At 43.1% G+C, this 288,358-nt stretch overlaps 4 protein-coding genes and 3 long non-coding RNA genes across 21 annotated transcripts in view; 3 read left to right on the top strand and 4 right to left on the bottom strand.

Moving 5' to 3' along the window:
* The window catches only part of LOC309846437, a 112,735-nt gene extending 95,289 nt beyond the window's left edge, over positions 1-17,446 (bottom strand). For both annotated transcript variants that reach the window (XR_014301935.1, XR_014301936.1), the window contains exons 1-2: positions 17,227-17,446; positions 13,078-13,173 (exon numbers count right to left, since the gene is read on the bottom strand). This is a non-coding gene — a long non-coding RNA (uncharacterized lncRNA). The remainder of the gene's footprint in view (positions 1-13,077; positions 13,174-17,226) is intronic.
* A 68-nt stretch (positions 17,447-17,514) lies between these two features.
* STOM (stomatin) lies at positions 17,515-44,808 on the top strand. Its single transcript, XM_082695321.1, has 7 exons — positions 17,515-17,708; positions 29,793-29,896; positions 30,992-31,064; positions 32,135-32,217; positions 35,432-35,635; positions 36,568-36,702; positions 42,790-44,808. The coding sequence occupies exons 1-7, from the start codon at positions 17,648-17,650 to the stop codon at positions 42,982-42,984; spliced, it is 855 nt and encodes a 284-aa protein (XP_082551447.1). The 5' UTR covers positions 17,515-17,647; the 3' UTR covers positions 42,985-44,808.
* A 3,152-nt stretch (positions 44,809-47,960) lies between these two features.
* Positions 47,961-102,790, bottom strand: GSN (gelsolin). Of its 6 annotated transcripts, none has more exons than XM_082695317.1 (19): positions 102,679-102,773; positions 91,572-91,660; positions 74,698-74,768; positions 72,468-72,672; positions 71,632-71,786; positions 65,986-66,147; positions 64,234-64,383; positions 63,038-63,127; positions 60,189-60,321; positions 58,848-58,936; positions 58,439-58,654; positions 56,632-56,765; positions 54,401-54,491; positions 52,976-53,146; positions 52,170-52,344; positions 50,949-51,073; positions 50,638-50,715; positions 48,753-48,813; positions 47,961-48,341 (listed from the first exon to the last, which is right to left on the bottom strand). In XM_082695317.1, exons 3-19 carry the CDS (start codon positions 74,719-74,721, stop codon positions 48,172-48,174), a joined length of 2,229 nt encoding a protein of 742 aa, XP_082551443.1. In that variant the 5' UTR covers positions 74,722-74,768; positions 91,572-91,660; positions 102,679-102,773; the 3' UTR covers positions 47,961-48,171. The 6 variants fall into 6 exon arrangements, with proteins under 6 accessions (XP_082551443.1, XP_082551445.1, XP_082551446.1 ...); XM_082695319.1 differs by having other exon boundaries at positions 74,698-74,759; XM_082695320.1 differs by lacking the exon at positions 74,698-74,768 and having other exon boundaries at positions 102,679-102,790.
* A 10,155-nt stretch (positions 102,791-112,945) lies between these two features.
* On the bottom strand, positions 112,946-153,575 carry LOC309846425. Of its 2 annotated transcripts, XR_014301933.1 has the most exons (5): positions 153,376-153,575; positions 150,665-150,801; positions 137,133-137,273; positions 118,145-118,192; positions 112,953-113,035 (listed from the first exon to the last, which is right to left on the bottom strand). It is a non-coding gene; the product is annotated as an uncharacterized lncRNA (long non-coding RNA). The 2 variants fall into 2 exon arrangements; XR_014301932.1 differs by lacking the exon at positions 118,145-118,192 and having other exon boundaries at positions 112,946-113,035.
* Positions 153,576-153,712: 137 nt separating this feature from the next.
* On the top strand, positions 153,713-178,780 carry RAB14 (RAB14, member RAS oncogene family). Its single transcript, XM_082695314.1, has 8 exons — positions 153,713-154,036; positions 163,682-163,740; positions 165,053-165,106; positions 166,311-166,488; positions 170,281-170,347; positions 175,030-175,117; positions 175,440-175,470; positions 176,464-178,780. Exons 2-8 carry the CDS (start codon positions 163,689-163,691, stop codon positions 176,639-176,641), a joined length of 648 nt encoding a protein of 215 aa, XP_082551440.1. The 5' UTR covers positions 153,713-154,036; positions 163,682-163,688; the 3' UTR covers positions 176,642-178,780.
* A 1,678-nt stretch (positions 178,781-180,458) lies between these two features.
* Positions 180,459-271,021, bottom strand: CNTRL (centriolin). Of its 8 annotated transcripts, XM_082695306.1 has the most exons (45): positions 270,387-271,021; positions 263,240-263,481; positions 255,855-255,985; positions 252,272-252,402; positions 250,743-250,884; positions 248,014-248,200; positions 243,529-243,722; positions 238,629-238,685; positions 236,645-236,764; positions 235,775-236,003; positions 234,129-234,238; positions 231,803-231,997; positions 227,189-227,342; positions 225,272-225,492; positions 222,060-222,236; positions 219,645-219,779; positions 215,829-215,974; positions 215,029-215,236; positions 214,373-214,552; positions 212,376-212,555; positions 211,509-211,625; positions 211,110-211,254; positions 210,474-210,622; positions 208,559-208,748; positions 206,987-207,309; positions 205,118-205,323; positions 202,661-202,853; positions 199,324-199,454; positions 199,059-199,199; positions 198,828-198,954; positions 197,454-197,618; positions 196,552-196,711; positions 194,804-194,919; positions 194,505-194,722; positions 191,916-192,073; positions 190,145-190,218; positions 188,807-188,995; positions 188,173-188,398; positions 186,499-186,704; positions 185,186-185,326; positions 184,349-184,621; positions 184,123-184,185; positions 182,696-182,902; positions 181,342-181,425; positions 180,459-180,889 (listed from the first exon to the last, which is right to left on the bottom strand). In XM_082695306.1, exons 2-44 carry the CDS (start codon positions 263,448-263,450, stop codon positions 181,369-181,371), a joined length of 7,083 nt encoding a protein of 2,360 aa, XP_082551432.1. In that variant the 5' UTR covers positions 263,451-263,481; positions 270,387-271,021; the 3' UTR covers positions 180,459-180,889; positions 181,342-181,368. The 8 variants fall into 8 exon arrangements, 7 of the variants coding, with proteins under 7 accessions (XP_082551432.1, XP_082551433.1, XP_082551436.1 ...); XM_082695307.1 differs by lacking the exon at positions 181,342-181,425; XM_082695310.1 differs by lacking the exon at positions 185,186-185,326.
* LOC309846426 lies at positions 270,590-281,868 on the top strand. The gene is made up of 3 exons (XR_014301934.1): positions 270,590-271,172; positions 272,378-272,436; positions 281,683-281,868. It is a non-coding gene; the product is annotated as an uncharacterized lncRNA (long non-coding RNA).
* The last annotated feature ends 6,490 nt before the right edge of the window (positions 281,869-288,358 follow it).

Below are 288,358 nucleotides of genomic sequence, written 5' to 3'. Positions count from 1 at the left end.
ACACAATGTTTTATGAAATACAGCAATGACACCCTCCCCCCCCCAAAAAAAGCATTCAGTGATTCCATGGATTACATTAATGGTAGAATTATAACAAACAGAAATGGCAAATTCAAACAGATTAAATGTCAATTTTGATGATTAAAAAATGTTTCCCCCAAGGCTTCCAGATAAAGATGGCAGATTGAACATAATAATTCAATTTCATTTCCTCTGAAATCCCACTAAAACTACCATAAAGGGATCTTTCAAAGCCCATAAAACTATAAATACAAAGACAAGGGAGATAGTAGGAACAAAATCTTGCTAGCTGGAATGCAGAAAAGCACTTGGGATATAGTGGGAAAAGCCAAGAACTGAATTGATGCATATCACAGAATCTTCCAAGATTCCAGGAACTGAGTGGACTTTTAGAAGTGGGGGATAAAGGAGCGCCTGGGTGGCTCAGTGGGTTAAGCATCTGCCTTCGGTCATGGTCTCAGGGTCCTGGGATCGAGCCCTGCATCAGGCTCTCTACTCAGTGGGGAGCCTGCTTCTCCCTCTCTCTCTCTCTGCCTTCCTCTCTGCTTACTTGTGATCTCTCTCTGTCGAATAAATGAATAAAATCCCTAAAAAAAAAAAAGAAGAAGAAGTAGTGGGGGATAAAAAGAGATATTAAATAAGCATTGATAGAATGCAGTTTTGAAATACATTCCCCACCCAGAGTGTGGGCTGGATTTAGTGACTAGCGTAGGGAAAGGGAAACAGTAAGTAGAGAACCCTGAGACACCAACTAGCCGAAGTGCTCAAAGGTTAACATCACCGTCCTTAGTCATGTTGATTCCAGGCACCCCTGACATGATGCAGCTCATCCCTGTGGTATTTTCCCCCCAAAATGCATATTCCCAGTCTAATCACAGCAAACCTAATGGAAGGACAGCCTGCAAAACACCTGACTGTGACACCCTTCGAGACTGTCAAGGTCACGAAACAAGGAAAGACCAAACAGTCACAGATTGGAGACCAAGGGAACATGATGACCAAAGGCAATCTGATATCCTGCAACAGGAAAAGGACATCATGGAGAAACTGGTGAGATCCAAATAAAGTCTGTGGTTTTGTGAACAGTGTCATCCTCCTCCTCTTAATCCTAAGAGATGTTACCATAGGAGAAGCTTGGGGGAGAATATACAGCAACTCCATAATACCATCACTTTTTTTTTTTTTTTTTTGTAAATCTAAAATCATTTCAAAATAAAAGGATTTTTAAAAGACAAAAATGAGAAAAGGAGGTAAGAGTTCTCATTCCCAAACAAGACGAAACCAGAGAGGGAGACAAACTGTAAGAGACCCTTAATCTCAGGAAACAAACTGAGGGTTGCTGGATGGGAGTAGAGTATCAGGGATACTAGGGGAGGCTAGGGAATGGACATGGGGGAGGGTATGTGCTATGGTGAGTGCTGTGAATTGGGTAAGACTGATGATTCACAGACCTGTACCCCTGAAACAAATAATACATTATATGTTAATAAAGAAAATTTAAATATAAAAACAGGGGCGCCTGGGTGGCTCAGTGGGTTAAGCCTCTGCCTTCGGCTCAGGTCATGATCTCAGGGTCCTGGGATCGAGTCCCGCATCTGGCTCTCTGCTCAGCAGGGAGACTGCTTCCTCTTCTCTCTCTCTCTGCCTGCCTCTCTGCCTGCTTGTGATCTCTCTCTGTCAAATAAATAAAATCTTAAAAAAAAATAAAAACAAAATCTTAAATAAATAAATAGATAACTGTTGAAAAAATAAATCCCACATGGCATTGGCTGGTGAATGGGGAGTGACCAAGCAGCTGTAGGAACAAAAACACTACTGGAAAATAGGAGCAGGACCTAAGTGCCTGCATACTAAATGCTAAGACCCAATACCAGCCTTAGACCTGGGCGTCGGGGCCCCACACAGTAGAGGCCCTACAGGTCAAATAGATTGATGAAAGAACCAGTAGGTACCATTATCACCCAAGACCCAGCACTCGGTGCCAGCACAGTGCAGTCTAGAACCTTAGATGTTTCATTCTGTGACGCTATCTTCATTTAGGCTTCAGGGAGACGCTTCTCCACTTCTCTTGTGCTTGTCTTCCTTTCTCCTTGAAGTAAAAGGTGACTGTCCCTGAACGCTCTGTAAATGTGTGGGTTGTGCCTCTGTTGTCAGAGACAGACTTTGCTAGAGAGAGGATGTGTGGAGTAGGAGCACTTTGGTAAAAGAAAATACAAATTAACTAGAGTAACAAATCCTTCCTCTCTGAGAGCATGAATGAAATAGATACTTGCATTTTAAAGGCTCTGAGCATCGAAAATCCACTTTTTTTAAACCTCATTTTAGATTCCACTCGGAGAATTCAGTGATATTCACTAATTAGCATACTGTTCGACACTGCTACACAGAGCAGATGAGCAACATTTTGTAGGATTAAATAATTCATATTATTCTTAAATCTGTATGTCTAGAAGTAATATGTGTGAAGCAAGCTATGCATATTTTACACTGACAGATGGATACTAATTCTAGAATTGTAATTACTTTCACTTTTATAAAGCATTTGATACAATTTAATTAAATTTTCAAAATATATAGCTAAAAATTCCAGCTTTAAATATTTTATTTAAAATTTTTGTTTTTATTGACTATCATCAGTCTCTTACCTTTTAGTTTTAATAGGTTATCTTGAATGTTTTAAAAGAAAAATACATAAAGTCTACAATGACCCAAGAAAGGTCTAATGTGATGTTATTGTCAATAAATCAAATTTTATGTGACATTTCAGGGTAATATTTTTGCTGAAATTAAGAAAAAGAAAAATCATAGCAAAGAACATAATCATTTATTAGTTTGGCAAGCCTTTAGTTTACTATTCAGCCAAACATCACTAACTCTCAGACATATGCAATAAAAAATAAAATTCAGGTGCCTAATAATTCACAGCCTTTCAGTCATATAAAAACCACAGACTAAGATAATTTTCAGTTTTGTTGTGAAGGTATTTATGTCAACTCAAAGGAAGAAAAGAGAGTTTATTTTATAGCTTGATTTATAACTTTTAAATATTTACACATGTGGTGTGTGGGCCTCCGTCAGCATTTATCCTGGGACACATAAAATTATGCTGAAAAGCAATTTAAATCAGTAACTGGTATAAAGAAAAATAAGAAATTTTTAAATAAGCAATTTTAGGGGCACCTGGGTGGCTCAGTGGGTTAAAGCCTCTGCCTTCGGCTCGGGTCATGGTCTCAAGGTCCTGGGATCGCACCCCATATGAAGGGCTCTCTGCTCAGCAGGGAGCCTGCTTCCCCGTGCCCCTCTCTGCCTGCCTCTCTGCCTACTTGTGATCTCTGCCTGTGAATGGATAAATAAAACCTTTAAAAATAAATAAATAAATAAGCAATTTTAATCTCAGAAAAAAGCATAAAATAAGAAAAGAGATATGCTTGTAATACATTATATTTGACTATGCATAATATTGGCATAGGTATAGTGTAAATACTGAACATTCACTCAACCAAAAATTATGTTGAGAGGATTGAGTCGGGAAGCAGAGAGGATGGCAGGATGAGAGATAAATCCTCCACTCTCATAAGGAAAGTCATTACTTAAGATCTAAGATTGCTATTCCCCACTCCCCGCAGCAGAAGAGATCCACTGTGACATATGTGTCAACAGAGAACTGGCAAAGAACCTACAGGCACAATGTCAAGTGCAGAACCCAGAACGGCCTACTGTTGCTAGTAAACTGAGCCCTCAGCAATGGCACAGACCAGGGCAGCCTTGAAGACAAGAAGTCCATGTTGCTGAAGCCCATGCATAGCCTCTACCACTGACACCGTGGCTACTGTGTTGACAAGTCCATTCAGCAAGCACCGGGCTGGCTGGAGACAAAAGACAACTGGCATCTACAGAGTAAGCCATCTCGAACATCCTAGTGTCAAGAAGTTCTTCTGCAGAGGAGAATTTCTGCTGAGCATTTCATGAAAGCGAGAGGGATTAGAGGAAAGAAATCTAGGGAGTATTTGCTTTTTATCTATTTTTAAAAGATTTTATTTATTTATTTATCAGAGAGAGAGAGAGCACACAGGCAGGGGGAGCAGTGGGGGGAGGGAGAAGCAGGTTCCCCGCTGAGCAGGGAGCCCAACATGGGGTCCCATCCTAGGACACTTGGGATCATGACCTGAGCCAAAGGCAGGTGTCTAACCGACTGAGCTACCCAGGCATCCCAATTTTTAATCTATTTTTTAAATTCTTACTTTATTTATTCCTATTTTAGAATTCTTTTTATGTTTTTTAAAAATTCTTAGTAATAAGAAATAGTCACATATCATTCCTATGACCAAAAATAAATTTTCATGAATTAACTATGGTAAAACCTTCCTGAGATGTGATTATCACATTCACCCTGCTACGTGATGACCATGCCTACTATTTATTAATTTCTGTCAAAAGGCTCTGCCACCCCCACACAGATTATAGCTCTCACTCCAAATGAGGCTCTATCCGTCAGCATTCTCAGCCTAGAAAGGGCAGCCAGTGGAGTGCTTTTTAAAGACTCTCATACTTCCTTCACAAACCCATTCCTTGTGCCAAAACTAAACTGAGGGTCTTTTGGAATCTATCACGGGACCAATGAGGGGCTCACAGGCAGTTTGCATGACAGATGGAACCCCGCTCTTCTATACCTAAAATTTTTTATCCTTTCTTTTAGACCAAATTCTTTCTGGCTCTTCAGTGTTATTTGGGACAGGCCAGCTCAGTGCCTCGTTGGAAGTATGGCTGACTGCCCAAGGAACCACAGTGGCTGCAAGCACAATCTTATTACTTTGGCTTAGTCTGAAAATTCCATTTCCATTTTCCTAGTCAAGAACCCTCAAATGCATTCTGCCAATATTCCTCCCAAACGAGCAAATTCCCATCATTCTTGTAGATGTTAACACTCAACTATGGATGTGCCACAACTGAAAGCTGTTTCAGATAAATCTAGGAGTTTGGGGTTCTCTAAGGCTTGGTTTCTGTCATATATCGCTATTCAAGTTGTCAAGACCCCTCTCCTCCCTAATCCAGCTTAACCTACCATTCATGAAAAATATATGGCCAGGTATTTGAATTCAAGTACTCAGGTAATTTACCAAACCACAGAATCAATCTTCAAATTTGGTTTTCAGATACCTCAGCACTATGACTATAAGCTAGAAAAGACTTTTTTCCAGACCATCCCATAAAGGCTTGAATGTCATTCTACTAGGGCAATATTTTTGCAATTTGTGCATATCATCTGCTTGCTTTAAATCATCCATGCCATTAAAGGCATCCATCAGGGTTGAATCACTCCTCTTCCCCTTTAAATTGGTCTATGGCAATAGTTATCTGGTTCCCCAGAACTTCCTCTTCAGGGAGCACACAGTCTAATACGACCATACACGATAAGTTGATTAGCTATTTTGCCATTTCATAGTACAGAATGCTACCTTATCATCCCAGAATATGAAAGGAAGTCTCCGCCTTTTGCCTGATCTCTACATTATTACCATTTCCCTGAAGCTGTGTTACTCTCAATCCTCTCTCTGGAACCACTAGACTGTAAACTCCATGGAGGGACTATGTCTGTCTTATTAATCAGTATATCCCCAGCATCTAGGCTGTATCTGACACATAGTAGGCACCTAGTTAATATTTAACAAACTCATTAATAAAAACAAATGTCAATTCCTCTAAGAAATGTTATTATAGTGCTTATTACATGTTTTTCCTTCTGGGTTGAGTCTCTCAATACAGAAACCTATCTTGATCTTGGGATTATAGATTTGAGCCCTATGTTAGGTATAGAGATTATTTTTTAAAAAGAAACAGAGGGGCCTGGGTGGCTCAGTTGGTTAAGTGTCCAACTCTTGATTTCAGCTCAGGTCATGATCTCAGGGTAGTGGGATCAAGCCCAAGTAGGGCTCTGTGCTAAGTGTGGAGCCTGCTTGGGACTCTCTTTCTCACCCTCTGCCACACTCTCTCTCTCAAATAAATAAATAAATCTTTAAAAAAAAGAAAAAAAAATAACAGAAACCTAATAACAAAGACATCTAGTAAACTAGTAACAGAGGTACAGGAAAGACTTCAAACTGCATATAATGAAACCACTGTCTCTACTACCACCATCAAAGGAGATACTGTGAAATAACTGAGAGCTTAAAAACTTACAGGCTCATCTGCATAGGAACACGGAAAAGCTGAAACAGCTTAGGTTGCTAAAACCTGCAGAACTGGTCTCCTAAGAGATAAACAAATTACTTTCATCCCTACCAAAAAAAAAAAAAAAGCCCTTTTGGAAACAGCCTCTATTTCTTTTTATATCATTATAATAAAAGAAATTCCTTCAAATTTAAACTCATTAGATATGAATGGGTATTCTTCATAAACATAACCATTACATCTGAAAATGTTAAGAGGCTGGCTTTTAATAATCCATGTACTTGTTAGGGCAAATCAATTCAATGAAGTTTCTGTTTTTCTAATATCAGAGATTTTCCAGGAGAGGAGTGTAGGTAATTTTGGTGCAAAGAGAGCTTTGATAGGGGAAAAAAAACCATGCTTGGATTGGGGCAATGTGAGAATCAGAGTACGTTAGCACCACACAGTATGAAGGAGAGGAAAAGCAGGTAAGAACATCAAAAGGATGCTAAGGACAAAATACCCCAATTTACAAACCACCTCCAGTTGCGTCAAGACTTAGAACAAAAAAAATCTTCCTCTTGTTTCTGCACCTCACCACTTCCTTTGTCTCCAGTTAGTGCTGCTGTTTATCTGCTTCTAAATGAGGGGTCACAGGAAGGATTCTGAGAGGCTTCTTTTGAACATGAACTCCACTAAATACGACTACTATGCTGTTCGATTTTCTTACAGTCAGAAAACCGTGCATACCCAAGGCTCCGACTGGTACTACTGAGGCAACAATGAACTTTCTGCCACTTTGGAAGGTCTAGAATTCTCAGAAAAGCCTTGTGATGATTTCAACACCTGAATAAATTACCTGACAGAGAGCTAAGAACAATTCAGTGAGTGCATATGGAACATAAAACTAATTAGCCTTGCTCAAGGGGAAAAAAAAATCACTGACACAACCAAACACTTTAATTAATTATCATATTGCCAATCTATAAAAATACGGTAGCTTTTACACTTAAAAAAATAAAAGTTCCACTACACTGAATTAGAACCAGTTTGTTGAATTTGTGACTACTTTAATTTTATCACTTTTTGAGGAAGTTTGTATAAACTTACTCTTTCGTTTTATGATGGGCAGATTATAACACAGACTATTTGCCATGATTTAGTGTACGCTGTCTTTTTTTTTTTTTATATTTTATTCATTTATTTTTCAGAGAGAGAGATAGCACAAGTGGGGGAGCGTCAGGCAGAGGGAGAAGCAGGCTCCCTGCTGAGCAGAGAGCTTGATGTGGGGCTCGATCCCAGGACCCTGGGATCATGACCTGAGCCAAAGGCAGATGTTTAACTGACTGAGCCACCCAGGCAACCCATCATGTCCTGTCTTTTCATTTTCTTTTTAGTTTATGGACAGTTGGTTAATCATAAAAACAGATCTCAACCCAGAAATCATTCTCAACTTCTTTCCTTCTGATAGAAAAACAGTTTGCATTTCTCCATCAAGAAACCAATGTTTGGAGGAAATGTGGAGTAGCTAAAAAAGTCACTTTGTTCTTATATTTAAAAAAAAAAAAGGCTAAAAGTGAAAGGAAAATGGCAATCACTATTTCCTTAATTCCTCTATATGGTTTGACTAACTTTTAGTAACCACAACTCCTATGTTCAGTACAGATTAAAGGAAACCTTATATGTATATAGACCACTTTAACTTTTCAGGGGATATAAATTCTATCAGGAATAAAATGTGGATTTAATCTTTACTTGAATCTCTGTGTTTCCCATAAAAAGAAATCACCAGGCACTGCATAGAAGAAGACTGGAAGACATGAACATATATATCATATCTGTGATGAGGAAACTGGGCGGGCAACCATTGTGGGTTTCTAGGTTCCCTCAACGAGCCAACTAGTATCTTTAAAGTTCTCTTTCAACCTGAGCTACCTGCCATCACCTCTATACAGCACTTCAAACTCTAGACATCACTTTCTCCTTTGAGCTTCCTTTGCCTAAATAAGACCCTTTCTTGGACATTTTCTGTTCTTGGTAAGATAGAGCGCTTTTTCTCAGATCACCCCAGCCCAAGGGGAAGGTGGGATCACAGTAAGTCTCCCTACACTATAGATCTCTGACACTGACTCCGCCTCCAGAGGCAGTTTCTCTGCTGAAGGGCTCTGAGTGCCCCAACCGCTGGTTCATGGATGCTCTACAGAAAGAGCTGCCTGGTTACCTGTTTGCCGGAGACATTGTACTCTTCTGCTAACGGTTTTCCCTGGTGCTGCTAATGAACCAAACAGGGGCCAGGCTACCATGCCCATTGATGGCTCTACAGCTACTGGGACCCACCAACAGGGACCAGTGCTGATGGAACTGCCAGCATCTGTGCCATGGATCCTATCCTTTGACCATTCCAAAGCCTGGCCACTAATGCTGCTCATGTTTCTGCTGTTGGTGATACAGCCACTGTAATTTGTACACCATTTTTCTCTTTAGCTACCACGTTTTATCATTGTGAGTTGCAAAGCTGTGCCATAGAACTATATGCGGAAGCCTCCGCTATACTCAAACCATTTTTCTGCTACAATGCGAGTTGACCATCCTTAAATCAAATATGGGCTCCTGAGAAGTCTTCTTTATTTTAAATAATTACAAATTTACTCTGCCTTTTTAGGAAAAACTTAATTCTTCTCCAGTTGATTAAAATTTTTTAAAAGCTCTTCTTTATTGAAGGGTGCTAGATAATGATAATAGATGTAGTAGGAATAATAAAATCAGAAAATCACTGTCTGATAACCCCCACCCCCCAATAAAATAATTGATTCAGACAACAATTACCAGTGGGTGACAAAAAAATTAGCAAATGAAACAAATACAGCAAAATGCTAGCACTTACTGAATTAAGTAGTGGGTCAATCCTTTCAATGTTCCATGTGATTGAAATTTTTTCAGTAAAAAGTTGGGGCAGGGGTAAAAGTCTCCCTTGATTTACAGTGAGGTGGGTCTCTTTCACGAGGATTGGTATTGCCTTAGGTACAAAACCCTGGAGTCAGTTAGGCATGCCCAAGATATACTGACTTCCACGGTAAACACACTTTAAGCCTGAGCTAAGAACCAAGCTAGGCTGACTCATAATTTTGGTCCAGATGCCTCTTTCCCATCCTCTCAGTTCTGTTTCAGAGCTGTTTCCACTTCCCATGTGTTTTAAGAGCAACGCCTGAAAACAAATATGAGTCTACAACTGCAGAGTCACAACAGAGGGCACGCTGGAACCATCTGGGAAGCTTTATCAAAGTACACGCATCCAGAGCCTGACCCTTTGATGTTTCAGTTCACTAGTTCTTGGGTGGGGCCCAGGCACATGATTTTGAAAAAGTCTCCAGATAACTCTGCTATGACTATCTGAAACAGAGAGGTGTTTCTTTGAAACTATATGTAGGCTTTTACCTGAAGAATCTATATACAGGAGAAGGGATAGGGGCAGATTTAGAAATGGAAAAGATAAATATCAAATTAGGAAGCCCAGAAAGTTCAAATTATTGGTGTGGTAGTCATTAATGCTGCTCACTGATGTCTAATTCTCCTCTTTCCTGAACCTCCAAAACTGCACTTTCCCCTTCTTACTTAAAGTTGGACCCCGGGGGGCACCTGGGTGGCTCAGTGGGTTAAAGCCTCTGCCTTCAGTTCAGGTCATGATCCCAGGGTCCTGGGATAGAGCCCTGCATCAGGCTCTCTGCTCAGCAGGGAGCCTGCTTCCTCCTCTCTCTCTGCTTGCCTCTCTGCCTATTTGTGATCTCTGTCAAATAAATAAAATATTTTTTAAAAAATAATTTAAAAAAATAAAGTTGGACCCGGCCATGTTACTGGCTTTGGCCAATGAAATAGAAACAGTAGTGTCACGTGTCACTTCCAAGCAGATGTCTTCAAGACACAGTACACAAGTCACCACATCCCTTTTTCCTGCCTTGGTGATGGTGGAAGTGTGTCGAGATGGATTAAAGGAGATAACTGGGTAAAACAATATGATTTCTGGCATATAACAGGTATTTAAGACACAGTATCTATTATATTTCAGTAACTAATATGTCACTCCTTGGCCTCTCCTATAAATGGAGACTAAGCAGTATGGGAAAAGATAACAAAAATAAATACTTGTCATGACCTATGTGAATTCAGTACCGTAAAAAGATAGGTAAGACAAATACAATAATCAATCCTACATTACTATGCTTACATTACTTAATAGCCAGTGTTGACTTCTTAAAATGGGTTTTTGAAAATAAAGATACAGTGTATCAGCAAATGACACCTATAAAATTCCCAAGGATGTAATAACTGCATCCAGGAGCTCCAAGGCCATTATGTCTCAAGGTCCAAGAAAAAAAAAGACTTCAAGGGTAGTGAAAGGTATTTTCTGCTCAACTAGTCACAAATGATACACAGGGATTGATATAGTTCAATAAACTGATGTTCATATATTAGTTGATAAACTATATAAGATAATACCATATTTGATGTGAAAGTCTTTGCTCTGGGTCTTCTACGTGTTTATTTAACTTCCCCTTTTCTTCTGCTTCCTTATGTAATAATATAAGAGTACAAGTACAGATTTTCTGCATAGACAATATTCTGCAAATGAAGAGTTCTATTTTCTCCCCAATCTGCACACCTTTGACTTCCTTTTCTTGTCTTATTCCATTAGCTAGGGCTTCCAGTATGATGTTGAAAATGAGGGATGATGAGAGTCATCCTTGCCTTGTTCCTGATCTTAGAAGGAAAGCTTCATGTTCTTCACCATTAAGCACACCGTTCGCCTTAGGCTTTTGTACATCTTCCTTACTAAGTTAAGGAAGTTCGCCTCAATTCCTAGTTTACTGAGAGTTCTTATGATGAATGACTATTGGGTTTTGCCAAATCCTTTTTTTGATCTACGGATATAATTTTGTGATTTTTCTTCTTAAGTCTGTTGATGTAAGAGAGTACATTAACTGAATTCCAAATGTTGAACCATTTTACATATAGCTGTGTGTGTGTGTGTGTGTGTGTGTATCTTTTTTTTTTTTTTTTTTGAGAGAGAGAGAGAGAGAGAGAGCATACATATGGTGGGGGGGCAGGGCAGAAGGAAAGGGAGAGACAAAATCTTAAGCAGGCTCCATGCTCAGCATGGAGAGCAATGCAGAGTTCAATCCCACAACCCTGAGTTCATGACCTGAGCTGAAATCAGGAGTTGGATACTCAACTGACTAAGCCACCCAAGCACTCATTCTTTTTATACCTAGGCCTGGTATTTTAGGTCATGCCTTCTATATTAGGTCATTTATTATCAGTTCAATTTCTTCAGTGGACATAGGTGTATTGAGATTGTCTATTACATGACATTTTGATAGGAAGAGTTCATTCCATCCCTTTTGTTAAGATTTTTCAGGGACTTCATATTTACCTTCTAAGTTTGGCATGTACCTTTTAGTCTGCTGTCATTTCTTTTAACATTCCAACTTTCTGAATATCTTACTACTCTTACTACTTGCATTTTCTGCAAAATATCAAGCTCTGTCATATGCCTATGTATGCATAAGGACTTTTCTGTGTTCCTAAAGTATCCTTTTCTAATTTGTATTTATCCTACTAAACTCAGCTTTCCATAGAAGCCTTTCCTGATATCTCCCGGTAATTTACCTGCCCCATTCATCTTCTACAATAGAAAAATGAAATTGTCCTTTAAAATTATAAGGAAAAAACCAAGAGTTTAAAGTTATTTTAAATTTTCAATGTAATTCAAGATGTACAATGAAATAAAGTATAAAATACTGACCTGGTTGTAGATTGTTTCCTTTATAAATTCAGTATCAAAGACAGATAGACACATTTTGACACAGCATATCAACAATGATATAAACACCGAACAATAAAATATCATTTCAAGATAAACGTTAAGTCTATATCAAGACTGAAGGCAAACTCTAGTACTCATTTAGGTATACTTAGATGCTTAGATATATCACTTTCTTAGAAGTGTTTGTATATGAAACATTTGAGTCTTTTTGTTTATTTTTATTTTTCTGAATGGTTAACAGCTTAAACTCTTGAGTTATACAGACTTGGGGTAGACACCAAATTACATTCTGTGAGACCTTGGGCAAGTGATTAAACCATCTCAATTTCCTTATGGGATAAAAATAAATAGTAACTAGTGGCGATGGTAACATTACTTGAATTATTAAAAATAATGTCATTATATAGGCCTCTCTTTCCCTCATGTACGGTGTTTGAAAAAAATTTTGTTTTACCATGAGTCCTAGTACCCTGCAAATAATAACCCATTGAACCCCTCCTCTAACACCATTTTTCCTTACTCTTTTTTATAATTGCCAAAACAGTAGAATATGGGCTAGATGGAGCAACATTTCAAGTAGAGTAATCATTCTGAGTCAGAAACTTTCCTTTTAGTCGTTTTTAAAAATAAATCATGTCTAGAAAAATAATTGCTCATAATTATAGGTCCCCTAGACACACTTTGTAGGGAAACATAAATGGTTTTGAGTATTTCAGAGATGTGGATGTGAGAAGACAGGTAAGACAAAGATTTGGATCACCATCCTCATATGTGATATTATGTGCTAAAATGTGTTCTCTGAAAGTCCATACATTGAAGTCCTAACCCCCAGGACCTCAGAATGTGACTGTATTTGAACAGGGTCTTCCCCCCCACCCTTCCTACCCTTTTTTTTTCTTTTTCTTTACCTTTTTTTTTTTTTTTTTTTTTTGAGACAGGGTCTTTAAAGAAGTAATTAAGGTAACATGACGTCATTAGGGTGGGTCCTAATCCAACATAACAGGTGTCCTTGTAAGAAGAGGAAATCTGGATACAGATGCATACAGAGAGAAGATAATGTAAAAACATAGGAAGAAGATGGTACTTACAAGTCAAGGAGAGAGGCCTGGAACAGATTCTTCCCTCAGACTCCTTAAAAGAAACCACCTCTGCTGACTCTTGATCTTGGACTTCTCACCTCCAGACTGTAAGAGAAATAAACTCTGTTATTTATTTATTTATTTATTTATTTATTTATTTATTTATTATTTAAAGATTTTATTTATTTATTTGACAGAGAGAGACACAGGAAATACCTGCAGGGGGAGTGGGAGAGGGAGAAGGAGGCTTCCCACCAGGAAGGGAGCCCAATGTGGGACTCAGTCCCAGGTCCCAGGGATCATGACCTGAGCTGAAGCCAGCCAGCTGAACCTAACAACTGAGCCACCCAGGTGCCCCTAAACTTCTTTTACTTAAGCCATCCAGCTTGTGGTACCTTGTTGTGTAAGCCCTAGCAAGCTAATACCTGTAGAAAGGATTACTATAGCATATGCTCTACGAGGCAGGGAATTTTTGCCCTTTTTTGTTCATTGATGTATCCTAAGTACCTAAAGCAATGCCTGGCATATAATAGGTGCTCAGCAAATATTTGCTAAGTGAACTTCTTAATAAATAAAAGCAGATTAATAAAATCCTTCCTATAGATGCTCGGTTAAATACCATCAATGTTTCAGTAATACTTTTTATTCTCATAATACTTGAGAACCTGAACTCAATGCTCTTACCAACTCTATGTTTAATTGGTCTGCTGCCACAGCCCAGATATATAAAATCCTCTGGTGAAACTCTTGGTATGATTCAATTCCAGAAATAATTTCTTATAGACAAGAGCTAATAAGATTAAAAAATGCTGCTGCAATACAATACATGTGAATTAGTCCACATAGAGAAACAGACCAAACTTGTTAGTCCCATCCTGGGGAAAATACCACAGACAGACGGAACTTGCTGGTATTTGCTGTTCCCTGAAAAGGATCTGACTAGCTGATTTCACTAAAGGCATCGAGAACAGCCTGGATTCACAATTTAAAGGAAAAAATAAATAAGGATCCTCCTGTTGTTTTCATTAAAGCATGTCTTGTGTGGATACAGGAAAAAGACAGATTAAATTTCCTCTGACTTATTCAATTATATGACTTCATGGTGGATGTAAGTCTTTAAACCAAATCCATGTCTTAATATCATCACTATCACCATCAATCGATACTTAGTATAGTTCCCTGGATATGCTAGGGAAATAACAGCAAAAATAAAACATAAAAGAAATATGGCGTCTATATTCTCATTCTAACTTATATGCACATATCCTTTAATAACAACTGAAACAAAAAAGTCATCAAAATTATAATAGTTCTTGATGTGGGGAACAAAGGCAAAAGAAAAAAGTTAAATTTCTTTACAATTTACAGTTCACTGACAAGTCCTTTGGATTGGCAGAGTGACCTTCCTCTAGAAACTCAACTGTTTTTATGTTAATACTCTGCTAAAGGCAAAAAACAACCCTCAATTAAAATTATTCCAACCTAGGGGCACCTGGGTGGCTCAGTTGGTTAAGTGACCGCCTTGGCTCAGGTCATGATCCTGGAATTATGGGACTGAGTCCCACATTGAGTCCCACATCCAGCTCCCAGCTCTGCGGGAATCTGCTTCTCCCTTTGACCTTCTCCCCTCTCATGCTCTCTCTCACTCACTCTCTCTCTTAAATAAATAAATAAAATCTTAAAAAACAAAACAAACATTATCCCAACCTCCAGGACCCTATAAGTATACTTCAACATATAAAAATTCCTTTGGGAACTTCCTTTTATCTTAACTCCCCCAAGATAAATGTTAGCAAGCATCCTCCAAGCATATGGCCCATTGATAAACATCTGAAGGGTCTCATGACTAAGATTTTACTAGACAGTAATAAATGACCTTTTCCTAACAAGAGCTAGCCCCTCGAGGTCCTAGAAACCTTGCTTCCAAAATTCCCTAGAGACTTGCACACACACACTATAGAGACTTACGCTATCCCTAACCACCTCCTGACTTGAAAGTATATCATCAGTCCCCCATCAGAACCCTAGTGCAGCTCTTTCTGCCCACTGGGTCCTGTCCCTGTTTTTTAATAACACCATCTTTTTGCACCAAAGACAGCTGAAGAATTCTTTCTTGACCATCAACTTCAAATCTCAACATCTTTCCTACATCACATTTATAAAGAATATGCATGAGAAAGCCAGAACAAACTAGTTTCATGGGCAGACAAAATTCAGCATTTTAAAATCAAAATGTGGAAACATCATCCAGAAGATAACTTAAAAATCAAGTCAAAACTTTTTCTTAGTTCTCAGTCAGTGCTTGGGCCAGGAATTAGCTCCCCAACTGATGCAATCTGAAACCAAAGCCAAGAAGTGTTTACCTAAGTCTTTGTCCCAAAGGGAGAGAAGCTTCTTTTCTAAGTCTCTAGGAGTGATGCTGCTGGGATTGCTTTGAGACTTGAGCAAATGTAGCAAGTAGGAGTACAAACATCAAAATCACTTTGAAACACTTCCTTTTCCAGCAAAGTGAAAGCCAGATAGCTTTTCATGATATGCAATGTGTAATCAAGCCCTCCTCTACTGAAGGATTTAATTAGCTGGTGGTGCATTTGCTCCTTTTTCCTGGGAACCACAGCATAAACAGGAAGTACATGCCTCTGGGGCTTATTGGTTGCGGAATGGAAAAAATGAAGCTGTGGATTCTCTCAAAGATGATTTAGAGAGGAAGAATCATTAAATTACTGTACTCCTCTCCTTATCTTCTCCAGGAGGCTTATAAACCAAACGAATGCACAAGCTGTACTCCACAGGCAGGAAAATACAAACAGTTCTTTGCCCTTGTGTGACAGGAAGTCAACTTTACAGCTCTGTGTCAGGTTTTTATCACATACTCGGGTCTGCATCCCAGAGCAAAGATGATCAGCCACTGTCTTAACACCTGTTTTAGGGGTGTGTGCTCCAGTTTCCATCCTGACAGCCACAAGGCTCTGGAGCTAAAACCAGAAAATCGATCATTCCATATTAACCAAACACCACAGTGTTAGGTATTAAACAACCAAACGCTGAGCCTATTAAAAAGAAGAACAATGTATTCCCCACAAGGGAGAGCCTTGTGTTAACCGACTAGCTCTGCAGCTTGACTGCAGTGGTGGTTTTTCCCATCTACCCATGTGATACAAGGGCACAGAACTACACATAGACCTTGGGCTGCTGTCAATGTCCAGGCTTTGATAACTTACTAGTGAAGTAAGGTTGAACTATTGGGGGAAAGTGGGTTGAGGGTACCTCTCTGCACACTCTTTGCGACTTCTTGTGATATCTGCACTTATTTCGAAATAAAATGTTTTTACAAGTGGACCTTCGGGGCACCTGGGTGGCTCAGTGGGCTAAAGCCTCTGCCTTCAGCTCAGGTCATGATCCCAGGGTCCTGGGATCGAGCCCCACATCGGTCTCTCTGCTCAGCAGGGAGCTTGCTTCCTCCTCTCTCTCTGCCTGCCTCTGCCTACTTGTGATCTCTTGCTCTCTGTCAAATAAATAAATAAAATCTAAAATAAATAAATAAATAAAAGGTGGACCTTCTTGGGTACATCAATATACTTTGAACACTTCGCACTTGGACAAGTCATGGAGAATACAACATAGCCTGCCTGGTTTCAAGTGTAAGGCTTCGGCCGCCACCCAACAGAGGGCTTGGGGCTGGGAATACCCTTTTGGATGCTTTGCCTGGGACTCCCTTTCTGACCTGCCCGGTCTCAAATTTAGGTCACACCTCAACGCCCACCTCCTCAGGGAGGCCTTCTCTGCGCCCCCTAACTAAAGTCGGTGCCCTCTGCTCTTCTGGGTACCTCGGTCCCTTCACCGTGTTCTTCGTACGTGTAAAGATCTGGTAGTTTGTCGCCTGTCTCGCCCCTCGCCTATGAGCTCCATGAGGGCTGGCCCCGCGTCTGCCCCCGCGCGCGCCGGAGGCTGGTGGCAGGTGCACGAAGGAGTTTGTTGAATAAACGCCCCTCACTGGGATTCACTCCCTCGGGCTCGAGGGCATCGCGTCGCTTCCTCCCCCTCGCACCCACTGTCCCTCTCAGCCCCTGCGGCCCTCAGCCACACACACGTGCCCCTTCGCCTCCTCGCCTTCCCTCGGACCCCACCAGCCCAGGGAGGGCGCCATTTTCCTCTTACTCGTCTGCCCTGAAGCCTGCTCTCCCTCGCGAGCACCTTCTCCTCAGGTCACCTCCTCAGCCCCCTCCTCAATATCTCCCCGCTCCCGGGTGCCCGCCCCTCCCTTCCGGTGCAGCAGCTGGGCCGGGACCCCAGCCTGGGGCCTTCCAGCCCTTCGGACCACGCCCCTCAGACCAGCGGGGTCGCGCGGGAGGCGCGCACCCCGCGGCCGCTCCGGAGGGGCGGGGGGGTAGGCGGGGAAATGGGGGCGTGTCCCTTATAGTCGTGGGCGTCGATTGGCTGGGCCGCGGGCAGGGGGCGGGACTGCAGCCTGGGTCTCTGCCCTGGATCTCCGCCTGGGATCTCCGCGGCTCATTCTTCGCGGAAGCCGCCTCAGCGTTGTTGGTAAGGACCGGAGAGCGACGCCTCAGGCTCCGGCAGCATGGCTGAGAAGCGGCACACAGGAGACGCCGAAGCCCGGCGGCTCCCCGACTCCTTCAGGGGTGAGCCCCGCGCGGTCACCCACCTCCCCTAACCCTCCCCTTGGGAACTAGCCGCAGCCCGGGTGTCCCAGGCTCGCCTCCGTCGCTTTTAAGCCGTGCGACCGCCGCTTTAAGCTTCGGCGACGCTGAAAATCGTGAATCCTGTTCCGCAGGCTGGGGTCCGTTTGAGGGATGTTAGGGTGCAGAGTGCACAGGGGCTTGCCTGGCACACGGGGGACGCACCCGCTGCAGGGCACGTTTCCAATACCAGAGCCATGGCAGGGGCTCGCGTGCTCCAGCGCTTGCCAGATGCCAGGCCCTGTGCCAGGGCTGTGCGTTCCTTATCTCGTAGCATGCGGGCGGGCAAGATGTGGAAGTGACTCACGGCCAGTGACGCAGACCTGTACCCCACACTCAGGACCCTGGGTCTTCCTGTCGCGCGACCCTTCCCCCCCCCCCCAATCCCCTTGAGCCAGACTTTGCCCAGAGCGACTACCCCTTCTCCCGAACTGGAAAGAACTCCTGCCCCCCAGCCCCACCCCTGGCCTATTTCACATTAAGAAGCAAGACTGACCTGGGAGGTTTTGCCCTCCCCCCGCCCCTCACACATAGTAAGCTGTGTTTGTGCAAGAAAAGAAGAAAGTCTCTTTTCGGTATTCTTCCCTCTCTCTTCCCAGCTTCACCTTCTGCCGTTTTCTGCCCCCTCTTTACTCCCTTTGTCCTAGGGACCTCGCCTCTGGGGCTTTTGTTTCTCACTGGGAATTCTTTTAAGTATTCCCATCTTGAGTGGCTCCGTGGTGTTGCCCTGGGAAGGAGCTAGTACCCTTGAGAAGGCTATCATCTTGAACCTGTATTGGCTAACTCCTTGGGGGGTGAGAGTGGGGTTCCAATAGAGAGAGGTGACAATCCTCCCCCGGGGTGCTGAGTCCCTCCCAGGGGCTCTTAGTGATCCAAAGGAATTATTTCTAAGGATGGAATTTCAGACAGGCTGACATAGAGAATGACATTTTAGGGGGGGAAGGGTGAGCTTTTCCAGCACCCCCACAAAGAACATGATATTGGACTTAACTATTCTGACTAGTTGTAAAGCCAGCCTTGTCCACCCATCCAAGTCCCATTTCCGTTGCCCAGCGATCCTTCCCAGGAGCATTCCAAGCATTATCTGTCACTTTTCTCTGCTAAGCACATTGGAGAGTTACTTTCCCAAATCAGTAGTGTAACGGGAAGGATGTATTTGAAGAAACCGAGGAAAAAGAGGTTGAATTACTTCAGAGTCACAGTTTATAACTAATGGAGCCATACTTTATATTGGGTTTTAGCTGACCCTAAAGCTTGGAGTCCACCTCTTTTGTAGTTGATTGTCATATCCTAGATGGGAAGGGGGGTGGGATACTTTCCTCTGTGCTCTGACTGACCTTTTGGTGGGAGACAGAGGGACTATGAGGATAGTTACTAGCAGTTTGGTGAAAGCAGTGGGAAATCTGTTTGTAGATGTTCTTTGGGAATATGCATGATCTTTATTTATACTTAATATCCCTTTAGTTGGTTTTTCATGGTTATAGACCAGTTCTCACTTCTAAGTTCTTTTTCTTGGCTCTATGATTACCTTTTTTTTTTTTTTTTTAGACAGAATTTTTTTCAGACTCTAATGAAAACTGCATCTTCCTCAGAAAATTATATATACAAACAAAATTTTGCTTAGTCTAGGTCACCTTTTTTTTTTTTTTTTAATATAAACTTTTGAGATCCAGCACTGGTGGAAAGCCATTACTAGAATTTGTTAAATAGAATTTATTGAGTGCCTGCTATAGGTCAAACACAGCCTAAGTGCTTTACAAACATGATCTAATTGCAGTCTTCTAACAGCTCCACAAGGAAAACATTATCCACCATTTTACAGGTAGGAAACTAGGGCTTGGAATAGAAAAATCACACATGTGTGCCTCGGAGCCAGGTTTCAAACCCGGGCTATGTGATTTTCCATTTTCCCTACCCTAGAGCTATCTTCAAAATGTGTACCCAAGAGAGGACCTTCTCAGACATTCGTACTTCACTGAAGGTGAGAGACCACGAGGAAAGCCCAAAGGAATCTAACTTCAATCCAGACCCCTTGAATAAGACATCTCCAGAAGGCTGCTTCTGGGGGAGGCAGTGGAATATAAAAGCCCAAACTCTGTCCTTTTATGATTTTGTTGACAATTAGTCTCAGGAATATAAATAGGACCAAACCTAGAGCAAGAGCCAGTGCATTCACTTTGTAATGAAATAGTGCAGGTGGATTGCAAAGAAATGTATTATTATAATTAAGAGACATGTCAACAGAATGTATCCCTTTGGGACAATGCCTGAAAATAAGCAGAATCAAGGGACTGATTTGTTTATTTCAGTTGTTACAGCTGATCAGATTGGGGAGAGCTTTGTAACTTCTTTAATAATTAATCTGAGTTAAACCATCAATGGTCATAAATTAACTCAAACCAATGACCAAGTCTAGTAAAGCTGGTGTGTGTGTGTGTGTGTGTGTGTGTGTGTGTGTATCATGACAATACATTGTTAAGTGTGGAAAGAAAGAGGGTAGAGATTACAGTCAGTGGAGAAAAGGAAGTATGTGTCAATTCTCCTTTCTCCATTCTTATTGAATGTCTGTCTATACTCTGAGACCTGTAAAGAAACGTAAAGCCCAGGCATTTAGCCTGACATTTCAGTAGATTAGTCTCTGAAGATGCTGGCAATAAAGTCTGTTGTAAAGTATCAGTGAAAATCATACCAACTTTGTCCAGTTATAAACACACTTATGATAAGATGGTTTAGTGTAGTGAAACAAGAGTGGAATTTAGAATTCAAGGATCTGAATTGAGATCTCAATACCATCCCTTACTACCTGGGTCACCTTGGGTTAAGTCTCAGCCTCCCAAGCCAATTCCTCATCTCTGTCCTGGGTATAATCTTACCGGCGGTAACTGTCTCCCAAGGTTTTAAGAATCAAATGAGAAAATTTACGTAAATGTACTTTTGAAACATTAAAATGTCAACTATTCAATCGGAGAAAGACAGCTATCATATGATCTCCCTGACATGAAGAAGTGGAGATGTAACATGGGGGGTTTGGAGGGTAGGAAAAGAATAAATGAAACAAGATGGGATTGGGAGGAGGACAAACCATAAGAGACTCTTAATCTCAGAAAACAAACTGAGGGTTGCCGGGGAGAGAGGGGTGAGGAGAGGGTGGTGGGGTTATGGACATTGGGGAGGGTATGTGCTATGGTGAGTATTGTGAAGTGTGTAAACCTGGCGATTCATAGACCTGTATCCCTGGGGCTAATAATACATTATATGTTTATTAAAAAATTTATTTTAATTAAAAAAAAAAGTCAACTATTGAGGTAATTCATTAATGGGGAAAACAAAGAATGAAGTTAACAATGACTATTGAGAAAATGTAGTAATTATGCAGGGAGTTTAAATTAATGGGCAAAAAGTTATATGAAAGGGGCGCCTGGGTGGCTCAGTGGGTTAAGCTGCTGCCTTCAGCTCAGGTCATGATCCCGGGTCCTGGGATCGAGCCTCGCATCAGGCTCTCTGCTCAGCGGGGAGCCTGCTTCCTCCTCTCTCTCTGCCTGCCTCTCTGCCTGCTTGTGATCTCTCTCTGTCAAATAAATAAAATCTTTTAAAAAAAAAAAGTTGTATGAAAGATGGTCCAAGATGGTTTAGAACTTTATTGTCCTGCTTAGATGTAGTCTGTTTCTCCTCTAGAGATAAAGTCCCCAGGCAGATTGTTAGTCTTGATATTTTCTCAGCAGCGTTTGGGTCCCAGAAGGCAATTCACTTACTTAAAAGTTTATGCCTATAAACTGTATCAATATGATCTTTGAGTTGTAATAAAAAATAACGCTGCTATTTATTGAACACTTCCTGAGTGTCAAGTTCTTCTCATTGGTTTTTATATGAGACAAGTATTGTTCTTTTCCCTTATATTACTCCTGAGCAACGTTAGTGGTAGAATTGGAATCTGACCCCAGAGCCCCGAGCTCTTACCTACTGCTTAGCTTCTTGATGTCAGTTGAAGAACTGTACTTCTATCTGCCCCCCCAACACATACACACACATTTTTTGTTTGTTTGTTTTTAAGGTTTTATTTATTTTTATTTATTTTGACAGAGAGAGATCACAAGCAGGCAGAGAGGCAGACAGAGAGAGAGAGAAACAGGCTTCCTCCTGAGCAGAGAGCCCAATGCGGGACTCGATCCCAGGACCCTGAGATCATGACCTGAGCGGAAGTCAGTAGCTTTAACCCACTGAGCCACCCAGGCGCCCCCCACACATACCTTTTTTTAAAAGGAAGCTCGATGCCCAATGTGGAGCTTGAATTCATGACCCTGAGATCAAGAGTCCCATGTTCTACCAACCAAGCCAGCCAGGCACCCACAATTTTTAGATAGAGTGATGTTGCCCTCCAAAGACTTTAATGAGAAAAACTCAATTGTAGATACTTTTAAGACGTCCAAGTAAAGGAGCTGGAGGGAAGAAGAAAAAGAAAAAAAAAACCAACGGAAGAAGTAGGAGGGTTTTGCTCTCTTAATATGTTTCAAGTCTAGTCTAAATTTAATTCACTTAATAGCATTATGAAATTGTTTTTCTCCAGTTTTTCTGAATATAACTGTTTCTGTCTTTCCGGCTATGGGCGATAGTCAGCCCATGCATACTCATTCTGACAACTGCTTTGGGACCGAGAATGATTCTGAACTGTATTCAACAATTATTTACTTGGCAGATAGTTTTTGAGTACCTGTTATGCTCTAGATGTCTATCGTATTAGCTCATCTACTCTTCACATTTAACCCTCTCAGGAGGTACTCCTATTAGCCCTATTTTTAAATGAATAGATTAAGCATAGAATTAAGAAACTTTCACAAGATCATACAGATAACACATGGCAGAGCCAGCTTTGAAGCCATCATGCCATGTTGTATTAAGAAGATCAAAATCTGGGGCACCTGGCTGGCTCCGTTAAGAGTCTGCCTTTGGCTCGGGTCATGATCCCAGCGTCCTGGGATAGAGCCTTGCATTGGGCTTTTTGCTCAGTGGGGAGCCTGCTTCTCCCTCTCCCACTCCTCCTGCTTGTGTTCTGTCTCTCTCGGTCAAATAAATAAATAAAATCTTAAAAAAAAATCAAAATCTATGAAGAAGACGGACCTTGAATAGGATAATTATAAGTACGATAAATGTTTTTTAGAAATGGTTAAGTGAAAAAAGAAGGAAAGAAAGAAAGGAAGGAAGAGAAAAAGAAAGAGTGAGTTAAATGCTGTAGGCAATTTGGAGAGGGGGCCTCTTTAAGACTCAGGGGGTTCAAATTTAAAATTACTCATGACACCCTCACCTCTTTTTCCTCCTGTTTTATGACTAGAACACTCGAATGAAGAAAAGCTACAGAAAATCCCCAAGATACTTGGGAAAGAAAATATTCACACTTACTTAATTTCCTTATAATCTTTTCAAGCTAGGCAAAGGACTCCCTTTATTTCAATTTGCATTGGAACTCTTTCTTGAATGGGTCTGGCCATGCCCTTTTTCTAATATCTCATGGTAAACACATTTTGTGATTGAGATCTGAAAATGCTTCTCCAGTATCAGTCCTTTTGATCCAGTATTTGTAGGCATAGATGGTTTATAATAGGGAGGAAAAGGTACTCTCTCTGGCCATGGTTTTTAACTTGATACCATCTGGCCTTTAGCCACTCCAGCCCAGAGGCTAATTTCTTCCCTAGAGGTTTAAGGATAAGGGCATTCGAAGAATTAGAAACCATGCCTAATTAAAGTAATCATTTGAAAGACGGATTATAGTGTGCACTTGTCTGCTTTGAAAGCCTCCGCACAAACGAATGCAAGTTGTAATTCTCCGATACATGCCAACATTTTTTTTCAACATACACATATTGAGCCCCTACTGTGTGCTAATCTGAACCCCTCTCTCCCTCCATATGTTTTTCTCTCTGTAGTGTGCTGCTTCATTTTTGTTTCTCTCTTCACATTTTCCTTCTTTTCCTTTTCTTCTATTGTTTCCTTCCCTTCCTTGTCTTATTTATTTATTTATTTATTTATTTTTGAATATTTTATTTATCTTAGTGAGAGAGAGAACACGAATGGGGCAGGGAGGAGCAGAGGGAGAAGGAAAAATAATCAGAAATATGATATCCTGAATATTTATGCCTTTCAGAAAAATTCAAAAATTGCCAAGATCTTTCATTTCAACCTACTGTTGTTGATCCTTAAATGGTGCTGTTAGGACCATGCTGTTAGCATGTTTTTGAGACCAAATTCCCAGCCCTCTTATCTCCACCCCAACAGCACTGTTCTTGGCAGTGCATGAAGACGGAAAGTGCTTCACTTGCGTTCCAGGAAAGGGGAAGGAAAAGCTTGTCCTTAAATGTTGCTGTTCAGGCATTGCAACAATCCTTGGGCTCATCTTTTTCTTTTTGTGTGTATTAATGCAAATGAAACTTGAGTTAGATTTTCAGATATTATGTAAGACCTTTCTGGCCTTTCCCTGAAGAGGAAATCTAATCTTCTGAACTTTAGAACAAAATCTCAATGATAAATAGAATTTATTATTGCACATGATTTCCAGCAGCGTCAAGTTCAGTAGACCTTTAAGTAAGTCAGCTGATACTGTATCATTAACAATGTAGTGCTCTGAAATTATGCCTGTGCTACTCTCTTGAAAAGATTATTTTACTGCTTTTTTGGAAGCTAACCCAACAAAAATTACCATACTACTTGTTTTGTTTCATTTGTTTCATGGTTTTGTTTGTTTTCTTCTGTCTCAGCTCAGGAAGTCTTTTGCTTTATTACTCGGGGACTCCAGGAGGAGTATTTCATACCTACTTTACAGATATTTGTGAATATTAGAAAGATAGTATGTAAGGAATCCACTTGTGGCTGACATGTGATAGACATTCAATAAATGGCTATTATTAGTCATAATTAAAGGCACTGCCAGAGTGTAAGAAATAATGTAAGAATTATACAATTTCATCTTTTCATCAAAATTAGTTTACACAATAAAAATGGATGGAAATTTTACTAAGCATATATGCAATGCAGCAGAATTTCTATTTGAGAAAATTGGACATAACATAAATGTTCACTAGGTTCATGGAACAGTGGACTATTATTCAACCTTTTTTTATTATTAAATTGATTTATTTATTTTCAGAAAAACAGTATTCATTATTTTTTCACCACACCCAGTGCTCCATGCAATCCGTGCCCTCTATAATACCCACCACCTGGTACCCCGACCTCCCATCCCCCCGCCACTTCAAACCCCTCAGATTGTTTTTCAGAGTTCATAGTCTCTCATGATTCACCTCCCCTTCCAATTTACCCCAACTCCCTTCTCCTCTCTAACACCTCTTGTCCTCCGTGATATTTGTTATGCTCCACAAATAAGTGAAACCATATGATAATTGACTCTCTCTGCTTGACTTATTTCACTCAGCATAATCTCTTCCAGACCCGTCCTTATTCAACCTTTAATAATAAAGAATATGACGTGAAAAGATGTTCACAGTATAAGGGGAAAGCAGATTCAAAATTATTATATATACTATTATTTCATTTTTTAAAAAAAGGATACAAAAGGTTTAGAGGATACATAGCAAGGCAGAAAAGTCATCGCCATCTAGAGATAAGGGAAGTATAGATAATTTTTCTTCTCTAATTTCTTTAGCTATAATTTCTAATTTTTATAGAAACAAGTTTGCTTTTACAATAAGAGGGGAAAAAGCAGTGTTTTTTTAAAAACATTGTCAGTTCCGGAGTGCCTGGGTGGCTCAGTGGGTTAGATCTCTGCCTTCGCCTCAGGTCATGATCCCAGAGTCCTGGGATCAAGCCCTACATCGGGCTCTGCTCAGCAGGGAGCCTGCTTCCCCTCCTCTCTCTGCCCGCCTCTCTGTGTACTTGTGATCGCTGTCTGTCAAATAAATAAATAAATAATCTTTAAAAACATTGTCAGTTCCCTGGAGATAAGCCCAGTTTGAATATTGAGTTAAAAAGTGTTGATACATACACTCATACCCATTTTCAAAACTTCGCTTTAGTTAGTTAAAAATTTGATGCAGGGGCGGCTGGGTGGCTCAGTGGGTTAAAGCCTCTGCCTTCGGCTCAGGTCATGATCCCAGGGTCCTGGGATCGAGCCCCACATCAGGCTCTCCGCTCCTTGGGGAGCCTGCTTTCTCCTCTCTCTCTCTGCCCACCTCTCTGCCTACTTGTGATCTCTGTCTGTCAAATAAATAAATAAAATCTTAAAAAAAAAATTTGATGCAGTTTTCAGAAGAGTTGGTAGTAAAAGAAAAAAAATTAACTGCAGCCAAGTAGTTTACAACCCAGTGTCATGGGATCCCTTATCTTTCAGAGTGTTCCCACGCAGCACAGCGGTATCAACCAGAATATCTCAGGAATGCTGGGTCCTCGTTATTGCCTTTTTATCACATCCAACTGGTAGGGCGGATCCAGTCTTCAAGGTAGTGAATGAGAAACTTGGAGGAAATGAACATGAAATTTGGGGAAGTAACTGAGAATTTCTGAAGGGTTCGCTAATATCCTGGTGAAGCTGAAGCCTCACCTCTCAGAGGAATGTGATTTGTGTACCTTTCAGAGTTCTAACCAGATGGGGAAGAATTTCCAGGCTTGAGAAGGGGCTAGTTTAGGCACTAGAATGGTATGAAGTGGTGCCATCCCCAGTGTATGCACTGATTATTTCTAGCTGAGCATTTGAGATGCGAAAGACCAAGCCCAGTTTTTAGGATCTCCACTTCATTTCTTGTTACTCTTTGTTTGTAATCACATGTAATCACAGTGGAAACTGAGGGCGCGTACACGTATGCACATGCAACCCATGAGAAAAGACTGGGCTGGATAAAAGAAATATAAGAAACATCACTGCCCTCAGAGAGTTTATAGTCTAATATGTTCAGGACAGAGAGCTGTGAAATTTGCCTGGGAACATGAGGCTTGGGGCAGTATTTTAGAAGGCACCAAATGCTGTCAGAAAAGTATTTGTAGCCAGTCTGTTCCTTGTTTGGAATCTGCTTCACTTTGGAAGCCTAGACCTGAGCCTGGCCACCAGCCTGAGACTGTTTTGCTATAAATAGGCACAGCTGGAAATAGGAGGGCCTTCCTCCGTAGGAATATCAGATTTCATTCTCCAAACTCCTACCATGTTCTCCCAGTTTGGATACTGTATTGGGAAAGTGCTCCAAACACGAAATCTTCTTTCATGAGGATGGTTTTTTTTTGTTTTGTTTTTTTTTGTTTTGTTTTGTTTTTTTAATTCAGAGGCAAAGGACAGAAGGAATGACTTGATTTAGAACGTGGGCTCTGGGGTAGGATGACCTGTGTTTGAATCCCGGGTCCTCCTCCAGCCTGTGGTCTTGGGAAAGCTTTGTTGCTTCAGTTACCTCATTTGTAAAATGGAGTTAAAAATACTTGGGGCATCTGGGTGGCTCAGCTGGTTAAGTGTCTGCCATTGGCTCAGGTCATGATCCCTGGGTCCTGGGATCGAGCCTCGCATCGGGCTTTCTGTTCAGTGGGGAGTCTGCTTCTCTCTCTCCCTCAGCCTCTCCCCCTGCTAGTGTTCTCTCTCCCTGTCTCACAAATAAAATCTTTAAAAAAAAAAAAAAACTTAACTTATAAAGAAAGAGTAAATGAGATAGGCTTCTCGAGTAATTGAACACAGTGCCTACGACATATCGTCTACCAGAGGTGCTGGGATTATCATCAGTTGTAATAATGCCTGAGGGAGCCTTCTGCACAGGCCGCTTCTGCACAGGTCCGTGCTTGGAATATCCTCTCAGTAGATACATCGATGACCCCACAAACTATAGTTTAGAAACCTCCGGGAGATTAACGTAGAACACTTTTATTCATTTATGCATAGGACCTTTACCTCACAATGTGACACAGGACCAGAAAACCATTAAGTCATCTGTAGCATTTCTGGTCTTGCATCCTGCATTTCAGAGCCCTTGATCTGGGTGCCACCTTGTGTCCCTCTTCTCCCAGGCTCTCAGCTTCAACTCTGCTTATTTCTTGGCCTTCCGTGGATTCAAAGGCCTGGCTCGCTGCCATCCTCGCCCTTCCAAGCCGTAACCGTGGCCCAGCCTGCCTCCTCCCCTCTAGCCCTTCTCCCTCTCATTACCAAGACTGTTCCTGGAAATACTGCAGAAGCTTTCTGTGATTCATAAGGAAAGTGATAGTATCCCTGGGCGTTCTCCATCCCTCCGCCCTCCACAGACAGGAAACAGGCAGACACTGGGTACAGAAAGTGCAAAACACAACCCGGAAGAGAAGGGGGTTTCTCAGGATTGTAGGGAAAGGCAGTCCCTGGACCAACCGCTCACACCACCTAAGAGAGCAAGTCCAGACACACTCCAAGAGATACTGTCTTCGAAGAGGAAGTTGGTAGAACACCTGACCCTTATGAGAGGAGATTTAGACCACTGATAAGACGTCTGAGGTTGAATCAATGCATGCATTAAAAACTAAGCAAAGGGAAAAAGCAAGACGTTGGAGAAAAAAACAAAAAGTTGCATGGGACAGAAACACGAATCAGACATCCCAACCTGGCTCAGCATTGAATCGCATTTACATATTCATGAAGTGTAAAATTTGATAATGATCTAACCAAAATGATGATATAATTAGAAGGATGGGTATATTTATGAGGTGGGGGAGAAGCTAAATCCTCTTCCATCATGGAAAGTCAATAAGTAATGCTCAAAATGGAGAAAGCAACAAGTGACAAAACGAGCATATTATTTAGAAACAGAGAAGTATAGACCAAAATACTCAGCCAGCAGAGCAGTTGCCTTTGAGGAAAGAAAAATTGGAAGAGGTAATTGGGGGACTGCTCTCTTTTTATATTAATCTTGGAGAACTTTGGGACTTTTTAAACTTGGTGCACGTGTAGCTGGTAAAAAATTAGAACAGAAAAAGTACAGATGCAGGGCACCTGGGGGACTGTTGGTTAAGCATCTGTCCTCAGCTCAGGTCATGATCTCAGGGTCCTGGGATCGAGCGCAACAGTGGGCTCCCTGCTCCGTGGGAGTCTGCTTCTCCCTCCCTCTGGCCCATCTTGTTCACTCTCTCCTCTGTCTCAAATAAATAGATAATTTTCTTTTAAGCACAGATGCATAGCAACAAAGGCTAAAAAAATAAGGTGAGAATAATAGAAGGGAGAGAAATAGTTCACAGAATTTATTTATAAAAATGTGTGTGGTTTGGAAGAATATTCATCATCTCTGGATCAACTAATCCCACTCCCACACCCGTCCCGCTGAAATTCTTGTAGTGGGGGTGTGTATTATTACCTTCCGAGTAAGACAAGAGCTATTTCATGTTGCAGGAAAGGAAGCAATTGGAAAAGCCAGACTATGTGTAAAGATGTTTGTGATACATTTCAGAAACAGTGTGTCTAAGCATCCGGGAAAAGGGTAATAAAGTATGGTTGGTGCACATGCCAGAGGAAATCTCTCGCAGTTTGCCTTAGTTCATCTGTGCCCTCAGTTTAAATGCTCTTTGCCTTCCGTCCCCACCCTTTTGGTACCTTCCTTAACCATTATACCCTTCCAGACATGCGTCTGACAACCGCCACAGTCCCCTACCTGCCCTACCCCGCTGTCACCTCTGTCCCAGCTATGTAAGTTACTCCCATTCTGTGTTTCCAAAATGCTCTACAGTCTGTGTCGACACTTACCACCTAATGTTGTAATGATCTGTCTGTCTTGCCTGAGACAGGCAAGACCTTCCTGAGAGCCGGGATTGGGTCTTACTTTTACCATGTCAGTGCAGAGCACAAGGCATAATCAATATTAGGCACCTAATAAACGTTTGCAGGATAAAAAATAATGTGGGAAATTTTTTTATCATGTTAAGTAGATGAGAAAAAGTAGCCCCTGTTCTTCAGGGTTGTTACAAGGATTAGATGGGGAAATCCAGGGAACACAGTAGAATTCTAGGCATCGGTGAGTTCCGTGGACAGAGGATGAAGGTGGTGGGAGTCTGCTATTAACAATGACAAGAGATGTGTATTTTTTGTTTTCACAGATAGCCCCAGTACAGGCCTTGGACCTTGTGGCTGGATTTTGGTGGCTGTCTCGTTCTTGTTCACTGTTATAACTTTCCCCATCTCGGTATGGATGTGCATAAAGGTAATAAAGAAGACGTCACTTGCATCTGCCAAGGGGTCAGCCCCTCACTACATAAGCCCCCCGTTGTGTGTATCTGTGTAGAAAAGAGAGAGAGAGAGAGACCTGCTGGCCTGAATCCCTTTTCCTTCATCTCTCCCTTGGAAATTTCCCTCTAGTCACCTGTTGTAATGGAATCTGGAGACTTCTTTCAGCCATGGTCCAGGCAGCCCATCTCATAGGTTAGAGGAAGGATCCCTATTGGAAATGTTCCAAAGTCGGGGGTTTGGGGTGGTCCTGTCCAGAGTCAAGACACTGAGGACTGGCTGCTGGCCCCATTGTTCACTGTGTGACCTTTGTCTCATTTCCTCCCTGTAAGATGGGAGGAAGTAGCGACACCCACTTCACAGGGCTATGGCGAGGATTAAAGAATGTCTGTAAACATACTTATCCCAATGCCTGGCATATGGCAAGGGCCCCCCAGTTGCTGGTTATTTTTTCCATAAAGTCATTAATACTTTGATAAATGACTATCATTTACATATTCCTAAGAAGGGAAAATATGCTCCAAGAATTTTTGGATAATTTTATGATTATAATTTAAGGAGTCAGGAGATAAACTGGGAAATTTAGTTGTTTTTATTTCTTGTCTTTATTACCAATGCATGAGTAACTGAGTGAGGACGTTAACAGCTGAGGAGTGGAGTTATGGATTTGCTCCTGTATACTACTCTATACTTCCCAAATTTTATACAGTGAAATATCTATTGCTTTTATAATCACTTGAAAAAATAGTAAATACATATCCTGCTTGGTAATTCAGCATCGAACATGTTATTTATAGATAGTTTGGATTTTATTTTATTTAAGTTTTATGTGTTTAAGAAATCCCCTATGCCCAACAGGAGGCGCGAACTCATGACCCCAAGATCAAGGGTCACATGCCCTAAAGACCGAGCCAGGCAGGCACCCTGATACTGTTCAGACTTTAGAGAAAAAAACAACATAGAGGCATCTAACCTGTTTAGAACAGAATATATATTTAACAAGCTGCCTATAAATACGTATATAAAGATTCGTACTCCTCATGTTTAATTATTATTTGTGTTTTTCATCTAGATCATAAAAGAGTATGAACGAGCCATCATCTTTAGACTGGGTCGCATTTTACAAGGAGGAGCCAAAGGACCTGGTCAGTACTAGAATTCTGGGTCGTTGGCCTGAAGACCGAAGCTCTTCCTCTTGTTGATGTGGATTCCCTTACGTGGGTCCCTTCTCTGTTGACGTAGAAGAGAGTGCCTGTAACAGAAGCCGTGTGACAATAGCAGTGGGGCTGGCCAGTCTTGCTACAATTGCCCTTTCCTTCCCTGGGCTCCCCTCCCCTTCCCATCCCCGCCGATAAGATTGTGTTAAGCCAAGAAGAGCCACAACTGTGGAAGTTTGAGCATAGAATTCCTACTCACTAAAGGCTTTCTAGATCTTACTCTCTATGCCTTAGTTCTGGCAAACTTCCCTTCAGCCCCTACTGTATTCCAGGCTCTGGGAATTCAAGGGAGACTAAAACATAGCTCCTGCCCTCAAGGAGCTTGCCGTCTAGTGGACACCAAAAAGGAAGCAGTTAACAATCCCGTGTGATAAGTACCATGACCAAGTCACTGCAGATAGCTGTGGAAACCCAGAGACAGGTGACGGACCCCACCTAGGAGGATGAGACCAGGCTTTGGAGGTGATGACAGCTTGGCTGAGTCTTGAGGCATGGAGAGGTGTTGGCCAGAGGGACGGTATTCCCAGTAGAAATGGCAACGTGGGCAGCATGATGTCGAGGGGGGTATGGCGGGCCCAGGGAGGGAAAGGGCCTGCAGGGGGCTCGGCCCAGCATGAGCATGGAGCTCGAGGAGACGGGAGCGGCCGAAGAAGGGCGCCGGGGCAGGCCGTGCAGGACCTTATGTGGCATATTCAGGGGTTCGTGGGCTGAGAAAACGGGACAAAGGGGAGAACCCGGAAGATGCAGAAAGACATGGGAAGGATCGTGTTGGTCTAAGTAAAGACCAGATGGCCCGCGGAGGCGGAGTCAGGAGATGACGTCACGGGCCTCAGTGGCAGCATTTAGGAGGCACAAGGGAGCAGGAGGCTGGCGTTCCTGGCATCTGGCTCGTGCACTGAGACGACCTGGCTTCTTTCCGTTGATTCCTTTGATTCTGTTAGGGTGAAGGGATGAGGCACCAGTGTCTCTCGATAACGTTCTGTGTTTCTTTGTTGCAGGTTTGTTTTTTATTCTCCCCTGCACGGACAGCTTCATCAAGGTGGACATGAGGACCATTTCATTTGACATTCCTCCTCAGGAGGTAAGGTGGTCTTATGCCGTTGATAACAGATGTCATGTGTGAAAGTCGCTGGCCATGAGAGCAGCACAGAATAGGGTGGTGAGAGCATGGGTGTAGAGCCTGTCTGCTTGTCACCATTTTCCAGCTGTGTGCCTTTGAGCAAGTTCCTTAACCTCTCTGTGCCTTAGTTTCATCATCTGTAAATTTAGAGGTTAGAATCGTAGGACCTACTTTTGGGGAAGGGGGGTAGAGAGAGCACACGTGAGCCTGAGCCAGCAATGGGGACAGGTAGAAGGGTTCGATCCCTGAGATCATGACCTGAGCCGAAGGCAGACACTTCACTGACTGGGCCACCCACGCGTCCCTAGTAGAACCTACTTCAGAAGTTCTTGTGAGGACTACCTGAGACCTTACACGTATAGTGCTTAGGCCAGTGGCTAATAAATTGTTAAGTGCCTACGTGTTTATTATTACCAAGTGTAGCCTAGTGTTAGCATTACTGTATCTGTCATCCTTTTTCCTACTGCACTTCTCTGCTGTAGGTTTCTGATACGAAATCCAGCTTAGCGCAACATTCTTCTTAAGGTTCTTCATTTTATTCTAGATACAGAATTAGGAGCTGCTCATTTGGCTTTTTAGATAAAGCATATAATGTTTTGGAATAGTCATACTCCATGCTCTTTCAAACTACTTCGTGAGGAATATCACAGTTGAAACTCACAGCAGGATCCTTGAAAAGCACGTAACTGCCATGGGGCAAAGGGCTTCCACCAGACCAGAGTGGCAGAGCCAGGAGCGACGCTCAGCCCCATGGGTTCCTCGCCGAAAGCGTTTCCCGCAGCTCCGTGCTAAACGCACCCGACGCTCGCGTTCACTCCCTCGTGGCCTTTGACGGTGAGGGCCACCCTGGGCCACGTGTCCGGGGAGGCGTCGTCACCGAGGCCGATAGATAGCCTGGAAACAGGATGAAGGGAGGGACGGAAGAAGAGTGCCAAGTGTTTCCTGGCTAGAAGCCAGGTGCACCGCAGGCTGGTGGAGTCTGGCTCGGTCGCCTTCTCTTGGCCTCGAACCCAGGAACCAGCGTAGGAACCTCCTTGCTGCTGCCAATCCAGACAGGGGCTGAGGTCAGACTTCATCATCCACGTGCATGGAGGGACGCCAGCAGTCACCGTTACCCACGAGAACAGGGCTAAGAGCTGTGCTGTGTTCTCTGCACGTTTTCCCATCTTTCAGAGAAGACGGACCCTTAGAAGGAGCCCCTCGCAGGGTAGCTGGGAGTCCTGAGGCTCCGTCTGTAAATGCTGCAGACATCCGGCGGGCTTGCTGTAAGCTGCTGCCTTCCAGCGGCTCCCTCCTCTCCTGGGAGCCGCTGAGCCTGCAGCCGATTGGAACGTGGCAAGCCGTCCTTCTTCCGACCCCCTTGAACATAATATGAAGGAAGAGAAGTACCCCGCCGACGATTAACAGTAGGCAGAGAAGCTGCAGCTTTAGAAAGCTCTGGCTGTGGCAGTTGCAGGGGCAAGAGGCTGTTCAGAAATGATATGCGTTTCCCGATCATATCGGGGGAAATCATTAATTTGCACACCAACGTGGTAATACACTATTAGAAGTATTTTTAGATTATCAGAAAAAAAGAGGTGACTGCTTTCCTTCCTGACAGGACAGAAGAGCAATGCACACCACTGCCATTACTACCCACCCGTCACACAGCCCTTTACACTCCCAAAAGAGTCTCGTTCGGCTGGATCTTCAACTTCAAAGCAATTTGCCAGCAGTATGTGCAGAATGGGACTGTGTTATTAGCCCCATCTCACAGATGAGGACTCTGTAGGACTGGCAGGCTAAGAGCCTCACTGGAGATGACCAAGCAGGTCCAGGAGGCACGGCTCAGGTCTCCTGACCCTCCTTCGCACACTCTGCCACAATCACTGTGTTCCTAGGATCACGTTTCAGTTCCTCGCTCCTTGATTCACTACCTGCTCTGTCTCCGGCACTCTGCCAGTGCGAGAGACAGCAGAGACAAGGTGCTCTAGAGAAACACATGGTCCATTAGAGAAGCAATGAGGTCGCTGCAGTGAGGTGCAGGGGGGATCGTGGCTTGCCCTGCCTCGTTAGGGGAGTTTCATGAGGAAAAGAGCTGTGTCTTGGATGATGTGTCATCATGTGCCAATCTTCTGGTGTGAGGGAGAGGAGAGGACATCCAAGTGGGGTGGGGACACTTGCACGAAGGCCTGGGACACAACACAATGTGTGTGGGACCTCCACCTTCTCCAGTGTGGCAGGTGTGCAGCAGGGAGCGGGAAGGAGTGAGACCAGTGGCCCGCTGTCAGAGGACCTGAAAACCAAACTAAGAAGCTGCCCAGAAGGGGCTGGGAAGAAGCCCGGACGCATGATGTCCTGGAAAGCATTTTTATGTAGCATGCTGTAAAATTTATTTCTACCCTCACCTCTCCCTGTAACAACAGTCCCCATTCCCTTTGTGTTTGACGTCACTGTGCTGCCTTAGAGAGTTAACCCAGCCTAGGTTCTGTCCCAGCACCGGGCTATGTCGTGCGTGATGCGTCCGCCCTTGCACATGCTCATGCCCCCTCGGGAAATGAGTTCTTCTTGTAAGACATAGTTCAAGTATTGCCCTGCCACCGACAGCTGGCCCTCCTTCTTTCTGCCAGGGCTTCTTTCTGCCACGGCTTCCTTGATTTCCCACCCTCTCGGAAAGCACCATGCCTGCTGCTGAGTGGTGTCTCAGAATTTGTTGAATGATTGAATTAGCGAATAAGTGAATGTATTTTACTAAAATTCCAAAGGCATAGTTAGCTATCGGATGCTGCGTTGTCTTAGTCCCTTCAGGCGACTCTAACCAAATCCCACACACTGGGTGGCTTATAAACCACTGAAAGGTATTGTTCACCCCATCGGAGGCTGGAATCCAAGGTCAGGGTGCAAGCGGGCTCAGCGCCTGGACGAGGCACTGCTTCCTTATTCATAGATGGCCATGAGGGCTCAACCCTCATGACCCAAGCATGCCCCAAAGGCCCCACCTCCTAATGTCTGATGCCATCATGTGAGCGGTTAGGTTTCAGTGTCCGAACTTGGAGGGCACACTACACTCTGTCAATAACACTTACTACAGAAAATCGGCTGGTATCTTAAGATGGTCTAGAGAACAACACTGCTTACAGTTCTCGTAAAGAATGAGTCGGTGGGCAGGTGTGAAATGGCATCCATCCTGTTACAGATCCTCACCAAGGACTCGGTGACCATCAGTGTGGATGGCGTAGTCTATTACCGCGTGCAGAACGCCACCCTTGCCGTGGCGAATATCACCAACGCCGACTCAGCGACCCGTTTGTTGGCACAAACAACTCTGAGGAACGTCCTGGGCACCAAGAACCTTTCCCAGATCCTCTCTGACAGAGAAGAAATCGCGCACAACATGCAGGTAAGGCCGTGAGTCACCAGAAATACCGAGATGTTGCCAGAGGGTTAGCGGTTGTTTGACAACTTTTGACTCATTCCAATCAGGAGAATCACTGACTGGCCTTTTTCTCTTCACTGAAACTCGCTGGAAGGAGTATTTTTCACACAAAGATCTCATGGCTTAACAGCTCAGTTGCATAATTTTTAATTTTTTTTTATTCCCTTCCACGTAGGGTTCCCCTCAGAATTAGCATTAACCTTTTTCATTTAGCGTAATAGTTCTGAGGCCATTCTGCAAGAAAGTGCGGGTGTCATTAACGCTTTGTTCTCTGCGTGAGACCCATGACTTCCCTTGTAATTCATATGCATCCCGAGCTTTCTAGAGTCATAAATTATGAATTAAACCTGGCTGGTCCAAAAAAGATAAAGGACTAAAATCCGAGATCTTGTTATTTATCAATGTCATCGTGTATCAAATCTGTGACCTTAACCTGATGCCCACAACCACCACAGCAAACAGAAAGGAAGGTTTCATTCCTCCCGTTGCAAAGGGACCCTGATGAAGCACAAAGAAGTACTGTGGCTTAATCACGTTAGATCAGGAGCCAGCAGGCCACCTGTTTTTATTAGTAAAGTGTGGTCGGGATACAGACATACGCACTGGTTTGTTTATATATTATCCACGGCTGGTTTTGACCCATAATGGCACAGTTTAAGAGTTGCAGGGAAAACTGAAAATAGACAACCACTGTCTGGCCCTTTGAGGGAAAGCTTGCCAACCCCTGCATGAGCTTCTTTAAGAGAACCAGGATCAGCTCCCCAGTCCCCACAGAGGAGACCTAACCTCTGCCCCAGATCTCCGCCAGCGCCTTGTCCGCTCCCCAGCCCAGTGGTCTGTCCTCGGCCGCTGGGCAGGGCTGAGCCTTCTTTGCTGGCCTTCTCTCTTCCGAACAGTGTACCCTGGATGACGCCACTGATGACTGGGGAATAAAGGTGGAGCGCGTGGAAATTAAGGACGTGAAGCTGCCCGTGCAGCTCCAGAGAGCCATGGCCGCAGAGGCAGAGGCATCCCGGGAGGCCCGCGCCAAGGTAGACTTGCTGTCTGCTCTGGTCTTGTCTCTTTTTTTTTTTCTTTTCTTTTCTTTTCTTTTCTTTTCTTTTCTTTTCTTTTCTTTTCTTTTCTTTTCTTTTCTCTAGTTTTCTCTTTCTTTCTTTATCTCTTTTCCATACTTTGTTTTTCCTATTGAGTTTTCTTCTTAGTTACAAAACAGCAAAACCACAGTTGTTACAAAAATGGAAATAATCCTAAAGTGTATGTCGAGGTGAAAGCCTTCCTCTTGCTTCTGAGTCATGTGCCCCCAGGGGCCACGGCCCCTGGCAGCTTAGTGTGTATACTGGCGCTTTCCCTGATGAGGGTGTTTGACTGCTGGCCTGTTTGTTTTACGAAAGTAGGCTTGTACCATACCTGTTCTCTGTTTTGCTTGCTTCACTGCACAACATCCTGTGAGCCCGGTGGTGTGTGCAGAGCCACTCAGTCTTCTGTGACCGCGTCTCCCATACCCTATGTTCCCAGACCCCCACTAAGCACAAATTAACAGTTCTGAGTTCAGAGCAACTGGGTATTCCCGCCAGTGTGCTCACCATCTGTTCCTTCCTATTTTGTTTCTTTCAAAGCTTTTATTTTTTCTCTAAGTCATCTCTACACCTAGCGTGCGGCTCAAACTCGCAACCCTGAGGTCAAGAGTCGTACGCTCTACTGACTGAGCCAGCCAGGCACCCCTCCTTCCCTATTTTTGTCTTCTCTTTCATTCTCTTTCTCAGGCTTTTCTTCCTTCTTACTGTTCCCTCTTCCTCTCTGTCCTTTTAACTTTTTTTCGCTCCTCTTTCTTTGATGTCTGCCTCCCCCCTCTTCCTTGGTCATCCCCATCCCTGCCCACCTCGGCAGCCTGCATGGTGGGGGCCCCCATGAGCGGTGTCGAGGAAATGTCTATTCATCTAATCTGGGAAAGAGGATTTCTGGAGCTAATATAGAAGGACACAGAGATAGCTTGCCAAACCCAAGGCTGGGAAGCAGACTCAAGTCTCCAGAGTTGGAGCCCAGGACCACACTGCGGTCAAGACCAAAGGGAGCTAATCATTCTACCCCTTGGACCCCACCTCACTGCTGACAGCTTGAGAGCAGGGTGTCTGACTCTCAAGTTTCCATACCTCCCTGGTTGAACACTAAAGGGGACAGACCAGCCTTGATTCCAGATTCACGGCAGGGAGATCTTTGGTCAAAGTTTAGTCAAAAGGGCAAAGTCAGATGTTCATAAGCTCCCACAGCCCCTTGTGCAGATATGAGTGATGGAGGAAGAGGGTCAGTTGACATAAGAGGGCTTGCTGTGGACTTGACAGATCTCCCAAGATGCAAGGAGCAAACCAGTCTGTTGTTATGTTGGAAAATAGTGGCAGCTGGAGAGAACTGGCTAAGCACAGAACCCTAACCTTCTAGTAGGAAGCCTTTAAGATGTAAGTCAGGTGCTATAATTTCTTAGCCAACACCAAATAGAGTAGTAGCTCCTTTGACAGACTATGCCCAGAATTTTCTACTGACCAGGATTGCTAGGTTTTCCCAACGTGATAACTAATGCTTCTGAGGACAGCTGGTAATGCTGCGGAAGCCTCAAGGGCTCGCTCTCACAGTCATCACCCTGAGAAGACTAAGTAGTACTTCCGGTAACATTAAAGATGCCCTACTGTGTGCTAATAAGTATTTTGAAAATTAGGAACTGCTTTTATCTAGAATATGTCATTAACCAACAGCCCTGTTTCCAAGCCACATAGACGACTTAGAATGTCAGAGCCTGAAATGTCCTTAGAGGTTATATCTTCTGGAGGCGACAAATAACCTGGCCCCGATGCTGCTTCTCCCACCTCCTATTCCCCTGCTGGTAATTAACTGCAGCACTGTTTTCCACTGAGCTTAGACTTGACCTCAGACTCCTGCTATTGCCCTCCAGGTAACAAGCCTCAACTACTTGGAATGGGCTCTAAAAATGAAATTTATTTGCCATCCCATGGTTCAGATGAAGAAAATTGAAGCTCAGAAAATTTCTGTGGTTTCCTCAAGGTCACAGGGTTGATGAGTGACCACAGAAATGAGAACTCTCCTCTGTTTCTCACTGCCTCCTTTGGACTTCCCGTGATGGGTTTGGTTGTCTGCAGGTGTTCTCACGAGCGAGGAAGGAAGTTCCCTAATAACAATGGGAAGAGACAGAGGAAACCCGTTAGAATGCTGAGTAACTGTGCTCCCACTTAGATGAGACTGTAGGGACCATCTAGACTATTCTAGTGGACCTGGGCTATGCCTGGCTTTAAGATTAGAATCACATAGAATCACAAGGAGTCTCTCCTTTCTGTAAAATAAAATAACCCTGCAACCACCATAAGGCCAAAAATTCAAAATCATATATTCATGTTCTCATGGAAAATAGGGAGTCTGTTTCAATATGTAAATATGTATGTAAACTGGGAAAGAAAAGGTAGGAGAAGTCTCTCTCTGAGAGACTTCAGAGAGAAATTCCTCAAGTTAATTAGCCATCAGGGAAATGCAAATTCAGATCCCATGCAGACGCTGTGCTAGATATCCACCAGAATGGTTTAAGAAAGAAAGAAAGAAAGAAAGAAAGAAAGAAAAGAACCGAGTGTGGGGGAGAGAGGACCTGGTGCTCCGATTTTGTTTTGACTGGAAATTTGGAAATTTACAGTCTCTTTGGAAGAGAGACTTTGGAAAGCCCTCTGGCAGTGTGTATCCAACAGAAATGCACTCACGTGTTTACCAAAAGTCATGCGCTGGAGTGTTCACAGCAGCTATTTGTAGTACCCCGAACTGGAAACTGCCCATGTGTCCCTTGCCGTTGAATGGATAGAGTTTGCTTAATTCATGCAGAGGAGCACCAGGCAATGAAGAGAGTGAACGGAACATGTTTTGAGAGAAAGGAGCCCAGCACAAAAGAGGAGAGATTGTCCCGCAAGCTTGGCTGTATCTTAGCCAAACCTCTTTGTCAAGTGTGTAGACTAGCTCTGATTGACTTGAATGTAGTACCTTTCCCGCTTGCATCCTTCCTGATTTCCTTTCTCACGCCTCTGAAAAGAATGCCTGGCATGTGCTTTCAGGCTCATATTCCCGGGGCCTCATCATCCATTAATTGAGAGGGGGGAGTGCAGGAATGCAGAGTCCCCTTTCTCTGCCCTTCCCCGCCTGGCCCACCCCAGCTCTGGAAGGAGAGACCACAGTACCAGCCTCACAGGCCTGAAAATGCCCAACTCTCACATGATGGATCAAGCGATACGGAGTGTTGATCAGCATGGGGCTGCCCCACGAGCAGCTGGCTCTGCTCTCTGAGGTCCCATTCACAGCATCTATGCCGCCAGTGTTTAGACAATACGGCGTGCCCAGCCTGGTAGGTCCAGCTGCCCCGCCAAGAGACTGTGTGTTGGCCGGTAGTGGGAGATGAGGTAGCTTTACAGTTGGTCCATGTCCAGACTGGGGGGGGGGGAAAGTGCCTAACTGGTCATCTGAGATGATATGGAAAAACCCATGTCATCTGTCCTCGGGGCCGAGCTCCGTTTTGCATTCTGTACGTACAGTGCCTGCCTTAGAGCACAGTTACGTGAGGCACTTGGCATGTACCTGGCTTCTGCCCCTTCTCACAGACCCAAGTAAGACCTTCTGATAAGCTGAGATTTTTATCCTCTAAACTGCCTTCTCTTGGTAATACGACATCTGATATCCCCCATCTAACCCAATGGGACCACCCAGGCACCCAAATCTAGAAACCCAGGGCCCTGCCTCAGTTCCTCTCCCTTCCTGTGCCCAGTCAGCCTCCATGCTGCCGACTGTCCTCCTGAAGAGCCCCCCAGCCCCTTCCTCCCTCCATCCCCGCTACCGGCAAATCACCCTGGTCACTCCGAGGCTGTCCCATTGGCCCCTCACCGAGTCTCCCCATCCGTCCCCAGGCATCTGTCAGCCTGTCCTCTCCAGCTAGACCTGGTGAGGTTCCTGCTGGAAACTTCAGCAGCTTCCCACTGCCTACAGCCTGCAGACCAAGCACCCCCGCCTCCCCTCGGCCTCACACCATATTCAGCCACTTACGTTTTTCTGGAATACGCCAGCTTTTTTTAAATATACCACAGTATCTCTTCATGTGTGCTGCCTGAAGTATTCTTCAACTTTGTCCAAAGAGCAAAGCTTTCGCCCTGTCCTGTTCAACTTACTTACCTCACCACCTCACCTGCAAAAACTGCTTTCCCCTGAGCGCTGGCACCGAGCCTCGCACCCACCTCTGTCCACATTTGTCACACTGGAACAAAGCAGCCAATTTCCCTGTCTCTGTCCCCTGCTTGACCAGGTGCTGAAGGAGGCGAGGGCATCCACCCTCTACCCCTAGCTCCTGCCCAGGGCTTGACCCCTAACGTGGCCCCCAACAGTAACGGTGTAAGTAATCATAACTCCACTGGTCCTAAGACCATTGCTTTGGATCCTGATTCTCACAGAAGTATTAAGAACCGTGAATATTTTGAGATCCGTGTGCGAATATCCTAGTGGAACTGCCCAGTGAAGCTTGCGGATCCCGGTATCTTCAGCCCTCTTCTCAGAGGATCATGAAGTGAAAGGAACTGCCTTGATTTGGCTTCAGCTTTCTGTCTTCCTCACAGTGGCCCGAGGAGGCAGGTGCTCTCGCATTTTAAGAATAAGAAACCAGAGCTCAGGATGTTAAATTATCCCTGTGAGGACACTCAGCTGGTAAGGCTTTTGGTTCGAGATTGGCGTGAAAGCCCATCTCATTCCCAAGCCTCCCCACTGCCCAGTGATGTTCAAGCTCTTATGCTCATTGAACCTCTCGAAGAATCTGGAAAAACTGTATGGTCCCATCACACATTTTAAATAGACCTGTAAAAATTTTTATTTGAATTGATACACTTGGCTGAGCATAATTATCCCTGGTTATGTTTTAAATATCGACATTTCACACTAAAACTGTGAACATCATTCTTTTAAAGGTACCCAGTGAAATTCAAATGACATAATTACTCCACCATCTATTTAAAATACGTAAATAAGGTTTTCGTGGTCAGGCATATTTTACTGTCCCTTCTTCTCCTTGAACTTCTGGTTCCACTCCGCCTCCTCCACGGATTTCTTTTCCTAATATGATATATTTTGTAATGAGTCATTTTATTACTGTACCGCAACACATTTAGTATTGAAGTTAAAACTATTATAAAAAATTTCCCATGACTACAAGCAAGGCATTTAAATGTCTCAGAATGTCTTCTCAGTAATTTTTTTTTTTTTTTTTAAACTAGAAATGTTTCTCTTAACAAGACAAAGAATTCAAGTCTTCATAGCCGTCTGTTACTTATTGCCAAAAGACTAAACATCAGTTCCAGTCTTAACTTTTCATTTTTATAGATATAAGGAGTCAGAACTTTTGTTTACATAAATAAGTGGGTAGAAATGGAAGTTTTGTTGCAAGTCACGCATGCAATTCTTTGCACTGCCCCTACATTTACGTGCTAAAAAAAAAAAATCATACACCATCTTCATTAAAAAATATATATATATTAAAGATTTATTTGAGACAGAGAGAGCCAGTAAGCAGAGGGAGCTAAAGGGAGAGGGAGAAGCAGACTCCCTGCTGGGCAGTGAGGGTGGGGTCTCCAGGCTCGATCCCAGGACCCTGAGATAGGAAGGCAGATGCTCAACTGACTGAGCCACCCAGGCGCCGCTCAAGAAGTATTTTTAATGGTCATCCACTTTCAGTTCTGTAAGGTTCTCTTCCTTTCTTAGCAATCAAAGAACTGGAAATCCATTTTACTTGCAAAAGGATTCGTATCCAGTCATTGGTCATTCTCCCAACCTCTAAACGGTATTTCGAATTGTCTCTTGTCTGGTCCCCTGAAGCGTGCGAGAAAGGTCACAGTAGAAGAGGATGTCTTGACCTCAGGCACGTACTTGGGCAAATCAGATAGAGGATAAAGGACGTATGCAAACTGGGTAACTGGAAATCGATTTCTTAAAACCGTTTTTCTCGGCCCTGCAAGGTTGAGTATACCTACCCAGGTTTGAAGACTGCTGTTTGAACACCGCCTTTTTCTCCATTTTACCCACTCCCCGGTCCTGTCGCGTAGGTCATTGCTGCCGAGGGAGAAATGAACGCATCCAGGGCTCTGAAAGAAGCTTCCATGGTCATCACCGAGTCTCCAGCAGCCCTCCAGCTGCGGTACCTCCAGACGCTGACCACCATCGCTGCTGAGAAGAACTCCACGATCGTCTTCCCCCTGCCCATAGACATGTTGCAAGGCATCATGGGGGCAAAACAGTAAGCCTCGGAGGCCAATGCAAAGATGTGCCCTTCCTTTCCAGGGTAGAGTGGGGACCAAATCAGCCCTTAACCTGTGAGGAGAGAGGAGGGCGGGATCTCGGCTATCCTTCCGCTCTTTCCCTTTCCATATGTTGACTGCAAGGTTCTTAGAATGTGTAGTGATCCTAGCAACAGAGGAAGATTGTTAGCTTGTAAATACTGAGAAAGAGGAGTGCGGGGAGGGGACTGGTGATTTAAAAGAGATAATTTCCTACTCTTTAAAATATTTAAAAGTTCATATATTTAGATCATCATGTAATAGGTTAAATCCCTTGTCTTTTGACTTTTCACTGGGTCATTCTGCACCCTCTATCTGCAGCCAGCCCAAAGGCAAGTAAATAGGTTATAATCACCACTGACTGGACAAATGCTTTGCAGAAAGCAGAGACCTTAGGCTATGACCAGCTTCTCTGGGCCACACGTGCCTTACTTTCGGGGAATCTTAAGGAAACATTCCTGCCATCCGCTCTCTTTCGAATCCCAGGCGGTGCTTCGAAATAACCCTCTGTCTCAAGGAGGCATTTTCTTGCCTGTACCTTTCAACACTGGAGGAGATGGTCAAGATCAGTGAGAAAGATGATCTTAACCCTTGAAAGACTTTTAAAAATCCACTGTCACAAAGATCTTTTAAGAATAATATGTTTTTTTTCTTTTTTTTGGCTCGAAGCTTCTTTGAGCCTCTCTATGACCAAATGAGTCCTCTGTGCTCTTTCAAACCAGCTACATGTCACAAAAGTGCTTTTTTCTCACTTTTGCCTATTTTCCTATATCAGGTTCTCAACAGTTTCTGATTTTTTAAACGAGACTTCTCTAAGTTCTATGGGCAACTGTTTATATACCCATTCGAATAGCTTGAGGACTAATACTTTTTTAAAAAATGTCTTCAGAAAGCCATTCTGTTTTACTGTCTGCATGCTATTAACTCTTGTACACTGTGAAATATGTTGGCTACCAGTCCTGTTCATTAAATACTGTAAGGAATTCACAATATATTGGGCACATAATAGCCAATGAGCTTGGCAAGACACTGTCAAACTTAGGACATATATACAGATCTAGGTCTCTTTTCTATTTGCGGAATCCTTTCTCCGTCACCAAGGTCAATGCTGAAAGAGGAAGTGGTCAGCCCCTCTGGACCACGGTTGCTCATTTTGCAGTAATAGGGAGCACCTTCAGTTTCGCAAATGGGGTGAATCTGAGCAACCTGGCATTCTTCCTGTCGGCCTGAAAACCCGGCTGGTGACATTCCTCCTCGAGGCTCTGAATTCACCTAGAGAAGTCTTCCCTGCCCAGAGCTCAGCCTGCATGTCCGTCCTTAGCTAGATCACTGTCAGTCCCACACCAGGAGTGTCCCCTCCTCGATCGCCCATGTCCAAGCTTATTTTAGGAAACCTTGAGCCACGTATCCAGGTTCCAAGCTGAGTTTGATTAAGTGTATATGGAGCATTTTGACTTGGAACTCAAGTTACTCATTTTAAATAATGCTCTTCTCTCTTTGGTGAGCTTGCAACCCATGAGGGCCAGGAAACAACTCCATACCCTGGCTGAAAATCTCTTCTCGGGTTCAGGGTAACCGTGCTTTCTGTTTCTGGAGTTTCCCTATTTGCAGAAACCAGTCTTCACCTCTCTGCCTTGTGGATTCATAGCCCAACGGGGTGGGATTAAATTGCTTGAGAGGGAGGGAGCATAAAAGGGGTCTCTAGGCTGAGTGTCGGTGTGAGAGGTTTTTCCACATGGCCTCCCTTTCCAATGCTGTACATAACAATAAAGTGTGCACTTTTACTCATTTTCTTTGGGTGAAAGAGTCTGCCTGCATTTAGTGTGTTGTGGATTTCATTTTTCAGAAGTGGCCCAGGAGATCCTCCTGTCCTGGGCCAGCTGCGTTGGCTTCTTGGTGTGCTTTTCATGGGCCAAAAAAGGAGGAGAGCTTACAATTGTCCATCTGTCTTTCTTGTCTAGGCTCCTTCTGGTGCACCTGCCCCCACACTTTCCCTGGGGAGTTTGAGATCCATGGACACCCTAAACCCATCACTAGTTTAATTTCCCTTTGCTTTAATCCAAACAGGACAGGACCTCCTGTCACCCAGTGGTCTGCCCCATCCCCACTGCCTTGCACACTCTCCAGCCCCAAGTGCACAAACAATACCTCCTGACCAGCCCAAGGCTGGACATGGGATTCAAACCCAGGCCAGCCTCTTCGGCGCCTGTCATGGCCCATCACAACGAGACACACAAAGTAGGTGACAAGACACAAGGTCACTTTTTTTTTTTTTTTTAAGATTTATTTATTTATGGGCGCCTGGGTGGCTCAGTGGTTGGGCCGCTGCCTTCGGCTCAGGTCATGATCTCAGGGTCCTGGGATCGAGTCCCGCATCGGGCTCTCTGCTCAGCAGGGAGCCTGCTTCCTCCTCTCTCTCTCTGCCTGCCTCTCTACCTACTTGTGATTTATCTCTGTCAAATAAATAAATAAAATCTTTAAAAAAAAAAAAAAAAAAAAAAAAGATTTATTTATTTATTTATTTGACAGAGATCACAAGTAGACAGAGAGGCAGGCAGAGAGAGGAAAGCAGGCTCCCCGCTGAGCAGAGAGCCCAATGCAGGACTCGATCCCAGGACCCTGAGACCATGACCCGAGCCAAAGGCAGCGGCCCAACCCACTGAGCCACCCAGGCACCCACAAGGTCACTTTTTTGAGGGCAAAAATTGTTAGGAAGAGAAACTATGTGGTTGATGCGATTGTGTTCTCAATTCATCATTTTGCCTTTGAGAGAGAAATATGAAGTCCAGATGGCTCCGTTGCCTTAGGCAACTTCCTTTTTCCGAGCACAGTGGAGCTCTGTCAAAAGACCACAGCCAGCAATAAACTCAAATTGGCCAATAAACCACCTTGAATGGCAGTAGAGGAAGTGAATTCAGGGACAGGTCCACTTGCAATTTGTCTTCCCACAAGTATCCAGGATGTGAGCTGGCTTTTCTAGACAGGCCTCCACCTGCCTCTTAGAGAAGGTTCTAGAAGTTCCAGGTAAAAATGCTGCTTTTGTTCCAGGAATCTGCTTTTGTCAAGTTAATCACTTTGTGAAAGTAACCCTTTGGGGTGAGGCAGGAGTTACAAGATCAGGTCCCAACCCCTTAGCATGGCAGTTGAGGTGCCCTGGGCCCTGCCCACCTCTCAGATGGGAGGCCTAGCCCTCCCCAGCTGTTCCAGCCCTACGGGCTGCTGTCTGTTTCTGAGCACGATGTTCTCCCTCATCACTCCCACTGTATCTGCTGCAGTCTGCCTGAGAGGTAAGACTTCCCCGCCTGCCTCACCTGGAAAATTCCTTCTCCACTCCCCTTGTCAGTCTGTGTCTGCAATGAATCACAATCTCTGGAGGTAGGGCCCCCAGGGCATCTGTGATTTTAAAAAGCTCCCTGGGCAATCTGAGTGAGCCCCAGCTCTGGAAATGGTAGCGTAAACACACACACCCTTCCTACCACAGAAACCTTCACACTGGTCTCTGTTCCACAATCCCAGGCATGGGAGGAGCAGGTGGCACAGAACAAAATGGGGGGGAACGTGAGGAGAAAAGACCAGAAGGATAGAAGAGAGGAAAAGGGATCTGTTTCACAGCAGTTTCTTGCTCTGGTTTGGAACACCCACAGAGAAGGAGCTCACGGGAAAGTCTAAAAGGGACTTTGTGACACCTTAAGCGGTAGCAGAGATTCAGAGCCCTGGGGGACAAAGTGGGGCACAGAGCAAGTCCCTCTTCTACAGCTTTGGGAGCCTCAGGGGCACCTTCTGTGACAGTAACTTCAGTAGCTGAGATTTCTCCAAACAGCTTTGGGGCAGCAGAATGACTCAAGGAAGGCAGAAGCCAGGAAGATGCAGGCAGATTAGTTACAGGGTCCGACGGCTGGAAGAACGCACTCTGTCTGGGCTCCTAGGCAGTGAATGCAAATAGCTAAGGCCCCAGCTGCTGGCTTTGAACTCTGTCCCCACATGTGCACCAAAGGCACATCTCCCGATGACAGAGTGGAGTGGGGAGATAAGACACCGGCTGCTCCTGGGGGGAGCGCAGCTCCTACACTGGCTGGGACTGTGGCTCAGGTACACTCTAAGTCAAACAGGTACTTACTTGCACGCCTGTGTCCACAGTGGTCGTCTTCACAACAGCCGGAACATGGAAATGACCTGAGTGCCCATCATGGACGCATGAATAAACCAAACGTGGTGTGTACACACAACGGGTTAGTATTCAGCCACAAAAAGGAATGAAGTTGTGATGTTTGCTACAAAACACATGAATCTTGGAAACGTGCTGCTAAGTGCGACATGCCAGACACAGAGGGCAAACTTTGTACAGGAAAAGGCAAATTCATGGAGACTGAAAGTCAAATAAAGGTTACCACTAGAGAGGAGGGGGGAACAGGAGTCACTGTGTAACGGGCACACCATGTACATTGGGGACATGAAAAAGGTTTGGATACAGATTGTGGTGATGACCTCACAACACTGTAAACGTGTTTGATGTCATTGGATGCCGCTTACGAATGGTCGAAATGAGTATTAATATGTAGTTTATACCACAGTAAAAAAATAACAAAAATGGGACCATATGATTTTAAAAGTTGTTTTTTTTAGGGGGGGATGGGGGATTGTTTTGGGGATTTTTGTTGGTTTTCCTTATATTCAGGCATTCCCTGACAGCTCCGGCAGGCTTCCCCGGACTCCTTGGCCATCTGGGATGGGCCCCTCCCGATTCCCTTCCCCGCAGGCCAGTCCCCTGGACCCATCTCCACGCACGTTCCACCTCATCCTGGCGTCGGCTTCTCGAAGGTCCAGGATTCACACCCAGGGCGAAAGAAGCTCATTCACCGGAGCCAAGGTGCCGGTGAGGCCCCCTCCCTGGGCACCCCCCAGAGGAATCCCAGGACATAGGCAGCCGTAGAAGGCTCACGTACTTCCGAAAACTTTTATTAAATTCAATTTCCCAAAAGCACAGATACTTGAGACAATTTTGCGAGGACCCTGACTTTTTGCGTGGCTGTTTTTGGCTACAGTAAAAACACACTCACACACACCAGAGCGGCCGTGCTCGCTGTAAGGTCTCCGATGGATGGACTGTTAGAAAAGGCACTGACGGGGGAGAGGGGTGGGGCCTGTCTTTCCTCAGGCCGCCAGTTCGGCCATGGCCCTGTCCAAAGGGTCCACAGACCAGTAGTTGTCATCCCAGCCGAGGAACCAGCCCACGAAGGACGGAGGCTCGAAGCCTTGCTTCACGACGGTGATGGGGGTCCGCCTGTCGCGATTGGCTGGGTCCGTCTCGATATAACGCTTAGCTGTAGAGAGACACGTGCAGGGAAAGGAAACCCCAGAAATCCTTAGTGCCCCCACAGGGAGAGGGGCTTCAGGGCAGGAGTTGCCTAACGTGGCTTCTGGTCTTCCTGTCCCTGCACTAGATGCCACCATCCCTTAAGGGCAATGACCCCACGTGGCTCCTCCACCACCGTGCCCGTGAGCCCCGGAAGACACGGGGTGACAGTTCAACTTCCTGCTTCACGAAGTTTATATCATGTCTCAGTCTCGCTCTCCTCTTTGGAGAAATACTAATGAACCAGCTTAAGGGCCCCAACTCCCAAATCAGATGTGGTCAGCTAGCAGGGCTCTGGTCAGGAACTCCCCAGCCCCATGCGGGAAGCTGCTCCCACCGCACCACAGGACACAGACCCACAGGCACACTCGGTCCTCACCAGAGCTCAATGCTTCTGTCTTCTCCTCTTCTTGGGAATCCTTTCCAACCCAGACAAAGACCTAGAGAGAGGTGTGAGATGAGAGGGGGTGTGAGGGTCCCAACCACAGGGAAGGGCCGGGGGCCGGACACAGGACATGGGCTGCCTCTAACAGAGTCCACAGAGCAGCCCTGGGAGGCTTTGGAACCAGGTCTGCCAACTGACGGCCTACCGGCATGCTTTGCTGGCCACCGCCATCACATGCCGGTCGACAGTGTCTCTTCAGACAAGTTTAATTCCCAGCTTACATTAATGTCTGGACTTCCCAGTTCTCTTGAAAACCTGGAGGATCTGGCAACCAAGGGGCTTCACCTCCGTGTGGATGAAGCTGAGGGGCAGCAGTTCCAGGTTGCCTCAGGCTCCAGCAGCCCGTGCCCCCCGCCCATCCCAGCCCCTCCCTCACCAACACCAACACGGAGCAGGAGCCTCGGGCACGAGTCTGAGATCCCGCTCTACAAGTGCACGAATGGACCCTCTATGGGCACCGATTTGCTCGGCAAGGGAGCGGCCAAACACATCTCTCCCAGCAAATAGGCCTGAGCCTGCTCTGTGCCGTTTCTGTGTGTCTGGGCCGCGCAGATCTGAGGCTTAGAAAAATACCAGGTTTGAGCTTGAGTACAAATTTTCTAATACAAACATTTTTATGCCCATCTAACATATTTTATTATTTTTTTTAAGATTTTATTTATTTATTTGACAGAGAGAAATCACAAGTAGACGGAGAGGCAGGCAGAGAGAGAGAGAGGGAACAGGCTCCCCGCTGAGCAGAGAGCCCCATGCGAGACTCGATCCTAGGACCCCGAGGATCACGACCTGAGCCGAAGGCAGCGGCTTAACCCACTGAGCCACCCCGGCGCCCCACCCATCTAACATATTTTAAAGAGCACCTGTCATTGACACACGGACATTAGGCAACGAAACATGGGGCTTGACTTCTCTCACTCATCTACAGAGGCGTCCCCTGCTCAACCAGAAGCCCCTTCACGGCAGGGAGTGTGTCTGTTTCGCGCCCACATGGGCTTCCAGCATTGTTCCTGGAAGACGGGCCCGCGCAGGAAAGAGGGGCTCAGTGAATGAATGAGCAGAGGAGCGGACAGATTACGGAGCCAGTGGAGCCATCGCTCACCACAGCTGGGGGCTCAAGCTGTGAGCACTCCAGCCCTCGCCTTCTAACTGGGCCATCCAGGAAGCACAGGCAGAGGGGAGACACACCTTTAGGGCTGCCTCCTAGAACTCGGATAGCTCTGATGGGAAGGGTTACTCACTGCCATTTCCCATGAGCATGTAAGCCCCACGAGGGCAGGGGAATGCCTGCTTTATGTACTGCTATATCCCCAGCGCCTAGAGCGGTGTCGGGCACGAAGCAGGGCTCAGTTAACACCGGCTGACCGAATGAACGGCACCGTCCCCTGCCAGTCTCACCCAACAGTCTTCCCTAGGAGAAGCAGCAGAGAGCTCAGAGCCCTCTAGAACAGGAGATGCACTCCGAAACTTCTGGGTGTCACTCTGTGGACAGCTGATGCCTGCGTCTGATATGCTAACTTCAAACTTCTTGATCAATAGATTTAAAGTAAGTGTTCACACTCCCCTACGGCCTGGGAGACGATGCTGGTCATCTGACTTGCATTTATAGGGTGCCCTGGAGTTTGTAGATCTTATCTACACCTCATTTTATTGAATTAAGCAGAGTAGGTACCATCACTCCCATTCTGCAGAGGCAGAAATGGAGGCCCAGAAGGGGGAAGGGTGATTCCAGAAACATCCGGCAAACTGATCGTCGAGCTGGAAGTGTAGCGCCTCCCACCCCCCCAGCCCAGACAGCCTACACCTTCTGTCCTTCACCCACCTGGTCCCAGGTGTCCAGGAGCATGACGTCATCTGTGGCCAGGTCTTCCTGCATGAGCTCGCCAGGAACCTCTTCGATCTGGGAAGGAACAGAAGGATGTCAGGGACCGCGCACCCGGCCCTGGCATTCCCTCCGCTGGCTCGGCGCACTCGGTCTGCGCTCAGGAGGGAGAGCTCCAGCCTAGAGGGGATCCTCCCTCCCTGCTGTGCCCTCAAGGGCTGTCCCACCCCCACCCCGCTGCTGGCGCCACACTCCTGGGAAGCCTGACTCCCGACAGGGAAGCAGAGGCAGAGACCCCTGCGGGGGCTCACCACAAAACGGCCGATCTTGTTGGAGCAGGCAAAGAGACGAGGCGGGTGGGCGTCCATCTTCTTGTCCTTCAGTCTCGGGGACGTGCGGTAGGCGGCCTTCCCGCCCAGGGCCTCCCAGAAGCTGTCTGTGAGGGGAGGCCGCGGCAGTTGGCCTTCCGGACACCACCTCCCCCCAGTGCCGCTCATCAGACCCCGCGGTAAAAACCCTGCCCTAGAACGACCCACTGGTCTCAACCCTCCTCCACCCTAAACTCCCAGGGGGCCAGCGAGGGATGGGGCCTGAGGGAACCTGAAGGTGATGAAACAGAGACCGGAGAGCCGACCTGGCCCTACGCACACAGCCAGGACTACCTCTGGCTTCCAAATGACGCCAGCACTGCAGGCTGGGGATAATTATCTTTGCTCAACAACGGGATGACAGAGGCTCAGAGAGGGTAAGCAACTCACCCAGCATCACACAGCGACTAAGTGGTAAAGCCAAGGTACAAATCCTATCTGACTCTATCCACCCCCCACGAACCCCGTTCTTTCCACTACACCTGCTCTGTCCCCATTTGGCTACTGAAGTTCATTAAAATTAATTATCATTAAACATTAAGTTCCTCATTCTCATTGATTCCCAGCAGCCACATTTCAAGCGCTCAGTAGCCAATGTGACAAGCGGCCACCATATTGGCCCGGGCAGGGGTGAACATGTCCAGCCTCTCAGAAAGTCCCACTGGGCAGTAACAGTTATAGACGGAGCTGCCCCTCCCCATTTCTACTGAGCATCAGGCGGGAAGGAATGGGCTCAGAGCAAGAGAAGAGAGACTGAGGGCCGGCATAAAGATGTTCCCACCTCTGTTCTGGAAACAGAGCAGATTTCTGGTAATTCTGTCCTCGGAGATTCTGAGGATTAGAGGAGACTGCTGTCCTCCTCCCGCCATGAGCTTCTACTCCTGCCTGTCTTTCAAGGCTTCCTAGCAAGGGACCACCTCCTCCAGCAGCCTTCCTTGAATGCCCCAGCCCCCACTGAGCTCTCCTTTCTCTTAGCTCCTAAAGGCCTCCCTCTCACTGACCATAGCCCTCATTTGAATTCAACCTGCTTTTCTTGGACACACTTTCGGGGGCAGGCACTAGAAGAGGCGAGGATCTCGAGGGCCCCCCAGGCAGAAAGAAGGGAGGGAACCTAAGAGCTACAGTCCCCAGAGAACACCAGACCCCTCCACCCCCGACTCCTACCTGGCTCACTGCCTTCTGCCACCTGCACAGGTTGGGCCCGCAGTACCCTGAGCAGCTCCTGGGCCCCCGTCTTCTCCGCCTCGCTGGCTCCTGCACCCACCCACAGGTAGGCGGCCGACGGCGTTTTCAGGACAAAGGCATCGTTGGAGTTCAGCGCACCAGCCTTAGGAATAATCTGGGAAGGCAGCACTCAATTAATCAGAAACCAGACAGAAAGCCCTCAGCCCGCTCCTTACTATCCAGGAGACCCTGCAGCAGGACCAGCTCTTAGCTGGAGACCTGGAAGAGCACCCCCATCACAGCTGAGGGCACAGAGTTTCGACAGTGGGGGGTTTCGTTGATTCCCATGATTCACTAATGTGCTGGGGCTCAACATAGTCATTCTAGAATTCTGGGTTGCATTAACAGAAGTTGAGTGCCCAGAACAAAGGAGGGGATAGTCCCATTCTCCTCTAGGTTTCTCTGACCATCCTACAGGATTATGTTCAGGTCTGCACCTTCCATCATAAAAGGGATGGTAGCCATGTGGCATGAAATCAGGAAGTGTCCCCATGGGGAAGAACGGACTACCTCTTAGGCCGTAAGATTCCCATTATGCAAGAAGCCCCAGGCATCCTTGAGACAAGAGGAAGTCTAAGACATACAATTCTGCTTCCCAGGCCAGGGAAGTTACAAAAAAGCTGCCTCTTAACCCCTGACCCCAAAGCCCCTGCCCCCAACCAGCCCTGTGCTCAGACATCTACTCATCAAGCATGGGAGGTTTCAAGCAGGCCAATCCCTCCTGGGGTCCAGGGCCTGGGCCTCACCTCAACGGCTCTGGTGGCTCCAGAGCTGCTGGCCCGGACCTGGAAGAGGCGGGTACTGGCAGGGGCCGTCTGACCGCCCTCGCGGGATGTGCCGCCCTTGTAGATGATCATAGGTTTCCCACCAAACAGGCTCATGAGGTGGGCGGGCTCCTTGCCTTGGACCACACGGCTCTGGCAGGACAACAAGACAGCAAGTCAGGAAGGAGAGCAGGGGCATCCGTGCTTCTGTGTGGCAGCAAGCTCACGCCCCCACCCCAGCAGTGTGGCCTAGGCGCTTCCTCCAGACCAGGCCAGCACGCTGGTGTCTGCACGCCCAGCACACAGGAGCTGGGCGGGAACAAGGGGGGTTCCCGGAAAGCTGGAGACAGCACCACTGCCTCATGGCCCCCAGGCACTGCCTTGGCTGCTCTCCCCTCCCATGAGGACCTGCCTTACTGACCCTGAGTCCAGTCCAAGAATGAGAGAACCCATGTTTGCAAATATTCCCTTAAATAGAAACCCCTGGGTTGTTCGTGGACATTTTTTCAGAATGGTGACGTCAGCCCAGGGCATGAAAGATGGCAGAGTGGTAAGAATAGAGCTTTCTAGATATGGAGAGACCCCTCTTGCCCAGCCAGAGGAACCTCCTAAACCCATAAGTCCCTTCACATCACATTTACCATGGAACAGTATCCTCTTCTGCTCAGGATTAAGGTCAATCCTCACCATGGCTTCTGGGTGGTCTGGTCCCTCTGAGCACCTCTTGAGACTTCTCTCATGGCATTCTGTCCCTTGTTCTACTGCTCAATGTCCCCACCCACCTCAGGGCCGTTGCATATACTCTTCCCTCTGCCTATAATGTGCCTGCCCAATTCCTACTTACTTCTTAGGTCCCAGCAGAAAAGGACCTTCCTAAGGAGGTCCTTGTCTCATCCACTCAGATCCTATCTGGGATCTGTATGTCCTTATACTTTACACGTATGTAACAGGGGACTATTATGGGCCAGGCATGGCTCTACATGTTCTACTGATATTAACTCTTCATCCACATGGCAATGCTGGGCAGAGAGAGGATACTTTGAGACTACACAGGCACAGAGAGGCTAAGTGACTTGTCCATGGTCACCCAGAGGTGAGACAGGATTCAACCCACAGGAGGCTGGCTCCACGTCTGCCCTCTGCCTGCACCACCATGCTGCCTCTCCAGCTCCTCTCTCCGTGTTGCAGTCTGTGATCACACATTTATTTGCCTGAGTGTCTGCTGAACACCTGTCACCCCCCCAGACTGCAAACCGCATTGGCACAGGGGCGCCCCCGGCTGCGGATGGTGTCGGGCACCCCACTGCATGAATGTGTGTGGGACCAGTGGATGGAGAGCCCGATAGAGGAGGGACCCAATGGACGAGGTGCAGGGTGGGGCCCAGTGGGGCATCAGGCTGGTCTCACCTGCACAGGGGATCCTCCAAGCTCCTCATCCAGCTGGGCGGTCAGGATGGCAGATGCAGCGACCTCATCCTGCGTGGACTGGGCACCTTGCCTGGAAGAGGAAGCTATGGTCAGCACCAAGGTTCGCACAGAACCCAAGAGTGTCTTCTTGGCCCTGGGCCAAACCCACAAGTCTGCAGATTACAGGTAGTGAAACTGACAGGGAAGGGGATTCTCTCAAGAGCTGCCAGTGTCAGGAACCAAACCTACATGCCACATCCCCAGCTCAGCCTCTGGCCTTCTTCTGAGATCTGAGCAAAACCAACGATCTCCCTTATCCTGAATGTGTCCTGCGGACCGGCCCGTGGGCTCATCTCAGGCTGGGCAGCCACAAGGGAAGGTGCCCTGAGATGCCAAGGTGGAGAAAGGTGGCCAGGACATTTCTTAGGGGGGAGAAGCAGGTCAGAAGAGCAAGCAGGGCACGAGCCCTTTGCGGGAAAAGACATCAGTACTTAGCCTCCCGTGAACCTGCTCAGAGCAGTCTGCACAGATGTCCACCAAAGGACCCACCAAAGGACTTGGCAGGGGCTTGGCCTATACTGTCCAAACTCATAACTAACAGTGTTATCTGTAGAAGCAAACAAAATCTGACAAATCAAGGTGCTGATGTAGCTGCCTTTTTAAAAAAAAAAAAAAAATGCCGCCTTCTAAATTATGTACATGTATGGATTACCTACTCAAAAAAAAAAAAAATTATTTGAAGCTGCTTTTAACAGTCTGACTTTGTCACATAGAGAGGCATTCTACAAAATAACCAACCGGCACTCTTTCCAAGTACCAAGGCCTTGAGAAAAAAGACTGAGGAGCTTTCATAGATTAGGACATGGGGATTTGTCTCTAAGGAGGCATGATGACTAAGGACCATGTGGGATCCTGGGTTAGATCCTAGGCCAGAAAGAAGACATGAGTGGGGTGACTGGTGAAATCCAAGTGAGGTCTACAGATTGGTAAATAGTATTGCACGCAATCTTGACTTCTTGGTTTTGATCACTGTACTGTGGTTAGGGAGGGAGATGCGTAATGGCTACATGGAAATTGTACCACTTTTGCACCTTTTCAGGAAGCCTCAAGTTATTTCAAAACAAAAAATTTAAAGAGGAAGACATTCAACCATCATCATAAAGTTTTGAGATGGTACAGCAAGAGAAACACATGCTAAAAATATACTAAGATGCTGTCTTATCTACAGTAAGGTTGACAAAGATCCAAAAGTTTGACAACACAGTCCACCCGCGAGGCTGTGGGGAAACAGACACTCACTTGTGCCGCTGGGAACGTAAAATGCTACAAAGTCCATCTATGGAAACTGGGCACCATCTATCAAAATGACAAGTGCATTTAGTCTTTGACCCAGCAATCTCGCTTCTGGGAACTTACCCTACAGACATTTCTCTACACATTCAAAATGATATTTGTTTAAAGGTCACTAATCATAGCAATGCTTGTAATAGCAAAAGACTGGAATCAATCCAAGTATGCACTAGCAGGGAATCTGTCAAACAAGTGACAGTGTAGCGATACAACATAATATTATGCAGCTGTAAAAGGGGGGAAAAAAAAAAAAAGACCAAGGAAGTACCCTAGGTACTGACATGGGTCGATCTCCAGAAAGTACGAAGTGAAAAAAACCAAAGTGCAAGACAATATACACAGGGTGCTGTCCTTTGAAGGACAGGGAAGAGAGGGAGCTAGCAATATAGTCCAGTTGCAGGAAGAATTACCGGGAGCATATAGAACAAAATGAATGAAAGCTGTTACACATGGAGGGGCGGGGACTGGAGAATCGGGTGAAGGGGATGGGGTGGGAACACGATTTCTCAGATGCCTTTTTATTTTGTCTCGATTTTTGAATGACGTGAATGCACTGCCCATTTGAATGGAATTCAAATAATTTTTAATTAGAAGACACGTGGGAGGAGAATGGCCCTAGGCATAGCACTTGGCGTGGAATTGTGGGAGGAGCTTCTGTTTGCTTCTCCCTGTTCACTGCACCTCCTACAAGGGTCATGTGCTATTTTTGGAAGCATGGTTTAAATGCTGTTTCAAGAAATAAGACAAGTGGTGTCACCCTGTAAATAGGAGGGCCCCTCGCCCCACAGTGTGGTCATTCCACCGCAGGCCTGTCAGCCCCATGACATGCTCAGGGCCCAGGTGGAGCCCCCCGCCCCCACCACATGACCCCACAGCCTCACCAGTTGTAGATGATCTGTCCCTGACGGTTGCCGTGACGGTAGTTGTACAGAATGATGTAACTGTCCCCGCCATAGAACTGCCCATACGTGGAGGGGTCCACGGGCACTTTGTTGGAGCCTTCGATTCTCCAGATCTGCCAAGACAAGGCTGGGCTCAGATGCGGTAGAGTCCCCCCACCCCCCAACTCAGGCCAGCGGGGGAACCGCAGTGCGGTGGGTCGGGGTTATACAACAGGACAAGCTTTTTATACGTGGCTCCACTGGGGCTCAGGCTGAACCCCAAGAATTTGCCCCCATCACAGAGCCACTAGGATTCAAACCCGGGATCCTTACATGATGCCCTCACCCCACCCCCTAGGTCCCCCTCAGAGGGGTCAGCACAGCACAGGGAACTGCACAGTGGTACTGAGAACGTGCTTTCGGGGAGGGTAACACAGTGAGTGCCCACCTCCACGTGTCCTGAGATCAAGTGAGTTTACTCAAGGCAGTCTGGCACAGCACCTGGCACAGGGTGGCAGCCACTTAGTGGGAAGCTACTCTCATTTTAGAATTATGATTGTGGTGATTACTAATGATAGGGTTATCTGTAACGTTCTTGAGTCATCTGGATTTTACAGATCACCTCCAGAAGCAGAGGCATCCCTAGGTGACCTCTGAATGACCCTGCTGGCAGGTCTCTTCCCAGAGCACTGGTGAGCTTTCCCCAAGCGGGCATGAGGTCCTGCAGCGCCACCTGGTGGTATCCCAGAGACACTGCGCCCTCCAAGACCAAGATTCTCTGGACTTGAAAATTCTGGGTTGAGGGAGTGGGATTAAACCTCATTTTTATAGGTAAGAAGAGTGAGGCTAAGAGAGGGCACTCAGCCAGGCTGCCAGAGCTCTTTCCAGCACTACCGGCACTACCGGGAACATTTTTCACTGCATCCTTCCCTCCCACTGAAGTAGTGCATGAGTGAACAAGTGATAATAATACCAGTGACAAAAGCAAGAATAAATAAAAATGAACACTTTTTCTGCTTCTAGCATGTGGAATGGAAACAAACAAACAAGTAGACTCTACTTCATAAACATCTCTGAACCCCAGCCCCCACCTCTCCATCTTCACCGTGACCTTCACCGTGACCAGCCCAGGCTGTCATCTCTCGTCTACACTATTACAACAATCTCCTCAGGGGATCTCAACCTTCATTTTCCTGCCTCGAATCCATTTTCACAGCAAGTTTCAAAAGCACAAAACTGAGCTTGTTGCCTGTCTGCTTTTAAAGAAAGAAAACCCTCACTTGCACCTATTGGTTAGGGGGTCAAGTCCACAGTCCTGGATGTGGCATTCAAGGCCCTTTCTTGAGGATGCAGCAGCCCTAGGCTTTTGGGACAGTTCCCTGCCTGGAATACCCATCATTCTTCCTTTCTTGCAGCAAACTTTGACCCACCCTCTGGGGCCCAACCGAAATGTCCCCAGCTCTGTGAAGATTGCCCCGCCCCTTTTGCCCTTTCTCTGTTCCCATCATCTGTGCGCTCGCCTCCAATCTTCCACTGACTGCACAGGTCTGAGCAATCAGCTGTGGCTGTGCTTACACCAGGCACTCCTGCCAGCAGGGGGAGGCCTGAGACACTTGGCCCAGGGCCTGGCAAACAGCAGGTGCTCGGGGTATGTTGGCTGTGAAAATTAACTAAGGCAAAAGAATCCTACCCACCAAGACTGGGGTCAAAACCTCATAGACGAAGGACCTCAGGGAAGCAGGAGGCAACGCATGAGCCAGAGGTGCCTGGGAGGGGCCTGGACACACGCACCCAACCCCCCAGGCACCTGTTTCTGGCCTGTGCCATCGTCATCCATGCCGTGCTGGGCTGCCATGGCCGTGGATGTGTGCAGGGTGGCAGCATCGAAGGGCACACGCTCCACATTGGCGATGTGGCTGGAGAGGTAGGCCAAGCCTGGGCCGTCTGTCTGGTCTGGGTCCCGCCAGTTCTTGAAGAACTGCTTGAACAGTGGGGTCTCGCCACCCTCAGGAAGGACAGAGACCTGGACAAGAGAGGGAAAAGCAGGATGGGGCTGGGCTCAGGTCCCCCTGAGGAAGGGGCCTCCCGGCACAGGTCCTCAGGGCAGACTCAGACACCCAGTCCACACTGAGCAGGGGGAGACACCCACCCCATCCCAGCCCCACCCCAGCTGAACTAGACCCAACTTCACTGTGCCGCTTGGCTCTGAGACTCACCTGGGTCTGCCTGGGGTAGTCCATCTTGGAGATGAAGTCAGAGGCCGTTTTGAGGGCAGCCTTCCTCTCCTCTGTGTTGGCCTGCCTGCCTGTGGGGGATGGGGGATGAGGCACCCAGAGTCAGTGCTATGTCCTAACGTCCAATGGTCCAGGAGAAGCAGTAGCCCAACCACCCTCGAGGCTGAAGACAGGCCAGCCCAGACCCCACCCCCAAGATGGCCACTCCAAGAGCCCCTGGGGGGGTCCACCTGGGGGTCCTAACTGATGACAGTAACCACACCAACAGTTGTGGTCCATTTACGAAGCATGCACTCTGTGCTCAGAACTGTGCAAAGCTGATTTTATTTAATCCACGCAATGACCCCTCTGTGAGAAAGATCATTATCATCCTGTCCCATTGACATAAAAGAAAACCAAGGTCTTAGAGAGGTTAGGTGACTTGAGCAAGGCCATACAGCACGGGGGAAAGCTGTGATAAGATTCTGAAGCCCACACACCACATCCTTGGGCCCCCTTCTTGCCCCAGGCCATCTGTCTGCAGTGGGGGACCTCCTCCCGCTCTCCAGTCTGAAGTTCACCCCGACCCTGAGAGCCTCCCCACGCCTACACAGCTCCTGGACAGCAGGTGCCAGCCCCCAGTCCCCAGCTTTCTTATAGCCAATGCCAAGGGGTCCAAATATTAATAATAATAATAATAATAGCAGCTACAAGTGCTCAATCTCTCTCTCCCCCTCTGCCCTCCTCTATGCACCTGCTTCTGTCCTCCTCCCTGGACTAACGGTAGAGCATCCAAGCAGGATGCCGATGGGCCCTCTCAGAAACATCCGGGCCAATGTTTTACAAGAGCCTCTGATAATCAGTCCCACAAGACATTCCCTACAGATTTCCCACGAACCTCTAGCATACCATTTCCCAAATAAAAAACAAATCACTTTCATGAAAAGCCCCAAAATACATTAGCAAGTTTAAGGCTCTTAAAAGTCCTGCAGTCAACAAGCCTATTACCAGTGTTGCCCATGAACTTATCTGACCAAAGAACTATACATTTTTTTTTTCTTCACATGATGCCAATTAGCCTCTGAGAGAACTGGTATTGTAACATACTTGGGAAACACTGGTTTTGGCCCAAATGGGACATCTACCTAGAGAGGGTAAGCCAAGTGCCTAAGATCACAAAGCAAGTCAGTTGCAAAGCCAGGGTTTCAAAACAAGACTCAATTTCTGTTCCAGAGCCTGCCATGCCCCAGGACACCATCAACACCCACTCTAGCCTCCCAGGACTGCAGGACTCCCACCGAGGGCCTGGAAGCTGGTCAGAGACCCCTCTCCTTTCCCCAGTACCTTTCCAGACAAAGATTTTGCCATCTCTGCCATGGTCCAGGATGAAGCAGTCCTCGGACCTCAAGGCCCCCTGGGCGAAGGGGTTCTCATCAGCCACGAGGGAGACCGACATGGTGCCGGCACCATTGGAGACCTGAGGAGACGAGGGACAGGAACGTGAGTGACCTCCACCACTTTGGCCTGCCCAGGCAGGACCCTCAAGCTGACACGTGGGTGGCCCACATCCCAGCTGCCACCTCAACCAACACGGGAGAGTAGGAGCCAGACCCGCTTCCCCAAGCTCTGAGGCACACTCAGGTTTCCCTTCCCTGTTTCTGTTTGCCGCAGCCATACCTGTGACCCCCATACCCATGTAATGGGGAAACTGCACAGAAAGGGAAGGGGGTGCAGGTAGCATAGATCTGTATAGTTGGCCGAGGAGACAGCCAATCTCATTAGTTTAAAAAAAAAAAAAAAAAAGTTGGGTCACCTGGGTGACTCATTCAGTTAAGTGTCTGCCTTCAGCTCAGGTCATAATCCCAGGGTCCTGGGATCAAGTCCTGCATCGGGCTCCTGGCTCAGCAGGGAGCCTGCTTCTCCCTCTCCCGCTGCTCCTCCCACTGCTTGTGTTCTCTCTCTCTCTTTGACAAATACATAAAATCTTTAGAAAAGAAGAAGAATAATAATATAAATGCAGATGCGTGTGGTGTCCTGGATTGGAATCGGGAACGAGAAACTGGGGAAACCCAAATCAAGTCTGTCATTTAGTTAATAGTGTTGAACCACCGTCAACTTCCTAGTGTTGACAGATGTCTCTGGTTATGATAAAATGTTAAGGAGAAGCTGGATGAAGGGTATGTGGAACCCTCTGTCCTATCTTTGCAATTTCTCTGCAAACCCTTAGATTATTCCAAAATGAAAAGCTTTCACGAAATTAAAATGAATCTGTGCCACGCTAGTCAAAACCCAAAACACTGACAATCTCCAGTGTTGACAAGGTTCCCAGCAATCTGGGAGCCCTTCCAGAGTGCAGTTTAATAATGTATCAGAACTTTAAGTAACAAACGTTCTACATTTACTGAGTATTTACTACAGGCCGTTCTGAGCAATTTGTACAACTTAATAACTTAGGTCATTACAGAACTCCTTTGATCCTTGCAGCAATGCTATGATAGTTCTACTTGTATCCCCTTTTTATTCACAAGGAAACCAGGGCACAGAGAGGTGCACAGCGAGAAAGCCAGACCTGGGATTCAAAGCCAGGCAATCTGACTCTGGAACCGGCTTTTTCAATCACTGACTTATTATTCAGGCTTTAACCCAAAAAATCCATGACTGGGAACTTGCTCTAAGGCCATACTCAGCACAGGTGCACCGAGAGGGACTGTGCGCAATCAATAAAGGTGGAAACATTCTAGTGGCCATCAGTGTCTGCTGAGATTCTGACATTCAGAAAACAGAATACAAGAGAGCTACTACAAAGGACCAGTTAGATCGCTGTGCTAGAAAGATTCCTGGCCACGCTGAGAGGGGAAAAGAAGGTCACAGAAAAGCATGAATACTTTGGATCCATTTCTATCAAACAGAGATGGAAAAGCGTGTAATTAGATACAAAAAGATGTAATCTGGACCTTCTTTCACCAAAATGATAGCCGTGTAACCATGGTAACCCTTAAAAAAGGATGCAGGAGGGCACCTGGGTGGCTCAGTGGATTAAGCCGCTGCCTTCAGCTCAGGTCATGATCTCAGGATCCTGGGATCGAGTCCCATATCGGGCTCTCTGCTCAGCACGGAGCCTGCTTCCTCCTCTCTCTCTGCCTGCCTCTCTGCCTACTTGTGATCTCTCTCTCTGTCAAATAAATAAATAAAATCTTTAAAAAAAAAAAAAAAGGATGCAGGAGAGGCTGGTGTTTTAAAAATTGAGTTTCGTTACTTTTATAATTAAAACATTTAAAAAATAGCACTTGTTATCTTAAACTATTGAAATTGCATTGACATTAATTTTCTTTTTATGTTCTGGAGTATTGCTTACTATTTTATTCATGAATGTACATTTCTTTCTTTTTTTTTTTTTAGATTCTATTTATTTACTTGACAGAGAGAGAGAGAGAACACAAGTAGGCAGAGAGGCAGGCAGAGAGAGAGAAGGAAGCAGGCTCCCTGCTGAGCAGAGAGCCCGATGTGGGGCTCGATCCCAGGACTCTGGGATCATGACCTGAGCCGAAGGCAGAGGCTTAACCCACTGAGCCACCCAGACACCCCATGAATGTACATTTCTTTACAATCAGAATAAAAATCAATGTGGTTTTTCCTTGGAGGTGATGGAAATCTGCACCCCCTTTTGTTGTAACCTTACCACAAAAAAGCCAAGGGCTGGACATGAACATCATGGGCCAGGCTTTCACCCAGTGCTCAGCCATGAGGCCAGAGTTCCTCAGCTCAAGCTCAGCCTGAGTTTTTAAAATCACAAGAAATAAATTATAAATAAAGTAACTACACACACACAGGTATGTGCCCATTTCTGTAGTATTTCCCAAGTATTTTCCTAAATCAGTCTTCTCTGTGGACTCCTAGAAATCTTCCAAAGTTGACCTTACTCTCCTACCCCCATTTTCCAGTGAGGAAGTTGAGACCTAGAGAAAAACTATGTGCCACCCAAGACCGCACAGAGGAGCAGGATGTGACTGTGTCTACAGTTGATCAAATTCTCTTATTCCCGGCGCAGGAAAGCAGAGGAAGTAGACAGATGTCTGCTAGAGACATGTGGGAGCCAAGCCCCCCAGACCAAGGGCAGTAGAGCTCAGGAAGACCAAGTCCCCCGCCTCCCTGTCCTGGCCCCACGCCCAGGGCACAGAGCAGTGGAGGCTCACCTTGTAGAGTTTGGCCAGCTTGCGGTTGGCTGCGTCCTCCTTGGCCGTGTCCTCCGTACCTGCAGGCAGAGCTGGCTTGGGGCCCAGCACCTGCAGGAGATGAGGGGTGGAAGAAAGCATGGCGTGATCTCCCGGTGGATCACAGGGGGTGGCCTGGGCTCCTCAGACAGCTCCGTCCCCAGGCAGGCGGGGACCCCCGCAGGCGTCCACCATGATCCTCCACTAAGGGCAAGATGCCCTCCAGACATGTCCTACATCTTTTCACGTGCCTCCTGCATGTGGGTCTCATCTAGAGCTACCCGTCAAGTCCTTCCCTCCCTGTTGCCTTCAGATACCCACTCTCCCACTTCTTCCCAGGCTTTCTTAGAGTGACAAACACCTCCCCCCACATGCCTTTACGTGATCCCACTTAAAGCTCACACCCATGAGGCGCCGAGGACCACTCTCACTTTACCAAGGAACCTGAAGTCCAGAGAGCTCAAGTAACTTGCACCAACAGCTATGGGGGGGCTAAGCCAGAACTTGAACCTGGATCCCTGTGATTTCTCAGCCTATTTTTACTCCTCCATTCTGGGCTACTCCAGAGTCAACAGCTCCAGTTACGGCCCCTTCCAAGCCATGGCTGGTATCCAGCCTCTTCCCCACAACAGCCTTCTGCTCTTCCTAAAGACTGGAACTCAACGACCCCAGACAAGTAAGAGCCAAAGGGCATAGAGCAGTGCTCACAGTCTCCTCCTTTTCCTGGTGAATTCTGCCTCTATTGATATGTCCTCAAAGAACAATGGCTGGCAATGCCATCCTGCATTTGCCTCAATGGGCCATAAATCACTAGGAATGATCCGAAGAGGAAAGCAGGGATTGGGTTAGTTGTCTCTTTCCCATCTGGCTGCAGGACCAGGATTGCTCTCAAGAGATGCCACAACCCTCCTCCTCAGTTCTGTGGAGGACCTGGCCTTCCCAGCTGGAGGGTGCGGCTCACAACCGCAGCAGGCGCCAGGCCCTGGGATTCCAGCCCCACCTCTCAGGGGAGTCTGGGAGTTGCCGGGGGAAGCTGCTCTTCCCCACTCTCTGAGGAGTTCCAGCTTAGTGGAAAAACAACTTCGCCTCCTGATTGCCTAACCCACAGAGGGACAGAAGGAGCAGCCCAGATCTGCGCTAGGCCCCACCCTGCACCCCTCGGGTATGGCTGTGCGTACCTGGAGCATCGCCTCAGGCTCAGCACCCTCCTCCGACACATGCACTCGCGCCCGGCCACTCCGCTCGTTGTCCCGGATGCCCTTGGACACCTGTGTGGCCTTCAGCCTCTCAAATCGGTTGCTGTTGGAGCCGCACCACTGGTAGATGTCCTGTAAGACAGGGACCCTGCATCAGGCAAAGTCCCAGCCTCCCATCAGCCCCACCCAATGACGCGGCAAGGAGGGGACTCCACACAGTGGGCGTGATCCGTGTGTGCCAGCGTGTGCGAGTACATAGCTTGGAATGTGTTTCACACACAGAATGTGCATAAAAATGCCTGCCGGCTGGTGGGAGCCAAAATTGTCACAACCACGTCGGAAAACCCTTCGGCTGCAGCTCCTAGAGCTCGGCGTTCGGCTATGCTGTGACAGCACCCCTCGCACAGGCGCACTCCACGTGCCCCCCGAGACCCACGGGAGAACACTGGGGGAGCACGCCTGGAGTTGCCTCGAACGAGAAATCGAGTGCCTAGAACAATAAAAGCATAGATAAATAGGGGCACGCCAGCCCAGTTCAAGGTGACGCAGCAAGGAGAATGGACCATCTGTGAGCAGATGCCGTAGGATAGAGCTCAGAAACAGAATGTTGGTCAGAAGTCGTCAGAAGAATGATTCCGGGGGCGCCTGGGTGGCTCAGTGGGTTAAAGCCTCTGCCTTCGGCTCAGGTCATGATCTCAGGGTCCTGGAATCGAGCCCCACATCGGGCTCTCTGCTCAGCAGGGGGCCTGCTTCCCCCTCCCCTGCCTGCCTCTCTGCCTACTTGTGATCTCTCTCTCTCTCTCTCTGTCAAAATAAATAAATAAAATCTAAAAAAAAAAAAAAAGAATGATTCCGTGCACTTCGAGTTCAGAAGCGGGTGGAACCCTGCTATGCGGCTCAGAGTTCGGGAGGGTGGATGCCCATGGGCTTGAAGGGACTGGATGGGGACAGGGGAGGACTTCCGTGAGCTCATGACCTTCTGTGTCTTGATCCGGGTGTTGGCTACACCTGAGTGGGAATCCCACTCAGGATTCACACGCTCTTTCGTGGACCCATTATACTTTACTAAAATGCTTATGCTCAATATATTTGCCTCTGTTTGCATGGACATCACAGCACGAACCCAAACGAGGGGGCGGTGGAATGTCTGGCCACGCCCATTTGCCGGGAGGAGTGCACGTGGATGGCAGGAATGGGTACAAAGCATCACACGTCCGTAAGCTGGGCTGGGGTAAGTGCACCGCACACAGGTCGCCATACATGAGTGTGCACATCCTTGAGCAGCACTCCCAAGTCTGTGTGTGCAGACACTCATCATGGTACGTGTGTCTGCATCTGGTGGGCAAGAGCCGATAGATCTGCCACACGCCTGTGTCTGTGAGCGACTATGTGTAAAAAGGTCAATGAGATGTGCATAGGAACACAAGGTGTCGGGGAATCTAGCCGCCGGTCGGAGTCCGAGTATACTGCGCACAAGGTCTGTGCACCTGAGTGTGACAGGCTTGAGTGTGCCCACGGGGGAGTCTACACAGGCTGGGTGCCTCTGTCCTCCGGTCTCTGCAAGTGTGTCAGACTCATGCACAGAACACGTGTCCACACGGGGGCTGCTGTTCCCAGGGCTTGCTGGCCCCCATCTTTGCGTGCCCCCTCCCCAGAGTGGGGCCCGGCCAGGCCAGAAGCATCTCAGGGGCCCCTGGGAAAGGGAAAGGGAAAGGGAAAGGAGGGGGGACTCACGTTGCCCAGGTCCAAGATGAAGCAGTCACCATTGTTGAAGCTCTCCCAGGACACGGGCACCTCGGTGGCGCGGACCACACGCCGCCCTTTGACCTGGAAGAGTCTCTGCACCACTACTTCATTGGGCACCACGTGCTTGAATCCTGACGCCACGCCTCCTTTCTGTTGAGTCAAGCAGACAGCGTCAGTCCAGGGCAGCCGGGTCCAGGGAAGCGGATATGGGGGGGAGGGGCAAACTGAAGGAAATTCTGGCTTGCGGACCCGCGGCCTTCCGGCAGATTCCCTGGATGGATTCTACCTGCTGCCAGCCCTCTGAATCTCATGCTTTAGAAACAAAGACCCTTGGGTCCACTTGCTTGAATTGAAAAGCTACAGACAGTCCTTTCTCAACACCAGCATTTCCCAAGGAATGTTCTAAGAACTTTGGCCCTCCAAGTTATTCTGCAAGGAAAGGGCTGCAGGATGCCTGAAGCAAGGGGAATGCTTCTTACTGGCTTCCAGACTATTCACAACGCATGTCAGTCTCTATTCACAACGCCTAAACAGTCTCTGAGAAGCCCTATGGTAAAGCAATGGCTTGCCTTTTGTTTAATACAACATTTTCCGACCTTACGGAATCAAGAACTGCTTTCTCTACCACATCCTGCCTGCAGCTCCTGTGTTCTGCAAAACCATTATGAGAAATGCTAATCCCAAGCTTTCCCATCCTTCCAGGCTCTCCAGGAAGATGTCTCCAACCCACGCCCCCCTACTCCCTACAACCTACACCACCGGACTGTAGCAAGTCGTGCCCAGCTGGACCTTCAGGGGCAGCTCTGGGTCAAGTACAGAGCACCGACCTCAGGGTCAAGTCCCACCCTGCCACTAGCGTGCTGGGTGACTCTGGGTAAGTCTCTTCCCCTCTCTGAGCCTCTCCTTTCTGTAATGGGGACAGAAATGCCTGCTCTGCCACTCTCTCTGCAGGGGCCGTAAGTCCTAGGGAAGGGGCCTTCAGCAAGCCTGCCCTGCTCCGATCAAAATTGCCCTGGGCTCAGGAGAAACCAAGTAAAAGGGCCTGGCTTTCTCACCAGTGGTCCCCAGCCCCAGTATGACAAGTCAGAGATGACAAGGTCCTTACAGAGCTTCCCATTTTCCTCGTGGTAAACTGAAGCCCAAAGATGAGAAGGGACTCGCTCAAGGGCAGTCAGCAAGTGCATGGCAAAGCTCAGGCGGAAATGTCACCTCCCATACCCAGGCTGGCTCCACGTACCATGGGGGTGGAGGCGGAAGGGCTCTCACCAAGGCCAGAAATGTGGCCTCCCCATCCGGGCCCCTTTCTGCCACTTCACTTTGCAGAGCAAAGGAGTGAGTTTAAATTGGGCTCTTATTATGCCTATACACAGTAAGCAATATAGAAGCGCCAGTGCAGTGATGATGCCCACGGTGCTGGGCATTCTGCACACATCATCTGTGAGGAAGGTGTCCTTATCCCCATCTTACAGATGAGGAAAGCGGAGTCCAGAAATGAAGGGACTTACCCAAGAGCTCACAGCTAGTGCATGATGGAGCTAGGATTCGAACCCAGGTGTGACTGAATCTATATGGCCCACATTCTTCCCCCAACATCAGGTTTTCTTAGAGCAAAGTTAACTAGGGTCACCCAGGACAGAAGGCAAAAACAAGCCACTGCTCAGAGCAAAGTGGGTCCAGTAGGAGAGTGGTTTCCCCCATTATGAGTGAAGCGTCCCCTGGTGTCCTTTCTTGGTAGCAGCACAAGATCTTTCAAGAGCATTTCCTTAGGCTGAGCCGGGCTGTCCAAGGTGTTCACAGATGCTTTCCCTCCACCCTGCTTCATGGGCCCTCTTGCTGGGGGGCAGGGGAGGAAGGGCAGCTGGTAATGACCACAGAGGCTGCCACTTAATAAGCCCGTCCCCAGGAAGGGGGCACCTACTTGCACCAGCTTTACACACATGCGACTGGGTCCTCACAACAGGCCCCTAAGGGAGGGACCCTCATTATTACCCCACTTCACAGACTAGAAAACTGAGATCCAAAGAGGTTATCCAGGTAAGCCCAGGGTCCCAGCTAGTTGGTGGCAGTACTTTCAAGTTCGCCCCTCTAAGGACCCAGCCTTGCCCATCTACCAGCCCAGAACTACTTGGTGTCTGTAGACAGCCCTGACCCAAGGACTTTGTTGGGCCGGAGGTAAACAGGCAGCGGATCTGAAAAGCTTTCCCAAAAGATGCTGGAAGGACACACCAACCATTTCCATGGATTCCTCAGAGGTGAGGAAATGGGGCCGTGGCAGAAGAGAAAAGCCCTTAACTCTTTTTTACATGCTTCTGAACTATTCCACTTGTTCAAGCATGCTTTTGTTATTTAAAAATAGAAGCTTTTTTTTTTAAAAAAAAAAGCAAAAGGGGGCGCCTGGGTGGCTCAGTGGGTTAAGCCACTGCCTTCGGCTCGGGTCATGATCTCAGAGTCCTGGGATCGAGTCCCACATCGGGCTCTCTGCTCAGCAGGGAGCCTGCTTCCTCCTCTCTCTCTCTGCCTGCTTCTCTGCCTACTTGTGATCTCTCTCTGTCAAACAAATAAATAAAATCTTTAAAAAAAAAAAAAAAAAAGCAAAAGGGTTGTTTTATGTCATAAATCTCGGTTTCAACAAATTCTCTGTATGTGAATGTATAAAGTGAAAGGATGCCTGATATTTCATGACTGTGGACATGAATCTCCTGATTAATTAACTTCCCAATCTAGGAAATTAGACTTGGAAACACGAACAGAAAGATAAAAGCAAGCTCTTGGAAGACATTAGTAGATCTACAAGTTCAGGGGGTGGAAATTTTCACTGTAATCTTTAGAACTGGTTGTTGTTCTATATGGTCTAATTATTAGGTAGGCGGAGACTGGCATCGCATTACTTGAACAAAATTCAATAGATGGTCTTAAAAGTCACTTTCCAAATTAAAGTGATGAAATATATATATATATCAATATGCATATATTGATATATAAAATATATATATAGAGAGAGTTCCCTATCTATACATGAATATAGTTATATGCTCATAGAAAAACATTACCCATTTGGTGTTGGTCTGGGTCCAGGATATAGATTATATATATACACAGATATATATATTTTTTGTGTATATATATACACATCTGTAAAGTTGAATTTGGTGTCTATCTTTAAAAGTAGAATCATGGAGAGCTTTTACTTTCTAAAACCTGTATTTCTATAACGTTTGACACTTTACACAAAGCTTGTACTACTCTTGTAGTCAGAGAAAGAAAAAAAAAGCTACAAAGTTTTACATTTCTTAAAATGTTTAACTGTTTATAAAACAAGGAAAAATGTTTTGATTGGGGCTGGTCCCCTCCACCCCCTAAACTCTGGGCTCCTTATCTAAGAGATGGAAGGGAGGCCCGAAAGGGCTCTGTGGGGCCCGGGGCTTCTCTGACTCAGCTCAGCCCAGATTCTGTTTGAACAAAGGGTTTCATATAACGCAGCCACCAGGGGTCCCTAGGGTTCTGTCTGAGAGGGGGAGGAAGGGGAAGAGGAGGAAAGATGGACAGACTCTAGAAAGTGCGGTACTTTTAAGGATTGGGGGGTTGCAGAACTAGAGGGGCCAGGCCCCTATGACAGCCCTTTCTAGTGGCTCCTGTCCCCTCCCTGCCCCTTCTCACACCCTGAGGGCAGAATCGGTTCTGAGGAGCAGGCTTTCACAGGAACAAGTCTTGCGTGACAAGCTCCACTCCTTGGGGATCTATAATTGATGAGGGCGCCAGGCCAAGAACTTTAGGCCTGCCAAGTGCGGGGGCAGCTGGAGGACTTGCAGAAGGTGGAAAACAGGACCAGCTTTGGACCTCCCATTTCCACCAGGAGGAGCCTTTCAGGACTGAAGCCCCAGATCCTGTCCCAGATGCTCCCTGGAGGCTGCCCCAGAGTATGGCCCAAGAACATCCTGGAGAAAGCACCAGAGGGCAGAGGCGGCTTGCTACCCATGCAGATTCCTAGGCCCCACCTGCACAAAGATCAGAGACCAGGGAGGCTCAAAACATCTGCTCAGAGCCCCTCTGTGCTAGCACACTGAATCCCAGCTCCGGCTTTCACAAGCTCTGTAAGCTGCTAACCTGGTTCAGAGACGAGCGGCTCTGTCCACACTGCAGCAACAATAAACACGCACAGTTGTGACAGGCACGATAAGCCTGTGAGAGCACTCGGCCACAGGCATCCGGCTGGCCCGAAGCCTCACAGCAGTGAGAGGGGGTAGCCTTAGGTCCTGATCCTCAATCTCCCTGACTCCTTGTCAAGTGCTCTTGCCACTTCCTGCCCTAAGGACTGCAAAAAGGCCTGGTCCTCCTCCAGCTCTGGGGCCTGGGTCCCAACCTTCTCACCTCTTCTTCTTAATATACTAAGGCCTCATAAAGGAAGAAGGCGGAGCTGGACAGCTCAGCAGGAGGCTGTGGGTACGGATCAACTGGCAGACAAGGGGCGCTAGGGAGGCCCCAGGGCTTCCAGCCCAGCTTCACCCAGCCCAGGCCCCAAGTCCCTGTTCCCAGAACACACCCTGCTGTTTGCTATCTCAGTCTCCCAGTGCTTTCCCGTTATCCAATCCCCTGTGTCTCACATGAGCAGGCCCTGTTCACACCCTGTTGGCACAGAGGACCCTAAGGCCCAGAGAGGGACGATGACTTCCCTAAGGTCACACAGCACATCAACAGCACAGATGGGGCTTCACCTCTGTAGGAGAACCCGGCTCATGAGAGGCAGAGTGGTGTACTGGAAAGAATGCTGGGAGTCAGGAGATCTTGGTTCTAGTTCTGGCTCTGGAACTGACTTGCTGTGTGACCCTGCACCAGTTGCTTAACCTCTCTGTGCCTCAGTTTCCCTCCCTACCTGCCAATAAGATTTTTGGACTCTGACATTAAAACCCATGTGGCTTTCAAAGCTTAGGATCCCCTCCCTATCCTGACCAAAGAGAACCACTGCTTTGGAAACCTGCGGCTTTCCCTGAGCCCTTTTATTTCCCAACTACCCTTTATCAAATCCTCTCTCCAGGCCTGAAGGGCAGGTACAACAGGCTCTCGTGTAACCAGAGAGGAAAGGGAGGCTCTCAGAGATGCCAAGTGGCTGCCCTGTCAGAGCATATCACGGCAGAGCCTCTCAGGGCTCCTAGCTCGGCTTTGCTTAGCACCACCTGGCTGAGGGTTGCTGGCGAAAAGCTCTGTGTTGACTCAGACTCATCAGGGTTCAAGTTCAAGGGGGATTCTAATGAGGAAGGTGGTCAAGGGTGCCCTTTCAAATGCCTAACATGTGGCCTTCTGTTGGCAGGGCCTAAGTACTAGTGGGTGCTGGAACAGGTCCTGCTGGGAAAGCAATAGGCTGGGTCCCCACCCCTCGCTTCTGGGGTTAGGAAGACAATCCTGTGAAGTGATGAATTTTCTTCTCCCCATTTTAAGGTAAGAATCAGAAGCTCAAAGTGGCAGTGTGATTTGTCCACGGTCACAGAGCGAGGAAGGTCCAGGATTCAAATCCAGGACGAGCCAGCTCCAAAAGCCAAGCTCCGACCCATCTGCCACCCCGCCCCACGAGGCTGAGAGATGGGTGGACCTAAGCGAGCTCTGCCATTAGTGCCTCTGTCCCTAATACCCAGGACTTACCTTGTACTTGAGGCCAGACTTGAAGTAGCCCAGGAAGGTGGCCGACTCGAAGCCCTGGACCTCACGGTGCTGCACGGCCCGGCCATTCAGGTAGTCATCCAACTGCACGGTGAAGATGGCGGCAGCCCCGCTCTCGTCCTGGCTGCACTCATTGCCTGGGGGGCCCCAGAGCAGTGTGAGCCTGGCTTCCCCAAAAGCGGTCCCAAACTCCCAAGGAAGAAGAGTCCAGAGCCCCCTTCTCTGGCCTGGCTAGAGAAGCTGGGCAAGCCCCTGCCTTCTGTGGGCCTCAGCTGACCCATCTGTATAATGGGGCAGTCAGGGCTGGACTCCACGGTCTGTAAGAGTCCTCTCAGCTCTGACACGTCCCCCATAGTCCCCAAGCACTCGCTCCCCCACACTTACTCTCAGACCTCTAGGCGTGAAGTCGGGCCCAGGACCAGTGGTTCAATTCACAGATTAGGAAAGTGAGGCACAGGGGGGCAGGGGGAGGAGACAGGATTTATGTCCCAGCAGAGGCTCCTGACTCTAAAGGGCAAACTGGGGTGTGACTGGGACTGAGCCAGGGAAGTCAGCCCCAGCTCTGAGCACCACGGGAACGTCTCAAACCCTCAGACACTCTCGTAAGGTCATGTGGCGTTGTCACCACGTCCCCTCTACAGAGCTACTGAGTGACCTGCCAGAGGGCAGAGCTGGCGTCTGACCTGGAACAGGCTGGCTCTGGAGTCTCGGGATACCACTAGCCAAGGGGCTGGCACACTTCTGATGCCCGTGGTCGCTCAGTTCCTGCGGGCGCTTCCTGGGGACCCTGTACTTAATAGGGGAGGGGGCAGCCTCACCAAGCCAGTAGTGGAGGTCATACTGCAGATTCCCATTCCTCAACTGCACCGTCTTCAGGATGACGTAGGCATCGCCTGTGAAGAAGTCTCCATAGAGGTTGGGGGGCACGGGCACCAGGTCAAACTTCTCCACGCGCCAGATCTGCAGGCCGGGCTCCTTCCCCGCCTTGAGGAACTCGGGGTGTTCTACCACCATGCTGCTGGGCTGGAAGAGATGGGCGGAGCCTGAGTGGGGGCCAGGGCCTGGTGAGGACAGACCCCAGGGCACGAGGGAGGGTGGTTTCCAGCCCCAAGAGCGTCTCACTTGAGCCTCTGACTCTCCCCGCCCCTGAGGCAAGTCTATCCCTGTCTCTGAGAGTGAGCAAACAGGGCAGAGTTTAGGCTCCAGACCCTGTCCCTGACCAGAGTCTGTCTCGCCTCCTCAGCTCACTGGGGATGGAGGGACCGAAGGCTCTAGCTTCCTTCTCCCTCCCTTTCTTAGTGCCAATTGGATGGGGCAGCTGAGGCATGGAGAGGTGAAGTGATTCTGCCCCGGACCCCCAGCTAGGAAGTGGTAGCACAGGAACTGCCCACAAGATCCAAGAGCATAAACTCTGGAGCCGTAGGGAGACCCCCTCAGATGGCAAAGGTAAATCTGGGGGTTCCCAGGGGTTCAGCATGTTCCCTTCCAGCATCCTCAGCGGCTCTTAGAATTAGAAGGGTCCTCAGAGAGCTCATTATCCAACCCCATGCTGCAGATCTGTTAATTGAGGCCCAAACAGGGGAGGGGACTGGCCCAAGGTCACACAGCCTGTTTGCTTTTTGCTCTTTGGAAGATTTCCCACGTCCCACCCATGTCCCCATCACAGTCCCAAGAAGGGCCTAGACCGAGCCCAAGTGGCCTCCTGCGCTGTTTGCCTCCTCCGTCCTGCCCACCCCCAACATCCCACCCCCAATTCCATTTCTTGGAAAAGGTGGAGAGGAGGCAGCCAGGGTCTGTAGGAGCCTGTTGGAGAGGAGGTGGTCAAGGATGGGGGAAAGGCCGTCCGACATGCACAGGGGCTAGAGATGGAGCGGGGCAGGATGGTTAGCCTGGAGCCGGAGCACAGAAGTCAGCAGGCACAGGTCACCTCGGGCCGGAAGAGGGATCTAAGGGAAACCAGATGGGGAGAACTTGGGCAGAGGGTGGAGAAACACAAAAGGAAAACAGGAAAGAGAAGGAGAAACCAGACAGGGCAGACATATCAGGGAAGGGAGAATACATAGAGTAATGACGATAAGCAGACAGGGGTGAGGTCATACAAAAAAAGCAGGGGGGAGATACTGGAGAGGGGAAAAAAGGTATCAGACGAGAAAGAAGAACATGAAATGAAAGAAAAAATCAGAGGAGGGGTCCAAGGACAAGACACATCCTTGTGACTAAACTTCTCTGTTGCCTGGGAGCAGGAGAGCTCTGGTTGGCTTGAGAAATCAGGGTAAGTGACCACCCTGCACACTTCCACTGCGGAGGCTCCTTGGCCGTGGGCCTAACAAATTTGTAATCATAAACCATGCAGTGGTCCCTGACTCTGCTATTTCCAACTTCCTGCTCCCTACTTCAGCCCACTCATGACAGACCCCAGGCCTGGGCCAATGCTGAGATGGGAGTCTGAGCCCTGAGGCTTTATAAATACCAAAGAACTATTTTGTTTCCACTACTGGTTACTGCATGTAGTTTTGTCCGTTTCTATGGGAAGGCAACTCAGTACATTCTCTGCAAGTCATTCACAGACTGTCAGGGCCAGGAGAGATCTTAGAGACAAGCCTCTCGTGGTTCACACTGTTGGGGAAGGGAAGCGACTCATCCACGGTCACTCTGCCGTCTGGTAACAGAGCAGGGGCCCCAGCTTCCGATTCCACGCTGGGCGCCGGCCTCCCTCATGTGGCACACTCAGGATCAGCAGTCACTGTCAAAGGCTCAACCCTCCGGCTGTTCAAGATCCTAAAGTGTCTTCTGAAACATCAGAGATTACATGTTCAAAACCAAAAAAAATAAAAAAAATAAATAAAAAAATCAGAAAGGAGAGAGAAATCAGGCAGAGGGAAAAAGAGAAATCAAGAGGCGGCGATGAGTAGGAAATCAAAAGGCAAAGGCTAGGAAACAAGAAACCCAGCCAAGGTGAGGTTAGCCTCTAGGGAGGGAAACAGCCAGGCGCCCTAAGGTTCCCACCCCCAATTCACAGGAGCCCCGGAAGCAGCAAAAGATACTTACAAAGCAACAAAACAGTTTTTCCATTCTAGACCTGAATTACTCCCCTTTTCCTAGCGCTGTATCTGCAAGAACTTACAATAGAGAGTTACTACGGGAGCCCCCGGGCCCCCTGGGCACTCACCCGCGCCTGGGACACCCGCCCCTGGGTCGCCCGTGCCTGGACCGTCCCACGCGACGCCGTGGCCGCGAGAGCTGGCGACAGCGCGCACAGCGCCAGGACCAGCGCCAGCGCGCAGAGCAGCACGGGCACAGAGTGGTGCCGGGCCATGGCAGCGCCGGAGGCAGAAGACCCCAGTCCGCAGCCTCGGTCTCTCGGTCACCAACCCTATATAGCTGCCGGCCCTTCCCACTCGACCCGGGGACCGCCCCTCAGAGAGGGCGCGGGCCTGGAGGGGCGGGGATCTGGCCTGGAGGTTGGAGACGTTGAGGATCCAACCCGGACCGACCCGACTGGGCGTGGCTGTCCCTTCATCCCTGCTCCGGGGGCGAGACCTAGCAAAGGGCCTGACAACAGCAGGCGCCAACGCAATGCACACTAAAGGGGTGTGTGCAGGTAGGAAAGGCAGAAAGCCCAGCTCAGCCTCCTGTGTGCCCCACACAAGCCCGTTCCCCTCTCTGCACCTAATATCTCCAGCAAAAATATAAAAAACTGGTTTCGAAGGCTTTCCACATATCATATTAAGGCTGATAGCACCTCACCTCCTTTACAGGTAGGCACTATGGACAGCCCCGTTTTACAAAGGGAAAAACTAAGGGTAGAATGGTCAAGTCAAGCAACTTGCACACAACTAGGAAATGATGCAGCCAAGATCTGAACCCAGGTAGTCCCGGGTGGAACCCGGGCAGCATGCAGCTGCCCCCAGCCAGGGGCAGGAGTGCAGGGGGCTTGCAATCACTGCTCCAGTGAGCAAGACTCCAGAGGGAGAGGCAGACCTCTGGGCTCCTGAGACTGCAGGTGCTAATTTACTCCAGACTGCTTCTTTCCTTCTTTTTAAACAGTTTGTTTTTATTTTTTTAAGACTTTATTCATTTATTTGGGGGAGTGGCAGAGGGACAAACAGACTCCCTGAGCCTGGAGCCCAATACAGGCAGGACCTCAAGATCAAGACTTGAGCCGAAGTCAGATGCTTAACCGACAGCCACCCAGGTGCCCCAACAGTTTTTATTTTATTTATTTATTTTTTAAGATTTTATTTATTTATTTGACAGACACAGATCACAAGTAGGCAGAGAGGCAGGCAGAGAGAGAGGAGGAAGCAGGCTCCCTGCTGAGCAGAACCCGATGCGGGGCTTGACCCCAGGACCCTGGGATCATGACCTGAGCCGAAGTCAGAGGCTTTAACCCACTGAGCCACCCAGGCACCCCAACAGTTTTTATTTTAAAAAGGCTTTATTTTGGGGCACCTGGGTGGCTCAGTGGGTTAAGCCTCTTCCTTCATCTCAGGTCATGATCTCAGGGTCCTGGGATTGAGCCCTACATTGGGCTCTGCTCCACAGGAAGCCTGCTTCCCCCTCTCTCTCTATGCCTGCCTCTCTGCCTACTTGTGATTTCTCTCTCTGTATCGGATAAATAAATAAAATCTTTAAAAAATAAATAAACAAAAAGTATTATTTTTATCACAACTTAAATTCACCTATTTGTACAAAGTTGTTCCCTCTCTACTCTACTCAGTTCTCCCCAGGAGCAACCTATTCTATCTACGTCCTTTAGCTGATGCTTTTGGACTTACCCTCCTGTCTTAAATACCAAGTGCTTGCTGGTTCTTGCAGTTGTTGGTAGTGGTTCTGTGGGTTTCTGTGGTTCCCCGCCCCCCCAGAGGCAGAGGTCTTTTTTCAGTTCCAGATCTTATCTATTAGCTGCCCTGGGGAAGACAGGGATTGAAGTCTCTTCCCCACTCCAAGGCTCCCTTCCCAACCCTCCACTGTCCCCAGTGTTGTGTTAGAACAAATACTGTTCCAGGTCGAGGACACCTGCCTCCCACCTCCACCAACCCCTGTCTCCTCCCTCTGACCCCTCCGCTGGATCCACTTCTCGTTCCAAGTTCTCTTTCCATCCTCTCTCCCAAAAGCCTAGTGCTAAGACAGGAAGCAAACTGAGGAGCTGGAGACTTGGGTTTGACCCCCACCTCCACTGTGCCTCAGTCTCCTCATCTACTAAATGGGTATAATAGTTGCTGAGGATCAAATCAGTCTGTAGGTATGAAAATGGCCTGGTCTGCAACTCGGTAAATGGGGGTTCCTTTCCCCATTCTCCCCAAGCTGTGGTCACCTCTCCTGGCTCATCCTGGAGACCAGCTTCTATCGAATCAGGCTGAAGTTTGCCCTGCACCACCCCCAACTTCCTCCCACGTGAGAGTGTCTGTGGGTCAGATAAAGAGCTAAGAGAACACACAGAAAGAAGGCAATTCAGACTGTAGGGATTACAAGGAAGCTTCATGATAGAAAGGATTTGTGACCTAGGCCTCAAAGGACGAGGAGGAGGGAGATTGAGAATAAAAGACATTCTAGGAGGGGGGAACCGCATGGGCAAAGGGCAAGCAAACACAGGCCACATCCAGTGGGTAAGGAGGGGCCCAGCCTAAAACACAGGGAGCAAGGAGAGATGAGGGGGTGGCAGGAGTCACAGCAGCCCGTGTGTCCCGCTGGAGTCTGAACATCATCTCAGTGTCTGTGGGGAGTCCCAGGGAGGTGCCCGAGGTCTCGGGGCTGCGTGCCTAGGCCTGGGCTGGCAGAGTCTGCATTCAGAGCTCTTCCCTCTTGCTGGGGATTTGGAGGATTATAAAAACCCCACAGTTCCTATAAGCTCTTGCCGTAAGCATAAACCGGTTTCACCTCTCTGGATAGCAATTTAGCACCCCGAATTCAAGGAAGACACAATGCAACAAAGTTCCACTTCCTTCAGTATTACTTACAAAAAAACACCAAAATATACGTGCAAGGACGTTCACTGAAGCATTGTTTGAAGGAAACTGGAAAGGACCCTAGTGTCCCGGTTCAATAAATTATGGAGCCTCCATACAATGGACCGCTTTGCAGCTGTGAAGGAAGAATGAGCTGGATCTGACTGTGCCTGCCACACAGTAGGGAGGCAGGAAGCAACGAGAAACCTCTAAGTGCAAAAGGCCAACTGTACGAGGACCAGCGTCTGGCTCCTCTCCTCTTTTTGGTAAGGGTTCCATTTCTGCATACATCCTTAAAAAGTCAAGGAGGGGAAACCCCAAACTGTCCAGGAAGTTTGCTTGAAAGGCACAAAGGGGGAGAGTTTCACCTGCAAATATGGCCGTGGCAGCCTGAGGCTGGAGGGAACGCCCAGATCACGGTCATCGGCCCGCGAGGACACCCAAGGGTGACGAGAACATTCTAACACTGGAAAATGGTGACAAATTGCAGACTCAGAAAATCTACCAAAAACCAGAGTACCGAATGCTTACAATGGACGAATTGTCATGGTATATAACTTACATCTCAACGTACTTGCCTGGAAATAAAATGAGCTGCAGGGCTTGAAATAATTTACAAGAATGCATGCATCCATGGTCGTTGGGTTTTTTTCTCTTTTTAAGAAGAAATAATACCATTCGAAATAGACTTCAAGTGATGCCTGCTCATTAGACAGCTTGGAAAACACAAACAAAGTAGGAAGAAGAAATTTCCTCACCCTCCCAGTCCCCAGAGTGAAAGTGAGATGGCAGCTGGCCTAGCTGAGCTGTCCTTCTGGAGCAGTGTGGTCCCAACCTGGCCGGCGGGTGACTCACAGAGGGCTGCTGTGGCTTGGCCTTGGCCCTGGGGGTCACTGACCACCAGCCCAGGGTCCCTGCCCCACCCCGGCCCCGCCAGGTTACTGATTACAAAGACCCTGCAGCTTTGCTTGTCACATAGCTTGGGGATCCTGGGTCCTGAGTCCCTCGGAGACTTGGCAAAAAGACCCTGGCCCTTTCCCCTTGGGGTGCCCAGAGCCTGGAAATTCTTGCTACCAGGCAGTGGCGTGTGTGGGCTATGATGGGGAACCACGGCTTTACGTGGCTCCCTGCTCAGGGAGGATGCATGAGTTCGAGACAGCAGGGGGATCGGAGTGCAAAAGAAAGGCCCCTTGGTAAAAAGGAAGAGGCGCAAGTGCTAGGCCTACCTCTGCCACTGATTTCTTGGGTGACTTTGGATAAGTCCCTGTCCCTGTCCACATGCCCCATGCAGTAGGACAGCATGCTGTGACTCTGAGATGCATTCCCAGAGACTGGCTGTGCGACCACATCCAGAAGCTGCATCTCTGTGAGCCTCAGGATTCCCATCTGTAAAACAGGTGCACTGGCGGGGGGACCCTCTGATTCAGACAGGCCAGGGCTCCTGACCTGCAGAAGGAGACACTACCGTCACCAATGCCCCCTCAATTCCGGGTCTAGACATCTCTGGGAGAAGAGAGGGAGGGAAGCGGTGGGGGAGGGGCAACACCAAGTCTCCTCAGCAACCAGGGGAAACAGGCATTCAAGTCCCCATGTTACAGACTCAGGGAGCTTTAGTCACTGGCTCAGGGACACTCAGCTGGAAGGAGGCACTGCTGAGATTCCAACACAAGCCTGGCCGGCTCTAGTCCCCAAGAACTGTCTGGGGGGATCAAGCAGAACCGCCCGCCACCATCCGGCCCCAGGCAGGGAGCAACGTTTCCAGATAAAGGGCCCTAAACCAGTCTGTAAACCAGGCAAGCCAAGGCCCAGCCTGGCAGCCAAGAGTCTCTGAGGCAGCCAACCCCTACCCCCACCTCCAACACACACACACCTTCCAGACTGGGGCAGGAGGTCACAGGAAGGCCCTCTGGGCCTCCACATACCTGTGTGAGTACCTGGGACAAAGGCATGTCCTAGGAAGACCCCCCGCTGTGGCCCCTGAACTAAGGAGAGACTGAGGCACCCGTACTCTGGGCCACTCCCAGGCGCTCAGGTCAGGCATGGTTTCTTTGAGTGGGGGGTGGGGCGCAGGCTCTGCCACCACCTGTCCTGTGAGCCCTAATCCCTGTTCTCCTCTGGAACTAAGACATCTCCCCGACCCTCGATCTTGGCTGCTCCTGGCTCCCCACCACTGCCCTGTACCCACTGGACAGCTTTTCAGTGTCTGCCACCGGAAGGGGCCCGTGTCCCTCCCCTGCAGTTGGACCCCCTCTGGTCAGCTCCGGCCCTACTCCCTCTCCTTCTCTGACCTTAGGCTTGTCTTCGTGTCTGTCTGGGGCGTCGCAAGGCAGCTAGCAGAGACTGGAGGAGGCGACCTCACCCTCCGCCCCCGGCCACCATGTACAAAAGGCCCTTGGCTGGGCCTGGAAGACACCACCCTGTTCTTTTCTCTTCACCAAACACTGCCGTCCCTGACTTCTCTGGCAGCCGGCCACTCATGGGAAGCCCTCTCTCCCAGAGCTTGTTTGCCTTCTGGCTCGGGGCTGTTCTCTGGGTCCTCCTGGGAACCCCCGCCCCTCTAGCCCTGGATTTTGCTAATTGGAACAATAGTCAGTAAACAGAGAGAAGCCGGTTATGAAACCCAGCGAAACTGGACAGGGCCTCGGTGCGATGTGGGGAGCCTGTGGACTTGAAAGCCCACAGGTTTCAGAACCTGGGAAATTCCGCTCCTGGGATCAGGGCCTCAGTCTCCTTATCTCTAGAATGGGAGAATGATACCAATCTTGAGGAGAAGCGAGGAGGCCCAAAGGCCTGGCACACAGGAGGAGCTCTGCAAAAGTCAGCATCCTGAACTGAAGCCTTGGCTCCGCACGTACACACGCAGGAGAGGAACGTGGCAGGGTGGGAGAGAGGTTACAGATTCCACAGTGAGATTCTTGAGTTGAGGTCAGAGTTGTGTGACCCAGAGCAAGTTACCCTCTCTTCGGAGCCTGGGGTCAGCCGTCTGTAAACAGGGATAAGTGAGGCCCATTGAAAGGGTGGCTGGGAGCTCTGGAGCCAGGCTGCTGGCGGGAGTTACGCAGAGGAGGAGTCGTTAGCTGCAAGGTTCACTAGTCCATCCTCTTTGTAGATAATGACACCAAGAATGAGAGTGTCATTTCTCGGAGTCTCATAGCTAGTACCTGGCCGGGCTCCCCTAGAACCCAGGTCTCAGCTCCCAGTCAGAGTTGAGCCCTGAGCCCAGGACAGGACAGGGTCCTCTGGAAGAGCCAGCTGGACCTCTGCCTTGGCCCCATCTACCCCGGGTGTGGACAGCTGCTGGGGAGATGGCCAGTAGAGCTTGGCTGAAGCCACATCCAAGAGGCCAACTATCCCAGGGGCCGAAGCCACTGGCCCTTTCCCAGTTTCCGGAGGTAACCCCACCTAGTGCCGAGAGCCAGCCAGGACAGGACATTGAGAGGGGGCCTGGCCCCACCACTTCCTGACCCTGTGCCCTGGAAGCAGCCAGATTTGGCCATGGCTGCAAGCCCAGCACCCTTCCTGCCAAAGGGTCCACTTTGTAGTCTGTCTCCCCTTCTCTGGGGGAAGAGCTGGCCCTCCAAGGCTTGGCAGGCCAGAGGCTGGGGCTGTAAACAGTGGCAAAAGCTACGTTCCAGCCCTTCGGGCACCCTGCAGCCCACTAATAGGGGACACAGGGCACAAACACAAATTAGCAGCAAGATAAAGAGGCCCAGTTACAGGCATTGTAGCTGCGGCACCAGTAGAAGATGGAGACCCAGTCTCCATCTGCAAACAGCTGGGGAGGCAGGGTCTATGAAGCCCAAACCAGAGCCAGAATGAGCAGAAGCCATGGGAAGCAGCTCTCTGTTCCACAGAGGAAAGGCTTTCCAAGAAGGAGAAAAACAATGGGTATGATTGTGAAAAGAGCTCCTGCCAGGAAAATGTGGGTGTAAATCCCTGACCTAGTGCTTCCTAGCTATGTGGCTTTCAGCGGGTTTCTTCTGCAATCTGGGCCTCAATCTCCTCATCTGTAAAATGGGGATTATAATACCTTCTTCCTAGGGTTGCTCTGAGAATTTAGTACAGTAAAATATATGTGGGGCTTCGCCAAAGTGTGTGGCATAGGGTATGCAACTATAAAGAAAGCTTTGGTTACTGTTTGCTGGGAGTTGGGTGAATTATCTCTCTGAGACTAAAGTTCCTTGTGTATAAAACTGGAGTAAAAATACCTTTCTTAGGGCACCTGGGTAGCTCAGTGGGTTGAGCCTCTGCTTTTGGCTCAGGCCATGATCTCAGGGTCCTGGGGTCGAGCCCCGCATCGGCTCTCTGCTCAGCAGGGAGCCTGCTTCCTCCTCTCTCTCTCTGCCTCCTTGTGATCTCTCTCTCTCTGTCCAATAAATAAATAAATAAAATATTAAAAAAAATACATTTCTCAAAGGCAAGTGGAGGGGACTGAATGAGACCATAAATGGGGAAGATCCTAGGACTATGGCTGGTATAAAATAAATGTTCAAAAAATGCCACTTCCTTTCCCCTCTTCTAGAGAGGTAATGAGCTGCCCAGTGGTCACCCAGCCAAGAGGACTCAGGTGACAAAGTGAACCAGCTCATCTCTAAGGACCCTTTGGGCCCTGGGGCTCTAGGATTCTGAGAGAAACAGGAAAGGCAAAACTGTTTGTGCCATTTCCCCAAAGTCCCCTCCTGCCTTTCTAGGGAACAAACCTATCCTTCACCAGGACCCACCAAGCATGTTAGAAGCTCCCAAGGCCAACAAACATCATGGTGGGAACAGCGACAACAGGACATCAGAATATAGTGACATGTCCCTCCTGCCACAGGCTCCAAATGAAGCCCTTCTCTGTCCCTGAGCTCTGCACAGCCAACTATGGCCAAGACCCCCGTGCTGGGCTCTGGCAAGAAGATCGAGCCCATCTACCTGGGTATCAGTCTGCACCTTGCAGGCAGAACTCTTGAGAAACACAAAGGGGGTGGCTGTGGGTCAGAGGAAAAATGACAGAGTCCAGGAGAAGGGACCAAGCCCCCAGGAGCTCAGGATACCAAGAATGACCCACAGGATGAAGGACACACAACCTTCCAACAAAGGGGACACAAGGCAATGTCCTGTGTGAGCGTGAACACAGCCTAAATCCCTACTGCAAGGGGCGCTTAGGCAAGTGGCCTCTGTGCAATGCATGAACTTCCTCTTCTAGAAAATGGGGTGGTGATTCCTACCCTGTGGGGTGTCTGGGGGGATTGAAGGAGCCCCTGGCACTGCGCCTGGCACACAGCAGGTGCTCAATAACCAGAACATCCAAAGACAAGCTCCCAGCATATATGCAGGCCCTAGACACATATAGCTCACTGGCCCCCATATCTACCCTTGAAGACCTTTTTATCTCTGTGTCCTGGCAAGCAGAACAGGAGAGGGCTGGCGGTGCTCAGCCAAGGCCCAGAGACCCAGAATGGCTGCTGGTACCAAGGATGATGGGGCAGCATCTCAGGAGAGGGCCTCCAGCCAGTACCTCAGGAGTCCACCCTGACTTCCAGCTCCTCCGTGAGTCTCTCCTTATGACATCCTGCCTTCTTCTCCGGTCTGTCCCCACCGCAAAGAACTAGGCCTCTGGAGTCACCATCTGATCCCAGTCCTATCACTCAGGACCCGGTGACCCTGAGAAAGTGACTCAACCTCTCTGAGCCTGTGTCCTTGGGTATACAGAGTGGACAGGTGAACTCACGGGCTTGCCAAAACTTGATACGAGTAGAAGTCAGTTATGGAAAAACTGCAAAGCCTATGACGTGATTAGAGATTCTTTGCAAAATACCTCAAACTTTTACCTGCAACAGAACTACCAGAGATTCAAAGATATTTTTTACTATTACTAATCCTTTTAATTTCAATCTTTTTTTTTTTTTTTTAAAGTACTTTCCCCTCTTAAACATAAACAGAGGTAGAACAGTGGAATGCTTTTGTTCTTTTCCCGGCTCAGAAAATAATCATGACCAGCTGGAAGAATGAAACAAGATCCAGCACACAAAGCCCAGAGCCTAGCCCACAGTAAGGCTCCGAAATGGGGGACCATCTTCTCTCCCCGGGGGTGTTTCCAGCTTCATCTATACCCAGGCACCTGTCCTGTGACCATCAGCCTCCTGCAGGGGTTCGGCCCTCTGGGGGCTTGGGGAACCCTCTGTGACACTGAGCCTAACCAGAGTCATCCCACTGAGATGTTTTTTACAGAAGGGTTGAGGCCAGAGGGGAAGTGCTCAAACTCCCCCCCCCCAGCTCCCGGCTTCACATGCACTTCCCTCCCCCACAGCCCAGAACTGTCCTGCTTCAAGGTCTCCATCTTTCCCCTGCCTTCCACACTCCCATGATCCATGGAGTCTAGCCTCTTCTCTGCCTCTGCATGACCCTGGGCAAGCTCCTGCCTCTCTGAGCTTCAGTCTCCTCATCAGGCAACTGGGGCTCGAGTGCAGACCATACAACATAAGACCGTGCACACCAGATGCCAGAGGGCTCAGGAAATACTAGCCTAGAGTCACAGCCTCCTTCGGGCACTCACAGACCCTCCACCCCTCCAGCAGCAGCTGGTGGCTATCTGCTTCTCAGCCCCAGCAGCTGTGTGTGCTCTCTCCCCTAAGCCCCCGGAATGCAGACGTGCCTGCAGCCAGCACCGGCAGGCAGCCCGGGAGGGGAGCAGGGGAGAGGAAGGCTTAGAGGAAAATTACCCGGCTCTGGCCCAGCCAATGCTGGCCCTCACAGCTTACCTCCCAGAGAAGGGATCTAGGGGTCTGGCAGGCTCTTTCTGAGTCATGGTCTGTCTTGGCCCCAAGCCTTGACCCCTGTCTGAGCTCGTAGGGTGGTAGAGGGCACCCTGAGCCCCACTTGTCCGGGACACTCCCACTCTTTGGCAGTGAAAGAGACAGGGAGGAGGAGGCAAAAAAAAAAAACAGACAGGCCTTTGTGAGGAGCAAATTGGCTCCTGCTGCTTTGTGCTGAAGCCCCAGGCAGACATGGAAAGGGTCCTTCTGCGACCCGGGAGCCTGTCCCGTTGCTGTATCTCAAGCCCTCTACCCTGGCTACCATGTCCCAGCATCATACACACCACGTTCTCCATGCCCCACAGCAGCCCTGTGTTCCTCATGCCTTGTCCTGCATGTGTACCCCGATGCGTGGGGTGTGGACTGGGGCCCAGGTCACTTCGACCGTACGTCGTGCTCCATGAACTTCTGTGTTCGATCCTCTGTTGTATGTACCATCTTTTGAAAAACGAGGTTCGGGCGCCTGGGTGGCTCAGTGGGTTAAGCCGCTGCCTTCGGCTCAGGTCATGATCTCAGGGTCCTGGGATCGAGTCCCGCATCGGGCTCTCTGCTCAGCAGGGAGCCTGCTTCCCTCTCTCTCTCTCTCTGGCTGCCTCTCTGTCTACTTGTGATTTCTCTCTGTCAAATTAATAAATAAATAAAAAAAATCTTTGAAAAACGAGGTTCTGTCCCATGAAAGTGTGTGCCCCAAACTTTGAGCCAGGCCCACGAACAGCCTCCCTCACTCCGTGCTGTGATTTCAGTCCGATTCCCAGCCCTTCTATCCATTACCCGAGCGACCTGAGAACAGTCGCCTCTGCTCTCGGTGCCTCAGTATCTTTGGCTGTGAAATGGAAATGATAAGAGTTGTTGTGGGAATTGAAGGAGATCATGCATTTAAACAGCTTAGCCCAGTGCAGTGCACAGAGTCAACACAGTGTTTGCTAACACTGTTACAAGAACACCCAGGCCTCTGTACTACCTCCTGTATGCTCCCCGCCGGGCTCCCACATCCCTGGCTCATACAAGGCATCAGACCTTCTACCACATTAGGGAAATTCAAACAATAAGGTACAAGAAGGCTATGATTTCCCCCTCTCCTATGGAGGAGAAATCCAAGGCTCAGAGAGGGGCAATAATCTGCCTGAGGTCACACAGCCAGAAGGAGTGAAGCTGGGAGGGGCACACACAGGTCCAAGCACCCAAAGGGACAGAAAGTAGATTAGTGATGGACCCCAGAGTGTGGTCTGTGTGTGTGTGTGTGTGTAGACTGCCAGCAAGCAGGCAGAGGCATCATTCAGCAAGATTTGGGGCGATGAAAATATCCTCAAACTGGATAGTGATAATGGTGGCTTAACTCTGTAAAATTCACTAAAAGTCATTGAATTAACTAAAACGGGTAAATTATGTGTATGCAAATTACGTGTAAATTTACTTTGACAACTGATGTACATTGGACTTCCAAAAAGCTGTGTTTTTTGTTGTTTTTTTTTTAAGCCCATGTACTTCCCGTGCACCATTCTGTCCAAGCATGCAGCAAGAAAAGGGACTCTCCTTGAATTAGGAGGGTGGTCAAGCAAAGGCTTAGCAACCGCTCCGAGGCCCAGCCAGGCAGAGCCTTGCACTGCAAGGTTCCCAAACACCTCTGCAGCCCAGGTGTGCAGCACAGTCACCTGGGGAGCTCCAGGAAACGTGGATTCCCAGGCTCCACGCCCAGCCTCTGAATCGATAGGTTAGGGTGGGGCCCGGGGACCTGGGATTCTGAGGCTCAGCCTGGAATGGGAGCCCTCATCATAGCCCAGCATCTCCTTTCACACTTGGGGAAACAGAGGCCAGGCAGGACTGGGGACTGATCAGACCTAGTGGATCAAGCAGTGGGCAAGCTGGGGCTGGAGCTGGGGGGCCCTTTCTTGTCCTTTCTCTCATTTCCCTCCTCTTCCCTGGCCCTCTGCCTCCTGGTGACTCAGGGCTCTGAGTCAGACTGTGGCACCACAGAGTAAATTTCTCAGGAAAAACAATCCCCAAACAAAGCCTCCCCTGATCGGGAGAACAAAATAGGCCCAGGAGGCTAAGAGAGGGCGGGGAGAAGGACATAAGCTGGAGGTGGAGGCCAGGACCCCACGACCTGGTCTCTCCTATTGACCACTGACTTGCATGGGGCCCTAAGACGGCGCTTCCCTGCCCTGAGCCTCCGCTTCCCCACCCGTAAGTAACACCTACTACTGCACATAGAGGCTTATTGTGGACACGCAACACGGTAAGTATTTATAAGCTTTCTCTTGTTGATAACACTTTCCCCAAACCCACGGCTAGCATCATTCCGTTTCACAGGCAGGGAAACTAAGGTGCAGAGGGGTTTATCCAAGGTCGCACAGTTAGGAAGTGCAGAGAGGTGTCTCCATCTAGGCCTGTGTAAGTCGGAGGTCTGCCTCTCATGTCCACACACCTTGAAAACACACCTACTGCTACATCAGCACGAAGGTCATAGCTAATCAAACACAAGGCGGATGGCCACCGTGGCTTCCCCACCACAAATACCTGCCTCCTCGTGCCTTTGCTCCCAGCCCTGCAGGGAGCGCACGTGAACTCGAGAAATCATCCAGTGGCTCTGGGCAGCAGGAGCGCAGGGCAGGCAGCATCCTGGACCCAAAGAGCCTTACAGCAGGACAAGTACAAGAACAAAGGGAGGTTTTTCTCTGGGGAACTGGGAACCGGCAAGTCAGGAGGAGGGAATAGCAAAGGCAGAGGCTCCAAGGCGTGACCCACGTAGAGCAATGAGGACACTGGAGAGGTGTGGCTGGGGAAGGGGTCTGACTGCCCTGAGTCCGGGCCGGTCCCAGGCGGTAGGGAGAACAGGATCCCAGCTGATGTCTGCTCTGTAGCCGGCCTGGCTGGTGGAAGTTCTACGGGTCGGGAGTTGGGACTTCCCCTGGATCCCCTTCTTGGAGCAGGCTTCAGGGACCACCTCAGATCCCCTGCTACTCACCCACAGGTCAGAATCGCCCCCCAGGGCCTCTTCCTTGGCCATAGCTGGGCTGGGCAGAGAGCAGACGAGCCTCTCCTTCCCACGCCAACCTAATCACACAGGCCTATAAATAGGACCCTGTGGCTTAGTCCAAAATAGCTATGCCAGGCTCAGCTCCGCAGCCCTCACATGGGCACACACGGTTCCGGAAATGGTCCTTGACACACTGACCCATTAAAAACCAAAACGTTGGGACGCCTGGGTGGCTCAGTTGGTTAAGCGGCTGCCTTCGGCTCAGGTCATGATCCCAGCGTCCTGGGATCGAGTCCCACATCGGGCTCCTTGCTCTGCAGGGAGCCTGCTTCTCCCTCTGACTCTTCCTTCCACTCTGTCTGCCTGTGCTTGCTCTCATTCACTCTCTCTCTGACAAATAAATAAATAAAATCTTTTAAAAAAAAAAAAAAAAAACGTCCTCAGGAAACTATTGTTTCATGATCTAATTCACTTTCTCAAACATGAGGCAGTGGGCTGGGGAGAAAAGCCCACCCAACTACTGCTGATGTTTGGAGATGGCCCATGTAAGCTCTCTCTGCTTCCTACTCTCTGGGGACCCTGAGCAAGCGACTACTCTCTCTAGGCCTCAGTTTCCCCAAATGTAACTAGGTGTTTGGATGATTTTCTCTGGGCCTGTCTAGCCAGGATACTCCCTGGAAGTGTCTGAGAGAGCTCCTAGCCCCAAAATGCCCATTCCATTATTACCTCTTCCTCCATCGACTTAGGGATTTTTTTTTTTTTAAATTATCAGCATTTAAAAAGTGAGAATTGCAAGAGGGAGAAATGAACAGGTCTGAGCCCTGCTACTGAAGGGCTAGGTGACCTTAGATGAGTCACTGTCTCTCTCTGGGCCCCAGATTCCTCAGCCATAAGATTAAAGGTGCTAGTGGGATCATTACAGATTTGCGGCCATAGAGGACTCCCCAGGGGGCAGGTTACAACACGGATGGGGCTGTTACCAACCAACAGGGAAATAAACATAACTGAGCTATCAGTCTACAACAGGCTTGTGCTTACGACTTTATTTCCCCATCAGCTATCCGCAGCAGCCCTGTATCACCCCCATTTTCACAGCTGAGTAAACAGAGGCTAAGGGATTAAGGGATGAGAATAGCAAGTCAGACCCAGAGTGACGTTTCAGGCTCAGACCTGTTGCCTCTAATGTCCAAGATGTAACTGCAGGGGGCTCAGAAGTGCCGACCAATGGGGACATAACCCAACAAGGGCAGGGGACAGAAAGGGGATAAGAGTATTTTACTGTGTGTGCACAGGTGGGTGGGTGAGTGGGAGTGGCCAGGTTTCACCCAGTGACACTCGTTCTCTCCAACCAGTTTACAATGTTGACCCTGCCCTGTGCCCTCCTCTCCACCTCCCACCTGTTCTCACCTCCCACTGTGCAAATCAGTCCTCAGCTCAAAGCCCGTCCATGGCTCCCTGGCACCTAGAGGACTGAGACCCAGCATCTCAGCCCCACACTCCTGCTTTAGCCACACTGCTCACCAGTCTCTAAGCACAGTGGCTCTGGGTGGCCTTTGCACATGTGACTCCCTTGGCTGGAATGTCCCAGTGCCCCCTCAGCCCAGTGCTTGGCGTAGAGTAGGAAAAGCCTTCCCTGGCTCCTGGAGACCCTGTCCTCATCCCAGAGCACTCTGGGCCTCAGCCCCCACAAATGAGATGGGATCTAACCCACCTCCCCTCTGAAGTGCAGGAGTTCAGCAAAGGTTTGCGAGGTAAATGAAAAGACACAAAGAGCAGAGAGAATGCTGGAAAGTGCACATTTCCCAGGACTGACCAATACCAAGCCAGGAGGCCTCTACTGAGGCAGTGTTAGGACACCACGCTGTGGAAGAGCCAAAAATTACACCCTCAAGGCAGATCACAGAGTGGGATCTACGCCAGCTCTTTCAAGGGCTCCCCCTAATAATGCTATCTGCGCAGGTCTCTCTCCTGCTTTCAAACATCCAGCAGTGCCCCAGTGGTTTAGGATAAAATCGAAACTCGGACTAAGGCCCCTAAGGGTCTGCGTGCCTGTGGTACTGCTCCATCTCTAGGGCCTTCCACAGTCATGGTCACACTCCTCTCTTCCAGTTCCTCCCGCGGTCACGCTCCTCTGTTCCTGTTCCTCCACGACCACACGCAACGTCCCACCTCACAACCACGTGTCCGTGCTGTTCCCTCTGCCTATTGACTCCCTTCCCTGCTCATACAGCCACCTGCCGTCCCCTCTCCAGGCCTGGATTTTCTCAGGGAGGCCTCAGTCCTGTGTCGGGTCCAGATGCCACCACGCCCACCCAACTCCACGTGCTCTCAGAACCCTAGTCATCTCCTGCTCAGCCGAGGAACGGGTGGATCTTTTATGTGTGTCACGACTGACTGCTGTAAGTCGCAACACTGCACGCCCATGAGGGTTGGGAAAATCCTGCTCTTTGCTGATGCTCCAACACTGGTTCCAGGCCCAGGTATCTGGCGACGCACACACGACTGAGTGGATGAGCAAAGGAGCAAATGAACCTATAGGAGTAATGCAAGACCAGAAGGTGGTGAGAATCCTGGTGAATGTCGGAGGCAGGAAGACAGGGCCCTAAGAAAATCAGAGCAGTGGGAGATCAGCTGGGGGGGCAGCCTCCCAGAGCAACAAGGAGCGAGCACTTTTGGAAGGAGAAGGTATTCATGCTCCAGCAGGTAGTACAAGGAGACCTGAGGGCGTGCCATCGGGTTTTGACACGTCGGAGGTCCCTGGGGCCCCCCCGTTGAACCCCAGTTCAGCAGAGGTGGGCACGAGATGGGATGCACTGCCGGGGAACAGCAGTTGAAGGGGGTGGGGTAGCAAAGCTCTCATTAACAGGTACTCAGCTGGGCCCGAGCCAGCCTGGCCCCAGCAGGGTCTGCAGAAGTGGGGAAGACAGAAGACAGGTCCCTGTGTCCTTGCTGCCAAAAGCATCGGCAGAGTGTAACACTCTTTGGTGACAGATCACTTTGAGGCAATTCAGCTCTGGCTGAACTGTCAGGGCTCTGGCCCCAAAAGCAGGAGCATTAGAACCAAGATTGGCCCCAGATCCCTTCTTTCTGGGCAGCATTACCCTTAGGGCACAGCTGGAGTGGGCCAAGCACATCTCTACAACTAGCCAGCCTTCTAGGAATCCCTGGGTTTGTAGACAAACCTCTCCCGAGACCATCAAAAGGCTCCTGCTTCTAAGCTCTGGGAAAGAGGAACAGCTCCGAGGAGGGTCACCACCCAAAGCCAGCTGGGCCAAAGCAGATGAGTAAACCCTGGAGTCATTCAGCCCCTTCTCCTTTTGGCCCCCAAGGGTGATGTCATGGGCTGGAGGGGTGTTTTCCAGGTTCTCCATACAGTTGCTGATAGAAATTCACTTCTGCTCCGGGCGTTGGAGGCTGGGTTTTCCCCTGGTAGTAATCCTTCCCACTTCACAGCTCACAAAGCTCTTGAGCATCTGTGAGCTCATACAGTCCTCACGACAACCTTGTTAGGTGGGTGGATGGAAGACCAATATACCCATTTTATAGGCGAAGAAACTGAGGCCTAAGCCGGGCCATGAAGTGGGTCCCCTGCTTCCAGCCCAGAACGCCGCCCGCCCGCCCCCTGTGTGTCAGCCTCCTACAGCGGGTCACCTGTGAGTCTGATAGTCAGGGGGGCCCCAACCTGCCAGCTGTCCCAGGTGGGTATGACTCATCCACCTGCCCTGTGACTCACACAGCTCGGCTACTCCTCCAATGGTCAACAAGCCTGGAGACTTGGCAGCCACAGCCCAGCTTTTTCTCATCTCTCCAAAGCCTCTGGGGAGAATTCCTGGACCTCCAAGGAATCCACCCTCTTACAGAAGAGCTAACAAAGTCCTTAAGAGGGAAAGCAACTTCCCTGCAGCCACACAGTGAGAGCACAGCACAGTGAGGAGAGGGGCCCAGGCGCTCTGGCACCCAGCCCACCCTTGCCTCTTCCCCACAGGATCACCCTCTCCCGGTCTCCCTCGCAAGGGAGGGTGAGGAACAAATGAGGCAATGAGCATTAACGGACTCTGGGCTTTACTACAGAAGCCTCAGGGACGCCCTCTGAATCCACGGTGGTGACAAGCAGCTGCTTCCACTGTCTCCTCCAGACTCCTCTGGGAAGCCAGAGCTGGGTTTAGGAGGACTCAGAGGTATCTGCTCTGCTCCACCTACCTTGCAGGGCTGTGAGGGGAAGAGGGCTGCTCCGTGCGGAGGTGCTGGGACCACGGCAGAGGCACAGGAAAGGCGGTTATCTGCACCACCTGTAAATAAAGGGCCAAAAATCTCAACATCAGGTGCTCAAGGTCATTTGGTCAAATCCCCAGGTGATACTTCCACTCGTCCCCAGCAGCCATCACCACAGTCACATGGCCTCTACTTGCACACTCCAAGCAACAGGGCACTCACTTCTTGCCCAGGCTGTAAAACCTTCTGTTGAAGAGTTTAGCTGATTGAAAGAACTGGCCTTAGGATGGGCTAAAATCTCTCTCCCTATGCCTTACACCCACTGGTTCTAGCTCTATCTGCTCAGATCCCCCAGAATAGGTCTGTCATCCTGTTTCTAATGGCTCCTTAGAGAGAAAGACAGTGATCTTGGGCCCCTCAAGTCTTCTACAAGTTGTGCACCCTCTTCCTTCCAACTTTTCCTGAGACCAGGTATCTGGTTCCCTCAACCCCTTCCCTGATCAGCTCCAAATGAATCTTGTCCCTACTGACAGCACAAGACCCAAAATTTGACTTTCAGGCGAACTCTATCGGGGACAGGGCAAGCAAACGCTCACCTCCATCATTCTAGACATCATGCCTTTATTAATCCAACCAAAAATCCCATTTGTATGTAAGGCAACCCCAGCGAACATCTGAATTTAGCTTATGGTCCACTTTAGAGGTATGATTCTGGATTCTGAAGTTAGACAAAATGACCCCTCATTTAACTAAGTGCATAACTTGATCAGGTTACTTCACCCTGAGTCTCCGATTCCTTCTCTGTACAAGAAGGATTATGTCAGAACCTATTCCATAGGTTATTATAAGGATTAAATGAGATAAGATATGTCAGGGATTTTGAATAGCATATATGTTTACTCTATTGTTAATTAAACCCCTAAACCTTTTTTCTAGAAATGGTATTTTTCTCATTCTGTACTTGGGCAATTTGGGGACCCAAGCTGTTTACATGCCTGAGCATTGGTAAGACCCTATTATTATTATCTGGCAGCAGGTCTTTCTCTCATCAGGCTGTGAGCTCTGCCAGTCTGCTCTGCCTCTGAAATCCGGTCCTGGCACATGAGGTGGCAAACAGCAGGACCAGTGGATTTATATGCTAGATGAGTGAACGAAGGACCAGCCACAGTGGCCCCACAGTGGATTGTTCATCCCAGACCTTTGGCCCCCTGCCTTTCAGGGAGAAACTGGATGTTCACCCTTCCTCACTCCCCAGAGCCCCAGTCATCCACATTCAAGGGTCAGCTAAGCAAGCTGGCTCCTACCTACACTGGAAAATTCTCTGCCCAGACCAGCTTCTCTAAGCCAAGAAGAGAGTCCAAGATCCCAAATGCAGTGTGGCCCTATAGGCTGCGGGGATTAAGACACCAATGAGCCCTGTTCTCAGCTGACAGCCAACGGCCCAGGCATTCCCAGTGCATTTCTGCATTGTGAGTGGCATACACAGCAAAGCAGGGGATCTGAAAAAGAGGCTGGTGTCCACGCCACCTCCGTGGGCCTTCCTCCGAGAGTTCTGCCTGGAATTTCCTGGTTCCACGGGGTAGATCAAAGCAGAGTTGGGTTGTATTGTGTTCCTGCAAGTGACTAATGACCTCTCAGTTTCTGTTAACTGTGTGAGGACAAGCCATTGAAATCCAGCCTGCTTCTACTGTACACACCTCCAAACCACACCCTCATCCTCACTGGGGGTGCTACATTTCTTCCCGAATGTAATGTGCTCCTCCCCTCGTGTTCCCCATCTCAGCAACAGCAGGATCAACCACCAAACACAGCCCCGGCCAGATCAGACACCAGGGCACCACCTTCCTCCACCTCCCCTACTGTCACTCATGCCTTTAACACCACCTCCTCTGGCCCTGCTGGTTCTACTCAAGTGCATCCTCTTGTCCCCACCCCACTGCCAACATCCAGGTCCAGGTACCACCACCCATCATCTGGGCTTGGTTCCTAATTGGTCTCCCCCACCCCCTCTCTCCCCTACGGTGCGAGCCCCGACCACATCACTCCTCTGCTCAGACTACCATGATTCCCATGGCAGAGCCCCAAAGATAAAGTCCAACGTCCTCAGGGAACTTGTCAATGTCCTTCACAATCTGCCGCTGCCGGTCCCATGAGCTTCAGCCTCTTCAGTTCTTGTCTTCCGCCCACACCCCTCCAAGCCCCAGCCTGACAAAGCTGCACTCTGCCCCCTGAGTCTGCATGTAATCTACACACAGAGTCTTGTCTGTTCTAGAACTCTCTTCCAACCCTATTCTTCATTTCTCCTTCCACTCATGATCAAGCCCAGTTTCCTCCAGGAAGCTTGCTCTAGCCTCCCCTCCCACATAGGGTGAGCTCCTCTGAGCTCCCACAGGCCTCTAGTCTTCCCTCTCACACTGGATTACAGTTCGATTCCCGGTTAGCTTCCCCCATTAGACTAAGATCTGCCCCCATGGATCCCAGCACCTAGCTTAGGGCTGGGGCCACCACAGCTCAAGAGTCATCAAAGGAAGAAACTAGTAAATCACATGCATGCGCACATGCATATACACATGTGCATACGTGAGTAAACATATACTCATGCACGTGTGCACATTCAGACAGCTAAAAGTGCAGGTGCTGCCACCTATGGGCAAAAAGAGCATTACACTCTTCCCCCAGCTCTGGAAGGGAGGAGGCCCGGAGATGCAAATTCAGCTGCGTTCTGCATTAACTCCAGCTAACTCCAAGTTGGTCTGTTTTCTATTCTGGACCTTAAGGCTGCAGCAACTTAAAAACAAGGTCCACAAACCACTGACTCTAGTCCACCGCCCACATGCTCCAGAGGGAGCCTTCAAGAGAGATGTTTCCTTCCAGCACTCACCATCCTAGTCTGGGGCCCTCGGGGCGCCTGTTTACTGAATTATATCTTAGAGAAGGGGAGAAGGCACAGTCTGTTAGCGCTGTCCACCAGGGTAGAGGCTGGCCTTTGGATACAGCACTCCCTGTTGGTGGTATTGTGCAAGTCACCAGGAACCCCGTATGTCTAGGTGGCTGAAGAGGAGCTTTCTGCCCTGGGGGTAGGGGTAGGGGTGGGGCGGGGGGAGGCTGAAGCCAGAAGTGTTTCTCTCCTAAAAGACTGCTCCCTGCATCATGGCAGGACTTTCAGATTTGGTGGGAGAAACACGGTATCAGCCTAGCAATCCCAGAAGGGTTCAAATGGCCACCCCAACGACAACACTGCTTTTCTGATCACCTACCAGGATTGAACTCTTTACAGACAGCCTGTCTCATACTCATGATACTCTGCCAGGCAGATAGCATGGTTCCTATTTTGTGAAGGGAGGATACAAGCTCAGAGAGGTGAAGTAATGTGCTCAGAGTCACACAGCTAAGATGTCTGCCCAGTTCCCACCAAGGCAGGCTGCCTTCCCGACTTCTTGGTCTCGCTAAATTTTAGGCATTAAGGCTAGATCTCTTGCATAAAGAAGCACACAAAGCTTTGGTTACTCTAGATCAGGGCTAGCAAACTTTTACTGTAAAGGACCAGTTAGTAAATATGTTAGGTTTTGCAGGCCCCATACCGTGTCTGTTGCATAGTCTTCCTTGTTTGGTTTTAGGTTTGGGGTTTTGGGGAGTTTTCTTGTTGGGGTTTCTTGTGTGTGTGTGCGTGTGTGTGTGTTTTTTTTACAACATTGTAAAACAATGTAAAAATGACTCTTAGCTCAGAGGCATGCAATCACAGGCTGTGATACAATATAGCCTCCCCAGAGCTGTAGTTTGCAGCCTACAGACTCGAGTAAAGAATGTCTATAATCTTAAGTATAAAAACTTCTGATGGAAATAGTTAAGATGAATGCAAGTGTTTCTCCTGCTTCAGATGGCTTCCTGCTGAGTTGCTCTCTCCTCAAGAAGGGCTCTACCTCGCTCTGCAATTAGGCAGCAAAATATTTCAAGGGCTGTTCAGATTCTAGAAACTCAGCTGTGGACTAAACAGTTTGACTCTGCACAGAGAACAAAAGCGAGAGGCAAATTCGATGGGTGGAAAGAACCTCTGCCATGAGACATTAAAAGATCTAGGCTCTGGTCTGGGCCCTTCACAAGGGATTTATTTATTTATTTATTTTTAATTTTTTTTTTTTTTTAAGATTTTATCTATTTATTTGACAAAGATCAGAGGCAGGCAGAGACGGAGGGGAGAAACAGGCTCCCTGCCGAGCAGAGAGCCCGATGAGAGGCTCCATCCCAAGACCCTGAGATCATGAGCTGAGCTGAAGGCAGAGGCTTAACCCACTGAGCCACCCAGGCGCCCCCTTCACAAGGGATTTAGAATCTTACTGTGCAAAGTATGGTACCTGACCCAGCAACTTCTGCTTTACCTGGGACCTCATCAGAAATGCAGAGCCTCAGGCCCCATTCCAGACCTAGTTAACCAGAACCTGAACTTCCACAAAATGCCCTGGTGATCTGTGTTCACGGTAAGTTTGAGATCTGCCAGAATATCTTGCATGTCCAACTGCAAGAAAGGGTTTAAAGACATCTTTCTTTATGTCATAGTGTTAAGTCTCTGATCTATCATCTGCGCTAGGGACTCAAAAAGCACCCCGTTTTGGACCATAGCCTGCAACTGGATCTTTAAATTAAACCTTTGGCTGGCAGAAAAGTAGGAGGAGGAGAACCAAAGAAGGAGCCACGCCCCCATTTCACAGTGGCAGTTGGGGAGAGGGGCAAGTCAGAGGGGGAAATGGCTTTCCCAAACCATGCTGCCAAGGAAAACAAGAGGTCTGACCACGATCAAGTTGCTTCATCTTCCCAGGCCTTGGGTTTAATAAATGAACTCTCATTTGGGTTTAGATGAGAACTTTTGAAATCTCACCAGTGGTGGACTAGCAACCAGGGGACTCACTATGTGTTTTACAGCCACTGTTGTCTCCGGGCCTGAGTATTCCTGAACATGAAGTAAAGGGTGGGGCTGGGGAATTCCCAAGGTCTACCTGTAATCTAGAAACCATTTCCAGGCAAAAAGGCAGTGAGGAGCAGAGCCTTCTGCTGATGGTCACCACAGTCCCAACCGAGGTCTCGGGGCTGATAACACCAAGTCAAGCCCGACCATCCTAAGCTTGGAGGTAGAGCAGTGACCTGACTCAAGTTCAAGGTCACATAGCAAGTCCCAGGCAGAAACTGGAAATGAGAACAGGCTTCTCTCTGCTTCCTCAGTCTGGAACTCTAATTGTTATCCTTACCAACGTCGTACTGTGCAGATGTATTTCCTAAATAAAAGACTGAAGTACAATGTTCTGGGGAAATGGTCCCTATGCCTTCTAGTAAAACAGCTAGAACTTTGATAATCAGCCTTTGGTGCTGCATCAAGAAAGCTGCTGCCCTCATGAAAGGCTGGTGGGAGTAAGTTGCTGTGGCCTTCTAGGCTGCAATTTGACAAAATGCTGCAAAAGCTGTAAAATGCATCATTTTGACCCAGTAACTCCATTTCTTGGACTCTCTTTTAGGAAATAATGAAAGAAGACTAATTTATACATGAGGATGTACATCATAGCATTGTTTATAAGCTGCCTAAATGCCTGCTAACAGAGGAAAGTGAACCATGGTATATTCCCACTTAGATACAACAGAGGGATGAAAAAGCAGGTTGGCACATATCATTTTAATAATAAAAAATAAAATTTCTTTTTTTTTTCACAACTAAAATGCATTATTTCATTTCTTTAATCCCCTAGACTATAAGAATGAAAGATTTTAAATAGAAATAGACACGTATTTATCTACTTAGGTAGAGAATACTTCTCAAAATCTTCTAAAAGTTAAATGTACAGTCCTTAATAACATGAGAAAATATTTATGTTCTCATGCTGGAAAAAAAGTCAGAATAGAAAAGTTATAAAAGTGATATGACCACAATTATATAGGGGTTAAAAAAAAAAAAATGTGCTGCAAATGTCAGGAAGGAAATGCCTCCAAATGTTAGCAGGGATTATCTCACATTGGCAGAATTATGGACAGCTCTTATTTTTTTATTTGCTAAATTTCCTTATCTTAAGCATTCGTTATAATTAGAAAAGGAAGGGGGACGGGGAAAGCCCTTGGAGGAAAGGAGAAAAAAGCACCCCATTTCTCATGAGTATGTCACCCATCCCACTTAGCCACTCCCCCAAAATCAACTAGTATGTACTGTGTGAGGGCCCAGGCTCACCATCTCACTTACAGAAAGGAGATTAAGGGCCAGGCCTCACCCTGAAGGCTCACATATACCGTCTAGCCTTTGCTTGGCAAATAAGCCAGACCCAGATGATATCCTCCTTGAGGCTGGAACATAATAATGCTATTTGTTTAATCAGTGTAGCAAGACAAATGAATCCACTCCCATTGGTGTGGCTCCTTCACTGAGTTCCCTGAGACCCTATGACTGAAACCTTTTCTGGACCCCCCTGGGAAAGAGCAGGTTTCAGGGATCCTATTATCCCTTAGTCTAAGCAGTGAATGCAAGAGGAACAAGAGGTTCCTTCTGAGGCAGAACAAGCAAGGCCCCATTAGGGCCTAGGATAGGGAGCCAGGAAGGAACCTAAATGGCCTCGAGGCCCCTGGGAGCTCCCACCTCAACTTGACCTTCCTCATCGACAACTTAGAACCCATCACGACAACCTCAGGGCTATTGTGAGGTCAAAGAAAAGAAGGTAAATCACTAAGTCTCTCTAGGCTGAGCCTCAGTTTCCTTGTCTGTGAAATGGAGTCAGTATCTCTTCCCTCACAGGGCTGGGAAAAGACTAAACAAGACGGTGAATGCACACATCAAGCTTGCTTCCTGCAGTGGCCATGATTCTTACTGCTTGTAAGCGGGGAATAAGACCCATAAATGACTCTCAGGCTTCAACTTCCTTTTCTGCACTGTGGAGCTAACAATTGAGGCCACAGAGACCAAAGTCATGAACAATAGCTGCGTCTCCAGCTGGTGCTGGTGGAGGTTAAACCTAACTACTGCTATGGGCTCACTTTGAGGTCCACATTCATGTGTTGAGCACAAAGCCCTCTGACTCAGAGACCATCAGAGCCAGCAAAGCCTGATATTATCCTGCCCACCCTCTAGTGCAGGGTGGACCCTGGGGCCCAGAGAAAGACATGCATTAGGACAAGTCACCCAGTACTTTGTCAGTGGCAAAACCAGGTCCTAAGTCCAGGCCTTCTGCTCCCTAGCCTTGCCCACCCCGCCTACTGATTTTCTCTTTTCTGCCCTCAAATTGCTGATGTGGTCCCGGGGCAGGGCAGGGGAGAGCAAGCATATGGTAGGGGAGTGTGGGGTGGGAGGGGGGCAGGGAGGACAGCAGGAACCCAGCATGCCTGTGGTCTACAAACTCACAAACCACATCAGGCTGAAATATGACACACGCTCACTCAGTTGAAAGGGAGGAGAGAGTTGTATTTAACATACCCGCACTGCCTAAAAACTGCTCTCTCCCTTTCCCCTCCTGAAAAATGCATACCTCCTGGGACCTGCTTTTCCTTGTTTCTGCCAAAGGGCAAGGGAGATGGTCCTGGCTGGGACCCCAACTCACGGAGTGACCTAGGGCGAGGGATCTTGTGTTTTCTCAGCCTTGAAACAGAGGGGAGACAGAAGGACCTATTCTCTGGTGTCCTGTTGATAGTAGAGAAAAGGATGAGTTTCCCAATAGTCTTGCTGGGAGGCCCTTCAGACCTCTCTGATGCAGGGCTGAGCTCCGCAGGCTATGCACACAGCCACCATGAACACCCCAGCAGTCTCTGTATGCCAGGACTACAAGGAAACTTCAGGGTAAAATTCAGGGATGAAGAGCCAGGCTCTGTAATCAAAACTCCAGAAAGCGGGAGCCATCATCTTATAATGACAAAACCGGAGGCACGTTATTTTGACTCAGATCCCTCATCTGCAAAAGGGGAAATAGTAATGCCTATCTCAGAAGAACACTTGTGAGGAATCAAGGAATCAAGGAATAATCAATAATCAAGGAATAATCAATGTCCCCATGATTGGAATACTAAAAGGTAGCTTTTTGTTATAATCATGCCAGCCAACATCACCCCCATTTTACAGATGAGGAAACAGAGGCCCAGAAAGCCAGGACTTGCCAAAGGTCACTTAGAAGAACTAAGGCTGCCAAATCACTCCCAAATCAGTGCTTCTAATTCCTCTAAGGCCTGTGGTTTCTCCTAAGTAAATACACACACTCAGAGGCTGTAAACACAGACTGTAAAGTTTGCTTGAAGAAAACCAGAGACCAAAGCCTCAGCAAAAGACTAAAGATCATGTAGAGAGATCATTGCAATAACCTACCTGGCAACTTATTATTATTATTATTTTTTTAAAGAGTCCAACATGGGTCTTGAACTCATAACCCTGAGATCAGGACCCGAGCTGAAATCAAAACCTAGGCTGAGATCAAGAGTTGGACGTTTAACTGACTGAGCCACCCAGGAGCCCCTGCCTGGCCACTTCTCAAGAAAGACCCAAACCACCCACAGCAGTAGCAGGAAAGTGACCGATGGCACTGGATGGCTAAGAAGCACAACACATCCAATCAACAGCTCTCGCTCATCCCTGATTGCTGAAGTGCACACGCGGCTACGAACAATGGCTACCTCTGGAGAAAGAAGGAGGTCTGGAGGCATGACGTTTACACAACACTCTTCTTTGTGTTTGAACTTTAACAATATTTTTTCCCACTTCAAAAATAAGAAAAAAGAAAAAACAACAACACTGCAAAAACTCAAAATAATTTAGCAGCCTTATCCAGCAGCTATGAGCCCATTGTTTGCTTTTCAGCGAAATTTATGGCAGGTTCTGAGACCTTTGGCTGGGCTTCCAGAATCTGCAACTCTGATCCACGCGGGTGGCCACTGCTCTGGTTCAGACCTGCACTCTCTTTCACTTGGATCATGCAACACCCTCCTCCGGATGCCCCTGCCTCCAGCTTGCCCGCTCCGATGCATTCCCTATATCAGCCACCAGATTAGTGAGAGTTTTTATCCTTGTTCCGCTCAAAACCTTTCTCTGCTTCTCATTGCCTTCAGGATAAAGTCCAAACCCTTGGTTTACAATCTTTATTTACAGTCTCAATTTTTACAGCTGCACCCTTCCCTCATGGCCATTCTAGCCATGGACTGCTCAAGAAACCACAGTACCTTTGCATAAACTGTTCCTGTTTCTCAGAATGTCTTTTCCCTCAACCCCCTTACCTTCTGAGAACTTCCTTCTTATTTCTGTGGTTGGGGTGGCCCAGACATAGTCACCCCTTTATGGGTTGAAATAACTCTGTATTGAATGATTGTGTCGATCACTATGGATGGGAAGTATCTTGAGGATAGAGGGCTTTGTCCTCCTTCAGGCTTTTGGGCCCTCACAGAGCAAGGCACAGAACAGAGGCCCAGGCAAGTGTTGAACCAAGGAAGGAGGGAAGGAAGGAAATGCCCTGAGAAGCAAACCCTACAGCCTCCCCACCCACCCCCAGCTGCCTGCTTTCCTATGTTCATGTTAGCCTGTAATAAAAATTAAAAAAATAAAAAAAATTATGGAAATTTCTGGAGTAAAGTTTCCTTTCCTGATTCACACGGAAACCTTGTTTGCTGCTGTGTAACTCCCCCCGGGTGCCAACCCAAGCTCCCCGGCTGTTTACAATTTCCCTGGCATTTATAAATAGCAAGGCCTCGGAAAGGAAAATGGAATTTCAAAGGAGCTGGATGCTGCCTGACCTCCCATCCAATCCTTCCTCCTCTGCTCTAAGCCCCTTCCCCTTCACATCCCCAAGAAACACCAACCAGCACCCCCCAAATGTGTGGGAGGGGAGGGGCGCGGATGTCTTAATGAATGGAACACTCAAGAAAGAACAAAAAGCCCCACCAGCTAGAAGGACTCTGCCAAAGGCAAACTGGAACTGGGTCCCAGCCCTGTCCCTTCGTCATTGTGTGACTGAGCCCATCACAAGCTCTCCAGGCCCTGCCGCTCTCCGAGCTGCAGAATGGTCACTGTAAAATGCGGTGCAGCCAGCGGTCCCAGTGCCTGGGTAAGAAATGTGGTCCTGGGAGAACAGGCCATACAGGATTAAGTCCTCGGAAAGTGTCTAGGAGCGGAGGTAAAGCAGAGGCTCCTCCCCTGAGGCCAAGACTTCCACGAAGCCCGAGTTACCCCCAGGACAGCCCTAAATGCCTTTGGCTCTTCAGAGTTCTGGGTGTTTTAAAGATACCCTCTCTGCTCTGCTTAAGGGCGGGATAAAGGGTGAGTGTATGTCTGGGCAGATGAAGGGCTACAATAGAAGCCAATGTCCCCTGTCCTCCCGAAGGCTCCCCCATCTTCCAAAAACTTGGGCTTGCCCCTGGCCACCGCCCAGAGCAGCCGGCCTGCACTGGACCAGGGGGACACTGCTGTGACCAGATTCGGGGGGGAGGGGGAGTGATTAGTCCCCAGAAGAGACAGGCGCCCAGGGAGAAAGGGAGAATCCAATCACTGTCGTCAACTCGGAGAGAAGTTTCCGTATGAGTCAGAGAAAGGCACGTACTCTGCAGGGCCGAGGAGGAGAAGGCACCTTCACGGAACAAATGCAAGCAGATTTCAGAGGAGTACAAGGAAGAAGTTTCTAACAGTTCTGGGCCCCAAAAGAGGAAGGAGGTGGAGGGCTCCTCATCGCCCGGCAGAGCAGGCAAAGGCATTATTACCTTGGAGTCAAGGATCTGCTGAGCAGACTCCCCGACGGAGCCACCGCCCAACCCGCGGACACGCAGCTACCTGCAAGCCCGGGTGGGGTACACCGAGCGTGGGGGTGACCAGTTCCCTCTCCGGCGGGGGCGGGGTCAAGGTTAGCTCAGGTGCTAGCAACATAGCGGGGCCTGTAGGTGGAGGCCCGACCCCCTTCTTCCCCTGCCCTAGACCCCCAATCCAACCCTTCTTGGTCCCCCAGAAGACTAGCAAGGTGAGGGAGGAAGCCCCTCTCCAGCGATGCCCAGCTGCAGGGACGAGCTCCAGACGCGGGCTGGCTCGCACCGCGGGGCAGGGAGAAGAAGGACCCAGATGCCCGGGATCCCCAAGATGTCCGGGGCTGCGGCCGCCCCCGTCCCCTACCTGCTGCTGAGGCGCTGGCGACGGCGGCTGCTGGGTCCAGCTGCGCTCAGCTGGTTCCGGACCGCGGGGCGGGGGCTCTGCGGTCGCTCCGACGCGGTGGGCAGGGCGCGGGCGGGAGCCGCCCTCGGGGCGGGGCGGGGCGGCCGGGCCAAGGGGGGCGGGGTGGGGGTGGGGAGGAGCAGCGGCCCCTGCCCGCAGGCTGCTGGGAGGACGACGACTCGGGCTCCGGGCTGGCATTCGTCGAGGGCACCCTGTGTCTCTTTACCAGACGCCTGGCTACCTCCCCGCAAAGAAAGCACCCGGCCCTTCTAGGAATAAACTGAGTCTCGAGCAAGGAGAGAAGATCTGCAGGAGGGTGGGGGGGGGGGTGGAGTGGGGGAGAGACCCCGGGAGCTCCCGGGCTGGCTGGGCTGAGCTGGGGCCAAAGAGCTCAGTTGGGGTGGGCAGCGTGCCACGCTCAGCTGGGATCCACCGAGGCAGATTTCAGCTTCAGTGAGTTACGACTTCAGGAGGCAAAGCCCCCCTCAGGGGAGCGCGAAAGGGGCTACCCGCAAAAGCAGGGGAGGTGTGCAGGGGGCAGCTAGACCCACTGGACCAAATGAAAGAGAAAGTTTCCCAACTTCATTCAGAATGAAAGAACAAGAAATGCCAGGCGCATCCCTGTCCCTAAAACAGAAACTAAAGGGGCTTTGGAGTCAAATGGCCTTGGTGGGAAGTCTTGACACTTAATCAGTCCTGTAACTTGGGGCAAGTGACTTAATATTGGCAAAGTGTCATTTCCTCATTTGTTAAGTGGATATAATAATTGCCTCTTCATGGGGCTGTTGGGAAGACACAAGGACTCTCAGCACAGTGGCCGGTTCTGTGGATTCTCCATAAATGGAAGTTCTTAGCCAGTGTGATGCCAGATATTATTTTAGGTGATGGAAGAAATCCACATTGTCCAGAAGATGAGTGCCAAGTCACTTTTAAACAAATGCGGTATTCTCTCCATCTCAACAGCATCTCACATGTGTTGGAGAAACAGCCACGTGTGATGGCAGGCACAGGACGGCCTCCAGTAGTCCTGCTGCAAGGATGGGTTTTCCCAGGCCTCTCTCAGTGGCTCTGTGGCTCCAGGTGGGGAGGACTCCCAGAGCAGGAAACTGGACCAGATGACCATGATGTCTGTTCCCAGCCTGGTGCTAACAGCAGCCCCATGTTCAGCTGGGAATACCTCCTTCTCACACAAGGTAAAATGTATGAAGTCAGTAATTGCCAGGTTCTGGGGATTGGAGCAGGAAAAGGTAGCATTCAAGGAGCAGAGGACCCAGAGCACCATACTCACTTCCTGGTCTTTCCTTCTTTTTTTCTTTTGGTTTTTCCATTGAGTAGCAGCCAGGGAAGCCACACAGCCAGGGGAATCCCAGCTCAGCTCTTCCACTCACTCCCGCCTCCCTTTCTAAAACCCAAGTAATTACAGGAACCATTCTCTGGACACCTCTGGGTGTCTGGGTGTCTGTCTGGACATGCTCATGGGCTACCAACATTTATCCTCACCTCCCCACCCATACCCCAACCCCCAGGTAGATGTTACCAGGTCCAGTTTTCAGATGAGGGGGCCAAGGCACCTTTGGTTAAGAGAGATGGTTAAGTAGCTCTCCCAAGTTCACACAAGTAACAACAAACACACCTGAGTCCTTGGTCTTTCTCCTTTGAATATGTCCGATGTCATTTGCTGACACCTTTCCTGGCTTGGGAAACTCTACTCAGTCCTACTTTCCCGAAGAACTGAAGCAGGGCGCTCACCCCAAAGAAAGGCTACACTCTCCCTCTGACATTCTCTGATTTTTCCAGAGGCTGCCTATGGTCCTGAGGAGAAAGGCAAAAACACACGATTCGGCTCTGAGCTCTTTGATTATAAAACCTGGCGCACACATGCCCCAGATTTGCCTAGTGTATCATTTTCAACGCCAGCAGCTTCTTTCTGGCCAAGAAGGGTAAACCTCTGAATCTGTGTCTCCACTGAACTGGAGAATATCAGATTGAGATGAAGGGTATTATAGAGAACATCTGGTCCAAGCCCCCACTAAAGAAATGGGGAAACTGAGGCCAACGGAGCACAGGTTAACAGAGCACATATAATCCTCTTAATTGCTCTACTTGGTACTGGAGAAGCACGTGAGCACAAGCTGCCCCCAGAAATAAAGAGATACTATGAGCATGATGCCAATGATGACAAGTAATACTTCAACTGGAGAGCCACGCAGATGCCTAGTGCTTTGCCTGGCAGACATTCACAGCTGGTCAGGATAGATCTTGGCCTGACCTTTTAGTCAAGGCCAAGTTGCAAAGGATGCTAAGAAGTCTCCTCTGCCTTGGTATCTTCTTTCTTTAAAAAAAAAAAAATTATTTATTTGAGAAAGAGAGTGTGAGAGAGAGACAGCAGGAGAGGGGGTAGCGTCAGAGGGAGAAGCAGACTCCCCACTGAGTGGGGAGCCTGCTGCAGGACTCAATCCTGGGACTCCAGAATCATGATCTGAGCAAAAGGCACACGCTTAAGCGACTGAGCCACCCAGGTGCCCCTCTGCCTTGGTATCTTATCCTCATTTCTTTCTAGACTCCTATTTGTACTCCTGTCTCCACTGGCTGTGGGCATTAGTGAGGCCTTTTTTGCTCTAGATCCTCACCTTCAGAGTGAAGACCTTCTTGTTTTGGATAATATGATCTCCTCTCATGGAAGAATGTTGATGTACCCTTTTGCCAGAAGACTGCCTCCCCCGTCCTCCAGGAGTGGGGATGGGGGAAACAAAGGCCACCACCTGGGCTGTACAGTGGATAATTTGGGGTTGTTGATCCCCCTTGGATGCCTCTCCCCATCCACAGGAGTGGCCCTCACTTGGCATCTCTGTTTATAGACTATCCACCCCACACCAAACACAGCTGATCGTATTAGTAGACACCAGAAGCAAGCAGGACTATCAGAATTTGGAAATAAAGTTTGGGATAGGGTGATTATGGTCAATTAGCTGGGCCTGTGAGGGCTAGCCATCTCTGAAGGCTAAGACCGCCATTTTGAGGTGACCACCTTCCACAGAGAAAGCCAGTGAGGCCCACACGAAAAGGCAGGATGGATGTGAGTAAATCAGTGTGGAGAAACTCAGAGAGGAGAAGGTTGGATTGTCCAGGGAAGATTTTGGGATCCACTAGGGTTCTTTTGCAGACCTCTCCTGATGCTAGCCTCAGAAAAGTAAGTTATTAGGACAAGCATTTATTGAGCACTGAATGCTTTCTAGCAGGTTCCTAGAAGCAGAGCACAAGATCAGGACTTTGTGCAAGCGAATGACTGAAGAGTGCTCTTGGGGATCTTGCAGTATCTCAAAGAGACCTTAGGGCACGATGTAGCTGGGCCTCGGGGTCAGCCCGGATGTTGGCCTGAGCACACAGAGTACCTGGAAAGTGCTTCGACTCCATCGCCCGTCTGCTCATCTGCTTCATTGTTCGGCTTCCAATCGGACAAGCATCTCTGCTTTCCACAAAATGGCTTTTACCAGCAGGGAGCTGGAATCTTTGTCTGTGGCCCACAGGCTAACTTGGGTCACATGCCTACCCTTTATCCAGTGACTCCAGCCAGAGAGAAAGGCTCATATTGCACAAACCTGGCTGCTCCCACTGTAACCTGCAGATGGAGAGAAAGGGGGAGGGAGAGCCAGGCAGAGAAGATAGGATCACTAGACAGAGGACTCAGCTGGGCTTGAAAGGCTGGGAAGAGTTAAGACAGGAGGTAAGGAATGGGATGGAATCTTCTGCTCTGGGCACAGAATAAGCAAAGGTATGGAGGACGGAGGAAGACAAGCCTGGAAGAAGGGAAGAAGCCTGGGTCCCTCCAGTAATGTGCTAGAGCTAGCTTCAATCAGCTCCCCTAGCTAGCTGTTAAGTCTCCAGGAATTTTAACAACTGGTTGTTAAACGCAACCTGTCCGCAGCTGCACACAGCTGGCCCGGTGACGGTGTCATAATAAAATTAAAACTATAACTACCAGGTTTGGGGTGCTTACTGGTCACATTATGCCAATTTATTATGTCAATTAAGCCTATAGCTACCTCCAAGTTAGGTATAATCTTCAATTTTTCAAATACATTAAACAGGCTCAGAAAAGATAAGCAACTTGCTTATGTTTCTTCAGTTGGGTGAGTAGGTCTGGAACCCAAGTCCAGGTGTGTCTCCAAACCCCAGGTTCTTTCTATAGCCAAATAGAAGAAGGTCAAGAGGAAGGTGAGGCTTCCTCCAGGCTTCCCATTCAGGATCAGGAATTATTTAATTTCATCTTGATCAGATGCGGGCCTGATGTTGGGCCCCTCCCTACAACACTTCATATAATGCTTTATGACAACGCGCTATTTCTATGGACGGTATCTGGAGTTGTTTAAGAAATGTAGATCTAGAAGAAGGATTATAAACTGCTGTGCTTCAGAAATAAGAAGTAATTCATAAAACCCCGTACACACATACACACACCCATACCAAAAAAAAAAAAATCTTTGAGGCAGTGCTATTTTTGTATTCTTTCATGTACCCACAGAAGAAGTTCATGTTCTGTGTTTTTTCCTTACTTATTATTTACTTACTGCTTTTTTGAGTACGAGTTATGTGCCAAGCCCTGCATTTAGGGCTAAGGGCATAGAGATGAATCAGCCATAGACTCAACCCTTACAGGGCCTGTGGCCAAGGAAACAGACAATTACAATAGGGTGTTATAGGAACTATGATAAAGGAAGCTCAGGTAGGGTTGGAAGGAGGCTGGGGGTTGCAGACAGGGTCCAAGAAGACTGCAAATAAGGAGATGGGCCAGGCCTTGTAGGACACCTCCCAGGGCTTCAGCTTCTTCATCTGATAACTGAGTCCACATCCAGGAGTTGTAGAAAAATGAAATAATCCATGTCCACCATTTGCTACATAAAAAGGGCTCTGTAAACAGTAACTGGTATCATTACAGGAACCCCATAGGAAAGGCACAGAGATGCTTAGGATGAGTGAGCATGCGCTAGCATGTCTGGAACACAGGGTACTTGCTCTGAGTTTGAGAAGATGGAACCAGGCAGCAAGAGGCCAGCAGCACTCACAGGAGCCTGCCCCAGGCATTCCCTCCCTGGACACTAACCGCAAATTCCTCAGATTGAAACTATTCTCATTCCCAGTTCTGAGAGGGAGAGATGGAGGCTCAGAGAGGTGAAGTCACTTGTTTACGTTGCACAGCTGGGAAACGGCAGAGGTGGGATGAGAACTGAGATTTCACTCCAAAGCCAATCTCCCGTGTGGGACTGAGAGCGTGCCAGGCAGAAGGGATGGGGTACTGGGAAGCTGTCCGAGGCTCTCGTGCAGGAGACGGACACTGTTGGGGCCAGCTCAAGAAGAAGTTTCCATGGAAGGGGACAGGGGCCCACTGGCCCCACAGCCCGGGCTGGCCAGGGATTTAGCAGAAGAGCTGGCTTTTGTTCTAGATGAATCAGCCCAGCTGTTTCTGAAAGCCCAGCCCCACTCTTCTGGGCTCAACGGACCAGAAGGCATTCAGCTGTCCCCGCAGGTCACCAGTGGGGTGGAGGGGGCAGTACTCTGTCCACTGGACTGCACCATTTACAGAGAGTTATATTATCACAACACGAAACAATGGGCTTTTTTTTTTTTTTTTTTTTTTTTAATCTTGTGCTGCATCTCCGGCCACAAGTTGTAGTGGAAACACAATCAGGCCAGCAAAGCATTACCTTCTTTGGAACACGGAGAAGCTAAAAAAAAAAAAAAAAAGAAAAGAAATAAGAAAACCACCCATAATAGCTGATTGATTGGATTATTGGATTAAGGTTTTAGTCAAAAGCTGGATGGCCTGGGTCCTCCACTCTGTGCCTCCTCCTTTCCCTTCTCCCTATTCTGTTGTGTTTCTCTTCTTCTCCCCGGGGCCCCTTCCTCCCTCTCCTCTTCTTTCTCACCACGATTACTGCACTGGCAGCACTTTGCTAGAATCCAAAGAGCATTGCCTGGGGAATTCAGACACCTGAGTTCACTCCCTGTCCTACCTTCTTCTTACAGAATGGTCCAGGGCAAGTCACTCACTCCTCTGGGCCTCCATGATCCCATCTGCAAACTGGGATCTTGGAAGTAACAACCCCCACCCCAGGAGGGGTTAGACCTGGCTCACAAAACCAGGGATTTTTCAGCCCCTCCTTCTGCTGCACCGGCCCCAGGGAGAGCGGGAGGGCATCTGCCTCCTAAGATCTAGTAAACTGTCCTTCACAACATTAGACTTTAGGTCCAATCACTCTACCTTGTCTCATCTCACATCTGCCACTTCTAGACATTCACATCTGACATTCAGACACTCACAGTGCAAATGTAATCATTTCATTTCTTTGTTTTCCAAATCAAAGCCACAGACTTGAGAAACCCAAGTTTCTCAAGTGTTTCCCTGATGGAGCTTTTCGCTCCTCCTGAATGTTCCCAAACTCCAAGACGGAAGCGCCCCAGCAGGGACAGGGTCAGCCCACATCCACAGCAAGCAGTAGTCTGGAGTTCTGCTTGCTCCCTGGTGCACCGTCTTGCTATTTTACCCCAACCCAGGCAAATGACCCTGCAGATCCAGGTCCCTGGGCAGGTGCCAGGGACCTCCATGAGCTGTCCCGCTGCCTCACTGCTTAGCCCAGAAACACACTCAAGTTTCTCCTACAAGTTACTTTTACAGCCATCCTACGAGGTCCAGGCCTGCCAGTATCCATACCACAATCTGTCTGCAGACTCGCCCTTAGGGAATTCCAACGTCCCTCTTTTTTTTCCTCCAAATGCCCTGTGTGTCCCCCTTCAAGGATGAGGGAGCAACCTTCGGGCAACTAAAGGTGAATTACCCCAAGAGGACTTTTAAGTTTCTTTTTCTCTAGCAATGAAAAAAGAAAAACAGTTACATCTTCAGCAAGCAACTTATGAACCTCTTTTATTTATTTATTTATAATATTTTATTTATTTGATAGAGAGAAATCACAACTAGGCAGAGAGGCAGGCAGAGAGAGAAGGATGCAGGTTCTCTGCTGAGCAGAGAGCCCGATGCCGGGCGACCCTGGGATCATGACCTGAGCTGAAGGCAGAGGCTTTAACCCACTGAGCCACCCAGGTGCCCCTATGAACCTCTTTTAAAGTATACAATGGAATCATGGCATGAAATACAATAGGTTTGGTTTTCTGGAACCCATGGAAAGCTACAGGAATCTTATGTGGCAAGGGCCATGGTTTGGAGAGCTTCACATTTTGTCCCCATCCCGACAAATACCAGCTTCGTCTGCCTGGCACTGGCGGCCACATAGACCTGGCCTTGCTTTGTCTCTCTGGCTTTCTCTCATCTCCTCCCCCCTCTGCCACTGAATCACGGGCTGCTCTCCCAGTCTGAGTGGATTCTACCTTCTGTCAGCGAAATCTCGGTTCTCTCTTGGGACTGCCCATGTCCACGATCCCCCCTTTGACTCTTTCCTACATGTACAGAGTCGGTTTGGAGGGACCCTCCTTGGCAAAGCCTTCCCTGACTGCTCTGGGCTGTATCATCTTAGCTGACCCTCCTGGCTCCCACAGTCCCCTGTGATGTGTCCATCAGAGCACCATCTGGAAAATCTGTCCTGTTATTCTTCATCCCAGAGCACTGCTTAATCCCCTTATAAATGATGGTTATTTTTAATTGTTTAATTACCAGATTGTTTACTGTCTCCCCCATTAGACTGTGAGCTCCTTGAGGACAGGGCAGACAGCTCATTCTCTTCTTGCCTGTGAAAGTGCCCAGCACAGCAGCCTGGACAGAGCAGACCCTCACTGCACACGCACCGGATTGAAGTGAAATGGCACTCGTGACACTGTGTTATAATTTCTAGCCCTACCAACAAACCCCTCATGGGCAGGGACCAGGTGTGGCTGGCTCTTTTCTCTTTGTGTCCAGCACAGAACTTGGCACATGACAGGTTAGTAAATGTGGCATGAATGAATGAATGAATGAATGAAATGAGCGAAATTAGTTAAAAAGACTAACATAAAGGCAGGGTGAACAAATGATCAAATGAAAGAATTCCAAATAACTTTTCTGAAACAACCAATTGATAGCTGTTACTTTCACTGTTGGAAATAAATATACGTTTCCTCTCTTGATTCTGTTCACTAGTACTGTTGGGGAAAAAAAATCATAATGGAGTCGGTCAAGGCTAACCTTTAAAAAACAATCACCACAGAAATCCAATGACTGGAGCAGCCTCTTAATGAATAGACAAGACACTGATATCAATTTACATTAATTAGTAAGGCTAAGATGCCCTCTTAAAATGTCTGCTTCCTTAACCTTCTAGATTTGTATCAAATGTCACCCCTTAGCTTTTCCAAGTTTCATATTTAAAAGAAAAAAATTATTCCCTATAACAACACTGATGTGTACGTGTGTGGAAGAGGGGGGGACCTACTGTTTCTTCTCTACTATTCCCACAGACCTTCACTTCTGAAGCCAAATATGAGGGGTTTTCCCCACACTGACCAATTCTGTGATGCCAGGTGGGTGTCCTACAATCCAGTTCAGGTCTGACACTGTCTGGAGATAGCATTAGAGCCCACCCGCAGGTTAGGGTTCGTTTCCACAAAACTGTCCCCACCCCACTTCGGATGCCAATTGCTAGCATAGGTCTCCAGGCTGTAAACTCAAGGTTCCTACCACCCCATTCTCAGGTTCGATAACTTACTAGACCGGCTCACAGAACTCAGGAAAACGGTTGACTTACTAGGTTACCAGTTCCTTAGAAAGGAGACAACTCAGGAGCACCCAGATAAAGGCTTACATAGAGCCAAGTGTGGAGGAAGGATAAGGAGCGTCCATGCCCTCCCGAAGCACTAAGCTCTCAGCACCTCCATGTATTCAGCAAACTGTAAGCACCCCGAATCCCACAGTGCAGGGATTTTAATGGAGACCATATCATGTGAACACGATCAATTATTAACTCAGTCTCTAGTCCTTCTCCGCCCTTCAGGGGCTGGTGGGGTGTGGATGAAAGTTCCAAGTTTCTACTCATGCCTTGGTCTTTCTGGTGACCAGCCCCCACCTGAGGCTCTCTAGGAGCCCACCAAGAATCTCCTCCTTAGAACAATAGATGCTCCTATGGACTGGGAAATTCCAAGGGACTTAGGAGCCCTGCATCAGAAACTAGGGTCAAAGAACAAATATTAGAACAAAAGATGTTCTTAGCACCTCTATCACTTAGGAAATTACAAAGGTTTTTAGATCCCTGACCAGAAGCCAGGAACAAAGACCAAAATATATATTACTTGTTATGTCCCCATATCACAGTGTTTGTTCCATAACCGATGTATATTTAAATGCTCATGATATTAAAAATACAGCAATGACTTAAAATGTCTTCAATATAGTCTTTAGTTTTTGGGGCATCTGGGTGTTTCCGTCGGTGAAGTGGCCTGCCCATGATTTTGGCTCAGGTCATGATCTCAGGGTGGTGGGATCAGAATCTGAGCTCAGCACGGAGTCTGTTTGTCCCTCTCCCTCCCCCTCTGCTCCCCACTGTGGGGCCCTCCCCCGCCCCTGGCATGCACACACTCTCTCTCTTCTTTCTAAAATAGATAAATAGAGGCACCTGGGTGGCTCAGGTGGCTCAGTTGGTTAAGCATCTGCCTTAGGCTTGGGTCATGATCCCAGGGTCCTGGAATTGAGCCCCATGTTGGGCTCCTTGCTCAGCAGGGAGCCTTCTTCTCCTTCTGCCCCTCCCCTCCACTTTCTCTCTCTCTCTCTCTCTCTCTCAAATAAACAAAAAAAATCTTTAAAAATAAATAAATAAATGAAATCTTAAAATATACATATAGTCTTCAGTTTTAAGTAAAGTAGCCATATTTCCTCAGCTTTCCTAAAGTCAGAACACGGCAACTGATACAGGAATGACAATAATCAGAAATTTAAGTTCAGGATGTTCTAGAATTTTCTAGATGGGAAGTCTGCACACCCACAGTTATTTCTCTTTTTACATAGCTGTGACCACCATCTCTAAATGATCATACGCACAGCTTTCTTCCAACTGTTTTAGCAACTGTTTTCTCCTATTGTGATATATTCTTTATTTTATCCTCTAGAAAAAATCATCTAACCTCCTCACCCTCACCTGTAATCAGCTGTAATCACTTCCTCTCTTACCACACCTCGCCAGGGCTCTGGAGAGTTCAGTGGATGGGAGGAGGCTTTCTGGCAGGTGAGAGGGAACACTCTGGAGTCACATACCTTCATGGAACCCTGGTTCTGCCACTTGCTTGTTGTGCCACCTTGGGCAGCCTCCTTGTCATCTGGACCCTCAGTGTTCCCATCTGTAAACTGGAAATAATAGTGTCTTATGCAGAGGTGGCGTAAGGATTCACTGGGTTTTAAAAAATGCACGTGTGATTAGTCATCCAGTGCCTGGCACACAGTGGCTCTTAATAAGCAAGAGCTGCTGTCATTATTGCTATCACCCTTTCTCTACTTTGCTTTTCCATGGCATTCATCCACCATCATTACATAACTGTCACCAAATGGTTTCCAGTTCTTTTCTCTTAGAGGTAAGGCTATCAGTACATCCTCAGGTAGACCACCTCCCCGCCCCCACCCCCCAGCAATGATCTCTTCAGATTACAGTGCCAGGAAGAGCCAGCATGGCTGCCAAGCTGCTTCCTCTCGCTGCCCGGTGAGCTCCTGATTCTGTTCAAGCCTCACCTTCGCGAGGCCTTCTCTGACCCCCGGAGGGTGAATCTCCCTGGCCCCATTTCACCTCGAACATACCACTCCTTCACAAGGCCTCTCCCTCCAACCCAATTTCCACCCGGCCCCAGAAGACTTTCCTAGGAAGACATGCCCAGCACTGCGTAGGAAAACAGTGGCTAGCGAGAGTGGTAACTGGCACAAGCCCACAGATGGGCAAGTGGAATAGTTATCATTCTCTTTGAGCCAGTGGTTCCACAGCTAGGAATTTCTTTTAACAGGTGTGCTCCGAAAATGTGCAAAATGGTATGTGTACAGGGTTATCAGGGCAGTGTTCCCTACAGTAGCAAAAAAGCTTGAAATCCACTACCCGTCCGCCAGTCGAGGATTATGTAAATAAATTATGTAATATGCAGTCACTGGAATATCATTCCCAAACTATACCCTTAAGTGAAAAAAAAAAAAAATGGTGCAAATCAACACGTATGGAATGCCAGCACGTATGTGTGAAGAATAATAAGGAAGAGAAAGAACAGACAGAAGTGTTTGCTTGAACTTAAATAAAATACTTTATAAGTATACATAAGAAACTGGTGACGTGGGTCGCCTCTGGGGAGACTGATGGATAATGGATGGCGCTTAGAGGAGATTTTCTGTATATACCTATTGTGGCCTTTGGATTTCTTTCTTTTTCTTTTTTTTTTAAGATTTTATTTATTTATTTGACAGACAGAGATCACAAGTAGGCAGAGAGGCAGGCAGAGAGAGAGGAAAGGAAGCAGGTTCCCTGCTGAGCAGAGAGCCTGATTTGGGACTCGATCCCAGGACCCCGGGATCATGACCTGAGCTGAAGGCAGAGGCTTTAATCCACTGAGCCACCCAGGCGCCCCTGGCCTTTGAATTTCTAAACCATGTAAATCATCATCTATTCAAAGTAATAACAATAATAAAGAAAACACAGGTTGTGAGACACAAAAATATTGCTAGATGAGCTTGTTACTAAAGAGATAGTAGAAGAATTCACCTCCTGCAGAAAATTGCTCTTAGGTTGAGGAAAAACCCTTATAAGGGCCTTCCTGTTGTGCCAAGAGCCCAGTCTGGAGGGGAAAGGTTAAAATCATTAGATAGTAAAGGATGACCTCTTCAGGTGAAGAGGTAGTTCTGATTTGAAGCAAATCTTGACCCAAGGAAACTGGAGTCTGGGGGCACTGGGAACTGGGGGAGAGAAAAGGAAAGAAAAAGGTCTAAATAAGAATAAGAAATAAGAATGGACGACCCTCAGGGCTGAGATGGCTCCCCCTCCTGGTGTGAGGTTGAAAGCCTTTAGGGCCAGTGACTCTTGTTTTAGGGGGAGCCAAATCTTTCTCTTGTATGAGTGGCAGGGTGGGAAAGCTCAGGCTGGCTTAGAACCAAGCCAGGATGTAGCTGCCTCCTTTTCTTTGTCTCTAACTATTTTCTCTCCTGTTATGCAGCTTCTATGTTGAGTCCTCCCCACCCTTAAGAATAGAGAAATCTTTTCCCTTTTTGGTCTGTTTGTATCAATTGCTGATGACCTAGGCTGTAGACTTAATAGATCATCCACTCTTCTGTTAAAGAACTAGACAGCAGGAACTAGAACAGAGAAAGAAGGAAGTACTATGGAGGAGACCAAAGGGAGAATGCAAGATTTAGAGATCAGAGGATTGGAGGAAGGGAAGAAAGTGACGGGGGAGTTTGCCACAAGTTCCCCACTGGTCTGGTTGCTGATCGGGGCCAGTTTACTAAAAAGGAGGAAGACCCAAAGATCAGTTGAGGCAGGTGAATGGAACCAGCAAGGAAGGTTTCAAGGGACGTTGTTTGAGCATCAAGGAGCAAGGCAAGCGCAGAGGCGTTATCACAGATCACTCAGCTATGACCAGAGAGAGGACCTCCTGTTGCCCACACCAAACTGGCCTATGCATGTTGTTTCCGTGTGGGCAGCCAGTGGAAGGAGCACTCCATTCGCATCAGTAACTCACTGGATGCTTGCCTACCCATACCGTATGATTTCAACATGAGCCTGCTCACTTACTCCGGGTGACAGATACCTACATCATGCCCCAGGACAAAATCTATAAGCCCGAAGCAAGTAATGAGACCCTGGACTCAGTGGTGTGGTAACAAGAAAGCTCTGGACATCTGCCCTAGGTGGTTGAAGGAGAAAAAGAAAAGTGGGAGCTGAACGGAATGAGCTCAAACCTTTCTGAGATGGGACAGTGGTTAATGACACTGTGGGCTCTACATGAAGGGGACGATCTGGACAGCACTCTGGCAGATCTCACAATGCTACTCACCAGCCTATCAACTTTTAAGGGCTACCCTCTACCTCTAGGGTAAATTCCAAATTTCTCAGCCTGGTGTATCAGGATAGGCGAACTTCTGCTGCAGTAACAAATAAACCCCCAAATCCTAATGGCTTCACACAACAAAAGTTTATTTCTTGGTCATGGTACTTATCCCTTGCATGTGCCCCACACAATCCCTCAAGAAGCTAGACTGATTGAGAAGCCACCATCCTACAGCTGCACCACTTGGAACAAATGACCTCCCAGTCACTGTGGCAAGGCAGGAAGGCTAAGGGAGAACGTGCCCTTTTTTTTTTTTTTAAGATTTTATTATTTTTTTAAGATTTTATGTATTTATTTGACAGAGAGTGAGATCACAAGTAGGCAGAGAGGCAGGCAGACAGAGGGGAAGGAGACTCCCTGGAGCCCAATGCGGGGTTTTATCCAAGGACCCTGAGATCATGACCTGAGCCAAATGCAGACACTTAACTGACTGAACCACCCAGGCACCCCAAGATTATTTTTATTCACAAGTAGACAGAGCAGCAGCCAGAGGGAGAAGAAGCAGGTTCCCCGCTGAGCAAGGAGCCCGATGTGGGGCTTGATACCAGGACCCTGGGATCATGACCCAAACCCAAGGCAGCTGCTTAACTGAGTGAGCCACCCAGGCACCCCAGAACTTGCTTTTTTAAATACTTTAGTCCAGAACTGCCATGTGTGACTTCTATTTACAGCCCACTGGTAAACCTAGTCACGTGGTTCTCTTCAAGTGCAAGAAGACCTGGAGATGTTGGGGTGGAATTTTCTCTCAGCTTCCCAGCACGTCCTTGAAGCATGCAGCCCCATACCTTTGCTTAGTATGCAGGTTCCTGAATATAAAATGCTGCTTTCCCTGCTTCCCCATCTACCAACATTCTACTTCTCCTTTTCAGCCCAGCTCAAATGCTACCTTCTCCATTCCTGATCCCTCAGGAATACAGTTAATTGACCCTTCTCAGTTCTGCCACATCTATTTTTATATACTTCCCTTAGCACTTAGGGTCCGTGGGACGGACTTCCTGGCATGTTTTGCAGCGCCTGGTACATTATGGGCACAAGACAAATATTGGTTGAATAAATGCTTTTTATTTAGAACTTTTCAGACAATAATTTAATTGTATGTCTTTCTCCACACCCATCCACTCACTCACAATAGGTTGTGAACTCTGGTTGATACAGACTAAACTTAACTTTTTAAAATTTTTTATATGTTTTTTAAAGATTTTATTTATTTCAGAGAGAGAGAGAGAGTGAACACTAGAGAGAAAGAGCAAACATGAGGGGGCGGGCAGAGGGAGAGGGAGAAGCAGGCTCCCCACTGAGCAGGGAGCCCATTGTGGGGCTCTATCCCAGGACTCTGGGATTGTGACCTAGAGGCAGACATTTAACCGACTGAGCCACCCAGGCGCCACAGAGACTAAACTTAATTTATCTCCACTCCCCCGTTACCTACCAACACTGGGAATGTTTCCAGCAAATTTTTTGGAGAGAATTGACTAATTTGTTCTATACTTAATTTTGAATAATGAATTTAAAAATAATTGCAAATAGGTCTTTTAAAAAATGAGCATCTGCTATGTGTATGCTATCCTTCAATTTAAAAAGTTACTCTAAAAAACGAACACTGGGGTTGCCTAGGTGGCTCAGTCTGTTGGGGGTCTGAATGACTCTTGGTTTCAACTCAGGTCATAATCTCATCATGGTTGTGAGATGAGCCCTGAGTCCGGCTCTGAGCTCAGTATAGAGTCAACTTCAGATTCTTTCTCCCTCTGCCTCCCCTCTGATCTCCCCGTGATCTCTCTTTCTCTCTATAAAATAAACAAAATCTTTAAAAAATAAAAAACAAACAACAGTGATGAGCAAAAAAAGGAAGTATTCAGAGAGTAAATTGCACAAACACTTCCAGATAGACACTTCCAGAAGGTTCAATCATTGTAACAGCATCTGTAGACAACAGTACTGAAGTCCCTTTGGGATCAGTAACATTGCCTGGAGCCAGCTAAAGCAAGAGGGAACCCAAGTGTAGAAACATGCTTGTCTCAGGATCAGGTGCAATCAGGTACCTGAGTGCTGGGGGAGCATGCACATCCCTCTTTCCTTCTTTCGTCTCTGCTTCTCTTCGAGCATATACTTCATTATTCTCACTCCCTAAAAATCAGCTTTTTCTCCTTCTCAGCCACTGGAACCATCACGCAACAGCTAGCTATCTACTGGCCAACTCCTTTCCAGAAGGCAGGGGCTCCCTCCAATTTCAAGACCCTGGGGAAGGGCTCTGATTGGCCCAGCGTGATCACGTGCCCAGCTGGCCCAATCGCGACTGCAGCAGGGTGGAGAGTTTCCCCCACCATCCCCCCATCCCCCATCCCGGGGCTATATCTCACCCTGACCTTCTACATAGACTTACCAAACACCCGAAAACCGGGCCTGGGAAGAAAAAGCTGTTGCTGCCCACCTAAAATCAGGAAAAGGGAGAAGCATTCTTGAGAAATTTGTTTCACGGAGAGATAACATAATAAATATAGATGTATAGTCTGAAAAGAATGAGTGAAAAGGACACGTGATTGAGGAAGGAACTACAATGGCAGGAACCACTTAGAGTTGCTGTTATCCCCCAAATCTCTTGTGAAATAGCTCTCTGGCCCCCCAGTTCCGTTGCCTCAGGTCTTAACTTACCATCTTAGGTCTGAACTGTTGCAACAGCTTAACTGTGTTCAGTGCCTCCTGATCATTCACCACACCAGCTTCCAAATGCTCTTTCTTTAAATGACTTGGGATCCTGTCATTTCCCTGCTTAAAACCCTTCGGTGGCCCCCATCACCTTCCAGACCTCCTAGCACAGACTTCAAGGCCTTCCCTGGTCTAGCACCAGCTTCATCCCACTCCCCTTCCCTAGACACCATCACTCCTCACCAGCTCAGTGCTTTCCTATCTTCTCAAGCATTTACTCTCTCTCTCTGGTCCCTCTGCTCAGGGTGCCCTTCTCCTCCCATTACTTCTGCCTGGTGATGCTACTTACCCTCAGTAAGTAGTTAAATGTCTTCCCTCCCTCTGTGATGGCTCCACGTTGTGTCTCTTTTTTAGCTCTGGAGACATCTGTCTCCTCCACTCTGTCTTTCGAAGCGCTAACCATGTCTCATTTATCTTCAAATCCCCAATTCCAAGCCTAGAGCCTGAGTCATAGTAGAAATCAACACATGCACATAGAAAGATGTAAGGAGAGAAGGAGGGAGAAGGGAAGGGAAGAGAAGGAAGGGAAGAGAAAGGGCTAGAGGAAGGACAGCGGGAAGGGAGGGAAGGAAGGTGGAATGGAAGGAGGAAGGGAGGAGGGAAGGATTAAGGCCTTGCTTTCTCCTCTATGACCTTGTTTTCTCCTCTGTGACCAACTTGGACAGGTTAGGGCCCTTCTCTGAGACTCCATTTCCTCCTTTATAAAATCACATCTATTCTACCTAACTCATGGGCTTATTGGAGATCAAGTAAGAAAAGAATGGAGAGGCACTTCATTTCTATGCAAACGTTCATTCATTATTATTAATTGGCTGTCGTGTAGTATTTATTCTCCTAACTACCTAAAGACTGCAGTGTTAGTGGACCAACTTTGTTGGTCAGGGCTCCCTTGCAGAGGTAGGAGTCAGGGTTAGTGAGGTAGATTTGGTTATGTTTATCAGTGACTTATTGCCAGAATCTTGTGAATCAAGCGGTGCTGACACTGTGATTCATTAGGATCACAATGTAACAAGTGAGTTAATTTGATGCCAGTATTCTATTTAGGATCACGTTCATACTTATTAAATCTTGGGTCCTGATTTTAATGAAAAACAAGGAATAGTCATAGCCACTGACCATTACTAATGATTTAACTCGAACAAATCTCTACCTACTTCTCACTCAAGATTCTGGATCAGTTTAGTTGGAAAGTGGCTTGAGCTGGATGCTGCAATGAGAGATGATGAAAAACTGCTTCGGTTTGCAACTACTTATCCATGGGAATCAGGATTTTCTCAATACTGTGCAACCAGAATAGAAGGCAGGAGGAAATTAGAAGCTGCACAGATGGAAGGCTCCAGCTGTCATGCTGCAGTTGTCTAGTAGACCAGGTGGGGCCCGATGGTGTGGTAGGAAATAGAACAATGTGGGACAAATGTTGGATGGTGGTGTGGCAAGGGTTCTCTTAGGTGGGAGTGAAGAGATACTTGAGTGCTAGTACAGCCCCTTCCCGCCCCTGCTACCCCAAGGCCATGGCTTGAGCACCTGTGGCCTGGCTGGTTCCTAACTCCCTGGGGACTATACTGGCCATTGAACTTGAGCTTGCCTCTGTGAGTACCCAGGAGCAGCAGAAAGCCAAGTCTTCTCACTTGTATCCTTGTCACATGCTGTCTTCTGCATTGCTAATTTGCTGTAGTCAACCGAAGTAAAGCCTATCCAAGTCATCATTCTCACCCATCTCTATACTCCCTCTAAACTTCACGATCTGGCCTGACTCAACCAGATACCTTTTGTCTGTCTTCCCAGATACTTCCCACCCCACACCTCTGGGAATTGTTCTTGCCACCCCCTCCATTCACGGGAACACCACGGAAAAACAGGATCAGCCATTCTGCACACACCTTGGACTCTGGCCATGATTAACCTAGAATTAGGCCCTTCCTCTTGGATAGGACAACCTCAGCTTCTGGACCAATCAAACCCTTCCTCCAGAATTTTTGGAACAGGGTCTGGCCTCTATCTGGATAACTGAACTTGGGTGTGTAAAACCAGAAACTATGAATATGCACGTGTTCTATGGTGTTGACTGGAAAATGAAGAAAGCTGGTCTGTGACGTGATAGAGCAGTGAGATTCGAGATGAAGACAGAATACGGCCAAAACTTTAGATTCTGAACTATGTTTCTCCTGCATCTCAGTGGCATTTCTGTGCTAGAATTCCATGAGATTGCCCTGAATGCCCAAAATAAATCTCCAAATCTTGCTAAGCTAAGCCAAGTTTTCTATTAGTTGCAGACAAAGAAGTCTCATGTATATACATTGAGAAACTCCAATTTCAGTTTTCTTCCCTCAAAACTTCCTCATTTCCTCACTAACTAGCTTTATAATTAGCCAGTTTAACAAATTTGAATTTATGCAAATGAAATATCTATCAGTCAATTTGGATGCTTCTGACTTCAGGCTTGCATGCTTATGGTCACACGATGGTCCTTTTTTAGTATGAAAAAAATTTTTTAAATCACTTAAAAATAGAAAGAGTAGTATAATGACTCCAACCTACTCATCACCCAGCACTCACAGCTATCACTACAGTCACTCTGAATCATCTACACATTCACATGTATTTCCCCTCCCCTCAGATTATCCTGAGGCAAGTCCTCGACAAGGCATTATTTCTTCTGTAAAATATTTCCGCACATATCTCTAAAAGATACAAACTCTTTTTTAAAAAAGTAGTCTCCTAGCTTTGCACAGTGGCAGTATTGTAGCCAATGAGGTTTATCCGAGGTGCAATTATTGCTAATTGATTATTGCTAATTAAAAAGTATTCTCCACACTATCACAATCACAGCTGAAAATATTGACAGTCATTTCCTAGTGCCACCAAATTTGCAAAAAGGTCCTTTTCCTGATTGTCTTGAAAATGTGTCATTTTGCTAATTTATATTATTTTTAGTGATTATAGCAAGGAAATGTATATTATTCTCTAAAGATAAAAGGCATAACATATTCATACTGATAATTTCAATTGAAGTGGAGAACTATAGTTTTCATTCAACCTCACCAATGCTAATCTGCATTCATATGTCAAATTTCTCAGTTCTCAAGGATACCAACATACTTATTTTTAATCCCATAACATGTATATCTTTCCATCTTTGGATATATCCCTCTAGGGGATATTAATTTAATCTTTAATTTAATATATCTCTTTATTTAATCCCATAACATGTATATCTTTCCATCTTTGGATATATCCCTCTAGGGGATATATCTCTTTAGGGATACAGAGTCAACTGATAGTGATTTATAGTCACTCAAAGTCATTCTGTGTGGTTATGTCATCCACTGAATGCACAAGTAGGATCATTTTTGTTTCATTTTACTTTAAATTTCTAAGGATTTTTAATTTAATTTTGTTGTAATTATATAAAAAGTTACATGGCTCCTGAGTTAAATCTACAAAACAATGTATATTTTTTTAAAGATTTTTTTTTTTAATTTGACACAGAGAGAGAGAGATCACAAGCAGGCAGAGGCAGGCAGAGAGAGGAGGGGGAAGCAGGCTCCCCCCCGAGCAGAGAGCCCGATGTGGGGCTCGATCCCTGGACCCCGAGATCATGACCTGAGCCGAAGGCAGCGGCCCAACCCACTGAGCCACCCAGGTGCCCTTGTATATTTTTTTAAAGTCTGGGTTCTACCTTATCCTTTCCTCTCTAATCACTCTCTCTGCCATAATAGTGTAATATTAAATTTTTATAGCTTCTTCTTTTATTTGTAGTTAAATGATTACATACTCTATACTTTATTTTCTTACATTTCTCTTTTTACTTAAAAATATATCCTGGACATCACATCATAGTCATAGAGAACTTTTTTATTCCTTGGTACAGCTCCATAACACTCCATTTGGGGATTGTACCATAGTTCATTCAATTAATCTTTTATTTCTTTCTTTAAAAAAAAATATATATATATATACATATATATATATAAAGTATATATATATATACTTTTTAATTCTTAAGTTATCTCTACACCCAACTTGGGGCTCAAACTCACAACCCTGAGATCAAGAGTCTAATGTTCCTCCAACTGAGCCAGCCAGGTGCCCTCAATTAGTCTTCTATTGATGGACATTTGGGTTGTTTCCAGTCTCTTGCAACTATAAACAGAGCTGCATGGATAGCCTTGTACAAACATCTTTTTGCATTTTTTGTCAGGGTATCTCTGTGATAGATTTCTAGAAGTGGGATTGCTATATTGCTGCTCACCTATCAGAATGACTAAAATTAAGAGAGAAAAAATGTCATACTGAATGCTGATGAGGATGGGAAGCAACTGGAATTTTTCTACATTACTAACGGGAGTACGAAATGGTAAGGCCACCTTGAAAAACAGTTTGGTAGTCCTTTTGGAAATTCAGTATACATTTACAATACAACCTAGCAATCCCTTCCTTATATATTGACTTGAGAGAAAAGAAAACTTATATTCACACAAAACCTGTCAGTACCTGAACATTTATAGGGGCTTTATTCATAATTGCCAAGGACTGGTAGCAACTCAAGTGTCTTTCACCTCGTGGGTAAGTTGGGATACATCTCTACAGTCCAATGCCACCCAGCAATAAAAGGAATAGACTACTGGTTCACCACAACATCGACGAATTTCAAATGTATTAATTTAAGACAAAGAAGCCAGATCTAAAAAACTACAAACCCCATGATTCTATTTATATGACAGTCTCTAAAAGGCCATACTAGAGGGGCAGAAAATAGATCAGCGATTGCCAGGGGCTGAGGTGAGGGGATAGTACGACCACTATGGGGCACCACAAAGGAATTTCTGAGGTTGAAGGAACTGCTGCGCATCTTGTCTGTGGTGGTAGTCACACAACTGTATGTGTCTGACAAAACTCACATAATTGTACACTATAAAGAGTTAATTTTATATGTAAATTATACCTCAATAAACTGAGGTAAAAAAAAAAATAAATACATGCACAGGTAATTTTGTTAATTAGTGCCAAAATCCCCTCTGTGGTAGAATGACTAATGGCTCCCACACATATTTCGGTCCTAATTCCAGTAACCTGTGGATGTTACCTTATAAGGCAAACAGGATTTTGCAGACATATTAAGAATCTTGAGATAAAGAGAGTATCCTGGCTTATGCAGGTAAACCCTAAATGCAATCCTAAGTGTCCTCACAAAAAAAAACCCAAAAAACAGGCAGAGGGACGTTTCACCATGGCGAAGGCCGTGTGAAGACAGAGCAGAGATTTGCTAGACTGCTGGCCTTAAAGATGGAGGAAGGAGCGATGTGCCAAGGAATTCAAGGAATGAAACTCTGGAAGGTGGAAAAGACACGGAAACAGAATCTCCGCTGGACCCTCCAGAGGGAGCAGAGCTCTGTTAACACCTTGGTTTCAGCCCAGTGAGATTTCTGACCGCCCAGAACTTTAAGAGGATAGTCTGTGTTGTTATAAGTCACCACGTTTGTGATTATTTGTTACCATGACAGCTAAAGACTAATACCCTCCATGGTGATTATACTATTTTTGTAGCCCCACCAAAAGTGCAGGGGTGGGGGCACCTGGGTGGCTCAGTGGGTTAAGCCTCTGCCTTCGGCACAGGTCATGATCTCAAGGTCCTGGGATTGAGCCCCACATTGGGCTCTCTGCTCCAGGGGGAGCCTGCTTCCTCCTCTCTCTCTGCCTACTTGTGATCTCTGTCAAATAAATAAATAAAATACTATTTTTTAAAAAAGGGCAGGGATGTCCTTTATTTAAGAATGAGGAGAATTTTCCCAGAGGTCCCAGAGCAGCCATGCCAGGACATCTCATTGTCCAGAATTGTGTCACATGGTCTTTCCTAAACCACTCACTGGCAAGAATGATCGAACTTCCTCCTACCCCTTGGCATAAGGCTGCAGCATTCTCTCCTGAGCCACACAGTTGCCTACTTCTGACCAACACCAGGGTTCTGCCCTCAAGGAAGGAGAGGGCTATAGCTTTGGGTTGGCCACCAATGGTACCTACCTCAAAAATCATTTGCAGAAGGGCAGCTGGTTGGTTCAGTCAGTAGTGAATATGACTCTTGAGATTAGGGTTGTGAGTTCCAGCCTAATGTTGGGTGTAGAGACTACTTAAAAATAAAATCTTAAAAAAATTTTTTTGCAGAAAAAGAAAACCCCTCTGTTCAATATACATTTTACAGGAATTTTTTAAAAAGTTTTTATTTATTTATTTGAGAGAGAAAGAGCGTGCTCAAACACAAGGCAGGGAAGGGCTGAGGGGGAGGGAGAGAGAATTTGGGCAGAATCCACGTGGTGCACAAGCTCAAAGTAGGGCTTGATCCCATGAACCTGAGATCACAACCTGAAAGCCGAAACCAAGAGTTGGATGCTTAACCAACTGAGCCACCCAAGCGCCTCCATTTTGTAAGAATTTAAAAATCTAACTGGAGTAGATTCTCTGAGAGGCCATTAGCTGCACCTGATGCCCTGGCCCAACCAGGGTTTTCCTCTGTTTGACACCATATGGCTTTGCCTTCCTCTCTCCTCTTTTTTCAGAGGGGGCAGGGCCCAGCTGAACTCTGGTTGTGAGTCACCAAGGTTATATAAGGCCCTGTGAACAGAGCCTGTCTTCCAGAAAAATGTCCTACGTGCAATATGAACTCAAGTCCTATTAAGGGAATCTTGTTTTCTTCCTGTTTTAGCTTTTCTCTGATATAGTATCCTAGACTTTCAGAGCTGCAAATGCCCTTAGAGGTAGTAGTAGTAGTAGTAATAATAATAACAATAATAAGAAGAAGAATTGCAATTACAACAGCTACCAGTTATCAAGCATTTATTATGTTTTAAGCACTTTGTATTTATGATCACATTTAATCCTCAGGTCTTCTTGGTGAATTATCATCCCCATCTGATAGATTTTGAAACCCAGGAAAAGAAAGGGTGAATTATTCGAAGCTAATGCTGGCACCAGGGTTCAAACTGAGATCTGTAAAGACTCCAAAGTTTTTTCTCTCAAACTCACAAAGTCCAAAGCTGTCTAAGTGTTCATTTAGAGTCAAAGGGTGGAGAAAAGGGAGGCACTGGGAGGCACAGGCATCTTGTTCAGTTAATATGACCCAGGCTCACAGCTCACATTAACTTTTCTCATACTACCTCAGGAACCAGTATTTACCAATCATCATGTAATGGAGTTTAATAAGAGAAACAGTGTTTGGGTTTTTTTTTTTTTTTTTTTTTTCAAAATGAGAGTAACTATGATTGTCACATTGATCCAACATCATTGGAGGGTAAAAAAAAATTTTTTTAAATCACAGTTACAACATGAAGAGTGCCTTACAGTTTATAAAACACTTTCAAATACTTTGTCTCATATGATCCTTGCTACAGATCTTTGGAGGAGGAAAATATGATTATTCTACTTCACAGAGGAGGAAATTAAGAGCCCCCAAAGGTTATATTACTTGCCTAAAGTCTCCAAGATCATTCAGTGTTAGAGCCAGAATCAAAATTTGGGGCCTGTTCCTTGGGAGGGAGCTTGCTGGCAATGAGGGGCTGACATTTTCCTATGAATTTTAGGCTCTTCTTTTCAAGTATAAAAACATTAAGATTTTGATTGGCTGAGGTGATTATTTTTTTTAGCTGAGATTTTTATACTGCATAAATCAACTTGATGAGAAATGACATCTTTAAAATCTCAAGTCTTCCCATCCTTCATTTTTTTATGTCTCTGAGTAGAACCTAATGTTTTTTTGTTTTTGTTTTTGTTTTTTTCTTAATAGAGACCATTTGCACTTTTGCTGAGTTTTTCCTTTACAAACTGCCTTGGTAGCTGATTTGAATAGCATCTTCAATTCTGTTACACTTTTTTTTATTAATTATTTTTATTGACATATAATGTATTATTTGCCCCAGGGGTACAGGTCTGAGAATCATCAGGCTTATACACTTCACAACACTCACCATTTCACATACCCTCCCCAGTGTCCATAACCCAACCACCCTCTCCATACCCCCCTTCCCCCAGCAACCCTCAATTTGTTTTGTGAGATTAAGAGTCTCTTATGGTTTGTCTCCCTCCCGATCCCTTCTTGTTTCATTTTTTCCTTCCCGGCCCTCCAAACCCCAGACTCTGCCTCTCAAATTCCTCCTATCAGGGAGATCATATGATAATTGTCTTTCTCCGACTGACTTATTTCACTCAGCATAATGCCCTCTAGTTTCAGGGCACCTGGGTGGCTCAGTGGGTTAAAGCCTCTGCCTTCAGCTTGGGTCATGATCCCAGGACCCTGGGATCAAGCCCTGCAACCAACTCTCTGCTCAGTGGGGAACCTGCTTTAATCCTCTCTCTCTGCCTGCCTCTCTGCCTGCTTGTGAACTCTGTCTGTCAAATAAATAAATAAAATCTTTAAAAAAATACCCTCTAGTTTCATCCATGTCATTGCAAATGGCAAAATTTCATTTCTTTTGATGGCTGCATAGTATTCCTATCTATCTATCTATATCTATCTATCTATCTATCTATCTATCTACCACATCTTCTTATCCATTCATCTTTTGATAGACATCTAGGTTCTTTCCATAGTTTGGCTACTGTGGACAGTGCTGCTATAAACATTCAGGTGCATGTGCCCCTTCAGATCACCACATTTGTATCTTTAAGGTAAATACCCAGTAGTGTGATTGCTGGGTTGTAGAGTAGCTCTATTCTCAACTTTTTGAGGAACCTCCATGCTGTTTTCCGGAGTGGTTGCACCAGCTTACATTCCCACCAACAGTGTAGGAGGGTTCCCCTTTCTCCTCATCCTTGCCAGCATCTGTCATTTCCTGACTTGTTAATTTTAGCCATTCTGACTGGAGTGAAGTGGTATCTCATTGTGGTTTTGATTTGTATTTCCCCGATGCTGAGTGATGTGGAGCACTTTTTCACATGTCTATTGGCCATCTGGATGTCTTCTTTGCAGAAATGTCTGTTCATGTTCTCTGTCCATTTCTTGATTGGATTATTTGTTCTTTGGGTGTTGAGTTTGATCAGTTCTTTATAGATTTTGGATACTAGCCCTTTATCTGATATGTCATTTGCAAATATCTTCTCCCATTCTGTCAGTTGTCTTTTGGTTTTGTTGACTCTTTCCTTTGCTGTGTAAAAACCTTTGATCTTGATGAAGTCCCAATAGTTGATTTTTGACCTTCCTTCCATTGTCTTCGGTGATGTTTCTAGGAAGAACTTGCTACAGCTAAGGATGAAGAGATTATTGCCTGTATTCTAAAGGATTTTGATTGATTCCTGTCTCACATTGAGGTCTTTCATCCATTATTAGTCTAGTTTTGTGTGTGGTGTAAGGAAATGGTTCAGTTTCATTTTTTTGCATGTGGCTGTCCAATTTTCCCAACAGCATTTTTGAAGAGACTGTCTTTTTTCCATTGGACATTCTTTCCTGCTTTGTTGAAGATTAGTTGACCATAGAGTTGAGAGTCTATTTCTGGGCTCTCTCTTCTGTTCCATTGATCTATATGTTTCTGTGTCAGTTGTTATGCTTTCTTCTAGTTGATTTTTATTACATGATTTTTATTTCCATTTAGTAACTTGATACTTGGTTGAACATTCTTGTTTATTTTTTTTTAAAGATTTTATTTATTTATTTGACAGAGAGAAATCACAAGTAGACAGAGAGGCAGGCAGAGAGAGAGAGAGAGAGGGAAGCAGGCTCCCCGCTGAGCAGAAAGCCCGATGTGGGACTTGATCCCAGGACCCTGAGATCATGACCTGAGCCGAAGGCAGCGGCTTAACCCACTGAGCCACCCAGGTGCCCAACATTCTTGTTTCTAAGAGCTTTTCTTGATCTCTACTTCTAAGGATAGAATTATTCCAAATGCAAATTATTAAAAAAACAAAAAACAAAAAACCCAAAACCTGTTCTCCTGATTCCACCATGAGCACTCCTTTTATCACATGACACTGCATTTTTCCAGAGCCCTGCATTTTCCAGATGACTACATGGCTCCTTTAAGTGCCAAAATATTTAGAAATATAACTGCCTGAGCTGAAAAATCTTTCTCAAATGAATTACAATGTGTAGCAAACAGCTGTGGTTTTGCCTGCACAACACATCATTTCCCCCATTTTTTAGAAGCTACTCCTTTCTTTCTTTTGGGGAACAGTCCCTCCTGCAATCCGTGAGGTCCTGCCAAGACTGTCCATCACCCAATCTAATTCACATGGCCCTAAAGAGGCCCTGCTTCCACCACAGGCTGACCCAACTGACTCGTCTAAGAATTGGTATCTTGAGAGAAGGAACACCTGGCATGAAGGCCATTGGAATAAAGTCATTGAGAAGGCAGGCCCTAAAGAGATATTCATGAGTTTTTCCCTGGAGTTGTCCAGATTTCTATCCTTCCCAAAGCCTGTTTGTTCAAGTTCTCCTTTGGTTCTAGGAGCTACCCAATATCCTTCCTGTACATTCTCTTTATTTGCTTAAGTTTGCTTCTATTACAAATGGTACAGGTATTGGTGCCCAAGAATCTGTTACAGACAATCATCCTGCTGTGGGTTGAATTGTGTCTCCTGCCCACGCCCACCAGAAAGAAAGAAAGAAAGAAAGAAAGAAAAAAAGAAAGAAAGACAGGAAGGACATTTTAACAACAGCGTCTCCAAACATGATCTTATTTGGAAATAGGGTCTCTCCAGAGGCAATCAAGCTCAAAATAAGTTCAGAGGGTAGACCCCAATCCAACATGGCTGGTGTGCCTAATAAGAGAAGATTGGAACACAGATATAGGCACATGTAAAAGGAAGACAATATGGAGACACACAGGGAGAAGGCCATATCAAGACAGAGAATTAGAGTGATGTATCTCTAAGGCAAAACAAACAAACAAACAAACAAAAACAACCCTCCCGGCAATGACCAGAAGCTAGGAAAGAGATATAAAGAATAGCTCCTTCCTAGCACCTTTAGAGGGAATATGGCCCTTCCAGACGGGTTGACTTCAGAGTTCTGGCCTCCAGAATGTGAGACAATGTATTTCTCAAGTTTCTGGTACTTTGTCCTGGCAGACCTAGAAAACATATACTGATCCTCAAGGAAATATAGACCATTTCTAATGATGTATGGCAGATTGCTAGGTGCTCACCAAAACGCTTCTCCCCTTTTTTGCCTACAAGTATCCTTCTAGCCAGGCACATCACTGCCTCACTGGATCATCTTTGCCAGTTTTCCCTGCGGTCAGAGTGTCCTTGTATCTAACTTCTCCCCAGTGGGATGTAAGTGACAGTGATATGTGGCATTGCTGGGTCTGAGCTCTAAGATATCTACCAAGACTCCCTCAATCTTTTTTTTTTTTTAAGATCTTATTTATTTATTTGAGAGGGAGAGAGCGTGTGCAAGCAGGAGCAGAGCAGGAGGAAAAGGGAGAGGGAAAGAATCTCAAGCAGACCCTGAACTGAGCCCAGAGCCTGACTTGGGGCTTCATCTCACAACCCTGAGATCATGACCTGAGCCAAAACCAAGAGTTGGATGCTAAACCAATTGAGCCACCCAGACAGCCCAAGTCACCTCCACTCTTTCCTTTCTTGCCAATTAGAACCAAGATGCAAGGGGCGCCTGGATGGCTCAGTGGGTTAAAGCCTCTGCCTTCAGCTCAGTTCATGATCATGATCCCAGGTTCCTGGGATTGAGCCCCACATTGGGCTCTCTGCTCAGCAGGGAGCCTGCTTTCCCCCTTTCTTTCTCTGCCTGCCTCTCTGCCTACCTGTGATCTCTCATTCTCTCTCTCTCTTTCTGCCAAATAAATAAATAAAATCTAAAAAAAAAAAAAGAAAGAAAGAAAGAAAGAAAGAAAAGAACCCAGATGCAAGGGCTTCATCTGTGCAAAAGAAAACCCTGCCAACATGGAAGAGTGCATGGCAAAGAGGGAAGACTCCCAGTTGCTCTGGACCACTCACGTCAAGGGGAAATAGGCCTGCTCTACTTTTTCTTTTTATTGGGAGCTTAGCTTTAGCTCTGATGGATCCATGGTTATGGCGCTGAGCTGACATGCAACCCAGTGGGAATCCTGCTCGTATTCCAGAATGGGAACTAGTGGTAGCTCATGGAACAGTGGTCTCTTGGGGATTTCTTTTTTTTTAAGTGTGAGTCCATTTATATAAAATATCCAGACTTTTTTCTCTTGGGACTTTTTACAAGCTGAAGCCAAACTCTCAGCAACCTAAAAGGGAGATGCATGATACTAAAACCGGCAAGGAGTCTGCTTCCAAAGGCATTAGGTATCTTCAACTGAGAAAATGACAAGCTCAAGTCTTAAGATGTATGCCACATGGCACAGCCTGACATTCGGAGCATTTCTGCAGCCAAGTGAAAAATCTTTCATCAGAGTCATGGGCTTAAGACAGCTGGAAGCCAAACTCAGATTCTGGGAGTTGCTGAGTGTCAATGTCAGATGACCACGTGATTTTGCCAGGTTTCTTTCATGAAAAGATGCAGTTATCTGGAGGTCTCAGAGGACCCAGAGAATCTGAACCCACTAACTGTCTTCTGTCTGCAGTCTTTCCTATATACTCCTCTTCTCTTGGAGAAGGAAGCTAACACTGTCCCTTATGCCTGATGCCTGCCTGTTGCTCAGCCAATAATTAAATCCATCTGGAGCAAGTGAATTGTTCTTACAGGAATATTTTACATTTATTTTTTATTTGGATTTGCTTTCCCAGTACTTTTTGGCTCTGCTATCACCATAGCCAATGGGCTTGTGGAAAGCTTTTCACCCAGTCATGGCATGACACTACCTCTTATTAAGGAATTCACTTCACAGCAAAAGTGGGAATGGCCTAATGCCCACAGGATTCATTGTCTTCCTAACAGATCCTGCCCATGACCCAGGACAGCTGACCTTAAACAACACTAGGATGGCTCACAGGATCCACTGGGAGATAACTGCTTGCCCTCCTGTGGAAGTGATCCATACTCCAAGTCCTTATTCCATATGCGATGCTGTTTCCCTGTGTCTCTCTCTTTCCAGGACACAGAGGGTGGGCAGGCACTGTTAACAGTATCCCAGTAGCCTTTATCTAATGTAGTACAGCTGATACCTGGCTGCATGACCACCCAAAGTTAAGAAATCTGCCAGCCTTTTTGATCACTTTCCCTCCCTCCATCAAGCTCTCAACTGAATTGACTGGAAGTCTGATACCCACTGAAGTTATGGGTTTGGGTTTTGGGTTTTGGCAAATGCCAGTCTTCTTCCGTCTTAGAAACAGTCAAAACAAAAAGCTTCTGCATAGTGGAGGAAACAGTCAACAAAACTAAAAGAATGGGAAAAGATATTTACAAATGACCTATCTGATAAAGGATTAGTAGCTATAATAGATAAAGAATTTATATAACTCAACACCAAAAAGCCTAAATAATCCAGTTAACAGATGGGCAGAAGACTTGAACAGATACTTCTCCAAGGAAGACATACAGATGGACAGCAGACACATGAAAAGATGCTCAGCAGCACTCATCATCAGGGAAATGCAAATTAAAACCACAGTGAGATACCCCCTCACACCTGTCAGAATGGCTAATATCAAAAACACAAAAAACAATGTCAGTAAGGACGTAAAGAAAAAGCGACCCTCTTGCACCATGGGTGGGAATGAAAACTGGGGCAGCCACTGTGGAAAACAGTATGGAGGTCCTCAAAAAATTAAAAAGAGAACTCCTACAATCCAGTAATTGCACTATGGGTCATTTACCCAAAGAATACAAAATCACTAATTCCAAAGGATATATGCACCCCTTATGTTTATTGAAGCATTATTTATAATAGCCAAACTATGGAAGCAGCCCAAGTGACCATCAAGAGATGGATGGATAAAGAAGATATGGTTGTATATATACACAATGGAATATTACTTGGCCAGAAAAAGAATGAAATCTTGCCATTTGCAACAATATAAATGGAGCTAGAGAGTATAATGCTAAGTGAAATAAGTCAGTCAGAGAAAGACAAATCCCATGATTTCATTTGTGTGGAATTTAAAAAACAAAACAAAGAAAGGGGAGAGAAGAGAGAGGGAGAGACAACCCAAGAAACAGACACTTATAGAGAACAAACTGATGGTTGCCAGAGGGAAGGTGGTGGGCTGATTGGTGAACGAGGTGAAGGGGATTAAGAGTACACATTCGGGGCGCCTGGGTGGCTCAGTGGGTTAAGCCGCTGCCTTCGGCTCAGGTCATGATCTCAGAGTCCTGGGATCGAGCCCCGCATCGGGCTCTCTGCTCAGCAGGGAACCTGCTTCCTCCTCTCTCACTCTCTGCCTGCCTCTCTGCCTACTTGTGATCTCTCTCTGTCAAATAAATAAATAAAATTAAAAAAAAAAAACAGTACACTGATCATGATGAGCACTGAGCAATGTACGGAATTGTTGAATCACCACATTGGACACCTGAAATTAATATAACACTGTATGTTAACTACATTGGAATTAAAACAAAAAACTTAATAACATTCTGAAAAATAATAAAATAAATAAAATAAATAACCCCAAAAAACAGTGTCTCAGGTAGCCTACAGTTTCAAAGAGCTTATCTTATCGGCATTCTCAGTTGAGGTATTTGATTTTGGGCTGGCTTGGATCTTGGCTACCTTCACCTAGTTATTGTTTCAAGTGTAGAAGTCTATGGTAGATAATGTCAGCCTAATACTCACAAATTATCTTGAGGATAGAAAAAAAGGCAAAAAAAACAAACAAACAAAAACCAAAACCCCAAAAACAAAAAAACCCAAAGCTTCCTGCTCTCCTCCCAATGACCTTCTCCATGGAAGGAATGTTATTATGCTGTTGATCATGTTCTTTTCCTTTCATAGGGTCCTGTAGCTTTGCAGAATACTGTCATATTCTCACTTGCTCTTCTAAAAATCTATGACCTAAAGGAAAGAGGGCAGGCCTGAACGTCTGGCAGAGCTGGATGGAATCCCTGATTTGCTGATTGGCAGTTCAGTGGCTCTGAACTGCCAATTAATCATGTGTTAAAGGAGGGGTACAATAACGTTTACCCTTTGCTTTTTTTTTTTTTTAAGATTTTATTTATTTATTTGACAGACAAAGATCACAGGTAGGCAGAGAGGCAGGCAGAGAGAGAAGAGGAAGCAGGCTCCCTGCAAAGCAGAGAGCCTGATGCGGGGCTCGAGCCCAGGACCCTGGGATCAAGACCTGATGCCAATGACAGCATTGTTGGTGAAGCTAGCTTTCCTGTATTTAACATAGATGTGTCAGACACTAGACTAAGCTGTCCTTATGAATAAACCTATTTTACAGATGGAAGAGTCTGGGATTCAACAAGGTGAAGTAACTTGCCTAAAGACAAACACAAAGGCAGAATCTGCCTGGGTCTTAAAGGAAAACTTTGTTCTTTCTGACTCCAAAATCTATGCTCTTATTCCCCAAATTATAACTTCCTCAATAAATAAAATACCCTTGGAATGTGTTGCTAAGTGTCTAAGTTCAAAGGTATGATGCAAATGTTTTCATCTCATTAGGCAAGCTCTGCGTGAAGTCTGCTAAAGATTTAACTGGCTTTGGGATCATTTACATGTCTTGATAAAGTCTTTTCTGTGTTATAGCAATGTCTGGCCTATCAGGTAACTACTTTCCTAGAAATTTGGAATTGAAAGTCCTGAGCTTGATTAGGATCTCACAAAAACTGTGAGGTGGCAAGCCACTTCACCTCTCTGGGCCTTCTTTTATTCCTATTTAAAAAAGGGTAGGGGCGCCCGGGTGGCTCAGTGGGTTAGGCCTCTGCCTTCGGCTCAGGTCACCAGAGTTCTAGGATCAAGCCTCGTATCAGGCTCCCTGCTCTGTGGAGAGCCTGCCTCTCTGCCTGCTTGTGGTCTCTCTCTGTCAAATAAATAAAAAAATTAAAAATTTTTTTAAAAAATAAATAAATAAAAATTTAAAAAGGTAAAGCAGACCGAGAATATCTTCTTGTGCCACAAAGCAAAGCAAGTGCTAAAAGCTATTGGGACCTATCACAGCACACAGGAGCTGCCTCCATGCAGTTCCCACTGGTCAAATCTGGGACAATTTGAACATCAAAATGAATAATGGTGATAAAGGACTGCTACACATTAAATAAAAAAGTAATCCATAAGTGCATAACAACACTCTAATAAAAAAAAAGACAAAATAAGCTCTCTTCATTTGAATGGAGAGAGTTCTACTATATAGAAGATTGTCAGCTAATAAGTGTAAAAGAAATTAGGAAATCATCATTTTGTAATCACCATAGTAATAATCGATCCAGGTAAGATCATGCATGGATGTGAAAAACCATTGGTGAAAAATTGTTGGGGAATGGAGGAGTAGTCACATAGTTTTAAAGTATCTCCCCAGAAATCACTTATTAATTCCAGAAAGAAAATGCACCTTTACAATGAAAACCATCTCGTGGATACCACATTAACCAAGTTGTGTAAGAAAAACTCCGCTGAGTCCCGTGTGTCTCCTTTAGGACTCACACTGAACACTTCTCACATTTCTGGCCACCAAATGGTGGGATGGGGGTGGGGGGGGGGTTTCACACCAGAAATTCTCTGTAACACTGGTTGGGTATTCTACAATTTAACTAGGATGAACTTTTGTCTGGGATGTGAAAATTGGAATTCTCGAGCTGAGAATGCCTTGCCCAGGCTTCAGTCACACTGGCCTTCCTTTGGTTTCTCTAGGTAACTTTGGTCCACCTTGTTCAGGCCGCTCCAGAGTTTTCCTCCGCTCCAACCAATCTACTTTCCCCCCATCCCTCAGGTCCCTTCCCCAGAGGCCTTTCCTGAACATCCCCAAGGCTCCTGCTGCATTCTGGGGTTCTTTTCTCCAAAGCTCTGCTTCTGCCATAAAGTATACATTTTTGCAAAATTATCTGTTCCATGTCCAGTGTCACCTCTAGACTGTAAACTCCAAGAGGAAGAGAACTGCTTCTCTCACATTCACACTGGTTTTCCCGGCACCTGCACGGTGTCCAGCATGCACAGGGATGAAATAAACACTGTTGAATGAATGAATTGATGAGTCCAGGAAATCTCTGTCGGTTCTCAGAGAAGGAAATGGGAAGGGAACACACACATTTTTTTTTTTAATTGTCTAATAAGTGCCAGGCTCTGTGCCAGGTCGTCCACATCTATCATCTTATTGATTCCTCAGAGACACTCGGAGATGTGGTTATCACTAGCCCCATTTTAGAAATGAAGAGATAAGGGATGTCGCACATCCTGCCAATGGACTGACAAATGCCAGTAGAGACAGGATTCAAATCTAGTGTGGTTTTTTTTTTTTTTTGACAGACAGAGATTACAAGTAGGCAGAGAGGCAGGCAGAGAGAGAGAGAGAGAGAGGAGGAAGCAGGCTCCCTGCTGAGCAGAGAGCCCGATGCGGGACTCGATCCCAGAACCCTGAGATCATGACCTGAGCTGAAGGCAGCGGCTTAACCCACTGAGCCACCCAGGCGCCCAAATCTAGTGTGGTTTTTTGCAAAGATGCCCCCATAGCGCCCTTCATGCCTATACCCTTGTCTGATGCTTTTCCACAGATTTTGAACGTATCACTAGAAATCAGAAAGAGCAAGAAGGCAGGCCTAACAACCATGCCTGCATTGAGGAAAAATGCCTTTGTCCAAGCCACATTCACAGGCATTGTCTTTTTCCGTCTTATAACGGGTCTAACAGTTGGTAAGTGCCTAAGTGATTTCTGATGTGCATTCTTTGTTTAAAAAAGTGGGATCTCGTGTACATTCTCCTTTTGTCTTTCAAACTCATTTGTGGTGGTTTGTTGTTGATTTTGCTATGCAGATGTTTTAAAGCATTTAGTAGTTAAATTTGTTACACCTTTCTTTAGGATTTGTTTTTATAAATCATAGAACTAAAAAAAAAAGTAAGTCATAGAACTAATTCATTCATATTTTTCTTATAGTGTACTTATTGATTTTACCTTTTTCTTAAAAGATTTTATTTATTTATTTGAGAGACAGAGTGCACACACGAGCCAGAGGGAGGGGCAGAGGGAAAAGGAGAAGCAGGGAGCTAGACTTAGGGTTCAATGTCAAGACTTGGATCATGACTTGAGCCAAAGGCAAAGGCTTAACCAACTGAGCTGCTCAGGCACCCCAGCTTCTTTTTTTTCTACATTTAAGTGTTTGGTCCATTTGTAGTAAGGTAGGAATTCAGGTTTTTTGTGGTTTTGTTTTTTTTTTTTTTCCAAATGGCCTACCGAATTATATCATCTCCATTGACTGACTAACCCAAAGGACGTACTTCTGATGCGTCCCCGTCACCCTCTCTGGCATTCAGACGAAAACCAACACTGGTGTCAGGGAGGTTCATAAGAGAGGCTGTATTTATTTCTTAAAGAAATCAGAAATCCTGAGGAGAGTCCCAGGACCACTCCTGACTCACAGGATGGCCTTGGACAGGTCCTTTCCTCACTCTGCGTTCAAAACTGTATGCTAAGGGGTCAAAGAGACAGAGAGTGCAAAGTGATCTCTGACACTGATCATTGCCCATCTAAAAGAGTCCTGAAGGATTCTTGCCTTAAAAAGAAGTGTCAATTAAAATAAGATTAAGAAACTTTTTTTCCTCTTTTTTTTTTTTTTTAACATCTATCAGACAGGCAAATACTGAAAAGATTGATGTACTTACTCATTGTTGGCAAAGATGTAGGAAAATACACTCTCCCAAGTTGGCTGCTAATGGGAGTGTAAATTGATTCCCCTTTTTGGAGGGCAATTTGGCCACAAAATGCACATATTCTTGAACCCAGCTATTCCACTTGGAGGAATTCTGAAAAGTAGAAAATGAGATAAAGATATTCACTGAAATATTCATCATTGAGAAGAAAAAAAAAAAAAAACAACTGGAAACAACCCAAGTGTCCATCAATCAGAAGTTGGATAAATGATAATATACTGTCATAGTTAAGGGTGTTAAAAAGAAAACTGCATGCCCAAAACAGTCAGTGATGCTCGGACATGTCACCAATCTGGGGCTTAGTACCTAACCTCATAGCGGCCTTGACCTCCCCCAGAGATAGTCCTAACTGGTCAGTCAAGAATCGTATGGTTGTGGTGCCTGGGTGGCTCAGTGGTTTAAGCCTCTGCCTTTGGCTCAGGTCATGATCCCAGGGTCCTGGGATCAAGCCCCACATTGGGCTCTCTGCTCAGCAGGGAGCCTGCTTCCTCCTCTCTCTCTGCCTGCCTCTCTGTCTGCTTGTGATCTCTCTCCCTCTCTGTCAAATAAATAAATAAAATCTTAAAAAAAAAAAAAAAGAATCGTATGGTCAGCACCAATAAGGTAATCTGTCACATGGGCCCTCTCCATCCCCCAAAACAAGATGAAGTAATCCACCTAATAAGACCCTTTTGTCCTCAAAGGAAGGTGACCTCACCCAAAATAATCCTTTCCTCTGTTTATGACTTCCTTGCCCTGCATTTAACAACCTTTCCCTTTCTGTCTTCCTTTGGAGAGCCCTTCTACTTGCTAGATGTGAAGCTGCCCAATTCATGAATCAACTCATAAAGTTAATTCAGTCTTTAAAATTTACTTGGTTGAACTTTTGTTCTTTTTTTTCCCCCAAGATTATTTATTTATTTATTTGACAGAGAGATCACAAGTAGGCAGAGAGGCAGGTAGAGAGAGGGGGAGGCAGGCTCACCACTGAGCAGAGAGCCTAATGCGGGGCTCGATGCGGGACTCAATGCCAGGCTCAAACCTAGGACCCTGAGATTATGACCTGAGCCGAAGGCAGAGGCTTTAACCACCCACTGAGCCACCTAGGCGCCCCTGAACTTTTGTTCTTTAACAGGGGTTTGAATTCTGGCTTCCCCACTTCCTAGCTGTGTGACATTGTGACTTAACATGTCTGTATCTGAGTTTTCTCATTAGTAAAAATGATGTGACAATAGAGTCTACCTCATAGTCTTGTTGTGAGGGTTAAATGAGGTAATACTATAAAAGCACTTAAAACAGTGTCTGGCACATAGTGAGCACCCCCAACATATAAGCTATTATAACCATAATATATGTTTAGGTGAAAATTTTTTAAGTTTTTTGAATGTTGTTTCCATGACATGTTGGGTGTTATCTTTGGGGGTTACCTGACTTTACAGAGGTCTGAATCTTTCATTGTCTTTAATCAGACTATTTCACAACCCTGTAAGTTACAGAAAAGTGACAGTAATACAAATTATTCTTGCTTGCAGAAACGCAAATTGATCTTGTCCTGTAAATGTACAGTTTAAGAGACAATTCCACATACCACTTTATTGCCCTAAAGACAATAACTTTATTGCCCTAAAGATAATAACTAATGCAAAGTTATTATCCAGATCTATATGTAGATCCAGATCTCGATATATATGATTCTCCTTTGAAATGGTTTTAGTTTACTACTGGTTCTTTTATTAATTTTGAGTTAAATAAAATCTTTGACAAGTGTTCCTTTTATATTTGTATGAGTCATAATATTGCCTTTAAAAAAATTGTAACAGTATTTCTAGTCTGATCCTCTCCTCATTATACAGGTACATGTCTTTTTATTTTTAGAGAAAGCCTGGAAGGATGAACACAAAAATGTTTATGAAGAATATCTCAGGGAGGGGGGCACCTGGCTGGCTCAGTAGGTGGAGTGTACAACTCTTGAACTCAGGGTTGTGAGTTTGAGTCTCACATTGGTTGTCGAGGTTATTTAAAAATAAAATCTTGGAAAAAAAAAAAAAAGAATGTCTCAGACAGGGGTAAATAAATAATATTTCAGTTGACTCTGAGTCTCTTCTTTATACATTTCTATAATGTCCAAACATTTCTATATTGTCCAAACATTTTCATGCAGAACATCCATTTTATAAAGACAAAACAGAAAATTCTCCTGCTGGAACCAGTCATTTGGGAAGGGAGGAGAGTTATAAGAGGTCAAGTGAGAACAGCTTCCTCACTGTAGGAGCAGGTATTGAGGGGCGCCTGGGTGGCTCAGTGGGTTAAAGCCTCTGCCTTCAGCTCAGGTCATGATCCCAGAGTCCTGGGATCGAGCCCCGCATCAGGCTCTCTGCTCCGCGGAAAGTCTGCTTCCTCCTCTCTCTCTGCCTGCCTCCCTGCCTACTTGTGATCTCTGTCTTCAAATAAATAAATAAATAAATCTTTAAAAAAATAAAATAAAATAGGAGTAGTTATTGAGGTAAGGAAACCCCTTGGCAAGTGAAGAGACCAGCTTGGTCCCCAGCAGACCGGTTTTTCCTGAGATAGAACACACGGGCCACAAACCATCTGAAGTGGCAAAGTCTCAAAGTCTTCTTTGTGGCTGGCCTGCGGGTGGTCAAGTCTGAGGCTTGGACCTCACTGCTGGCTCTTTCAGGCTCTTTGATCTTGAGCTGGTCAATTAATTCAGCCTCAAGCCACAGCCAACAGAAAATCAGCCCTGGAAGAGACTCTGACCCCTTCTTAACACTGATAGGAAAACAAGCCTGGGGAGGGGAGGGAAACAGCAAAGGTCACAAAGCAAATTAAGGATCATTCTAGTACTAGGACCCTAGCATCCCAAGTCCTGGCCCAATGAGCTTCTCCCTCACCAGACTGGACTGATGGTCCAGAAGCCAAGAAGACTGGCCCATAAAGAGTGGGCATGTTGAACAGAACAAGCCAGGGCCAAGGTCACTGCAAGAGCTGGGCTTTAGGAGGAGTATTTATTTATAATTGGGGTTGGGGGTGGGGTAGGGTGTTAGCATACCCCTCCCCATCTGGGGGCTGGGCCAGGCAAGGGAGGCTATTCTTGTGATCTAAGACTTTACAGACCTTTAATAAATTGCCATTGCAAAGCTGCCTGCCATTTAAATTGCAGTCAAGGGGAAAATTGGCTGCACTTTTTTTTTTGAGGAAAAACAGTGTTAAGAGATATTTGTTATGTGAAGAGAGATGGAGATTCCTCTTGAAATGGAGCCCTTTAGGATAATAAGGCAGCATAAAGGAAGGGCTAGGCCCCTGGTGGGTCTGGAGTATTGATGTCAAGGGGCTTTTCTTGGGGCTGGAGCTGGACTGGGGTGAGGCGCCTCTCCTCATGGTCCCTGCCAAGAACTGGGGAGAGAGCCGTCACCCCCCTGCCCGCCCCACCACCTCTGGGACCAAGGAGGCCAGGCCAGGCAGTGGACTCTGGCATCCAATCTTAAGTTCCTCATTATTATGTGCAGTGTTCCCCAGGCTTGAGGCCCCAAATTGCACAATTTTGCCATTTCAGTGAACTACTTACACTACTATTTACTTGGTATTTTTCTGCAAGTCTATTCACTTTTAATAACAAGGACATTTATATGGCAACGTGGATGGGAAATCAACATCATTTCCATAAAAATGAATAGAAGGAAAACAAAACAGTGTGATTAAATTCTAGCTAGATACTGTTGCCTGCTTTCTCTTTGTTAAAAAGGGAGATTGGCACATGTTAGAGAAGTTTTACAAGGAAATCAGATACTATGAGAGCTTTCCTGAATTTAATCAGAGGGAATGGAAGATAACTGAAAATAGAGTAACTGCCTTACAATGTGGTTGTTATTTTTTTCAAAGATTTCCTTATTTATTTGAGAGAGAGAGAGAGAGAGAGCGTGCGTGCGTGTGTGTGTGGCGCGCGTGTGCGCGGGCATGTTGGGGGTGGAGGGGCAGAGAGAGAGGGAGAGAGAATTTCCAGCAGAGTCCCTACTGAGCACAGAGCCCAATGTGGGGCTCAATGCCACCACCCTGAGATCATGTATGGTTCAGTTACTTAATGCCTTTGTGTAAAACAGTTTCAGTGAGGTGTGGTTCCTCCACTATACTAGCCCTACTTTAGAAAATGCTGTGGATAGGACCCTGTTCTCCCACCAACTAGCTGAGTGACCTTGGGAAAGCTCCTCTACCTCTCTGAACCCCCAATTCCTCACCCGCAAAAGGGGTATGTTTGTAGAAATGAATCCAGAGGTTTTTGTAAAAGATAGTAGTGGTGATAATGATGAGGATGGTAAGGATGCTATCAGGGAGGCATTCATAAAACTCCTTAAGCTAGTGTTTGGTGTGTTTTGGGGAACTGAGTTAGTAGTCTGGGTCTCTGCTTGAGCAAAGAAGAGCAAAGAGAAGAGCTGCAGGCCACTGGGTCTGCAGAAACGATCTACCCAGCAGGATGGATTTGTGGAAAATGGAAATGCTCCCTGGGTTCTCAGAAATGTCAAGGAAGTGAAACTGAATAAGGATATTGGACTTCTCGTGGTCATGTGGGATGGATGTTCAGACAGCACCAGCAGAGTACTAAGGCAAAGGATAACTGCTTAATGCCAACCAGTGAGGAGCTAAGTATTATGATTACTGTCCTCCATTTGACATAAAGGAAAATGAGACTCTATAACATTAGGCGACTGCCAGAAAATTCACAGCAGACCTATGCTCCAGGCCTTCATTCTTTTCAATATTTCAACAAATGTTCTGAACATGCTTAAGCCCTGGGTCAGGGCAGAGATGGGATAGATACACACAACAAAATAAAAGGAAGGGGCGCCTGGGTGGCTCAGTCGTTAAGCGTCTGCCTTCGGCTCAGCTTGGGATCCCAGGGTCCTGGGATCCAGCCTTGTATCGGGCTCCCTATTTGGCAGGAAGCCTGCTTCTCCCTCTCCCCCACCCCCTGCTTGTATTTCCTCTTGTGCGCTCGTGCTCTCTCTCTGTCAAATAAATAAATAAAATCTTTTTAAAAATGAGGATTTGCAAAACAAAGCAGAAAATATGATCTTATTTATGTAAAATTAAAAACAGTAAAGCTAGGGACGCCTGGGTGGCTCAGTTGGTTGGACGACTGCCTTCGGCTCAGGTCATGATCCCGGAGTCCCGGGATCGAGTCCCGCATCAGGCTCCCAGCTCCACGGGGAGTCTGCTTCTCTCTCTGACCTTCTCCTAGCTCATGTTCTCTCTCATTGTCTCTTTCTCAAATAAATAAATAAATAAAATATTAAAAAAAAAAAAAACAGTAAAGCTATATCTTCATGAATATGCACCCACATATAAAGGCTTAGAAATATATCTGGTAGGGACACCTGGGTGGCTCAGTTGGTTGAGCATCTGCCTTTGGCTTGGGTCATGATCCGGGGGTCCTGAGATCGAGCCCCACATCAGTTTCCTTGTTCAGTGGGAAGTCTGCTTCTCCCTCTGCCTGTCTCTCTCTTTCTCTCTCCCTCTCTGACAAGTAAATAAAGTCTTCAAACAAAACAAAACAAATAGGAAATAGATCTGGTAGCAGTGTTAACCATTGGGTGGAGGCAGGTAGGGAAACAGAGAGTTTAGCTTTACCTGGATTGTTTGAGGTACTAGTAGTAGTAATAGTAGTAGTAATAATAATAAATTTCTATATTATTTGGGTTACTAAAAAATTTTTTTAAACAACAGTCATGGGCTGAATTGTGTCCTAGCCCCAATTATATGTTGGAAGTCCTAACATCAGTACCTCAGAATGTGGCTGGTTTTGGAGATAAGATGTTTAAGAGGTAATTAAGCTAAAATGAGGTTATTGGGAAGGGCTCTAATCCAACATGACTAGTGTTCTTACAGGCGGAGGAAATCTGGGACACAGACACACACAGGGAATAACATGTGAAGACACAGGGAGAAAATGGGCATCTATGAACCAAGGAAAGAGGCCTCAGAAGAAACCAACGCCCTCAAACCTTGACCTTGAACTTCCAGTCCCCAGAATTGTGAGAAATAAATCTCTGATGTTTAAGCCACCCAGTCTGGGATGTTTGTTATGGCATATGCTAATGAAAAAAAATATTCAATGTCACCTGTTCACAATGGTAAGGCCGGTTTTATTCTGGACTATAGTGTTAGGTATAGGGGCTGTGATGGGAGTGGGAAAGAGAGATGGGCTCAACTCCAAGCATAGCATTGGCTACTAGGAATTTGTTGCCAGGGAGTAGCGGGGGTCAGGGGATGGAAAATTACTAAGAGGAAACATCAGGGATGGGGTTGGGGGTAGGTACTGGCTAAATTGACCTAAGAGAATTTTAACTGAAGACAGACCTGGTGTTTGGACATGACTTGATGCATGGTGGAGGACAAGGAATCTGGTCAGACAGTGAGGGTGATCAGGTCTCAAGAGATGGGGGTTCTTGCTAAAATCATTAAGCAGGGTTCTTGCAAAAACTGGATTCTGTAAGGGAATGCACAGGTGGGTCTAGGAGAAGGTTCGAGAGGCTAACTAAAGTTTGCTCAAGCAAAGAATTTTTGTCACTGCTCCAGCAAACTAATACAACTACCAAGGTAAGTTCCTGACTTCCAGGAGCTCCTAGCCTTGTGGTAGAAGCAGCTAGTAGTTCAACCCCACTATGATACCAGAAAGCTGGGGAAGGTGCTACAAATGCAGAAGTAAGGTAGCACAGAACCCCAGGGTGGGAGGACCCTACTGGGTCTGCAGGTTTCATGGAGGAAGTGGCTTTTAAGCTGGGCCTTGAATGATGAGTAGCAGAGAGAACCCAGGGGTGGGTTGTTGTGGGTGGGGAATGGGAAAGATGGGGACTGTTTCTGGAGGAAACACGTAAGCAAAGACCTGGTAGGGAAGGTTTGTTCTGGGTCTGGTTAAGATGGGGGAGTTACACCTGAGCACAGGTTTTCCAAGAAGACCAGGAGGATGTAGCTGGAAGTATTCTCTGGAAGATGCCATCGTCCGCTGTTGGCCTTCATGGAGGGAGTTATCATCATATTTGCTTTGTAGGAAGACCACCCTGACAATCCATGAGCCAGGGATTGAAAAGTGATGGTCCGAGCACCTTCTGTGGAGCACTTTCAGTCAGGTCCACAGAAAAGTTTTGTTTGACTCAAACTGTTCTAACAGTCAACAGATTATAAATAACTAATTTGAACAAGTCAATCAATAATTAATATAATTTGAATGTATATATTTAAAATAATATTACATTAATTGTATATGAACAAATGAAATAAAATCTTATAATCACATTAATATATTGATATGTAAATTACAGATGTCAGTAAGTTGGAAGAGCTCATAAAATTTCAAATTTTTTGAAAATCTTTTAATTAATCGTGGGTTGAACCATGTTTGCACCCAAGGTATGTTGCAGTTCTAACCTTTGGTTACCTGTGAATTTGACCTAATCTGGAAATACAGTCTTTGCAGATGCCATTAAGATGAGGTCATGCTGGAGCAGGAGAGCCCTTTAATCCAGAATGAACTGTCTTTATAAAAGAATAAGGGACATGGACACATCAGAGGGAGAATGCCATGTAGATGATGACAGAGGCAGAGATCAGAATGATGTAGCTTCAAGCCAAGGAAGAGGAAGGATTCATGGCCACCACCAGAAGCTGGAAGAGGCGAAGAAGGATTCAGCCCACTATCAGGGGGTGCAAGGCCCTGCCAACATCTTGATTTCAGATTCCTAACGCCCAGAACTGTGGAAGAACACATTTCTGCTGTTTTAAACTCCCCAGTGTGTGGTAGTTTGTGACAGTCGCTGTAGGAAACATACAATAAGGAACCCGTGTGCTCTCCTAGCAACAGTTGGCCAGAATCCCCTCCAAGGTGTCATCACCCATTCCTCCTAAGGTGCAGAGGAGCAACAGCTCAGGAGAGAGAGGAGGCCTCAACTGATGTACTAGCAATGGGGGGTGAAAAGGTTTGTTCTTAGAAATGGCCATTCTTAGGCACCTGGGTGGCTCAGTGGGTTAAAGCCTCTGCTTTGGCTCAGGTCATGGTCTCAGGGTCTTGGGATCAAGCCCCACATTGGGCTCTCTGCTCAGCAGGGAGCCTGCTTCCTCCTCTCTCCCTGCCTGCCACTCTGCCTACTTATAATCTCTGTCTATCAAATAAATAAATAAAATCTTTTTAAAAAAATGGCCATTCTTTACTTTGTGGAAGGGGATAAAGTAATATTTATTATTATTACATACAATAGATTCTCTTTTATATCATTACCATGAGTCAGGTCCTATGCTGAGGGCTTTTTTTTTTTTTTTTTTAGATTTTATTTATTTGAGAGGGTGAGCATGACCAGGTGGGGAGGGGCAGAGGGAGAGGGGGAGAGAGAAGCAGGCTTTCCACCAAGCAGGGAGCCCAGTGCAGGGTTCCATCCTAGGAACTTGGGATCATGACCTGAGCTGAAGGCAGACACTTAACCAGGCAGACACTTAACTGACTGAGACCCCAGGTGCCCTGCTGAGGGCTTTTATATGTTGTACCACTTCATCCTCCCCACAATATTAAATAAAATCCCCACTCTACAAATGAGAACACAAGGTTTGGAAAGGTTACACAGCTAGAACTAATATTGCCTACTAGGTGCTAGACCCTGAACGAAGCCTTTTATGTGGGAGCTCACTGAATCCTCCCAACACCCTTGGAGGTAGATACCATTAGTAACTCCAACTATTTCCCTCTACCCTGTCAGAGATGAGGAAAGTGAGGCACAACAGGTTGAGTAACTTGCCCCAGTTAGTCACCACTGCAGCTGGATGATGGAGATGGCACTCCGTGTTTCTCTCTGATCCACAGCTCTTGCTCTATAAAGGTGCGGACTTCCTGGTTGTCTTTCATTCATTTGCTCATTGATGAATGCTTTTGCGTCTTACTCGTATTTGAAGGGGGCAGCTGGGTGTAGCCGAGAGAGCACAGGCTCAAGTGCTCAGAGACCTGGGTCCCCATCTAGCCTGGGCTTCAGGTTCCCCATCTGGGAGATATGGGGATTCTACTGGTCAATCTTGAAGGTCCTTCTTGCACCAAGAGTCTATATTTCTGTGATTCCCCACCTTTGGGAAGAAGTTACCCATCATTAGTACAACAGCTGAGGATGCGAACTCATTTGCCAATGTCTCAGCAAAATGGCAGAGCCCGGATTTTAATCCAAGGGCACCTGACTCCAAAAGCCTCTCCACTTCCTCCTGGGTTCGGAAAAGAAAGGAACTAAAACAGAGAGAGGACATACTGCTGCCAAACCAGATCCATGTGAGCACCAGAACTGGGACCGATGTCCAAAGCCCAGGAGTTCTGATGGGGGAGCTGGCCTGGCGCGGGCCTGTTACACCCTCTTGTGGAGCTCGTCTGCAATGCTCTGGCCTGCCAGCTTTTTCCTTTTGATACCAGAATAGACGTAGGAAACCAGGAAGCAGGAAGTAGTCGTCCCAAAAGAGATTTGAGAACCAGTGACCCCAGCTATTCTCCTAAAACAAAGACTGAAGGATCTGTCATTTAGTGAAGCCCAGCTGCCCTATGTTCATTTATTGATGAAGCAGATTATTGGCTGCTTCTGTTTTTACGTCTTGTACATACTTGTATCAGGTACAAACAGTAATCCAATAGAAATGGTACCTTTCGTCCTTAGCTCGGGGTGATGGGTGATTTAATGAGGGTGATTAAACCTATCAAACCCAGAATACATATGAAGGCAAGAAAGAATTCTTCCTTAATACACCCTTTTCTCTGCCTTCTCTTCAATATCTGCATGGGAAAAGAATGTTGGGCAAGATTGGAGAATGAGATAAAGACTTTTAAGTATAATCATTAAAATTATGTCTGTCTGCCCTCAAGAGTTTCACATGCATCACAGATATTGTGTTCTGTGGATTATTATTATTTTTTAAGATTTTATTTATCTATTTGACTGACAAAGATCAGACAGAGAGAGGCAGACAGAGAGAGAGAGAGGAGGAAGCAGGCTCCCCCGAAGTGGGGCTTGATCCCAGAGCCCTGAGATCATGACCTGAGTCGAAGGCAGAGGTTTTAACCACTGAGCCACCCAGGCACCCCTGTTCTGGGGATTCTAAAATAAGTAAATCCTCACCTATGCTGAGGTGCAGTGAGGGAATAGTACCTCTCCCCCCAGTGAAGCCAGAGGCTGTGTCCAGAATCAGGCTTGAAGGCTGCAGGGATGTCCTCCAGGAGCGATCGAACACCCTGGCCACCCAAGAAGGGCGAGAAGGAGGGGGAGCAGGTTATGGTGGAGAGGAACTTTAGAAATATTTCTAAGCTTCTCAACAATCCAATAAACTAGGGGCTACCATACCTATCATACAGATGAGGAAACTAAGGCCCAGAGAGATTAAGAAGCTTGCCTAAATCTGAGAGCTAATAGGCTGTGGAGTTGGGATCTAAATCTTGGCAAAGTGATAGATTAGCAATCCAGAGTCTGGTTTCTAGTCCAGGTCTGAACCGGCTTGCTGAGTGACTGTTGTGCAAGTCAGTTAACATCTCAGGTCTCTGTTTTCTCCTCTGCTTAATGGAGGTTTGGCTAAAAAGGTGTCCATAGACCCCTCTGGTCTGCCAATATAAGAGTCCGAGCAGAAAAACAGGAAGGGGGCCCCAAGGGGCTCTGATGGATGGGAGGAGAAAGCAGCTCAAGTCCAAGTGCAAGTTTTCCTCACTGTATTTAGTATTAGTCACTGAAGAGTGAATCACTGGTGAGTGAATGCCTTGTTAATTGGGATGTGGGATCACTCCTGAATGGATCTCACAGCTTTCTCAGTAAGAGGAACTTCTGGGACCTCAGATTCCCTTATGCAGCAGATTTTAAAGTTTTAAACAGAAGTACCATCCAGAAAAACCTTCCAAAAACTAACCGCTATATGAGTTTTTTTGGGAGGAGGGGTTACTTAAAGAGGCGATTGTCAGGGGATAGAGCCTACCTCCTTGGACCTCAGAGTATGCCAGGGAGGCTCAAATAGGTGGGCTCCACCCTCCCTCCATCCCCTCCCAAAATGTGTGTGTTTGGGGTGGTACAGCAGGCATAGGAAAGGGAAGGCTCAACCCATTTTGCCCTGGGCCCTACTCCAGTCAGTCTTTCAGACCACCTGAGCCAACAGCTGCCTGGTTCCCATTCTTCCTCTCTTCTTTCTCTCTCCCAATTACTTCTTATTATTCAGCAGAAATTCTTCTGATCTCCGTTGAATGCCATGAGAGCAGATAAAGGTTCTACCTTGCCCAGTTTACATGGAGAAGCTGTTCCAGGAGCTCTTCATTGGCCCTCAGACATCATACTGGCAGCTACAGTTTCCCGTGGGTTTATTCATTACCAAGCACTCGGCAAAGAGCTTTGTATGCTTTACCTCATTTTCTCTTCACAACTATCAGCGGAATTAGACACTCCTGTTTCCTCCTTTTGGAGGCAAGGAAATGAAGAATTAGAGACTTTACGGAACCTGTCCAAAGACACAGAGCTCCTCAGAGGCCAGGCTGGGGCTCAAATCCAATTAGAGTTTTGGATAATTTCCGACCTGTCAGTGTGGGTCCTTCTTATGTTTTTTTGGCTGTGTTATGGTTGTTTCCTCCGTTATTTCTAAGCCCTGCTCTGTGTTCACCGTGGATGGTAGAGGGGAACCCCTTCTTCTCCAGTCTGGGTTTCAATGGGGAAGGGTTTTTTCTAAGCACATTTCCTGCTTTCTCTCCCTGCTTCATGCATTCCTGGGTAGATGAGGAACTGCTCCCTTTGGTAAATCTGAGAACACCTGGTTGTGCTCAATTCAGCCTTAATTCATTGTCATCCTTATTGGGAGGGAGTTGTTCCTGGGGCTCTGCCCCCTGTCAGCTGTGGGAGCTGTCCTGGTCCTTGCAGCCGGGTTCTAGGATTCACGATTCGTGGTGCCCTTCAGCTACCAGCCCTGAAAGTTTCTTCTCCAGCCTGGTTTACTGTCACTAGTAAAGGTGATCTTTATTGGCTCCCCTCTGCTTTTTTTTTTTTTTTTTTTTTAAGATTTTACTTATTTATTTGACAGACAGAGATCACAAGTAGGCAGAGAGGCAGGCAGAGAGAGACAGGGAAGCAGGCTCCCTGCAGAGCAGGCAGCCTGATGTGGGGCTCGATCCCAGGACCCTGGGATGATGACCTGAGCTGAAGGCAGAGGCTTTAACCCACTGAGCCACCCAGGCGCCTCCAAATCCCAGTTCTTGACAGCACCTGCCAAAATCTATGGCATGGTGACAGTCACTATCACTTTGATACACTTGTGTCACATCACACATGCTTTTAACTTACATTATTTCAACTAAATGTGAAGGTCAACAAAGCAACAAAGAAAATTTAAATACTACTCTGTATGTGATAAAAGAGCTGAATCTGTTAATTTCTTAGAAGATCTCAGTTTTCATGTAGACCTCATGGTGTGCTCATTTGGCCACAATGATTCTAAAGTCTGAAGATGCACATTTTTTTCATGTAACATGGTCTCTAATTCCAAACCACCCACTTCTTCTGGCCACCAGTCGAAGAGATGGCTATCAGATCTGACACTAGAGGAAAACTAAGAGATGATCAGTCAGTCTCTGGTGTAGAACTTTCTTGAGAAATTTTAAGTACACTTTTCATCTTATATAATTTTGCTGTTGTTAACTTTAGAAGTCATGCCCTAATAAGCTGTAATGCCAGAGGATTATATTTTGGGGGGGCTGGTACAAAGTGGATGGGTATGTCAGAGGGGAGACAATTTAAACGGTCACAATGTTTCTTCTACAACTAAGTAGAACACATACTGTATCCTTATATTTATGCATCATTCTTCTTTTGTATCATGGATTTGCATCTAATCCTTTGTTCTACCCAGAGACTAAAGAGTCTTATGCACTTGATTTTTACTTCTCTGTCAATCTGCTACATCTTGAAGTTCATCAATTGCTATTTTTGGGGGGGGGGGTGATGCAGTAATAATTTTTGATTGCTAGTTTTTACTTAATTGAATTATGTATCATTGGAGAGTAACCAACTAAACTTAACAATACATTAGGCTTTTAAATTAGGTAGCACATGTACACAGTAATAAAATTCAGAGTATAAATTGTGCTGGTTTTGCTGTATCTCCAATATTACCCAGAAAGTGGAATATCAATATTTTAATATCTGGTTCTGGAATGGTGGCAACTCCAAAACCACTAGATAAAAAGGGGGTAAATGTATGGGGGGGGATCTATAATCCAAGATATGACTATGAATGAAAAATCTAAAATAAATGAGCAAAATTAATGAATGAAATTAAGTCTTTAATACCAATAAGGAGATTAACTTTTGGTTTAAATAAACACCACAGATAGGTCTGAAAATAACTTCAAATTTCTAGCCTTTGGAAAAGGCTAAAGATAGGAAAACATCCATTTTTTACAAAAGAAATTATAAATATATAAACAGGTAAAAATGTAACAAGAATGAGTAGATACGACAAAGCATCAGTACCTGGAGTGATCTCTTTCATCTCCCTAGTAATGGATGACCTCTCATACATTTGCTTTATCTTCCAGCTGACTGCCAGCTTGTGTCATTTATGCCACATCCCCAGGATGAACGTCTCTTTGCTGCACTCCAATCTAGGACTGAGAAATCAAGGTATATGTGGGTTGGTGTGGCAGTTTCAGGCCTTCCCCTTCTAGAGCCCTCCATCATGCCATCCAAAGCCCCCTGCCATGTGGTCTCTCTCGTGTTTTCCTTTGCCAAGGATACAATGGGGCAGAGCATATCAGTTAGTCCAATGTCCAAACGGATATGGGGATGGTGGTGGTGTCAGTCTCCTCTTTCCATAGGCACACCCAATCTTCACTAGTGATTCTCCTGGAGTCTTCTCCCTTGCCTCTAGGAAGTGATACAATCCCCCATGGAGAGAGAGGAAGGGACGAGTCTTTCTATGACATTGTTCTTTCCTGAAGCCTGGCTTCCCTCTCAACTATCCATTCTTTCCACTGATCAGTGGTGATGGTTTGTCTGTGGGGAGAGGGGGTGGGAATGGTGGAGTGGAGGTAGAGGTTGGTGGAAGGGCTGGTTTCTCGAACAATGACTCCTCAAATGTTCTCCTGGAAGATAGCTAGTTACAGTCACTGGCAGTGGGTTCCTTATGGACTTTTAGAGTTTCAGAGTTGGGCCTCAGCAGCAGTTCAGGACAGTAGGAAAAATCCCCCTCAATGTCCGTTTCCACAAATATATATATATATCCTACTCCCCCACCTTCTTTTATAGTTTAACAGATGTTGACATACTATTTACTTTCCTTTTTCTTGTGTTTTCACTTGAAGTATTTCTTAGAGATTGTTCCATACCAAAACACACTCACATGCCTTGGTCTTTAATTGCTGCACATATCCTACAGTATGGATGTATTAAAATGTATTGGAATAGCTCTCTAGTGATCGTTTGTGTCTAGTCTTCTACAAATAGTGCTACACTCAATATTTTGTGTATCCATCTCTTTTCATATAAGTAGTCTTAAAAAAAAGTTAACTAGAACCCTGATAGGCATCCAATGGATAGTTCTAATTATGCTGCAATTGGTCACACACAATTTCTCCTTCAAAAATTGTGTGACTTATAAGAAGTGACAATTTCTATAGTCTTCAACTGTATTGCTTAGCATGAATAGGCACATCTCATGCACAACAATGTTTCTCTTCAACGTTGCATTCCAGGGTAATGTCTTCCACATAGACTTAAGTAACAATCAGGGATCTACACCTAAACTGCTACAAGTGGAAATAATTTGCATCTAATCTTTTAGATTAGAATGGTGTTTATGAATGCGTACTCTAAAGTCACATGTGCCTGAATTCGACTCCCAGCACTGTCAATTTTTATGTCTTTTATAAAGTCTTTGACCTATATGACATATTTTTCTTATTCATAAAATGGGGCAAATACAGCATTGACTTCATGGGGGATGATATAGAGATTAAACAAGAAAGTATTCATCATTCTTAGGCCAGTTCCTGTTTCACAGTAGGTGTTCAATAAGCATTAGCTAGGTTTCAATTCAGGTGACAACTGAATATACAGAAACTTCCTAGTCAGACCTAAACTCACAGCTAGGCAAATAATGGCAATTGGTTCACAGCTTTCTTCCTTATTTGGCATAGGCAAATTTCTTGATTTCAGAGATGTTAAATTATGACCATAAACAAACTATACTTATTGGAATTAAAGGATATAGGAATAGAAGTATAGACCTATAGGGCTGGAAGGGCTTTCAATTTAACCTTATATTGGATTATTATGTAATAGCCATCCCCATGTATTAAAAACTTATATGTCAAGCATTATGTGTATATAATAAAATAATGAGGTATCATTATCCTCATTTTGCAGAAAAGACTGTGGATCTGAGAAATCAAGTGACATGCCCAATGGTGAATCATTAGTAAGTTGAAGATCAAGGATTCACACCCAATTCTTTCTGAAAATAAGAGACTTGTAAACTACCATACACTTTTCAAAGAAATCTCACTTACTTAAGGCAAAGCTAGCTTATGAAAGCTCTTCAGTGCCGAGAGAGAGAGTCTGAACTTCATTTTGGTGGTCTGAGGGAGGGCAGTCCTATTCATTAGACACAACAAACACAGTCCCTGGGGCCCTGCAATAGTTTTAGGGACCCACAAAAATGTTTTAAGTGCTTTTAAAGTCGGAAAAAAAAGATGAACTTATGGGTTAAAGAAAATGTTTTGCTGTAGAACATTAATATATTCATCTCTATGCCAATTTAGTTGTAAAATATGAACTATATGTGCATCAATATAAATATTAGATATATATATATATATTCTCCACAAACACAAGGCCAAAGTGTCAAGGTTCCACGAAAGTCAAAGCTGCCTTGTGCTGAGGTGCTCTTAACTTTCTGGGAGAATGCAACAGCAGACTGAGTTGGAAGAGCAGAGGACTGGTGCGAGGTGGTTAAATTGTGAAAAATGCCTTCACGATTTTTTGCCTCCCATCAAAGAGAGGTTATAAAGGACAGAAATGAAACACTAAGTGCCACGTTCTAGCTGCATGATCGTGGACCCGTGACTGGATCAACATAAGCCTCAGTATCGCCATTGATAAAATGGGGATAAGCCCCTCCTGGGATTGTTGGACAGGGACAGCGAGCCTCGTTCACCTCTGTGTACGAATTGCTCAAAACATACCTGTTGAGTGAACGCAGTAAATGTGTGCTTAGCATTGCGGTCAGTGTAGCACAAGCGTCCAGTAAGCAGTATTTGCTGGCATTAAAAATAGTAAAAAGTCCACAAAGTAACAACCCCAACCCTTTGAGACCCAGTCGTACTTCAGCGAGCTCCACGCAAACCTGCGCAGTAACTTCCCTCGGCGGCGAGCACGCGACGGCGCTTGCGCAGAGGCGCTCTCCTCCGCCCCTACAGGCGCCACCGCCAGTGGGGCGGGCCTCGGCGGCGGCGCGACGAGTCCAGAGGGAAGGGCTGAGGAAGGGGCGTGACTAGCGGGCCGGGGCCCGGCCACCCTCTTCCGGGCTCCGCCAGCTGCGCGCGCATTCTCCTCCCCCCTCGCTTCTTTTGTGGTCCGGCCCATTGCGAGGGTGACAGGAAACCCTGTGCAGGGAGCGCCGCCATCTTGGACCTGCCCGAGGAAGATCCTGAGGGAGCCGCAGGAGCAGTCGCTGCTGCCACCGCTACTACCGCCAGTGCGTCTGCACCTCCTCCGCCAGCCCGCTACCTGCCGGGGCCTCGGCCGACCGCCCCCGCCCTTCTCCCGCTGCGCCTGCACTCCTCTTCCTCGTCCTGACGCCCCCCTCCCGCCCGGAAAGCTGCCCAGCCACCAGCAACCCCCCAGGTAAGCCGGGCCCTCCGCAGTGTCCGTCCGGCCGAGGCCTCCTCGTCCGGCTCTCCGGGGGCCGGCGTGCGGACGACGGCGAGCTGGGCGGCGGGCGGGTGGCGCCGCAGGACAGGCCCTGCCAGGCCGCGGCGAGCCGCGGGTCGGCGGTGGGCGCCGCGGCGCCGGGCCTGACGGGACTCCCGTGCGGGGGCGGGGGTGTCCCCGCGCTGCGTTCGCCCAGCGGAGAGCTCCGGGGCGTGCGGGGAAGGGTGTGTTCTGCCTCGCCTTCCCCGCCTCCTCGGCCGGGCTGGGCTGACAGACACCTTCCGCAGGCCCCTCTCGTCCCTGCCGTTCTGGCGGCTGCAGACCACCCCCGCGGTATTTATCCACGCGAGGCACGGCGCCCCGCAGCCCACGAGCCCAGACGTGGCACTCCCCGTCCCGTAGGCCGCGTCTGCCCGGAGTACAAAAGACAGCCCCTCGCTGCCTCGCCGGCATCTTGGAGGAGCTCCGGTGTCCTTGTCGCTGTGGGTAGACTGTGGACTTGGGCTGGCGAAAGGGTCCGTGCTGGCGAGGTTCTGCTTTGGGTGAGGCCCTGCGAGGCCTGTGACATCCTATAAGGCGTCGAGCTTAGGTAGCATGGAGAAGCAGTGAAGAAGACGGAAAGTTTTTTTTTTTTTTTTTTTTTTGGCATTTCTAGAATTTAAGGGAAAAAGGCAAAGCAGGCGTTTGTTTTGATGGGTTGCGCCTTGCCGTGAGCCAGGCGCGGATTTGGCTGTGCTCACCGCGGTGCTTCCTGCTAAGCCTAGCCCTTGGTGGTAAGTCAAGTCACCTGCACTTTACAAGTGAGGAAACTGAGGCTGGAAGTTGCGATGTGACTGGCTAATGATGGTCCGGACACGCCGGCCTCTCGCACACTTGCCTCGTGTTTCTCGGCTGCACTCAAGTTAGGCCAGTGTCCCAGGCGTGACCACTTAAACTCTACTTACAGCTTAATTCCTCTTTCCCTGTGTTGCCGTGGGATGACAACTGACGACTCCTTTGTAACTCAAAGTCTGTAGTGTCAGCTGCTCCACTGCCGGTCCTCATTCTCCCAGCCCCAGAGGAGAGGTGGCAAGATTTTCATTTCCCATTGGAAGAAGAAACGGGGGTTCCCAGAAGGCAAGTGCTTTTCTGGTGGTCCCACAAAAGTGTTAGAGCCCACTTGAACCCTTGCAAAGTTTACTGTCACGAATGTCTTTTCTTATATGTGGTAATTGAACACAGACTTGACCCTGCAGATATCTAGCTCCCATTCCCTCTTCCCCCAGCACTTTCCGAAATTTGTCTTCAGAGTTCTGCTTGGGCCCTTTTATTTGTTCATGCCTTAAGTCATGTGTAGTTAAGAGTTCTGGAGGGTTCCTGCTCCAATACTGCCACTTTCTAGTTTGAATGACCTTAAAGCAAGTTACTTAGTCGGTGTCCTTATCTATACAGGGAATAATTGTACCTACATTTTAGAATTGTTTTGAAGATTAAATGGGATTAAAAAACCCTTAGCACGTTGCTTGGCATTTAGTTAAGTACCCCATTGTCTGTAACAGTGCCAGGCATGTAGTGAATGTTTAATTTTTGTTGAACAAAGAGGAGCATGGCTTCAGAGAGTTGGACAGTTAGACCTGGGCCTTAGTCTTTTTTCCCTTGGTAGTGTATGACTGCGGATATCTCAAGTCTCTGAGTTGGTTTTCTTACCTGTAAAATGAGTTTTTACTATTAAAGATTGTTTATAAAATAGGTGGCATGTATTAGGCACTCAATAAATAAATGTTAATTGTTGTAAAGATGGAAGACCCTTTTAGATTCTAATAACCTAAAAAATTCCTTGAAATTAAAGCTACATTTTAAAAAGTTTTTGCTTTTTATATTTCATGTTAAACTTTATTGTGGCATACTTCAACTGTGCAACAGAGTTAGGAGTGTTTTAAAGCTAATCTTTATCAGTATTAAATATCTTTGCATAATCTTATTAAGATTTTGTACTGTTGGAGTAAACTTTTGATTAAGGCAAATATGTTAAAATAGGACTACTGAGAGATGTTTGTTTCTTTCTTTTAAAGCTTGAAACAGTTTTGTGTGGTTAAAAGTAACAGACATGGTTGGAGACAGCAGGGTACAAATAGAGGTATGGAAGATAGGGTACTTTTAAAACATTTTATGTTCTAGATAGTTTTAAACATATACAAAATAGAGTGGTAGAATGAGGCTTCATATACTCATCAGCCAGTATCAACAGTGATCAGTCTTGTTCATCAATATACACCTTAACCCTTTCCACCAAATTATTTTAAAGCAAATTTCAGACATGATACTTCATCAGGAAAATTTTTGATATTACTAACCTTTCAACTCTAGGAGTAAGTACAGGGTTCTGTTTTTTTTCCTTTAAGTACTTTCATTCTATGAACAGAGGTGAAGTATTGGAGTACTACTTTTTCATAGCACAGTCATCATAACAAGGAAATTTTGTGATTTTCTTAACATAGTAAGGAATCCAGTTCTTTTTCTTACATTAATTTATGTAAAAGTGTGACATTGAATGTCTTGTCAAAAGTGAGTTTTTTAGAAGTGGGTGTCAGAAATGGATGGGTTATTTTCAGAGGTTGCATTACTGTTGAGGAAATTGACCATTCATTCAGATTAGATTAGATTATTAGAATAACTAATAAAGTTTTGTGTCCACTGACTGACAAATCAAGTAGCAATCCACGTTAGAGAGTTTGTAAGCAAATCTTTGTTTAAACTCTTTCTGTTCTTAAGTTTCATGAAGACAGGAATAATGTGTTTTTTTATTATTATTTTTGATCATTACTATATTGTGAAAGCCTAACCCAAGAGTTTGCGCTCAGTAAATGCTCAACAAATATTTTTGTATTGGAATCGCGCTCAACAAATATTTTTGTATTGGAATCGCAAGAGCAGTCTATCTTGATTCTGATGTTTATTACAAAATGTCTTACATGTAACAAAAACAAAAAACCAAGCTTACTAATTTTAACAGTGAAGATCAGATTTTAAATCACCTGGAATATTTTGTGGGTTGTTTTTGTCTTGTGTTGTCTTGAATAAGTTATGTAAAAATTACATGGAAATGTCATATGTCCTAAGGAGAAGAATAAAATAGCTGTAAAACAGTTGTGAAAGGATTAGTCAGACATAGTGCATAAGTTAACACAGTAAAAAGCCAAGCTCTAAAAGAAAAGGAAAAAATACTGTCAATTATTGGAGTGGTTTCTTTTTTGTTTTTTGGGTTTTTTTGTGTGTGTTTTTTTTTGAGGCTGATCATATGATTAACTTCATATGTTGTTCCCTGTTATTGTAAATGTGGAAGTTATGTTGAAAGTATTATGAATGGGAGTTTTTTGGATTTTTTTTTAATTCTTTTTTTCTTTGAGATTTATTTATTGTAGAGAGCGTGCACAAATGAGAGATGGGGAAGGGCCAGAGGGAGAGAATTCTCAAGCAGATTCCCTGTTGAGTGTGGAGCCCCACTCAGGGCTCGATCCCAAGACCCTGAGATAACCTGAGCCAAAATCCAGAGCGGACTGCTTAACTGACTGAGCCCCCCAGGCACTGCTTGTTTTTGTTTTTCTTAAATTTGTTTTGTATTAGAATTATATATAAAAATGCTTTAAAAATTTTTAAGTTATTTTCTCGGGGCACCTGGGTGGCTCAGTGGGTTAAGCCACTGCCTTCAGCTCAGGTCATGATCTCAGGGTCCTGGGATCGAGCCCCACATCAGGCTCTTTGCTCAGTGGGGAGCCTGCTTCCTCCTCTCTCTCTGCCTGCCTCTCTGCCTGCTTGTGATCTCTCTCTGTCAAATAAATAAATAAAATCTTAAAAAAATTTAAGTTATTTTCTCTACTTTGACTACTTTAGAAAATTAGCAGTGAATATAGTATATGCTTATCCTGTTAGTGCAGTGTTATAAAGAAAGTTAATAATTCCTTCCTATCCTTTTTCTGCTCACAGTCCATGTATTCATTTTTCACAGTTTGGTGTGTCTCCTTCCATATTATCTATATACAAGATTGAGAGAGAGACTGGGTGTATGTGTGTGTGTGTGTGTAATTAAAAATGAGAGAAGCTATTGCATAAAATTCTGTCAACTTTTTTTTCACTTAAAATCATGGATATATTTTCAGGTTAATACATCTATATCTAAATGGTTTTGAACTAAATGCATATTATTTCATCATAATAATAACCACTCAGATGCCCCTGTTTCTTCAGTTTTTATATGGACTTAGTGATAGTAATTCTGCAGAGTTGTGAGAATTAAGTAAGAATTGTATGTAGGGAAAAGTAGTGCTGATCATTTCAGTTATTAGTATTGAAACCTCAATTTCTTCAGTCATTTCCCTGTTAGATTGTAGATTGATTGTTTTCCAGTTTTTGTTTTTTGTTTTTTTTGTGGGTTTTTTGTTTTGTTTTGTTTGTAAAAATGCTGTATTAGATCCACTTGGACCTATAACGTTATGGATTGAAGATTTTGTATCTGTGGGCTACTTTTTCATCAGAGGGTGATTTGGATTATCTTTAAGATTTTAAAATACATTGTTTACCTCCTAAAAATGTGGCAGTTCATAAGCAGATTGTATGAAAGTTCTTTAGCCTTCACCTCTGTCTGCACATTTCAAATCCAGTCATTTATATGTCTGTATCTGTTTAACTGTGTGGAGACCATGCAATTTTATTTTTGGGGCAACAGTGATTAGTATTTAATGTGCATTTAGTAACCATGTAGAGCTCTGTGTATGGGTCTGCAAATAGGTCCATCATTTTGTTCAGTGTAAAACACACTGCAGAGTTGTATATAGTAGCATACCCCATTTTTAAATTTATTCCTAACCTCGATGGTGGTGTGTTTCTTGTGTTCAAGAGTTAATGCTAATCTCGAAAAATCCTTTGTTAAGGCAGTATTAGGCATAGTTAATATTTAAAGGGGACACACAACAATCATGAGTGTTCAGTGTGCATTTAGTAATCATTTCTCTTGACAGCCAGAAAGTTTAGAGCTAAGTTTTACACATGCACATGTAAAACTATAATTGTAAATATTTAGTGTAATTATTCTCCATTTTCCTTCGATTTTGATTTTTTGGTCCTATCGGTCCACGTGTGTGTGTGTCATTCTACATATATATGCCTTTAATAAGCTACCTTAGATAGAGAAAATCATGTTCTTTGGAATCGGACCTGGGTTCAAGTTCCAGCTCTGCCATTTACTATTTTGTAACACAGGCCAAATTAGTTAATTTCTCCAAACCTCAATTTCTTCAGGTTTTTTGGGGGCTTTTAAAAAGATTTATTTATTTATTTATTTATTCATTCATTCATTCATTCATTCAAGAGAGAACAAGTGGGAGAACCAAGCAGAGGGAGTAGCAGAGGGAGAAGCAGGCTCCCCACTGAGCAGGAAGCCCAGTGTGGGGTTTGATCCCAGGATCCTAGGATCATGACCTGAGCCGAAAGCAAATGCTTAACCAACTGAACCACCCAGGTGCCCCTGTTTCTTCAGTTTTTTACATGGACTTAATGATAATAACTCTGCAGAGTTGTGAGAATTAAGTAAGAATTGTATGTAGGGAAAAGTAGTGCTGATCAGCTCATGGTTTACTCTCAACAAGTGTTACCTTCAAAAACTTTTTTGTAAGTAGATATAATTTGGATTAATGTAATTAATTATCCATATCTGTAAATCCTGATTACAACATATCACCTGAATATAATTTTTTTAATACTACTTAGAGTATTAAATTAGAACAAGGTGAGTGAACTGAGAAAGGTTTGTGTCCCTAAGTACCATGAAAGGACTTCATGGTGCATCTTATAATTATGGGGGAGGCTGGATGGTATAGTGGATAAGAGGGATTCTCTGTAGTTAAAAATGTCTTAGGTCCATTATAGACTTGACCACTTAGCTCTGTGACCTGGGCATGGTTACTTACCTGTTGAGTCTTCATCTGTAAAATGAGGATTATACTCACTGTTTTATAAGGCTGTAGTAGTAAGAATTAATTGAAATTGCATGTGAAGTGTTTATTAGTACATTGCTTGGAGAATATTAAGTGCCCAATAAATGGTAACTGTAACAATTGTTTGTTACTAGTTTACAGGTTGTTCATCTTGTATTTAACGAAGCTTACTGTCTGAAAGTGGTACTCATAAGGAAATCAGAGGCATTGAATCTTAGCTGCCTATGAATTTTATTCTCATGCTTTTGTAACACATGGAGAATACATTTTAATCACACCAGCAGTTGTGCACAAGTTACAGAATATTATTAAGGTTTTTTAATTAGTGGAGATGGTACTGTTAGAATGGACTCATGTTTTCAGAGTGTTTGAACTATACCAATGGTTTTTGCCCCTGTTCACCCCTTTTTTACTTTTGATTAAAGCAGAAGCATCCTTAAGTAATAGTGGGCAAACTTTTTTCCCCTTCCAAAGCTAGTTAAAAAGTACATTCTTTACTTCAACAGTAGTGTGTTTCATTCATGTTCAAGAAATGATGTTGAGAAATTCTTTTTTAGAACAATATTAAGCCTAGTTAATATTTAAAAGGGGCAACTTGAGGGACGCTTATGTGGCTCAGTTGGTTAAGCGATTGCCTTCGCCTCGGGTCATGATCCTGGAATCCTAGGACTGAGTCCCGCATCAGGCTCCTTGCTCAATGGAGTCTGCTTCTCCCTCTAACTCTACCCCCTCTCATGCTCCCTCTCTTTCTCTCTCTCATTCTGTCTCTCAAATAAACAGAATCTTTAAAAAAAAATAAAATGGGCCACTTGAATATAGTTTTACTGCAAATACCTAATTTTGAGTGAATGTAACCGATAAAGTCTGGGAGTATATTTAAACCTAGCTTGTATCTAAGCTTATATAAGAGAGGGAGGGCCTGTTGTGTTAGTGCCTACAGTGCTGGACGCTTCTGCCTTCATTGTCTACTGAAATTAAGTTTGAGTAGCTTTCCTTTTTTTTTTTTTTTTTTTAAATTTAAAGATTGTATTTATTAGAGAGTGAGCAGGCACACGCATGAGAAGGGGGGAGGGGAGAGGGAGAAGCAGGTTCCCTGCTGAGCAAGAAGCCAGACCTGGGACTCAGGGCTTGATCCCACAGACTCTGGGATCATGACCTGAGCGGAAGGCAGATGCTTAACCAATTGAGCCACCTAGGCATCCCAGTAGCTTTCTTTTTTAACTTTGCTTTTAGGGTTCATTTTTAAGAAACTTGAACCAGAAAATTGTGTGGTGAGGTGAAGACAGGGCACTGTATTTATTCTGTGAAAGTGATCATTCTCTTTTATTTGGGAATAGTTTATGCTAATTAATGCTTGGTAATTTAAAAAAATGTTTTAAAATTAGTCATCTTGTAGATATTTAATGAATGCTGTGTCATAATTAGCAAGTACACAAATTAATACAACTGGAATTGGCTTTTAATTTCATGATTAGCCTTTAGAGCATTTCAGTGAGAAATTAGGGTTGTAGAGGCCTTGGTTTTTTTTTTTTGTTTTTGTTTTTTTTTTGAAGATTTTATTTTAGAGAGAAAGAGCAAGATAGAGTGAGCACGAGTAAGGGGGAGGCGCAAAGGAAGAGGGAGAAGCAAGCTCCCTACTGAGCAGAGAGCCTGAGGTGGGTTTCCATCCTAGGACCCTGGGATCAGGACCTGAACCAAAGCAGACATTTAACCCAACTAAGCCACCCAGGTGCTCCGTGGTTTTGGTTTTAACAATAAAATGGAAGGGAGCAAAGTGTATATAGCTACAACTTTGAGTAAGAAGAGAGAGAGGAATGGGAAAGTCAAAGGGGAAGAGCATGAAAGCAACAGTAATTTCAAGGTGAATAAACGATTACTTTTCCCCAAGTTTGAGTGGGAAAAGATGAGCTTAAAAAAGGAGCTAAAAATTAATTACAGGGTTCTGGAAGAATGCAGGAAGAATTTTTAAAAAAGGAGCTAAAAATTAATTACAGGATTCTGGAAGAATGCAGGAAGAATGAAAAAAATATTTTTATTGTGAAAGATTATTCTTTTCCTTGTGTTTAGGATCTGGTTTAGAGATTTGGTGAATAGTCTACACCAATTTTAGCCTCAGGACCACGTTTATTCTTAATAAGCTTTGAGTCCCCAGTGTCTGCAAAAAGGGAAACAAGTTATTACGTTGTTCAAAATCAGTTAACTAGAAAAACTCCCTTCTTGAACGAACTGGTTAAGGGAGTTTTCAGTGATGATGAAGATGGATTATCAAAGTGCTAGAACATTTCAAGCTGGAATGGGTAGTAGGGTATCCACTTCGGTTAAATGTAATCCTTACAGTTAAGTGACTATATTATGTTAAGTTAAGACTATATTGTGTGAACAACTTTCTTTTCCCTGATAACAAGAATTCACTTATTTTAAATACATACTTTTTCTATAGGTTAAATTTTATTATATGGTAATTTTGTCTTAGAAAAAAAATTTCCGCCATCGTTACCATATCTGGCTTGTATAATGTGACAATTGCCCATAACAGTAAAAATCCTATTTTAAAAATTGAAAACCAATTTTTTAAAAAAATGGGGTCAAATCTTTGTGTGTGGGCATGTGCACATGCATAATTTTTATCTTTTCCTTAAACTGAAAGCTGGTTTGACTAGAATAAATGTTACTTGAAGTTACTACCATTACTACATTTTACCTCTTGTTTCTCTAGCACCTAACACAGTGTCTGACACATTCACGGCATTCATTTGAATAAATTGGAGAGGTTTTGTTTTTTTTTTAAGTTGTTAAAATTAGAAATAAGAATTATTTAGGTTAAGTATACCTGAGGGCAAAGAATAGGCTGGGATCTTTCTAAATATTGTCTAATATATAAACTTGCAGATTTGACAACCATAAGTAGTATTTTATGCCATTATTTTAGCTTTTAGAATAGTATATAGTAGGCATTTGATACATTGTTAATCTTCAGATCCTGTATTAGGTTGAACCTAATTGAAATTGCAAATAATTGACTTTTTAAAAAGTCAGTAGGAACAACAGTTTCATGTGGTTTTTTATCTAATTCTGACTGTAATTTGGTTTGGAAATAGTTGGACTGGTCTTTTTTTGGATGTTGTGCTAACCATGATTTAAAGTGGAGTAAAAAAGTTACTTTTTATAACTCTTAAGAGTTTTATGTGTTTGTAAGTTAGTGGTTACTTTTTATAACATTCTTTTGTAAAATCAGAGTTCTGAACAAGTTGGCCATCAGTAATTTACTGGATCAGTTAACAGGAGTGGGGACTTCAAAGGAGGAAGACTTTATAATGATATTTAACTCAAATATATAAAGATTTAATTGTTTGAAATTTTCCATAGTAACTTTTCTTACTGGATATTCCCTAAAGAGAAATAATGGAATTGTTCTGATATAATGGTTTCTGATATTTCTATGGATAACACACGAGAATGTTCATGTTCATCCAGGAGAATTTGTGCATTTGGTCAGTTTGGAAAATGCAATTTTACTCTGGCTTATTGTAATCAACATTTTGTTTATAATCAGTATGCTGTATTTTATATATCTTTTAAAAACTGGCAGTGACCAACTGGAGAACTTGTGTATATCCTTCTGAAGTAACACAGTTTTCTTTGTTTTTAGTGCCACCATGGCAACTGCACCATACAACTACTCTTACATCTTTAAATATATTATTATTGGTAAGTTTATTTAATTTATGCTCTTGCTCTACAAAGAAAGTTAATATACAAAATATTTATATACTAATGCTTAACATACCACTCCAGAAGAGTGAGTGTTTTTTGTTGTTGTTATTTTTTTAACTGCAAAATTAAAGCTCCTTTATTTTTGTGGTAGCGATGTACTTTTTGTATTGTAGCCCTGGATACTTCTGTAGTACACTGATGGGTACTTTTTGAAGTGATATTGATTGTTCTTGAGGGCTGCCTGAAAGCTTGTTAGTCCTGGAAGTGGTACTAATTTCCTAGGAGCACTGATAACTTTTCAAAAATACCATGAAAACCCTTGGAGCCACCTGGATTCCAAAAATTGATAGAGAACATTGAGTCAGAGTAGTTGTGTAATATACATAAAATATAATACTGGTGGTTTTTCTGCTAAGTTTCAAGATGTTGCTCAAATTAAAAGATAAGATTGTTTACCCAGGTGTAGTTGTAAGAGTTTCGTTGGAAGTACACATACTTTTCAGTTAATTCTTCATATTAGAACAGTTTGATGTCATGGTGGGCTCAATACTTCCTTCATGAAGGGTTAAATGCCTATGTAGTACAGTTAGAGATAACGTCTGTTACAGATTTCATATAATGCACATGCTTATCTTTTGTGGAATTTTTTTTTTTTAAGATTTTATTTATTTGACAGACAGAGATCGCAAGTAGGCAGAGAGGCAGGCAGAGAGAGAGAGAGAGAGAGAGGGAAGCAGGCTCCCTGCTGAGCAGAGAGCCTGGTGCGGGGCTGATCCCAGGACCCTGAGATCATGACCTGAGGCAGAGGATTAACCCACTGAGCCACCCAGGCTATAAGAAATACAGGGAATATAAGAATATAAGAAGAGATAGATGGGATCTAGTCAATCAGACTTCCAAAACTTACTATTTTTGCTTGTTACATGCTGCCCTGTTTGTTGTGTCCTTATGTCTTTTGCTTTTATGCATGAATTAAGGGGGAAAAAACAATATAAAACTTTGAAACAGTTCAAAGTAAAAAATGCTTCTCTTAACAACAGTTTCTTTGTTAAAAAGCACTTCCCAGCTGATAGTTACTTGCTAACATAATTTATAATTTAATTCTGTCACTGCTGAAGATTGGGAATAATCAGTTTGTACATCACAGTGAAAAGTGACATGTAGGATTTTTCGAACTCATCTTTTCAAGTGTCCCAGAAATTTGTGATGTGATATAGTAGGGGGTATAGCAATCATTACATTTAATTATGAGTATAAAATTGAGAAATGTAATTGCCAATTGAAACTTTTCTTTCTTTTTAAACAGGAGATATGGGAGTAGGAAAATCTTGCTTACTTCATCAATTTACAGAAAAAAAATGTAAGTTCACAATAAGGTTAAGTAATAAATTTATACTCACTTTCCTACCTTTTAAAAAGTGTCATTTTCATTACGCTCCATGCATTTGATAATAACTTTTCTGCATATATACATTTTTGTCTTTAGGGAATTTTTTTTAAATAGAAGCATATAAAATGAAATACACCTGCATGTATAGAGTGTTAATTTATATACCATATATAATTTGGGTTACTTATTTAGGTTTTTTTGGTGGTAGAAATTTTTTAAAAATTATAATGTCAAATTTAAATAATATTTTCTCTGACTCTCCATTTTGGAAATTTGCTGCATATATCACTTACTAACTAAATAATAATAGATTGGAAATATTTAAATGAAATTCTTTTTATATCAAGACTGGTTGATTAATATTTGAAGTATAACTCTGTCTTAGGGGAGGAGACCATGTTATTTTATGTAACTAATAGGCTAAATATAGTTGAAACTAATTTTATGGCTTTTTTTTTTCTTAATGTAAATTTTATGACATCTCCAACAGTCTGTGTATTCTTGTACCACAGAATAATAGGTTTAGGTTTTCAATGGCCTAATTATAAGGAAAGTACTAATAAACTTGTCCTGTTGGATTGGAATTATGTAACTTGCCAGTATGTAATTTTAGGTATATATTAAATGTGTTTTTCTTTGAGATACTGATAATATTTTTCAGGAGAAAAATTTGACAACTTCTAAAGTCTTAAAGCCATTGATTGTTTTGTTATATGTTAAATAGCATAATGTTGGTGTTACGAAGAACTTACTAAAAATCTTGAATTAGCAGATTCTTTTAGTCCAGGGATCAGTAAATAATAGCGTGTGGGTCAAATCCAGTTACTGCCTGTTTTTGTAAATAAAGTTTTATTACAATACAACTATGTTCATTTTACTTAGAGTCTTTGGCTGCTTTTGTGCTTCAGCAGTAGAGTTCAGTAGTTGTGGTTTTGGCTATAAAACTTAACTATTAATTATTTGGTCCTTTACAGAAGTGTGCTGACCCCTGTTCTAGTGCAGTCAGATTCGACTTCTGTGTTTTTGCTAATATTTTTTCAGTGCTAGCTTCGTCCACATACAGCCTACAAGCATTAATATGTTATTTAATAATCCAGTGGCTCTTCTCCCTGCTGGTCTTAATCTGAAGCTTTCTGGAAGTTAGATTATTATATTTCTTTTTTCTCTCTAACAGTTATGGCTGATTGTCCTCACACAATTGGTGTTGAATTTGGTACAAGAATAATTGAAGTTAGTGGCCAAAAAATCAAACTGCAGATTTGGGATACAGCAGGACAGGAGAGGTTTAGGGCTGTTACACGAAGCTACTACAGAGGAGCTGCGGGAGCACTTATGGTGTATGATATCACTAGGTAAGAGATTAATACTTTTCCAAACTTCATACTTGAGAAAAATCTGCTTTAGGCACTGTGGTTTGGGGTGTATGTGTGTGTGTGTGTGTGTTTATTGATTTAGACATTCTTAGTTTGTGATTGTGTGATTTTAAATGAGCTTATTTGGATCTTACGGTTATTTCTCTACACTGTTGTGTAAGACTTGATGTAACATGTTGATTTCCTTTTCTGAAAGTGAATATGACTGAAGAAAAGCTTTAGGAGATGCTGGTGGAGCTAATAGAAGAATACTATTCTGAAAAGCAGCATCAGTTCGATTATATGAGGTGAAATAATATTTTATACCAAAGTTTGTTCTTTTCACTTCAGTAGAAAGCAAACAAGTCTTGAGGAGTTAACTCTATTCAGTCTCTGGTGTTAAAGTTGACACCTTTTCAGAATAAGGTCAGGGAAGGAATTAAGTAGTTTTGCTAATGTAACATGGTAGATTATAAAAAGTTCTTATGCTTGCATCTGAAGGTGTTTGAGGTATTTGTTCATTTACTTAAATTCTTTTTTGTTCTAAAATGAATTAAAATGGTTTATAGTACTTCATGCAGCAGCATTAAATTTATTTCAGCTTGGCTATTTTGGGAAACTGAAAGCACTTGATAAAAAGTAAAAAAACTGGACCGTAAATATTTGGCTTCAGAAAACAGGGAAAATTGTGCCACTTCATTAAACTGTGCTAAGCTGGAAAATGAACTGGATCACCTTTCATATTAATGCAAATGCCAGCTTAAAGCAGTGTGCCTCTTGTCTTGCTTTTTTGGGTGAGGTAGGGATGGGTGAGTAGGACCAAAGGGACTTTCAAGCATATTTCCTTTTGAGAAATGGTTTATACTGTTTTCTCTTGAAGAGTCATGATACAGTGTACATTAACATTAGCATCCTGAGAAGTTCTGCATTAATGAAATTCTTTAACTCAGTTTAGTGTTTCTTAAGCTTATTTTATTAACACACTTTGGGAAATGTGGACTTAGAATGAAGACAGTGGCAGATTATAATTATAGTGCTTGAAGTTCATTGAGTTCCAGAATTGGTTAATCTCACAGCAAAACAGAGCAAAATAGCCTTAATGCTCTTCTGAATAGGCAAGCAACTGGTCACATGATTTCTTGTAAATAGTTTTGTGGGAAGATTATTAAAGACCTGGCCTTCTGTGCAGAACATCCTAATAAGGGATGCATTCCTGAAGACTTTGCATAATTAAAAACTCCATTGCTGATAAATTTAAATGTGGTGATGTGTCTTTAAGAGTGTAACCGTCTAAAGTGTTGTAGTTTGTTTTGCTTTGTGCAAGTGTGCTTGTGTCCCCCCCCTCCATGTTTACTGATGATACAGTTGACATATAAGATTGTGTAAGTTTAAGGTCCAGGGTGATGATTTGATACATGTGTATGGTTTGCTTTTAAACATAACCTTTTAAGCGTAGTAAATACTTCTGGTAAAAGTTGTGTCTCTCTGAATCTTCAAAAGTACTTCTGGTGGGAGCACCCCAAATGTCCATTAACTAAGGGATAGATAAACAAATGGGTATACTCATACAGTGAAGTATAATCTGACCATTAAAAGGAAAGACTCTCTGATACATGCTATACAGTGGATGAATCTTGAAGACATTTTGCTAAGTGAAGGAAGCCACATGTTGTATGACTGCATTTATATGAAATAGCCAGAATAGGCCAATTCAGAGACAGAAAGTGGATTGCTGTGGTGTGGAGATTGAGTGCTGATGGGTGCAGTGTTTCTTTTGGGGTTGATAAAAATGTTCTAGAATTAGATACGAGTGATCACTGCACAACTTTGGTATATGTACCAAAAACCACTACATTGTATACTTTAAAAGGATGAGCTTTGTGGTAAATTCATTATATCCCAATAAAATTTTACTGAAAAAAAAGTACTGCATACTTTAGACAGGTGCTTTATTAATATTTCATAGTGACACTGATGTTGTATCCATAACATTGATTTTTTTTCTTTTTTTTTCTATTCTTCTTCACATTTTAAAAACTTGAAAGTTCTACTTTAATAATACCTTTATTCCTGGCATTAACTGTAATTGTTACAGGATACTTCCTAAATTGACAACATAGCTTATCATGGCAGTTTGGCTCTATCAGTTGTTTGATAAGTCATTTTACATGGCAAAGTTAGGGATATTTTTTACTTTTTCTTTTAAGCACTCTTGCCACTAATTAATGAGTATTGGCATGCTGCTATAGTTAAATAGATTTGAAATTATGGTGAATTTTAAGTAAATAACAATTACCTAAGAAATTAGTAGCAGAAGTTATGGGCATATCTAAATAATAACAGTTTATATGGTCTTGATACTTAAAAAGGATATATAGATTTTTCTGTTTACCAAAGTGGTGGCAGTTTGTAATTCATTCTTGCTGCCAGCTTTGACATTTTAAAATTTATCAAAACAAGTATTAATGTTTTGGGATTTGTCCTGTGTAAGTTTTTGTGCACAAAGTAGGATAAATCTGTTGTGTTAAAGCAAGGTATGCCAGTAACTACAGATTTGGAACAGTAAAATGATAAGACTTGTGCTTTTAAAAAATATTTGAGTATTAGAAGATTTTACCTAGAAAATTTTAAAACATTGGGAAAATGTTTTTATTTGACCCCCTTTTTTTTTTAAACGGTTAGGTGGTGTTTTGTGTGTAACATAAGTTAGCACAGTGAAAAGAAAACCGTACAACTTCTTTTTAGTCTCTACTGGGAAAGGATTAAATGTTTGGAAAATCCAACTTTATATTGGTACTGGCAGCTGGAGTTCATGGAATATATTCACAAGACTAAATTTGAAACACTTTGAGGACACTATGTGCATAAAGAAAGAGTTCAAGACCTGGCTCTGAAATGCGTTTAAATCTTTGCGAGCTTCTGTTTTCTCACCTGTTAAATGAATAAGATGGATTAATGTTTTGTGAATGTATATAAATCAAACATTTTTAACTTTCAAAATTTTATTTGACCCCTTTGGTAAAGTCTGATAAATACTTATATTCTATGTACTATATATAATATTACAAATTATTTGGATTTGCTTGTCCTCTTTGGGCCTATTTGGCTAGTGCAAATGAGCCTACGAGTTTCTAAACTCTTGCTTGGAGAAATAGGGCAGTCTGAATCTCAGAATGATTTAGGTACTAGTAAATAAGAATAAAAAGTTAGAATAAACTTATTTTGTTATCTGGGGGCTTGGATTTCCAGTCAAATACATTAAGTGCCATTTTAAAGCTGGTTTTTATGTTGTCATAGTTAACTTTCTCTTGGAAGAAAGGTGAGTTTTATATCAGTGTATAGTAGTGTGAACATCTTGGTTTCTAATACCGGACAGATGCAAATATGTTTGTCATTGAACATATTCGCTAGACATTTTGATATTATTTCTCCCATTTTGTGATTGAAAATATGGGTGATTTTTAAAAATCCTAGTTTTTACTTCAGATTAGAAATTCTTAATTCAGAATTGTTTCCATTAATTTTCTGTGTTTTTCCTTGCCCACTGTTTATGAATGTGCCTTTAAATGTAAACAGTTTACTTCTGTATATAATTAGCAAAGTTGTTAGATACTGATTTATTTATTTAAAATAATAGATTTGGCTAGACTTCTGGAAAGTGTGGGTTTACATTCCACAGTCAGTTTTTGATGAAAGGGAATATTATAAATATTTATTTGAAATTCCTTTTTAAAAAAAATTGAAATGACAATTGTATGTGGAAGTCACAAATGTAAACTTTAATTTTTGCAGAAGAAGTACATATAATCACTTAAGCAGCTGGTTGACAGATGCAAGGAATCTCACCAATCCAAATACTGTAAGTTGAATAACATCTATTATATAGAAAATGTAAGATCTATGCTAACCCCAGAAGAAGAGTGGTTTGCTAGTAGGATTTTTGTATATGAGTACCAAGAATGAGAGTGTATTTTTAAATTAATTGAGAAGATAGCATTTTTTTTTTTAGTACTAATTACCCCAGGTTTTGCATCTTACATGTGGTGTTTGTTCATGTTTGTGGTTAAAAAAAAAAAGTTATGAATGGGGTGGTGTTCTCATGTCAGGTGAAGACAATGAAATCTGAAACAATCAGTTTAAAAGGGATCTGCATTTATTTCATTAAATGTTACCGTTGGAAGAAACTGGGCAAAGTATAAGTGGTCTCTGTTATTTCTTAACAACTGCTTGTGTATTTACAATTATCTCAGTAAAATTTCAGTTAAAAACAAAGAGTTCTGCATGCTTTAAAAAAATTAGTTTAAAATTTTTTTCTTTTTACAAAAACATCTCAACTATATTGTAATAAATTAAAAAAAAATTAAAAAGCCATTGTGCTATATTTTCAAATTGAAAATTTAAAAAATTTGTTTCTAAATGAAAATACAGATTAGTTTCTTCGCCAGACTGAGAAGATATTTATTGAGATTTTATTTATTTATTTTTTAATGAGTTTATTTATTTGACAGACAGAGATCACAACTAGACTGAGAGAGAGAGGGAAGCAGGCTCCCTGCTGAGCAGAGAGCCCGATGTGGGGCTCAATCCCAGGACCCTGGGATTCATGACCTGAGCTTAACCCACTGAGCCACCCAGGTGCCCCAATTTATTGAGATTTTAAAGGCCAACCAACATGCTAGACTTTATAGTATTCAAAGATAAATGTGGTCCTTGGCCCACAAAATGTTACAGTTTAGTAAGGGGATAGCTGTGTGTATACAAATAACTGCTGAAAAGCAGAGTGAGATATGAGGTAGAAATAGAGCAGCTGGTATGTGCATTGCTGGAAGTACCCAGGATAAGCAGGGCCGTCTGGAGAAACCAGCTTTACAGAGAAAGGTATGTTTGCATTGGGACTGTAGAGGTGAGTAAGGTTTTAATAAATGCTTAAGGGGGCATTCCAGGAACAAGCAAGGGAAGGTACTTAGGTGCTTCTTCAGAGCAAGGCCTGTGTCTCACTTAGCTTTGTACTCCACCATTGAGCAGAGGTCTGATTCAATAAGTAGGTAATCAGTGGTAAGATTGGCTTTTATCAGGGAAAGGCAATAAATTGTACTGAAAGTTAACATGATGTGCCCTTTTTTTTTTTTAAAGATTTATTTATTTTAGAGAGAGAGCCTGAGCAGGGATGGGGGAGAGGGATAGAGAGTCCTAAAGCAAGCTCCCAGCTGAGTGTGGAGCCTGACTCCGGGGTCTCTCCCATGACCCCAAGATCATGACCTGAGCCGAAATCCAGATCCAGCCACTTAGCAGACTGAGCCAACCAGGTGCCCCAGAGTGGTTTGCCATTTATGATAGGGACTGTGCCTGGAACTTTCATATCCATTATCCCCTTAAACCCACTGTACGTATATGTACAGACCTATAGATGAACATTCATAGTAGCTTTATTTACAATAGCCCAAAATTGGAAAAAACCTAGATGATCATCAGGAGGTGAATTGTTAAAACAATCTGGTACATTTGTACTGTAAGATACTCCTCAACTACAAAAATCGGAAACAACCCAGATGGTCATTAGGAGGTGAATTGTTAAACAGTCAGTGGTACATTCATACTGTAAAATACTCCTCAGCTACAGAAAGAAATGAACTGTTGATACATACAGCAATTTAGATGGATGTCAGGGGCATTTCACTCATTACACATGAGTGAAAAAAGTTAATCTCAAAAAATTACGTACTGTATGATTCCATTTATGAAACATTCTCAAAAAGACAGAATTGTGGAAGAGAACAGATGTGTTGTTGCCAGAGGTTAGCAAATGGGGGTGAAGGATATGAGTGCTGTGCCTCAACTAGAAAGGGCACAAAGCAGTTCCTTTCTAGTGATGGAACAGTTCTGTATACTAATTGTGGTGACATAAATCTATATCTGCAGTAAGATTGCATAGAACCACACACACACACACACACACACACACGAGTGTGTAAAACTGGTAAAATCTGACTAAGGAACATAGATTGCACCAATGTCAGTTTTCTGGTTTTGAGTCTGTAAGATGCTACTATTAAGGAAGCTTAGTGAAAGGTATATAGTAAAGCTCTATTCTATAGATATTTCAAAAAAAATGTTAAGAAGCAAACAAAACTCATTGTAGAAGGCCCTTAGAGGAGCATAATGACAAATTAGCCATGTCTTTCCTGCCTCATTTATGCCTCTTCAAATTTTACCAGATCTTCAAAAGAAAGTGTTAGGGAGGAAGATCTTTACCCTTCAAGATTCTTCTGGCTTGTCTAAGAAATTAATTGACAGAGTTGTTACAAGTTTCTGGAGATTGAGTTCACCCCTCTTCCTCATACTGAGAGGGAAACACCCTTACAAATGGAGATTTTTCTTACAGATGTAAAGGTCTCTTAAAGGGTAACTTCTGGGTTTTCAGAGCTTTACTTGTGTCTTCTGTTTAAAAATAAGCCAGCTTAAGATAAATATTCCAAAGAGAATATTTTGGGATGGCAAAATTTGCTCCCCTACAGAAGAAAATCTCTTAACATCCAGCTCGAATGTTACGATTTCTGTAACATTGCCTTCAGTTTCTATGTAGAAATTGCATACTTTCCCATTTTGTTGGTGGTGTATTTTGTACCTCTGTCTAGTTAGCATGCCACTTTTATGTCTCCTTTCAGGCTGACGGGAAGCACAGCTTGGAAGTTCTTAAGAAATTGGGAGAGAAGGCAGTGTTTCCATTCAGCAAATGTCTAAAAATTTTTTAAATTATCTTTTAAAAACTGCTTTATTGAGATAATTAACATAATTTACCCATTTAAAGTATGCAGTTCAGTATTGTTGGTTTTCTTTTTGAATTTATTATTGAAGTATAGTTCACATTTGTTTTGAGTACCTGCCATCTAATGGCCCTGGAGTAGGTCATTGTGATTTTACCAGCCTTGATTTAAAAAAACAAAATTGGGGGCGCCTGGGTGGCTCAGTGGGTTAAAGCCTCTGCCTTCGGCTCAGGTCATGATCCCAGGGTCCTGGGATCGAGCCCCGTGTCGGGCTCTCTGCTCCGCAGGGAGCCTGCTTCCTCCCCCCTCTCTCTCTCTCTGCCTGCCTCTCTGGCTACTTGTGATTTCTCTCTCTCTGTCAAATAAATAAAATCTTTGAAAAAAGAAAAAACGGATGCCCTTTTTCATGTGTTCTTACCTTATCCTTTAAAGGACTAGCAGACTTCATGTGAAAGTGCCTTTCCCTCCTCATTGGGCCTTTGTCCTCACTGATTGAAGAATGCTCACGTTTGTTATGCTGCTTAAGTGTTCTTGTTCAAGGTTTACATTTCAGATTACAATGGTTCTTCAGCTCTTTGGACATCATTTTTAAGGAGTAGGAGAGTTAGGGGCTACAGTTTCACATGAGGAAAAGTTAATGGTAGAAATCACTTTTGGTTGAAACCATCCATTCCTACAGTATCAACATCTGGATTACCACATCTGTTGGGAAGGGAAAGGAGGGGGAATCATGAATTGGTATCAGATAAGCTTATATGTAGACAGAGACAGTTTATCCATAATGCCCTACCCGCAGTCCCCAGAAACCACCATAAAGCTCAAAAAGCTCTATTTCCCTAAGGCTGCAAACTTTTTTCTTAGAGCTTTGTAGAGCTGCCTTTAACTTTGGCCTAACTTCACTTACATAAATGATTCCAGAGTAGGTGTATGTATATGTGATATTTTGCCTTGGATTTGAACTTGTTTTGCATGTGGGTCCCCCCACCCCTCCTCCCACCACCACTGTTCCCCATGGAACGCAGACCTTTGTTTTCAGTTGCTACAAACTTAGTCCTTCTCCAGGGCTAGTGTAAAGACAGTGTTTGAAGGTCATAGTTTGGTTCTAAAGTCCTTCTAAACCACTGACTCCCTGAGTGACCTTTGACAAGTCCTATTGCCTGATTTGATCACTAATTTTCTTACCAGTAGCCCGAAGGAGTTGAACTGGTAGTTTAACTTTTTGAGGGTCCCAGAGACACTCAAAAATCAGATGAAAACCATGAGCCTTTTCTTCCAGCGAAATGTTCTTGTTTATAGCATTCTGTGCTTAATTTCAGTGTATTCACAGATTTCCTGGAGCTTGTGCATGGACCTTTTAGTAATCTTACTCAGATAAATCATAACCTTTGGCTTAGACCAGGGTGTTCCTCATGGGCTGTATTGTTTTTGAATGGCTTGCAAGCTAAGAATGGATTTTACATTTTTAGAAGGTTATTTAAAAGAAAATGTTAAGAAGTATGTGCAAAGAGACCATTTGAGCTCCACAGACGTGAAATATATACTCTTTGCCTATATAGAAAGTTTGTCAGCCCATGGCCTAGGTAATTGCTGACCTCCCTCCTAATAGTACTGATTTTGTGATTCTCCTTATCTATGTGCTGGATGATTGCTGGTGCTTGGTTTCCTTCTTAGGCCTATATGTTTTTTTCTATCAAAATTTTTGGATTTCAGAATTTTCATGGTTGATTTTAAATGGCTGCTTTTGTATTAATATGTCTTTCTTTTGGTCACAAATTAGGTAATAATTCTCATAGGAAATAAAGCAGATTTGGAGGCACAAAGAGATGTTACATATGAAGAAGCCAAACAGTTTGCTGAAGAAAATGGTGGGTTTAAGACTTTTAATGGCTTTTTGGGGGTCATTCATGGGAGGGGTGGCATTTTGATACTGCGGACTATTTGACACTTTTCTTTTAATGCCAACTACTTAAATCTCAAGAATGAAGAAGTAAAATTTGGGGGTAGTGCAAGTATTTAATGACAAATGTTAAGACTCCCCTCATCTCAAACCTAACATACTGTTTCATAAAAGACTATGGTAGGAGTACTGATAGCTGATAGGAAACCCTAATTCAAATGTTATTGGAGAAAGTGTCCTTTTGAGTTCATTTGAAATGTCTTAATTATAGTCTGAATTTTAATTTTTAGGCTTATTGTTCCTTGAAGCAAGTGCAAAAACGTAAGTATGACTAAAATTAATCATTTTCAGTTACATTGTTACATTCAAACTTCTCAAAGTAGAACCATACATGTCGAAAATGTATAATGTATTTGCTTACATATAATAATACATGTATGTGTGATGTTTATTGTGGGAAGACAGTTAAGCAGGCATCCCTTTGCTTCCTGTTTCACATTTCAAAGATAATAGTTTTTGCTACTTTATCTAAAAGATTGTACTGTGATTATTCCCCTGGTAAACCAGGTTAATAAATGAAACTGTGTTAGCATTCCAGAAGTGCTTGACTTTCACAGTGGAGGTTGAATTTGGCATCTTGGACTCAAGCTTGGGTATTCTATGCATTTAGTACTTCAATTACAAAGCATGGCTTAAGGAAACAATGTCTAAGAATAATCAGAAACATAATTGATGTTTTCTAATCGTTACTCCATGTCCATTATCGAACCCCAGGACTTAAGTCAGAGTTCTTCATTTATTAAGTCAGAAATTCCTTGCTGGGTAAGAAGCTAGCCCCTTTTGGTTTAGCTTCATCCATGTCATTAGTACTAAGAGAACTGAAGTGAGACCATGGTCGAGCACAAATATGTCACCGTCACAAAATTAAAAAATATAGTTAATGCTTAGCTAATCAGACCATACAAATCCTGGAATCTCACTTGTTTGGAATACCTTCTTGCTATTACAAAAATGGCCTGTCCTCACTTTTCCTTATATATAAATATATGACATTTTAATGATTAGAACACATTCAGTTATCCAAATAGGGTTTATAGAAATAGCTGTTAGTATCTTGTTTATATGCTTTCCACAGAAAATATTTCCCCATGTTGTTCTCTTAGCTCAGTCTTTTGGTAATCTTTTATTAGATGACAGTGGCTAAGTTGAAGACATCATGGCAGTTGACTAAAGGTTAGCAAAAGGTCAGTGTATAATGCCTTATCCTTTGTAGAAAGCTGTGATTCTCCAATAAAGTTGTCAATTGCCTCTTAGGGGAGAGAATGTAGAAGATGCTTTCCTTGAGGCTGCCAAGAAAATCTATCAGAACATTCAGGATGGAAGCCTGGATCTGAATGCTGCCGAGTCTGGTGTACAGCACAAACCTTCAGCCCCACAGGGAGGCCGGCTAACCAGTGAACCCCAACCCCAGAGAGAAGGCTGTGGCTGCTAGTGACCTCTTTGCCGTCGCTCCCATTTGACCTTTCACCTCTGTCTGTTGGAAGCAGTACTTTTTACTGCCTCATTGTCTTCTGTACATCTTACTGGGTTTAATTAAAAAAAAAAAAAAAGAAAGAAAGAAAAAACAACTCTGTTGTAAAAACAGTTTAACACAATACTAAACTGCTAAAACAACTAGATGTAATCAGGTTATCAAAAGGCAAGTAGAGTAATAAATCTCTCCTGCATGGTAAATCTAGACTTTTTTTTCCCCTTGATTGTCCTCGTGATAGATATGTCACCAGTACATGATTTAAACTGAGCACTGATGCTGGACTTAAATGATTTTTATCCTTCCTTTTTTTTTTTTTTGGGCAAGGCTTTGTCTTACTGTATGGTTTAATTTGAGGATATCTTAAGCCTTTCTCCCCATCTTTAACTGTTCAAGTATGTCTGTTGTAACCAATAAGTTTATTGCTGTGAAATGACTTCTGATAGAGAATGGGTTCTATAACTGCTTTTGTTTTTGTTGGATAAATTTCCTGTTGCGTGGGTGGCAGTTTTCTCGTGGAGGTTTGCTTCTGTCTTAGCCTTGCACAGGGAAAATATCCATTTATTTTTTCTCTTGTGCTTAATTAATAGCTTTATCTTTTTTTTATGCCATTTTATCCTTTTCTCTTTAGCAGAAAGTAAATATGTATAAAATTTGAAGGAACCGAACTAACAATACATTCTGTGTATATTATTTTAATGAAGAAAATAAATTGATTACTGGCATTGGAACAGTATAAAATACCAGTTTGTACAGTATGACCTATATGTGACCATGTTACTCCCTTCCATTTCACACAAGGAAATACACAACTGCAGTTCACAAGTAATACTGGCTCCACCCTCTGGTGCTGGCAGCGTTTGGGGACATTATGCTGGAAAGAGCTCCTGTAGCGTGAGAGGATTAACACTAGCAGATTCTGTTCCATCTTTGCACTGTGGCTTACCTGCTGATTTTCTTAACTGTTCTTGTGCAATCGACAATGTGCTAACCTGCTTTTCTCTTTGTAAACATTTTGCATTACAGGCTGCATTTCTTGCCTTACTGTATAGAAAAAGAAAAAAGGCTGGGTTTATTATTGCACATTTTAAGCTTTTATACCTTTATCTTCTTGGAATGGTGAGATTGTGTACCGGACAGTCAGAACCACAGGTCTGCTGTTAAGGGATTTTAAATTGTGCATTTTTAACACTACAGTGAAGTAATTTAGGATACCCTTGTGTTCTTAGTATGAGGGGCTATTTTATGTCCTGTTGGCATAAGTTGTTTTGTAAAAGGGAAAGTGTTTCTAACGGTGTTTCAGTGTTTGTGCTGATTCAAAGTAAGTTATTACTTTGCACTAGGTGGTTTGGCCACTGAAAGAATACTGTATTGCAAGGGAAACAATCTCTTTAGACAACAGACTTATGTTTTACCAAGTTCTTTACTTCTTTCCATTGATTTCTGATTCAGTTTATGGTCCAGATGGAGAATTGAAGCTATTTGAAGTAGGATAGGTGGTAAACCTTACTATATTCTATAAAATCATTCAGCTCAACTGCTGTGTTTAAAATACACATTTTAAATCCCTCTTTACAGACACTAAAGTGAAAATAAAAAATAAAAAATACAGCTTTCTGGGTTGTAAACATGTGGTAGTACTGGAGTATTGTATAGTCAATGTTAAATAAAAGCCAAAACTGGAATGTGCAGAAAATAGGATTTGGTTAATTTGTGGACTCATCTTTATTTTTGTCTTTGTTTAACTTTTTAAAAAACAAGATTCCTGGAGTAGATTGGTACGTTCTGTTAAAGACTTACAGTGACCCATTTTGCTTACCCTGTTGCTTCACAAGGGACTCGCCCAGGGACCATGACCTGCTGGTGTGTGTATATATTTACAAAAAAACAAACCAACCACCCATTGGGATATAAGGTAGCAATCACAAACTAAAGACTGCGGCTTGTTTAGGTGCAATACCCTGATTCCCAAAGTTAGTTACAGTGGGTCTTAATTGTTTTTGTGACAGGATTTATTCAGACTGCTGTACTCTTCATTTGATGTAACAAAATGCTATTAATCTAAATATTTGTAAATAAAGTACCTGTATCTAGATTAAATTAAAATGGTTTGCATTATTTTCTGAACTACAATAGGATTTCATATTTTTTTCAGGCAAACAATTATTTGGCAGAAGTTGCCAGTTTTTATTGGCGAATTGTCCTTACTGTATGAAGAGAAGTCTACATATATAGCATATAACTCCACATGACTCAGTAATTGACTTAGTTTTGTCCTTGTATTTGGATCACCCTTGCAGTGTTTTCAGTCAACCTTTTTCAGTGTGAGATCAGCACACTTGGTGCCTGATAGTGTTCTCCCTTGACTGTACTTGGGGCCAAATTCTGTTGTTTGCATGTGTAATCCCCTGTAATAAACTTGGGTGCTCAAAAATAGAAGAGCAAATTGTCCTATTGTAACATGCATGTGCCAGACACTGGGAAGTACACTTTGGAGAGAATGTGAAGTTCTTTTAATCTTTCATCAATGAGAGTTTACTACATGTGGGGTCACCTGCTTCTGTGGGTTACTTGTTAACCTTGCACCTGTGTGGAGGCCCTCTTGATTAGTAAATTGGTGCTCAGACATTCCAGTGCAATGTTCAAGTGTTTCATGGATAATAAAATGTTCGATGCAGTAAACTTGATTAAAAAAAATTTTTTTTGGTGGTAATGTTCACATAATACTGGATATAGTAAAGTTTCTTTGGAAAGAGGTCTTTTGGAACCAGGTGTTTGGTTTCACATATTAATTACCTCCCCAATTCCAAACTATAGTTTTGAGAACTTTTTTGCTCACATATCCGTTGTTTCAGGTGTGATCTTTCTATATAGATGTGTGGTTCAGGTCACTCCCCCTTACACAGAAGATCAAATGATTACCTTCCATTCCTGTCCACAGGGGAATAGGGTTCATGTGGCAGTTTAGAAAGAAGATATTTTACCCTCACTCAGCACATGGACAGAATGGGGAAAAGTGTCCCTAAGGGATTTCAGTAATTGTGCAGAGGCCTGACTTTTCAGCATTTTGCTAAGGCCTGTGAAAATGAAATAAGAGAATGTTAAATACAAAAGATACACACCAAATCCAATTTTTATTTGGAAGTAGATACTTCTAGAACTTACTGTGTGTTAAATTTTATGCCACTTCCATTGCCTTTAGTGTAATTCTGTTTATCCCATATCTTAATTAATGGTCCAGGTCTGACCAAATTCTTGGGTATATAACCCTCCTTGGGGTAGAGAGGGATGGTTGCACCACACCATACTGTATGGTTATGGTTCATAAGCTGTCTGCGGGCCTAAAAACAGGCCTTGGGAGTATTTTAAAACCTGTAACATGTAGTTTCATACTTCCCCTTACTCATGAGAAGAAGTCTACTGCCACAGAGTCTTTTGTGACAGTTGTTATTGTTTTTAGAGAAATAATGTATTTGTAGATCATGAAGCAGAGCCATTAATTACAGTAGTTCAAAGATTTAAAAGTCAAACACAATTTGAATTTACCACTGGGTCAGATTCTGCTAATTTTCCATCAAAGAATATTTTGGTTGAGGAAAAGCACCTCAAGTATAGAGTTTTATAAACGATATTTCCATGTGGTGTATGTTCATTGACAGGTACAACAAACTTCAATCTCTGGGCCAAAGATGGAGAGCCATTTGGAAATTGCTGTTCTCTTGGAACGCAGGTAAACGTTTGATGGCTTTACTGTAGATCTATGAAATGAAAAGTCAGATGACAGACTATTTTATCTTTTATTTTCATATGAAAATAGATTTTAAACAAAATCCAAAAATAAAATTTGACACTATAAATGAAGGGCTTGAGTACATTCTTTTTCTTTGTAGCTATAGATTTAAACCAGTTTGTAGCCTCAAATTTACAATTATAATCACTGGTTTTATGGCAATACATTTCAAAGCTAAAAAAAAAAAAAAAAAAAAAAACCCCAGCCATCCAGGTTTAAACTGTATACAACTCTTCCCATATGTACATGTGATTTACAGAAACCCCAGCGTTCACAGCATGTGAGCTAAGCTATAGTGGAGGTGCAGTGCTGGAGTTCCCCGCATCTGGAGCAAAACCAAGCGGCCTTCCAGTTCACAGTGAGGTAGTAGAGAAGGGATTTCCTCCAAGATTTCCTCACCCGGCTGAGCAGTTCTCTTCCTGCAGAAACAAAGAGGATGCCTTCGTGGAACAGTAAAAACAAGTCTTCAATGAACAGAAATAAGTGACAGCTCATGATGGCTAACAGGTAAAATACGTATTTGAGTACCTCTTTGGAAAAATACTTGGGAGATGAGCCACTGTACAAAATTATTCAAGAGTAAAATTAAGGGGCGTCTAGGTGGCTCAGTGAGTTAAAGCCTCTGCCTTTAGCTCAGGTCATGATCCCAAGGTTCTGGGATCGAGCCCTGCATCAGGCTCTCTGCTCAGCAGAGAGCCTGCTGCCTCCTCCCTCTTGTGCCTCTCTCTCTGCCTACTTGTGACCTCTGTCAAATAAATAAAATCTTTAAAAAAAAAAAAGTTAAATAAAAAATCTACTGGACTGTAAGATAAGCTAGAATTCAGGATATTCCAACTGAAAGTGGTAGTTAAGAGAACTCTGTAACATGTACCCTGCAAGCAGGAAGCTGGGGATGGCATCAGTGTCGGTAACTGTCTAGTAATTGTGACGGACCTTGTAGAACTTGGAAGGAGCTCTGGAAAGAAGGGAGATGAAAACACAGCTCAGAAGCCAGCCCCTAACTCCAGCCTAGTTTAAGCTTTCATCTCTTAAACCTGGATTATGACCCCAGACTCCAAAAGAATTCTAGCAGACCTCCCCCTACCTGCTGCGTCTCTAACACCACCATTACTCTCCTGCATCCCGAGCGCCTGAACTCTTCAGGCTGTCACCCCAAGCTGATAGCTAAACCTGGCACCCAAATCCCCATGTACTCCTCTTCCACGACTCTGGGCTGTCTCATCTCTAAACCCACCTTCTTTGCTATACTCAGTGCCTCCTGATACTCTTAAGACCTGCCCTGAGGCTCATGATGGTTTTGGCCTGTGCCTGATTTGGTCCCACCATAGAAGGTTTTAAGGTAATCACATTCAAATCTTGGATCTGCTGCTGCTGAGCTGTGTGCCTACAAAAGAGGCAGCTCTTTTTCAACATTCCTTGTGGCTCAGCTATATGCTATCCTGCTCTGTGGTAGTGACAGATGAGCCCCGAAGTCCTGGTTTCATCTTCTGCTGTGACATTTTTCATTTTACACAATTTCTTCTAGTAAAGGCATACTTCCTACCTCCTAGGATACAAAGACTACATGAGATAATACATGTAAAGTGCTTATTAATACACACAGACACTCAAAAATGGTAGCTATTATCTATCTCTGGGTCACTACTGACCGATTCCCTGAGTCTATTTCATGTTCCTCCTAAACGTTAACCTTCTCAAGGTCTCACACAGAAAGGCTCTGTGAACTTTAGGGGTTGTAGACACCCTGTGCTAAGAGGTTTGACTTCAAACTTTTGCTGAGGAAGAATAGAAGGCACAGCCAGGCATCCTTTCCTGAGATGCAGGGAGATGGACAAACTAAACTAAGAGACTAAACTGTAACTAAACTAAACTAAACTAACAGACTAAACTACAGACTAAACTGTAAACTAAGCATTTGCAGCCTAAATGCTCTACGGATGGAGTAGAGAACAAGGAAATCCAGCAATGGAGCTCATCAGGAGAATTCCCTATATCCCTGACGGCTCATCCAGCCTCCAATTTCAGGCCACTCCCTAAGCCATCACCTTGTCCTCCTCCTAGATCCACCAACCACTCCATTCCATTTTCCTAGGGACCAGTTTTGAAAGCAAATCTGTCTTCAGTTTTCCAGAGATCTGAAGGTGGCATTTGTGGCATTCTGAGTCTCCACTATATAGATTAGGGACCCTAAAGCTTCTTATGTTTACAACAGCACGTACTCTTACCTGGCTTGGTCCAGGTTGAGAGTCCTCAGCCAGGGAAGATTCCAACTGAGACAGACCAGGTGACGATGTGGAGTCTCTAGAAGTGCTGGTGACCAATTCCCCTAAAGCATCCACTTGTCTTCTCAAGCTGTGTAACGTGCCCTCTGTCTGCCGCTTCCCCTTAATTAGCACTTCTGCTTGCTTGGACATACAGTGTCGAAGCTGGGCCTGAAAGCATTACGGTAAAATTTAGGGTTTTACACAGAAGAAATGTACTCCATAGCTTCCTCATGCTTAACACTGATGGGCCGATCTGATTATCATAAAGTAAGAATGGCTGCTGAAAATGCCTTTGTCCTAAAAAAATATATAAACGTAGAAGGTGCTGGTGGCTTCTCTGTGCGTAGAACTTGTACCATGCTGTGCTGTCATTAACTGGGCCTTCTGCTCAGTTCTCTCCCTTACAACAATACTTAGGATTTCTGCATCCCTGGCCTCCTCGTTAAATTATGATTCCTTCTCTCCTTTTCCTGCTCAGACTTAGCAGAAGACTGGTTTATACTTGATATCTTCAGTGCCTCTCACAGTGCATTCAGTCTTCAACCCCACGCTACTTTCTGGCTTGCCCCCCTGCTGTTTCTTTCAAAGGATTCTCTCCAAGTCTACAGCAGTTCTGTCCAACAGAACTTTCTGTGATGATGGGAATGTTCTTTATCTGTGCTGTCAAATATAGCAGCCACTCAATAGTGGCTATCGAGTCCCTAAAACTGTGGCATCTGAAGAACTTTTAACCTAATAGAATTCATTTACATTAAAGTAGACACATGTGGCTGGAAGCTGTTGGATGTCAAGGACCTCCACTCCCTCAACACAGTGCCTGGCTCCCTCCCAGTTCATGCTGTGTATGAAGCCTTTCTCCAAACACATTCTGCCCTCTCATTCTATCTTCCTTTCATTTTTCCAATTCCCACCTGTACTGTTAACCCCCAAATCTTTAGGTCAATGCTGATCGCTAAATCCTAGACTCTTTGAAAGCTGCCTATGGAGAGATTGGCCCTGGATGTCTCACAGGCCTCAAGACTCCACATGTTCTGAGCCAAACAACTTTCTGTCTGACCCCAAAGCCTATCTTTCCCCCAACCACTGGTCTATGAACCTCTTGTTTATCACTGTATCTCTATTTACTGTCCCAGGTCCTTAGGTTCTGTCAGTTTTAGCTGAGGCAAAGAAGCATTACCCAGAACACTGGGCTTAACTCCACAATTCATGGTTTGAATGCTAACCCCTGCCACTTACTGTGTGATGCCAACTTCTCTAAGCTTCCGCCATGTAATCTAGAAAGCTGCTCATGCCGTACAGAGGGAATGGCAGCAGTATGTCGTGATAAGCAATTTCCCACTGTCCTCAACATGCCAACCATCTCATACTGTACTGTTTTAAAGGGCAACCTTGAGTCGATCTTCACGGTGACGCAGTCTCTCTCGGAGTGCTTCTCCACGCCAGTGTTCATCCTTTTTCAGAGGGAAAGGGAAACATCAGAGTCCCCAAACGTTGCTAGCCTTTCCCTCCTCCCGCCTTCCCCAAGTTCCACATGTATTTTTCAGCTTATCTGGGGGGAGGTGGGAACAAATTATCTTCTAGCAAAGCCCAAAGAGCAGCAGGATATATACTTACCATTATGTGAGTCTGGGAAAAATTCAATTTTTCTTCAAAAGGTGATGGTCTCTCACTCACGGTGAATGGAAAGTTCTCTTTCAAGCTTTCTAACCCTCCTTCTAGGTTTTCATTCCTTTCCAAAATAGCCTCCAGATCTGCTGGTAGTTCTGGGAGAAACTGGTTGAGATTCCTCAGGCTTGTTCTGATTTCATCTTTCACCTCACATTTAAGTGTTCGCATTGCGTCACTGATTTCCATCTGTCTTCTTTCCAGATCTTTTTGGTTTGTCATCTGAAGAGTGAGAGTCAGATTTGAGTGGGTAATATTTGGGACCTACTTGGAATTGAACTGCTTAATGTGTCATATACTTATGGAACTTTCCACGTAGGATTAGACTCTCCCAGTCTAAGTGTGAACTGCTCTGAGCCTGGTTACATCACAGGGTATCAGAGGTTTCTGCTGGGTCATTTCTTCCTTCCTAGGCATTTGGGTCTTCTAGACTTGTTTCTGACATAAAATCTAACATTTCAACACAGCTCTTTGGAACATGATAAAATTTCATGCTGAAGAACTGCTATTTTTCTTTCAAAAACATAAGATGCTGAACTTAAGGGGATTTTAAAAGTACATTTTGAACAAATGCTTTTCTCTTATAGAGGTGCATTTCTAAATTTTAAGACTAAAAAAACAGATTTGATTTAAAGGACATTCTTATAATCAGCTTTCATAATTTCTAAAAAGAAATACTCCTATTAAAAGAGCTACTTAAGAAACAAAAACTGCCCAATGGGGAGTGAGCATGTCTACCGGGCCTTCTCTGTGTCGGGCGGCCAGCAGGGGCTCCTGGGCACGCACCTGTTTCTTGAGCTCCGTGTACTCATGCTGCATCTGGTTGAGCTCCTTCATCAGGCGCCTGGCCCGCTCGTGGTTGTCCTGGGCCACCTGTTCGATTGTCGCCATCTCTTTCTGCATGCAGCTGTTCTCCTGCTTTTGCTCCTAGTGCAGGAGGAAGGACACGGCTGGGCTCTGGCACATGGAGCTGTGCACTGCTGCCTTACACACTCACTAGCTCTGTAAGTCCGTTTCCCATTGGGGTTCTAGCTGTAACGTGGGGATAACACTACCGGCCTTGAGAGGCTGTGGTAGAGCTATAGTACATAGGTGGTCAGAGTTTGTTATCTGTTAGCCCAAAGTCTGAATCATAGCTCTGCAACATTATCTTTGATAATATGTTCCTTTCCTTTCCTGAGCCTCCATTACTGCAACAGGAACAACAGTCATCCTCACAGAGTTACCCGGAGGATGAAAATCTAGACCCCTCCATGTTATCTTTACAGTCATGCTGCTGATCACTAGTGGTAAGCGTGTCACCCTCTGGGAAACCCCCATTTCCCACTGTCTGGGAAACACACACCCATTCACATACATCAGCTCCTCCAGAGGGTGTCAGAAAATCCACTCCTGTGACAGTCTCTACCACTGCCCAACTGCCTCCACCCAAAATAAATCTCTGTGGACTTAGAGTATCCCCTCCCCCCCATTTTTTAAAAAAGACTTTTATTTGACAGAGAAAAACAGTGAGAGAAGGAACACAAGCAGGGGGAGTAGGGGAGGGAGAAGCAGGCCTCCTACCAAGTAAGGAGCTCAATGCGGGGCTCAGTCCCAGAACCCTGAGATCATGACCTGAGCTGAAGGCAGCCGCCTAACGACTGAGCCATTCGGGCACCCCTCACCTCCCCAAATTTTATCCCAAATAGATTTCAGGGATAAAAGCATGGCAGACTGAGCTCCTTGGTTTAAGGAAAATTAAAGCTAATCTGACTAAAAAGGGCAGGATGAGAAAAATCTGTGAGCAGTGACTGCAGATGGGCAAACATGTTAAGCCGTTCCCCCCCCCCCCCGCAGAATGCTGCAGCCCCTGTCAGTGGAGGTGTGAGCTGAGGCTCCTTGCTGAGAGTGCTCTCTGCTTCATGTTGACACTGTCTGTTCGGCTTCTCGAGGGCTACAGCCCACTATCAGCTTCAAGATCACACTGTGCATCAATACACACAAAACAGTTGAGTTAGGAACTGGGCTGCCAGGTAATTTGTTTTCTCCAAAGCAGCGTTTTAGTCTAAAAATGTAAATGTGGTGCTTCCTCATGAGCTGTCAGGGCAGTGGGTACTCACCAGAAGGTTCTTCTCCAGCTGGCTCCGCTGGATCTTCAGTGCTTCCTTTAGGCTGGCAACCTGCTTCTCGGCTTTCTTTCTTTCTGTCAAGAACTGGTTCCGTAAGAGGCTGAAGTCTGCCCTCATAGAGTCTGTCTCTTTCTGGAGAGCCTGCAGCTCACTTGACTTTTCCAGTAACTGCTGCTCCCGTTCTGAAAGCTGCCGTTCTGAAATGAGCATTTTTAGTAGTTTGGGTGGAGGCCCTGGTCCCGCTATGGGCAGGTAGGGAAATGCCACTCACTCGGGACTCACTGGATCTTCCGAATCCCCCCGACCCACATCCGAGGCCCAGGTAAAAGCCCTCACGAAGGTGCCTCCTGACAAAACTGGGCCCTAGAGGGTTGGATCCCAAAGTGACAGACAGCTATTGTCTTCCCTTTATCAGGGACCAGTGAGAGCAAACAGCAATCCTGAGGGGCAGGAGACATGGAAATAGATGGCTGAAGTGCTTCTTATAAACCCGGGTTTTAATAAAGGGAGTGCACACATACTTCTCCTTCACGGGAGGCAGCGTGGTGTAAACAACACGGGATCTGGAGTGGCATAAGCCCTATTTTATACAGGAGGAGCCTACTTCTGCTGTTCCATGGGAATCTTATATGCAAATGCATAGTGCACATTAAGTACTCAATAAATGATGCTTACAAAGAACAACAACAGTTAAAATAGATTTTTCTACCCACACTCTGGAGTAACACCCTGTCCAGATTTCATTTTCACATGTCAGGTATGGTCAGACTCAACACATATGTTAGTTAAGTTTCATTTTCACAACGAAATGGCTGGTCTAGGGCACCTGGGTGGCTCATTCGGTTAAGCGTCTGCCTTCAGTTCAGGTCATGATCCCAGAGTCCTGGGGTGGAGTCCTGTATGGGGCTACCTGCTCAGCAGGGAGCCTGCTTCTCCCTCTGCTTGTGCTGTGTCTCTCTCAAATAAATAAAATCTTTAAAAGAAAAAAGAAAATAAAGAAGCTGCTGGTCTGGATGTAATCAAGAGTTGGGGAGGAAGGAGTAATAACCCTTCCACCAAGTTCACCAGAGAACATTTTCTGACCATTGTTAAACCCTGAAGCCTAAGAAAGAAAAAAATCACTTATTGCTGTGGGAACTATCATTTATCCTGGATTTCCATGTCATTGTCATTGATACATGGCTCAAGAGAGCGCAAACAGACCCAAAAGCAAATACCTGTATTTTGGTACCATTCACTATGACAAATTTGGACACAAGTAGAACTGTTGATAATTGTTTTTTGATTGGGCGAGATGAAATGGATCATCATTTCCAAAGCTCAAAACAGCGTTCTTCACAGAAAGCCTTCAGAGTGCCTTCTAGAACTTCTTTGCCTTAACATCTCTCTGCCTTGAGGCACCATTCTTGAAGTAGGCAGTATGGTCGGATAAAAAGACCACACAGTCTCAGGATCAACTCCCGTCTCCATAAAGACAAATGCCTTGTATCTCTGAACCTGTTGTCACCTCTCCTGGGGCTAGCAGGATCCAACGGGGCATCTCCTTGCCACTCTGCACCTCCTGACCCCTTCTGGGCCGTGGCCGGGCTCAGGGTTTCCTCTACACACCTGGCAAGACAACCAGTGCCGCCCCCCTCCCAAAGAGCCGTATTTGGGAACACATACTGGTCTGGGAGAGCGTTTTCTCCAGGGTCTCGCTGCTCCTCTCCTCTTCCTGCAAGGTCCTCACACGCTCCTCAGCCGAGAGCAGCTTTGAGAGCACCTGGTCCAGCTTGCCTTTCTGCTCGCCCAACTCCCTTTCCAGCTGCTGCTGCTGCTCCTTCAGAGCCACTTTACTGGCTTCTAACTTTTTTTCTTCACATTCTCGCTCTTTCTGGAGTCTCTGAAACATCTTAATAGAGAACAAACAGTCATAATATAACAAATATGAGGGAACCTTCGCGGACGCTAGCCAGGTTCCAGCTCCAGAGAAAGCAGGAAACAGCCCAGTGAGAGACAGTGAGTTCCCTTTACAGAGGTGATCGTGCTGGGACTGGAAAACTATCTGGCCACCATGCGAGGAAAACATTCATGCGGCCGGTGGCATGGGGCCAGCAAGATTCTTTACAGGACCCGTGTTCTGTGGTCTTAATGGTCCCAATATTAATACCGAGAGAGCAAAACGCTGGTGTAAAATCCTCCTGGTTACACAGGGCGGTTAAGGGAACTAGTCCTATGGACGATCCTTCACAGCTTCAGCCGGGAGAAGCTCATCCAAGTGACAAAGTGTTTTTTCTGTAAAATCATAAATGTGTGGTACCATTTCTTGCTGGGCTAGCTTAGCCTTGTTTTCTTCAATCTCGTTCCGAAGCTCTTGAAGCTGTTGCTGCTTTGTCTCCCCTTCTTTGCGGCAGTCTTCAGTCTTCTTCATCCACTCACCGATACCCTTCTCGAGCCTGGTCTGTTCACTGAGCAGCATGTCCTTACGCTGGGTGGTGTGAAGCACATCCTTTACGTGAAAGAACAAATGGAAACTATTAACAAAGCCATCTGCCCTAGGGCTGGCAAAAGCCCTTCCTGAGATCCAGCAAGTCTGACAAAATAAACATGAAAGTCCCACATCATTTATTCTCTCAACAAACTTATTTAAAGCACCCAGGATGCAATTTAATCATCAGTTTTCCTCTTTTTAGTGTCTAAGAAGAGGACAGAAGATGTCCCAACCTAAGAGACCCAGTTCTTCTGAACTTCAGCTGCTTCATCACTGAGGTGGGAATAAACAACACCCACCTCACAAGATTGCTAAGATTAAGGAGCGCTGTGACTAAGGCTTAATTCTCATTGAAAATAAACCTAAAGTCATGGTTTTGTTACTATTTGAAATATTTATGTGGGTTGAAAAGCTCAGAAAATAATTTCTTATTTATGCAAGGAATCCAAATTAAACTTTTTGGAGAAATTTATTATATATATATATATTTTTAGAAATTTACTGTATTTTCAACAACACAGGAAATACTCATTAGAGCCTACTGTGTAAGAATTTTTTAAAGATGGAATACTTCAAGTTTTACATCTTAGATTACTAAAGACAGATGGAAGAAATCAGATGTCCAATCCAATCCCTGGTTTACATAGTGGAAACTGAGGCCCAGAACTTGCTTGAGGTTCTCTGAAACCGAAATTATTGCACTATTCTCATAGGATGACAATTATCTTTAAGACTATCCAAAGTAGAAGGGTCAAGAATCAGTTTTACTGAACATCTGACAAGATGGAGGCCCAGGTACTCTGAAATTGGCAGTTACCCTGCTGCTCAGAGTAACCAAATCTGAGCCAAGCTGTGCGGGCCTTATCTTTGCCAAGAGTAAGAGATGGTCCATCTGGTGCCTGAAGCCCCTAAAGGGGCTGGCTGAGCGTTTTAGGCTCTGTTCTAGCTACCATCTTCCTTATTATCTTTGAGTAAAACTTTGAAAATAAATGAGAAAACCACTGCTCTGCATCAAAAGTTTCATGTATATGTGTTTGTGTCTTAAAAATGGCCCTATGGAACCTGCTGGTATGAAAAGGAACCAACCTACTCGATTTGACTTTTATTTTAACCAATTGTCTGCATACCTTCAGGATACTACTAGAAGATTACATTTGTTAAACTTACCTGTTTTGCTAGGTTCAAATGGTCTTGGACATCCGCTAGTTCCTTCTGTAGTGAGTTTACGGCTTCTCGTTTTTCTACAGAAATAACATTTACATAATATAAATACACTTGTATGCATTTCCCCAATTCCCATCAGCCCCCAAAAAAGTAGAGTGGAAGTGAATATAAACTCATTTCTGTTAAGTGTATGCATTTACTTATCAAAAGGTCAAAAGAATGAGTTAATACGCACAACCTGTATCTGGGCTTGGAGCTCAGGTTTTTAGATTTACATGTTCAAAACCTCATCATAAAAAAATGTATAGTTAATACCTAGTGTTGACAATGTGCATGGTTTAAAAATGAACACCTTCTACATTGCTGGGAGAAATGTAAATTGGTACAATCTTAAAGGGAGATAATTTGGGAATAGATTTTATATGTGTGCTGGCTTTGTCACTTGCTAGCTCTATGACCTTGAGGAAATCACAGAAAACTAAGCTTACATTTTCTCCTCTGTAAATGGGTGAAAGAGTTTCTATCATAAAAATGTTATAAGGACTAAATGAAATGCACATAAAATACTTGAATCGTGTCTGAGACACAGTAAGTGCTTAACAAGTATAAATACGTTGTTAGCTAGACTTATTTAGTAATTTCTAATCATGGATGTTTAACAAAGTTTTGATAATAAAGGTATTATCTACATCTTTCTTTTTTGTTTTAAAACTACACACACACACACACACACACACACCCCAAGGAAAAATCTGGAAGGATATTCACCACACTGTTAATAGGAATTACCTCTGAGGGGTGAGGTCAATAGTCATTTTTATTTCATCTTTTTGCGTGTTTTTAAATTGTTCTTTAAGGAACATGAACTTTTTTTTAAAAACAGCATTACTGAGATATAATTCACATACCAAGCATTTCACCCATTTTAAAGTGTGCAATTCATTGGCTTTAAGTATATTCACAAAGTCATGCAAACATCACTACAATCTAATTTTAGAACATTTCTGCCACTTCTAAAATAAATCCCATGCCCATTAGCATGAATTATTTCTATAATAAGAAAAGGAAACAAAAGAAGAACCCTTGAGGTGGGACCAAGGGGCAAAGATGGTTTCCATCTCGAATGGACAAGTGTTGGACAGCCAGGGTCAGTCCCCATGGAGATGATCTTTGGTAACAGATTCCTTCTGAGGAACAGCTGAGTTCTGGTTTTGTTTTTCAAGACTGCTTCAGCAAGAGGTGAAAAAGAGAAGAGGCTATGGAAACCCCTCTGACTCCAGACACACTGAAGAGAGCCAGCAGGAAAGCCTCCCAGAACAATGGGCCTCGTCCTCCCCCAATGGCTGGTGGATGAGGAAGGTCACTGTCTGCTCTAAGAAGCAAACAACTGAACAGACACATTCATGGCAGAGGGCTGACCATGCCGGACTGACTGTGTACGCCTCAACAAGGACAGCGCTGTGTCCTCACAGATGAGTGAGGGCGCGCTGGGAGTTCCCCACCCAGGGATCCGGCGTGGCTGACGTGCAGCTCCATACATGCACATATGTGTGTCCCTATCTTCTCTGCATAGTTTGCAAAAGTATTAATATAGTTTTAATAAGGAAATATTTTTAGGTTACAAAACCTGACTTCTCTTTGTATAATTAAACTCCAAATCTGGAAGAAAATAAAAGGTTGTATATTCAGAGAAAAGAAAAGAAAAGAAAAGAAAACCTAACCAAAGGAAGGACACCCTCCCCTCCCCGGCCACCGCGGAGGGGCAGCTTCATACCTTGTAGCTGCTGCTGCACTGCTCCCAAGTCTTTATGCAGTGAGAGCTTCTCTCTGTTAAGTTGGTCTAGCTCCTGCTGCAGCTTTCTGACATCCAATTCCAATCTTTCTAAGTTTGCCTGCTCCATTCTGCTATCGTCTTCTGCAGCTGCTAAAACCCTACCGCGCAAGCAGAGTAAGTGAGACTATCGAACATAAAAGGTCCAACCGCGCACAAGACACAGCCAAGGAACATTGTTATCCTTTCACTGGATGGTTATAGACTATGAATGATTATAAACCTTAACACTCTTCTGGGGCGCCTGGGTGGCTCAGTGTGTTAGGTCGCTGCCTTCAGCTCGGGTCATGATCTTGGGGTCCTGGGATCGAGCCCCGCGTTGGGCTCTCCCCTCAGTGGGGAGCCTGCTTCCCTTCCTCTCTCTCTGCCTGCCTTTCTGCCTACTTGTGATCTCTGTCAAATAAATAAATAAATAATCTTAAAAAAAAAAATCTTAACATTCTTCAACTCATTTCCAAAAGACATCTTATTTTCAGCTTTCTAAAACACGAGGTTTTTTGAAAAGTGACTCACTAAAGTTTTATAAAAATCAGAATAACAACAAGGACAACACTCAGAATTCCCCAAATCTCACAATTAAAATAGATGGCTAGCTTCTGATAAGTGAGAAAACAGGAAACACAACTGTGCGATAGGATTTGTCCAAAAAACAGATGTACACGAGCCGGCTTTCTTTTACACGACCAGAGTTCTATAGTGTAGGCTGGTTTCTGTCTGGCTTCTGTCACTGAGAGGAGTCACTGTGAGGTGCACCCATGCTGCTGTGTGTGTCAGTACTGCATTCCCTTCTTCTCTCTCTCTTTTTTAAAAGATATTTACTTATTTATTTATTTGAGAGAGAGAGAAAGAATGAGAGGGGAGAAGGTCAGAGGGAGAAGCAAACTCCCCATGGAGCTGGGGCCCCCCCGATGCGGGACTCGGTCCCAGGACTCCAGGATCATGACCTGAGCTGAAGGCAGTTGTTTAACCAACTGAGCCACCCAGGCGACCCCTGCATTCCCTTCTTATTGCCAAATAGTACTCCAGGATATGTTTACACAGTCATTTGTCTAGCCATTCACCAGCTGATGGACATTTAGGTTGGTTCCAGGTTTTGGCTGTTTTAAATAAAGCTGCTATGAACATTAAAGTACATCATTCTTTGTATGTACACACACTTTCACTTCTCATGAATAAATATCGAGGAGTAGAATGGTAGCTCTTCTGGCCAATATATGTACGAGTTTTTAAGTAACTGCCAAATTATTCTCCAAAGTGGTCTAACATTTTTACACTTCCACCAATTGTGTATGAAAGTTCCATGTCATTTGGTATGATCAGTCTTTAATTTTAGCCTTTCTAATAGGTACATAGTGTTATCTCATCGTGGTTTTAATTTGCATCTTCCTAATGGTTAATGCTGAGGAACATCTTTTTTATGTATTTATTTGCCATCCATTCATCTTCTTAAGTGAAATGTCTGCTCAAATCTTTTGCCCATTTAAAAAACTGGATTGTTTGTTTTCTCATTATTGAGTTATGAGTTCTTTGTATATACATGCTCTGGGTACAAGTCCTTTTTTGAAAATACATGGTTGCAAAGATTCTTCTCCCAGTCTGTGACATGTCTTTTCATTATCTTGACAGTGAGGAGAAGTTTTGATTTTGATGATGTTCAATTTTACCAATTTATTCTTTTATGGACCATGCTTTGGATGTCCTATCTAGGAAATTCTGCCTAACCCAAGGTCACAAAGGTTTTTTTCCTATGTTTTCTCCTAGAAGTTTTAAATATTTAGGTTTCACATTTATGTTTATGGTCCATTTTGAGGTAATGAATATGGGTGTGGGCTGAAGTTCATTTTTGAGGTTTTGAATATGCAATCATTTCAGCAATATTTTTTGAAAAGACCATCTCTCCTCTACTGAATCTTTATCAAAACCATTTGTCCACACATCTGTGCACTTACTTTTGGCTTTCTATTCTGTTCTACTGATTGCTTTTTCTTTATACCAGTATCATAGTGTTTTGATCACCATGGCTGTATACTGAGTTTTGAAGTCAGGTAGTGTTAGCCCTAAACTTTTGTTCTTCACGGTTGTTTTGGTGTCATAGCTAAAGTTTTAGATCCTATTCCATGTCCATCCTGTGTATTTCCACATGAATTTCAGAACCTGATTGTCAATTTCTATTTTGAAAGCCTGTTGGGATTTTGACTGGGATTGTTCTGAATCTATAGATCGGTCTGAGGAGAACCGAATCTTAACAATATTGCCTTTCTACCCACAAACAGGTATCTCTCCACTCAGCTACATCTTCTAGCATTTGTTATTTTACCTAAAAAAATCCACAACAAGTTATTTTAAAATGTGCTTTGGAAAAAGAAAAGCCCAAAAGGAAATCCACCCAGAAATGCTGTTGGTGAGCTGTACTGTGATACTGAGTTCGTGGAGTACTTTCTTTTCTCCATTTCCATTCCCTTCTTATAGTGTGTTTATTATGCTTTAGTCTTCAGGAAGGGATCTGGTAAGCTTATTGGGTTTTGCTCTCACCGTTTAGTCTGTGCCAACTTCTTTTCCCAGCTATCCTGTTTTTCTTCAAGATCTTCCCTTTCTTTGCACAGAGACTCAATACACGACTGTAATGCTCGGGTCTCGGCAGTCATCCGCTCTACTTCCCGTCTGTCCCTCTCGAGGAGCTGCTTCTGCCACTCTATCTCCCCTTTCTGTTGCACGGCTGTCTGCTGCAGATTCTCTAACACCAGTCTCTCCTAAAACAGATAAAAGCGGACTCACACATGCTCAAGAGAAAGACTGCAATTGGCTAAGGGTAAAACGGCTTTGTTTATTACCTCTAGCACTTCAACCCGAATTTTCTCTAACTCAGACACCTTTTGGTCATGCTGTAGCTTCAAACCTTGCAGCTCATTGTTTTCAAGTTGCAACATGTCCAGAATATTCTTTAGTTCTAAGAGAAACAGAGCATGATCCATGCTATTAAATGTAGTTGAAAACATTTACAAAATAAAACAAAATAATGCTGTTGATACAAGAAACAATAAGTCATCAAAACATATCTATTATGCTGAATTAATGGAGTTAATTGTGTTTTTAAAAAGATTTTATTTACCTGAAAGAGAGAAGGCGAAAGAGAGAGAGAGAGAGAGAGAGGCGTGCGCACAAAAGGGGATAGGAGCAGAGGGAGAAACAGACTCCTCATTGAGCAGGGAGTCTAGAAGCACAGCTTGATCTCAGGACCCTGAGACCATGACCTGAGCCAAAGTCAGAGGCTTATCCAACTGAGCCACTGAGGCATGCTGGAGCTAACTGTTTTAATGGAAAAAAAAAAAAAATCCTTTTAAATATTGCTAAACATTAACTTGTTAAATTTTGTTTAAAACATTTTAACAAAAACATTAACAAAGTTCTAGTTTCCAGAGCAATTACCTCATCTAAATGAATTTTAGTCAAAATAAATGGGTAAAATGTTAAAATACATAAGCTGAGATTTGAATAACAATTTTTTACCTTTTTTAAAAAAATATTTATTTATTTGACAGAAAAAGATCACAAGTAGGCAGAGTGGCAGGCAGAGAGAGAGGAAGGGAAGCAGGCTCCCTGCTGAGCAGAGAGCCTGATGCGGGGCTTGATCCCAGAACCTTGGGATCATGACCTGAGACGAAGGCAAAGGCTTTAACCCACTGAGCCACCCAGGCACCCCCAACAATTTTTTATCTTTTAAAATAAAGATTTTCAAAAAAATATATAGACTTTCAAGTATTAACTCTCTTCTCTGATTATACAGATATTTGCTCACTGTGGAAAATTTCAAGAAAAAAAGAAACAAATGAAAACCCATTATTATCCCACCATCCAAAGATGATCACTACAGCAATAGCAATTTGATTTATTTCCTTCCAGGAGTGTGCGCACACACATGCACATATCTTCCAAATAAATTGGAATTATACTCTATATCCAGTTTTACATCTATTTTTTCAGTCTTCATTCCGTAAATTTGAATTATGCTCTATATTCAGTTTTATATCTATTCTTTCAGTCTTCCCATCAGCATTTTTTGCATGCCATTAAATGTTGGAAATATGGCTTTTAGATTGGCCAAATTTCCAAATTTCATTATAAATTTTGCTGCAAGTAACCAACTCAGGTAGCTTAATTTGTGAAACAAGGAAATCAAGTGTTACTAAGTAAATACAATACTGCTGCAAGGTATATAAATGCTTCCTTTCTCTCAGTAACTAGAAATGGGCTACAAGGTTCAATAGGCATGAATTTTCAGATTTGAAACATTGCAGGATTGGCCCAATTTTCTCTGTCAAATAGCCTGTTAAGTGTTCTTCCTTCTCCACACCCTGGTCAGTAATTATAATGACTACTGTGCTCTTAAATAAACTTTATCAGTAAGCTTTGAATGGCAGAAAATACTGTATTCCTTTTACAATACTGCTTTTCTTTGCTCATCTAAAACAAAGCTGAACTTTAAAAGAAGTTTATTCCACCATTTGTATTTTTTTCTGTGATCTCGAATAGAGATATTTCCAAACTCCAACTTTATATGATTGCTTTCCTTTAAACTTACCAGTTTTATGTTTAGACATTTGTCCTAAAACTACCTGAAGATTTTCTTCCTCTTTTTCAATTTCCTGCTTTATGAATGCAAGTTGAGTTTTTTTTTCACTAATCTGGACATTCAGTTCTCCTTTCTGAAAACTGAGTTCTTCCAGAAGAGATTTTACTTCCTGTGCCAAAAGGAAAAAAAAAAAAAAAAAAAAAGTCAACTCCACTTAACAAAATTATGAATAGAAATTACCCTGAAATCAATTTTTTTATTAACTATCTCATTTCATAAAAAGTCTAATCTGGAAACAAGTTCAGTTTTGCCTTTTATGTCAAGAAGAGCACTGTATTCTATTTTACACCAACATATTTCTGTATAATAGAAGAAAGTAAGTCACACATTACCTTCATTTAAAATGCATAAGCAGTATTGACTCTGTGTAAGGCAATTTGTCATAGAAAGAAAAGGCTGAATCTGGTACGTCTCCTGCCCTCAGGAATCTGAACACCTTGAGGAGATTTAGGCAAGGAGTACAAACATGATCATGAAAGCCTAAGATGCCCTAGGAAATGTGCAGAGTGCCCCCAAACTCAGGAGACAGAGAAAACTCCTTCCAGGGTAAAGGAAAAGTCAGGGAAGTCTTCTTAGAGGCATATCAAGCTGAACCATGAAAAATGGGTAGGATCTGAACATTCACAAAAAAATTCCTGGAGAAGAAATGGTATGAGAAAAGGCACAGTGGCAGAGGGAGCTACCCACACAGCCAGAGCCCAGATACGTAACACCACATCAAACTGATGCTACAGAAGGGTCCAGATTCAGCAATTTATATTTGCATTTGGAGGGGAAACCAATGAAAATATCTCAGAATAAATCTCTAACATCATCCTAGGACTCTTAAGAAAATCTGGTGAAAAACACACCCGAATGTGATTGCACTTCTCAGTTACTTCGGATTCTCCCAGTCTCAGAGCTTCCTGGAGGTCAGCTTTGGCCTGGACCAGGCTATCCTGGAGGAGATGCAGCTCTTCCTTTTTATGCCCTACCTGCCTGTCCAAGATGGCCATCTCCTGCTGCTGACCCGACACCTGCATTAAAAAAAAGGGAAGAATGCAAAGCTTGTCAAAGGCCATGCAACCTTCAGGGCTTGCTATGATGGAGAATATCCAGTCCAGCTAACGGTTGTGGGGGAAATTAGGAACTAGCCTAATTGTAATTATCCCAGCTACATGAGTCAGGAGGGCCAGGCCAGGGGTTCATGCACAAAATGCCTGATAAAGATCCTGAGCTCATCTACATAAAAGCACTCAAAGCACAGCAAAAATAACGATATAATAATAATAATGATTATCCCTCAGCTTATGGTTTTCAAAACACATGTCTATACCTTATTCCATTTAACAACTACCTTGGCAATGGAAGTCAGGCAGGGATTTTAAAAACTCATTTTATAAATTAAGAAAAAATTATTTACAATTTTAAGGATAGTACACACGTATTTATTTAAAAAGCAGAAAATGCAGACATGTGAAAGGAAGAAAACAGAAGATATTCATAATGCCTCCTTATCAGATGACTGATTTGTACTTTGATATAGATTAAAAATACAAGCACAAGTGTTCATAAGCACATTTAGCATAAGTGATCTCAGGGTGCATCCTGCTTTGGGGCTTGCTTCCTTCACTCAATAACATATTCTATTGATTTGGGATCCAAATGTGGATTGGACTCGACTTTTTTTTTTTTTTTCAAGATTTTATTTATTTATTTGAAAGACAGAGATCACAAGCAGTCAGAGAGAGAGGGAAGCAGGCTCCCCGCTGAGCAGAGAGCCCGACGTGGGGCTCGATTCCTGGACCTTGAGATTATAACCTGAGCTGAAGGCAGAGGCTTACCTCATTGAGCCACCCAGGTGCCCCTGGACTCTACTCTTTTTTTTTTTTTTTTAAGATTTTATTTATTTATTTGACAGAGAGCACAAGTAGGCAGAGAGGCGGGCACAGAGAGAAGGGGAAGCAGGCTCCTGGCTGAGCAGAGAGCCTGACGTGGGGCTCGATCCCAGGACCCTGAGATCATGACCTAAGCCAAAGGCAGAGGTTTAACCCACTGAGCCACCCAGGTACCCCTGGACTCCACTCTTAATCACTAAAAGATACAGCCTCATTTGTGCTTTATATTTTCTTTTGTATTTTCCAGTCTTTTCTACCATCGAACAGGCATTACTTTTTATAATCATACATTATGATGTGGATTTCAAAGCAGCACAAGCTGGTTTTTCAAGGCATCTGTTTCCCTACCTGCCTCCTCAGCTTTTCCAGCTCAGCCTTCTTGGCCTGCAGGAGGCTCTCGGACTCTTGAAGGACCTGCAGGTGGTGATCCTCACTGTGCTGCGCGGTCTCTATGTCCTTCTGCAGCTTCTGCAGCCTGCAAACACCGGCAGCAGCACTAGAGCGGGGCCGAAGGGAGGCTGGACCCCCAGCGCCGTCTTCCGGCTCGAGCCCCGTGTGCCCAACAGGGGCTGTACTTACTCTCCCGTCAGGACCTCCTTCTTCTTGTTGAGACACTGGAAATCTGAATCTTTTGCTGCCACGACTTCATTTATTTCTTTCAAGATTTCCTCCTGCTCCATTTTGTGCTGCTCCAAATCCTTTGTGTCAGCCTGGAGCAACCTAAAACACACTGCCTTATTCTCCAAGGCCCCTTAGACTTAACCAGCCAGTTACCATAAGGCGATTATTAGCCTGTCAGAACCAAACTTCTCATCTCACTGAACAGCTGAGGGACTCCACCTACCTGAGCTGCTGGTCGGCTTTGACAAGGTTAACAGCGGTTTCCTGGGCTCTCTTTTCTAACTCCTCAGCATCTTTCTCAGTTTGCAATAAATTTTTCTTGGCATCGGCGAATTTCTCAATGGCATTTTTTGTCTAAAAAACACACGGTCATTGAGAGCAATTCAGTCACCATTCTCCCTCGCAGCTATTGTGGTATAATCTGGTACAACTCTTTCAGAAAACAAGGCAAGACAAGAAGACCGGTAAAGATGTTCATTCACGCTTTCCAATTCTCAGAAAAGAATTGAGTCAAAACTACTGCACAAAAATACTCACTGTAGATTGGTATACGACCTGACAAAAATGGATTTAGTAAATGACAACAGAGTACTGTGTAGCCTTTAAAATGACAACATAGCAACAAATGTTGATATTATTATGTTGGCTGAAAAAAATTCTTTTAAAAGGTACACTACTCTAAGAGCAGCTATGTAAAATTATATCTGTGCCCACAAAGACAAAAGGGCTACCCAAAAGAGAAACAGTCCCTTGAGGGTATGGAGGCAGTGAATCTTTTTACTTAAAAATAGTCTGTATAGGGACGCCTGGATGGCTCAGTTGGTTGAGCGTCTGCCATCGGCTCAGGTCATGATCCCAGGGTCCCAGGATTGAGCCCCACATCGGGCTCCCTGCTCGGTGGGGAGTCTGCTTCTCTCTCTGTTTGCCGCTCTCCCCATGCTTGTGCTCACTCTCTCTCTTTGACAAATAAATAAAATCTTAAAAAAAATAACCTATTATTAGGCTATTTTTTTACTTAAAAATATCTCCCAATTAAGTGACAACAAACGGATTTTATCAATATTCCCTCCTCTTAGAGATTATTGCTGTACTGTATTATCATGCTAAATAAAATCTCACTGACTTAAAGACAAACACAAATACTAAATATTTTTATTGAAGTATTTAAAGTCTTCCTATAAAAGATTTGGCAAAAACAGATTTTTAAAAAAAAATCAACTTGGTTTCCTTTCTCTGTCTAAAATAAGAGGCTTAAAACAATGTCACCACAGGTCCAAAAATAGTGTTTGGTTTGCACTTGGCTGAGCAGTGACTCACCTTCAGGCAGAAAGCTCCAGTTCTGCAGTTGCATTAAACTCATAGGCGTATGTTAAACTAGTCTACTAAATATCCCGTGTGGATGAAAAGGGTTGGCAAGCTCTTAAACAGCTAGATATATATATTTTTTCATTTAAAACCAATCAACATATAGTGCATTATTAGGTTCATCAGTTGCACACAGCCCCCTGCTCATCACATCACTGCCCTCCTGAACGCCCGTCACCCAGTTTCCCCATCCCTGTCCTCCTCTCCCCTCCAGCAACCCTCAGTTTGTTTCTTAGAGCTAAGAGTCTCTCGTGGTTTGTCTCCCTCTTTGATTTCATCTTATTTGATTTTTACCCCCTTTGCCTTTGTTCGTCTGTTTTGTTTCTTAAATTCCATATGAGTGAAATCATCTGATATTTGTCTTTTTCTGACTGACTTATTTCACTTAGGGTAACACCCTCTAGTTCTAACCACGTCATTGCAAATGGTTAAAAGACCTCATTTTTGATGGCTGAGTAATATTCCACGGTATCAGACAGCACATCTTTCCCCATTCATAATAGCCAGATATTTCACTGTCCTTCCTTCCACACCAGAGCTGGTTCCTATCAGTTTCATCAGCAAAGCACTGGACAAAATGCACTACATGCTCCAGAAAGTCACATTTCTAAGTAGTTTTTGGTCTGTTTCTAGGTTAAGTTTTAACACACCTGGCATCTTTACAAAACACATCACCTTCTCCCACCGTCCTCCCCCTTAAGAAGCTACCTCCCTGAGTCATTTTGGGAGGCTGAAGGGGAAAGAGCTCACCAGCCTCGGTTCACTTACTACCTGTCAACTACCAATAGCTTTAACATTCTTTTATATACCAGTGGTAAATTCTTCTCTAATCCTGCTCATGCCCATGTTCTCTCACGATCATGTAACGTGTGACAGAAGAAGGAACTGGTCATCTGAAAAGAAACCAGGATGTTTTCCCATTCTTTTTTTTTTTTTTTTTTTTTAGATTTTATTTATTTATTTGACAGACAGAGATCGTAAGTAGACAGAGAGGCAGGCAGAGAGAGAGAGGAGGAAGCAGGCTCCCTGCTGAGCAGAGAGCCCGATGCGGGGCTCGATCCCAGGGTCCTGGGATCATGACCTGAGCCGAAGGCAGCGGCTTAACCACTGAGCCACACAGGCGCCCCATGTGTTCCCATTCTTATTAAAGCCATCACTCACAGAATTTCTTTATAAATCCTTCATTACAGTTCCCAGGTACTAGATTTCTATTCATTTAAATCTGTCCATGTTGAAATAACAACATACAAATGGTAGTTCCTGAAATGCTCCATGTGGGTCTGGGACTTCTACACTCTGGAATTCTCCTCAGACTAAGAAAGGTCTCTTGGTGAAGCAGAACTTCAGCTGTGTGCCCCTGGGCTGGCTACCAGCCTCCCTGCGCCGCCTTGCTGAACTGAGCTAACCACCACCTTGCAGGATGCCAGGGAAGTTAAAGGAAGTGGCATTCATCAAACAGCCAGTGTGTGGCCGGGACAGAGCCCCAGTGACGGGGAGCTCCCTTCCCCCCTTGATTCCCCCTGTGCTGTAGTCTCAAGAACATGACCTCAGACCAAAACATACTTGACTTTGCAATGTCCACTTGGAGAACAAAGTAATAGTACGAAGAAGTCTTCTGAGATAACACTGCTATTTTAAAATATAAGACTGACCTATTTAATACACAGAGCTAGCTGAGCCCAAACAATTTTAAAAGACACACACAGGATAAGGAAGTAGGGTGTGTCAGGAACTCAATGACTTGAGCAGCATTCAATATGCTACTTCACTTAGGGGTGCCTGGATGGCTCAGTCAGTTAAGCTGCCTTTGGCTGAAGTCACAACCCCAGGATCCTGGGATCTAGCCCCACATCTGGCTCCCTGCTCAGTGGGGAATCTGCTTCTTTCTCCCCCTCGCTCTGTTGCCCCCCCAGCACTCTTGCTTCCTCTCTCCCATTCTCTCTAAAATAAATAAAAATCTTTTAAAAAACATGCTACTTCATTTAACCCTTACTGAACAGCTTTCCTATTCTCGGCCTGACAGATGAGGAGTGCAAAGCTGGGGACTTAGGGGGCTGACGCAAACTCTCACAGCTTTAACAGCGGCCTGAAACCCAGCCGTCTGCCTCGGGGGACCGTGTTCTGGTCTGTTTTCTTCCTAGTCCTTCATGCCGCCAACAGTAAGCTGCCTCACCCCAGACCACAACAGAACATACTTTCTCTCTCGTGCACGAAAGTTCCGTTTCGGCCTCTGCCAGCAGCCGGTCGGCTTCCCTGAGCTCTGCACGGCGCTTCAGAAGGGTCCTCTCGAGGCACTCAATTTCGTCGACAATATCTTCATGGTGTTTGAGTGACTTCTCTGTTTCTAGTTCATTCACAAGACTTTCAACATTTCCATCAATGAAGTCTCTAAAAAATCATATGCCCACACATTAAGACACTTTAAATGCGGACAATATAGCCTGATAAGAAGACGTATGATGATTTTCTAATTTCATATGAGAAGCAGTGGGAGAGACAGCTGCGTTTGACTACATTCAAGGCCTATGTTTACACTTTCATTCAACATGGTATGCTGTTGGGGGCGCCTGGGTGGCCCAGTCGGGTAAGTGTCAGACACCTGATTTTGGCTCTGGTTGTGATCTCAGGGTGGTGAGATCAAGCCCCGTGTCGGGCTTCGTCCTCAGTGTGGAGTCTCCATGAGAGTCTCACTCTCCCTCATCCTCCCTCATCCTCTGCCCCTCCCCCTGCTCTTGCATGCATTCACAATCTTTCTAAAAAGTATCTTTAAAAAAAAACCCATGGTACACTGTTCACTATTGACAGTACGTACACAATATGTATGAAATATGATGTAGTTGTTTCATCTTTTTTGATTCGTCTTTATTTTGGTCAGCACTTCTCAAGACAATGTTGATATTTCTATTCTTCTGTGGTATAAAAATAAAACTATTATCATACTAGTCATCCATTCCCTTCAAACTGTCTGTCAAGTCATAGCTCATCAGCTGGCTCAAAGACGACCTAATTTCGTGATTTACTATGTTCTGCTAGAGTAAAATTATAGTGACAGTATTTGACAAATCAGAAAGCAAGACACAGGACTCACTAACTCAAGGCTAATATGTCAAAATTATTTGCAAATGGAAACCGTGACAGAAAAACATGCAAATGAATTCATCAACATTAACAAATTCTTTCTCTTTAAATGAAGACACACAGATGATCTTTATAGTCTTCTTTGGACATTTTTGTGTTATCCAAATTCTTTAAAATGATCATTTAATATACTTTTAAAACTAGGAGAAAGGGTAGTTATCCCGCTGTCTTATTTCCTTCCTCAAAAAACCTCACAATAAAAACCCTCTCCCCTATCACATACCTACAAAAGTAACAGCATAATCATCTTTGAAAACTTCAGACATCTAGTCCCCATCTTTTCTTGGTGTGACCCCTGCTTTTCCCTGCCAGGTCTATTAGCCAGTCACATGTGAGCTCCTAGAAGGCAGAGATCACAGCTCACTCACCTCGGCGACCTCCACAGATCTCTCCCCAACCTTGGTGCCTGGGCCAGTCTGGCTTACACGACAAAAAACTGGGGAACAATCATAACTCACGGACTACTGCAGAAGATGGGCTTCTACCTATCTGATGCACTCAGCAGATACTGCATCTGTTAACGGGCCCTGTGCCAGATGCCAGGGCACAAGGAGGGAAGCCCAGCCATTACCCTCCTGGGCTCCTCACAGCATGGCATCAACAGTACTACGCCCAACGTCGCCAGCCCCAAACTGCGGGAGTCAGAGATGAGAAAGGCTTTGTGTGAGAGATGGAATCCCTGACCTTCACCTGGAAAGACAGGGTGGGGTTAGGCGCAGGTAGAGAAAGCATTTTAGGCAAGGACATATGGGAGGCAGGAGAAGATGTGGTATCTGGGGAACCCACAGAAAAGCAGACAGGGTGTGTGGGAGAGAAGGTAAGAGACAGGCAGGGTTCAGATCTGGAGGGTGGGGTGCATTGTGTTGGGACTGCATCACATGGGAGAGTGGCATGCTCAGATCTAAGCTACGTCGAGGGTAGAATGGAGAGGCTCGACACAGAAGGCCAATGTGGAAGCTATTACAACAACCAAGGATGACATGATTAAAGGCCAAGGCAGCAGTGATTAAAGAAGGGGACCAGCTTGACAGCTCTTTGTGTATATTTGTAGGACCTGGACACCATCTGGTGGCTTGGGAAAGTGCAGAAAGAGGAGCTGAGGACACCGGGCATGTTTTTAGCCAGAGTAACTGGGGAGGGTGGATGGCCGTGCCATTCCCCAAGAGGGCCTACAGGAAGAGCTGATTGTGATTACTGGCCAAGAGAACTCAGACTTGCACTGCACCCCCTGGGAGTCGCCTGGAGGCTACTACTTTAATTGAAATTCAACTCTATTCCTCACTTCCATTAGCCACATTTCAAGGGCTCAACAGGCACATGTTGCTAGTGACCACTGTTCCAGACAGCATAGATCTGCAGCATTTCCACGATCACAGAAAGTTCTACTGGACAACACTGATTTAGGTTATCTTAATGAGCCAATATCACAGTTGGAATATACATAAAAATTGGAATCATAAAATAAATCATAAAAAATAAGATGGAATCATAAAAATAAAATGGCTAATAATTACTTTCGCTGTTGATGTTGCTGGATAGTTCTATGTAATTCTTCTACTTCATACTCTAAGTCTTTCTTCTCTTGCAAAAGACCATCAATATTACGGTGCAGTTCTTCCAGTTCTTTCTCCGAGTGCCGCTTAGATGCTCTCATGCATGGTTCCTGTTTCTCAGATTTTAAATGCTGCATTATGTCTTCTAATCTAGAAACTTCATTCTCCTGAATAAAGAAAAAAAAGCAGTACTGAGAACATCAGTTGATGTTTCTCTTCTTTCCTGCCAAAATCTGCAATTAACTGTGCTCAAGATGCTACCTACAACAGGAAAATGGTGGTAGCTTCTAGGACTTCAATGTGAGAAGAAACATTAAGTCAGGCCAATTTTCCACATACCACAGAAGAAACTGATGCAGAGAGCTTTTAACTTCCCCATCGGCCCAACTATGGTTGATACACATTCCCCAAGCACCTCTTACACATAATCTCTATCTCCAGAGGACAGCAAGTAGCAGAAGAGAGACACAGGTCTCTCCTCCTCTGGGCCCGGGGAGGGGAGCTGTCTGGAAGGCTGCCCAGAGGGTGAGGTTTTTTGCCTGTGTTTTGAAGAATAAAGGACATGGGGAAGACCTAAGCTGAAGAAAGAACACGCAAATGCAAAGAGGTCTAGGAGGGCACGTGAGAAACTACAGGACATCTGGGTACTGCTCGCGGGTAACAGAACCAGCTTAAGAGGGGATCAATCACATGCCAAGCTGACTGCACTGCTGTAAACACATAAACACATGTGCACTGAGACTCTGCAGGCCTACGTGGGTGACTAATGTTTGAACCACGTGAGCACCTGCAAGGCCCTCGGCAACCAGCCTGACCGATTGTTTGTTCTGGTCCATGTCTTCCTCTCAATCTCCTGGGAGGAAAAGGAAAATCTAAAGAGCTCTAAGTTTCTTGAGTTTGAAGGAGGAGTTTGTAGTGCATTTTACTTCTTTAGAACCATAGAGTTAACAAAGCAAGCTAGGGATTAGCAAGTAATCTAGCCTTAGAATTACTAGTAATCTAGCCTAATAAAATGAAGTACACTAAAAATTTAGGCAGTTAGGTCAACTAGACTATCTACAAATGTTAAGAAATGTTATGCAGTCATAAAAATGCTGCTTAAAAACATTTGTAAAACCATGGGAAGGGAGAGCGCCTGGGTGGCTCGGTCCTTAAGCATCTGCCTTCGGTTCAGGTCATGATCCCAGGGTCCTGGGATGGAGCCCTACATCGGACTCCCTACTCAGCGGGAAGCCTGCTTTTCCCTCTCCCACTCCCCCTGCTTGTGTTCCCTCTCTTGCTAGGTCTCTCTGTCAAATAAAATCTTTTAAAAACCATGGGGAAATGCCTGTAATGTTAAGTGGGAAAAACAAAAAGCTAAGAATTATGGAAAAAAAAAATCATGAATCTCACCACCCAGAGATAATCCCCACCACAACCTTGCTGCTCATACGTGTGAATACACAAGCACATACATGTGGATGCGTGTCTAGCTGCAGGGACATGTGTGTACAAGCACAGGCACTACTATGTGAATATATTTCCATGTACACATCAGTACTTGTCCTAGAAAATATAAAATAAGCTCTCCAAAAATAGTTAATTTCTGGACTGAAAGTATTTTTTGTTATAAGATGACTAAACAAAGCATTTGCAGACTGGCCTGGTATCCCAACTCTTGTCCACAAGAGTATGTTAATAAGAGAATGCTTACTCCATTCTAAACACAAATCTTATGAACACATTTGGGACATAATCTGTTCATAAATAGGTCAAATCATTACATATATACCCTTATTCAGTCTCCTGTGGAAGCAGTGTGGACAGGGGATCCTGTGTCTTTCCACTTACCAAGTTGTGGTGTTCCGGGACGTTGCAATGGAGCACCCCCATGGGGATGAGAGGTACAGAGAAGTGGGGAGGTGGAGGCCCATACACGATGGGAGCCCCAGCGGGAGGTGGGCCATAAACAACAGTGCCAGGGCTCAGAGGTTGGCTACTGCTGGGCAAGGGAGGAGGGGGCGCATATAGGGCCGTGCCCTGCGGTACAGGCGAACCGTCGGGAAACACAGTGTATATCATGTATCCATGAGGAGGTACAAATGGGTGGTCCTCTCGGTCCTCTCGGTCCTCTAGCTCGCTCTCTTCCTGGCTATCTCCTCCGCTGTCTGCATCTTGAAAGAAATAACGGAAGAGTGTTTTACCCCATGGCTTATTAGACAAACAAATTTAGCAGAGAACGGCAGCATTTAGGCCCAAATCCCCAAGATGCGAGAATAAAATTTTGCAAAAAAGGTCAAAGCGGTTTTGAAAAGTTGATCAAAACAGGGATTCATATATTTTCAGTGGCTGATAATTGAGTTTTTCTTATGTCTATCTGTTAATTTCCTTTTTTGGGGGGGGGGGGTTCTTCATTCATTCATCTATTCTGCAACCATTCGGGTGCCTGCTTCAGGCTACAGAAGAGACCAACAGAGATACAGAAAGGAGCAGTGAGACCCACAGCTCTCAGCACTCACCACGATCATGATGCACGGCCCTCTAAGCTGCTGGCTCTCCTGGTTATCTCCTTGACAGGCAAGATCTACATTTATCACTGCTGACACACAGCCTAGCACACAGCAGGCACTCGATAAATAGCTCCTGAATAAACACATTCTCCGAAGGTGGCATTCCCCTTTTACACTCAACAGTCTCAGAGGAGCGGAACACTCTGCCTAGGATCACGCAGCTAGCCACTGCAAGAGCGAGGAATGACTCCCAAGTCTGACTCTTCCTCTCGGAGCTTCAGAAGATGGACCTGAAACCCTTCATTTTAGCCGAGCTAACCACCACCATGACACAAGAATGGCGGCACCTGCCATGGCCCAGGAGTGCAGGCGAGGCAGCATGGAGGAAGGCTCCATAGAGGAGTGTTGTTTGCGGGCCTGAATCTTGTTGAAGGTTGAGCAGGAATAGATTAGGAGAGGAAGGAAGGACATTCTTTATTTTTTCTTTTTTTAAGATTTTATTTATTTATTTGACAGAGATAACAAGCATGCAGAGAAGCAGGGAGGGGGGGGGGGAGCAGGCTCCCTGCTTAGCAGAGAGCCTGATGTGGGGCTCGATCCCAGGACTCCGAGAAAATGATCTGAGCCTAAGGCAGAGGCTTACCCTACTGAGCCACCCAGGCGCCCCAAGGAAGGACCTTCTACTAAATAAGTTTAAAACAGGGAGGTGAGCGGCACACGGCATGCTGTGGGGATCTTAGGCAGCTGGGATGGCTGATTTCGGGACAGTAATGGGAAGTGAGACAAGAGGTCACTGGCCAAGGCCCAGCACAGAAGGTCATGCAAAGTAAGCTAAGGAGTCTGGCTTGTGTCTTATGGATTTCAGGGAACCAATACAAGAGACACGCAACTTCCCTTCTGTGATTTAACTTACCTCTATTTGAAAACGATTTATGTAACCCACTCCTGATGGGAGAATACACCCAGTATCCCGAAACAGGTGGAGGCCCACTGTCTTCTTTTCCATCCTGCTGTCCATGACGTGCTTTTCCAACAGGAGTTGAGGCTGTACACTTTAGGCCGACACCAGAGTCCTTGGTGGCCTGGGAACTGTGGCTGGAAACCTAAAATAGATGATAGAAGAGCCCATTATATATCAGAAATGAAAAGGCTGAGTTGGAGAAATGCCTAAGTCTAGAACGAAGTTGAGATGTAGCAAAGTTGAGAAAGAACTGGTTTCTTTTCATAGATTCTGATTCTCATTTTTCAGACAGAAGACAGACATGATTACCCAGTCAAGTCAGATAAATGGCCTGAGTGTGGCCTCTCTGCGCCAGTACTCATCTTTCCTGGGGGCTTCTCCCCTTTTGCCTTGTTCTTGATGGTCCACCAACAAAGACCAAGGAAACCAGTGAATTTTCAAGGCCATCTGGGATATTAGTCTCCTGCTGTCTTGACGGCCCACCAACGAAGGCCAAGGAAACCAGTGAATTTTCAAGGCCATCTGGGATATTAATCTCCTGCTGTCCTGGGAGCCTGGTGTGGGCCAAGAGGCTCTACTCCGCCACCCTCCCTCCTTTCCAGTCATAAACAGGTCTCTGCTTCCCAAACCCTCGGCCAGCTCAGCCTTACCACGTTACATCTAACCTACACAGATTCCACCTCCAACCATGGTTGTCAAGGCTGTCTGGATTCTGGTTAAGTCGACACAGCCCTGGGATCCTAGCATGTCAGCCCCTTCCCCCTGACTGTTGCCTGCCAGCTGATCCTAGCAGGGTGTCACCCAGCCCCTCTGCTCTGGATGTGGGCCACTTACTGTCCTCTCCTCACTTTCAAGCCCCAAACCTTGGCTTTTTGTCTCCTGAACATTCCTCAGTGCCATCTCTTCTCCAGCTCCACTGCTCTAGCTCCGGCTTCTGTCCCTCACGGAATGAGTTCACATAGCGCCCCTGCACCGCCCTGCCCTGCCCCAAGTTCACCCACCGCAATTCGGGCTCCCACACTCAGCCCAATTACTCCTCCTAAACTATGCCTCTGATCACAGTACACACAGCCTCAGTCCCCAAGGTCTCCATAAGACAGTGCAAGAGATTTTGAGGCCCTTTTCAAAAGCATGAGCCCAATCTACTTTTCCAGACTCACCTTTCACTGTTCCCATCCAACTGTCCAGCCCCACAAGGCTACTCACCACAGCTAAACCAACTCCCCCCTCCATACCTTCCTCCTTCCTAAAAGGCCACCCCTTGAGGGTTAAGTGCCGACATCGTGACTGTGTGTGATGCCTTCTTTCCTGAACTTCCCCACTGAGGGATCCCTAACACTTCTCTATACTAGAGCACACAGGTCAAGTCTGTTGTCACGTGCATGCCACTGTGGTAATCACACAGGTGTACCTGTCTCCCCACCAGTGCATGAACTCTTAGAGAGAAAGGGCTAGACCATTCCTCACGGCACACCCTCCCCACCCCACATAGCACCTGACCTAGATTTCAGTGAACACAGAATGAAACGTCAGCTAAAATCAAATGAAATCCAGGCACCCAGTTTTCTATCAGATTCTGCACAATTTTATACCCATTTCCAACAGGGCGTCCGGGCTCGTCACCTTATCCCCTTGCAGTATCTTCTATCAGGCACCCACAACATGCTACCTGAGCAGGAATGGGCAATGGCAATACTCCTGAGAAGGCCCTATTTTCACCTCAAATATTAAGGACCCTTAAGAACCTCAATGCATTAGCTTAGGCATATTATTCTTGACACCTTCTTCACAAATTGGGAGAAGAGAGCATTGTCACATTTCCTTCAAGAAAATTCAGTATACACTCCCAGCATCACAGACGTCCTACTTTTGATGATGATGGTGGTGGCATAAAGTACCAGTAGCCTCGTCTTTTGAAAGGATCTGTCATGCTGCTGATATAATCATTCTGATGAGAAACCTCACGTCGAAGTTCGGCAATTTCTTCCAAAACATTTTCAAAGCTTCCTTTGTTATCTGCGAAGGAATGCCAGTCTGTGAAATTGGGCATGAAGTCATCTATTTCACATACATGAGTGATGCCATGGCAGCCAATGACTTTGATCAGCTCCTCAAAGCTGACTTTTCAGCCTGTCCCATGGTAGCTTAAGTATTTGCTAACACTTAAAGAGGACAAATAAACCCCTCTGTTGTTCATTTATAAACTGAACCAGAGAAAGAAAACAGATCTGTAAACATTATTTCTTTTGAAAATTCAAAAAATCTCTTGTCTCATTGTAATCAAGTTTCTTAAAACTCCACTTACATAAAGTGTTTTTTAAATTCTTTGCTTTTATTCATTAAGCTAATTATCACAGTTTGTAAAGCAAGCATGGACTTGATCTATCCCAGTTAAAATAACTTTGCTATGGTGAAAAACAAACAGGATGATCTTTTTTTTTTTTTTTAATGTGATTTGACTTGATTTTAGAACAACTACCCAAATCAAAGCCTGATACTTTACCAGCCCCGGTGAGGTCCAGTAAATTCCGCAGCCTTGCTATCTCTGTCCTTTGTCTCTCCATTGTCTCACTGAGCTTCTCCATCTCCGCCACCTGTGAGTACGCTCCTCCAGTGCCGACATCGATTTTCTCCGTCTGATTTTGATACTGTTAAAATATCACATACACAAAGTTGTCCACGAATACTCTTTCCCAGAGGCATTTATCCTTGCAACTCAATTTAATACTTCTAGAACTTTTACCCATGCTTTCCTCATGAGGATGCCACGTCACTCCATGTATTGAAATCGCACTCTGCCTGGCACACTTCCAAATTCTCTGAGCGGTCACCTGCGCTACTTTTGTCTTTTAGGAACCGACACAGGCCCATACAGAGGAGATCTCAGAGACTTGGCACTGACCTGCTCCTCTTTATCTCTGAGAAGGTTCTGCAGGAGTTCGATCTCTGCTTCCGCTCGGGTCAGATCCCTGGCCGCTTGCGCTGCCTTTCTGCTGAACCTCTCGGTCTCCTGCAGCTCCTACTGGGACAGAGGTAGGGGAAAGGCAGCACTGCTGTCATTCGCTGTCTTCTTCAAGTCTCCCCTCCTCTCAGATCGACTTCTTTGTTCTCGCCCAATTGCCAGGCTGGCTACCCCATGAGTGTGTGGCACTGGGTCCCACCCTGTCCTGCGCTGCTCCCATCACTTGGCAGCCTGCTCCACCCCTCCACGGGGCCAGGTGGCCAAGGGGGCTGCATCAGAAAGAGCCAGAGCTAACTTCTTCTTCACTAATCTCCAGTCTTCCATGACTGGGGTCTCTCTGGACTCCCATTATTAACTTGTCTCTCCTATGAACTATCATCTTCATCTCAGGAGCATCTGTACCCTTCAAACTGCTGGAGACAGCATTTCAGTCAGAAGGCAGAATAGCCCGAGAGGTCACTATTATCTGAGTGCACAAGATGAAAAGTCTGGGGTTCAGAAGGATGACAAGGCCAGCCTTTGAAACCTTGGTTCAGGTGTGTACGCACACCCATCTCCTGAGGCAGAGCTCTACACTCTGAGGTGGGGAAAGTATGTTTCATTTGATGGTTCCTGGCAGGGCTCAGGAAAGGGCAGGACCCAAGGCAGGGCTGTGATGAAATACAATCCATAGGTCTGACAGGAGAGAGACAACTTTCCAGTGGTTTCTAAGATAACCAAAGTCTATAACAAAAGAGCAATAACACAAGTGGCTAGGTTTTGGGGCAACAGTGCCTGTGGAAGCTTGTTTTAGACACGTGGACTCACCTCTGCTCGTTCCTGGTTAATTTTCATCACAGTTCCATGAAGGGACTTGAGCTGGTCTTTGGCAACGGTGAGCTCAGCCGTGGCTAGCTTATCCGAGGCGGCCACGGCTTTCTTTAGTTTCTTCAATTCTCTGTCTAAACCAAGAAACCGTTCCTGAGACTTGGCATCTTCAAGTTTCTTCTAAAATAAAAGAAACATTAAACTCATGAACTCATTAGACTCATGAACAGTGAGTCATTCGGCAGCAGTGAATGAAGACACAAGCTCCATGAGGGCAGGGACTCTGGTCACTACTACCCAGCCCACACCTAGAATGATAATATCTGGCACGAAGGAGGTACTCCATAAATAGTCATTGACTGAATGAATAAATAAAATCAACTAAAAATTGTGTGGTAAACTTAGAATGAAATCAGTCTTCTTAGTCAAGAACCATAAGCGATCAATCACAGATTCATTTACTCATTGGAAAACCATTTCCCGGTACCATCACCAAGTGATGGACCAGACCCTTGTGACTGCTGAGTCAGGCCCTGGGAGATGGCGGTAAGTAAAGCAGACTGGGCTACTGCCCTCAAGGAGCTTATGAGAGACAGATAATAAACAAACGCTCAGACAAATATATAACAAAATGGTGGCTACTAACTATCAAGGGACAGAGCAGGGTACTTTTTGAGAGAACAGCAAGAAAGACGGAGATGGTGGGGAGGGGGCAGTCAGAGAGAAGGGTGGGGAAACGTGGTCCAGGAGAGGGAAGGGCATGTGGGAAGGCTAGGAGAACTTGGCATTTTTGAGGAACTGAAAGAAGGAGCCTGGTGAAAACAGGAGGGAGCAGATAGAGGTAAATCATGTCAGGCCTCACAGGCTTAAGAATTTAGGTATTTTTCATAAAAACTACAGAAGTTCCTGAGAGGAGGGAAATGGCTGGGTAGGGGACAGGGGACTAACAAGAGTCAATGCCTGTTTCTGAAAGAGCACGGTGGTGGCTCTGTGGAGCAGGCTCATTGGTGGGAGCGGGAGCTCGGTCAGGTGGCCGTACCAGTTGTTCAGAAGAGAGATGATGGCTAGACTGGGGTGGTGGTGGCATCGGAGAAGGAAATAAGGAACTATATTCCAGATATATTTTGGGGGCAGATACAATAGGACTCGGGAACTGAAAGGTTCTTGGTCAAGTATGAAGCAAGTCACTCGCTGGGGCTAGGAGAAGGGAGTGACAAGGTATGAAACGGTGGAGCACAGGAGAGTGAACTGACCAGAGAGAAGGGTAACGCTGCCCATTTGAGGTTGATGACCAAGAGATTATAATGATACCGTATGCCTGGGTGGGTGACATTTTTCTGCAGAAATGCTCAGCATGGGTATCAGCGCAAAGAAAGCATATAGCTGCAGTTCTGTCAGGCAAGTGAGACAGGAAAAAAGGACAACGGATTTGAGGATACTTGCAAAATTGGCTATAGTGGGGGGCCACGGAATTTAGGTCGGGCGATGATGAGGAAGGTGGACAGGAAAGCCTAATAGACAGAAAAGGTGGGGCTCATGCCCTGGAGTTGTCCATGACGTTGAAAAATTGTCAGTGTGGGGTCAGTGGATAGACTTACGAGCAGCATGGGATTTCAGAGGTGGCGGACGATGGGAGAAGACGGTTGAGGTGGGATAGAGAAGCAAAAAGAGGCCAGCGTGTCAGAAAGGAAGCTGAAGAGTTAAAAAGTAATTTCCCATGGATGTGTCCAGTTGGGCAAGGGGTTTTAGAAGAGGCAAACTCAAGCCATCAGCACTCATGCTCTAAGGTCACTCCTCACATGCCAGCTCGCTCGTTTTCATCAACCACATCACCTGTTTCAGGCCCTTGATTTGACCACATGCATCCCGGTCTCCCCTGGGTCCAGTCGGCCTCTGGGCCAGCAACCTCTGGACCAGGCCCTGCACAGAAGGCCTGCTCGTGGGGGGCAAGACCGAGGCGTGGGGACAGAGGTGTAACGTTTTCCGAGTCTTCCTACCTTTTTCTCTAACTCCCGGAGTTGGGCCAGAATTCTCTCCTTCTCTTCATCAGCTTCCTGAAGTTGGAGATCTGTAAGGCCTTGGATTTCCTCCATACTTTTTAGATTTTCTTGCAAATAGTGAATTTCATTCTCCAACTGCTGGATTCTTGCTTCGTGCTGCCTCTTATCAAAACTAATCTGTGAAGAAATCAAGTTTCAAAGAGGATTTTTAAGCAAAACAAAATCTTTTTAGAGAATCAGATTTCATTTTACTAAAAGAGGGTAATGAAATGTTGTACTAATGAGTTACAGGGCATGGTTTTATCTTGAATGTTCTCTAGAGTCCACTTTAATGGATGTATCATTGTTAAAAGAATGACAGCCAAAAAATCAGATTCTGGCACGATACCACACCCCAGCAATGTAGTGTTGTTTGCCTGCATGCTCAGAAATATTTCTTTCTCACCTGCTTCCAAAACAAGGAAAACACAGCCACAAAGAAGCCTGACTGATATCAGTAACCACATTCACAGCTGACTTTCAGTCACAGGCAGTTTGACTGGTTAAGAGTGAAAATAACATGTATTTACTTGAAAAGGAAGCATTGCAATTTGTTGAAAAACAGGAATATTGGCCCAACACTTCCCTCCAGCTGCCTCTCGCCCGCTCCTTACCCGTGCTTCCAGGGCCCTCTCACAGGCGTGCCTGAACTCTTCTTGCCCGCTCGCCAGTTTCTCTTGCTGCAGGGCCATTTCTTCCTGGAGTTTTCTCTCCCTTACTTGTGCTTCCTGTCTTTCCCACTGGGAGCGTGCAAGGATTTCACTGAATTGTTTCTGCAAATCAGCAAGACTTTTCCCTAAGACATCTGAGGAAGTATGGATTCTGGTAAGGGGAAAGAAAAGATGTTTTGAATTTTATGACTGGTGTCAGATGCTGGGTGCAAACATGCTGGTAACAGTGCAGGAGGAGAGAGAGCTGTCTGGAAGCCTGGAACAGGATCATCAGTCACAGCAACTCAGTGCCTCCTAAGTGTAAATCATTGTTTTAGCTGAGGACCGCTGTCACTCTGAAATCACAGGCTCCTAGGGGGCCACCAATGTTTGCTCAAAGAATAAATGTCTGTTTCATGTATTTAAATGAGTCTTGCTTTTGATATTTATTTTCTACTTAAAATGCATAATGTGGCTCTACTTCCTGATCATATGCAATGAACTTCCAAGAAAGAGTTACTCTTAAAACTTCCTGCTTTTTAAATTAAATAATACCAAAAAGTATGAAAGATTTAAAATGTAGAAAAAAGATCAGTTATAGGCAGTTTGAACGAAGCAATCTTGTGTCTCAATCACGGAAACAGGACACAGGAACGCTTACAAAAGAATTCGGCCATTAACAGAACTTGGGAAGGTGAGTCTCTATGCACCTCTTGTTCCTCACTCAGCGACCTCAACACCTGGAGGTCCTGATTTTTCATTACCTCATTTCCCCAGCTCCTGACTTCAGTTTTTTCCTTAGCTCATCTACGCGAGCGGCCACTTCTTCTGGACGAATCAAACCATCAACCACATGGTTCAGGTGATTCTGGAAATCTTTAAGTTGCTGTTTTAATAGGTCATTGTCATCCTAGGGTCAGTGGTGAAACGGGGAGGTAAAAGTTACCGAAACAAAATTTAAAATACACACATATATCCATACACAGTCTATAGTACTTGTCATATGATAGTTCTATTCAGTTCTTTAAAAAATGCTTTCTATTTGGGCTGACAATATCCAAATCTACCCACCAATGTAGTCACAAAAGACAGAACCAGGCATTACAATGTTTCCTGATGTGATACAGAAATAACTACCTATAAACACTACCTATGAATGTCTTCTTGCTGAGAAGTAATTAACTTGAATGTAAATAAACCTCCATATGTAACATAAGGACATATGAATCAATACCAGAAAAGACAGAACCGGTAAGATCTAGAATATAGGAAACTATAAGGACAAAGACCTGGTTTTCTTTAAAATATTACAAAGGGGGAAAGAAGGAAGAAACCTATAGACTAGAACAGACTGAACAATCAAGTCAACCAAATGCAACGTGTGCACTTCATTTGGATCTTGATTCTGCACAACACTTGTAAAAACTGAGAGAGAGAAGGGTCATGGGACTGGGTCCCGTGCTGGGCTCCACACTGAGTGTGGAACCTGCTTAAGATTCTCTCTCTTCCCCATCATCACACTCAGGCTCTCTCTCTCTCTGGAATGAAACAAAACCAAAGTGTGTGGGACACCTGGGTGGCTCAGTTGGTTGGGTGGCTGCCTTCGGCTCAGGTCATGATCCCAATGTCCTGGGATCGAGTCCCACATTGGGTTCCTTGCTCGGCAGGGAGCCTGCTTCTCCCTCTGCCTCTGCCTGCCATTCTGTCTGCCTGTGCTCACCCTCTCTCTCTGACAAATAAATAAATAAAATCTTAAAAAACCAAACTGTGTGAGATAATCTGAAAATCTGCATAGGATAAGGCATTTGATATTAGGGAATTACTATAATTTCAAGATATAATGTGGTATCAGTTCATGCTTTCTTAAAAAGCCTCTGTATAGTATTTACGGATAAAATAAGATTTTCAAATTTCATTTATTATGAGAGAGAGAGAGAGAGAGTGAGCATGAGTTGGGGTAGGAGCAGAGGGAGAGGGAGAAGCAGACTCCCCACTGGGCAGGGAGACCAATACAATGCAGAGCTCAATTCCAGGACCCCAGGATTATGACCTGAGCCACTCAGGCTCCCCAAGATTTTCAGAGATTTATTTCACAATAATTCAGTGTGTGAACAAGTGTGAGGCAAGTGTTATGGCTGGCATTACAGAGGAGATAGGGCTGGCCGTGCACTGATAACTATTGAAGATAGGTAATACGTGCATGAGGATACATTTTCGTATTCTACTTTTGTATGTCTTTGAAATGCCCGTAATTCAAAGTTAAAAAAAAAAAAAAAAAAAACCACTTTGCCATGAGACTCTGTCTGCCAAGCAACTAAAAATGAAACATCTAATACTGAAACTTCTCTAATAGCTTATAATTGTCTGTGGGAATATTTGTTACATGCCAGCATATTTTTATTATTAACAAACACAAATATCCCAAGAATTAAATTCACACAACACCTCTTTCAAGTAAAAAGAAATGGTTAAAAATCACCTAAAATTGTAAAGTAAAATAGTTCTGCACCCTAAGGTGCTGACTGTATTCTCCAGAATACCTACACTCCATCTGAGTGATTAATTTACTTCAAACTAGTGAATTTCTCTTAACTATGGTAGAGAATTCAGAATTGCAATGAGCAGGTTAACCACCTCTCCCATGAGGAGCCTGTTATCTGTAAACTGTCCTGCCCACTGTCCTGAGGGGCCCAGATTTGTACCGCTGGCTGTCTAATCTTGGCCACAGGTGATCTGACCCAAGGCCAGACAATCCGCTGAGTAGTCAGAAAACAAGTTCTCACGCTCTCCAAAAATTGGACCTAGATCCAGGACATCAAGTTCATGAGAGCAGGCCTTGTAAAGATAAGTCAGCTCAGGGCTGGAGTCCACCAGGCACATTCAATGCCCACAGAGATAAAGCAGAGAAATGAGAGAGCCACGTAGCTCCTGAAAGACAGAGCAGCTCTGTCTCCTTTCTGGAGCTCGTGTCAGTAGGTTTTGGTTCATTGCAGCTAATGATTTTCTGACAAAGATAAATGCAGAGTGAGTTTAACCTGAACTCTGTATCAGGAGGTTAGCAGGCTAATGACCTAGTTACAAATAAGGTAATCTCACAGCATGGGCTAAGTGTTCTGGAAAGCTGATTTCAGTTCCTAACTTGGAGAAGAAGTCTCCAGAAGACATTTTAGTCCCTTCCTTAAGAGATGTATACTAAAGTATTTATGGGTGGACATGATGTATGAGATTTTCTTTTGAGGTATTCCAGCAGAAAAAAAAAAAGTGGACTGACTGAACCAAGAATGGCAGCATGATGACTGGTCAAGCAGAGAAAACAAAAGGACAGAAGACTATTCTGTTTTTGTGATGATTTGAAAATTTCCATAGTGTTCTACTGAACACCTGACACACAAGTCAAATAAGAATGGAAAATCTACACACACTTTATGATATTCACTTCAAATATTCAGCTGATAGCATTAAAAATTAAATTCTAGGTTATTACATTTCCTTAAACTTTGAAAAAAAATATTCAAGGTATTGAAAGGAGAGAATTTGGATGAGCTTATTAGTCTTTATTTATCACAAACCAGCCCTGCATGGAAACCTTCCCTAAAACCATAGCCACTCTGCCCCTTTATTTCTGATGAAGTATGACACATGCCACCGCAGTCAGCCAAGTGGCCCTTGGCCTCACAGACCGAGACCTGAGTGCTGATCCAGGTACTTGTTTGCCCAGACATCTGTGCCCTCTGAGAGTTTAATTATCTGGAAAATCCTGTCCACCTGCTTCTCTGGCAGTTTGTTAGGCAGATTACTGTGACACTGGCAGTAAAAATACTCGGCCAAAGCAAACTCCCATAGATGTAAAGTGACTGCATTTTATTTTAGAAAGACTCATTTCATTTTAGAGAGAAAAAGAAAGAGAAAGAGAAAGAGAAAGAGAAAGAGAAAGAGAAAGAGAAAGACACAGCATGCACGTGCCTGGGCACACACAAGCAGGGGAGGGGGAAGCAGACTTCCCACTAAGCGGGGAGCCTGACAGGACCCAGGGCTTGATCCCATACCCCCAGGGCTCAATCCCATGACCCTGGGATCATGACCTGAGCCAAAACCAAGAGCTGGACGCTCAACCAACTAAGCCCCTCAGGCGTCCCATGACTGCCTTTTTAATAGCAACCTTTCTGAGGAGAGGATTATGAAAACTGTTTACAGTTAAGAAGTTCTGCAACCCACTTTAGTTAAATTCCTGGATAATTACAAAGCTATTTCAGCAGAAGAAGAATGCATCAATCTGATCCTTTGCGCTCAGCCTGGTGACAAATCTGCTTCTCAGAGAAATGTCAGGTAATGCTTTCTCCTGTGAGTTTGCACAGTCATCACTGTGTACACCCGACTGGCTCCATCTCTTCACACCCCCAAAACAAGCCGAAGGACATGTGTGTCAATAATCTTACAGCGATGGGCTCACAAGGGGCAAATACTGTCCTACCCAGAATCTTTCTTTTCTAATAATTCAAGTTGCTCACTACAGGTTGGAGCAGGTTAAGTGTCTGAGGGTGTCCTACGTAAGAATATATCCTGAACAGACATGTCTCTACCTGCAGCTGTTTGAGTTGTATGCGGAGCTCACTATTTTCTTGGTCCTTTCCTTCTGAGAGCTGGGCTTTTCTGACTGCATTCTTGAGGGCTTGCTTTTCCTTCTCAAGTTCCTCTTGAAGGGCCGATTGTTCTAACTATTGCCATGGGAAGCAACAATATGAAAACAAACATAAACACAAAACATAACATTTTAATCTATAAAGGCATAAATATATTTATATACACACACAATCCCTTGATAGCTATGGTTTTATAATAATGCGGTTTTATGTTTATATGTTCAAATTTCAAAGCCCAGGTTAAATCTTTTCCACATGCCTTCCTCAGCCATTAATAAGAAAGAGTAGACATCAGAATCGGCTCAGCTCAGATATACCAAATAGAATCTCAGGGGTGGGCCCAAGTACCTACTGTATTTAGAAGTTCTGTGAGTGATTCAATAGTTACTGCTCTTCCTTCCCTTAGAACATTATTTCTCAAACTGCGGTCCTCACATACCTGTATCAAAATCACCTGGTGTGCTTGTTAGTCATGCAGATGCCCAGATGACATCTCAGTCTCAATGGACCAGAAACTTGGGGGGAGGGAGCAGGGATCTGCATTTAATAAGCTTCCCCCTCCAAAAAACAATAGTAAGTTTCCCAAGTGATTTCATACAGCTAAAGTAAACCAATCAGAGATCTGCAGATCAGAGAGATATCTGTTATGTTCTGTAACTCTCAATATATGGCTTGAAGACCAGGTCTGGTAGTGTTCCTACCAAGAAGGGGAATATCCCTCTTAATACCAAGTAAATCTGTAAAAAGGCTAGGCTATTATAATATTTTTGTCATGACTTACGAGAAAAAAAAGGACGATGGAAATACAAAGGACACCAGAAGTCAAGCTAATAAAGGCTGGCTTGAAAACTTAAGAGAATTAAAAAAAAAAAGAAAAGAATTTATTTGACATGAGATGCCATCTAGAAAATTTATTATTATTTAGAAATCTGTATTTCCTGTTACTTCGTTTCCCCCCAACTTCCCTTTTTTTTTTTTTTGTACTCTGATCTTGTCAACTCTAGTTTTGTAAAACTTGATACTCTTGAGAAATATAATCCTGACAATTGTCAGATGGTCATTTGATATCTCATAAGGGATACAAATTAACGTAATTACTATAATAAGCATGACCTATTTTTATTTCCTTTCTAATCACATGAATGCTATTTTACATACATTCCTGGGATTCAAACGATCTTATTTTATTTCACTTTCATCCAATAAGTGCACGTTGACCCCTTTTTGTGCCAGGCCCTGAGAGAACAGAAACAGGCATACACAGTCTGGGTAGTCACTGTGCCCTGAGCCTAGTGGGAGAGATGGGCAATCTAAGCTTATCTTAAATTTTTAGATTTAAAAATCTAAAATGCTTTGAGCACAGGCTACAAGAATACTAAAGTAAGATCCTGAACCCAGATTTCCAGCAGGCACTAGAGGTGGGTCACAGTGGGCTTCCTGGAGAAAGATGCAGCCTGTGTGAACAAGAGCTAAACAAAATTAACATTATTAATTTGATAAAGAATATGCCATAACTGGCTTCCATCTGCCTCTCTCTCTCTCTCTCTCTCCCTCTTCCCTACCCTTCTTGCTCCTGGCATCCAAGAGGCACACTTTCCACACTTCAGATGCGCTATGCCCCTTCTTTCGTCAGCCTAGAACACTCATTCCTTACCCCTACCCTTTTCACGCCCCCTCCCTCTGCACAGCAAAGTCCAACTCATCCGAAGTCCAACTCATCCTTTGAGTCTCGGCTGTGAGAGCTTCCGCTAAGGCAGTCTTCCCTAACCACCCCTCCCCTGCGACAGAATGTGATCCCATTCTTTCTCCCACAGCTGTTTCACTACTGGATTGTTAGCTCCCCAAGGACAGTGACCACATCTGTGCTGTTCACTGCAGCATCCACAGGACCTGCTGTCACTGGCCAGTCAGTAAGTGGTCACTGAATGAACAATTATTCCTGATTTGCCGGTACAATTTAAACAAGTGGATACTTCATCCAACCAAAACAGAAAGTAGCAAAATGAAATATAACACTAACTTAAAAGAGGTCTCTCTTTTAAGAGGTCTCTCTAGAATTTATTGAATACCAACTGCTAGAGGTGCTTTCGAGCCCAATATTTCCCTTATCCTCACAAGGATCCATTTTATAGACAAGGAGGCATTTTTCAGAGGCTCAAGAGCTGGGAAGGGATTTGCATGCTCACGCAGGGGCACACGGGCACACAGGGGTACTGTCTGAACTCAGAACATCTGACTCCAAAAATGTACTCTTCCCATCATTCCGTACACATTATGTTAAAAAATGTTTCCTCTTACATTAAAGAAAGGCTGATACGTTAACTGCATTCTAGATGGCTTTATGCCCCTACTTACCTGGCTGAACCTTCTAAGTTCTTCCAACTCCTCCTTGAGCCGGCTGGCTTCAGCATCCCGTATTTTCAGCTGAGCCTCTAGCTCAGCCTCATAGGCACTGAGATCTCCCTGGGCCTGCTGCAGGGTCACATTCACCTCATGCTGCTCCTGGAGGGCACTTTCTAGTTCTGCGAGCTCCTGTAAGGATTCAGTACATTTATGGAACCCTCCCTGTGCTGCATAAGCACCTGCAAGTCATTATAAGTAACTGGAACACCGTGAAACAAATTAGCCAGCCAATGCTGGCCTGGCCCACATAGTTTTCATTAGCAATACAATGAAACTGCAGGCTGTGCATATCCAGGTTGGAAAACAAAATCCTGACTAAATGTAATCAGAAAAATCAGTAGGCCACCAACATGTTTTCCAAAGTAATCAGCTGTGTGACACTTTCAATGTGACTGAATACATTGGGATAAAATGTAAGGCCTATTTTCCATCAGACCCTGGAACAAAAGTTTTCACATTTACTCTTTCATCGTATCTTCACAGCAACTGTGTAAGGCACAGTCGTATCTCCATTTTACAGAAGAGGAACTAGAGAATAAATATCTAAGTAAATTGCACAGGGCAGTGTAGCTAAGAAAAGATAGGCTATGAACCCAGATGTCTGACTGCAAAAAACCACACCCTTTCAATTAAACCACAGCATGTTCACTTATTAGAAGAACAAAATGGGATTAGCACTCTCTAATCTAATTAAGGATGATAGAGTAACTTGAATGAGTGCTGACAAGAATATAAGTACATATTGATTAGTGTACTGTAGTTCTAATTCATTTTAGTCTATCTGTTTTTTTTTTAATTATCTCAGCTTTTATCTATTTATTTGGGATCTTGAAGAACTAGATCAAACTATCCTAACTTAAAGAGGAGGATCTTGTGATGGGAACTTCTATAGGATTTCTCAGGGGTGGTCCAAAAACCATTTGGCTTCTCAATTATTTGGGTTGCTTGTACAAAATGCAAATTCTACTTATAACCAACAAAAGTCCAGAGTATATAAAGAATTCCTGCAAGTCATTAAGAAAAAGACAATCCAATAGAAAAATGGGCACAAAGTATGAAAGGGAATTCACTGAAGAGGAAGTCTGAATAGCAAATAAACAAAGGGAAGGTGCCCAATCTTTCAGAAATCAAAGGAAAATCCAGTTATAACAAGATATGAGTTTACATGGAGCACAGAGGAACAAGTTAAACCATAGAAAACAACAGACCAATTCAGCATGTGGGACACTCTACAGGACCACTAGCCTGGCTTCTACACACACATCTGCATGCACAGCTACCAAAGACATTCTTGGCACAACTGGGAAAACTTGAATACAGTTCGGATATTAGATGACATTAGGGAATTATTATTTTTTCTATGTATAAAAATGGCACTTTAGTGATGTAGGAAAATGTCCTAATTTTTAAAAGATGTGTACTTGAGAGATGATGTCTTGATATTTGCAATTTTCAAATAACTCAAGGGCAAAAAAAAAAAAAAAAACCCAGCAAAATATTTTTTGAATCTAGAAGAACACACAGATATTCACTGAACTATTCTTTTAAATTCTTACAAATTTAAATTCTTATAAATTCTTTTAAATTCCTTAAAAATTCTTATAAATATAAAATTTTCATCAAAAAGATACCATTTCAAACTCAGCAGACTAGCAAACACTAAGACTGACAAAAAGTTAAATTTCCTGAATGTGATAATTATTCTGTGTTAGATACTCTATGTTAGAAAATGTCCCTGTTCCTAGGAAACACATGATGAAATATTTTGAAGCTAAGGAGGGTGATATCCACAACTAATTCTCAAATGGTGAGAAAAATTTGTATATAAAAACATGTAAAAATTATATATGAAAGAGAAAACGAGTGTAGCAAAAATATTAATTGATGACTCTGAATGCATGGTACAGTGTTATCTGTCTTATTCTTCTAATTCTCCTAAAATTTAAAGTTATTTCAAAATAAAAGCTTAACAAATAAAAGTCAGATAACACTAAGGCGTTGGCAAGGATGTGATATAGTGGTAGCGCTGGCATTGCTGGAGTAGAAACTGACTGAATCCCTATGAATGGATTATTTGACAACGTCTAGTGAAATTGAGGAGGGCACATACCCTCTGACTTATGCTCCAATCTTGAACATAGTCCCCTACGTTCAAGATGTGTGCAAGGATGTTACATTCAACATTATAATAGCAAAGACCAGAAACCACCTAAATATTCTCCAAGAGGAGAATGAATAAGCAATAAATTTGTGGTAGTACCTATAATGGAATGCTATATACACAAATAAAAATACACAAACTAGAGCTACATGCTTCAATGTGTATAATTCCCCAAAACATAAACAGGAAGGAAGGAAAAAAGTGGCCAAAGAATATCATATAAATATATATTATATATATATATATATATATATAAAGAATATCTTTTATATAAATCTTAAAATTATGCAAAACAATGCCACATATTGCTTATGGATGGCTACATATATAATAAAAGAGATGCAGGGAAATAAGTATATTCAAGATTTTGTTACCTCTGTATGGAGGTATGCAGAAGGTTTCATATCTGCAATGTTTTATTTCTTAAGCTGAGTTTAGAGTACATGGTGTTAAATATAATTTTTGACACTTTTATCTGCCTGAGAATTTTTGTAGTATTAAATATATGAATTCAAACTTCCAGAGCAAGTCCTACTAGGGATGAAATCTGGGAATCTGGGTTCTCATGCATGATAACAGTGTGTTACACAACTGAAACAGATCATGTGAGATCTCTAAATGAGTGGCAGTAAACCAGGTACGGAAGGATAGAGTTTAGAACACTGTGTCTTGTTTTGTAAAATAAAGTTAAAATTATGAATAACAATAAGAATCAGAAAATTATGTTGTGCTTAATATGAACATTTGATATAGCAACTGTAAAAGCTATAATTTCCTATTTGTTATAGTTCTTTGATAACAACACGTTTCAGGGGGAGCGACTCAGCTGGAATAATCTTCCCTTTCTTAGTAAAGGAAAATAATGATTCCAAGTGTGTCACTAAAGGGATAAACCCCATTAAATAGTCATTAATACTTTTTGTCACTTCAAATTACACAGTTGCTAACTTCCAATCACCTACTTCTAAGGCTGAGGAAACAGGCAAGAAGAAACAAATCATACCTTCCTCATATTTTCTGCATCTATGGCCACTATTTCCAGTTGGTCCCTCTCCTGCTCGACCTCACTTAGTCTCTGCAGCAATGTCTCCTTCTCATCCTGTAGCTTTCTGCACTCGTTCTGGGCCTGAGCGGCCTGGCCTTTGACAGTCTCCAGGTATTCTTGCAACCCACTGATGACACTTTCTAAATCCTTCTTCAGGGCTTCGTTTGCTGCTATTTGTCCTACACAAAATGGAAAAAAGCAAGGTGATAATGTACATAAGAAAATCCTTTCAAGATACAGAATTACTGCACTTCGTCTCCTTAGTTGTTACTGGCTAAGAAAGAAATTCTAAGCTTTCAATGATTTTGCACCATCTTGTTTTTCTTTTTCTTTCTTTCTTTTTTTTTTTTAAAGATTGAGCCCAATGCGGGGCTCGATCCCAGGACCCTGAGATCATGACCTGGGCCGAAGGCAGAGGCTTTAACCCACAGAGCCACCCAGGCACCCCACTTGTTTTTCTTTTTCAAGATAAAATGATCATTTTCCCTCTATTATCCAAAGTGCGGGAGTATTAACTAGTTATAGAATAAAAGCAATATAGTCAATGGGCATTGCTTACAAAATGCTCAATTCAGGCTGTAAGAAGTTTAAAATAAAATAATGAAGGGGTGCCTTGCTGGCTCAGTGGGTTAAGCCTCTGCCTTTGGCTCATGTCATGATCTCAGGGTCCTGGAATCAAGCCCCACATCGGGCTCTCTGCTCAGTGGGGAGCCTGCATCCCCCTCTCTCTCTGTCTGCCTCTCTGCCTACTTGTGATCTCTCCCTCTCTCTCTCTTGCTCGCTCGCTCTCTGTTAAATAAATAAATAAAGTCTTAAAACAAAAAACAAAAAGGGTTCCCAATAATTCAATTTTAAAAAAAAGAAAAATAATGAAAATAAACTTTTCCTGGGGCGCCTGATGGTTCTGTCATTAAGCGCCTGCCTTCAGCTCAGATCATGATCCCAGGGTCCTGATCAAGCCCTGCATCAGGTTCCCTGCTCAGCGGGGAGTCTGCTTCTCCCTCTGCCACTCCTTCTGCTTGTGTTCCCTCTCTCCCTATCTCTCTCAGTCAAAAAAGTTAAAAATATTAAATAAAATTTCCCAAGTAAACAATGAAAAATGTTCAACAAAACTGTGAGTGCTTGCTGCTAGATACACAAAACAAAACCACTCAACATACAAGAGTAATCCAAGATGGGCAGCATAAACATGTAACTTGGAGACTTAAAAAAAAAAACCGCAAACCACATATTGGGAACCATGTATTGGGAACCTACTGTGTGCCAGGCACTTTATGAACACGACCTCATTTAATCTTCCCAACAGTGATCAAGACAGAAATAACTTGTCCCAGGTCCCAGGGCTGATAATGGCAAAATGGGAACTGGGCTCTTTTTACCCCATCCTGAGCCCTCACTACTACAACCTGTATTATCTTCCTCCTCCATGGATATGGCAATGTCACAATCTAAATCTGCATTGCAAATGTAGATCCTAAAATTCCTTCCACACTCTCCTTAGAACTAGGCACTGAATGCCCTGGTGTCAACAGGCTCTTTGTTCCTGAAAGGATTATAGGCTTTGGACAAAGACAATGACATGCCAGAGCTTATCGTGATCATGTACTGACTTCTTGCCTACTGAATGCAATGACCTGACTCATTAGGAAATAGATGCAACAGAACTGAAACCGAAAAGATGTTTTACTTATAGTAAACATTTTTGGGTACTCTGTAAATATTTCCCTATCAAACACTGGTATGAATAGCTGAAGCATATTCAGCTCACATCTAGATTAACGCCTGCCACAGTGTCATCTATCTTTTGTTAATACTGAAGCATCTTAAAGTTTTAAATTAAATACTGTCTTCTATAAATTATACTTCAATTCTCACCTTCAGTAAGCTGTTGTTCAAGGTCCTTAATCTCTTCAGTTTCTTTAGCAATTCTGGAAAGTATCTCATCCAAACGGCTTTCAAGTTGTTTGTACTGCTTACTCATAATGTCAAGTTGTTGTTCTTTACCTCTTTTCTGAGCCTTCATATGGCACTGAATTGAAAAGAAATCAGCAAAATCCTGAGTCCCTTAAATTCTTTTAAAAATAATAATGCTTAACATTTCTAAAGGAAGAATGGAAAATAAAATGTAACAATTTGAGTCTGTGCCAGGCCCTCTGTTGTCTTCACACAGTTTTCATTTAAACCTCAGGATAACTTGATCTGGAAATCATCTCCATTACACAGATATGACAACTGAAAATCAAGGAGGTTAAATTTAAACGAGTTTTCCAAGGGCATACCTACTAGGTAATTGTAGCCAAGTTCAATATTTCTGGAACTGCACGCATCTTTTAATGCGGTTTCAAAAAAGTTAATTATATATACACATATATCCATAGAAAATTACTATATTCCAAAATGTTAACAAGAATATTTATGGGGAATGCTTGGGTGGCTCAGTCAGTTAAGCGTCTGCCTTTAGCTCAGGTCATGATCCCAGGGTCCTGGGCTGGAGCCCACTTCTCCCTCTCTCCTTGCCTGATGCTTCCCCACTTGCACTTCCTCTGTCAAATAAATAAATAAAATCTTTAAAAACATTTTTTTAAAAAGAATGATATCTAGGAGGAGGAATAACAGGAGTTTTTTTTTCTTTTTTAGGAGTATGTTTAATATTTTAAAAATTTTATAATAGTCATATCTTTTTAATCAAAAAAGCACATTAAACGTACTTTAAAAAATGGTTTCTTAAGGAAAAATAGAGACATGGAAGAAATACTTACTTGGGATTGAGATTTATTCTCAATTCCTTATACAAAGAAATGCTTTATTTTTCAGTTTGATAAACAAGGGGCTGAGAGAAACCTCCAAGACCATTCAGCCCAGAGAGTCTCAAGATGAAGGGCCCTCCAGAGGCACACTCCTCTATTTCAACATATACCCCCGGTAGGAAACAGAGCTTTCCTGTACTCACACAACTATTCGCACCGTGACAGTCATGCATTCAGGAGCTAGAGTAAACTGAAAAGACTAGATTATATTTCCAGGTGTGCTCAGGGGAAAAAACCTGAGAACCAAACGGTCTAGTTTAACCCTTCCTTTTACATGTGAAAAAACTGATTCTCAAGTGACCTGCCCAGGTCTGCTCTGAGGCAACTGTTCCTGTGGAGACAAAACAGTTCCCTCACACTCACACCCTCAAGCCTCAGGTTTGCCCCTACAGGATCAGAGGAACAGAACAATAGAACAAGAGAAAGTTATCAGGAGAAACAACTCCATCACAGTCAGAACCAACTCCAAGCTCTCAAGTCTAGTACTCATTTGATTATAAAAGAATTTTTTAAATGTTCTGCTGCCTCCAAAGACAAGAAAGAAAAGTCCCTTCATTTTCAAGAAACAATGAATGGCAGGCTGCTCAGAACGTTTCTGTTACACTATTGTAAAACTTGATGGGATTTTCAAAACTCTTCTTTGCCTGCCTTCCCGGAATACCCATCTGAAATCTTTCTGAGAAGGTAACTGCAGATACCTCCTCAAATTCTAAGTAAATTTAGGGTTTTAATGGCTCACGAAAGAATTTTAAAAAAACAAAAAACAACACTGCCTTCATATCTCCATCATTAAATCTTTAAAATTCACCATTAAAAATTCCACTGAAATCTCTTTACACGCAGGACCCAAAAAAGGCTCAATATGCCAATGATCTGCATTAAGCACATGGGATCAAAAGTACATTCCGCGATTTTTCATGACCATGGAGTTCACAAACAGTTATAGAAACAGGAACTTACTCTCTGACTCCTCCTCCTTTCAAGTCTTTTGCACAAAGAGAGAGAAAATCGTCATACCTTAACTTAAAATTTGTCCTGTTAAAACTGAGCCGTTGAGAACAGGGAAACTGTGGGCGGAGAGCTTTCTAAAGCTGTTTTCAAATTCACGTGCACTTCCCTCTCTGACAGCCACATTTTTGTAAGCGCCTTCGAGCCTCACTTCCCAGAGCTTCAAACCACATTCCTGGCGGAGAGTGAGCGGCAGTCCAGCCCGTCCAATCATGAGCAGCCTCTGCAGGCAGGCCCCACCCTCCACGCTTTAAATCACAACACAGGAAGCTCCCAAGGGCCAATCACACACAACCTTTGCAACAGATTACTACAGGCTGATTGCACACAGAGAACAGTTAGTTACCTTTCGCTTCCACAGGGCATTGCCAGGTAGGGAAGAACAACACAAATCTTCCTTTATTGTTTGCTGCTGTGGTGTTTGTGCCTCTAGCTATGTACATTTTTTATAGCTAAAATGGTATTTGATTTTTAAATAGTACTTTTTCCTTTTGAAACCTAGTTAGATGCTTCTGTTTGTTGAAAACTTGACTGGTTTGTCTCTGAGCTAATTTTAAAAATAATTAATCTCTGGAGTCCTGTAATTCCCTTGTGGGGAAAGGGTCGCTGCAGTATCACAGCATGGGCTCAGCCTTTTCCTAAAAGATGAATTTAGGAAATCACTTAATCTTTTAAAATCACATTTTCACCTTCTGCAAATTAAAAACAACAACGACAACAAAAAAAAAGTCACCAATCCTGCATTTGCTGTGATGAAGTTCCTCACCAGTGTATGCAAAACCCCCAACCTCATGGAACACTTTATTGGCACCTAATGTGTGTGTTCTCTATCCTATCTCAGAGTCACATAATGTTTTCTCATCTCTCAAGGCTTTACTTTTAAATTCTATTTGCTATTCAGAGAGGCACTTTATCTGATTAGATAATAAAAGTTAACTGAATAAAAGTCTGTCTCCATCCATAGAAAAATATGAAGGGACCCCACACTTGATTTTCTCTTTTGCTAAAATAAAATGTTCACATTCTGTTGAATGGGATGCCTAACAGGAGCCTAACACCAGCCAAGAAGGTGACTTTGTGCAACCTAGAAAAAGATGCTCCCTCTGGGTGAACAAATTAAAGAGACACCCTCTGGTGCTTTGACTAAAGCTGTAACCTTAAAAACAAACCGTTAGTCATTTTAACAATACCAAAAAGCAACCTCAAATCAGGTTTGTATGTTTCATCCCCACCAACAGAGACTGACTACATTCAAAATGTGGATGTCATTCCTGTTTCTCATTTAACTCCTTTCTGTATGTAATTCTTTATAGATATCCAGGATGATTAGATGCCCTTTCTGCCAAGAATGTCAAAGTGACTTTTTAAAAGCAAACATACAATCTAGGTTCTAAGTAGACTCATAGATCACAGAACTGGAGGAAGCAGCAAAGGAGCTTCAGGTAGTGCCTACAGGGTGGGTTCCTTCCTACCTTCCCAGATGCAAACACTCACTAGACACAGGGCTGGCCTCTGGGAATTCAGATAAATAGTAGGATATAGTTCCTGTCCTTAGGAGCCTTAAATAGTGTGGCAGACTTCCAAACAAATTAATGCAAGAAAGCAAGATATTACTGACCATATTAGACATTACTTAAAATCTAATTTTTCATATAACAAAATTCTTTCAAATGATCAAGTCCTCTTTTAGTTTCAATTTTAATACTTAGTCTTAAGCTTTTGTTAGAAAAGAATGTATTTCTGTGAATGATAAGGTTACCTTTTGTCAGAATTAGCTAACCTGCAAAAAAAAATTTACCTATGATATTTTATTGAAATATTTAAAGGAATAATCAAATAACTTGACAACTATTTAAAGTAATGATAGTGCGTTGTCCTTACCACATTAAATTCTCTTAAATCAGAGATTTTAAAGTTCTTTGTAAAATAACCTTATTATTCAAAGTATAGCAGTGAAATATGCAGGAAGTATTTTTACTAATATTTTTACAAATACTAGGTAAAATGTAAGCCATTAGTAAGACTTCTTAGAGACAGAGACAAGAACCTACTCCATCAGGCAGGCACTGGACCACCTCTGCCCACATATTAGGAAGACACACTCTAGAGAAGTGTTTCCTTATTAAGGACAAAACAAAACAATATGAAACAACAAATAGGTTTAATGTAATGTTTGCATAAAGGATTAAAAAAGAGGAGAGAAAGGAGTCTAAATCCCTTTCAGCTCTCCCATATCACCACCTTGCTCTTAAGAAAACAAAGCAATAAAAGAGAAAGGGTAAGAGGTTTGGACAGCACCATGGAGCAGGCTTCTCTTGCTTTGAAATATAATAATATTCAGCCACTTAAAATATAAGTGTACCATGCATCTACCATTCTACTGAAAGCTATCTCTTTCAAGTCTTAGGTTTTGTTTTCAACAGAGAGATATATATATACTTCTATATATAAGTATAAATGCACATATGTTATGTATATATAGACATATGGATATATAACACACATACAGATATATATGACATACATGCATACATAAACATATCACTCAAATTTGTGCATTAAACTGAAAGACTTTCAGAAAGAATTCTGAGGCTAAAAATAAGGAGACACAATTTCTAGATGGAATGATATTCTAGTCCCTAGAGAATAAGCCAAAATCTCTTAATTTACTTACATGTTTTGGGTCTCTGGAATCCAGGCTATCTATAGCTGTTTGCAGGTCCTTGATCTCATTCTGCTTTTCAGCAATTTCTTGCCTCTGCTTTTCCATCTGCGTTTCTAGATCCACAGCTTCTTGGCGTAATTTATTGAGAAGCTGTATTCTACCACTCAACTGCTTGAGAAGAAGGTCTTTCTCCGATTCTGAAACCTAATCCCCCGATACCCCAACATATAATTAACAGAGGATAGCAACAGTAATTAACAACCTTAAAGAAAACTTCTGAAATTTAAAAAGGTATTCTGTGCTCTGCCAGTTTTTTTAATAAAAGTAAAATGTAGAAGTCCTCTAGGCATTCCATTCATATCTTATACTTTTATCCTTATTACGTGCAGAAAATCTTTATTTATGTATTTCATAAGAACAGGTAAAAATGAAGTTGTCATTCTAGTATAAGCAACTTGTAAATTATTAATAGTAATAGTAACTATAATATTAATGGTAGTTGACTTTATATAATACTTGCCCTTGTTATAAGCATGTCAAGCAAATCAATAGTGTAATGAAAAATTGAGGTTTATATGTACTCATTTAAAATAACTTTTTTCAGCCCTCTAGCTCAGAGGTTAGAGCACTGGTCTTATAAAATAACCTTTTTCAAGCGCATTTTGTAAGCATCCATTTATTTAAAAATTATGTACATTATTTACAAAAACATTTTTTAAATTATTAAAATCATTCTTGATGGCTCCTTGTGCCTCACCTCCCACTTTCAATCCGTTTTCTTTTAAGCTTTTATTTACTGAAGTAATCTCTATACCCCATGTGGGGCTTGAACTCATGACCCCAAGATTAAGAGTCCAGTGCTCCTCCAACTGAACCAGGCAGGCACCCCTTAATCCATTTGTAAGTCTGATCAGTTCACCTGCCCAATTTTGCTGACAGTTTATTTCCATCCACATCCATTGCCCCCCTAGCCTAGGTCACTACCATCTCTTGCCTGTACTGAAGAACAGCCCCACAGAAGATTCACCTGTCTCCCTCACCCCACCTCACTCTCAGGCAGTAGCTAGAGTGACCTTATACCAATACAAACAAGATCAGCCATTCTACTGTCCTTCAAAAGCTTCCCATTACCTTCAGACTAAAATGCAAATGCCTTACTCTCTAACATAGGACAGCCTATGAAGCCTGGCATAATCTTGGACCTCATCTTCCACACACTCTCCCCGCCGCAGCAGAGAAATCTTTTGTGTAAAGGTCTTTGCACCCACTGTCACCTCTGTTTGGAATACTCTATCCCCTAATGCTGTGTCGCTGGCTCCTTCACCTCCTTTGGGTTTCAGCCCAAATGTCACCTCCTCAGAGAGGCCTTTGTGGCTCCACAATCTAAATTATATTCCTTTTATTGTGTCTCCTTTCTTTTTCCTACAACACATATGTTGTTTAACTATATTTCCTATTTCTTCTTCTTTTTTTTTTAATACTTGTTCATTGCCTATTTCCTATCCATGTGGGAGGGAAATAGACCTGTTTTATTCATCACTCAGGGCCCAGCCCAGTCAGGGACTAGAATATAGTAAAATTCCAATAAACTTGAATCAATTTCTAGTTACTATATAATTTTAAAATCACAATATAGTTTATCTTTTGAAAAAAATCTACATTTTGGACTTCACATTCTTGTTTTACCTACTATGGTGTGTGAATGCAGTTATGAACATAATTTTGAAATATTGATTTTAAAAGTTGCAAATAACTAAAACCTTTTACACACTTAAAAACTGTCAAGATACTTCCTTTTTAAATACTCCCTGTGCAATTACATCATGGGTTTGAGCCGCTAATTTCTTCGTGACATACTTTGGTAATTTCTGAGAGTAACATCTCCATCTTTTTGTTCACCATATTTTATATCACTTACACTTTTGCTGCTTGTGTTTGATAATGTTCATGTATCGTAAAGATGTCTTCTGACTCTTAATCTAGGTCTCAGGATCTTAATGGTGGGTAGTGCTTAATTAAATTAGAACAGATATAATAGGACACATCAACCTCCCTGGGTAAAATAGACACTTTCATAATAGAGTAGACTGAATATCTCTTTTTATATAAGTTAAAAGTAATTTATTTCCGTATGCTTTATAAAAAATAGAATGTCATCATGAATGGAAGGAAAATGTAACTGGAAAATACTAGAACCATAACTGAGGCTGAAAATTGTTACTCTGTAGTTAATTAGGCAGCACTGATTTAAAATTTGCATAACATGGTTATGAAGGGAGAAAACACATTCCATTTTTTTCATTTCTTCCTACATTGCTACTTGGTATTTACGTACTTTTTTAAGTTGTATAGCTTCTTCCAGCTGTTTAAATTCTTCAGTAGCTTTTAAAATTTGTTGTTCCGCCTTTTCTATTTCATCATGTAGTTCTGATAGTCGAGTTTGTGCTGCAAATTTAAAAATCATGAACACAGACACACACGAGAAAAATTCGGCATTCTCAAATTTCTACCAGACTTTTTTCCTTCACAATAACATCTCCCTCCCAATTAAATTGTCATTACAGATTACAGAAATTCTTTAAAAATTAATTTATGATAGTTTTCCACTCAGTTAATCTCTAGAATAGTTTTATGATATGCTAGAGAACTATAACTGATCATTTTATTTGTAAAAGTCTTAACATAAAAAGAGTTCTACTTGATACATCCAATACTAAAGAGCTCTTCTGAGAGAATAAGGATTTATTCATAAATATGCATTTACATGTCACTAAGTTATAGTTAAGATTCAAGCTATTACAAAAACTCTGTGGTTAGAGGTTATTTCTTTATATGGGGCTTCATATCAAGAAATTCACCACTGAACGTGTATTCACGCTGGTGGTGATCTCAAATCAATTACTCTCTATCTCAAATTTCCAATTTCTCTCCTTCCCTCCCTCTCTGCCTCCTATAAAACTAGGAGCTAGTCTACACATATATCTGATTTATTTCTGCTTTCCTCTTCCAGAGCTTTGTATAGGATGTATGAGATGGACAACTCAGTCTCTTTTCTCAACCCCTCTCCAAGTCAACCTCTCTCCTGGCCTTCCATGTTTTCCATTTAGCTACCAACCAAGGGAAGATGAACTGCTTCACTGGATTGGTGAGAGCCCCACAATGTGCCACAATTACTAGGGGGATACATAAACTCAGATCTGCTTTCTCCTTCCATATCCATGCAGCTCACTGGGTAAATGGATTTAGAGTATGCCACTGGCAGGGTATCTAAGTGCCCTCTTGGATTGACTTCTTTATGACTTGCCAGGATATGGTAAGATTCTTTCAATTAGATGTTTTGGGACAGGTTGGAAAGAGTCAGAAGCTGGTCTTGGGCCAAAGTCTAAGGAGGATGCACTGATCCAACTTATCCAAAGTGCTGTTTTAGGTTTTGGCTACATGCATAGTAATCAGTAAAGTGGTACTTGCTACAATTATGACCAATTATATCTTTGAATGTGCAGCTCTGACAGTGGGTAGGACTTGCTGGCAGGTCAAGATTTAAGCATTCTTGGATCCCCTGCACCTGCTGCCACCAAATTACTGTCAAGACCCATTCTCAACCATAACAGAAATCATTAAAAAATCATTTTCTCAGGATGTCTGGGTGGCTCAGTGGGTTAAGGCCTCTGCCTTCAGTTCGGGTCATGATGCCAGGGTCCTGGGATTGAACCCCGCATCGGGCTCTCTGCTCCACGGGGAGCCTGCTTCCTCCTCTCTGCCCGCCTCTCCGCCTACTTATGATCTCTGTCAAATAAATAAATAAAATCTTAAAAAAAAAAAACCATTTGCTCAATGAATCACTACTTTTTCAAGGCTTTTTATGTAAATAACATAATAAATACCTTTAGCATGTTTAATGAAAAGAATTATAAAACAAAATTTACCTATATATTCAATCTTTTTATATTTTTAAAAGAATTTAAAATAACTTTTGTTAACCTGCACTTATTTTTTTTTCTTTGTCTTCCAGTTGTATGTCCAGTGATGTGTGGGCTCTTAAGTTCACATGCTCATTTCTGAGTTGTGCCCCTTCATCTGGCTCCATCTTCTCAATCTTTACCGTCTGGGCATTTGCAATAATATAACTTTCTGTAGCAAACATATTTCTCTTGTATCTGGATTTGCCAATGTAAGGGCTTTCATCTGGGGTTTTATCAATTTCGACACACTAAAAACAAAATAAGTAAATATTTATGGTTCAATAAATAATTTCTAAGCAGCCAAGTGACATTATTCATTTTATTAGTGAAGAATATATCACAGAATTGCCTAAACATTAATCCTACATGCCTAGAAGTCGAAAAATATATACCATTTATCTCACTCTTAACATGCCAAAAAAGAACTGAAACAAAAAATGGCCTCTAAGAATTCCTCCTCCTAGCCCCCAAAGTGGGTTTAGGTTGGTTGATTAAAGAACTGCCTATAGTTATGTGATTAATAGCATTGTTTAATCTCTCAAATCAGAAATTTAGGTGTTTGATTTTGGTTTCTTAGCTGATATGTAAGTAAAATCTCAGTCTAATAAATTTTAGTAATTGAATTTTTTATGAGATAATATGGTATCAGTTGGAATCACAGATTCTCTTGCAGCTTTTTACCTCTTCTGGACACTGCTTTAACTTACTGAACCAAAAATTAGTAACCAATTCAACCAAAATTTGTTTAAGAAAGTGGAGTGGTTATTGATAAAAGTCTCTTAAACATTTTCACCATCCGCCTTCCCCCACTCTACTCTCTGTTGGCTTTAACTTTGGATTACTAAAACGTTAAACTCTAAGTAAATAAAATAATAAAAGTTAAACTTACCTCTGATGGGTAATAATTTAGTGGTTCAAATTTGGCATCAATTTTATAAAAGGCCAATTCCTGTTCCATCTCATACTGTTTCTGACAGGCCCGTATTAGTTCCACAGTCTTCTGTTTTAGCTATAGGCCCAATTTGATATGAAACAACATACAGTGTCAGTAAGTTAGTATAATGGTACAATGGCATAGCAAGTTCTAATCATAACTAATAATTAGATTGTTTTAAAACCCCACAGCAAATAGCAGAACATTTACAGTATTTTATCTTCATTCTAAAGTATTGTAAAGAACGCAATATAAAATTATCACTTCATAAAAGATCACATAAAAGACCTTTGAAGTTTATATGCTGTCTCAGGATACAATAAATAAATATTTTTAAAAATCATTTAAATTCACTTTATCCAAATATGAAAATAATTCTGTACCAATTATTTTTAAGTACTGTATTAAGTATTTGCTTCCTGATTTTTCAATACTGAACACTAATTTAACTTACTCTGCAAGTTAATGACAGCTTCAAATTATGGATAGAGATGATATATGAGATTAATCACAAAGGAATCACAAGAAGGATTAAGAAGGGTGGAAAAAAGAAATTGGCTTTAATTGTACTGTTCTTCCTGCAGTATCTCAGTGTTCTGAACATTATTCTTTGTATTAGAGGATAAAGGATGTGAATAAGGTCAATCAAATCCCAATATATAGCCTTAAATTTTTAATAAGTTAACTCTATAACAATTACAACTTTTTATTTATTCTTAAAATTTTTGGAGCTAGAAGAAAATAGATCATCTGATTTAATTATTTGAATTACAAATAAAGAAACTGAGTCCTATTGGTAATTGTTTTGTCAAAAGCTACATATTAGACTAGTGGCAGAAGCTAAATATTTTATTAACTACCACTATCAGCCCCCTTCCTACTAATCTAATCCTGTGAGTTCATTTCAAAGGTCCACTAAGTGATTTTTGCCTTTTCTAAACTACAGCATCAGATAGTAGATACCAGACAAAAAACATGCAGAAATATTTCATCAATATGAAAATGCAAGCTGAAGAGAATAAAAAAATAAATAAACATGAACATTTTACAAGGCCCGGGAACTCAAAGTCGTGCACGATTTAGCTTACAGTCATCTCCTGATTATCCACCCAAGTAGAAATAATACTAAGCTGGATGACAGGCAGTCTTGATCTCTTATCTCACTGAATCTTTGCAACTACCCTATGAAATTATAAGAGCTGCACCAGGAGGTTAAATGACTTGGCCAATTTCACAGCTCATAGTGAAGAGGCAGAGTTCAATTACAAGTCTCCTGATTTCAAAATTAATACTCCATCTAATATACGATGCTGCCTTTGATGTCTTGCTGCAGGGTGTCCAGCACATTACCCATTTTGATGCTTTTACTGACTGCTTTTAAGTCCCTGAATCTCAAGAAAGCAACTCATAACCAACAGCATAAACTCATCTCAGGCTTTTCTTCCCAAAGATCATTGGCCCAAGTAGGGCCAAACAAAGGCAAATGTGACTGGAACCATGGATGATGTATGGACTGGCCTCTGAGGGCGAATAATATATACTCTGTGCATTTTAAAATTACCTTTGTGTCTTTTATAGTGTTAGACTTAGCATTTAGTAAGCATTTAATAAATGTCTGCTGAAGAAATCATAAATGAGAGCACATTAGGAGTCAAAGGACCTGGAAAGTAGGCTAGTTGCAGTATTAGCTGTGGATGATCAAGAGTTGACTGCAGTTAACACATTTACCAATAAGAAAAATGATACAAATTCTTTCCCTCACATTCAAATCCACTGTCCTATGTACACATCCATTAAAAAAATTACACATACACACACAAGCACATTTTTTGAGAAGGCAAGCCAGTTTCCAAACTTAAGATGTATGTAAACATATTAATACAAGTTATCATGCAAACTATGAAAAACATAGTGTGCAATTCAGCCCTGAAGGGACTACCTTTAAGGAAGAATAAAGAATCGGCAGAAAATGCTCTGCAAGAAACCAAGACAAGAGCTAAAAGGAGAAAAAAGCAAACAGAGACCATCACCTGGAGAACTTTGGAGAGTTAAGCTGTAGTAATAGAAGCTGTTCTTGATTCACAACTTACCTTAGAAAGATAATGTTATTAGAACCTGTATCATTTTTATATGGACACACATTTTATCATCATTCTATGTTACAGATTTACCACCTTCCATTACTTTGCTTAATTCAATTCAAATTATTTTCATATTCATTACCTTATTTAGTCCTCACAACTCTGTGAGGCTGGCAGGACAGGTAAATCATCCTCATATTAAAAATAAGGAAACTGAAGAATAGGAGGTAAATAATTTGCAAAAGGACAAAGTAATATTAACATTGAAGTTAATTAATATTTGTTGGGGCAGGAAAGGGGGACTATAATAGTTTAAATGGCACCAGAAGTTTTACTTTAAGGTTACTACATTTCTTTTATAGGTAAATGACCTACGATGTGAAGCGTTACTTTATGAAACCAGAAAGCATTACATAACTGGGGATGATATCACCAAATATTCTGCAGAAGATAATGGAAAATATTTTTCAAATGCAGACTCTTAGAATAAGATCAGAATTCTTTTTGAAAAAAAGAATAGTCTTTTGGAATACTGAAAAAGCAGGTAAAACAACATGAATTTTAAAAAAATGAGGGGAGGGGATTGGGGTGATGGGGTAATTGGGTGATGGACATTAAGGATGAGCATTGGGTGTTATATAAGACTGGTGAATCCTTGAACTCTACCTCTGAAACTAATAATATACTATATGTTAATAGTATTTAAAATAAAAAATAGCCTGTTGATTAAAAAAAGAAAAAAGAAATTTAAAGAAGAAATACAAAATAGCTAGTAAACACATATGCGATACTCAAATAGCTAGTAAATACATATGGAATATTCAACTCTCCAGCAAATTTTTTAAAAAGTGAAATTAAAGCAATGAGATTCCACTTTTTTCCTATCCTATTTGTAAGTTCAAAATAATAATTTTCAGTGAGGAATTGGGCTCTTTCACTCACTGCTGTAGAAGTATAAAGCAGGCAAACACTTTTAATATTTGCCAAAATTTAAAATGCAAATTACCCAGTAATTCTACTTGTAGTGATTTCTTTAAAATTGTTATTTTTTTTTTTTAATAACCTCTACCCTCAACGTGGGGCCTGAAATCATGAACCTGAGACTGAGAGTCACATACTCTACTGACTAAGCCAGTGAAGCACCTCAAATTGTAATGATTTAAACCAGGGAATTACTGTTATGAATGCATAAATACTTATTTACAAAGATTTTCTCTGTAGTATTGTTTCTAATAAAAAAAAGTGGAGGCAACCTAAATATTCATCAATAAGAATGGGTTAAATAAATTATTGCATATCCATATAATGGAACACAATATAGACTTTGAAAGACATAAAAAAGGTGTGTGTGTGTGTGTGTGTGTGTGTGTGTGTGTGTACATGTGTGGGCATGTTTTTTTAACTTGGAGAGGTATGGTACATATACCGTTTTGTAAAAAAATAAGATGCAGCATTAAAAAATATAGTAAGGTTCCTTTTCATCACAAAATATTTAAAGGTATATATATTTAATTACATATACATTATATAACTACAAGCATATATTTAAGCATAGAAAACAAAAAGGATATATATCAACATCCAGGGAAAAGGGAAAGGGAAGAGTGAAACCTTTATTTTCTACTGTATACATTTGTGCTGTCTAAATTTGTTATGATAAATATATATTAACTTTGTATGTCAATAATGTTTTTAAATGGTTAATGATAAAAACAACAATGACATAAAGAAGAGCAGTGTCTTCTAACCAAAAATAGTTACTGAAAATAAACCCAGCAAAAACAATTGACAACTTATAAAACATTTATTCACAACAAAAACATAACAACATTGTAAGTAGAAAAAAGAAAATTAGCAGCTATAATAATTTATAATTTGGGGATAGTGCAAAGTCAAAAGATGTGACATTTTGCCCAGGTTTTCTTTTCTTCTTTTTCTTTCTCTTTTTAAGATTTTTTTATTTGACAGAGAGAGAAAGAGCACAAGCAGGGGGAGCAGGAGAGGGAGAAGCAGGCTCCCCGCTGAGCAGAGAGCCCCATGTAGGGCTCAATCTTAGGACCCTGTGATCACGACCTGAGCTGAAGGCACTCACTCAATGGACTGAGCCACCCAGGCATCCCTTGCTCAGGTTTTCAAGGAGTTAACTAACATATACCAGGGAGTCCGCACATAAAAAATATTACTTTATCTTAGTAATAAAAGATAGATTTTATATTATAAAAAAAGATCAGTAACTCAGGAAAATTTATTAAATGTTCACAAATATCAAGTAATACCATAGTAAGTATGTTTTTTATATTTGTATTTTATTCTTTCATTTTTTTAAAGTTTTACTTATGATTTATTTTTAAGTAGGCACCACACCCAACACAGGTCTTGAACTCAAGAACAAGAGTTGTACACTCTACCAACTGAGTCAGCCAGGTGCCCCTATACTTGTATTTTACATACAAATGTTAAGTGGTGGCCCAGAGTTCACTGCTAAGATAAAACTGATTGTCACGGGCGCCTGGGTGGCTCAGTGGGTTAAGCCGCTGCCTTCGGCTCAGGTCATGATCTCAGGGTCCTGGGATCGAGTCCCGCATCGGGCTCTCTGCTCAGCAGGGAGCCTGCTTCCTCCTCTCTCTCTCTGCCTGCCTCTCTGCCTACTTGGATCTCTCTCTGTCAAATAAATAAATAAATCTTAAAAAAAAAAAACAAAACTGATTGTCACATAAGTTTCCAGTGATTTTAAGTAATCATCAATCCACTCTATTATGGAACAGAGAACAACAGATGTATAATATAAAGCTATTGATAATTATCAGATTATTAATATCATATATAATATGCCTTCAGTATATGGCTGACATATTTGAAAACTACCTTCAAATAAGAGAGATATGAAGAAAGCCACAAATGCTCTGAACAGTTAACTGACAGAGCTGTGAAAGCTGCCCTTTCATCATGTCCTCCTGATATAAGTCACCTTTTTTCTCAGGCAAAGAAGAGCTCAAGAAAGAGGCAGTCAAGTACTCAGATTTCAAGTAACAATTTCCATCTCTACAAAGAGAAGGAAACACTTTTCTCTTGCTAGGAAACAGAAATGCTTAAGCAGAATTCTTGTCAACAAAGCAAGTCATTCAAACCAGAATGCCCATCTTGAAAGGGGGATGCAAAAAAGAAAGAGCACTATCTAGGATTTCATTAGTCATATGAGAAATCAAATTCTCTAAGTTATGCACAGATCAGAAAAAGAATTATTATAAGAAAAAAAGGAGGAGAGTAGCAACAGCTATTTTTTCCTCCAAGGAAAGTAACCTAATTATTTAACAAAATCAGATTCTCTGGGTTGAAAAGGCCTTTTATTCATTTAATCCATCTGCCTAGCAAATGCCTTTTATCTTTTCTCTAAGCCCTGGTCATATATGCCTGTTTCAGTGACAGCAATCCCATTCCAGAGTTATTACATTTTGTCTCAGGACAGTTATTAGAAATCTCTCTCTCTCTCTTATTTTTTTAAGAGAGAGAGAGAGAGTGCTCGTGTGCGAGCTCGTGGAGAGGTGGGTTGCTAAGGGAGGAGGGGTCAGAGAGAGAATCCTAAGCAGGCCCCATGCTTGGCCTGGAGCTCCATCCCATGACCTTGAAATCGTGACCTGAGCCAAAATCAAGAGTCAGATGCTCAACTAACAGCCACCCAGGTGTCCCTAGAAATTCCTCATTGCTAAATGAAAAATTGCTTTGTTATAATTCTATTTGCCATTTCTTAATTTTATCTCAGGAACTTTGGTCCCTCCTCCACGAAACAGACCTTTGACTCTCTGAAGATAACTGTCAGAGCTTGCTAGATTCTCTCTTCTCCAGCTTCAGCACCCCTGTTGCTTTAGCCACTCCTCACAGGGCATGGTCTCAAGGTATGTACATATACTTATGTACGTATGTGTATTATATGTATATTATATACATGTACATACATATATGTGTGTGTATTATATATACTACTATTATATATACTACCCTATAGCATCATACTTGATACAGGGTTCTACAGCTTGCTTTTCTCACATAGCAATATGGAGCGGACATACCTCCATATTAGGACAGACAGCTCTATCTCATTTTAATAGCAACACAATTATTCTATCAGATGGATATCCACTGAGGGACATTTCAGCTATTTTTCATTATTTTACTAATATAAAAAATACTGTAGTGAATGACCATGTATGTATGTGTATATATACAGATATATGTGTATATATGTAGATATATACAGTCTTGCTACAATTTCTATAAAATGCATTAGAAATGTATATCATATATAACTATTGTATATTAAATAAGTATATATATATCTAATATATAGAAAATAGGATATATCCCTTTAATAAAATGTATAAAATAAAATTTGGACAATTTTGCCAATTTGCCTTCTAAAAGTTTTTGCCAATGTACAGTCTCACCAACAATGTAGTTAAAAATAAAATATAAACATCTAGGGGCAGTCTGACCAACTCTTCAGTCAGGGGGCTCCACTGTCCTCCTTTATTTTGGATACCGTATTTCACAATTTACTGCAGGCCAGGAGAGTATTCATCCTTTGGGGACCCATGTCACACAGTGCACGGTAAACTACAATTTGTAGAAACTTCTGCACAAATTTCTGTTAAACCACATCTTCCCCATTCTATGATCAAGAAGTTTTGTTTTTAGACCCAAGAAGAAAGAATTCTCTATTTCAAGAGAATATAGTCAAAGCAATGTAAAACACAGGCTTACCAATTCATTTTTTGTGTTTAGGTTACTCTCCATCTCCTCATAGCTCTGTTTTTGTAGCTTGGCCTCCTCTTTCAGTGATTTGTTCAATTTATCTTGACTTTTAATTTCCTCAAGGAACCTTGTCTGTTCGCTCCTCAGCTCTTCAATTTCCATTATCTTCTTCTCCAGATCTCTTTCCAGTCTTTCTATCTCATCTTCCAACACAAATTTAAAAATTTATTAATCGTTATATTTTTTTACTTGAAGAAAGGTAAGAATACTTCTCAAATAGAATAATAAAAGCACAATTCTACTTTGAAAATTATTCGGTATGGTTTTGGAGAAAAAAAGACAATCTTGACCTAGCAAGTGATTTATATCAAAAAGTAAGAAGGCATTATCATCTGGATAACAATTTTAAAAGATAACGCATTAGAGGGCACCTGGGTGGCTCAGTCGATTAAGCATCTTGGTTTCAGCTTAGGTCGTGATTTCAGGGTTGTGAGATCTGGCCCAGTACCTGGCTCCACATTCAGTGAGGAGTCTACTTGAAGATTCTCTCCCTCTATATCCACCCCCCCCCACCACTCTCTAGCTCTCTCAAATAAATAAATAAATAAATAAATAAATGAATAAATATTTTTTTTTTTAAAAAGGTAACGCTTTACTTCCAAGTATTTCATTCAATTAGGATGTTGGTAAATGAGGTTTTTCCCCAGGTCTCCTATTTAAAAACTTGCAATATTTAATCTTATCTGATAGTAATAATTACACTTAAAGGATGCTGCAAGTAGGTTTGCAAAATACTATGATTTTAAAAATCCTTCAGAGGCTTCCTACTATGGACAGGATAGCTTCCAAAACTTACATGAAGAACTTAACAAAGATATTCATGATTTGGTCCCAAACTCCCTTTCCGGCCTTATTTTTAAGTACACCCAAATGTAGCCTTTCTGAAGTGACTCCACTTCTTGAGATTTGTGATGTCTCTCCTCTTACCTGAAAGCTTTTTTTTTTTTTTTAAGGTTTTATTTATTTTATTTATTTTAGAGAGAGAGAGGGAAGGGCAGAGGGGAAGGGAAAAGGACTCAAATCTTGAGATTTGTGATGTCTTTCCTCTTACCTGAAAGCTTTTTTTTTTTTTTTTAAGGTTTTATTTATTTTATTTATTTTAGAGAGAGAGAGGGAAGGGCAGAGGGGAAGGGAAAAGGACTGGCACACTCCCCGCTGAGCAGAGCTAGTCCCACGGCTCGATCTCACAACCCTAGATCACTACCCGAGCCAAAGCCAAGAGTCGGATGCAGCCTTTTTTTTTCAAACCTCTGTCTGGAACTTTCTTCCTCTATCTCCTACTGGCCTATTTTGTACTATTCTGGTCTTAGTTTTGAAAAATATTTTGAGAGGCCTGCCCTGACTTTATGCTCTCCACAGGTGAGATGCTTCCCAGAAATGCTCTCAGGTTACCCTGTACTTCTTCTTTTTTATTTTTTTAAAAAGATTTTATTTATTTATTTGATAGACTGAGATCACAAGTAGGCAGAGAGGTAGGCAGAGAGAGAGGAGGAGCAGTCTCCCCGCCGAGCAGAGCCCGATGAGGGGCTCAATCCCAGGACCCTGGGATCATGACTTGAGAGCTGAAGGCAGACACTTTAACCACTGAGCCACCCAGGTCCCTCACCCTCTCCTTCTGCTGTGCCCTTCATCACACAATAAGTTATAAAATGTGATCAAATGACTAGGCATCTGCCTTTCCCACTAAAGCTTTGTAAAAACAGAAAGTGCATCTGTCTGGCTCACTGCTGGATGCCAAGAGCCTTAAAGGCTTCTAATAAATATTCAGAGTCATAAATAATCCTAAGTAAATGAAACATTTCCCCCAAAAGTGTATTTATGAGGACTTTCCTTTGTATTATTTATATTTTTAAAGATTCCAAACATAAATTTTAGGGTAACAAATACTGAGTTGGGGGGATCCAAACTAATAAAAATTTACCATATTTCTCAAGGATTGTATCAAACTGTTTTTGTAAACCAAAGTGGACTAACACCAATTTCAAATGGTTGGACCTACAGACACATTTCCCAATGCTCTAAAATAGCTATTTCATACTTTTTTCTTTCTCTTCAAATCTCCCATAGTCCTTCCATTTTCTTTCTCAGCTGACGACCTCATTTTTCACTGAGAAAAGAGACCCCACCCATAGGAACTTTCTCATTTTCGCACCACCAAAGCAACAAAACTTGGCATCTTTGCAGAGATGCACACATCTTTGCTCCCTCCTGAATTAGAGTACCTCTTATCAAGAGACAATCTTTCCTCTTTTTCTCTGATATCATCTTGTCTTTTCAAGGACCATAAGAATTGAGCCATACTGGTCTCTCCACTCCACCCTCAAATATGCTCTTTTCTCTGGTTACTAGCTTTGAGGTTTACTACATTTGCTTCTGTCCATTTCCTGGTTTGGAAGCTACTGGTGAATTTTTTTTTTTAACTTAAACTCTTTTTTTTTTTTTTTTTAAGATTTTATTTATTTGTCAGAGAGAGAGAGGGCAAGAGAGCGAGTACAGACAGACAGAATGGCAGGCAGAGGCAGAGGGAGAAGCAGGCTCCCTGCTGAGCAAGGAGCCCGATGTGGGACTCGATCCCAGGATGCTGGGATCATGACCTGAGCCGAAGGCAGCTGCCCAACCTACTGAGCCACCCAGGCGTCCCTAACTTAAACTCTTTTTAAAAATCCATTTATTAGGTACTAGGAGAGAGAAATTGTGGGAGGAAATTTCAAACCTTCACCCAAATGTGTCCCTTCCATTCACTCTTGGATCATTTGTTCGAACCACTCCTTAACTGCATTGGTTAAGATAATTATGTATTGCCTATCTAAAGCACTTCTCTGTCCTCATCTTACTTTTTCTTTATTCTCTGCAACATTCAACCTAGCTAACCACTTCCTCTCATGAAATCTTCTTGGGGCTTTTACAACCCACTGTTTCCTGGGTTTCTGCTTACTCAGCCTCTCTTTCTCAGTCTCCTTAAATGGCTCACCTTGCTCTTCTCAACCCGACTGAGAAAGCCAATCAATTCCAGTGGGATTAAAAATCCCTGTGAGGCTGACAACCATCACATTTATAACTCTTTGAAATCCAGGCTCACATTTCTAACCCTCTTCAAGGTTGTCTCACAGACATTCAAACTCACCACTCTAAAGTCTCCCTTTTGTATACATAATATCACCAATCCAACCACTTACTCAAGCCAGAAGCCTGGGAATTACCCAATTCATTAGAAAGTATTGCTGGGCACCTGGGTGGCTCAGTGGGTTAAGCCGCTGCCTTCGGCTGATTCTACTTCCAAAACTGATCTATTCCACATCCACCATCTAAATACAGGCCACCAACACTTCTAGCCTAGATTCCTGCAATAGCCTCTGAACAGGTCCCCTTATCTCCATTTGTCCTGCTCCAAATCATTCTCCATTCTGCACTAAAAAATAATCTTTAAAAAAATATTTTAATTCCAGTATACTTGACATGCAGTGTTCTATTAGTCTCAGGTGCACAATATAGTGATTGAATTCTATGCATTACTCAGTGCTCATCAGGCTAAGTTATATACTCAAGATAATCTTCTTAATAAGTGATCACGTCCCACTGCTGCCTAAAAATTCCTAATAGTTTCCTACCTTACCTGAAATAAAACCCAAGCTACAAGTCCCTGTGTCATCTCTCCCTTCCCCCAGCTCTCTCAACTTTTTCTTGAGCTATCATCCAGTCATACTGAACCTTTACTTCCTTCATTTACCAGCAGCTTTCCAACCTGAAAGTGCAAGCTGGTCGTCTCTCTGAATGTCTTTCTTTACATGGCTAATCTTCTCCTACCTATGTCGTCAGCTTATATGTCACTTCTCAGACAGTCATTTCTTTTTTTTTTTTTTTTTAAAGATTTTATTTATTTATTTGACAGACAGAGATCACAAGGAGGCAGAGAGACAGGCAGAGAGAGAGGAGGAAGCAGGCTCCCTGCTGAGCAGAGAACCCGATGCGGGGCTCGATCCCAGGACCCTGGGACCATGACCTGAGCCGAAGGCAGAGGCTCTAACCCACTGAGCCACCCAGGCGCCCCTCAGACAGTCATTTCTTTACACCACCTTTGCCCAAAGGGGGTTTTCTCCTCTGCTACTTTATCTGGGTTTGCGTGCTTTTTGTCTTTCTTTTCCATTAAAATACAATCTACATTGAGGCCCATACCATATGTCTTATTCACCATTGTGCCCTTAGTGCCAGATATAATGCCTGGCTCACAGTACGTGCTCAATAAATATTTAATCCTTAATGATATTAATGTATAATTGTTGTATAATGATGCTTATGCTAATTTATTTATGGGGGTATTTTCCAAAAAAATTTTAATAGCATTATAAAGCTCAAACTTCAATATATTTTTCCAGATAACTTCTCAACATAAATTCCTCCCCCGCCCCAATTTAGTTTTTTTAAATGTCACTTTACCTAAACTGAATCTCTCAAAAGCTTCTTGTCTGTCCTGAGTAGTCACCGGCTGACCTTCCAAACTTTCTAATGAGCGAAGGTGAAAAATAGTAAACTGCATGTAATGAGGAAGGGTCACAATTGGATTTTCAAGAAGGATCAGAGATGTCAAATCTTGAAGTGGTTTCAGTTTGCTTACATCTTGGAGCTGAAATGATATATAACATTAGTATTAGTGTAATTTAGTTTTAAAATAATAAAACATACCTAAAGAAAATAATAATCAAGAAAATTGCTACCAACACGGCAAGGAACCTATTCATAGAACCTATTATCCAAAACTAGTGGTGTGAGGGGAGGAATGGAAAGTATTTGAGTATCTATAGTGTATCAGGGCAGTATTAGGCATTTTCCATATGCCATTTCATTTATGACTCCTCATAACAATCTATGATAGAAACAACATCTTAATTTTGTAGACAAAGATATTACGGTTAGAAGAAGTTAAATAACTTCCCCAAAGCTCAGTGCTTACAAATGAACAAAACAGGATTTGAATTCATCCATTTAACTTTAAACATATTATTTATGCATTATACTGACTGAACACATCAAAAATATAAATGGCTATAAGAAAGATTTTGGAGAATCTTCAGATAACAGTTATAATTGATAGTTAAAAGAAATTAGTAATGATACAGGATACTCACATTTTTTTAAAAAGATTTTATTTACTTATTTGTCAGACAGCAATCACAAGTAGGCAAAGAGGCAGGCAGAGGTGGGGGGGGGGGGGAAGCAGGCTCCCCGCTGAGCAGAGAGCCCGATGCAGGGCTCTATCCCAGGACCCTGAGATCATAAGCTGAGCTGAAGGCAGAGGCTTAACCCACTAAGCCACCCAGATGTCCCCAGGATACTCACATTTCTAGAAGATTTTTATGTTTATACAAAGAGGAACTTTAAAAGGTTAAGAAATAGGGATGCCTGGGTGGCTCAGTCATTAAGCGTCTGACCTCAGCTCAGGTTATGATCCTAGGGTCCTGGGACGGAGCTCCATATCAGGATTCCTGCTCAGTGGGGAATCTGCCTCTCCCTCTCCCACTCCCCCTATTTGCATTCCCTCTCTCGCTCTCTCTATCAAATAAATAAAATCGTTTAAGAAATAATTAAGTAAAAATAAAAGGTTGAGAAATACTACTCCTAATACCCCGTATAAATAAATCTTTCACAAGTGAATGCATATCACTCTTACTGATGCCAATGTCAAATATAAATTGGGATGAGAAAGTCATGAAAAATTAGAAATGATTAATAAATATTTTTGAATGATTTTCCTGTTAAATAAATGATTTTCCTGAGTACTATCTAACAATCGACTACTTGGAGGAATATTTACAGTAAATTTTAGATTCACGGCTACCTCTTTGCATCACAGCATACACCTCAAGAGCTCCAAGGTCATGCTATGCCACATGGTAGAGGGTTTGGGCTCTGAGGCTCTTGGACTGTTGCAGTGAAATGGTACAGAATCACCTTACCAGACCTTTATAAAGATGAAATAAGAAAGCATAGACATTGCAACCTGCACAGTAATTAAACAAATGTTGTTCATCATTATTGGCTTCCACTGGTGAAGGTTTAAGGAGATATTTAGTGTTTTAAAGTTTTTAAAACATTTTCACATCTATCATTTTATCTGAGCCCCATAACACCCTCGCAAAGAAGGCAGGGTAGGGTTTGTTTTCTCCAATTTAAACAATGTGTTTTGGAGAGATAAAGGGCTTTTCCAAGGTCACAGAAGGCAGGTCTAGACCCATATTAGAAAGCATATCTTTTACTGTCTTCTCTATGACTGATGTTCTTTAAGTATGGTTTTTTCAATTTTAATATAGATTAAGTAAATTAATGTTTTTATTTACCAAATACTTATTAAACACCTAATATATAAATAGAAGAAAATAATAAGTTATACTCCAAAGGAAAGCATACACGATTACTAGATTATGCAAGCCATGATAACAAAGTTGCTCCATAATAAAGAGCTAGGGATTAAACCTGACACTGACAATAACTCTTAAAACACCTGACACTATAATTAAGCTTAATTCATAAGTTTGAAAAAATAAAAAAATAAAAAAAGAACTCGGTTTCTGGCATTCAGTGACCTGGACTCTGGCACAAGTTGTGTGACTTGGGTAAGAGACCTAACCTGAAAATGGGCAAAAGACGGTACTACCTAACTGATAGTATTTAAAAAATAATCCCTTTACTGCCTCTCTAAGTAAAGTTTTCTGAGGCTCAAATGAAATGATAGATGCAAAAATCCTAAGAGATCAACTCTCAGTTACCATGGAACCAGGCAAAAACAGAAATCCCTACATTTAATTACCCTAGAGTCCTAGGTTATGCCTAAATTTGATGTCTGGTCAAAGGACCAAGAAACTTCAAAGAAGAAATCTCTCTTGGAAAAAAAAAAAGATTTTATTTAATTATTTGACACAGAGAGAGAGAGAGAGCATAAGCAGGGTGAGCAGCAGAGGGAGAGGAAGATAGTGGCTCCCCACTGAGCAGAGAACTCAATGTGGGGCTTGATCCTAGGATCAAGACCTGGGCCGAAGACAGATGCTTAACTGACCGAGCCAACCAAGTGTTCCAAGAAATCTCATTTTTCAAAAACTTATATTTTAATATTTTTTCAACAAGTCTAAAAATTTGGAAAAAAAAAATTCTTGCTACTTTGAATAACTTACCGATGATATCTTGTTGCCTTTCAGATTGAGGACTCGCAAAGATTTTAACTTCTTCCCTAACCATACTGGGATACGTTCAATTTCATTTCCTGCAAGGTTTAGCTTTTGCAGATTATACATATTTTCTATGCCTTCAATTTTGCTGGAAACCAAAGGATAAAATCAAATTTAGTAAATACAATAACAGAGTTCCTCAACTGTTTGCTTAAGAATAATAGCCTTGGTTTTTATGTGGGGTTACTTTCGTAATTATAATTTGTTAACCTTTTTTATAAATGAGAACCAAACAAAAGTGGCTAAACAGAAATTGACCAGAACAGCTAAGCTGCCAACTTTTCATTACTGGGTCTAGGAATCCTACCTATCTTACTATCAGACTTTAGGATCCCACAACACAGAAAAGGAGAGTCTATCCATGGCATTACCACTACGCACAAGGAGCAGTACTAGCGGACAGCCAGGGGAGAACTGAACCACTCAACAGTACACTTTCCTATGGTGTACACAGCCCTGTACAAGAGATATCCTTATTACCCTAAGTCATCACCAAAAGATTAGCTATGACACAGCAGGGTATGTCTGCCATTTTGAACTGATGGACTCTCTAGAATACTCTATTTATGAACATAAATATTTTAGTTAGAATATTTAAATCAATAAAACATTTATCATTCATATTGATGAATTTTCACTGATAAGATATTTTCCCAATTTAATTGATTACAATTTAATTGTCATTTTAAGTCCCTGGTAAATTTTCTATGGACAAATATTTCCAAACTTCTTTATTTTTATTTTACTGAAATTATTTTTATCAGGATTAATTTTTTATACAAATTTCACATTAAGGATTTGATTTCGTTTTTTCCCCTCTTTCATTTTCTGCCATATTAGAGCTGCTGCCACTGTTAGCGGTTTTGTTTTGTTGGCTACAATATCTTCCAAGTCTAAGGTGGGGGGAAGTATACAGGTATAAAGATTTTTAATATTTGATAATTGCATCATTTTGTTTTTAATAAGTGTTCTATGTGTGGTTTTTGCTACTGTCAGTTTTATTATGTTTATTTCTCAAGTAATACATATTATGAAATGGAAGCATAACTGAGTGTATTTTAGCAATAAACAAAGAACATCAGGATAAACACATAGGATCAAAATACATTGAAATATCTTTAAGATCAAAATGACAGGGTTAAAACACTGCTTCATGTCAACTTTCTTAATGGAATAAGGAAGTGAGTGGATCAAAGACTCTATCTGTGAAAAGTTCCTGTCAAAATGGAATTAAAATAAAATTTGGTGTTCGTGTATCTCCTTCTTTGATAATGCTAGAAAGATATTATATTGTACTTCAGCAGTGCCAAAACATGAAAGCAGTTATCACATGTGAAGGGCTAGACTAGCACTGAATGAGGATCCAAGTGCCTGCTGTTTCAAAGAACTCTTGCAATTCAGTAATGTGGGCAACATCGACCTACCTCTTCAACAAAGACACCACTGCAATGCTACCTAAAGAAGCACTTACTTACCAGATTTTGTTATATGATAAGTTGAGTTCACGTAATTTTGACAGCTTGTCCAATTTCTCAATCTTCCCTATTAGATTATAGCTGAGATTCAGTACTTCAAGTTTAACGCATTTTTCCAAATTTTCGATATACTAATTGGAAACAAATGAATAAATACTTTATATGACAGGCACCTTAACATAAAGTACGTGTATTTATGTGCATCAGGGGCTGTTTTGATCAGTCACCAGAGAATAATAAATGCTTCCTGCTCTCCTGGACAATCCCTTGCTACAGCTTCCTTCACCCAGGAATAGAAGCTCTCCTTGCCCCTCAGTGGACAACACTTCCCATGTATCAATAAAATCAAGATGATCCAACAAGTCCACGTCAACTTTTCTAAGCCTCTCCCACCTCTCCTTGAAGTTGAGCTAGGTACTATCCTCTTATACAACCTCATCTACCTTCTCCCTCCACGGTCTTGCATCTTTAATCTCTTTCACTCCTGGATCTTCCCCCTCAAGTATAAAACATCACTATTTCATGGATACCCGTCATACTTACTACATACCACATGTACCACTGGGCAATGGATACCAGTGAGCTAGACCACGTTCTCACAAGAATTGTGTACATTTGCTCCTTCTGCCTTCCATTTATTCTATTGGGAAGGCAAAATATCTTATGCTTTTACCATGTATTCAAATAGCTCTCCCCAAGATGGTCATCCACACACCCATTCCACAAATATTTATCAAACATGGATTATGCGCCAGGGCTGTTCTAGGTACTAGAAATACACTGGTGAGTAAGGAGACCAAGGTTCTTGCTTTCATTCACAGAGAAAGCCCCTACATAAACAACATTTCAACTGAAGTGTACTAACAAGAAAATAAAGATAACGTGATGGGGCAGCATGCAAGGCACCAAGGTGGCAGATCTGTCTGCTGTGTTCACTGCATAGGCATAAATGCCTGGCACGCATTGGACACTGAAGAAATATTTGTTGTTGAAAAGAATGAGTCATGGAGAAGGTAGCTAATGGCAACTGGGTGGTAAAAGAAGGCCTCACAGAGGAAGTACACTGAACTGAGACCTTAATAACAAGAAACCAGCTGTGTGAATATCTTGGGGCAGAGTAACAGGCAGAGTAGAAAAATACAAAGGCCCTAAAAGACGGAATTTGGTTGGTTTGAGAAATAGAAGGGCTTTTTAACTGCCAAATCCAAAAGGCTTTTTTTTTTTCTGAATCATGTCTTAAAAAAAAATTTTTTTTTAATCATCATGTTCATTTAGTCAGCATTGAGTACATCAGTAGTTTTTGATGTAGTATTCAAGTGACTTCTAAGTATTCATCCTATTTAATGATTCTGTGACATTTTATATCATCCATTCCTGCTTGAAATTCTCCCTCCTTTGGCCTCCATTAATCATACTCCTAGATCTTCTGTTCTAATAGCCCCTTCAGACTTCTTCACTGGGTCTGCCTCTCCTGGGGGTGCTTTCTCTCTCTCTCTGCCTCCCCTTCACTATTTCTCCTCTTAATCCCAGGCATTCCTCTAGGAAGCTCTAAGTTCCCAGAGATCAGAAACTAAGCTTATTTACCTGGATACTTATTCCCACAGCCTAACATAATGCCTGGCATATAATAACCATTCAGTAAATATTTACTACTCTGATTTCATTTTTGCAATTTGTAAACTCCAGAATGTCTCCTTTTTCCTTTTTAATTACACAAGACGTAAATATACTCTAATAAAAATTTCAAACGAAACGTAAGAAGCCCTCTTTATGAAGAACCCAGGCCCCTAAAAAAAATCCCACTGATCAAAGGTAACCATTGTTAAGAGGCTGACATATAAACATCTGTATCTTTCTATTCATTTACATTCATATAAACACATATAGAAAAACAGAATTTTTAGAACTTACTATACAAAATGTTTTAGAATTTTTTTCATTAAGTGCACTGCAGACATTGTCCCACATTAATACATAGAGCTCTAACTTATTTTTTAAAGAAACTTAATAGTACCTCATCATCTACAGAACCATAATTTATTTAACCAGTTCCCTATTGATAGAACTTTGGTTATTTCCAATTTATTCTATTTTAAATAATGCTTAATAAACATGACTACATAGGGGCGCCTGGGTGGCTCAGTGGGTTAAACCTCTGCCTTTGGCTCAGGTCATGATCTCAGAGTCCTGGGATCGAGCCCTGCATCGGGCTCTCTGCTCAGTGGGGAGACGGCTTCCCCCTCTCTCTGTGCCTACCTCTCTGCCTACTTGTGATCTCTCACTCTCCTTGTCAAATAAAATAAAAATCTTTTAAAAAAATGACTATATAGATACTTCTGGATACTGTGCATGTAATATTGGTAGAATAGACATCAAGGAGTAGAACTGCTGGGTTAGTAAATATAAATTCAGTAAGTATAAACTCAATTGCTGAATCAAATAAGCAGACTTGATATTTGGATAAATTATATCAAACTGTCTTTCTAAAATGCAGGAGCTTTGTGTAGTCCCACTAAGACAATATGATAATACTCACTTCCCACATCTTTCTGAACACTGAAATAATCCTTTTAATTCTTGTCCATTGACATACAAGAATGAAAATCTTATCAAACAATTGTTTTCCTATTTTTTGATATTAATAAAGTTAAACATATTTTCATATTATTATTAGCCATTTATAATACTTTTGTGAATGCCTTGTTCATATCCTCTGCACATTTTCCACTGAGTTGTCTCTCTTACTGAATTGTATAAGCTCTCTATATTATATGGATATTGTTATATATGTTGAAAACACTCCCTGAGAGTTTAACTTTTTAAAAGATATCTTTCATTAAACACTTTAATCTTTATGAACACTAAATCTGCCAATATTTTTCTTTGTGGCATTAAGGTTGGTGCTTGCTTAAAGGGCTTTCCCAACTCTTTAGATTTAAAATATACCCTCCTATATTCCTTCCTAATACTTCTATAAGCATTTTTGTGGGTTTTGTTCTGGTTTCACTAAATCTTCAACCTTCTGGAATTAATTTTTGTGACTAATGTAGTAGACATCTAAGTTTATATGTTTTCCAATTAAAAAGTTTAAGTTGTCTTTTACAATGTGTTCATGTGTACAGTTTACAAATAAAGTAATAAACACTCCAGAGCAGAGATCAGCAAATTTTTTATCGAAAAAGCCACATAGTAAATATTTTTGGTTTTATGGGCCATAAGGTCTTTTTGACAACTATTTACCCCTGCTACTGTACTGCAAAAACAGCCACAGACAATGTGTATACAAATGAGTGTGACTGTGTTCTAATAAAGTTTTATTTACAAAAATAGGTGGCAGGCCTGATTTGGCCTATAAGTTATAGTTTGCCAACCCATCTCTAGAAAGAATACAGTAATGTATAGAATAATAAGAGCTTATGAATGTGAAGATGTCATACTTATGATACAGAACTTTCACTGGAAACAATACAAGGTCTTCTACAAATTAGGTGACATTAGGATGAGATGATACTATAAATCTAATAAAATCTTTTAATTTTTAGTTTTAACAGAGAAAACTTTTTAAAAAATGCTGGTAACCTACCCTAAATTTCTTGCCACCATCTTTAGCAAGTGAAAGGTTCAGAGACTTCACCAAAGCCAAATTGTCCTGTTTAGTAAGTTTTTTAACAAGGGCCTCTGTAATATATCGAACTCCTGCATGTGAATCAGCTTCTGAAATGACAGAAACAGATCATCATCAGTAGAACAGGACATCTCTGAAAAACAAATTATTTTGATGTTATATAACCAAAAAATATTTTTTAAGCCATACAAATATAAAAAGAGCTGGTTAGTTCTAATAACTGCAATGTTTTAATAATATTTTACTTTATGTAGCTTTATAATAATTGCATACATCTACAGTAATGTCAGTAAGTTATGCTTCACAAATATTAGTTCTGTGCCAAGCTTGTACTATATACTTTACACTTACAATTTAATTTGTACATTTAAAATAAAAATTACTCAAAAAACTATTGGACCACGAGGGGAGAATTTGAGAGATAACTGATACCATAAGATGAAATAATATTAGAATAGCTGGGATCCCAGAAGAAGAAAGCGAGAAGAGGAAGAAGGTATATTGGAGCAAATTATAATAGAGAATTTCCCTAATATATCAAAGAGAACAAGCATTAAAATCCAGGAGGCACAGAGAACCCACCTCAAAATCAATAAAAATAGGTCCACACCCCATCATCCAATAGCAAAACTTACAAGTCTTAGTGACAAAGAGAAAATCCTAAAAGCAGCTCGGGAAAAGAAGTCTGTAACATACAATGGTAAAAATATTATTTTGGCAGCAGATTTATCCACAGAGACCTGGAAGGCTAGAAATAACTGGCATGATATATTCAGAGAACTAAATGAGAAAAACATGCAGCCAAGAATACTATATCTAGCTAGGCTATCATTGAAAACAGAAGGAGAGATAAAAACCTTCCAGGACAAACAAAAACTAAAAGAATTTGTAAACACCAAACCAGCCTACAGTAAATACTGAAAATACCTTCAGGAAATCTCTCTCTCTAAGCAGAGAGAGAGCCTAAAAGTAGTAGACCAGAAAGGAACAGAGACAATATACAGTAACAGTCATCTTACGGGCAATAAAGTGGCACTAAATTCATATCTTTCAATAGTTACTCTGAATGTAAATGGGCTAAATGCCCCAACCAAAAGATAAAGGGTATAAGAATGGATAAAAAACCAAAATCCATCAATATGCTGTCTATAAGAAACTCATTTTAGACCCAAAGACACCTCCAGATTTAAAGTGAGGGGGTGGAAAACAATTTACCATGCTAATGGATGTCAAAAGAAAGCTGGGCTGGCAATCCTTATATCAGATAAATTAGATTTTAAGCTAAAGACCATACATAATAAGAGATGAGGAGGGACACTGTATCATATGCAAAGGGTCTGTCCAACAAGAAAATCTAACAATTTTAAATATCTATGCCCCTAACATGGGAGCAGCCAACTATATAAACCAATTAATAACAAAATCAAAGAAACACATCGACAATAATATAATAATAGTAGAGAACTTTAACACCCCCCTCACTGAAATGGACAGATCATCCAAGCAAAAGATCAATAAGGAAATAAAGGCCTTCAATGACACACTGGACCAGATGGACAGCACAGATATATTCAGAACATCCCATCCCAAAGCAACAGAATACACATTCTTCTCTAGTGCAAATGGAACATTCTCCAGAATAGATCACATCCTGGGTCACAAATCAGGTCTCAACAGGTACCAAAAGATTGGGATCATTCCCTGCATATTTTCAGACCATAACACTCTGAAGCTAGAACTCAATCACAAGAGGAAAGTTGGAAAGAAGTCAAATACATAGAGGCTAAAGAGCATCCTACTAAAGAATGAATGGGTCAGTCCAAGAAATTAAAGAAGAATTGAAAAAATTCATGGAAACAAATGATAATGAAAACACAACTGTTCAAAATCTGTGGGACACAGCAAAGGCAGTCCTGAGAGAAAAGTATATAGCGATACAAGCCTTTCATAAGAAATAAGAAAGGTCTCAAATACACAAACCTAACTCTACACCTAAAGGAGCTGAAGAAAGAACAGCAAAGAAAGCCTAAACCCAGCAGCAGAGAGAAATAATAAAGATCAGAGCAGAAATCAATGCAATAGAACCAAAAGAACAGAAGAACAGAACAACGAAACCAGGAGCTGGTGTTTTAAAGAATTAATAAGGTTGATAAGTCCCTGGCCAGACTTATCAAAAGGAAAAGAGAAAGGACCCAAATAAATAAAATCATGAATGAAAGAGGAGAGATCACAACCAACACCAAAGAAATACAAACAATTTTAAGAGCATATTATGAGCAACTCTATGCCAGCAAATTTGACAATCTGCAAGAAATGGATGTATTCCTAGAGACGTATAAACTACCACAACTGAACCAGGAAGAAACAGAAAACCTGAATAGACCAGTAACTAGTAAGGAGATTGAAGCAGTCATCAAAAATCTCCCAGCAAACAAGAGCCCAGGGCCAGACGGCTTCCCAGGGGAATTCTACCAAACAGTTAAAGAACAATTAATATCTTATATCCTGAAATTGTTCCAAAAAATAGAAATGGAAGGAAAATTTCCAAACCCATTTTATGAGGCCAGTATTACCTTGATCCCCAAAACAGACAAAAACACCATCAAAAAAGAGAATTATAGACCAATAACCTTGATGAACACAGTTGCAAAAATTTTCACCAAAATACTAGCCAATAGGATCCAACAGTACATTAAAAGGATTATTCACCAAGACCAAGTGGGATTTATTCCAGGGCTGCAAGTTTGGTTCAACATCCACAAATCAATCCATGTAATACATACATTACTAAAAGAAAGAACGAGAACCATATGATACTCTCAGTAGATGCTGAAAAAGCATTTGACAAAGTACAGAATCCTTTCTTGATGAAAACTCTTCAAAGTGTAGGGATAGAGGGTACCTACCTCAATATCATCAAAGCCATCTATGAAAAACCCACAGTGAATATCATTCTCAATGTAGAGAAACTGAGAGCTCTTCCGCTAAGGTCAGGAACATGGCAGGGATGTCCATTATCACCACTGCTATTCAACATAGTACTAGAAGTCCTAGCCTCAGCAATCAGACAACAAAAAGAAATTAAAGGCATCCAAATTGGCAAAGAAGAGGTTAAACTATCACTCTTTGCAGATGATATGATACTTTATGTGGAAAACCCAAAAGACTCCACTCCAAATCTGCTAGAACTTGTACAGGAATTCAGTAAAGTGTCAGGATATAAAATCAATGCACAGAAATCAGTTGCGTTTCTATACACCCACAAAAAGACAGAAGAAAGAGAAATTAAGGAGTCAATCCCATTTACAATTGCACCCAAAATCTTAAGATACCTAGGAATAAACCTAACCAAAGAGGCAAAGAATCTGCACTCCGAAAACTATAAAGTACTCATGAAAGAAATTGAGGAAGACAAAAAGAAATGGAAAAACATTCCATGCTCGTGGATTGGAAGGACAAATATTGTGAAAATGTCTATGCTACCTAAAGCAATCTACATGTTTAATGCAATCCCTATCAAAATACCATCGCTTTTTTTTTTTTCAAAGAAATGGAACAAATAATCTTAAAATTTATATGGAACCAGAAAAGACCTTGAAAATCCAGAGGAATTTTGAAAAAGAAAGCCAAGGTTGGTGGCATCACAATTCCAGACTGCAAGCTCTATTACAAAGCTGTCATCCTTAAGACAGTATGGTACTGGCACAAAAACAGACACATAGATCAATGGAACAGAATACAGAGCCCAGAAAATAGTCCCTCAACTCTATGGTCAACTAATCTTTGACAAAGCAGGAAATAATGTCCAATGGAAAAAAGACAGTCTCTTCACCAAATGGTGTTGGGAAAATTGGACAGCCACATGCAGAAAAATGAAACTGGACCATTTCCTTACACCACACACAAAAATAGACTCAACATGGAAAAGACCTCAATGTGAGACAGGAATCCATCAAAATCTTTGAGGAGAACACAGGTAGCAATCTCTTCAACCTCAGCCAGAGCAACTTCTTCCTAGAAACATCGCCAAAGGCAAGGGAAGCAAGGGCAAAAATGAAATATTGGGACTTCATCAGGATCAAAAGCTTTTGTACAGCAAAGGAAATAGTCAACAAAACCAAAAGACCACTGACAGGATGGGAGAAGATATTTGCAAATGACATATCAGATAAACGGCTAGTATCCAAAACCTATAAAGAATTTATCAAACTCAACACCCAAAGAACAAATAATCCAATCAAGAAATGGGCAGAGGATATGAACAGACATTTCGGCAAAGAAGACATCCAGACGGCCAACAGACACATGAAAAAAGTGCTCCACATCACTCAGCATCAGGAAAATACAAATCAAAACCACATTGAGATACCACCTCACACTAGTCAGAATGGCTAAAATTAACAAGTCAGGGAATGACAGATGCTGGAGAGGATGTGGAGAAACGGGAACCCTCCTACACTGTTGGTGGGAAAGCAAGCTGGTGCAGCCACTCTGGAAAACAGCATGGAGGTTCCTCAAAAAGTTGAAATTAGAGCTACCCTACAACCCAGCGATCGAACTACTGGGTATTTACCCTAAAGATACAAATGTAGTGATCCAAAGGGGTGCATGCACCCAAATGTTTATAGCAGCAATTTCCACAATAGCCAAACTATGGAAAAAACCTAATTGTCCATTGACAGATGAATGGATAAAGAAGATGTGGTATATTTATATAATGAAATATTATGCAGCCATCAAAAGAAATGAAATCTTGCCATTTACAATGATGTGGATAAAACTAGAGGGTATTATGCTGAGTGAAATAAGTCAATCAGAGAAAGACAATTATCATATGATCTCCCTGATATAAGGAATTTGAGAGGCAAAGTGGGGGGTTTGGGGAGTAGGGAAGGAAAAAATAAAACAAGATGGGATCAGGAGGGAGAAAAACCATTAGAGACTCTTAATCTCACAAAACAAACTGAGGGTTGCTGGGGGGAGGGGAGTATGGAGAGGGTGGTTGGGTTACGGACATTGGGGAGGGTATGTGCTATGGTGAGTGCTGTGAAGTGTGTAAACCTGACGATTCACATACGTGTACCCCTGGGGCAAATAATACATTATATGTTAATAAAAAAAATAAAATAAATAAATAACCATGTATTGAGCATATATTTGTTTAAAAATAAAAAAATAAAAATTATTATTTCCATTTTTTTAAAAGATTTTATTTATTCATTTGACAGAGATCACAAGTAGGTAGAGAGAGAGAGGTGGAAGCAGGCTCCCTGCCGAGCAGAGAGCCCAATGTGGGGCTCGAACCCAGGACCCTGGGATCGTGACCTGAGCCAAAGGCGAAGGCTTTAACCCAGTGAGCCACCCAGGAGCCTCTATTTCCATTTATTTTTAAAAAGATCTTGTGTCTAATGATGTGGAAGTCCAGGACTTGAACCCAGGCAGAAGAATCCAAAATTTATACTTTTAATCATATGCAGCATTGAAGTTTTAGCGATATATTTTTTTTTTTCCTTAGAGAAGGAGAGAGAGAGAGAGGTAGAGAGAGAGAAGGGGTGCAGAAGGAAAGGGACAGAGAGAATCTTTTTTTTTTTTTTTTAAGATTTTATTTATTTATTTGACAGAGAGAGATCACAAGTAGGCAGAGAGGCCGGCAGAGAGAGAGAGAGGAGGAAGCAGGCTCCCTGCTGAGCAGAGAGCCCGATGCGGGACTCGATCCCAGGACCCTGAGATCATGACCTGAGCCGAAGGCAGCGGCTTAACCCACTGAGCCACCCAGGCGCCCCGGGACAGAGAGAATCTTAAGCAAACTCCACACCCAGAGCAGAGCCCAAAACAGGGCTGGATCTCAGAGCCCTGAGATCATGACCTAAGCCAAAATCAAGAGTGGGATGCTTAACCAACTAAGTCACCCAGGTGCCCCTAGTGTTTTGTTTTTGCTGTTTTTTAAAATAGTTATCCATTTTTTACAGTGCTAAATTACCTAGCTTTTTTGTTTTATTTTGTTTTAATAAACTGTCACTAATCTGCTTCTTTGGGTTTTTTTTTTTTTTTAATTCCAATCTAAACTTCAGAAACACCAGAATTCTTAAAAATCCTTTTTTTTTTTTTTTTAAATGGTGATAATCTCAAATTTGTTGCTCTTTTAAACAGAGAATAACCCAAAGTAGTAACTTCATGGACAGCACACCCTATCCTAAGCCTGGACGTTGCTGTCAAATCTTCCTAAAGCCGTCTCACATTTTCAAAAGCAGCTTTAAAAAGAAAATTCTTTCTTTAGAAGTCAGAATAAATTAATGCTGCATTCAGATCCAGGCTGTATGACAAAGTTTCCCTATGATTATTTATAATAAGTTAATATTACATTTATTTTGGTTCAAAATTATATGCTTTTTTCCCTTAATTTGGGCTGTTTTAGGAAAGAAAATGACTAATATTCTAAAATATTAATCAAATTAGAGTCAACTGTGTACCAAATGACAGCAAGGGTATAGTTTAAACTCAATCGCTGATCAAGTTTAGTAATCAAAACTGAGCAGAGAGATAGCTGTGATTTCATTAGCAAAGAAATCACATAGTTTTCATTCACATTCAGTTACCTTAAATAGTCTTTTAGAAAAAAATAATGTATTTCTGAAAACAGATTCCCACAAGAATAGACTGCTTTTATGAAAAAAATAAAAACAAAACCTTGGAGAAACATATACATGTCCCTTATGAGGACATGATAAACAGTTTGCCAATAAGCAGACTGGAACAACCCAAGGGTAGATCACGTTTTTGTACTGAATTTAACGCACTTCACTCTGAAGTCAACAGATATGCTTTTCTTCTAACCAAGGATGATGGCTAATTTGGCATACGAGCTTTAATATACTCTCCCACCACAGGAAATAAAGCTTCCTCTTTCGGGAAACTTCCCTCTCCTAACCCTTTTAGACAGCTTCACCCTCACCCAGAGGCCTCCATCCTCCACTGTCCCTATACGCTTTCTGTCGGTATAGGTATATGACAATAGGTCATGTTAGTACAAAGATATATATTTCACTTGGACCAAAAATGTAAGTTCAGTAATTTTCCATCTCTACTCTAGAATATGTGTTCAAATTCTTAGATTAAAAAACCTTACCTTTGGGACACCTGGATGGCTCAGTTTGTTAAGCAACAAACTGAGGCTCAGGTCATGATCCTGGAGTCCCAAGATCGAGTCCCACATTGGGCTCCCTGCTCGGTGGGAAGTCTGTTTCTCCCTCTGACCTGTCTCCTCTCATGCTCTCTCTCTCTCTCTCTCAAATAAATAAATAAATGAATAAATCTTTAAAAAATCAAAAAAAGAAAAACATTACCTTTATGGTCTTGGTAGTCTGAAAGCACCGTGTTTTCATCTGTAATCTCAACTTGCTCATTCCATTGTCCTCCAAAATGAAGAGTCTCAGATCCACTTAAAGGCGAAAGTGACCTAGATCTCATACTGGACATAAGGGATGGTGTACTAGGAGAGTGAGGTGATGGTGGCATCTTTGCATTGGAAAACTTTCGCTGAGAACCTTTCTTCATGGCAAGAATAAAGCCAGGTGTCCATCAAAACCTGTAAGAGTTTTCAGCATATTTAACAAGGTCAATTTTTTAGAGCTCTCAAAACTATTATCTACTTCTAGAATTTTTTTTACATTCTTCACCCAAAGTGGGACTTGAACTCATGACCCCGAGATGAAGAGTCACACATTCTACCAATTAAGCCAGTCAAGTACCCTTATTTCTTGAGTTCTGAAGATGACAAACTTATAAACTCAGAGGCTACAGATGCTAGGACCCATACTACTCCCAAGCTGATGGAAGCAGACACTGCTTCAAACACTGCTGATCACATTGCCAGAGGGAAAGAAACCTCCAGAGGCTCTTGTACTGACACATGCTCCAGCCAGAAGTCTTCCCTATCTTTCTCTTCTCTACTGGACCAAACTAATCACAGTATCCCTCATACCCAAAACGGGTCCTAGAATGTAGGCAGCTGGAAATGTTTGACAACCAGCAGTATTTAATACTGACAACTACTCTCTCCTTCCTCTTAGAGTTTCTTCTTTCATTTCTGGGACACCACATTCTCCTGGTATCCCCTTACCTTTGTGGCCACTCCTCAGCTTCCTTTGCTCACTCATAGTCCTGTATCCAATCTTCAAATATCAGAACTCCTTAAGTCTCTTTGACTCTCTCTGCAATCTCACTTTAGATGATCTAATACACACCCATGGCTCCCAATGTCACCTGTATATTGATGTTTATATCTGCAATCCAACCTCTCTCTGAGTTCCAGACTCCTGTTCCCAGCTGTCTACTTGATATTTCATTGCCATCCTACACTTAACACATCCAAACTGAATTTATCACTCCACCCATTCCTTCCATATAGAACAACACATGAATGGTAAGTGCACAGCTCCATGAACTGTCATACAGTGAACCACCAGTATCCAGATCAAGAAACAGAATATTACCAGAACCCCAGAAGCCACTTTGTACCCCCTTCCAATCATTAGCCAACATACATGGGTAATTACTAACCTGATTTCCAATACGAGAGATTTTTTTTTTTAACTATTTAAGATTTTTATTTTTAAGTATTTCTACATCCAACATGGGGCAACTCACAACTCTGAGATCAAGAGTCACATGCTCTTCTGATTGAGCCAGCCAGGTACTCTATAATCTATTTTTGAACTATATGTAAATGAAATCATAGAATAGTTTTTATATATGCCTCCTCTGTTAAATATTGGGTTTCCGATATTCATTCACATTTGTCTCATGCTATTAGAAGAACATCTGATTGCTTCAAACCCATTTGCCTACTATTGCTTGTCCACAAAATCAATTTTGTTGAAGTTCAGGTCTTCCAGAAGGAATGAAAGCACTTATTAGGAAAGGGATCTTAGTCAAATCCCTTTACTTTTCAAAAGAAAATTAAAGCCCAGAATGGTAAATGACAAGGCGAGACACTATAGTAATGGTGAGAATCAGTTTTCCTCTCAAACTAATTTGTAAGCCAAATCATGTGACTAATCTAGTAGAATGTAAGTTCTATGAAAGTAGGCATATTGTTCACTGATTTATTCCAGGCCTAGGGCAGAACTTAGCAGAAAGTAGATAATTAATTTTATCTATTGGAGTACTCTGAAGAACTGATAAAAGGCACTTATTTAGTACCTCAACAAAAGGATATCTTCTTGTGCTGTATTAGTCCTCAACACCAAGAGTCCTAATGCACAAGGTCAGGTTTATGCAAAAAAGATTTTCATGATGTAAAGTTACTTTTGTAAGTATAACCATTGCAAAAATCACAAGTTTGACAAAATTTAGACAAAAAAATCTTATAAAATGGGATAGGTCTTCAGCAAGGCTGTACTAACAATGATCTTATTTTTGCTCAATATCTATAATCTCCCCAACTCTCCGGTCTTAAAATGTGAAGACAAAATACAAATTAAGTTTTAGAAAAGTTGGGACACCCAGATGGCTCAGTCAGTTGACTGTTTACCTTTGGCTCAGGTCATGATCCCAGGATCCTAGGATTAAGTACCGCATTGAGCTCCCTGCTCAGCAGGAGTCTGCTTCTCCCCTTCCCTCTGCCTCTTACCCCCACTTGTGCTCTCTCTTGTGCTTACTCTCCCTCTCTCTCAAATGAATAAATAAAATCTTCAACTTTTAAAAAAGATTTTTATTTATTTATTTGACAGAAATCATGAGTAGGCAGAGAGGCAGGCGGTGGGGGGGGGGGGGCAGGAGCAGATTCCCCAATGTGGGGCTCGATCCCGGGACTCCAAGTTCATGACCCAAGCCGAAGGCAAAGGCCCAACCCACTGAGCCACCCAGGCGCCCCCCAAAATCTTTAACTTTCAGAGAAGTTTTCAGTTCAAAGATTTTGGGCAGCTCCAATGTTAATGCTATATAAATTGGAATTAGAATGAGATATTATAATGGTTTGATGTGTGAACACCTTCACAAGTACATAGGTATTGTTATACAGGCTGGGATTATGAAGAAACTTATTTGTTACATGGTTGGAACATATATAATATATAGAAAAGAGAGGTGCCATTAATATAGTCAGTCAATTAACCAATAATTAAGAGATATATCATTCCTTGATGATACAGTCATTCTAGGAATGCTGATCTTACCCAAAACATGTCTAGAATTCCTCTATGGGTCTTGCTTTGAGAATTATTAATACATCTCACCAGAAAATCGGACCCATTTCTTCAGCTACACTTTGTTTTAATTTTCCCGGGTTGAACATTAACTTTACCATCTGTCAAATATTGTGATAAGCTCTTACACGTATCATCACATTAGGAGGATTAAGTATAACAATTGTATAGAATAGGTATTATCATCTCTAAAAAGCTTAAGTAATTTGTTCAAAGTCCCATAACTAATTGGCTAATCCATGGCTTGAATCCTGATCTGATTTCAAAGCCCACGTCTTCATTACCGTGCCATATTGCTGAGTTTTCAGGAGTCCAGATCATGTTTGATTTGCTCTCTAAAGCTTAGCATGGTGCCTCACACAAACTAGATCAGAATAAATAACACTAAATGACCTTGATCAATGGATAGCACATAAGGCAATTCCTGAAGGAAAAACAAAAAATTTAATATAATAGCATCACTGAACTCATGATCTAGCAGCTTCTTACGGTGATGAGTTTGAAGAGAAAAAAATCTGCTACATTTGTTTTTAAAAAGTGATTTTTATTTCACGTATACATTATTTCACTTAAATATTACAGTATGGCCAACTGCCCTGTGCCAAAAGTCCAGTTTACTTTAAACTGCAAACTTCTATGTGTCCTTAGTTTCTCTCATTTTTTCATGATAAACTATCCATATAGATCAGAAAAGCCACCTCCAATTCACGTAACTGCTCTTTATGCCAGTGACAAAGCTTTTGGTCCTAATTTCCCAAGTGTGGCAAAAACTTCTATCGCTACTATCACACCACTCTGCCATGGAAACAAATCTCTAAGTAATACTGATTCTGTACTGACTTGTAAGGGTGTCTCTTTCTAAATAAGAATAATATACTCAGGGTGCCTGGGTAGCTCAGTGGGTTAAAGCTTCTGCCTTTGGCTCAGGTCATGATCCCAGGGTCCTGGGATTGACCTCTGCATCGGGCTCTCTGCTCAGCAGGGACCCTGCTTCCCCCTCTCTCTCTGCCTGCCTCTCTGCCTACTTGTGATCTCTGTCTGTCAAATAAATAAATAAATAAAATCTTTAAAAAAAAAAAAAATATATATATATATATACTCAAACTTGAGGATAGCTAAGAGGCATGTGTTTTAAAAATAAAATTGTGTAAATAAATAAACAAATAAAATTAAATATATTTATTCCTGAGTTAAATGTAGGTTTCATGAAGGCAGGAGATAATAAAAATAAAAGAGGGGAGTGACAGGGACCAACTCTCACTTCTGTGTATATATCTTTTTCTACCCTGTAACAGGATAGAAAATTATATAACTAGAATAGGATGTTGCCACATACTACAAAGACATGCTTTATATATACATATTTTTTTAGTTTCTTGGCTAAAAAAAAAGCTCATCTTATATTTTTAGGCAATGCAATTATTCTGTATCCCACATCTTAGTCCTCTCTCTAAATTCTTACAATACTGAACCATCCTGAATTCTCTTCATAACATCGTAATGACTAAGACCTTTCAGGCTTCACTAGACTATTATGAGGAACTCTGTTACCTCTCTTGATCAGAAAATATCTGCTTTAGATTTATAGATTAAAAAAACATATTAGAATGGATTTCTGAAATCTAGGTCAGTTCCTTTCTTTTATAAATTTTAACATGAAAGATTAAGTGATAGTGTGAAAGTCACAATGTATTCCCGGATCCCGTCCCTGGGTTGCCATAGCTCCTGTAAGGCCTGGACAGTGAAACATATCACAATCTCATAAAATATCTAACTCAGTAATAGCGAACTGGACTGTGTTTGAGAATGGCTAGCATTATTTCAGAGACTAGCACCTAGATGTAGTAAATGGTCAACTACAATTTTAAGGGAGAGATGGGGAGATTGTCTGACGCTAGATGTCATTTGTAATCACATTAAGACCAAGCAATAAAAAAAGAAGAAGATGATGATGATGATAACAGTTGAGAGGTACAGCTAGAGTGTAGGAAGGGGTAGAATAAAGAGAAAACAAAACAAGCAAAAAAGTCCGGAGCTGGAGACATATTCTGAAGGCCCAGAAGGAGGTCTGCAGTATAAGAGAAAGTTACTGGAATAATGGGATTACCAGAGTCATATGACTGACAGAAACAAGCGATAGCCACATTGTTGCAGAAATGATTATATAATTATTTATATAATTATTACTTCACGTATACATTACGTGAAGAAACACCTTCCATCCTGTCACTCCCCTGCCCTGACACATAGCTTCTCAGAGACTATACCTCCCCCTCTATTAGGCCTTTCCTCACACTTCTAATTGTCCATCTTCTTTGATCTTTTCCAAATAAGACAGACCACCATTATCCCCAAACCCTCCCTCTCTCTTCCCAGTCCACTCCAACATGCAAAAATCTACCCCAATTTCTTGACCTCCATATCCTTCTATCCTTCTTTCCATCCTGTAGCCTTTTAATCACATCTCAGTATTTTCCCTACAATTCTACTTCATCCCATACCCTCTGACCCATTTAAATACCTTACTCTTTAACTTTCTCTAGTCCTTTCAAATATGATGATTCCCATTCCTCACCAAAGGCAATCCTCCCATCCTGCGCTTGTCAACCTCTGCCTCCTATCCTTCATCTCATTCTCATTGCCAAGTTTCCCCACAAATTCTGTTCCAATTTCCCAACATTGTATTAGCCTCCATTTATCTGTAGTTCTTTCCAGTACCCTACCTCAACACTTCTATATTCATCCTGATTCCCCAAACTACTCATCTTAGCAAATATCTTGACATCCTAATCCATTCCAATACTCTTGCTTCAAATTATTCTCCTCCTCCAACAAAACAGCCAAACCTCGACACATTCCTCTTTATCCCAATATGATTGCTTAACTACTAACCTTTCCCTTCTAATACCCCGACCTCCCTCTACATTCTATTAACATCCTGGGTTCTCCTCTCATGTCTCTCCATTCTACTCAGGTATCCTAAAAGCCCATGTTGCCCATCTCTTCCCATTAATTTATTTATTCAGTAATTCAATTTTATTGAGTAACTTTTATGCACTGAGAACTGTGTGAGGCTTTAAAAACAGAACTGAGAAAGTAATGTTTCTACACTCAAGATGCACAAAAGGATTATATCTCCCTCTTATACATGGTCTTTGCACCAAGTAATCTCCTTTATAACATCTTACAATTAGAATTATATAATCATTTCTGCAACAACGTGGCTATCGCTTGTTTCTAAGCTACAAGAAAGCAGAGATTCTATTGTTTGGTGTACACTAAATATTTGTTGAATGAATGAAAAGAGGGCTGTACTAAGCACTCTAAAGACATTAGCAAATTTAAATTCTCACAGATGATGTATAAGGTCAGAATTAGTAACCTCTTTTACAAGCGGCAGTGTTTCACAGAGAATTAAGAGCTTGGATTCTAGGACTAAACAGCCCGAGTTCAGATCCTGCTTCTCCATTTACTGTGTGACATTAGGCAAATTACTTAACCTCTCTGATCCTCAGTTTCATCACTTTTAAACTGAAGATGGCTACCTCATGCAAGTTATTTTAAATTCTGAATTAGTTAGTACCTGAAGGGCTTAGAATTGAATTTGAGACATAGTGTAGACTCAAAGGTAACCAGAAGTTATTTTTGCAAAAGAGAAAAGGTGCACAGGAAGATTAAGGAACATGCCCAAAGTCAAGAGCAGGTTAAGTAACACACAAGGTGGCAGAATCAAGACTTGAACCCAAGTTTTGACATGAAAATTCACCCATCCTTTAATCATTATACAACAAAATATTTGCTTTTCCGTTTAACATTTTTTCCCAACACCCTAACTCATCATTGTCTATGTACTGTATGTACTCCGTACGATACCACTACACGACACTCAAACCGTCCTTTATCCCTGTCATTCCCCACAGACACCTGGCACACCCCAGTCCCTCCCCCCTCCTCTGGGTGGCGGGACCCCCACCCTTCTCGGCGCCGCACCCCGACGTCCACACTTCCCCACACTCCGGTTCTCTATGCCCACGCGCCCCCGCCATCCCCACGCGTGACCTTCTCGGTATCATCCGAACCTCCCTCTTTCATCCTCCTCTCCACGCCCGTTCCCGGCCCTCCCCTCCTTCTCATCCAATCCCAATTCCCAGGAACACGCCCCCGCGCCCAAATCCATCCCCAGCCGGCCCACCCCACGCTAGGTCCAGGCCTTCCCGCCTTCGCCACCGGCCCCCACGGCTCCGCCCGGTGCCGGACAACGGCCTCAACCTGGCCTGGCACTCACCGCCAAGGAGCCGAGCGGAGCAGGCCGGCGAGACGAGGCGGAGCTGGGGACGCGCAGCTTCTTCCCTCTAGGCGTCCAGCGACGCAGCGGCCATTTTATTGTGTTATGCCGGTTGCCCAGGGGCTGGCGCGCGGCGTAGGCGGGGCCTGCTGCGGCCACGCCCCTCCCTGAGCCGTTGGGAGGGCGGGGCCCAGCTTCCCGCTGTCTTTGCCGCCTCTGCCTCGGGTACTCAGGGTCGCGAGGCTTCCTAAAGGTGTGCAACCTGTGCGGGGTGAGGGGGAGAGGTCTCCTGCTGCAGCCGCCGACCTGCTCATCTCCCTTCCTTGAGGCGAAGCCGCCGCTGCCTCACGCCGAGGCTCGGACACGCTTCTACGGGGCGGCTGGGCCAGAGGCGGACGTGAGGGACAGATTTCGTGCTGCCGCCAAGCTCCCGCCCTTCCGATGCTGGCAGCAGCTTCTCCTTGCGCGGCCTCCTTCTGAGGCGAATCGTCGCCTTCAGGGACCAGTGACGCCAGACGTGGATGAAACGCCGGGCTTGGACTCTGGCTGCCACCTGAGGTTTAGGGTGCGAGACCAGCCTGGGAATCTGGACAGCGAATGTTCCCGTGGGCTGTGGAGAATGTTCCTCTGGGGACAGAAGCAAAAGCGAGAAGCCTCTGAGGAAACTTCAGTTAGGGCTTGCCTGAAAATACTGCATTTCACCGCATCCATCCAGCAGTTATTTAAAGAGAATTTACCAGAAACTGTGCATTTAAGGGGAAAAAAAATTATCGTCAGGGCGCCCAGGTGGCTCTGTCGGTTGAGCTCAGACTCTTGATTGCGGTTGAGGTCATGAGCTTGGGGTGGTGAGATCGAGCCCCAGGTGGGGCTGCTTGCTTAGCGGGGAGTCTGCTTGGGATTCTCTCGATTTCTGTTCTTCTGCCTCCCACACTTGCTTCTAAATAAGCATAGCATCTTTAAGAAAAACCAAAAACATCGTCAAGGACACCCTCCTCCACTCCAGCCTCCCATTTCCCAGCTTGTAGCTTGAACCGTGTCCCCCCCCCACCACCACCACCACCAAAGGCTGCACCATCTCCAGAAATGTCCAGTGCAGTTACTACCTCTCTTTTACCATAATCTTCGAATCTTAAGTCCTTTGTTCAAAAGACGCCCATCCCAGCACAATGTTTAACCTCATTAGGATACCCCAATCCCTCATTCTTAACCATTTGCTCTCCATCAGTTTCTAAATTCATCGGAGAGTCCATGGTCCCATCTTTGTAACAATGTTTTGGAAATTCCTTCTATCTGTGCCTCAGTTTCCTCATCCATGAAATGGGGTAATCATACCTACTTCCTACAGTTTTCCTGATAATTGTGAAAGAACTTAGAGAAGTGCCTGCCCCATAGTAAATTCTCAGTATGTTTTAGTTATTAGGCAAAGTTTTCCATTGTGATATTTCATCCTAGGCCTAAAAGAGGAAAAGAATTTAGTCAAGGTGTAGGACAGTGGGGGGAGAATTTGCTTGGCAAAGGGAACAACTTGTGCAAACCTCAGGAAAAGGGGAAGAAAGAACATGACAATCAGCTGGTTGTTGAGTAGATCGTTATAGTTGGTGCAAAAATCTGGAAGGAAATTTAAAAGAAGGTGGGAAGAGGGGTTATATGTAAGCCACATTGGGCACTTGTAGTTTTTCCTCAAGTCAGAAGTGGATTCACCTCAATAGGAAGTTTGGGTGATTCCAACAGGGGGCACTATTCACATTCACATGAATGAAGCTCCCCACCTGTCTCTTACTATTTATGCAACACAGAAGGAAGCTGTTGGAGTTGTAGAAGAGCCAAAATTCCTAAAAAGCTCCAGATTTTAAATTTTAAAAGGAATATTTATTCATTTTTTATTGCATTTAAATGGATATTTGTTAGTTTAGAATGTGTACATCTCTGAAATTCAGTTCTCTCATTTTTTGTTTGTTTTGACATTCATTTCTTTTTCTCTTTTTCACCAGAGAACTGGATTTATTGCATAACCTCAGTGCTCTGCCTCACAGTCTGTAATGATATTCAGGTGGGTTCTGTTATCAAATCATGGTGTGTTGGTTCATTGTAATGTTATAAAAATATACACAAAATATACAAAATACAAAACATATAAAAATGTTAAAATCCATCAAAAATACACACAAAATCCAGAGGATAGTGGAAAATACTTTTCCTGTGGCTAGTCCATATCCAGTTAACCTTGATGGATACTCTCTAGTCCCTTATTGCCAAATTTTCCTCCTTCATCCAGATACAGTACCCTCTACTAGTGTCTACAATGAGGGTGTTGGACAGACCTCGGGCCTTAGCGATGTCAGAGGGGAGACCTTTCTCTAGGTAACTAGAATATTTACTGCCTCTTTTTGCATGCTAAAAGAACCTCCCTCCCCAAAGCAAGAATGAGGATAGGAAAGGAGTGAGGGTACCTCATTCATTCCATGCTAATTTGTATTTAACTCAAAATACGAAGTTGTTTCTCTTCTGTTGCATTTATTATACAAATATTAGCTATAGTAGAGTTGCTTAGCTGTTCCTTAGTTCTTTCCTAATGATAGCAAAGTTACTTTGTTTGTTTGAACTTGCCTCATTTCGAAACTCAGTTTAAAGATTTTGCAAATTTGCTTTAGAGGATTCTAGGGAAGAAGCTTCTGTTATTGTCATTTCCTTCTGTGACTTTAAAATTTAACTAAATTACAGATGTATTTTACATTAAATTCTTGTGAAATCTTACATTTACATTGACATGGATGGAATTGGAAGGTATTATGCTAAGTGAGATATGTCAATCATAGAAAAAATTATCATATGGTTTGGCTCATATGTGGAATTTAAGAAACAGAACAGAGGACCATAGAGAAAGGGGGGGAAGATAAGATGAAATCAGAGAGGGAAACAAACCTTAAGAGACTCTTAACTATAGGAAACAAACAGTGTTGTGGAAAGGGAAGGGGGTTGGGAGATGGGGTAACTGGGTGATAGGCAATAAGGAGGGCATGTGATATAATGAGCACTGGGTGTTATATGCAATGAATTAATAACTGAACTCTACATTAGAAACTAATGATACATGATATGTTAACTAATTGAATTTAAATAAAATAAGTAAGAAAATAAAATAAAATAAATGCTTTTTTATGTCACATAGTAAGGTAATTTGCAATATAAAATCATGTGCTATGTCTAGATGCAAATTTTACATTAGATACTTATGAATATTGATGTGTGAAAATAACCTAACTTCATATAATAACATAGCATGACCTGTCTGCAAAATACCAAATACCTAGGACTTGGTTTGCAAAACCACTGATAATCTCTTCTCAGTATACTGGGTTCTTTTGTTTTTATTGTTGTTCATCTCTGCTTGCTTGCCTCTCTATGTGTTTTGTCTATATGTATTAAAACTCTTATTACGTACCAGATTTGTGGGAATGCAGGGGTGAGTGAGATAGACACAGTTTTAACCCTGAAAGAGATTGCAGTCTAGTGGGAAATACAGAAATGTAAGATGCTCTGATAATGAAATAGAATTTTAGACTTGATGGTGTTCCATGTGAATCCATGTGTGGGTTGGGTCCAGATAGGAAGGCCTACAATTTCCAGTGATTTACAACAATCCTATCCATGTTAACCTTGGGCTATTTCCAGTGCCAATGTTGGTAATGACACTGAGACTTGAAGAATTTGAGGCCTGCCCTATGAGTTCAGATCTAAAGGCCTAGACAGGCCTCTGTGTTCAGGTCCAAACCAGACCCCACTCAGGAAAACCTTGAACCCCTCTGTCTCTGAACCATACCACCTGAATCAAGGCTGTTATCTATTATTCAACTCTTTAGGGTTGGAGTGGCTCTCCCATGTGACCAGAGAATATTTAAGTCCAGAACAGCCTCCAAATGCTACTGGCTTATATGTAGCTTTGAAATATTTTAATCTTAGGAGATGGTCTCCTAGAAGAGAATCTACTTCTAGTACAGTGGTTTAGCCTTAGCTGTATATTTAATTATCAGAGGAGCTTAAAAATTCTCATGCCTGCCCACCCCACCTGCTCAGAAAAGGTCTTGGTTTAATTGGTCCACGATATGGCCTAGGACTTTTAATGTGCACATAAGACTCAGAACCATTACCCTAGTTCATGGTGGAAACAAAAGAAAGAAGCATCATTTGACAAAATCAGCATGTGAGTTCTTCAATTTGTTCAGTTCCTTTGTTCAGTAAATATGGCAAATATGATTCGGCCCTGCCTGCCAGACATGACTACATTTCATTAAGGGAATCCAGACAAATAGAATATAAAAAGGGATGGATAGAACTGTGTAGGAAGTGTTGAAACTCAGTTAAGAATATGGTCTTCATTGGGGCGCCTGGATGGCTCAGTGGGTTAAGCCACTGCCTTCGGCTCAGGTCATGATCTCAGGGTCCTGGGATCAAGTCCTGCATCGGGCTCTCTGCTCAGCAGGGAGCCTGCTTCCTCCTCTCTCTCTCTGCCTGCCTCTCTGCCTACTTGTAACCTCTCTCTGTCAAATAAATAAATAAAAATCTTAAAAAAAAAAAAAAGAATATGGTCTTCAAGGCACACACAGAAAGAGGCATTTATCCTTTTCAAAGTAGATCAAGGAAGATATCTTAGGGAAAAAAAGGGATTGTAAGCAGAGACCTGAAGACAACCAATGGGAATTACTCACATAAGGAAGCTGGGAAGAGCATCTAAGGCAAAGGGAATAAACAGCCTGTCAAAAACCAAAGATACTTGAGAAAGTCACTTCAGGAAACCAGAAAATCAGCAAGACTAGAGCACAGTTGGAACAATAAAACCATAAATTAAGTGCCACAGCCAAAGGGGCTAGATGAGCCATATTAGGTGTTAAATCTGTAGATCAGTTTGGGGCATATTGCAATATTAACAATATTAAGTCTTCTGACTCGTAAACTTGGAATGTCTTTCTATTTAAGTTTTCTTTAAATTCTTCCCACATGTTTTATAGTTTTCAGAATAAAACTTTTATACTTCTTTTGAATTTTTTTCTAAGTATTTTCTTTCATGCTATTATAAATGGAAGTGTTTTCTTTTTTTAATTTTTAAAAAAAATTTTTTTAAGATTTTTATTTATTTGACAGAGAGAGATCACAAGTAGGCAGAGAGGCAGGCAGAGAGAGAGAGGGGAGGAAAAAGGCTCCCTGCGGAGCAGAGAGCCCAACACGGGGCTCTATCCCAGAACCCTGGGATCATGACCTGAGCTGAAGGCAGAAGTTTTAACCCACTGAGCCACCCAGGTGCCCCAGGAAGTGTTTTCTTAATTTCATTTCAGTTTAATCATTATTGCTGTATAGAAATACAATTGACTTTTGTATATAGATCCAGTATCCTGCAACCTGACTAGACATATTTCTTAATGTTAATTTTTTTTTTTTAGTGAATTCCTTTACATTTTTTATATACAAGATTACATCATTTACAAATAGAGATAGTGTCACTTCTTCCTTTCCTTCCTTTTATGTATTTTTCTCATCTAACTGTCCTGGCTAGAACTTCCAGTATAATGTTGACTAGAAGTGGGTAGAGTAGGCATCCTTGTTTTTTCCTGATCTTAGGAGGAAAGCATGCAATCTTTTACCATTTAAATATGATGTTAACTGTGGATTTTTCTTAGATGCTATTATCAGGTTGAAGAAGTTCTATTTCTAGCACATTGAGTATTTGTTGTTTTGTTTTGTCTTAAATCATGAAAGCATATTGAATTTGTTTGGGTTAAATGCTTTTTCTGAATCTATTGAGATGACCATGTGGGTTTTGCCCTTCATTCTGTTATTACGGTATTTTACATTAATTAATTTTGGGGTGTTAAACCAACCTTACATTCCTGTGGGATTTATCGTACTTCCTCATGGTGTATAATCTTTTTATATCCTGGATTTGCTTTGGTGGTATATTGTTGAGGATTTTTGCATGTATTTTCATAAGTGATATTTGTCTGTAAGACACCTTATGATGTCTTTGGTTTCGGTGTCAGGGTAATACTGGTCTGATAGAATGAACTGGAAAGTGTTCCCTCTTCTTCTATTTTTTGTAAGTTTGAAAAGAACTGGCATTAATTCTTCTTTATATGTTCAATCTAAATTCACCAGTGAAGCCATTGGACTTGGGTTTCTTTTTGTGGGTTGTTTTTAAATTGCTCATCAAATGTCTTTACTTATTAGAGGTCTTTTCTGATTGTCTCTTCTTCAGTCAATTTTAGTAGTTTATGTATTTCTAGGAATTTTTCTATTTCATCTTTTTTTTTAATTTCATCTGATGGCATACAGTTTTTCATAGCATTCCCTTATATTCCTTTCCATTTGTGGAATATTAGGAATAATGTTTTCTCTTTCATTCATTATTTTAGTAATTTGAGTCTTTTTTCTTGGCGAGCTTAGCTAAAGATTTGCTAATTTTGTTGATCTTTTTAAAGAACCAACTTTTGGTTAGGTTGATTTTCTCTATTGTTTTTCTATCATTATTTCCTTTCTCCTGCTTGCTTTGTATTTAGTTTCCTCTTCTCTTCCTACTGTCTTAAGGTGGAGGTTAGGTTGTGATTTAAGACCTTTCTTTTTCTTCTTTTTTAAGATTTTATTTATTTGAGAGAGAGAGTGTGTGCTTCAGGCACACAAGCAGGGGGAGGGGCAGAGGAAGAAGCAGGATCTCTGTTGAGCAGGAAGCCTGACAGGCTGGATTCCAGCACCCTGGGATCTTGACCTGAGCCCAAGGCAGATGCTTAACCGACTGAGTCAGCCAGGTGCCCCGAGATCAATCTTCTTTTTTAATGTAGGTGTTTATAGCTACAGAGTTTCCTCTAAGTACTGCTTTCATTTCATCCCATATATTTTGGTGTGTTGTGTCTTCATTTTCACTCATCTTAAAGTATTTTCCAATTTCCTTTGTGATTTTTTTCTTTGACCCATTGATTAGGTATTAAGTTTAAGATGCAAATTGCATATCCAAGTGGCAATAATGAATAAGGCAGTTAGATATACAACTCTAAGGCTTAGAAGAATGGTCCAGGGAATGAAATTTAGGTGTATTGATGTATATAGGCAATATTCAAATTCATGTGATTGCATGAGATTGCTTAGTGAATGAATGTGCATTAAAAAATAGAAAAAAGCTGGAACCTTGGGGTACTCCCAACATTCAGATATCAATTGGAGATCTAAATTTAGAAGTCATCAGTAGAGAAATGGTCTTTGAAATAATGACTTTCTTGTTTGTGAACTAAGGGAATTCAAGTTAGCCATGGTAATTTAAAGTAGCCAAAGAGCTCAAGTGAAGAGCCTGCTGAATTCTGTAACTTTGATAGGAACACAAGTACATACTTTCCTCATTCTCCCTTTGAATATTAAACCATGCAGCAATGATTCTCAACCAGGGACCATTTTGCCCTGCTCCCTGCCAGGGTACATTTGGTGGTGTCAGGGACATTTTGTTGTCATGGCTGGAAACATTCTGCTAACATCTAGTGGGTGGAGGCCAGCCATACTGCTAAACAGCTTATAATGTACAGGGCAGCTGCCTATTGCAGTCATTCTGCCCAAAATGTCAATAGTGCTGTGGTTGAGAGACCTTGAGATAACCCCACTTGTATAATTTTTCTTCCCATTTGTCTGTCACAAAGTTGAGAGGAAAAACTCTAAAAATTTCAGTATTAGGGAATATCAAATGTTTGTGGCCTGTTTGAGAAGTACCGAAGTAGTGTAAAATTTGAGCAGACACTTTTTTGGCTCCAAATCTTTGTCACTGTGTTTGTTTCTTCTTGGTGATAATGTGAGTCTGTGCATGAGACTGAGTACAAAACGAGGAACATTGTTCTTTTGTGGCCTAAATATTGACGCCTATGTGAAAAAAAAAGGCATATGTTAAGTATGCCCTTGAAATAAAGTGTTTTTTTTTTTCTTTCTTTTGGATGGCTTCAGTTACTGAAACAGTTGGCCAAAAATTAAAACAGAGTTAAAATCATTCTCATTTCTTTTTTTTTTTTTCATTCTCATTTCTTTTTTTTTTTTTTTTTTTAAGATTTTATTTATTTATTTTACAGAGAGAAATCACAAGCAGATGGAGAGGCAGGCAGAGAGAGAGAGAGAGAGGGAAGCAGGCTCCCCGCTGAGCAGAGAGCCCGACTCGATCCCAGGACCCTGAGATCATGACCTGAGCCGAAGGCAGCGGCTTAACCCACTGAGCCACCCAGGCGCCCCTTTTCATTCTCATTTCTGATGAGAGTATTTCTGATACTGTTTTTCTGAAAATGTGCTGGACTGGATCTATGCAGCTGCAATCTTAAGGTCCTTTTACATTAAATCATTCTTTTCAGTACATTGTTGCTTCCTAATTTTCCTATCATTGCTCCTGCTTGAAATGGTTCAAGATTCAGTCAATGGTTTAAATATTAGCTCACTGGTGCTTTTCAGAAGAATATGTTGCAATAGTGCATGTGTCAGCAACATTACTTTCATGAGAATGTTCATGAACTACCCACACAAGTCCATCAGTCCCAACAAAATTATAAAGTCAAGCATTACAGTTGTAAAGCTCCTGCTTAACACACTATCAAAATCTAAAACTTTTGTGGTGTATCTGTTTTTAAAGTTGCTATTATGAATGTATGTTTAACATTTCAGGATTTCATGTATTTCTGCTTGCATTTTACCTTAGAGAACAATTTCATTAATGCTTTGCATTAAATGTACTACCTCTATTCTTTTCATGGAACAAAGAACATTAGTAGGTCATAAAGAGATGGCCAACATCCCCAGAGTCAGAGCAGTAAGGTCAAAATATCCTTGTTTGTTTCCCATTGCGTAAAATATGAAGTCCAGACTCATTAACATGGCATTCGGGACCATATACAATCTCACTTAACCTCCCTTCAATATTATCTTTCTTGGCCCACCTGCAAATTCATTCATTTCATTTGGCAACAACTTTTTGAGTGTCTAACTGCTCTTGGGTACTGTAATAAGCTCTGGGGTATGTCCCCATTGTATATGTTAGACCCATTAACTGTCCTCATTGGAACTTATAGCCTAGACAGAAGAACAGTCAAGTGAAGAGGCAATTACAAAACATAATAATCTAACCCCTAGGCATCCCAGCTATACCTAGAGACTTGCAGTTCAGGATGGGACCAGGCATGCAATTGAACGCAAATTTGAGAAAGCCTAAGAAAACAATAGCTTCATATCTCCCTTGGCCATGTCCTAGTCATTGACATTGGTGAATCATTTCTAGTCCTAGAGTTCCTGGGAACATCTCAGCATTTGGGAAGCTGCCTTGGGATTTCAGACCTGCACTAAAGTGGATCAGTACAGGCCTTATGGTCCCCAATTCAAACCAGGCCCATTCCAGGGAAGCTTCATAACTACTTCTATATCTTAGACATTCTGCATGAGGTACAGGATGATAGTCCCTTCCCATGCTCCATAAATTTAGAACGTAGAGCCCGAGATGGGGAGGCTCTCATGCAAGTGGCTTCATTGCAAGACTTCTCTTGAGAAAAACCCGTGAGCTGTGAAGGAAGCTGCACAGAGCAGGGCAGGAGTTAAGCAAAGTTGTGGTGTCAACTGAAATCTAGTTTTAGCCTTTTCCCACGGGGGCTCTCTAGCATGCATGGTACCACCAAGTTGTCCCACCTTGAAGCAAGGGTGCTAGGCAATGCTCCTGAATCGGTTACTGACTATGGGCCAATCCTTGAGAGAGGATGTAACTTCCCAAGCATTTCTGGGCAAGCTGTCCTCCATGGATGAGGGAAATTACCTGGAGAAGGGGAAAATTTTAGCAGCCAACACTCACATCTGTAGGGTGGGTGCACCAAGCCCAGGAAAGGTTATCTGGTCATGGGATCAACTGCATCTTCTATATCTACACCCAGAAAATGGGCCAGAACAGCTTCCAAGTGTTTGTCTGTCTCCAGCTTTGAAACATCTTTCTAGATGCTCCCATTTGGGAGTCTTTTCTGGTTTACTTGTCACAATCTGCTTTATACTTCGAATTCCAAAATTACTTATGGACATTAAAAGCTTGTGATTTAAATTCTTAGGTTTTCAGGGCTTTAAATTCTTAGGTTTTCAGGGCACCTGGGTGGCTCAGTGGGTTAAAGCCTCTGCCTTTGGCTCAGGGCATGATCCCAGGATCCTGGGATGGAGCCCCATGTCAGGCTCTCTGCTCAGTGGAGCCTGCTTCCTCCTCTCTCTCTCTCTCTCTGCCTGACTCTCTGCCTACTTGTCATCTCTGTCAAATAAATAAAATTTTAAAAGATTTTTTTTTAAATAAATTCTTAGGTTTCCTTCTCAGTGATCCCACTACCTAATGTTAATAATTAACCTGAAGACAAATTCAACCAAATTCTTCAAGCTGAGTTTAGAAAAAGGAGGGCAAGTTCAGGAAGGGTCCTGTCAACAGTTTAATTCTACCCCAGCCATGAACATTTTTAGTCTATATTTTTTTCTACTTGGGAAAAAGTTGGGCACTGGAGCAAACGTACATGAAAGATCCCATTTTCATTTGTAATGTATTTTGGTTATAACTTTAGAGAAAACAGAACTCAATCACTGCCACATGAAATTTTCTATTTCTGAAAACTGCAGTTGAATTTCTTCTTTTATCTATTGTCCTATGCCAGTACTCTGTTTTCTACATGAGTACTTTGTGAGCAATGTATGACTTGTATTCTAAAACGTTGTGTTTTTCCCAAACCATTAGCCTTGACCCGGGGAAGAGTAACTTATTGATTAAAAATGTATTCTTTGAGGGGTACCTGGGTGGCTCAGTGGGTTAAGCCTCTGCCTTTGGCTCAGGTCATGATCCCAGGGTCATGGGATCGAGCCCCACATCGGACTCTGCTCAGCAGGGAGCCTGCTTCCCCCTTCTCTCTCCCTGCCCCTCTGCCTGCTTGTGCGTTCTCTCTCTTTCTCTCGCTCTCTGTCAAATAAATAAAATCTTTTTTAAAAATGGATTCTTTGAAAGACTGATGCATAATCCCTATTTGCATTTCTTATAGAGGACTCTATTAAACATATCCAGGCTGCAACTGATCAAAACTACTTCTGGGGCACCCTTGAAATCTCATTTTTGGGATGCTATCAGGAAGCTATCCTGGCCTTATCATAGATAATAAAATTTTGAGAAATAAAAAATATGTTTTTTGGTATAAGAAACATTGCTAATTTCAATTAATTCTCCTAAGTGAAAAATGTTTTAAAAATTATGTTTTATTAACAGATTGACTATATTTTATTGTTTCAACAGGTATGTTGTCTCAGCACCTATTGTATTCTATGTTGGAACCTCTGAAAATGTAGTAATTCAAGTTCATGAATACACAAACTCATCTGCTGTGACCATGGCTATTAAAAGTTATCCTGATAATAGTTTTACATATTCTTTTGGCCAAAGTAATTTAGCTCCAGAAAATAAACTCCAAAGTTCTGCAAACTTAACTGTATGTATTCTTATAATAGTTTCTTTTATATGTCAAATGTTTCTTTATATAACACATATTGATCATTTTTACATATGTGGGTGTAAAAATGTGTTACATCATATATTAAGTGCATTTACTAGTTGATAAGAGATAAATGCCATATGTTTATAAAGGTAGGTAATTGGGAAATGTGAAATAGGGAATCCACTTTTGATTTAAGGACAAGGTAAAGAAATGTAAAATGAAATAAATATGAAGCAGATAAAGGTTATTAAGGTAAAAGGATTTGATGACATGACATATGTGACCAACACATATACCTGTTTAAAAATTGCAAGATGAATACAGTAGTCTGCTCTTATCAGCTGTTTTACTCTCCAGGGTTTCAGTTAACTGTGGTCAGCTGTGGCCCAGAAGCAGATGATCCTCCTCCTGATGTATCATCAGAAAGTCAGTCGTAGCCTCACACTATGTCATAACACTTGCGTCATTCACCTTACATCCTCTTATCACATAGGCATTTTATCATCTCACATCATCACAAGAAGAATCAATACAGTAAAGATATTTGAGAGAAAAAAACAGACCACATGCACCTAACTTTTATTATGACATATTGTTATAAATTGTTCTATTTTATTATTAGTTATTGTTAATTTCTTGCTGTGCCTTATTTATAAATTAAACTTTATCATAGATACTATGTATAGGAAAAAACTGTATTTATACATAAGGTTTGGTACTATCCCTGGTTTCAGGCATTCAATGGGGCTCTTGGAAGTTACCCCTCTTTCATAAAGGGGGACCGATATACTAGAAAGAGATTATTTATATGCTTAAATTTTATATATTCAGAGGAAAAATAGAGGAAGAGAAAGACATAGACGTAGGTTTGATTCTGTTGATGTAAAAACTTCCAAGAGGTGAATGGAGAAAAATTTGAAGATTAGTCTTCCTAAATTATGTATAACAGTCTAACCTCTTTGTTTCCTACAAAAATTAGTTTTTTCCTAAAGTATGTGCTTATATTTTTATAGGCTTTAATTATTTTCTTATTATAGGCTTTTATTATTTTGAATCAAACAAATTTTCTTTCAAATGAATTTGTGAACAACGTTCAAGGAAAATTAGAGACATGTCCTTAATTACTATATGTAACATAAAGTATGTTACTATATGTAGCATAAAAATATATATATTTTATATACTATGTTACTATATGTAACATAAAATATATATTTTTTACATATGTGACCATATGTAAAATATTGGAAGAGGGCTACATACTAATTATATAATGACCAATGGACATTGAATGGACATGAAAAACATTAGCAAAAGAAAGGTCTCAAAGTATAAGTCCATACAGAACTATAAATATAAGATATTTTGTTCATTTATACTACCATGTGGTAAGTCATTAATCTGCCCATTCTCTCACCCCTCTATTACTGATAAGCTGTTGATCTTTCTTAATGACTTGATTATTTTATCTTTTAAAAATTGAATTTTTTAGTGATTGTCATTCTTAATAGACATTAAATTGGGATCAATTTTTGAAGTAATTATTCCAAACTAAATTTGATAAGAAAAATATATTTCCTGTTTTATTTTACAAAATTTTCACATTTGTTGTGTATAAATCAGATCACTTTCATAGCTCACTAAAAGACAAATGCTTTCGCTATTTTAAGATTATCATATATTTTCTCTGTTAACATTTTTTTTTTAACAGATACAACCAAGATTTATCTGGAGTACCCAATGCAGTTTTTTATACGTATATTTAGAACTTGTATCTGATCGTTTTTCAAAAGCAACAAAAATTCCACCATGCTATGACAATGGATTTCTTTTCATTCAGACAGACAGATATGTTTACAATTCAGACAAGTCAGGTATAATAAAAAAGGAATTTTAATTTCTAGGAAAAAGGAGGATGACCACTTAATGATATTGAGACCAGTGGCTTATCTTTGGGGGGGGAAGTTAATTCCCAACTTTATATCATCAACAAAAATAAAAGAGTTGGTGAACTAAAGGTTAAATTGTACATTATAAAAACAAAGAATCAGCAAAATATAAGCATAACTTAGAGGTAGAGGGAACTTCCTTAGAATGATGCCAAGTTTTCTTTTTTTCTTTTTCTTTTTTTTTTTTTAAGATTTTATTTATTTGACAGAGAGAGACCACAAGTAGGCAGAGAGGCAGGCAGAGAGAGAGGAGGAAGCAGGTTCCCTGCTGAGCAGAGAGCCTGATGCGGGACTCGATCTCAGGGCCCTGAGATCATGACCCGAGCCGAAGGCAGCAGCTTAACCCACTGAGCCACCCAGGCACCCCGATGCCAAGTTTTCTATCAAAATGGTTTTTTAAAAAACTTGAAGTGAACTTAAAATTAATACAAGAAGATGAATTTTAACATGAAAAAATCCCACTTATTCTCAATATCATATTTTATAAATAATATTTCAGTTTCATATTAACATAGAAAATTATGAACGGGATTGCAAAGTCCACCTAGTAATGTTTTTCTCCCATGTTTCCATTGGAAACGGTTTCAGTCTTCTTCCAGTAAATTTCTTCTTACAAATTATCTCAAGGGAAGGAAGGCAGATTAGGTTCTAATGGGTATACCGAATGCAGCAGCACTTTACAAATTGTCATTAAAGATGATGGCAATGGTGATGATGTTAATAAGGTGACCAAAGATAGAGGTTGCCTCCATAATTTTAGCAATGGGACAAGTTCCCTGCCAGTACACATTAACTGCTCCTTAGATACTCAGAACTGTTTCTTGGATACCTGATCAGAAAATCACTACCTACCTAAGGAGAGATGCATGGCCTGTGAGACTCTCACCTTCTAAGCTTCAAGTACTTAATGATTTTTGCCTGCATCTTATCTGTTAGAGAATGCTTCATTGAATCTGTTGACACAATTTACTGCTTCCTTTTTTCTTACTCTACTTTGTAATAATTTCAGATACCAGGGAACTGCAGTCTTTCTTATCTATCAGTGGTTTAAAAATATAAAGGGCCTAATTAAAATAATGAGTTGAATCATATTTTAAATGCATAAAGTGAAATATTTAAAAGAACCCATTCAGGAAATTTTTGGTGAAAAGAACATTTTTACTTTAATATAAAGTTCACATCCAATATTCTAATTCATCTTGTCTATTTTTTTTTCTTTTTTAAAAGTAAGCTTTATTATATCCAATGTGGGGCTTGAACTCATGACCACAAGATCAAGAGCCACATGCTTTACCAACTGAGCCAGCCAGGAGTCCCTAATTCATATTCACCTTTAAACTTGGACTTTACATTTGGACTTTTTCAATGTTTATTTTTTTATTTTAAATTGCATGACCCTCGTGTTATAAGGTTATTAATAATATTGTTAGATCATTTAGAGTTGAACAGAGTTTCTAATAATGACAATTTTTCGTATAGTAGAAGTTTGAATTATTAATTGGATAAGGAACTAAAACTATCACAAAGGAAAGTTACCTTAACTCTTATCGTAAGTTTGCCTTTAACTTAAATCAAAACTTAACCTTGGCATTTTCATTATACGAACAGTTTTCATCAACATAACACAACTCAAAAGTGACATTAATTTATTCAATTTTAAATAATAGCAGACATTTATTTAGCATGTATTATGGGAAACTTGGTAATTTTATACTTATTTTATCCCAATTGATAATTTTTGTGTGTAAATTAAATGTTAGCTAAAAATATATTCATATGGCTCCATTAAAGAACACCCTTTAGGGGCACCTGGGTGGCTCAGTGGGTTAAGCCTCTGCCTTCAGCTCAGGTCATGATCCCAGGGTCCTGGGATTGAGTCCCGCATTGGGCTCTCTGCTCATCGGGGGGTCTGCTTCCCCCTCTCTCTCTCTGCCTGCCTCTCTACCTACTTGTGATCTCTCTCTGTCAAATAAATAAATAAATTCTAAAAAAATTTTAAAAACACCCTTTATTTATTGTTTTAAATAAATATAAATCATTATCTATTTATTTATTTTTATAAGTAATTATTTTTTATTATTAACATACTATGTATTATTTGTTTCAGGAGTATAGGCCTGTGATTCATCAGTCTTACACAATACACTGTGCTCCCCACTACACATACCCTCCCCAATGTCCATCACCCAGCCACTCCCTCCCTCCCATCCCCCCTCCTCTCCAGCAACCCTCAGTTTGCTTCCTGAGATTCACTGTCTCTTACAGTTTGTCTTCCTTGCTGGTTTTGTCTTGTTTCATTTTTTCCTCTCTTCCCCTATAACCCTCTACCTTGTTTCTCAAATTCCACATATCAGTGAGATCATATGATAATTGTCTTTCTCTAATTGACTTATTTCGCTTAGCTTAATACCCTCTAGTTCCACCCATGTTGTTGCAAATGGCAAGATTTCATTTTTTGATGGCTGCATAATATTCTGGCGTGTGTGCGTGTGTGTGTGTGTGTGTGTGTACGCACGCGTGGGCACCACATCTTCTTTATTCATTCATTTGTCAGTGGATATCCGGGCTTTTTCCACAATTTGGCTAAGTGATCATTGCTGCTATGAATATTGAGGTGCAGGTGCCCATTTGGTTTACTGCATTTGTATCCTTGGGGTAAATACCCAGTAGTGCAATTGTTGAGTCATAGGTAGCTCCTTTTTCAACTTTCTGAGGAACCTCCATACTGTTTTCCAGAGTGGCTGCACCAGCTTGTATTCCCACCAAGAAGATAGAGGATCATATGGGAAGGGAGGGCAAAATGAAACAAGAGGAAGCCAGAGACCGAGACAAACCATAAGAGACTCATAATCTTGAGAAACAAACAGGATTGCTAGAGGGGAGTGGGAAGGGAAGGATGGGGTGGCTGGGTGTTAGACATTGGGGAAGGTATGTGCTATGGTGAGTGCTGTGAATTGTGTAAGACTGATGAATCACAGATCTGTACCCCCGAAACAAATAATACATTATATGTTAATTTTAAAAAAAGATTTTATAATTTGGGGCTTAACATTAAAAAAGTTAAAAAAAGAAAGAAAGAAAAGAAAGAAATACAACTGATTTCTGTGCATTGATTTTATATCCTGCCATTTTACTGAATTCCTGTATGAGTTCTAGCAGTTTTGGAGTGAAGTCTTTTGGGTTTTCCACATAAAGTATCATATCTGCAAAGAGTGAGAGTTTGACTTCTTTTTCTGATTGACAGACTGACAGAAGACTGACTTCTCCTAAAAGATATTCTAAGATTTATTTTTCTTTTCCTTAGGAATTTTTAAGAATATCCAGATATGATAAATATGTGGTCTGTCACTCTTCCCAGGGTTTCTTTGATTATTAAGGGTAGAATTGACATTTGATCAAGGTTAATTTGGTTGGCTGTTGGATTGGTTTTTCCCTTAGGAGGAGGATTAACTGCAGCACTGATGATCTTTGTAGAAGAATGCCATTTCACTTACGTTAGACTTACACTGAACGTGTAGTTTGGGGTGATATCTGGCTTTATACCTCTATATAATTATTTCAGTCTTTATTTTTTTTAAGATTTTATTTATTTGACACAGAGAGAGAGACATCACAAGTAGGCAGAGAGGCAGGCAGAGAGAGAGGCGGAAGCAGGCTCCCCATCGAGCAGAGAGCCCGATGTGGGGCTCGATCCCAGGACTCCGAGACCATGACCTGAGCCTAAGGCAGAGGCTTAACCCTCTGAGCCACCCAGGCGCACCTATTTCAGTCTTTCTAAGCAAAGCTTTGTAACAAACACACCAACAATGTATGTCATCCATTTAGATAAGTATTTCCAATGTTATTTATCTATATAACAAATAAAAGAAGGCAATATTTTCCTCACATAATAAACACACACAGCAAATAACTGATGACCCATAAGATTTGAGAACTGATCAGTTGTTGTTCAGCTATCATGACTTGACTGATGCCCAACAGCCTCCTTTACTCTCTCTGATTCCCGCTTATCCACTTCTCTAATTCACTCTCCAAGCTCTGCTGCTCACGTGATTATGTTAAAATCCAAATCTGATCATGCCACTTCACCACCTAAAACCACTTCTCCATAAGCTATCAGGCAAAATCTGTGTAGATTAAAACACTCGCATCCACTGTCCTTGCCAACAGCTCCAGCTGCCCTCGCCACTACCCTTTATTGTGCCCTCTCAGCTCCAGCACTACTTGCTCTTTGCAGTTTTCTTACCTCTTCCTGGAAATTCTCTTGTAAAAAACTTTTTCTTTAAATCCAATTTAGTTGGCATATACTGTATTACTAGTTTCAGAGGTAGAATTTAGTGATTCATCCATTGCATACAACATCCAGTGCTCATTACATCAAGTGCCCTGCTTAATGCCCATCATCCCTTCTTGATCCCCCATGCCTGACAAAAGGTATTTCACATTGGACAATCCAGCTCAGATGCTGGGTTCTCCAAAAAGTGTCCCCAAGGAATTAAATACTTCTTTGTATTCTTACTGTAGTTTG

Source organism: Mustela nivalis (assembly GCF_964662115.1).
Source record: "Mustela nivalis genome assembly, chromosome: 13".
NCBI classification, from domain to species: domain Eukaryota; kingdom Metazoa; phylum Chordata; class Mammalia; order Carnivora; family Mustelidae; genus Mustela; species Mustela nivalis.
Note: the sequence above shows the minus strand (reverse complement) of the source record. Positions and strands in the feature narration are given on the sequence as shown.

What these genes read in the sequence shown, in the direction of transcription:
- STOM (XM_082695321.1), top strand. Translation starts at nt 17,648, where the DNA reads ATGGCTGAGAAGCGGCACACAGGAGACGCCGAAGCCCGGCGGCTCCCC. An exon ending in GCTCCCCGACTCCTTCAGGG is followed by an intron (nt 17,709 to 29,792) that starts GTGAGCCCCGCG and finishes TTGTTTTCACAG; the next exon opens with ATAGCCCCAGTACAGGCCTT. An exon ending in CGGTATGGATGTGCATAAAG is followed by an intron (nt 29,897 to 30,991) that starts GTAATAAAGAAG and finishes TTTTTCATCTAG; the next exon opens with ATCATAAAAGAGTATGAACG.
- CNTRL (XM_082695306.1), bottom strand. Translation starts at nt 263,450, where the DNA reads ATGAAGAAAGGTTCTCAGCGAAAGTTTTCCAATGCAAAGATGCCACCA. An exon ending in TACAACTCAAACAGCTGCAG is followed by an intron (nt 215,975 to 219,644) that starts GTAGAGACATGT and finishes CACTGACCCTAG; the next exon opens with GATGACAATGACCTATTAAA. An exon ending in AGCTAGCCCAGCAAGAAATG is followed by an intron (nt 188,399 to 188,806) that starts GTACCACACATT and finishes TTCTCTATTAAG; the next exon opens with ATGTTTCAGAGACTCCAGAA.
- GSN (XM_082695315.1), bottom strand. Translation starts at nt 74,965, where the DNA reads ATGGCCCGGCACCACTCTGTGCCCGTGCTGCTCTGCGCGCTGGCGCTG. An exon ending in ACTACCCCAGGCAGACCCAG is followed by an intron (nt 58,655 to 58,847) that starts GTGAGTCTCAGA and finishes TCTCTTGTCCAG; the next exon opens with GTCTCTGTCCTTCCTGAGGG. An exon ending in ACAAGATCGGCCGTTTTGTG is followed by an intron (nt 50,716 to 50,948) that starts GTGAGCCCCCGC and finishes GTTCCTTCCCAG; the next exon opens with ATCGAAGAGGTTCCTGGCGA.
- RAB14 (XM_082695314.1), top strand. Translation starts at nt 163,689, where the DNA reads ATGGCAACTGCACCATACAACTACTCTTACATCTTTAAATATATTATT. An exon ending in ATCTCACCAATCCAAATACT is followed by an intron (nt 170,348 to 175,029) that starts GTAAGTTGAATA and finishes GTCACAAATTAG; the next exon opens with GTAATAATTCTCATAGGAAA. An exon ending in CTTGAAGCAAGTGCAAAAAC is followed by an intron (nt 175,471 to 176,463) that starts GTAAGTATGACT and finishes ATTGCCTCTTAG; the next exon opens with GGGAGAGAATGTAGAAGATG.